Source organism: Balaenoptera ricei, chromosome 14 (assembly GCF_028023285.1).
Source record: "Balaenoptera ricei isolate mBalRic1 chromosome 14, mBalRic1.hap2, whole genome shotgun sequence".
Taxonomy (NCBI): domain Eukaryota; kingdom Metazoa; phylum Chordata; class Mammalia; order Artiodactyla; family Balaenopteridae; genus Balaenoptera; species Balaenoptera ricei.
Window position 1 is genome coordinate 5,123,998 of NC_082652.1, and position 288,358 is coordinate 5,412,355.

The 288,358-nt window shown below is 45.1% G+C and overlaps 1 protein-coding gene across 1 annotated transcript; it reads right to left on the reverse strand.

Moving 5' to 3' along the window:
* Window positions 1–5,233: 5,233 nt before the first annotated feature.
* TMEM132B (transmembrane protein 132B) lies at window positions 5,234–236,312 on the reverse strand. The gene is made up of 7 exons (XM_059894627.1): window positions 235,528–236,312; window positions 101,722–101,908; window positions 50,717–50,860; window positions 18,700–18,905; window positions 14,507–14,777; window positions 12,545–12,736; window positions 5,234–11,112 (listed from the first exon to the last, which is right to left on the reverse strand). Exons 1-7 carry the CDS (start codon window positions 236,223–236,225, stop codon window positions 9,964–9,966), a joined length of 2,847 nt encoding a protein of 948 aa, XP_059750610.1. The 5' UTR covers window positions 236,226–236,312; the 3' UTR covers window positions 5,234–9,963.
* Window positions 236,313–288,358: the final 52,046 nt, after the last annotated feature.

Below are 288,358 nucleotides of genomic sequence, written 5' to 3' on the forward strand. Positions count from 1 at the left end.
CTGAAAATATCTAGCTTTAAGCAACTCATTATTGTTTACAATGGGCTACAATTTCTTGGTGATCACTCTACGCCTTCAGAAATTCTCGGAACGTTATCTCACCCATGAGTTGTTTTCAAAAGTCACAAAAATGGTATGGGTTCTAAACTTCACAGCAAATGGAGATGGCATAATATTATCTTGCAAGTCATTTGGGGTTCGGTAGTTCCCTCTTTGCATTTTAAAGGTTGGGTACAGGGTTGAGGACTGCCCTAGGGCTGGGACAGGTCTCCCGAGGTCAGACCTGGATTTCAGATCAATGAAGTTTGGACAGGAAGTTTGGAGCCTCCCTGAGAAGCAGACAAAGATTAGGACCAAAGACCTCATTAGTTGAAAGATCCTTCAGGCTTAGAGCAGCTACTTTCTCCTCAAATGAGCTTTAAAGGTAGCAGTTCCCGAATAAGCAGGAAGGAATCTCTCCCCAGGTAGATCTGACCCATGTGGGATAACAATGATGAGCAATAATTATGCTCCATTCTCTGGTTCTCTGATCACCTTCCCAATGCACCCAAGTAAAGGACGTTATTCTTTCAATTGACAGGACACCATAAACTGTACAATCCAAATTACACTCTGATTTCTGCGGAAAGGGACAAAGCCCCTAGGTCATAGATGGTCTTAAAATTTTGATAAATAAAGTAAAAAAAAAAAAAAAAAAGCTCCCCCTGTGTTCTATGAAAAAAATAATACTATTAGGGAGTGTCAACTTCCATACCGTCTGTTGCTAATCTTGCCACTTAATATAAGAATATCTGCATATACAACATTCAAGTTCATGTGAACTATTTTTAGATCAAGCATCATTTAAAAATTTAGGATGCAAAAAAACCCACTTTCAACAGCACTGAGGCATCGTGGAGCAAGCAGCAGTGTCCTCCGTGTGCGGTTCAGTCCAGTTCCCCCTGGAAACTCACCTGGAGTTTCTTCATGTCCGTCAATCTGGCTCCAAAGTGGCTTCAAACGTCTTGGATAGGCTGCCTCCTTGAGTTCTGCTTGACCTCATTGTTTAAACGAGAGTCAAGGCAAAGAACCTGTGTTTGGGGACTTCCCTGGTGGTCCAGCGGTTAAGACTCCCCGCTTCCACTGCAGGGGTCACGGGTTCGATCCCTGCTCTGGGAACTAAGATCCCGCCAGCCGCGCGGCCCGGCCAAAAAAAACAAAAACAAACAAAAAACAAAGAACCTATGTTTGCAGGCCCAGCCATGCTTTCTTCATAGTCACTGCCCTTTGCGTGAAGGGAAGGGAGTTTTGTAAACACCTCTTTGTTTCTGGAATAGTGCCGATTGCACGGCTGGTTGAGAAGCTGCCATCGGCCCCTGTAGCTATCGCAGTGAACTTGGGAGCAGGGATGTTGGATCCAGGTTATCACAGTTGCCTGAGGCAGCTACCCCGCCTCTGTCCTGGGAGGGCACTTGCTTTCCTAAAGCTGAATTTTGACAGAGGATTCCTCAGCCATCCTTTAGTTCAGGCAACATAGCTGTTGGAGCCAATTATCTGTAGAGGGCACGAGTGTGGTGTGATGAGAGTCCTTTTCCTGGTTAAAATTGACAGGGTGGAGGAGACCCAATGTATTGAAATGTGTAAGTTGTCCCGGAGTTAAACGTAGCACATCCCAAGACAATGAATGTAAATTGGAATGTCTGATGCCTCACTTAGTTTTCCTGGGACTCCAATTTTATAAATAGAATTGACTTCCGCCTGGCTGGCAGGGATAAATCTGAATAAACCTTTTCTGCTCATTAAAATTTAACTTTGTAAGCCTTAAGGAAAAATGGACTTTTCTTGGCTTTCTCCAAGAACTGAGTTTGCCTGTCTGCACTACAGAAAGTCACCACTGTCCTCTTTCTGGAAGGAACCTTCTTAATGTAGGGAAAGTTAGTTCAACTGGCTGTTTAGCCAGAGTGCTTGCCCCAGGGCACAAGAGCAAGCCTCTTTCCTTTGGAATCTTGTTCTCACATTTAAATACACCATGCTTTTCTCAAATTCTCAAGGTCTCAGCCAGTGACTGTCCTCAAAACCCTGAAGACAGCTGCCCCTACACGGAACCTAAAAACTTCTTAACATCTTCCTTTGAGCAACTATTAGAGGGTGAGATAACTTCCTGGAGCTTACCCATTGACTGTTCTACTATGACAAGGAATCATCCAACACATTTTATTTCTTCATTTTCAAAATGTTTGGAAGTGCCTTTACAGATAGGTTAAATATACTGTGGGACAGATACAACGGATCAATCATACTGAAAGCCGTGGGTAGTATGAGATGGGTTCATTATACAACCAAAAAAAGTATAGAGAAGCACAATGTTGTAACAGCATGCTCTGTTTATAATAGCTGGTGTTTACCAGGGAATAAGAATCCAACTCAGAAGAACGGAGATAGAAGATCACACTCTTTTTTTTTGTTTCAAACGCCAGACAGAATTTGTTCCCACTGTATTTGTGGCCTTGAAGCCACCCAAAAGTTCAGAACTGGCTGGGTGATGTGGGTTTGGTCACTCCCTGTGTTTTGCAGCCCAGATGGGATCCACCCGAGAAGAGTCTGGGGCTGGAAACTGATGGTTGAGGATACAGATTTAAATCGTCAGCAAACAGCATGCCCTTCAGACACGTGTTACAGATAAGCAGCATTGGAAAAATTGTTTGCCATGGGGAGACACATGTGACTCCCTGCAAGAGCACAGATCTGCTGTACAATATTCATTGTGTGCGAGGGAGTGGCAGAGCTACTTCTTTTTTCCTGGCTTTGATCAGTTGCTTATTATTTCATTCTCCACTCTCAGCCCCTGTCTTTCATAGTTTGGGCGTTTGCTTAAACCTGCAGTGATGCACCTAGAACATCAACTGTCATGGGGTTCGGGTAATGGGTTTGTTCTTGGAATCCACGTTGGGTTTTAAATTGATGCCCTTGCTAGAAGTCCAGAAAAAGGCTCCCAGTGGAAGACAACTACAGAAAGAGGAAATCACTCGCTTGGTGGTCTGTGCCCAGAGGAAGTACTTGGGTCCCTCCGTCTGACAGTCCTGGCATCTTTTGGCACATGAGGGGTGGTACTGAACAATTCATTGCTCCGGAGTAACTGATATGGTAGCAGATCTGATGCAAATTTTCAGATGCACCAAGTGGCATTACAACCAACCAGAATAGTAAATTAGAGCGTTGAAAACCTGAAAGGGTGTGCTTAACAATGCCCGGCGCGCGACCCTTGTCAGCCTAAAATATTTATGGGAATAAAGCATGCCATGTGGGAATATACGTGGGTTAAATGGAGATCCTACAGTGATTACAACAGGGGGGAAAAAGGCACACTGTCTAAGGAAGCATCTCTAAGTGAAAAAACTGTATCAAAGGGGAAGTGTCTACACTGGCCTTTTGGGTTATTTCATTCAGTGACTCAGATTCCTATAAGAGGTAACAATAAAATAGCAGATTATCTCAGCTCCAACCTTATCATGGAAAAATAAAACGTTGTTCATGTTCTTTGGCCAATTGAAGAAAAGAAAGAAGTTTCAGGTCAGAAGTGATTTAAGCCATCTTAGAGAAGTAATGTTGTCCAGGGGGTGGAAAAGTCAACATCACATGGACCCTGAATCCCAAAGCAATATCCATCCCTCTGTTTGTAAAGTGCTCTATTCCAATGGGCAGCGTAGATGTATAAACTGACCTCAGTTGCTGCAGCACCTAAAGAAATTGCAGTCCTCAAGATAAAATAAAGGTTTCGTCAGAACAACTGATCAAGAGCCAAAGAAATTATAAAGGCATCTCATGAAATGGGAAGATTGTCCAGTTTGTCAGTTGATGGCATGGTCGCTTTCTTGGACAGGTAACATAATTTCTCTATCAGACTTGAATTGTTACTTCCCACCTGGAAAGTGATCATGTCCTGCCTTCTTGACTCAGAGAAAAGGCTACAAACACTGTAACCGGGGTAGAATGTTTCTGCACTTTTTTGTGTTTTTAAAAAAAAGTTTAAAGCAAACAACAAAAAACCTCCGTAAGTGATCTAAATTATATAAACCAATAAAGAACCTACCTCTGTAACTGATCTAAATTGTATAAAACCATAAAGAAACTAACAGGCATTAAGCATTTCAATATCAAAAAGTTTGCAATGCGGTGTTTGCATTTTGCGCACACAGGAGTCTAAATCTAAAGGGTTCACTTTTTTACAAGCCTCGTTTCAAACTTTCTTTTTTCCCTCTCTTTCAGAAACCAACTTTCCTAAACTGCATACATGCACGCTGAGATCTGGGGAGAGGCTTCGGGGTCTGTGGCTCCGCCCTCCTCCATTCCAGGAAGAAGAAGAAGAAGAAGAAGAAGGGGCTGTTAGCGGGAAACAGTCACCCGAAGTGTGAGAAATCCTGCCGATGGGGGTATGTGTGGAAACTGGGAGAGCATTTGGGCTCATCTGAAGCCTCTCACTCTGCAGGTTTCATTTCACAAGGCCAATTCCTAGGTTGACACTCACTTCCTCATACGATGTCTGGAGGGCCCAGTGGAAGATCACGCTCGGGGTGAGGTATTTATTATGACATGTCAAGTTACTGCCATAGAGACAGCCCTTTTCATCCTGATAACGAGGAGTGCCATTTGCCAAAATGCCAAAGACGATGCTGGCAGCGTCAGAAAGGGCATACAAGCCACAGAGAGCCATGGGGACTCAGCAATGCACCCGGCAACCTTTCAGCTGAGACATCATCAGCCTTCCAAGCAGGATCCCCGACTCTCTTTTGTTTTTCTTACGTGTCTAGAGCTCTACCTATGCTGGGCCCTCAGCACCGCAAGCCCCTGCCCCAAATACGGACACATGAGTGAGTCACAGGTAAGTAGAGACCAAAAGGGAGAAGACGGCAGGGCTGATGGATTACAGGTCAGCACTGAGTCCAAGACAGTTTGACCCTGGGCAGGGACCTGAAAAACAGGAGTCCTCCTTCTGAAACATCAGGGAAGAAGTGTCCCCCAGTCTGCTAGGACAACACATGAAAAGTTTACCTTTTTCAAAGGTCAAAGTTATTTGCAATTTTCAAGAAACATTTTCTTTTGGTTTCCATTTATTGCTGCGTCAAAGGTATTAAAATCACTGGCTAAAAAGAAAAATATAGATAGTCAAATCATAGAGATGCTGCAAGTAAAAGAGAAAAATGTGGATAAAATAATGAAACCACTGGAGAATGTTTAAATGTTTATTTTCATGTTAAAAAGGATGAATTACCCTGTGGTTAGTATATACCTTTATGCTGGAAAATGATGTCACTTTATTTCTGAGATATTTCTAGGAAAAAAAAAAAAAAGAAAAAGGAAAAAAATCCAGAAGTAAGGAAGAGTAAGATCAAAATGTCCTGGCAGATTCCATCAACGATCCCAACAGAAGTCACGCCCTCTAAAGGCTGCATCTTTAATTTAGTGCATTTCACGATGTCAGGTTCTGATGTTTTCCCATAATCAATTTAGATATTTCTGAGTGGGATGTCTGTACAGTTAAAAGCTATAGCTTTGCATGCTTTTATGTTAAAATGTATTTATTCCAACACACCTTTCAGTGTTTCAGTATATTGCCTATATTACATACAAAAATATCTGCTATCCATATTTTAGCATAACTCTTCCACCACCCATACTGTTCCTTTACACAACAGGTGACACGCAATACATTACACGTAATATAACTTTGAGGGAGGAGATGGTCGCTGGCTTTATAAACAGTCTATCGTGTCATTTACAGAGACTAGAACGGAGAATTGAGGCCATTTTTGAGTTGACAAGAGTAGAAAAACAATGGTGTCAATGGTGAAGGAAAGATTCAGGTGAAACCACCCTCTGTGGTCAGTGGAGTTGGAATGAATGATCTTCTCAGACACTTTACCGTGGTCCCAACATCTCAACATTGGGAAGACGCCCTTCTAAAAGAGTGAGACAAGAATGCTGATCAACACACACAACGGCAGACTTCCTAAAACTTAAAATTATCCAGGTACAAAATACTTCATCTACAGATGTAGCAAAGGGACAAAAATTAATCCATTTTTTCCCGGCATTAATTTTTATAAATAAAAACTCTCTGCCTACGGTTTAAGGATGATTATAGTCTGGGAACTCAGCCTGACCAGTGTGCAAAAGAAGACAGCCAGGAAGTCAATTATTCCCTTTTGGTTCACACAGAGTATTCTGAGGTCTGCTAGCCAGTGTGTTCTTTGGGGGAAGTTTCCAGGGGAAACTTCCAGTGTCTTTTCTTCTTTCTTTCTCTCAAATGCAACACTGTAGGTTTAAACTCCAGGACTTTTGTGTGGCAGCCGCTCCTTGATAGCTGTACGCTGGCCTGGAAAGCAGCCCGTCTGGCCCCTGGAGACAGTGGTCTCACATCCTCCACGGGTGTCGGTCACCTGGTCCTCATGGGGTATCTGAATTGCCCTGCGTGTGACTGACGGAGCTCGCGGCCTGTTGTCCCCTCTAGAGGCTGCTGGTGTCTGACTCAAGGGGAGTGTGAACATCCCATTCTAATGGGAGAGGAAGGGACTCTATTGACATCGTTTCTTTCAGGTTATTGACAACTATCCTTTGGATATCTCAGCCGTGAGAACCTGGGAAATCCAGGCAAATGGATGGCCCCCAGCGAACCATATTTCAAGGCTTAGCAATTTACGTCATTCCCCCCATTTTATTTAATTAATTTATTTTATTTTATTTATTTTTTTGGCTGCATTGGGTCTTCATTGCTGCGCGTGGGCTTTCTCCAGTTTCTCCGGCGAAAGGGGGCTGCTCTGCGTTGCGGTGCGCGGGCTTCTCATTGCAGTGGCTTCTCTTGTTGCAGAGCACGGGCTCTAGGCGCGTGGGTTTCAGTAGTTGTGGCACGCGGGCTCAGTAGTTGTAGCTCGTGGGCTCTAGAATGCAGGCTCAGTAGTTGTGGCGCACGGGCTTAGTTGCTCTGCGGCATGTGGGATCTTCCTGGACCAGGGATCGAACCCCTGTCCCCTGCACTGGCAGGCCGATTCTTAACCGCTGTGCCACCAGGGAAGTCCCATGCCCCCCCATTTGAGCTGAAATATTTTGGAGGTATAGTTCCTATTTGTTTTAAATTGACTAGTTGGAAAACAAGCCGATATAACCCATAGTTTCTAGTCAGCAGGGAATATTTAGAGCAGAAAGAACTTCAGTGACATTCTGTTAAGCTGAATAGTGTCCACACCAAATCTGAGAACAACTGACAGTGTTGATTGCCACAAAAAAACTGAATTTCTGATTCTTCACTATTCACACACACACGTGGGTATAATACGTATGTACGTGTGCATATGTGGGAGTGTGTGTGGTATGGTAAAAGGGACCTTTGCCCTGAAACCTTCCATTTGATTTTTATTTTGAACTGACTGAGTCTCAACAGAAACCAGCAAAGGTGGTTTATGCAGCCTGCATCACTCTGGGTGACGTTAGCTTACCCACGGGAGGCGTCTTCAGGACCACGGTCAGTTCCCGGCTCTGCAGAGCAACGCCTGGCTCTTCCTAATTCTCCCCAGTTTGCTTTCTGTGTCACGTCAAGCACTCGGACCATAGGAGATGGTCTAATTTGTATGCTCCTTAATAAGGCTCCCCGTGACAAGAGTAACTTCCTTTGTCCCCTCCCGAATTATACCCACGGGAAGTCTCATTTCGCCAGTGTGAGGCAGCCTGCTGTGTGTGTGAGAGAGACTCACCTCCTGTATCAGTTGAGGGTCCTCAGTTTCAGAAATGACATCCCCACTACATCTGGAATGTCCAAGACCCAAAGGGAGAGAAGATGGAAAATATCTGACAGGAGGAGCAGGGCTCACGTGGACAGCTATATTTCAGCTGGTACGTGAATCCCTCCCCAGTCCTGCACAGCTGGTTTTGAGCTACCTCCTTGCCAAGCCCTTTGAAAAGCAGAGGCAGCTTCCTGTGGCCACCAGAGGAGCTCTTCCTACAAGGTGTCAGCCATCTCTTTGCAAACTCCTTTGGAAGCTGGTGCCTGGGTCTCCTGGCTTCATTCCCCAATCAAACTGGAAGATCTGGGGAACCTCACCAGCTTCAGCTCCTAACCCCCATTTTAAACACAAGAGCAACTGAAACACCAGCCTCTGAGGTCAGGCAGCGTATCACTGGTAACTTAGGTGCTGTTTACAAACGTATTGTAGTCCTGTGGGCAAGAGACACAAGGAGAATTCTGTGTCTGCCACGTCATGGTTGGAGAAGGCTGGTTGTCACACTCCCGTCCACGGAACCCTAGAAGAGAACCACGGAACCACAGCCTTTTGAAGAGCTCAGTCAACAGCCATCAGGAGCCAAGAAACTGTTTCAACACCTCCTGCAGGTCCTTGACTGTTTGGGCCTTTAAAATTCTACCTCTCAGAGATGCAAATGGCTCAAGAAAGCTCAGAATGAGGCATACCCATCCAGTGTCTGTTTTTCCAGCTAGCACATCTTAATAGAATGTTGTCATAGTTTCCTAATCTGAAATTCTTGCTTTGCTTGAGACCAGGCATGCTGTTCTTTGAAAAACACTGTTTATTTAAAAATTATGCGGGAATCATGATTTTTTTTTTCTCTCTTGCCACTTCGATTTCCCAATAGCTATGGTTTTTTATCACAATTGTTTCTCAAGCTTCTGGAAGAGTCATTTATTTTATGAATTTGGGGGGTAAACCCATTGCTGTTCTCCATTAATGGACACCCTGTATAGGTTTTATCTCTGCCAGAGTCATGACTGAGGATAGATATATGTTTTGGGGTTTTTGGTTTTTTGGGGTTTTTTTTGGTAGTGGGTGGAAATCATTGTATGGGTAGATTTCTACATATTGCTAAGTTGAAACATCATTTCATTTACTGTTTTTAAGAAGTTTTGTTCTGGGAAAAGAAAAGTTTAATCTGAAGATATTTCCTATGCAATTTCCTCTCTCTGCATATCATTTCTAGATCTTGATTTCAGTTTGGATAACAAATGGTGTTGACCACAAAGCATTAGTATAAATACAACTATTTTGAGGACGTTTTTTTGTCCTCAGAAATGCACCCCAGGAAAGAGGTCCTCATGACTCCCGCAAGCAGAAGATAAAAGTAAAGGTTCACTGTTCACAACTTTTCTCCAAAGTTTTTAAGCTTCATGTAGAAAACTGTAAAGGAGATGGCCCTCCCTTACAGTATATTAATATTTTAAGTAAAATCCCACGTCCCCATCTGATACAAGAAAGTTCAACAGCAAAAAGAAAGAAAGACGGCATGAGGCTAAGCTTCTTAGACATTGCCCCTAAGGGATGCAGTGAGGAAAACTGGAAAGACCCTGAAATCCTGCACAGACACCCAGGAAATAACAGGACGTGGCACATCACAGGGACTAAAATTCATATGTAAATCAAACAGATTTCAGAGAATAGAATGAAATTGCTTGTCTTCATGTTTCAAAGAGAATTGCAGAGGTCAAAGGAACCAGGTGCAGGTGCAAAGATATATAAAAATAATGAGCAGTGCTCGTAACAAATATGGGCGGCTACATTCAGCATCTTTCACGTATGTCCAATCTCAGGTCAAGGGCAAGAAATGTCCACTGTGCTTTAAAAGGTCTAGGAGTAGAAAAATCAAACCCAAGTCTTTTCTAATTCCACACGGCCGTTTTGCCACGAGATGATTAACAGTGTCTGTGGGGTCAGGTTTATTATAGTTGAACTGAGCTAGTATCAGGCAGCAGATAAAACCGTGGTCTTAGAATTTCTCCAGGACCTACATGTGGCCTATTTAGAGACATTGCCTAGCTTCGAACGCAGCTGCCTTTGCTCTCTCTGATGCCTGCTTCGAAAGGGATCCCGCCAGACCTCCACAAACGAAGCTTTGTTAACTCATCCCCTATTGCTGATCAGACGCACGGCTCCACCATTCAAAAAGCAGAAGGCATAAAGGTGAATACAAACATGAGAAAGGAGTTTACATCTGGTCCTGCAGCCTCTCCACGTAGTCTCTAAAGCCCTGGGACGCCCCCAGCCCCATATCTGGGCAGACCCACTGGATGCTGTCATCACTGTCAAACAGGATGGAGTTGGTGTACGGGCCGCCGTCCTCCGGGAGGATGGTGGTGTAGGACGTAAACTTGACCCTCTTCCTCTTGGGGCCGGACGAACCCAGAGGTTCGTTTTTCACGTCTTTCTCATAGACATAGTCAGAAGGTCTGAGCAGCTGACTAGGGAAAGTCTTCTGGGAACCGCCGTTCAGAAGGAAGTTCCTCTCCTCGGGCTGCAGCCCCCTGTCGATCATGGTCGTGCACTCCTCCGAAGGGAGGGTCACGTCCACCGGGTTCTCCAAAAGCTCCACGTCGTTCCCCAGCCAGACCCAGTCGTGGGAATGGGGGATGTTGCCTTGCTCACTCACGGCGAATCTTTTGTGTCTGTATTTCCAAGCGAATGCCACACAGTTAATTAAGAAGACCAAGATGGCCAGGCAGAAGACGCAGAGCAGGGCGTACATGCCGATCTCCAAGTCGGTCAACCCCCTGGAGGTCACCGTAAGGTCACTAGGATTATGGGGTTCCGGTAACTTCCCATGAGTGGGGAAGCTTGTAAAGGCATCTGGACCACCACTCTTGAGCAACTTCTTATCCTTTCCTTCCATGGGAGACTGTGGGGTTGTGCTTTTGTTGGTACTTTCCTCGTGGCCGACAGAGGCGCCATGTTGGAACCACTCCTGCACTGCTCTCTCCTGGTTTCCTTCACGCTCTATGGTGTTACTGAGGTGGTCTTTATATTCCCGATTTATGCCCTCAATGTCGTTGGTGCCCCTTTGGTGCTCATCAATATTTGGTTCAAATTTGACCTTGATGTTCCCTTTACCCACGGCAAGAATGCTCTTCCTCTTGGTCTTCTGACAGGGCTCACTGATCATCATTTCCAGTTTAATCAAGGGCCCTTGCCCTTCCCCCTCTGCAACTACAACCGGCCATTTGGACTGAAGGTTTGCCTGGACAGACACCACCATTTCATCCAATGATGAGACGGTAACTGAAAAATCCTTGGGATCGTAAATGTCTAAAGGTGTCACCGAACCGTCACTGAACAGAATCCAAGAACTGACTATTGCTTCCTAAGAAAAACGAAAGCAAAGCATTATGTTATCATCCGGTTCCTTCAAGCCTGCAAATGTAAACGTGATTTCCTATGTCATATTATTTAAACATACAATCTGAGAAAAATTAATTTCTATGTTTTATCATCGTGAATAGCTCTCGACAATGCCTGGAACCGGCATCAGCCCTAAGCTATAGCTACAGTTGATGTGAGAAACAAACAATATGCTTTAACAAGTGCGTTAAAGTGTATATTAATTTATTGCATGCCAGACAACAGAATTTGACTTTGACCTTTCTAAAAACATTTTCAAAGGTCAGGCAATTTACCTGAATCATATTCAGGTGCAACTAACCAGGCGCCTGCTCAAGGGAATGTCACTTTGAACATTCTTTATTAGGAAGCCAACGCTGACGAAGCATGTTTTGCTGGAAGCACTTAAGGAAGGATGCGTTACGAGACCAGCTGGCTTGAAAGGCACGGTGCCCTGGTATCTTTATCAATGACACGTCAAAGTTTAAAGATGGGGGAGAGTTTGAGAGTTGGCAATAATTGTCACCAGTGGTGATTGGGTGCCTATTAGCCATGCTTGTTCAAGTAGCTGAAATGGAATTTCCGAGTACAGTGAGTCCCCTACATACGAAACTTCAAGTTGTGAACTTTCAAAGATGCGAACGTGCGTTCGCATGTCCAATCACGTAAACTAGTTCACGTGTCCGGCGTACATTGTCACGTGCCTGCATCCTCTACAGGTGGTTGTGCTTTTGTGTACTTTACTGTACAGGACTGTATAGAGTACAGTAGTACTCTACCATCTCCCACCTCCTCACCCTCCTCCAGTCAGTAATTCTTCTTGCCTCTTCACTCGATGCCAGCCCCTGGATGCAGCTGTTGTACTGGTACTACTGTACTTTTCAAGGTCCTGTACTATAAGATGAAAAATGTCTTATTTTTTGTGTTTGTTTTTTATGTATTATTTGTGTGGAAAGTATTATAAGCCTATTATGGTACAGTACTATATGGCCGATTGTGTTAGCTGGGTACCTAGGCTAACTTTGTTGGGCTTACGAACGCACTCTCGGAACGGAACTCGTTCATATGTAGGGGACTTACTTACTGTATCGAAAGGCACCTGCTTTGGCAAAAGGGAAAACATGTGAGCCTTTGGTCACGGTCTAGCAGCGGACTGTGCCTAAAACAGATAAGGCTGCTGTAAAGCAAGTAGCATCTGGGCATGTGGTTGGTGGATTAGAATCACATACAAGGAAAATGTATCTAAGCCACTGAGTACTTTTCTCAGAGACAGGACAGACTGGATAAACAGGAAGAAGCTTCAAGAATCACCAGTCCCAGCTACAAGTGCTCTCTCTACGGATCTCCTTTGCAGGATGTGACAGAGAAAGAAGCTGTCTCAACTGGCCAGGGACGAAAGGATTCTGCAATCTTACTTGCTGTGGGGCTTGAAGAACATCCTGGGCAGCTGCTGTTGAGATGATGGCTCTTTTGTCCGACCTGTGAGGCTGCAGGGAAAGAGACAAGCCGGCCACCAGCTGCACGCCCAGGTCCACGATGGTGACACGGTCATCCAGGACGGTCACCGTCTTCTCAGCCAGGATGGAGTCAGAGAGAGGCGACAGCACCTGCAGGGTCAGCGAGACACCTCAGTCTCTGCCCCTCATACCATTCAAAACTCCTTAACTGGTGTTTCCACCACCGTGTTCTCCCAGTTTTCCCGACATGAGTGCATGTATGGAAATTGTGTGTGTGAGCGTTATGCCCCTGTTCAATTACACTCCCCAAGTGAAGGAGTTTTACAAATATCATCTTGGTCCATTTTCTTTACTTTGATTCACATCATGATAACAGCACTGGATTTTCAAAAAAAAAAAAAAAAGCAGGATTTAATTTAGAGGCAATAACTAAAAATTGCCCACCTGGGTACCAAGCATCAAAGAGTAACATCTTTCCAACAACTAATATTTAGGTGTGCAAATGGCAGAATTGTGGTAAAACTTTAAAGGATTGGTGCTCGGCCATCTCTCCCTGCTCCTATTCCTTTCAGTGGGCAGTTAGACGTCCACTACGGGCCATTAATCACCATTGCGTGGGCTGCTGCGTCATCCTTGGATAAACCAGATAAGCAAAGTGGGAAAGAGAATCTTATTCTCCTTCTAAGAAACCACTCCTAATGCACCATCTAGCTTGCAAGCGGGGGTGACTAACAAATGGAGAGGAATATCTAGTAGGCAGAATTTCTAGACCTGTCCCGCCAAAGAGGTCCTGCTTAATCTCTCAAACCTGTGAATATGATGAGAAATCACCCCCCCCGACTATGTTATAGGATATGGCACAGTTGGCCTTAGAAGAGAGAGATTAGGCTGGGTCAGCCGGGTGGGTCCCATGTAATCACACGAGCAAGGTGCTTTCCCTGGTTGGCGGAAGAAGGAAAAGTCAGAGAGGTTCAAAGAGTGAGAATCTGGTGATGGAGAGGCCCCATGAGAAGGAATGCAGGTGACCTCTAGGAGCAGAGAATGACCCCTGGCTGACAGTCCACAAGGACACAGAGTTCCCAACCGCACACTACGAGGAACTGCATTCTGCCAGCAACCTGAGCTGGGAAGCAAGCCCTTCTGCGAAGCCCGCACGTAAGCCCAGCCTGGCCCACACCTTGACCACAGCCTTGTGGTACCCCTGGCTTGGTACTCCAGGCTCACCTGGACTCCCAAGCTTCAGAACTCTGAGTTGATAAATTAGTGGTGCTTTAAGTTGGGAGATTGGCGGTGATTTGTGACATAGAAATAGAAGAGTAATAAAAATATAATGCTGAGTACGGCTTTGTCAAAAATTAACTTTGGCAAAACCTAAAATCTGACTTAATTAGCTCTGAGCAGTAACATTTTGATTTGTTATTAAAAAAATATGCTGCCCTCTTTCTGCAGAATTATCCTGTCAACGTTGGCTAGAAAATAGTTTTACTATTACTATAATAAAATGGAGAGTGTTTTTTATTAATTTTAGTGCAATACGTTTTATTTTTTAATTTTTTGTCCACTGTTAAGGTAAGGCATAGCTAAATGTTTGATCCTCAAGTTTAGGAAAATAAAACTAGCTTTCACAGGTTCTACCGTCTTCTATCAGTGATACATGAAAAGTAAACTATCATATTGGGGGAAAGATTACTTAGACTGTGTGTTTAAGTCAGCTTTGGTCAAAGAAATGAGATTTTTTTCTCGACTCTCTCTAAAACACAAGATATAATTTGAGTTTGGATTGTTAGGACTGACGAACCCTCTGTTACTGCCCGTGATTCTCGGACACGTGCGCACACAGCCCCGCACGACAGCATCGACCTGGACCCTCATCAATACAGACCGGGGTTGTGGGAGGCGGCGAGGGGTGGGTGCCTGTACCTGCACGGTGGTGATGCCCGGCTCCCGGCCCACCAGGGTCCTGCCATCCTGTAACTGAGCAATCCTCGGCTCTTCCACCTTCATGAAATCCATCACAAGGTCAGTGATGTCAAACTGCCAGTCGGGGCCCAGCATATAGCTCAGCTGACCCGAGTCGGGTGACTCGGCCACGAACTGGGTGAGGACGCGCACGAGGGCGTGCTGGTACTGCAGCGAGCAACCCCTCCCCTTCTTCTCCTCGTCCTCCTCGTCTTCGCTGTCTCTGGTGGGCCTGGGACACACACACGGCAGAGCGAACGTCATCGTTGTGGAGAGCAGCCCCGCGCACCCCTTTGTCCTGATGCCCTGAGACCGCCCTGCTCGGCGCGAGCCGCATCTTCTTCCCGCCAGACCTGCTCACCATCAGGTCACCTGACGTCTGCTCCTGCGTTCATTCCCCGGACACTGTCCGGTGGTCACCGAGCGCCACGTGTACTGCCACGTGCTCGGAGCACGGAAGCCCAGCTCGGCCCCCGCCGCGCCCGCCCAGCACCAGGGGGGACCAGCCCCACACGGGCAGAGGCTGCATCTCTGTCCTGTGCTCTGGAAGTCTGCACCTTCATCAGGATCCCCCGTGCGGGGATGAACTGGGGCTAGAGGAGCGAACGGGAGGTCTGGGGTCGGAGGAGCCGTGTGGAGCCTGCAGCCACCTCCCCTTACTGGCCTTGAGCCATCTGTCACCCCCACATGGGCACCTCACCTTGGGAGCGGAGATGAGAAGGAGCCCCCTTACCGCCCTGCAGGTGTGCGTGAGGAGATGTCGGCCAGGTGTGACGACACCTGAGGTCGGCCCTCGTGAACCATCACCCGGGGACGGTACCCACATCCAGCCCCTTGCCTGGATCAGGCCCTTCCACCTCTATAGAAGCGGCTTCCTCTGAGCTCCGGGCCCTAAAGGTGATCAGGGTAAAGCCTCCTACCTCCCATCCGCCCTGATCTGAGTGGCCACAGACCCGCAGAGCTGTTGAAACTACTGAACCATGTCTGGCACCTGCGTCCTGGCTTCCCCCCCTTCCTGCTGTCCCCCTACTCGCCTGCCCACACCCGCCCTGAGAAACCCTCTCTGGCTCGGCCATTCTAGAACCTTCTCCTCGAGATGCACCTGTCCCGTGTCCTTTACGAAAGGACCTGGTTTGATGGCGGCTGACTGGTCTGTGGCCCTCGGTGGGTGGGTCTTGGGTCAGGGGAGAGAGGGGCAGAGACTTATACGCGCTGGGTGAGACCCCGCATGTGCCGGGTCCTGCCCTGCGTGCTCCTGTAAAGAGCTGACGTCAGTGGGCCACGTGCCACCTGCCAGCCACACACAAGTGACCCCCGTCCTCTGCACAGGCCCCGAGGAACAGGGTGTTCTAGGAGCTGATCTCGCCGGGGAGGAAACCCAGGCACAGAGAGAAGGGGCCACTGGGTCACAGCCGCACAACCGGTCACCTCGACGCGGAGTCCAAGCTTGGCCGCTGTCCCTCTACTGGTGTCCTCTCCCTTTTTCTAAAAATTAAAAAAAAATTTTTTGGCTGCCCCGCACAGCTTGTGGGACCTCAGTTCCCCAACCAGGGATCGAACCCAGGCCCTTGGCGGTGAAAGCGCAGAGCCCTAACCACTGGACCACCAGAGATGTCCCTTTCTCTCCCTTTTTATAACGGACTTCATTCCTCTTCACAACAGCCCTGAAGCATGCTCCTGTTTCTACATGAAGAAACCAAGGCTCAGAGCAGTTAATATGAGGCCCAGAGAGCTCGTTATTAGCAGATTGGGACGAGCGCCATGTCACTTCTGAAACCCACTTTCTTAACAATATGTCATTCCACCTCCCTGAAAGGTTAACCCTCAAGGTTAGAAAAGTAAAACTAGCTTTCACAGGGTCTACCATCTTCTATTAGTGATGTATATAAAGTAAATTATCACACTGGGGGGAGATTGCTTAGACTGAGTTTAATTCAGACTTGACTGGTAAAAGAAATGAGATTATTTTCTTTTCTCAACACTCTCTAAAATGGGAAAATTAATTTGAGTTTAGATTATTAGATTATTAGTTACAGGAAAAAAATTTCACCAGCATCTAGCAATTTGGGTTTCCCAAAGTGAGGGGTAAGTATCCTTGCTGTTAAGTGGGATGATTTTAGGTGGCACTAAAAACACTGACTGACATACAGAAAGGTTATTTCCATTTTAGTTTTCAATCCTCCTGATTCTATCACAGGGAACGTCTCTGTTTGGTGCCAGGCGATCTTTAAGGGCTCTCTGATACCTAGTCTCTCCCAGCTCATAAAGACAAATTCAGACAAACAACCGTATCTACTCAGAATTTAATAACAATATATTATTTTCTTTGCATTAATTTTTACTAGTTGGCTATTTTTGATAGTGATGTGGAGTTTCTCTTAAATAAATAGATAAAACTGAAAAAAGAACAGTAGTAAGTATACTCTAGGCGGTACTCAAAAGTTGCAGTCTCAAAGTGGTGAGTGAATAAATGAAGTTTTAGAAATACCATATTAATAAAACAATTGCATTCTGTTGTGTTAAAAAAAAACTTTAAAATTCGAGGTCATTTCAAATTCACTGAAAGTTTAAAAAATCATACAGGGAGGTCCTGTACACTCTTTACCCAGCCCCCCAGATTTAACATCTTGCATACCTGTGGTACAATACCCAGACCAGCAAATTGACATTGGTACCAACCACAGAGCTTATTCAGATTTCGACAGGTTAATGAATACCCATTTGTATGTGTGTATATGTAGTTCTATGTGATTTTTATCACATGCAGATTCATGTAACCATCACCATAACTGAGATACAGAACTGGTCCGTCACCACAGGGGTGTCCTGTGTACTGCCTTATACCTCTATACCATCTCTAACTCATGGCAACCACTAATCTGCTTTCTCTTTCCTATATCATCATAAATGGTACCACACTGCAGATAACCTTTTGAAGCACTGGTAAGGATGTAGAGGTGTAACTGGATGACTTAACACCCTGCTGGTGGGAATGAAAAATGGAGCAGCCTCTCTGGAAAACAGTTTGGCAGTTTCCTTTAAAACTAAATATGCCCTTAACATACAACCCAACAATTCCCCTCTCGGGCATCTTCCCCAGAAAAATGAAAATCTACATTCAGACAAAAGCTTGTATGTCAAGCTTTTGTCATAGCATCTCTATCCAAAATAGCCCCACACTGGAAAAAGCACGTGTCTTTCCGTGGATGCATGATTAAGCAAACTGTGATACTCCCAACCAGGGGATACACTCAGCAAAATAAATAAATGAATTATGGAAACATGCAACGACTGGGGTGGATCTCGAGGGAATTATGCTGAATAGAAACATGTCCATTCTTAAAGGTTTCATACTGTATGGTACCATTTACCAGCTAGAGAAAACTTTCTGCTTTCAAAGGGCTCAACTGATGGGTCAGGCCCACCTGGATAATCTCCATATTTTAAGATTAACGGATTTAGAATTTTAATTACATCTGTAAAATCCTTTCACAGCAGTCCCAGATTTGTGCTTGATTGAATAAGCAGGAGATGGGACTCTTGAAGGGATGTTATCTTTAGAATTCTGTCTACTGCAGGATGTATCCTTTCACTGAATTCTTGGGATAACTCTATTCAGTAACTCTATTGTCATCTCCAATTTATAGATGAAGAAACAGGAAGAGAGCGGTTAAGTGACTTGCCCAAGGTCACACAGCTATACGTGAGAAAGCCAGGGTGAAACTCAGTGGCCTTATTCCAGAGCCCACAACTTAACCATTGTACTGTGCTCCATAGAGGATGGTCGACATTTACAAGCAGGAAACTGAGGTGAGGTAGGAAAGAAGAACAGGGAAGGAGGGAATAGAGAAAGAGCTATTCCCTTAAATGCCAGGCCTTGTGCTAGGTGCTTCTTATGTGTTGCATCGTTTTACTGAATCCTAGCAACTATTCTACGAGGTAGAGATGATTATTATCCCTATTATGATCGCCTCCTGTCAAAGTAAGTACCCAAGTCAGATCCATCCGAACTCCAATCTCACTATTACCCACTGTGGATGCAGCTTCCCTAGGGCCTGGGTCCCTGAGGACGTTTGCCTCAGATCTGAGCCCCAGGAACCGCAGACCCACAGTCCTCAATGAACTTCATCCCCCCCACCCCCTTGGTTCCTCACCTTCGGTTGGAAGCCACTGGGATCCTCCACCCTTTGATCTGGCTCAGCTCCGTATCCGAGATCTCGACCTGCAGGGGGAGTCTGGGCGCCCAGACGGTGATCTCTAACTGGGAGGTGAAGTGCTGGTGGGTGAAGTTCACGATCGTGTCCACTTTGCTCTTCATCTCCTTCCCATTCGCAAAAATCGAATCGCAGCCGTTGGAGACCTTGGGGGAGGGGATAGAATCTCCAGATGCATCAGCAGGAAAAAGCACATGCAAAACCTGACAATGAAAGTTCATGAGCTGCAGCAGCTCTGATTTATGAGACCCAAGACAGCCAGGAGAACGTGACTCGAACAAAAGGTAATTTGTAGGCACTAATTAGGGACAAACGCTGATAAACAGACCCCAGGAAAACCATTCTGTATTACGAACTACTGACAAGTAAAATCATAAACATAATGGAGTTCCATAACCTTTGTTGCCTTTTGTGTGTGTTTTTTTCCCTTTACCTCACCTCCTTTATGTACTCAAACCACCGCTAATCAAACGCCACTTGCAACACATTTCACTCTTGCACCGTATCTGGAGATGCTTAAAAGGTATCTATATGTTACTAAAACAACACTTCGGTCGAGCCATAAAGGGGATTTTTTTTCCCCTGAAAAACCAAGAGAGCTTTGCACTAGATTAAAATCCTTGCAGGAAAATACTCATGGAATGCACTAGAAATGTGGATATAATTATTTTTGCCCCATTACACTATAATTTTGCAGGATGGAGGCGAGGACGCGGCATTTTGTTACGGACTTCTGACTCAGAATGTGGAGGCACCCTTTAGCGTGCAGGCATTCGCGGGTTGGCTGTTAGACAACGTAAGCCCCCATTTCACTTCACATCTTCCGGATAAGCAAGGAAAATGTTGATGGCTTTCTCTCCTGGACCATCAGGAGAATGAACGTCTTTTACGTATGTATCTGGGTGGGGAGGGGGAGGAGGGAGCAAAGGTCACGTTATGTGCAGAAGACACAAAACCAACACTCAGTTCAGCACAGAATCACAAAACTGCCAGGGGTCCACAATCTCATTTTACAGATGAAGAACCTGAGGCCAGCAATGCGACGTCACTGGCTGGAGGTCACACACTACTTTTAGGGGTACCGTGCGGTGCTGGGCCGCTGTCAGGACTCTCCAGCTCACCTGGAATGCCACCAGGCAGCGCGCTTTGCAAGCCTCAAATGAAGACTCACTTTTGACCTCCCCTTCCTCACCTGAATCAGTACCTGCAGCCCAGGCCTCCCTTCCAAGCCCCAGGTGCACACGTCCAACTGCCCCCTCCATGTGGCCAGGTGAACGGCTCAGAGCAAGGCCAGCAGTGCCGAGGTCGAAAGTCAAAGAACAAACCTCTGTGTCGTTCGGGACAAATTATCATCACCTCCCTCCTCCCCCCAAAAAAGGGCGTGAATGTGAATTTGCTCCCACGAGAAGGAGAAGATGAGCCTGGTTCATTGTAGGGTGAAATCAAAGACCGAGGAGAACATAACTAACGAGATGCTTAAAGCCCTTCCTGAATCAGCCTCGCAGACACAGGTCCCTGCCATTGCCGCCTCACAATGGCACCAACGTCTTTAGGAATCTTTAAGCGTAATTAACCAAGGCCACTAACGGGAAGATGGGCAGAAATCACAGTGACACTGACCTGATAACCCTGGGCCACAAAGCAAAGGGCCGCACTGCTGGAGGGAACCTGTGCGTCAGGCTGAGCTCATCTGGGGAGCTGCCTTCCCATCCTGTCAGAACTTAGCCCTCCACAGTCCCTTGCCCTCCAGTCTCTACTACTCTGAGCAGCAAATCTGCCCTCAGATGGCAGTGGAAAGTGGCAGCTAGTGTGTTTCTCCCCCTGAAATTCCAGTGGGAGCTGAAAAAAGACAATTCAATCACTTTTCGAAGCTTAAAAGGATCTACTTCACCCGTCCCCTCTCTTTGTCTGCTTTACTTTTTAAAAGGGAGAAGAAAAACCATGAGACAAGCAAATCAGCTGTCTTTTAGGGCATGTTCGAGGGATGTCAATCTGCATTATTGTGCCCAGGATTGTAAAGAGAGCAGTCAGAACAAGAGTTTCTATTAGAGCAGAAAATGGAATGGAGCGCCATGTTATTTTAAGTGCCTGCAATGCTGACCCAATGCTGAGCCCGACCGCCCTTCCTCAAGTACTTGGAAAGGGGTGGAGGACCCATTCTAGAGAAACGCCTGCCTTCCCCTCCAGAGCACTGCCCCGGGAGACATTCGATGAGACCCCTAGGGATCCCCGGACTCAGTGGCTACCTGCAGACCCAGCTCAAGAGAACAAGGTTCCTTATTGACAAGAACTCTACAGCGGATGCAGTAGGGAGCTCTGCCCTCAGCTTCTCCCGGCTCAGGTGGGCATCACCTCTTGCTAGAACTTTCCCCATCCTACCTTCTACAGTACAGACCTCAACTGTCCTGCATTTTCAGGATTATTATGATCTATATGAGATGTATGCGTGTGTGCATGTGTGTATTTCCTCTAGAAGGAATGGTTTGGTATCTGCTAATTCAGTGTTTGCAGTGACTTTCTAAGACGTAACGACTGCAAATAATGAGACTCAACTGCAGTAGGTATCTCTTACTGGTACAGGACCTCACTGCCTGCAATACTCTTCCTCGCCTCTCAAAGCCTTAATCCCCACAAATAACTCTGCGGGGCGGGCACGATGATACTCATTTCACCTGGACTGAATCCAGTGTAGAGAAAGGGAACATCACTTCCCAGGGCTTTACCTGTGTGCGTAATGATGCCAGCCAGCCCCCCCAGGACTGCTGACGCCTGGCCCGGTGCTCTTTCCCCTGCCTGTTCAGGCCAGTCCCCCCCAGAGACTTCCCACGGCACATGGGACAAAGCCCAAACTCCTATCACAGCTCACAAGACCTAAGGACCTGGCACTACCTCCTTCTCCAGGCTCCCTTTGCACTTCCCTCCCCGCCCCCGGCACAGAATCCCCACCAGTCCCCCATGGGTCTTCTCTCCCTTGGCTCTCCTGAGCTTATGGCCATCTGAAGCCCTTACCACGACCGCCCCGTGACTGAGACCTGCCTGTCGTTCAGGTCTGAGGCAGATATAACTGGCCGTCTACGGGCCGCTCAATCACACACCAGCACCGCTGCCCCATCACATACACACGCGCACACCTTCCTCTTCTCTGCCCAGCCGTGCTCCTTGCCAGTGACTGGCTTAGGGAAAGGCATGTGACACAGTTCTGGCCAAGGAGGCGTCAGGAGTCGGCTGGGGATTCTGGGAAAGGCCTCCTGGCTCCGAGATGCCCAGAAAGTGGTGCCTCCTTCGCCCACTGAATGCTGCCACATGAGAGGTGACAACAGGGGCTGCAGTGGTGATCTCAAAGCCTTGGAGGGCTGGCCAAGGACCAGGCTGACACGGCGAGTGTGGAAGGAGAGAAAGACGGAAGGAAGCACATCCTCAGGGACCACCTGGAACCACCTGACTTTTCAACTTCTTATCATGTGTTTTTCTTTCTGTTGTTGTCAAAGCCATTTTGGTCCATGGTATTTTGTTACTTGCCACCAGAAGTGGCATAAATTATGTAAGAACTCAGCTCAAATGTCACTCCTCAGAAGGGATTGCTTGAGTCATTTCTAATGTAAAGTTGCACGCCCCTCACCTGGTCACTCTACTACTCTCCTCTATCTAAGTTACTGTGTGTGCTACTATGTAAACTATATTTACACTATTTCTGTGTTACTGACAGTATATTATACTATTCGTATTGTTTAAGTCATATGGCTTACACTATGTTAGTTACACGGGATTGCTCTATCCGTGTTATATTTTATGATTTACTTTTCAATATTTATCACTCTCTGCATGCTCCTGGTTGTTTACTTGTTTCCTATCTCTGTTCTCCACCTGAAAGTGATCTGCTTGAGACCACGGACCTGTCTTCTCTTATCTCCTGTGTCTCCACTTCTAGCGCAGGGATGGCCCACATAAAGTGTTCAATACATAGGTGTTCAATGTGAATATGTCACTGGTTTCCTCTGGGTTCCATTCATTCTTGTGCCCCAGAAGTAGCCTGTGTCTGGGTTAGAAGTGGGAGAAGGTGCCTTAGGCAGTGTTATCATGTTCTTGGATATCATGAGAGGAGATAGACTGGTAGAAGAAACCTAGTCCAAATCCTAAGGAAGTCTGAGGTCAATGAGCTGAGAAATTTGGATTCCCCGTGGCGAATTCGGCCTTCTGGCTAGGAATTGAGTGAGAGACCTGACCTGTGTCATGTCACACGGTGAGGGCGTGTGTGCTTTTGGAAGAGACAGGTAGACACTGCGAGGTAAAGATTAGAGTGAGGTTCCCACCACTCATCCAAAAGAAACCTTCAGGGCTCTCTGAGCCCCCAGAGGAAGCTGGAACAGCAAATGCTGTGAATCCTAATATAAGAAGGGCCGAGGACAGGAAAGTGGAGATTGAAAATGACGGTTCGTGCCAGGTTGATCTGTGAGCATGTGCCAGATGGCTTGTCAATGTCATTTTAGGAAGGCTGCCTTCAGAGGTTCATTGTTTTGCTGTCAAATTACACTTTCACAGTTACAGTACTTTAGAGTCATAGAGGCCAACGGTGGTCTCCCGATGTAAATATGTTTCCTTTGGGGATCTTGTGAGACACAGCGTTCGCTTCATTTTCTATTTAGAAGAGAAGCAAGAATTGAGTCTGTGTATCAGTGCCCTCCCTCTGAGTCTTCCAGACGGCTGTGTCTGCACCGTAGCAGCTGCCCCTGCTGTACAAGGCTTCCCTCTTAACCCCTCCCCCGCCTTGAGAAATGTGTTAGAAAGAAAAAAGCTACATCATCATGGCAATGGAAGCAGTCTCTCTCCTTGGCAACTTGGTAAGAGCAGTTAAACAAGGGTAAATGGTGTTTGTTTAAGCTGAATAAAGTGAAGGGTGCCTGCTGCAATGTTCGTAATGAAAATAAAAATGAAACAATGCCTAGTTCAATAAATAGCAGTGCATACAAATTAAACACTATGAATCCTAGAATACATTTAAATAAAATTTAAGAAAAAGGAAAAATCATCATGATATAATATTTAGTGAAAAAATGATGGAGTTAAAATTATATGGACCCACTTATATAACTGAATCACTTGGCTGTACACCTGAAACTAACACAACATCGTAAATCAACTATACTTCAATAAAATTAAAATTTTTAAAAATTAATGAAGATTAACCAAGATGGCGGAGTAGAAGGACGTGCTGTCACTCCCTCTTGCGAGAGCACCAGAATCACAACTGGCTGCTGGACAATCATTGACAGGAAGACCCTGGACTTCACCAAGGAGGATACCCCACGTCCAAGGACAGAGGAGAAGCCACAGTGAGACGGTAGGAGGGGCGCAAGCAGAGTAAAATCAAACCCCGTAACTGCTGGGTGGGTGACTCACAGACTGGCGAACACTTATACCACAGAAGTCCACCCACTGGAGTAAAGGTTCTGAGCCCCATGTCAGGCTTCCCAACCTGGGGGTCAGGCAACGGGAGGAGGAATTCCTAGAGAATCAGACTTTGAAGCCTAGTGGGAATTGGATTGCAGGACTTTGACGGGACTGGGGGAAACAGAGATCCCACTCTTGGAGGGCACACACAAAGTAATGTGTGCATCAGGACCCAGGGGAAGGAGCAGTGAGCCTGGGGGAGACTGAACCAGACCTACCTGCTGGTGTTGGGGGGTCTCCTGCAGAGGCGAGTGGTGGCTCTGTTTCACCGTGGGGATAAGGACACTGGCAGCAGAGGTTCTGGGAAGTTCTCCTTGGCATGAGCCCTCCCAGAGTCTGCCATTAACCCCACCAAAGAGCACGGGTAGGCTCCAGTGTTGGGTTGCCTCAGGCAAAACAGCCAACAGGGAGGGAACCCAGCCCCACCCATCAACAGTCAAGTGGATTAAGGTTTTACTGAGCTCTGACCACCACAGCAACAGGGAGGGAACCCAGCCCCACCCATCAACAGTCAAGTGGATTAAGGTTTTACTGAGCTCTGACCGCCACAGCAACAGTCAGCTCTACCCACCACCAGAGCCTCCCATCAAGCCTCTTAGATAGCCTCAACCACCAGAGGGCAAACAACAGAAGCAAGAAAAACTATAATCCTGCAGCCTGTGGACCAAAAACCACAGTTACAGAAAGATAGAGAAGATGAAAAGGCAGAGGGCTATGTACCAGATGAAGGAACAAGAAAAAACCCCAGAAAAACAACTAAATGAAGTGGAGATAGGCAACCTTCCAGAAAAAGAATTCAGAATAATGATAGTGAAGATGATCCAGGACCTCGGAATAAGAACGGAGGCAAAGATTGAGAAGATGCAAGAAATGATTAACAAAGACCTAGAAGAATTAAAGAACAAACAAACAGAGATGACCAATACAATAACTGAAATGAAAACTACACTAGAAGGAATCAATAGCAGAATAACTGAGGCAGAAGAACGGATAAGTGACCTGGAAGACAGAATGATGGAATTCACTGCTGCGGAACAGACTAAAGAAAAAAGAATGAAAAGAAATGAAGACAGCCTAAGAGACCTCTGGGACAACATTAAACGCAACAACATTCGCATTATAGGGGTCCCAGAAGGAGAAGAGAGAGAGAAAGGACCAGAGAAAATATTTGAAGAGATTATAGTCGAAAACTTCCCTAACATGGGAAAGGAAATAGCCACCCAAGTCCAGGAAGCGCAGAAAGTCCCATACAGGATAAACCCAAGGAGAAACACGCCGAGACACATAGTAATCAAAGTGGCAAAAATTAAAGACAAAGAAAAATTATTGAAAGCAGCAAGGGAAAGACGACAAATAACATACAAGGGAACTCCCATAAGGTTAACAGCTGATTTCTCAGCAGAAACTCTGCAAGCCAGAAGGGAGTGGCATGATATACTTAAAGTGATGAAAGGGAAGAACCTACAACCAAGATTACTCTACCCGGCAAGGATCTCATTTAGATTTGATGGAGAAATCAAAAGCTTTACAGACAAGCAAAAGCTAAGAGAATTCAGCACCACCAAACCAGCTCTACAACAAATGCTAAAGGAACTTCTCTAAGTGGGAAACACAAGAGAAGAAAAGGACCTACAAAAACAAACCCAAAACAATTAAGAAAATGGTCATAGGAACATACATATCGATTATTACCTTAAACGTGAATGGATTAAATGCCCCAACCAAAAGACATAGACTGGCTGAATGGATACAAAAACAAGACCCATATATATGCTGTCTACAAGAGACCCACTTTAGACCTAGGGACACATACAGACTGAAAGTGAGGGGATGGAAAAAGATATTCCATGCAAATGGAAATCAAAAGAAAGCTGGAGTAGCTATACTCATATCAGATAAAATAGACTTTAAAATAAAGAATGTTACAAGAGACAAGGAAGGACACTACATAATGATCCAGGGATCAATCCAAGAAGAAGATATAACAATTATAAATATATATGCACCCAACATAGGAGCACCTCAATACATAAGGCAACTGCTAACAGCTATAAAAGAGGAAATCGACAGTAACACAATAATAGTGGGGGACTTTAACACCTCACTTACACCAATGGACAGATCATCCAAAATGAAAATAAATAAGGAAACAGAAGCTTTAAATGACACAATAGACCAGATAGATTTAATTGATATATATCGGACATTCCATCCAAAAACAGCAGATTACACGTTCTTCTCAAGTGCGCACGGAACATTCTCCAAGATAGATCACATCTTGGGTCACAAATCAAGCCTCAGTAAATTTAAGAAAATTGAAATCATATCAAGCATCTTTTCTGACCACAACGCTATGAGATTAGAAATGAATTACAGGGAAAAAAACGTAAAAAGGACAAACACATGGAGGCTAAACAATACGTTACTAAATAACCAAGAGATCACTGAAGAAATCAAAGAGGAAATCAAAAAATACCTAGAGACAAATGACAATGAAAACACGACGACCCAAAACCTATGGGATGCAGCAAAAGCAGTTCTAAGAGGGAAGTTTATAGCTATACAAGCCTACCTAAAGAAACAAGAAAAAGCTCAAGTAAACAATCTAACCTTACACTTAAAGAAACTAGAGAAAGAAGAACAAACAAAACCCAAAGTTAGCAGAAGGAAAGAAATCATAAAGATCAGAGCAGAAATAAATGAAATAGAAACAAAGAAAACAATAGCAAAGATCAATAAAACTAAAAGTTGGTTCTTTGAGAAGATAAACAAAATTGATAAGCCATTAGCCAGACTCATCAAGAAAAAGAGGGAGAGGACTCAAATCAATAAAATCAGAAATGAAAAAGGAGAAGTTACAACAGACACTGCAGAAATACAAAGCATCCTAAGAGACTACTACAAGCAACTTTATGCCAATAAAATGGACAACCTGGAAGAAATGGACAAATTCTTAGAGAGGTATAACCTTCCAAGACTGAACCAGGAAGAAATAGAAAATATGAACAGACCAATCACAAGTAATGAAATTGAAACTGTGATTAAAAATCTTCCAACAAACAAAAGTCCAGGACCAGATGGCTTCACAGGTGAATTCTATCAAACATTTAGAGAAGAGCTAACACCCATCCTTCTCAAACTCTTCCAAAAAATTGCAGAGGAAGGAACACTCCCAAACTCATTCTATGAGGCCACCATCACCCTGATACCAAAACCAGACAAAGACACTACAAAAAAAGAAAATTACAGACCAATATCACTGATGAATATAGATGCAAAAATCCTCAACAAAATACTAGCAAACAGAATCCAACAACACATTAAAAGGATCATACACCACGATCAAGTGGGATTTATCCCAGGGATGCAAGGATTCTTCAATATACGCAAATCAATCAATGTGATACACCATATTAACAAATTGAAGAATAAAAACCATATGATCATCTCAATAGATGCAGAAAAAGCTTTTGACAAAATTCAACACCCATTTCTGATAAAAACTCTCCAGAAAGTGGGCATAGAGGGAACCTACCTCAACATAATAAAGGCCATATATGACAAACCCACAGCAAACATCATTCTCAATGGTGAAAAACTGAAAGCATTTCCTCTAAGATCAGGAACGAGACAAGGATGTCCACTCTCACCACTATTATTCAACATAGTTTTGGAAGTCCTAGCCACGGCAATCAGAGAAGAAAAAGAAATAAAAGGAATACAAATTGGAAAAGAAGAAGTAAAACTGTCACTGTTTGCGGATGACATGATACTATACATAGAGAATCCTAAAACTGCCACCAGAAAACTGCTAGAGCTAATTAATGAATATGGTAAAGTTGCAGGATACAAAATTAATGCACAGAAATCTCTTGCATTCCTATACACTAATGATGAAAAATCTGAAAGAGAAATTATGGAAACACTCCCATTTACCATTGCAACAAAAAGAATAAAATACCTAGGAATAAACCTACCTAGGGAGACAAAAGACCTGTATGCAGAAAACTATAAGACACTGATGAAAGAAATTAAAGATGATACCAACAGATGGAGAGATATACCATGTTCTTGGATTGGAAGAATCAACATTGTGAAAATGAGTATACTACCCAAAGCAATCTACAGATTCAACGCAATCCCTATCAAATTACCAATGGCATTTTTTACGGAGCTAGAACAAATCATCTTAAAATTTGTATGGAGACACAAAAGACCCCGAATAGGCAAAGCAGTCTTGAGGCAAAAAAATGGAGCTGGAGGAATCAGACTCCCTGACTTCAGACTATACTACAAAGCTACAGTAATCAAGACAATATGGTACTGGCACAAAAACAGAAACATAGATCAATGGAACAAGATAGAAAGCCCAGAGATTAACCCACGCACCTATGGTCAACTAATCTATGACAAAGGAGGCAAAGATATACAATGGAGAAAAGACAGTCTCTTCAATAAGTGGTGCTGGGAAAACTGGACAGCTACATGTAAAAGAATGAAATTAGAATACTCCCTAACACCATACACAAAAATAAACTCAAAATGGATTAGAGACCTAAATATAAGACTGGACACTATAAAACTCTTAGAGGAAAACATAGGAAGAACACTCTTTGACATAAATCACAGCAAGATCTTTTTTGATCCACCTCCTAGAGTAATGGAAATAAAAACAAAAATAAACAAGTGGGACCTAATGAAACTTCAAAGCTTTTGCACAGTAAAGGAAACCATAAACAAGACGAAAAGACAACCCTCAGAATGGGAGAAAATATTTGCAAATGAATCAACGGACAAAGGATTAATCTCCAAAATATATAAACAGCTCATTCAGCTCGATATCAAAGAAACAAACACCCCAATCCAAAAATGGGCAGAAGACCTAAATAGACATTTCTCCAAAGAAGACATACAGATGGCCACGAAGCACATGAAAAGATGCTCAACATCACTAATTATTAGAGAAATGCAAATCAAAACTACAATGAGGTATCACCTCACTCCTGTTAGAATGGGCATCATCAGAAAATCTACAAACAACAAATGCTGGAGAGGGTGTGGTGAAAAGGGAACCCTCTTGCACTGTTGGTGGGAATGTAAATTGATACAGCCACTATGGAGAACAATATGGAGGTTCCTTAAAAAACTAAAAATAGAATTACCATATGACCCAGCAATCCCACTACTGGGCATATACCCAGAGAAAACCGTAATTCAAAAAGACACATGCACCCGAATGTTCATTGCAGCACTATTTACAATAGCCAGGTCATGGAAGCAACCTAAATGCCCATCAACAGACGAATGGATAAAGAAGATGTGGTACATATATACAATGGAATATTACTCAGCCATAAAAAGGAACGAAATTGAGTCATTCGTTGAGACGTGGATGGATCTAGAGACTGTCATACAGAGTGAAGTAAGTCAGAAAGAGAAAAACAAATATCGTATATTAATGCATGTATGCGGAACCTAGAAAAATGGTACAGATGAGCCAGTTTGCAGGGCAGAAGTTGAGACACAGATGTAGAGAATGGACATATGGACACCAAGGGGGGAAAACTGCGGTGGGGTGGGGATGGTGGTGTGCTGAATTGGGCGATTGGGATTGACATGTATACACTGATGTGTATAAAACTGATGCCTAATAAGAACCTGCAGTATAAAAAAACAAACAAAACAACTAATACTAAACTTTCATTGGGTTATTTGTATGGAAATATGTTAATATAAATGTTTCAGACATTACATGAAATTTCTAAAAATCTTATATTTGTATTTGTATGGAAATATGTATGGAAATATGTTAATATAAATGTTTCAGACATTACATGAAATTTCTAAAAATCATATTTGTATTTGTATGGAAATATGTATGGAAATATGTTAATATAAATGTTTCAGACATTACATGAAATTTCTAAAAATCTTATATTTGTACTTGTATGGAAAGGTATAATGTTATAAGTAATAATCCTAGTTATTACTTTAAAATGTATATCTCAGAAATAACTAATTTTCTTGTCAACTGCATTATTATGAACTGTCATCAAATCTTTAACCGTGGTCATTTTTAAGTCTTTTGTCATTTACAGACAGTTCTGGGTGTACTCTGATGATTTTGCAAATATGTTCCTATAAAAGGGTTTCATCTTCAAGAAATACATGGAAAAGACTCTGACAAGTACAGGTTTCTGGTAACGGACTGTACTGCTGAACTGAATGAATAAGCATTTTCAGAACTCTAATGAAAAACTGATGAACTCATAAAAGTGCTAACAAAAGATCAAGATGAAAAAAAAAATTAATTACATGGGACTGAGTGAACTGATGAGGATGAGTATAATTTTTGTGACTTTCTGTCTGAATTAAAAAAAAAAAAAAAAATTCCACAAGGACTCAGAGGCAAAGAATATACAAATCAATTTTCACTGCAAAGTAAAGGAGCTGTTGTTACAGTGGAGGATTACTGGACTGAATGTCAATACTATGACATAGTATGAGTGTGTTTCATGTTTGGTAATTGCAATCATTGTTGCTTTTGTTGTGGTCATCCATGTACAATGCTTGGTGTCAGTCGATTTACCTCTTGTAAAAATAAAATACAGTGTGTGTGTGTGAAAAAAAAAAAAAAAAAAAAAATTAATGGACGTGTTAATACTAATTTTATAAATATATGTTACGTGTGTTTGTGTATTCATGAAGAATAAAAAGATTTGAGTAATGGGGGGGAAAGCTATATAATCAAAGAGTATGCTTCTCACAAATTCACAATAAATGCTGAATTACATATTAAGATAGGCAAAAAGAAACTGTGTAAAGAAAAAACACCTTTGGGGCTTCCCTGGTGGTGCAGTGGTTGAGAGTCTGCCTGTCAATGCAGGGGACACGGATTCGAGCCCTGGTCTGGGAAGATCCCACATGCCGCGGAGCAACTAGGCCCGTGAGCCACAACTACTGAGCCTGCGCGTCTGGAGCCTGTGCTCCGCAACAAGAGAGGCCGCGATGGTGAGAGGCCTGCGCACCGCGATGAAGAGTGGCCCCCACTTGCCGCAACTAGAGAAAGCCCTCGCACAGAAACGAAGACCCAACACAGCCAAAAATAAATAAATAAATAAAAATAAAGGAATTCCTTTAAAAATAAAATAAATAAAAAAAGAAAAAACACCTTTCAATTCAATTATCAAATCAAACATTTTGTATTTATTACCAAGTTTAGCAGGTACATTGTGTCTGAGGAGCAGTGGATACCCAAAAAATATTTATTTTACCTTGAGCTTTTATATCCCCAAGAAGTACAAAGAACAAAAATAATAGCTATCATGTATTGAGTGCTTACTATGCATCATGCATTGTTTTTAAAACTTTACATAGAATGATAGCCATTAAATCCTCCAAAAGTCCCATTTGTTAAGTGTTTTGTCCCTATATCATAGATAGGGAAACTGAGGCCCAGGAGAGACAGCTTGCGCAGAGATCACAGCTGGTGAGGGGCAGAGCAGGGATTCGCACTCAGGCCCTCTGAATCGGGGGGCAGGGGGTCCTCAAACTGTGTGTTACCCCCTCCGTACAGCCCACAGAAGGAAGAACTGATGGGGAAAGGCAAGACCTAAATACACACGTTGGGATTTTTTTTAATGAAACTCACCAAGGTGTAATTTCTGTTCAATGCACCATATCCGTTTGGAGGGTACAAGTGGATGAGATTGACGGTGCATACGCTGTGAAACCACTGTCATGCTCGGACACAGAACACTCCCAGCCTCCCGAAACATCCCTTGTGCCCCTTTTCGGTCCATTGCTCCCTCTGCCCCTGGCCCCAGGCCACCACTGATGTGTCAGTAAGCATGAGGTATCAATTAATTAGAGATCAGCTTGAGAGTTAGTACTCAAGTCCAGGGAGAAGGAGCTGGAAGCAGCAGCTCGGTGCCTCAGCCTGAGGTCCAGTAACCTGGGTCCTTGTCCAAACTCTTCCCCTCATCATAACTGAATAAGTCACTCCCTACCTCCAGGCTCAGATTCTGCATCTGCGAACCCATGGGTACCCGAAGTTTCCAGCTTGGACTCCCTCCCATCCTATCATTGGAGGATGGAGAGAGCAAGCTTGGAGTCCCAGTGTATTTTGACATAGCTTTTCTCTGCCGCAGATCCCTCATCTGTAAAATAAGAATAAATCATTCATTCATTTCATAAATATTTATTTAATGTCAACTAAGACCCAGGAACTGTCCTAGGTGCTGGGGATAGAGTGATGAACAATATACTCCCTGCCCTGATGGAACTGACTGTGGAATGGAGGAGACAGACAAACTCAACACACACCTAGATATAAATGTAATATCAGGTAGCGAGATGGGCTTAAAAGGAAAATCAAGCAAGGTAAGAAAACAGTGATAACGGTTTTAGTTAGAATGGGCAGGAAGGCCTCCCTGGAGAGATCACATTTGAGTAGAGACCTGAATGAAGGGAGGAAGTGAGTCATGAGCACATGCAGAAGGTCAGGAAGTGCAAAGGCCCTGAGACAGGTATGTCCTTGCCATATTCAAGGACCAAAAAGGAGGGCAAGGGAGCACAAAAGTAGCCAGGGGGGCTGGATTGTACTCCACTGTGTAAGTATAATGAGAAGCTGTGGGGTTTGGGAGCAAGGAAGTAGCATGATTGGACGATGTAACAGGATACCTCTAGCAGGAATGGCAGAAGGGGAACCCATGCAACAGAGACGTGAAGGAGGTTCCCATCAGGGTGGTGTGATGGAGGGAATGAGATGTGGTCACGTTCAGGATGCCTTTGAAGGCAGCCCTGGCAGGAGCTGCTACTGGAGTAGCTGTTGGGTGTGAGAGAAGGAGAAGCCACAGATGACTGCTAGGTTTCTGGCCCGAGCAACCAGAAAAATGGCATTGCCATCCCTGTGATAAGGGAGGCCTGCAGGAAGGCAGATTTGGGGAAGAGAGAAAGAATCCGGAGTTCCATTTCAAAAATATTAAATGAGAAATGTTTATTAGACATCTGAATGAAGATGTTAGGTAAGAAGTTGGAAGCACAAGTACAGAGTCCATGGAGAAGGGCTCAAGCTGAAGAAATAAATTTGGATTATGCCAGCATATGCAGTATTTAAAGCCAGGAGATTGAATAATATCCCACATTTCAGCCTTGAGCCTGCTAACACTTAGAGGTCATGAATATAAGGACCTGACAATATGGGGCCAATTTGTTAAAAAGGAAAAGCCAGGGGGACTTCTGGTGATCCAGTGGTTAAGACTCCGTGCTTCCACTGCAGGGAGCTCAGGTTCGATCCCTGCTCGGGTTTGATCCCTGCTCATGGAACTAAGATCCCACGTGCCGCGCGGCATGGCCAAAAAATTTTAAAAAACTAAAAAGAAAAAAAAAGGAAAGGCCATAGAGAGAATGGTATCTCAGAGGTAAGTGGTGAAGATTCTCCGAAGACAGGGTGGGATTGATATCAAACACTGAGAGGAAGTCGAGTCAGTTGTGGACTGAAAGCTAACCGTTGGAATTGGCCGTGAACCCTGGACACCTTGACAAAGGGACTTCAGCGGAGAAGAGGCAAACCTCTGATGGTGTGGGTTCATGACAGAATGGGAGGTGGGGGAGTGTGATATGGAAAGCTTTTGCAAGGACGTTTTCCAGAATGGGGAACAGAGAAATGAGACAAGGGATGATAATTCCTGCCCTAAGTGTTAAATAAGATGAACCACAAAAATCACTTAACAGACAGCAAGTGTTTTCTGAGCGCTGATCTTCGGTCCAGCTCTTCCATGCTAAGTCGACACAAGAGTTTCCAGCATGCATTGTACAACCCAACGGCCCCGTACTAATGCCAAACTCACCAAATATCCACTCTGAGTTCGGAGACTGAGGTGAGAGAAGAAATGAGTTGTCTGTCACCTGGAGCTTCAGGCACAAAACAATCAAATAACATCACCATTTCCTGAGTGATCACTAAATATAAGTCACTGATATAATACTGTCTTCCAACACCCCTGACCAAATACCTGTTGTGTAACAAGAAGGTAAAGTACAGAAGAGAACAAGTCGTGTCTAGAGAGATTTTTCAGTCTAGTTACAAAAACTGGAAACAGGAAAAAATCAACATATACAGACATGCAAATTAATAGATTGCACACTGGCAGCAAAATAGAGGGAAGTCTTTCTCAGAAGTAAGAAGGAGACATCAAGGAACATTTTTGGGACCCAAAGGTGAAGATAAGTGAGGAATTCTCTTACATATGTATGACCTTTCTCTTCACCCCGATGGCAGGGGGAAAGATGGGAAGGAGGAAGGGAGGAAGCAGGGGTACACTTTTAAAGATGAAACCTGACACATGCAGCATTTTACAATTTATAAAACATCATCCCACTTGACAGTCTCTCTCTTTTTTTTTTGGCCGTACCACATGGCTTGTGGGATTTTAGTTCCCTGACCAGGGATCGAACCCGGGCCCTCAGCAGTGAGAGCACAGAGTCCTAACCACTGGACCGCCAGGGAATTTCCCCCTCCACCTGATATTCTCGATTGCCTCATGTGGTAGATTTCAGTGCCATACCCAACACTGCACCCTCACCCTTTGCCTTGTGAATTTGTGGTTCCCCCCACCAGAGGTAAAATATGCTTTATCTCAACAATGTTGGGTTTGGGCAAATGACTCCTTTTGCCCAGCAGAATTTTACCAAAAAATTCTCCATAAAATACTTAAAACACAGAACAGGGAACTCTGCTCAATATTATGTAACAACTTAAATGGGAAAAGAATTTGAAAAAGAATAGATACATGTATATGTATAACTGACTCACTTTGCTGTACACCTGAACCTAACACAACATTGTTAATCAACTCTACTCCAATATAAAATAAAAAGTTAAAAAAAAACCCAAAAACACGGTTAAAGGATTGGGTTTGCCCTCTTGGTGTCTGCAACCTTGATGAGGTGAACCCCAGCTGACCTGAAGACCTGTGAGCAATAACAAAAAGCTCGTGGTGGCATGTGACTAAGATACTGGGGCTGTTTGTTATGCAGCTGTAACTAACTGATACAGTCTATGACAATGTGTCTCAAATAGTGTTTGAAGCACAACCCACATTAGAAAATACATCTTACATTAGGACCAATACACAAAAAGTATACATAAAGGCAAAAGCCAAAGTTTCATGAAAAAATACTTAACCTCATTACATGCAAGTCACTCTGAACTTTCTATTCTGTTCCATCCCATCCCATTCTATTCCACTCCACTCCACTCTGTGCCATTCCATTCCAGTCCATTCTATTCCTTCACTTTTTACAAAATGCTGGTGAGATCCCATAAAAACTGGCCCTTAATTTGAAAACAATCCTGCACTGGAGCATTGTGGGAAAGTTATCCTTTACCCATTTTACAGATGAGGAGACTAACACTCAGTTAGGTCACCTAGCCAGTAATGGAAGGCCAGTGTCCCAAGCGGTGTATTCTGACCCAACACTGTCCTTTTCTATTGGTCAAATAGCTGCTGCAGTAACCGCTGACCCCCTCTCTATATTCAGTTCATTCTTAGTTTTCACTTAAAGTATTCTTAAAATGAGGGGCCTGGCTTATCCTCTGCTTGATAAAAATCAGAGACAAAATCAAGTCAGTCAAGTTCCAGTTTCAGTTCAGAGAGGTAGATGGCTGAAAAGAGCACTTCTCTTGCCCTTACCAAACTGCAAATTAAAAGCTTTTCTTAAACCCATCAGAGAACTGCTGATGCAGGGCTACAAACTAACCTGGAATCTGGAGACAGACACATGCCCATAGGGAGGAAGAGAAATCGAGCATTTGCTTCCCCAGGGTGGACCCTGCTGGATGCCATATAAGCTAGAAAAAAAAAGAATCCAAGGGAAAAACTGCACTGACTTGCTAAAGGCCCCGTAGGGGCTGGTGTGAGTGTGAAGCTTTAGAGCCTGTAAACAACGGAGCTTGTACCCCCCGGGCTTGCTCTATGAATCCCATCGGGCCCTCAAGGGAAGAGCTAGCGGCATCCCGGGACATCTGGCTCAGAAGGGGGACAGCAGCCACTGCGGAAACTCCACAGTTCCATATCCTCTGTCTCCCCTATGGGGCAAAAGTCTCAGTCTTTAGGCAGAAGTATAATAAAAACTGCCATTTAGGGCACTAGGGGGATTCCGTTGTATCTAAAGTAACCAGTTTGAGTTAAATTTAAGCTGCTTTATTAAAAAGAGGCCTGCCTGACTCTAGCAAACAGCTATGTGCTCCTGGTGACTAAGTTCCCTCATTAAAGTTTATACAATAAGATTTATACAATAAGAAGCTCTAGGACATAACAGCACTCCTGTCCCCAGTGGGTCCCCAGACTATGCTTTCGCTGGTCAGAGGCATTCCCCTCTCTGAGTCATAACTGTCTACCCCTTCCCTTCGATAAGTAAACATACCACCTCCATCATCTTTTTTTCCCCCCTAGAACATTACTGAAGTGTGCTGAATAATACCGTGTGATTCTGAGCAGGTAATTTAACCTGAGTTTCTGCTCCTTCATCTGTAATGTCAATTGGCCTTCAGCTGGCACAAATATAGCATTTGCCTATAACATACCTCTTTCTTTTCTCAAGGTCCCATGCAAATGGCAGTTGGGTTCTAAAGTTAACTGAAGCAAAATTGCACCCAACCAGTATTATACAAGAAAATCCCTATTTTCATTCACCAGGCACAGCATTTATGATTTTTTTTAAAACAATCAAGCTTTATTCTTTCTAACGTCAGTTTTATTTATTTATTTATTTATTTATTTATATTTTTGGCTGTGTTGGGTCTTCGTTTCTGTGCAAGGGCTTTCTCTAGTTGCGGCAAGTGGGGGCCACTCTTCATCGCGGTGCGCGGGCCTCTCACTATCACGGCCTCTCTTGTTGCGGAGCACAGGCTCCAGACGCGCAGGCTCAGTAGTTGTGGCTCACGGACCTAGTTGCTCCGCGGCATGTGGGATCTTCCCAGACCAGGGCTCGAACCCGTGTCCCCTGCATTGGCAGGCAGATTCTCAACCACTGCGCCACCAGGGAAGCCCGCATTTATGATTTTTAATACAAAGAATATGTAGCAACATGTATGCGTAAGATATATATATATATGTATATATATATAAAACATATATATATATATATAAAACTATAGGTAGCATGCAATTGTACAGATGGGTGGTATATGCAAATTATTCAATTATCTCTGCTCAGAACACTCGAGCAATTTATAGTGTGTTGGCTCTCCCTGTGTGCTTTATCACCTACACCTTCTGTAAAAGTATCTTCCAGTTCTTCTAACATTTCATTAGTCAAGGGTTTCTCGGAGGCCTTAGTTCAGTCTTTAATGTCTTCCTGAAGGCAAGAGGTCATTGACACCATCACCACTCGCTTGCTTGGCCACTAGAAGAAGGCATCACACACCTCTGGAAGATGGGGAGACTCTTCCCGTTGTGCTCAAGTGCCCCCCACCACTTGTGCCAATATACACTGACGAATACTTTACCAGGCAGAGGAACAGAGATAACGAGATTAAAAGATGCACAGTTTCTACCCATATATGTGTATATGTATGCATGTAAATGTAAGGACACCAGGTTATTTTGGGCCAAATGCATACAGTTGAATTCTCAAGAGTTAAACTATTCATGTGATACAGCTCCAAGTCCTTTGGGTCCCTCGTACAATCATGGACACAAATCCAAACATTAGAACTGAAATCAAGTAGCAGTGATTGGGTCTACTGACAATGGTGCATGTTGCTTACACAGTCTGTAGACTACCATAAAAAATGAAAATGCAAAGTCAAATAATTCTCGTGAAGATTTCTAGGAGATAAGTCCATGGATCTTGGCTCGAGGGACCTTCTATCCACCTTTGTACCTTCGTAGACTATGACTTAGTATAGTAATGCTTACTTCTCTGCCCCTCCTAGATGATAAGGCAAGCCTTTAAGGACAAGCATGTTGCCTTATTTAATTTTCTGCAGCTCAGGCTCATGGCACAAGGCCTGGTACCTTGTAGACATACGGGAACTACGCAGAATCAATGAGAGAGGAAGTGCTCTGCTCAGGACTGTACAACCAGGAATGGGAAGGTGTCGTGAGCCCCTCCCTCCTCACCCATCCATCATGCCCATCACCACACTGAAAGCTCCCACTCTAAGGGACTCCTTAATTCACTCTCAAGTTCTGATCATGAGGCTTTGCTCTCAGCCTCCTTTATTCTTATCAATTCTTCATGCAGATCCGTCTCACTTCCCTAGTTGAACCATGGCTGGGATGTTATTTCTTCCTCTCTCCGAAGCAGTGTGCCCAGCACCCAGCCCGGAACTGACTGATCGTCCAGGCCTCCCAGCAAAGGCAGATCTCGGGGCCAGCGTGGGCAGAATGGAGACCCCTTCCCAGCTCATCCAAAACACATGCCTTCCTTAGAGAATCTTAAAGTCTTGGTGCTAAAAAGACCTCAGAGAATGCAACTCTTGTGCAGCCCAGGGAGGACAAGGATCCATCTCAAAGGCACGGAGAGGTCACAGCGAGTCTGAGGTTAAAACTCAGTGATGATACACGCTGGGTTCCCGGCAGGGCTTTGAGGACATAAAGCAAACCCAAGTGTCTCTGCCCTCGAGGAGGTCTGAGCGCAAGAGACAGACTCCCGTGCAAAATACTGTCAAAAACAGTGACTGATAGAACAGGAAGGTTTGTACCGTGTTTACAAGATGGTCGGGCCTCACTGGCCCCCTCTGGTCCCCAAACTTCAACTCACCTTCATCCGAGATGCTCAGGACAGCCCTCCACGACAGACCCGCGGACACCCGCTCCCACCCAACCTCATCTCCCGGCTCGCCGGCCCAGCATCACCAGTCAATTCCTGCATTCTGCCTGTTGGGTCACCTCCATGATAAATCCCCGTCCAAATCACATTCAACAAGGTGTGATTCTACCTTGACAGACAAGTGCTTCCGGAATCGTGCCCCTTATCAAAACCACGCCAGCAAATGAGGCCCAAGATTACGGTTTGTTGTAAAGTTTAGCATACGCTTATCTGGGAAATGTTTTCATTTTAGCTTTTCACCCCTCAACGCTGGGAGATTTTTCAAAGTACCACCAACGCTTGTGAGTTTAGGAAAAGATCCAAGCACTTCCTGGTCATCAAACGGTGGCCCGGGTGGGATTAAGAGCTTTTTATCTGGTGAGAGCCCAGCATATCGCGCCGCCCAGTCTCCTGCACCGGCTCTGACTGCAGACACTGAACCTGGCGGAGAGAAGCGCTGGGAACGAGGCTCCCATCAGCACAGGTGCTGGAGTCACAAGCTTAGGTGTTCGGGGGTTTGCGCATCAATTAGTCACATTAAAAAAAGGCATTGTGGCAGGATAAGCATATTCTCAGGGGAACGAGGGATCTGCAGGGTTTGTGTTTTCCAAACTTATCTTGAAAGTACTTCTGAAAATTTCCCTAAGAAAAGAAACTTTTCTATCAAAGAATGCTGTGAACTGAGACCTCAAGGTATAAAAGGCGGCAGCTGAGAGTTTTTTTATCTCTGAGGCTCCAGGGGAAGGGAAAAAGAAAAATGCCAACGATGACCTCACTAATTTCTCCAAAATCAGAATGTAGAAAAGAGGGGGGTTGAAAGGCCGAAGCTAAGATCTGGCAGAGACGAGACTGGCTCAGCCCTGCCAAGAGAAGCCTGGGTGTCCAGACTCACAGTCTCGGAGAAGATTTCCAGAGAGACCAGCAAATCATAGCCCAGCCAGGCTGAGGCAGTCACAGAGGAAGGGGTGGAGCTCAGCAATGCCTCAGCAGCACAGAAGTCCCTGGAATTCACCCCCTGGATCAACTTGGAGTCCTTGCCAGTGTGACATGGGCTAATTAAAATCCTGGATACAAAAATTCCAGTCTGAACAGCTTGAGAAGTAGCCCCCATGGTGAAATTACAGCTGTTCTTACATGAAGTGACTCTGCCTTGTGAAAACCTCTACCTATGTTAGCAATGAATTAAAATAATTGCATCTAATACATCGGTCTAATACCTCTCACTTAATACAACTAACTTATCTAATAGATTTGTAATAGATTTCAGTTTACCTGTATAATTCACCCAGATTTTTTTCAGCACAATTGGCCTGGGATGGTGGAGCGGCCTGGGATGCTGATGGGGGTTGACTCAACAATCAAATCCCTCCCGGCCCAGGGAGGTGACATAAACGAGGAAGGTGGGTCTGCTGTGAAGGTCAGGGAACTTGGGGACGGTGAAAACCTTGAGGGAGCAGCCCAAACCCTGCCCAAAGGGGACAGCGGCTACTACCTTGAGCCCACCGCTGCCACACGGGCTGTGTTCAGAGACCTTCGGACTTTGCGAGGGAAACGGGAATTCCAGCGCGCTGGTGAAATCTACTAACGTTTGAACGTTGGCAATCTAAGTATACACATTTTTAAAGTACTTTGCTCTGTCTGGGGGCGCACGTCTTGGGGTCTGGAGTTGCCTCAAGGCCTATCATTTTATGACCTTTGGCCTAAGGACATCCTGATCCGGATGGTAGGACGCAGAGCAATGGCACAGAAGTGCTGTTTTGGTTTTTTTCTCCCTCCAGTATATCAAACTTCGAGGTCCATACCACGGCCTCATCAGCATCACGTTCTTCAGTGCTTAATAAAACTTTTGCTAGTTCCCCACAGACTCTACCAGCAATAGGAAATAGGTTCATCCCACTTGCCAATGCAAATCACTTCTGAGCTGCTGCTCAAGGGACCTCTGCTGGAGAAGGAATCCGGGCTGTCGAAGGAAGGAGTGCTGGGATTGATTAGTGATGTCTGGATGGGCACATGCCAGGAAGTGGGGTCCTATCACAAGTTTTGTTTTTTCTATATTATTTATATCCTATTTATGAAACCAAAATGCTTTGGCCCAATATCCTTGACCAAAGTCCCTTCTGTCCCAACCCAGGCCACGGTGCAAGCGCTGGTATCAGAACTGGAAAATCCTTCAAGATTCTCAGTATCAGGGCTTCCCTGGTGGCGCAGTGGTTGAGAGTCTGCCTGCCAATGCAGGGGACACGGGTTCGAGCCCTGGTCTGGGAAGATCCCACATGCCGCGGAGCAGCTGGGCCCGTGAGCCGCAACTACTGAGCCTGCGCGTCTGGAGCCTGTGCTCCGCAACAAGAGAGGCCGCGATAGTGAGAGGCCCGCGCACCGTGATGAAGAGTGGCCCCCGCTTGCCGCAGCTGGAGAAAGCCCTCGCACAGAAACGAAGACCCAACACAACCAAAAATAAATTGATTAATTAATTAATTTAAAAAAAATATTGGGCCTGTCAAATTAAAAAAAAAAAAAAAAGATTCTCAGTATCAGTCTTTCACTCAAAGAGGCTGTCGAGAAAGGCACATGGAAATCCACCGTCCCCACAAGTGGGCTTCAGACACACAGACGGTCTCAGCATACGGCCACTGACTGCTCTCCCTACAAACGCTGCTCATAGGAAAAGAAGTCAGAGTGTAACCCAAATATTTATTAAGTGTCAGACACAAAGGATGTCAGGAAGTCGTGGATAAATTCATCTCTCTGAAAGTATTCCCTGGGGAGTGACACGATTGAAACCCTTGATGACGGGAAACTGCTCTGTTGTCCAGAGCATTAAAAGATGACTATATTAGGGCAATCGCCTCGGGCTGAGGCCTTTCATTTTTAAAAAAGAGCCTGTTAAACTGAGCTTCAGAAGTGGTCAAAACGATCTGAAACATTTGGAGAGGGGCCCTTTAAGAAGGGTAAGCCGACGCTGCAGGGGGGAATAGGAGTCGAAAGCAGTGCTTTGAAATCTGAGACCGTCTCTTTGCATTTCAAGTTAAACCCTGAAATGTCTCCAGGCGATAATCCAAGAGCAGTTCAGAAGGAATACACTGAGTATATACATTGAATATAAATGATCATTGCCTGCTGGAAGCCCGTCCCTCTGCAAAATGAATTAGAAGAGATATGGGCCCATCTGTTTAACAGGTGGCTATGTAACCCGGTCCATCCAGTACCAGAAAAATCTTATCCCATTGTTTTTGACTGAGACAGAATCTGTATTTCCACCCGCTGCTAAAGGCAGCATTACTTTCTCAAAGTCCATCTCAGCGTAGCGATATGTATCAATAAAGCATGAATGAATTGCTCATGCAAGACTCCTGCATAATCGGGGGAAAATGTGTGAGATTCTCCGAAGGCTTCTCTCATCAATGCTCACTGAGTCTCCGCTATACGAGTGACTCTTGGCTGAAGACGTCAGTTCTAGCTCTTTGTGGGATTTCTTCTTATGTTCACCAGTTCCTAACATCACTGAATGTCCCTCTAGACATTTGAAATGTTTCAGAGAAAAGAGGGCTACATTTTGATCTTTGGAAGGTCATCTTAATCTTAGGATATGCATAAAATAAGTCAGTGTACGGATAATCCCAAAGTAGGGGGGAAAGAAGCCTGCCCCTGAAATAAGCACCCTAAGTTCACAGGGCTAAGTTCCCTGTGAAACTGGGGTGCTCTCTGTAAAGCAGGGGCCGAGAGCCAAGCTTCCTGGGGTCAAACCCCAGCCCTGGTACTTAGTAACTGGGTGACCTGTATTTTGGCAACAATAATTAAATGCCCTGTGCATCACTTTTCTTAGACAGTTAACTTCTAAAGTTTATTTAAACGGGGGGCAGGGGCAATAGAGGGGTTGGGGAGTGTGAGGTACAAACTACTGAGTATAAGATAAGTTCAAGGCTGTATGTACAACATGGAGAATACAGCCAATATTTTGTGATAACTGTAAATGGAAAGTAACCTTTAAAAATTGTATAAATTAAAAAGAAATTTTTTAATAAATAAAGTGTATTGAAATGATTTGAGTTTCTTTAGGAAACTCAATGAATTTGAATACGAAGCTGATACATTCTGCCCACCATCAAAGCTCACAGAAGGAGTTTAAATTGTGAACCAAGCCCCAAAACATCAAGGATAAACGTGCCAGGAGACAGAGGCACAGTGGCCGTAGTTGACCCTGCCTGATATTCGAAACACAGTCACAGACCTGATACTGAGGAGGACACTGTGGGCTCCTGGGCACAAAAGCCTTCCTGTGTCCCCCATTTCTTGATTACAGGAAATAGGCTTCATTCAGCCTCCGTGACCTTCCCTGAGTTCCAACGGGCAGGTTCAAGCAGTTGCTAATCAGGGAAGGGAGGGGATGCAGAGATAAGGGGGGAGCAGTCAGGAGACAATAGCGCAGCCTTCGGGCAGCGTCCTGGTTCCCCCTCAAGGGATACACAGAAAAATATCTTTGAGCTCTTCTGCAGATACTGAAAGCCCCATCAGGTGGGAGAAGTTAACTGTATGCTGCCCACAAGCACGTAGACCCCAGACCAATAGGAACCAGAAAGTGGATGATGCCGACTCCTGATTACCTCCCCACCAACCAATCAGAAGAAGGTCCACGAGCTGACCACGTCCTCCTCTTTGAACCATTGCTATAAAACTCCTCTCTGCCCCCCTCCAGGTCAGGATGCACAGCTCTGAGGGCATTAGCCCGCTGTGGCCCCCTTTGCCTGGCAAAGCAATGAAGCTATTCTTTTCTGGTTCGCCCAAAACTCTGTCTCCGAGATTTAACTCGGTGTCGGCCCAAGACCTCAGTAACACCACCTCCCCCACGAGGCTCTGATAACTGAGGGCGCAGATCTACACTGGCTAGTCCCAAGGTCTCCCCACATGATGCCCAAACAATTCCAGAATGTGAGTTCTTCATTAGAGATGCTAAAGACAGAAGGGAACAAAAGATCTCATTAATACTGAAATCTGAATGACATTGACAGGAACAAAAGGTTGGGGATGGAGCAATACGTATCCTCTCGCCAACAGGAAATATGTGACACATCTCGCATTAGAATGGAACAATGGAAGTCCAAATTACCAGCATCAAGAAGGACACAATTAGGCAATAACATCCAAACTGCCTGACAACTTATTCTTAGCTGCCTGGCTCCTGGTGATGGGTGAAGGGGAGGAAATTCATGCCGAGAGACAGAAGAACAGTGTTTTCTGTAGGAATGTTTGCCAAGTCTTGCCAAAAGAGAAAGAAATGGGCTTAAACCACTTTTGGATTTTTCTCCATCTCCTTCTGATAGCATTAAGATCCGTCTGAGGGTTTCTCTGGAAGCCCGTTGGAGCCCACAGCAGACAAGGACCCTTTGGAGATAAGTCAGCGCAGAGAGACTGTTCTGAACCTATTTCATCAACACTGCGGGGATCCCCACAAGGTCCTCAATCCCACCCCCCAGGTGCCTGGGCCTCACCTTCCATTAGGTTTATCTCCTACAGGGCAGGACACGTGGAAGGTGAGAACCACAGCCCCCAGGCAAAATGTGTCTGCACATCTCTTTCAACTGGATGACTTGCCAACAATCAAAACTCTTACATAAAATGTGGATTTTCAGAAACACCTGTCTTTAATTCTGTCTTTACAGGAGAGAGGAAATAGGAAGGGACTGTTTGTCCACTTTTCGGTACCATGAATTTGGACATGCAGTGGACTAATGCTTACTCAGCACCCACTGAGCCCAGATACTTAAACCTCTCCGGCCTCAGTTTCCTGGGCTGTAAAATGGGCGCAAGAGTGGTACCTACTCTGTGGAGGTGCTGGGCGGGTCGGAGGCTGCGATGTGTAAAGAACCAGTGGACCAGAGTCTGGCACGGTGTCACCGGGGGCTGTGGCTGTTCTCGCTGCTCCTTCTAACAGACCCTTCGGGGCAGGAAGAGAAGTGAGACACGGCCCTGCCCTCAAGGGGCAAACCTGCCACCTGTACAGGGGCACACGACATGCTGAGTCCCTAATACGTGCGTCTACACAGGGCACAGAAGCACAGAGGTGAGGACCCCGGTGTCGGGGGCGGGATGCAGAACGGCAGGAAGGAGGCAGCTGCACAGGGCAGGGGCACCTGAGCCAGAGTCCAGAGGACAGCTGGGGCGTGTCCAGACGCAGGGAGCCGGGGAGGGATGCTGGGCCCAGGAAGTAGCACGGGCCCAGGAAAAAGATGTGAAAACCACACAGAAGAAGGCAGAAATCAGAGAAGGAGAGAAATCGAGTCCAGATGTGCCTCTGGATCCAACTTCGCCTAGCTGCATGAGTCGATATATTTCCCCTTTCCGGGCTTAAGACAGGTGGATTTGCGTTTCTATCACTTGCAACCAAAACAAAAGAAAGCTCACCAATACAGGATTTCACCGCAGGCCTGCCAGATCCCACTAACCCCTACACCTGTCCAGTCGCCTCCACCTGAATCGTGATGTCTCTGGCTCAGTGACATCAGCTCTCAGATGCCTCTCTAAGGACCATGTTCAGGACACGCCCACCTTCCACCTTATCCTCTCTGTGAATCCAACCACGTAAGGAAAATCGGGTCACACAGCCTTTTGCAGGGGCTACGTGATGACCCAGGAAATGCAGCTGCTCTCTAGAAGCTTCCTGCATCCTCCAGCGGTGACATTGGGCTCTGTTTAGTGACCCCACACAAGCAGCAGAAACCTTTGTGTTTTTTTTCGACAGCCCATCTGCTGCCTACCCTTGCCCTTCACAGATGAAGTTTGGAAATAAAGACCTTCCCTGGGGCAGAGAAGGCTTTAAAATGTTAATATCCTTTTAGGAGGCCTTTAGCATCTCATTATTTCAAGTCCGGCTGATACCAGAAGGCTGGAAACTTAATTATTGCAGCCAAAAGTTGGAGGGTACCCTCTTCAAGATCAGCGTGAGTTTACATTGATTTCTCTCCAAGCGTGAATGAGTTCATCCCCTGCTGGTGACGTATGCCAGGCTTCTGCGGTTCTGGAGACCGCAACTCACTGACCAACAATACAATTACCAAGACATTAAAAACAGGAGGCCATCACTTGGTCAGCAAGATAGACACTCAAAGATTAAATCACAATTACAACATGGAAATTGCATTTTTCTTCCTCCCTCTGAAGACCTAGAAAGACACTTAGCAAAGAACCACAAATGTGCTCTTGCTGGCAGCATAAAGACCCCCAAAGCTGTCTAGATCTTAATCCCCAAAACCTCTTAATATGTCACTTTACACGGTAGGTGGAACGGTGACCCCAGAATGATATATCCAAGCTCTAGCCCCTGGAAGCTGTGAATGTGACCTTATTTGGAAACAGGGTCTTTGCAGATATAATTAACTTAAGGATAGTGAGATGAGATCATTGTGAATCAGAGTGGCCCCTAAATCCAATGACGAGCGCCCTTATAGGAGAATAAGGCCACACGGAGACAGAAGAGAAGGCCATGTTTAGACGGAGGCAGAGACGGGAGGGATGCGGCCACAAGCCTGGGACACCTGGGGCCCCCAGAAGCTGGAAGAGTCAGGGAAGGATCCTCCCTTAGAGCTTCTGGAGGAGGTATGGCCCTGCCAATACCTTGATTTCAGACTTCTGGCCTCCAGAACAGGGAGAGAACAGATTTATGTTGTTTTAAGCCACTGAGTTTGTGGGAACTGATATGGCAGCTCTAGGAAACTACTAATACACGTGGCAAAGGGACTCTGCACATGTAATTGAGATAAGGATCTCGAGGTGAAGGGATTATCCTGGGATAGCCAGGTGGGCCTAATGTAATCACAAAGGTCCTTATTAGAGAGAGGCAGGAGGCTCAGAGCCAGAGAAACAGAGGTGATGATGGAACCAGAGGTCAGAGAGAGAGAGCTTTGAAGATGCTACGATGTTGACTTTTAAGATGGAGGAGGGGGCCACAGCCCAGAAAGGCAGGCAGCCTCTAGAAGCTGGAAAAGGCAAACAGATTCTCTGCTAGAGCTTCCAGAAGCAACGTAGCCCTGCCAACCAACCCATTTCAGGGTCCCGACCTCCAGTACCATCAGATAATAAATGTGCATTGTTTTAAGCTACTAAATTCACGTTCATTTGTTACAGCAGCAAGAGGAAACTGACACACATGCCTTCCAGGTCATGAGGATGGAAACAAAATTCCTTTGCAAATTCAGAAAACATCATTTATCAACTGACTCCCTGATGGGAAAGCCATAGGAATGATACTTTACTACTAGCTCATAAAGGTGTTCCCCCATGGAGTCAGGATTTGAACTGACATCACCTGTTTGGAAGCTTACCCCCGCCCCCCAAACTCACTCCCTCTGCATTATTTTTCTTTATGTTGAGCTAGAGTGGTTCCCTTTTGACTTCCACTCTTGAAATCTAAAAAGCACAAATCTACCCCATATTCCAAAGGGTGGCCCTTGAAAGACTTCAAAAGAGCTGTCGTGTTTCCCTCTTCACCTGTCCCTGGGCCTTTTCTTCTCATCACCAGGCTCAACACTCACACTTCCTTCAATCATTTCTCCTGTGATTTGATTTCAAGGGCCCTCAGCCCCTCAGACACTCTTTGACAGAATACGATCCAATTTAGAGCTTTCCTCTTATGCCTAGAAAGACACAGAATTCTCCATCAGAGGGACCAGTGACATCTATCATCTGTGACTTATAGAGACCAGGGGACAAGAAATAGCTCCCTTTCCTCTGAAACCTACTATCAAAAAACCAGCAGCACAAGTGTAACGAGAAATCACCAATGTCCCTCCACCTCCATGTGGGAGGCAAGAGGGAGGGGTGCAGACTGTGGTGATCTCGATGCACCGGCCTTACGCACAGGGGCGTCCTCTGGTCACTTCCGGGTTGAGGGTCACAGGAAGCAGTGTGGACCCAGGGCTACTCGACCTTGTGAATTTCATAAGAGGCTGGAAATCCAGATTTCTATGTGATTTGCCAATTTTTACAGGATGGCAGCAAATTAAATACACACACACACACACACACACACACTCCTCTGAACCAGATGCAGCCTGCAGTCTGCCCGCCTGTGACCTCTGTTCTGGCGTCACGCACCCATTATTGCCAACAAAAATCATATCAGCCTGTGGCAGCTGCTTCAGACAGGTGGTTCCACAGGGAATTAGAGCCATGATCTTGTAATAACTTTTAATGGAGTATAAGCTGTAAAAATATGGAATCACCATGCTGTACACCTGAAACTAATACAATATTGTAAATCCACTATACTTCAATTAAAAAACACAGCTGGTTCATCCGATCTCACTGTGAACAAAACTGCCAAGGTTTCTCGCACACACACACATGCAATTAATATGCATCTTCTATGTACTTTTTTTTAACATAGAAGTAGTTGTCCACTTAAAATGCGACACAGATCGCTTCCAATCTTGCCAAGGTTCCAGCCCTTCAAAATCCTTTATGTCCTCAGATTTATTCCCCCTGAAGTCATACGGTCCCAAGTCAAAGAAGCCAATTTGTGTATCACTACAATTTACACTGTCCTGAATTTATACTTTGTACCTTACCTAAGTCACAATCCCAACGCTCAGAATTTCCATCGCATGACGATCTTTGGTGAAACCTGCAAGACTCTCCCTGGGGAATCACACAGCGTTTCCTGCACCGTGAGGAAGTGACCGGGTGACAAATCCACAGACCAAGGGGGTCTCTCCCTGGGGTGCTAATGAGCATCCACGTGTTTAGGTGCCCCTGGGTGATGCCCAGGCCAGCGGACAGCTCTGAGGACGACGCTGTACGTCTTAGCGTTGTGACAAAATTCACGACAAATATTGACACGAAGGCTGTGACAAATGCACCACAGCCATTAGTGAATCCCCCTCGACTGACCCAGGCGCCGGGATTTGCAACAGAGCCTGGGCTCCCCTAGAAACGTGTTACAGCAGCTCTGCGCTTGGGGATCTGCACACTCTCGTTTGCTAAGATCAGGCCACACTTCGCTAGAAGAGAGCCCCATCTTCATGAGGCCACGAAAGCGACCGCTGAGCCAGAAACTACTGTCTTCCAAAGCAATTTCTCTCCCGGGCTCAGGGGAGGATATTTTTAGTATATTTCTGCGAAGGGGAGACAACCAAGTATACGGCAACGATGGGATCCATGAACTTGGGCTTGCCTCTGTAGGGTAGAGCTCTCCAGGGCAGGAGAGCGGAGACCCCGCCCTGGGGGGCTTCACACCAGGCTCTTGGGAGGGAACAAGGCTGAGGGGTCTACAGAGCTGAGCCATCTGTTTGAGCCCAGGGTGGCATAATCACACAGATGCCACCTCCGTGTGCCATCACCAATGTCTCCCTCCTGGAATGACGGGGGATGGTAAATAACATGCATTTTCAAAGGCAACCAAGGGCAATGAATCAATATTTTTCATTCTGTGCAGATGAGTTTGTATGACTTGGCTCAGATCTTTCTCGACTCACAATATCGAAGGCTTTAGATTTGTTTAATCAAACCTGCCCACAGAGCCCGAGGCCTGCCAGGAGCCCCAGGGCAAGGCTGTGTGTACTTTGAAGCCGGTCCACCTTCTGTCTCGAGGGGAGAATTAGCATTCCACCCAGGAAGCAGGCGATGCCAAATTGGGGTTTCCCAAGGATTAATTTTTTTTTTAATTAGGCCTCACAGACACATCAATTCTTCCTCATCAAAACCATCTCCGGCTTAAGTCACAGCCTCCTGCAGGTCACTGTAAGAAGGAAGGAGTCCCTCCCAGATCTTTTCCACCACAGGGAAAACCCTGCAGGATTTTCCGTCCACCACGAAGTTCTTCAGACGGGGACCAAGTTTCATTTCACCTCTGAACAGGAGCCAGCAGAACAGAAAGAAGGCAGAACTCAGCGGTACTGTGTTTTTCTAAAATGAATGAAGACATAGGACCTGGGAGCTCTCTTAGCAGCTTAAAGAGAAAGGATCATTCTAAAGATGTAAGTCCTTTCTCTCGGGGTCTCTGCTGCAAGAGGAAACTGCCAATCAGGGCGCCAAGAAAAAATGGGCAGTAACTCTAAATTCAGTGATTCAAACGGACCCCAGCAAAGATAAGAAAAAAAAAGTCATGGGCTGGTTCCTGGCTGAATATGGAGTCCTAAATCCAGCTAATTAGGATGGAGGACGCAGCAGAAATGTGCCATGGCCAGATTTCCCCTGACTGTGAGCTGTGTCCCACTGGTACCCAAGGGAAGTTAGGGGGCACATGGATGGACTTTTTAAAAAGTTAATAGTCGTTTATTTTCATGTATATTAAGAAAAAATTAGTACATCAAGCTCATGGATTTTATTGTCTTCTAATGAGACATTTAAGATATTTAAGGTTGAAAAGTGAGGCATTTAAAGAAAATATAATGAGTAAATTATATTATTTGGCACAGGAAATTGGCAAAAATTGTGAAGATGGCAGGTAGATGGCTAAAATTCAGGAAATACTGTCCTATGAACAAAAGAAGGGGAAGAGAATTGTTTCTGCTCAAGATTAAGACCCGGGGAAGGAAGCAGCAGGGCGCGTGCAGCCTCCTCTGACCCCAGGCGAGTCCCTGCCATCACTCCCGCCCTCCTCGGCATCCTCATCCCGGTCAAGCCCTTCGGAGCCTGGGATGCTCAGAGCGGCCCCGGGACCGAACGCCTGGGAATCTGGAGGTAAAGCCCGCGGTACCTTGACGACGTCTTCGTCCGCAGACCTGCATTCCACAGCCTCCGACACGTCCACCACCGAACCGTCCTCTTGAACGGCCACGACCTTGACGGGGACCGAAACCACCTTTCCGGTGAGAATGGCCGTGTTCAGAACCTCCGTGTCCTGCGCGGGAGAAAAGAGGGCGCGTGTCAGCCACAGGCACGCCCGTGAGCCCCGGGAGGGGTGACCAGCAGGCCACCTCCGACCTTAGTTGTTGTTCTACAATTTAAAAAACTGTGCCCTACAGACACCCCTCGCACACAGCGCAGGAGTTCTTTTCGATATTTGCCAAATCTTAGCTCGAGGTTCATTTGGTAAACGACGGCCTGTTTTCAGGGCTTATTCACATAGTGAACACAGCCTTCGTTTTGGTTTCAAATTAGGAAAGACAGCAGCACACAGAAGAGAACTAGCTGCAGGTTATAAGCCTCCGCACTCCTGAGCTGACCACCAGCGCCCTCTACCCCCAAACCTCCGAGCCCCCCCTCCCCGGGATTTCCCAGCCAAGCCTGGGAAATCACAATCCCTGGCCCACAATCCCTGCGCTAAGGATTGTGAAACTGATATCATGTTAATTTCTCTCCCCCTCTGACATCCTTCAAAGTTCTGTAGGTTTTATCGCAGCTGGAAGATAATCTTTTTTATTTCAATGTAATTCAGATGATTTCTCGCCTAGATCAAAACTCTTTGAAAGCATCCTAGGGTTCTTAGAGATGAAGTCCAAACTCGCTGACGTGGAGGGACCTAACCCTCGCCCACCTCTCTAGCTCCTTCTTGCCCCCTTCCTGCTGCCCCTCATCGCAGTCAAGCCTCAAACAGAGGTCTTTTCTGTTCTTCCAACAGTGAATCTCATTCATGCCTCCTGCTCTTTCATACGCAGAGCTCTCTACCGAAAACACGCCTCCCTGTTCCCTCCATCCTTCAGATCTCAGCGTAAATGTCCACTTCTTTGGAGAAACGGGGCTTTTCTGCCTGCCCCCAGTGTGTGTTAGCACTGCATTATTATTTCTCATAGCACCTAGTCTGTCCTGCATGGTAAGAACCATAAGTCGTCACTATATATTTATTTTGTGTTTATGTTTTAATCTCTGACTGCTCATGAGATTGTAAACTCCCCAAGGGTCAAAGCCATCATTGCTCTGACCTCCACTGCACCCAGAGAACCTGGGACAGTACCTGGCATGGCAGAAGCAGTGCAGAAGAGAGCATGCATGGGCTCTGGGACTGGACTGTGTTTGAAACTGGCTCAGCCTCTGATTCGGTGAGGATCGTGTGGATCTGCAGTTACAGAAAATTTGACTCAAGTGAAATAACCCAACACGGGTTTATACGCTTCACTCATAACCGGAATTCTGGAGCTATGTGTCTGCTGGCTCTGGTCCAGTGACTCAGTGAGGGGAGGGCTACTACTTCTCTGCAGCTCTCTTGGCCACTCCCTCAACATAGCAAGATGGCATCTATCACACCAGCCATCTCCATCCACTGTCTAAGCAGGGAGAAGGCTGAGGGGGGAGGGGTCACCTGCTGCACCAGCTCCTCTTCATCAGGAAGTCCAAAGCTTGTCACACGGCCAGCCCACCTGTAAAGGAGGCTGGGGAAGTGGGCTTTGATAGTGGAGCTGGTCGTGGAGGAGGGGTTTGTAAATGGCTTTTTATAATCCATTAACAGCATCTGCCACAAGATACTTCCCCATGTGCCAGGGTTCCCTGATCTGCAATACAGGGATAATAAAAGTACCTACTGTGTGGTGACCTTATGAGGATTTAATGGGTCAATCTATGTACCAAATTTAGAACAGAGATGGCACATAACGAGCCACAAGAACTCAATAAATACAGAGATTACAGTGGATGCTGTAAAAGATGTGCTTCACAAATGAATTAGAGAACCACTGAGTGGGTTCACAAAGGGACTGTGGTGGAGATGCTACTTCCACACTTGTCTGAAGAGAAGAAGTCAACTAGAGAAGCTGGTGGACACTGGGCAGCTCAGCTCAGCAGTGAGATTCACCAAACACTCAGCAACTGGCTCCACCAGAATGGACCAAACAGATCATCATTTCAAGTGTTCCTTTCACTCCTGGGAGACCCTACTCTCAGCTCATGCACTAAGCGGGTCCCACATTCAATGTTCTAAATCAGCCCCTCATTCTCCACCCCAAATGTGAAAAAGGGTAAGAGATGCGGTCAAAGAAGAAGAAGGAAAAGGAGAAGGGGGGTGAGGAGGAGGAGGGGAGCAGGGGGAGGGGAGGAGGAGGGGGAGGGGGAAGGGGAGGAGGGGGAGGAAGGGGAGGAGGGGAGGAGGGAGGGGAGGAGGGGGAGGGGAGGAGGGGGAGGGGGAGGGGGGAGGAGGGGAGGAGGGGGAGGGGAGGAGAAGGGGGAGGGGGAAGGGGAGGAGGGGAGGAGGAGAGGAGGAGGGGGAGGAGGAGAGGAGGAGGGGGAGGAGGGGGAGAAGGAGGGGGAGGGGAGGGGGAGGAGGGGGAGAAGGAGGGGGAGGGGAGGGGGAGGAGGGGGAGGAGGGGGGGAGGAGGGGAAGGGGGAGGAGGAGGGGGAGAGTTCTGAGTACTTGACATGTAATTAATTGCTCATTGACTTTTCTCAACAACCCTCCTGAAGTAATTACTAGTATTGTTCCCAGTTTACAGATTGTTTTTCGTTGATATTAAAGCTGTAAATAGTACCTACTTGTCAATAGGAAACATCAGCTTTGTAATGAATATTTGAAAACAATGCCAACCCAATCTAAGAGAGATGAAAAAATAAGTTGTTGGTTGTTGTTTTACATATCTCTTTTCCTCTAGATGGAATCTCAAGGAGATATGTCCAAAAGAGTATAAATATAGTCCATGTTCCTGAGGATCCCACTGTCACCAGGGAGATGAAATTTATGTACTTTTACACGTAAGCTGTACAGCGAAGACAGGAAGCCGGAAGCAGTGCAGCAGCTGAGATGAGAACCTACCAAAGGTGGGATGAGGGTGCGGAGTAATCACAGCGCGCGCGAGGAACGGGACAGAATCACGGTGCTACAACAGATTGCTAAATTCAACCCATGATACAGTTGGAGAAATCAGTGTGGGTGCTTTCTGTGCGTAATACACAGGCATTAATTTTGCTTGATGCACATCCATGGGTACTGAACATCCACCCCTCCTTCCTTTTTTTGAAATGACATTTCATTTTTTCCTTTGGGTATCATCCCACTCTGCTATCAATGAATGTGGCTTGGATGGCACTGACCCAGGCCACCAAATCAGGCTTCACAAATGAGCAGATTAACCAAATTGAATTGTGGTCCATCAAGGTATTCCATCTCCATGTCCACAAAGACTGATTCAAGTGAAACCCAAACAAAAGAAATCAGACACAACAGTAGGAGAAAGACAGATTCCTGGGAAAGATTTCTGGGCTCCTGAACCCAGCTACATCTGTGTCTGTTATCTTTGGAAATTTAGAGATATAAAATAAACTGTTTTACTTAAGCCACTTTTAATTGGGTTTATGTCACTTGAAACTGAAGGTCTTGACTAATGCACATGAGATTAGACAACATGCTGGGCTCTAGGGAAAGAGAAAAGACAAAAATAAACATCAGTCTCTACCCTGAAGAAGCTCACAGCCTTTAAAGTAGACACTATAATCATTTTCCCAAACTGAGTTTCAAGGGAGGTGACTTTATTTTTCATAACAACAAATCACAACCAATTGGAGCTTGTTGATTTTATTTCAAATGCATTTGCGACCATGTTTCCTTCTTTAGCTTTTTCAGTGTGTGGCTGAGATTTTTGCAACAATGGTTTCCAGTGTCCACCAAGAGCTTCTCAAAAATCCCAAAGGCAGTTTCGACCTGCCTCTGGCACAATGAGAAAGCAATTTGTCATATTAAATATTACATTTAAATCATCCCCTGGTGCCAGAGACTGCTAAAAATTCACCATCTATCAAAATACAACTCTTTTATTCTGTTCCTCTTTGTGCCAGCTCTAGGTTTTATGTCTTGAAAGCATATTTATATTCCTTTATGAAGATGTTTCCATTAACGCTGCACATTAGTGTGACATCTGTGAAAATGGCAAATTAGGGACATCTGAAAATTCTCTTCTGTGTAAAAGCAATGAGAAAATTGGCCAAAAAAAAAAAAAAAAGTCAAAATCAACTTTTCAGAACTCTAGAAATAAAACAAAGGCTTGCACAGCCAGGAGAGCGTTTATTCAAGAAAAATGGCTGAATCTTGGTAAAAACAGAGAATTTTGTGGCATTTTAACTTGATTCACTCCCATTCCCTACTCTCCAGCTCAGTAGTAGCTTTGAAAAATAACAGCTCACATTCACAGAAAAATACCACAATCTGACAGCCACAGAGAGCAGATCAGGGCTGGAGATCTTTCAAAACCTCATTCCCAAAGAATTGCCATTATTTGACTTGTCTGCTACTTCCCTGGAAGATCCCACTTGCAAAGCTGTCTGTAACTGACCTGACTCTGAACTCACCCAGTGTGAAAACCTTTTTATGTAGAGGTATTTGTTTAAAGCAATTACAGGCAATTAGTTAACTTCATAGCTAGCTGCCTGAGGCAGTGGGATAACAGTTGTGACAAACAATAGACTAATCAAAAAGCTTAATAGGAAAAGATGAGGAATGGAATGTCCAGGGGGCTTTGAAAGGTTAATACATATTCTGGGGAATCTATAAGACCATGCCTATACTTAGGGCTGTGTGCATGCCCAGGACCCCTTCATACTCAAGGAAGACCTGAGAAAGCTCTAAGCTCTCACCTCTGGTTGACCTTGAAGTTCTATGGAAGCAGGAAGTGAAAGCTAAGTCAGAGCTGTCTAATGCCTGACTGAGGATTGAAAGCATGTCTGAACACACTCAAAGAGACCCTTGGTAGTTTGGGATGCATTGATTTCAGATGCCTAAGGAAATCTCTGTCCAATCACTGGCTGACCACCAAGCTAACCAAACAGAGAATCAGTGGTCATGTGCAACAAAGAATAGAGACTTTACAGAATTCGTTCACAAAAGTCACTAAACAAACAAACTACTACCACTGCTGCTACAGACAACAACAAAAACAAACCCAGGGAAGGGGAGATCATCTAATTTTCAGTTGCTACCTTATATTATTTAAAATGTCCACTTTTCAACAACAACAACAACAAAAAATTTAGGAGACAGGCAAGAAAACAAAAAAGCATGGTCCAGTCACAGGACAAAAACTATCCATAGAAAGTGTCCTTGAAGAAGCCCAGCTGTTGGATCTACTAGACAAAGATTTTAAATCAGCTATTTCAAATACATTCAAAGAACTAAAAAAAAAAAAAAAAAATTCATGTCTAAAGAACTAAAGGAAAGTATGAGAAAGATGTCTCCCCAAAGAGAGAATACCAGTAAAGGGCTATAAATTATGATTAATTATGATAAAAAGAACCAAATGGAAATTCTGGAGTTGAAAAGTACAGCAACTGAAATGTATCTTCTCCAATAAGTATGGAAGGAAAGTAGAAAGGCATAAGAGGAGGAGATGTAGGAAATCCACAAACAAGTGAAAATGTAAAAGCCTCCTTTTAAACAACCAATTGTTCAGAGAAGAAATCACAAAAGAAATTAGAAAAATGCTTTGAGGTGAGTGAAAACAAAAACACAACATACCAAAACTTATGAGATGCAGACAAAGTCATACTTAGACAGAAATTTATAGCTGTAAATGCCTATATGATAAAAGAAGAAACATCTCAAATCAGTAACCTAGACTTCCACCTTCAGGGACCAGGAATAAAATAAAAAGAGCAAACTAAACCCAAACCAGCAGAAATAAGAAAGAGTAGAAATAAATAAAAGGAATAGAAAACAATATAATCAGTAAAAATAAAGCAAGAGTAAGTTATTTTGAAAGATTTTAAAATGGGCAAAGCTGTAGTTAGATCGATAGAGAGAGAGAGACAGAATACAGACTTCTAAAATTAGGAATGAAAGAGGGGACCAAGTTTATGGAAAAAAAAAATTATAGAGGCATACTAGAGCAATAGTATGCTAAAAACAAGATGCAAAAGAACAAATCCCTAGTGAGACACAAACTACCAAAACTGACTCAAGGAGAAGTTCAAATTTTGATAGACCTATATAACAAAGAGATTGAAGTAAAAATCAAAATATTTCCCACAAAGAAAAGTCCAGTACCACATGGCTTCACCAGTAAAGTCTAAAAAATGCTTAAAGAAAAATTGTCTCCAATTTTCAGAAATTCTTCCATGACTTAGAAGAGGAAATAGTCCCCAATTTATTCAATAAGTTTTCATCTTTTTTCAGATATATGCCCAGGAGTGGGATTGCAACTCCAATTTGGAAAGACGCATGCACACCAATGTTCATAGCAGCACTATTTACAATAGCCAAGACATGGAAGCAACCTAAGTGTCCACTGACAGATGAATGGATAAAGAAGATGTGGTACATATATACAATGGAATATTACTCGACCATAAAAAAGAATGAAATAATGCCATTTGCAGCAACATGGATGGACTAGAGATTATCAAAATGAGTGAAGTAAGTCAGACAGAGAAAGATAAATATTATATGATATCACTTATATGTGGAATCTAAAAAATTAACACAAATGAATTTATTTACAAAACAAAAACAGATTCACAGACATAGAAAACAAACTTATGGTTCCCAAAGGGGAAAGGGGAGGGGAGGGATAAATTAGGAGCTTGGGATTAGCAGAGGCACACCACTATATGTAAAATAGATAAATAACAAGGATTTACTCTATAGCACAGGGAACTATATCCAATATCTCTTAATAACCTATAATGGAAAAGAATCCAAAAATATATATGTATAACTGAATCACTTTGCTGAACATCTGAAACTAACACAATATTGTAAATCATCTATACTTCAATAAAAAGAAAAAATTTCCTTATCCATATACAAACATTGAAACAGAATTTTCATGTAAATCACAAAGAAAATTTAATGGACTTACAAAAACATCTAATGCTTTCTTAAATAAAGTTTCTCATCTCACTGTTTAAAAAAAGAAGAAGAAAACTTCACTGTTTTCAGCTATGAAAATCTAGGAGTAGCATGTAACTTTTTTTTTCAACATCTTTATTGGAGTATAATTGCTCTACAATGGTGTGTTAGCTTCTGCTGTATAACAAAGTGAATCAGCTATACATATACATATAGCCCCATATCCCCTCCCTCTTGTGTCTCCCACCCTCCCTATTCCACCCCTCTAGGTGGTCACAAAGCACCAACCTGATCTCCCTGTGCTATGCAGCTACTTCCCACCAGCCATCCATTCTACACTTGGTGGTGTATATATGTCCATGCCACTCTCTCACCTCGTCTCATCCCACCCCTCCCCCTCCCCATGTCCTCAAGTCCACTCTCCGTGTCTGCGTCTTTATTCCTGTCCTGCCGCTAGGTTCTTCAGAACCTTTATTTTTTTTAGATTCCATATATATGTGTTAGCATATGGTATTTGTTTTTCTTTCTAACTTACTTCACTCTGTATGACAGACTCTAGGTCTATCCACCTCACTACAAATAACTCAGTTTCGTTTCTTTTTATTGCTGAGTAATATTCCATTGTATATATGTGACACATCTTCTGAATCCATTCATCTTTTGATGGACACTTAGGTTGCTTTCATGTCCTGGCTATTGTAAATAGTGCTGTAGTGAACATTGTGGTACATGACTCTTTTTGAATTATGGTATTCTCAGGGTATATGCCCAGTAGTGGGATTGCTGGGTAGTATGGTATCTCTACTTTTAGTTTTTTAAGGAACCTCCATACTGTTCTCCATAGTGGCTGTATCAATTTACATTCCCACCAACAGTGCACGAGGGTTCCCTTTTCTCCACACCCTCTCCAGCATTTATGGTTTGTAGACTTTTTGATGATGGCCATTCTGACCAGTGTGAGGTGATACCTCATTGTAGTTTTGATTTGCATTTCTCTAATGATTAGTGATGTTGAGCATCCTTTCATGTGTTTGTTGGCAATCTGTATATCTTCTTTGGAGAATGTCTATTTAGGTCTTCTGCCCATTTTTGGATTGGGCTGTTTGTTTTTTGGATATTGAGCTGCATGAGCTGCTTGTATATTTTGGAGATTAATCCTTTGTCAGTTGCTTAGTTTGCAAATATTTTCTCCCATTCTGAGGGTTGTCTTTTGGTCTTGTTTATGGTTTCCTTTGCTGTGCAAAAGCTTTTAAGTTTCATTAGGTCCCATTTGTTTACATTTGTTTTTACTTTCATTTCTCTAGGAGGTGGGTCAAAAAGGATCTTGCTGTGATTTATGTCATAGAGTGTTCTGCCTGTGTTTTCCTCTAGGAGTTTTATAGTGTCTGGCCTTCCATTTTGGTCTTTAATCCATTCTGAGTTTATTTTTGTGTTATGTTGTTAGGAAGTGTTCTAATTTCATTCTTTTACACGTAGCTGTCCAGTTTTCCCAGCACCACTTACTGAAGAGGCTGTCTTTTCTCCATTGTATATTCTTGCCTTCTTTATCAAAGATAGGGGGACCATATGTGCGTGGGTTTATCTCTGGGCTTTCTATCCTGTTCCATTGATCTATATTTCTGTTTTTGTGCCAGTATCATACTATCTTGATTACTGTAGCTTTGTAGTATAGTCGAAAGTCAGGAAACCTGATTCCTCCAGCTCCATTTTTCCTTCTCAAGATTCCTTTTGCTATTCGGGGTCTTTTGTGTTTCCATACAAATTGTGAAATTTTTTGTTCTAGTTCTGTGAAAAATGCCATTGGTAGTTTGATAGGGATTGCACTGAATCTGTAGATTGCTTTGGGTAGTATAGTCATTTTCACAATATTGATTCTTCCAATCCAAGAACATGGTATATCTCTCCATCTGTTTGTATCATCTTTAATTTCTTTCATCAGTGTCTTATAGTTTTCTGCATACAGGTCTTTTGTCTCCTTAGGTAGGTTTATCCCTAGGTATTTTATTCTTTTTGTTGCAGTGGTAAATGGGAGTGTTTCCTTAATTTCTCCTTAAGATTTTTTGTCGTTAGTGTATAGGAATGCACGAGATTTCTGTGCATTAATTTTGTATCCTGCTACTTTACCAAATTCATTCATTAGCTCTAGTAGTTTTCTGGTAGCATCTTTGGGATTCTCTATGTATAGTATCATGTCATCTGCAAACAGAGACAGTTTTACTTCTTCTTTTTTGACTTGGATTCCTTTTATTTCTTTTTCTTCTCTGACTCCTGTGGCTAAAACTTCCAGAACTGTGTTGAATAATGGTAAGAGTGGGCAACTTTGTTTTGTTCCTGATCTTAGAGGAAATGGTTTCAGTTCTTCACCGTTGAGAACGATGTTGGCTGTGGGTTTGTCATATATGGCCTTTATTATGTTGAGGTAACTTCCCTCTAAGCCTACTTTTTGGAGGGTTTTTATCATAAATCGGTGTTGAATTTTGTCAAAAGCTTTTTCTGCATCTATTAAGTTGATCATATGGTTTTTCTCCTTCAGTTTGTTAATATGGTTTATCACATTGATTGATTTGCGTATAATGAAGAATCCTTGTATTCCTGGGATAAACCCCACTTGATCAGGGTGTATGATCCTTTTAATGTGCTATTAGATTCTGTTTGCTAGTATTTTGTTGAGGATTTTTTCTTCTATGTTCATCAGTGATATTGGCCTGTAGTTTTCTTTTTTTGTGACATCTTTGTCTGGTTTTGGTATCAGGGTGATGGTGGCCTCGTAGAATGAGTTTGGGAGTGTTCTTCCCTCTGCTATATTTTGGAAGAGTTTGAGAAGGATAGGTGTTAGCTCTTCTCTAAATGTTTAATAGAGTTTGCCTGTGAAGCCATCTGGTCCTGGGCTTTTGTTTGTTGGAAGATTTTTAATCACAGTTTCAATTTCATTACTTGTGATTGGTCTGTTTATATTTTCTATTTCTTCCTGGTTCAGTCTTGGAAGGTTGTGCTTTTCTAAGAATTTGTCCATTTCTTCCAGGTTGTCCATAGTATTGGCATAGAGTTGCTTGTAGTAATCTCTCATGATCCTTTGTCTTTCTGCAGTGTCAGTTGTTAACTTCTCCTTTTTCATTTCTATTGATTTGAGTCTTCTCCCTTTTTTTCTTGATGAGTCTGGCTAATGGTTTATCAGTTTTGTTTATCTTCTCAAAGAACCAGCTTTTAGTTTTATTGACCTTTGCTATCTTTTTCTTCATTTCTTTTTCATTTATTTCTGATCTGATCTTTATGATTTCTTTCCTTCCACTAACTTTGGGGGTTTTTTTGTTCTTCTTTCTCTAATTGCTTTAGGTGTAAGGTTAGGTTGTTTATTTGAGACGTTTCTTGTTTCTTGAGGTAGGATTGTATTGCTATAAACTTCCCTCTTAGAACTGCTTTTGCTGCATCCCATAGGTTTTGGGTCATTGTGTTTTCATTGTCATTTGTTTCTAGGTATTTTTTGATTTCCTCTTTGATTTCTTCAGTGATATCTTGGTTATGTAGTAGTATATTGTTTAGCCTCCATGTGTTTGTATTTTTTACAGTTTTTTTCCTGTAATTGATATCTAGTCTTATAGTGTTGTGGTTGGAAAAGATACTTGAAACGATTTCAATTTTCTTAAACTTACCAAGGCTTGATTTGTGACCCAAGATATGATCTATCCTGGAGAATGTTCCATGAGCACTTGAAAAGAAAGTGTATTCTGTTGTTTTTGGATGGAATGTCCTATAAATATCAATTAAGTCCATCTTGCTTAATGTGTCATTTAAAGCTTGTGTTTCCTTATTTATTTTCATTTTGGATGCTCTGTCTATTGGTGAAAGTGGGGTGTTAAAGTCCCCTACTATGATTGTGTTACTGTTGATATCCCCTTTTATGGCTGTTAGTGTTTGCCTTATGTATTGAGGTGCTCCTATGTTGGGTGCATAAATATTTACAATTGTTATATCTTCTTCTTGGATTGATCTCTTGATCATTATGGAGTGTCCTTCTTTGTCTCTTGTAATAGTCTTTATTTTAAAGTCTATTTTGTCTGATATGAGAATTGCTACTCCAGCTTTCTTTTGATTTCCATTTGCATGGAATATCTTTTTCCATCCCCTCACTTTCAGTCTGTATGTGTCCCTAGGTCTGAAGTGGGTCTCTTGTAGACAGCATATATACGGGTCTGGTTTTTGTATCCATTCAGCCAGTCTATGTCTTTTGGTTGGAGCATTTAATCCATTTACATTTAAGGTAATTATCGATATGTATGTTCCTATTACCATTTTCTTAATTGTTTTGGGTTTGTTATTGTAGGTCTTTTCCTTCTCTTGCGTTTCCTGCCTAGAGAAGTTCCTTTAGCATTTGTTGTAAAGCTGGTTTGGTGGTGCTGAATTCTCTTAGCTTTTGCTTGTCTATAAAGGTTTTAATTTCTCTGTCGAATCTAAATGAGATCCTTGCTGGGTAGAGTAATCTTGGTTGTAGGTTATTCCCTTTCATCACTTTAAATATGTCATGCTACTCCCTTCTGGCTTGCAGAGTTTCTGCTGAAAGATCAGCTGTTAACCTTATGGGGATTCCCTTGTGTGTTATTTTTTGCTTTTCCCTTGCTGCTTTTAATATTTTTTCTTTGTATTTAATTTTTGATAGTTTGATTAATATGTGTCTTGGCGTGTTTCTCCTTGGATTTATCCTGTATGGGACTCTCTGTGCTTCCTGGACTTGATTGACTATTTCCTTTCCTATATTAGGGAATTTTTCAACTATAATCTCCTCAAATATTTTCTCAGTCCCTTTCTTTTTCTCTTCTTCTTCTGGGACCCCTATAGTTCAAATGTTGGTGCATTTAATGTAGTCCCAGAGGACTCTGAGACTGTCCTCAATTCTTTTCATTCTTTTTCCTTTATTCTGCTCTGCAGTAGTTACTTCCACTATTTTACCTTCCAGGTCACTTATCCATTCTTCTGCCTCAGTTATTCTGCTATTGATTCCTTCTAGAGAATTTTTTGTTTCATTTATTGTGTTGTTCATCATTGTTTATTTGCTCTTTAGTTCTTCTAGTTCATTGTTAAATGTTTCTTGTACTTTCTCCACTCTATTTCCAAGATTTTGGATCATCTTTACTACCATTACTCTGAATTCTTTTTCAGGTAGACTGCCTATTTCCTCTTCATTTGTTTGGTCTGGTGGGTTTTTACCTTGCTCCTTCATCTGCTGCGTGTTTCTCTGTCTTCTCATTTTGCTTAACTTACTGTGTTTGGGGTCTCGTTTTCACAGGCTGCAGGTTTGTAGTTCCCATTGTTTTTGGTGTCTGCCCCCAGTGGGTAAGGTTGATTCAGTGGGTTGTGTAGGCTTCCTGGTGGAGGGGACTGGTGCCTGTGTTCTGGTGGATGAGGCTGGATCTTGTCTTTCTGGTGGGCAGGACCACGTCCGGTGTTGTGTTTGGGGGTGTCTGTGAACTTATTATGATTTTAGGCAGGCTCTCTGCTAATGGGTGGGGTTGTGCTCCTGTCTTGCTAGTTGTTTGGCGTGGGGCGTCCAGCACTGCAGCTTGCTGGTCGTTGAGTGGAGCTGGGTCTTAGCGTTGAGACGGAGATATCTGGGAGATCTCTCGCCAACTCACATTACGTGGGGCCGGGAGGTCTCTGGTGGACCAATGTCCTGAACTCGGCTCTCCCACCTCAGAGGCTCAGGCCTGACACCTGGCCGGAGCACCAAGACCCTGGAGAAGATGGGCTATGAGTTGGGTGTCAGCCACTACCCTGTTGTAGCTCTGTCTCAGCTGTCTCCAAAGGTCACCCAGATACACTGGACTGTTCCACCATTCCTCAGAACTTGCACATGCCAGTCTGGGATCTGTAGATGTCCTCCTGATACTCTTCATTGAAATACCTTGCATTCATGGTGGTGAGAGATATGCTAATCATGTTGGTTCTCTTCAGTTCAGAGGCTGGGACAGTCTGAGCCTCCATGTGGCCAAGTCAGGAGCAGCTGGCCAGTGGTCCCGAAGTGATCACATGTCAGATTCCAAGAAGGCTTTCTGTAGCGCCCGAGCGGCAGTCCCAAGCAGCCGCTCCGCGCAGCTGCAGCACTCTGACCGGGGAACTCGGTGAGACCCTCAAACGAGGATTTCTGCCGGCCCCAGAGCCTGACGTGCCCACCCAGGCAAGGAGCCGAGGAGAGCGTCTCCCGGCCCCGTCTCACCAGAGGCGCGGAAGCCCGGAAGCTGAGTGGCCAGCAGCACAGGAGCTGAGCGGTGGGTCCGCGTGTAACTTTTCAGCATATTATTTTGACTCTATACTCTCAGGCTAAAGATAAAAATAACTTTAAACACATTGAATTCTAGTTAGGTTTGTTTTCCACAGCAGTACGGGTTAGCAATTCCAAAACTACTTTAGTGTGTTCTAGGATGGAGCAAATAATATATGTTGGTTAATGAGAGCCGGGTTTCTCACTGCTAGAGAAGTGAGTTTAAAAATGGAAAGAAGAGTGCACTCTGCGGTCATGAGTTGGAATTAGAAACACCAGCATGAACTCCTGGGGGAAGGTGGGTGTAGGCGTGTTTATATGTGTGTAAATGTAGGTGTGTGTGTGTATGTATGTGTTTTCCTAGTTCCGTTCGCTGAGAGGGCTTAGATACAGACAATGGTGCCTTAGTAATCAGCACACCTAGACCCTGATTTTAGTTCTAAACACCATTCTCCAAGAAAGGAAACAGAGCTCCTTAGAGAAATGGCTGATTCTAGGGCTGAGGGCCAGAAAGTACAAGATAACGAGCCTAAAATATATTGTGGACCCAGAAGGTAACAAAGTGCTCGAACGGATGTCAAAAGGACCCAGGAGACAGCTTGAAGGAGCTCCCACTGGCCAACCTGGGACAATTTTACAACACTACAAATAACTGTAAGTGCTAATTATAATAATATAATATAAAATATATAATATATTATATGTAATATGCAATAAGCTTCTGAGTCCATACTGATATAAACAAACAAACAGAGGAGAAAGAAAATTTCATTCTTAGGGTAGAATTCCAACTAATAAATGTTAAAAAGAGTGATGAAATTAGAATACCATCATCTGGCAACCACCATTTATTACTATAATTGTTTCAGGCAGGAATCATTATGGATGCTGCTAGTGATTAAAAGTATGATAAGACGGAGGGTATTTGTAGAGTGTCAGTGTACCTCTGTGCAAGAGACTTATTAATTTCAAAGAGAAAAGACAGTAACTTCATGGTACCAAAAGCTAGCATACATCACATTATCCACATGATCAAAGATAAAGTCACTAGTAATGGGATAAAGAGGCATCATATGTCCTAAAAGAGGATATAACATTTACTGAAGTGTTCTCCCTCACCAACCCCCAACAAAAAAAAGGGATCTGATAATGAAGAAACATCAGACAAACCTAAATTATGGGGCATTCTACAAAAGCGTTGGTCTGTACATTTCAAGTACATCCTAGCCTGAAAGACAAAGACTGAGAAACTTCCAGATTAAAGAGGAGTAAGAGACATAACAAAGGTGTGTGTGATCCTAGATCAGATCCTCAAGCAGGAAAAAATACTTTTCTTTGGCTTTAATGACTGTTGGTGAGACAATCGATGAAATTTGAACAAGGTCTGGGGATAACATAAATCTTAGTACCAATATTAATTTCCTGATTTTGATAATTTCACTCTACTTATGTAAGGACTTGGGGGCAATTCACACTGAAGTATGTGCAGATAAAGGATCATTATGTGTACAAATCTCAAACATTTCATAAAAACAGTAATAATGTGTGTTTGTGTAGAGAAAATGTTAACATTTGGGGAATTTCAGTGAAAGTATTTGGCAAATGCATTTATTCAGATTCATGGGAAATGTTTAAATAACATGAAGAACCAAAAGAACCTACAATAAAAGCAAATCAATGAATAAATGAACAAAGATAGAAGATGTGGTAAGTCCCTACTGAACATAATTCATGACAATTATCTCCTTAAACACTTAGATAAGTGTCTGGTACCGTGCTAAGTGATTTACATGCATTACCTGTTAATAATGCATAATTATAATAAATACAGTATAATATGAATTAACATCTAATAACAAAAAAAGCAGTACAGAACAGTGCCTGGTACGTCCTAAGTACTTGATAAATATTAATTGGTTTTACTAATCTCATTTAATCCTCAAACATCCCTATTGAAGGATTACTATTTTCATTCTCATTTTACGAACGGGGGAACCAAAACTGAAAAGGATTCCTTAATTTGGCCGGAATCACTCTTCTGCTAAGCAACCCAGCGAGGATGTGAATCCAAGCCCGCTGCCCTGGCTGCCATACTAGCTCTCCTCCCAGCCCCTCACCTGTAAAAGGGACCTAACCATCTACTTGGCCTCACTCAAAAGCTTTAAGGATATGATAGATTTGTAGAGGCTTTGATTTTAAAACCTATAAAAAGACGTTTTACAAATGTGAGGATTACATTTTAGTAGAGATGGCCAAGTAGTCCCAAAGCCCCAAGCCATGACCACATGTGGCTTCTGGTATGTTCCATTCCAGACTCTCCCCCAGCCTGTGAAGTTCTGGATCTGCAAGACAGATGTAAACTTCGCTCAGAGATAAGCAAGATGTTGGTTGGCTCCAATTGAAATAATGGTTCTCAGTCCCACTGTTTGTATTATGTAACTCTGAACTCAGCCCAGTTCTTTCCCTCTTGATAGTTATTTTTGGATTCTGATCATTTATTATACACAAAGCAGAAAGTGATTTCAAAACTCAGCTCTTTATGAATCCTTGAATAACACGAGGAAAGTTATCTCAAACAGGATGGCACCGTGAAAATACTATCCAGACGTCTTAGCTCTGAGGGAAGAGGCAGAAGTTATTTGGAAGGAGCTTCCATCAGGCATCACCAGTGCCCTGGGCAAGCTCATTACTGCAGGTGACCAAGAGCATGAGGGGGAAAGTGCTACTTAATGGACATGATTAGGGGTCACACACAGGAAAGATGGTTGTGCAACGGGCCTTAAAGTCAAATTTATCTCCAGGGCCGACACAACAGGCTATCAATGGGTGAGTCCCTACACCTCTCTGTAGGGAGGGAGGTTCTTTAGGGAACGGAGACTGAGCCAATGAAAGCCACAAAGAGACTGAACTCCATGGGGACAGGGACCAGGTTTCTTCTCTTCCTGTGACCCCCGCACTGCCTGGGATGCAGTAAGATCTCAAACGTAGCTGAAGCCATCCAACTGTGATGTAAGAGTCAAAGACAGAGAACACACAGCTTTAGAAAAGAGCAAAACAGAGAGAGGGGAAGACAAAGAAAACACACAAGTTTGAAAAAAGCCAGACAGTCAGACAGAGACAGAGTGAGACAGGGGCAGAGAGAAAAACAGAGCACAAGAAGCTGAGACACACAGAGACAGTCAGAGAGGCAATGTGAAAGGCAGAGCGGCAGAGGGACAGAACCCACAGAGATTAAATTCCACCCCCAGGCATTCCTGTGTCCTCTGCTTCCCCCAATTCAGGTGGGTCCAGTTTATCCACACCTCTCAGCTCCAACACTGAATAATAATTATATGTGTTTTCTCCAATTCATTCCTCTACTTAACTATTAGCACTTCCTTAATTACAACTGTAACCTGTAAATAGTGTTTTTTGTTGTCTGGGGAAGGCGGGGGCGGGGGCACCTTCTCATCCAGCTTGAAGTAAATTAAAATTTAACACAACTTCCAGTTGCCAGAGACTCAGCAAGCAAGTGACATCGGTTCAATTAAAATCGAAACCAGATCTGATGGCACTAATGAGAGAAATTGTTCCCGAGGAAGAGCTTAGCTCTGTTGAAACTCAAGCCCACAGTAATAACTTAATTTTAATATGGATAAGCCCTCCTGTACAGTGACTGTGAACGGGCTGGTGCTTTGGTGAGTGCAGTGACGGGTTAGACGCTTGGCTGGAGGCGTTGGGCTGATTCTCAATGCTTAAGTCAGACCCCATGTGTGGAAGGATGGAGAAGAGAGGGAGAGAGAGGGAGGGAGATGGGGAGGGAGAGAGAGAGATGGGGAGGTAGATGGAGAGGGAGAAGGGGAGGGAGAGAGAGAGATGGGGAGGGAGATGGGAAGGGGAGGGAGAGGAAGAGCTTCTGGTCCAAAAGAGAGAGAAAGAAACACTGAGAACTTAGGGCCCTACAGAGAGAGAAAGAGACAGAGAGCATGAAACAGACAGGGAGATAGAGAGAGAAAGACAGAGAGAGAGAAAGACAGATTGGGTGAGAGGACAGAGGGACACGGACAAATGGAGGAAAAGGCAGAGAGCCAGCGAGTCAAGAAATGAAGGCAGGCCATGATTGGCAGGAAGCAAGACAGGGACAGAGGCAACGGGAAAGAGAGAAAAAAAAGACCTGGAGCTTGTGAGTCACAGGGCTTTCTGCTACGAACGAACCAAAGTGGCTCAGTGCATGTGCTGAAGGACTCACCTGCCCCAGGCCAGCCCTCTCCACCTTTGCTCCCTGGGCCCGTTCAGCTGCAGCTGATTCCGCCCAGCCCCAGAACGGAGGATCATTGTCACATGCTGGGACAGTGGGCAAAATGCCCCTGGAAATGGGATGCACCCACCAGGGTTCTCAACACGGTCATGCCCACCAAGTCTTCCCAGTAGAGCTCAACACAGCTAAAAACGCTTGTTCAGCTCAAGGCATTGTTGGGCATAAAAGTAATCGAAAAGCAACAAAAATTAGCAGGCTCTGTGGAATACTTACGATGTGTGGGCTCTATGTATGTAATAGGAAAGAACAAATCGGACACCTATGGAATCTGTTTCTTTTACTTTAACCTTTGTATTCTATTGCTTCTGCTACAAGTTAAGAATGTTGCCTCTAGCCTAAAATACACAGGAGAGCCCATTCTCAAGGCTCTGACCTTTAAAGGTATAACACTTTCCCATCCATAGAGAGATAAAAAGTTGCAGAACAGAGAATAACATTTATCCCATTGGAGTTTTATAGATACATTGTGACCTGACTTACTAGGACAGCTGCAAGAACAAAGGAGTCTGACACCAAGAAATTTGTAACAACTAACCACACCACCTGCTCTTTTAGTATAAAAGAAGCCTGAATTTTAACTCAGGTAAGATGGTTCTTTGGGACACTTGTCCACCGTCTTCTCAGTCTGCTGGTTTTCCAGCAAGGTCTCTAGTCCCTGCCCCAACGATTCGTCTCTCTATTTATTGATTTGTCGTGTGTCAAGCAGTAGGGGCTTGGACTCGGTAACATGTATACCTTACACAGTTCTGTTTGTTTAATTCTGAGAGTGAATCTATGAGGAGGAACTCTTATCATCCCCATTTTACAGATGAGAATGTGGAGGCACAAAAAAACACACCCGAATTTATATCACTATATACTTGATTAATATAGTAAATATCTCATTGTACTATTAGCCATTATATTACTAAAACCCAGAAAGTCTCACTCTAGAGTCTGTGCCCTTATCCACTGTGCTATTCTGCTTATTAAGAATAATATCAATATGATGGGACTCCCCTGGTGGCGCAGTGGTTAAGAATCCGCCTGCCAATGCAGGGGACACGGGTTCGAGCCCTGGTCTGGGAAGATCCCACATGCTGCAGAGCAACTAAGCCCATGTGCCAAAACTACTGAACCTGTGCTCTAGAACCCGCGAGCCACAACTACTGAGCCCGCGCACCACAACTACTGAAGCCTGCGCACCTAGAACCCGTGCTCTGCAACAAGAGAAGCCACTGCAGTGAGAAGCTCGCGCACCGCAGTGAAGAGTAGCCCCCGCTCGCCCCAACTAGAGAAAGCCTGCGCACAGCAACGAAGACCCAGTGCAGCCAAAAATAAATAAATAAAATAAATAAATAAATAAATAAATAAATAAATAAAATAAATTTATTTTATAAAAGAATAATATCAATATTAAAATCATAAAACACTCCGTGCCAGTAGAATGCTAAGCACTTTGCATGTTCTAGCTCATTAATACTGAGAGGGAGGGTCTTTTTTGATTCCTCTCTCCCTTGCATTATTTCTACACATTATTTTGTTTTATAGGAATTACCACGATTTGGAAATTTTCTACTCCCTTACTTGCTTTTGATCTACCTCACTCATCAAAGCTTAATTCCTGGGCTTCTGTTTCCACTCATGACCCAGAACTGCTCCATCTTCTATCACTAGAAAATCAGACAAAATACATGAAACAACTGTCTTCAGACACTAGAAAATGGGCAGAAATTTAAAACAAAAAAAACAAAAACGTAAGGTGAGTCCCTTGGTTATCATAAGAAGAGTAAATCGAAATAAAACTCCACAGTTTTGTTGAGCCAAGAAGACAGAGATTGGCGTTCAGGGAGGTTAAAACAACTAGAATTTGTGAGGCAGGTAATCAGAGTGAAGGGGGCTGCTGCAGAGAGAAAGAATCCCTAAGATCTGCAAAGGGGCCTTGGGGTCTCTGACTCACTACGGCGTTCCTCGGGATCCACAGGGGATTGGTACTCCCCAGGGTACCAAAATCTGCGGATGCTCAAGTCTCATAAAATAGCAGAATGTTTGCATATCAACATCTTCCCATATACATTAAATCATCTCCAGATTATTTATAATACCCTAATACAATGTAAATGCTATGTAAATAGTTGGCAGTGCACAGCCAGTTCAAGTTTTGCTTTCTGGAACTTTCTAGAATTTTTTTTTCAAATATTTTCCATTCGAGGTTGGTTGAATCCAGGGATGTGCAACCTGCGAATATAGAGGGCTGATTGTACGCATCTGTGCATGCAGGGCCAAGGAGAAAATCTCAGAAAGCAGGAAGCTGAACAATTCCAGAACTTACACGGGGCTGACCCCCCCCAGCCAGGTCGGAGAGCTTGCAATGCAGGGGGCGCTGGATAGAATGTTCAGAAGGGCCATGCCGAAAGAGTAGGGCTAAATTAGCCCAAGTAAAGGCTGCTCTAGACCTGCCCTAACAAAGCTTAAAGGCAGCCTCGGAAGGATCAAACCTATCTGCAAGAAACAACCGCATGCCAGAACGAAGTCAGCACCATTGAAAGGAATGTACCAAAACCCAGCACTCAACAAGGTAAAAGTCACCATGTACAGAAGGAAATCAAAAAGTAACCAGGAGGAAAATCAAGCAATAGGAACAGACCCAGAAACTGTGGAGATGATGGAATTATGTATATGGGGTAGGGGGATTGTACAGACAGAAAATGTTCAAGTTAAAAGACAATGGAATGGGGGCTTCCCTGGTGGCGCAGTGGTTGAGAATCTGCCTGCCAATGCAGGGGACACGGGTTCGAGCCCTGGTCTGGGAGGATCCCACATGCTGCGGAGCAACTAGGCCCGTGAGCCGCAACTACTGAGCCTGCGCGTCTGGAGCCTGTGCTCCGCAACAAGAGAGGCCGCGATAGTGAGAGGCCCGCGCACCGCGATGAAGAGTGGCCCCCGCTCGCCGCAACTGGAGAAAGCCCTCGCACAGAAACGAAGACCCAACACAGCCATAAATATAAATAAATAAATAAATAGAGTACGTTTCTTAAAAAAAAAAAAAAAAGACAGTGGAGTGACTTTTGAGTGCTTACCCGAGATAAATGAAAACTTATATCCCTACAGCAACATCGAAGCTTTATTCATATGAGCCAAAAGCTGGAAACAAGCCACATGTCCATTAACTGGGGAATGGATAAACAGATTAGGGCATAGCCATACGATGGAATAGTATTCAGCAATAAACTACTGATACATGCAAAAATGTGAATGAACTGCAAAACAATTATGCTAATGAAAGAAGCCAGAGTATATACTGTATGATTTTACTAACATGAAATTCCAAAAAAAAAGGCAAAATTATAGTGATAGAAGGTACATCAGTGGTCACCAAAGACATGCTGGAGAGAAGAATGGTTACAAAGAGACAAGGAGCTTTGGGGGCTGATGGAAATGGTCCATATCTTCGTTGTGATGGTGGTGATCTAGCTACTCATAAAACCCATCAAACTATAAAATGGGTAAATTTTACTGAACATACATTATACCTCTCAGTAAACATAACAAAAAACTAGATCTCATTTTCTGATTGTTCATTACTGCATCCCCAGTATCTTCCATTCAATAAACAGTTGTTAGAAGAAAAGGGAAGGAAGGAGAAATGATTCAGGTGGGTCCATTTACCAATGGTCAGTCCACTACTGATCCTACTGTGTGACGAAGCCGAAGTTCAAGGTCCAGTCACTTCCTTGCAGTGCAGCAGCTGGTAAGTGTCACGTACTGTCCTTGGGTGGATAAAACTCATATACGCTCCTTAACTACTCATGGGCTGCCAACTTCCCCTTTTCCCACATTGCCCCCTTCTGCCCAGAGAGCTGGCGGTGTGGTGCAATGGTTCCAAGTTAGGCTGGGGAGCCTGACCCCCTGCTCCCCATCTGGCCTGTGTCCCTTGGGAAAGTCACTGAAACGCACTCTGACTCAATTTCCTCATCTGTAAGAGGTAGTCAATAACCCCCTATGCCTCAGAAAGCAGCCATGAGTGATAATTAAAACACTTGGAACACTGCCTGGCCCATTGTAGGTGTTCAATGAAGGCTAGTTATTGGTTTTATTACTCCTACCTCATCTTTCTTTTTCATGGAAAAACTCCACTCATCTTTCAAGACCCTACTAAAGTGTTATCTCTATGCAAAGCCTTCCCAGATGACATTCCCGCAGTCAAAATTAACTGCTTCCTCAAATATGTCCCCATAGCACCTTATAAATAAATGCCTCCTTTTCACACACGGTGTCATAGTTTGCGCAGCCTGTCTCTTGGGTGTGCTTTAGTGTGTGCTTTGAACGCCCCGAGTCTGGCACTAGCCTGGAGTCATTAAAGATGTTTGAACAAACTTAACAAATACCGATTTATTTGGTATTTACCAGAACTCACATAGACTATACAGGGTAGCAAGAAGTGCCGATGACATGGGGGATAAAGCAGGAAATCACCTCCTCAGAAAGACAAAACCCGAGTAGTTTTGTAGGCACTTTAATCCTGGGTCTAGCATTCTCCTTTCAAGAATGAAAACCCACCTCAGAAGAGCTTATCTAACTAAGAAATCTTCATGCAGTCTGTCTGTAAAGAAGAAGCTGCGTGTCATCATAAGCAAACCTAACCAAAACAACCACACTTTTTTTGCTCAGAGCATTTTAGAATTTCTGTCTTAAGAAAGGCTGAAAGAAGGTAGCAAGACTCAGAACTCAATGAAAATTACGTCCTATTCTCTATTTTTTCCACATTGAACCTGACAAGAGGAAATGTGTGATGTCAGGATAAAAGCCATCCTTCCAATCTGTTTGATAAATTACTCACCATCTTTCCCTTAGTAAATGTAAGTATTAAGATTAATATATAAAGTAAGCAGTTTACTATATTATTATACTCCAAAGTCACTCTGCAGTGTTGCCCCAGGATTTGTGAAATCGTGCCCCAAGGATTCAAATTAATGGAACTGCTGGCTGCAAACCTATTTTTGTTTTCCCAGCTGTGTTACATCAAATCCAACTGCATCCTTTCTTTGCAGGAATCTGTAAGCACATAGTTGGCTTGTATTCATTTTCTAGGGCTGCCATAACAAATTACCACAAACCTGGTAACTTGAAATAGCAGAAATTCATTCTCTCACACATCTGGCAGTCAGAAGCCTGAAATCAAGGTACTGGCAGGGCCACACTCCCTCCAAGGGCTCTAGGGGAGGATCCTTCCTTACCTCTTCTAGCTTCTGGCAGCTCCAAGCATCCCTTGGCTTGTGGTAACATTACTCTGACCTTTGCCTCCGTCTTCACATGGCCATCTGCTCTGTGTTTCAACTCTGTATCTCTGTGTCTTAAGTCCCCTTCCCTTTCTTTTCCCCATAAGGACATCGGTTTCTGAATTTAGGGGCCAGGATGATCTTTTCTTGAGATGCTTGACTTAATTACATATGCAAAGACCCTACTTCCAAATAAGGTCATAATTACAGGTACCAGGGGGTAAGAACTTGGACATCGCTTTTTGGGAGATACCATTCAATCCACTACCTGGCTGGTTTTCCAGGACTGTATAAAGTAAGGCACTAAGTGACCAGCCCTGACCTTTATGTTACTAGGAAAACAACGACAAAACTCTGGCCTTCACCTGTATTGAGAGAAAAGCTCGAACTTTCTCATTCTTCAACAAACAAATCCCTCTCTACTTTGGGGAAACTAGTGGAGTGGTTTTTTCTTCCATTTTCATAACAAATTCAAACTGCAAAACAAGCAATTGCCTATTGCCGGTACCCCCTTACCTGTAAATAGGAATCATCATATTCAGTATACATACCCTGGAAGGTCAAAAAGTGTCATTTTTGCTTTCAAAGAATTGACCCAGAAAACAATGCTGGGCCATTTCTAAGAGACAGGAGTAGTGTTAACTTAGCTGTCGCCGGGAAGCCACTCTCTCCTCTCTGATGAGGTCAATGACACACACGTCTCTAAAACATGCCACTGGCTGGGCCACAAGGTCTAAGCACATGGAAGGTCTGAGATACTGTTTTATAGCACCCTGCTCAGGTCGCGCACAGGTAGGGGTTACCAAAGAGTGTGGATAATGGGCTGGATGGTGGCTTTACCCACCAGAAAAGAAAAATGAGCATATTTACGGCTACACGGGAGTGATTTCCTTCAGGTTTGCCACCCCAGGTAAATTCCTCTAAATTCCTTTTGAAAGACGGGCCCCAGACAAGCAGTTTTCAGTATTTGATTTGAGCTAATCCTATTACTAGACAAAGACAAAAATCCATGCCTTTACTTGACACTTCAATTAAGGAGTTGTTTTTGATTTGGGGAAGGCAGGTGAAGCATGACTGAAGCAAAGAGACAGTTACTGAACCCAGTAATTTAGATCGTGTAACGTTCACTGAAGCCCAGAATTAATCTAACGTCTACATTGATATGTCATAATGGATTTTGGAAACTATTTTTGAAGGGCCATCAAAACCCCAAAGAGACAGAGGACAGAGTGACACTATTTCTGCAAGCGGGACACTGGCCATGCCCAGACTCCTGTGGTCAGTTAAGCACTGGCCCCAAGTTGGCCCTGATTCTCTTCCATCCTGGGAACTTGACCCCTGACCCCTCTCAGCCCTTGTTGCTCCCACAGGGCTGATGCCACCACTTGTTCCAGAAATGCATTCTGGGACTCAGGACTACAGCCAATCAGCCTCTGGCATCCCTCTTGCCCCAGCGATTGAGTCAAGGACTGGCACGTAACCCTGGCTGGTCCAATCAGATCAGGCTCCTGTAACTTGTAAACAGCAGCCTCCTGGCTGATCCAAAGGCTTTAGAGACTCGGCTCTAAACCTCGCTTCATGCCTCTGAGTTGGGGCTGACTTCCTCGTGCTGTGCTTAAGAAGCTGGCAGGGCTGGAATGCAAGTCCTTTTCAGTGGCTCCTTAAAAATGGAGACACCACATGCTCCTGACGCTTATCTGATTTGCAGGTAGACTCTGAAACAACGTAGTCAGTACTGTCCTAAATCCAGTTACTGCCTAATTAAGAGAGTGATCGTCGCTTAGGACGTCAGTCTCAATTAGAGACCAAACCAACACTCCCGTGTATAACAGAGCCCCAGGGTCACCACGGTGTGTGCTCAGTGAGCTCTAATCAATTTTTTCTCCTAATTACACGTGACACCTCCCTCCCCTGAAAGTAATTGTGACTTCACTTCCACAGCACCCATGCCATTCACACCACCTTTACATCAAGAGATTCACTTGAAGTCCAAGCGTTGGACTTCCCTGGTGGTGCAGTGGTTGAGAAGCTGCCTGCCAATGCAGGAGACATGGGTTCGAGCCCTGGTCCAGGAAGACCCCACATGCCGGGGAGCAACTAAGCCCGTGCGCCACAACTACTGAGCCTGCGCTCTAGAGCCCGCGAGCCACAACTACTGAGCCCGCGCACCTGGAGCCCGTGCTCGGCAACAAAGAGAAGCCACCAAAATGAGAAGCACATGCACCACAACGAAGAGTAGCCCCCGCTCGCCGCAACTAGAGAAAGCCCGCTCGCAGCAACGCAGACCCAATGCAGCCAAAAATAAATACATAAATTTATTTTTTTTTTTAAAAAGAGAGAGAGAGATCCACAGCATCCCTGGGAGGTAAGCAGGGAAGATAGGACCATTCCCATCATACAGAGGAGGAAACTGAGGCTCCAAGAGGGCACCTGGCCTGCCCAAGGTCTCAGAGCTGGTTATGAGATCTTCTCAGAGCAGGAACCTATGCCGTCTATCTTCCAGGGAAATATTTCTACTGGGGCAGTTTTGTTATGACTTATTTTAGAAAGGGATTGAATATATCTGCAGTGTGGCAGTACACTGTAGATACATTCTACATATACAGTGTATGTGTATATACTGTAGTACAGGGGAGACTGTGGGGTCTTTCTTGACCTGGAATGCTGGACCTTCCTCTCCCTGAATAGACTTAGATAAATGACTTGTTTTCTCAAAGACCCAACTTACTGAATTTCTGCCTACTTGTTCTAGCAATTACTGAGGGAGAAGTACTTAAACGTCCAATTACAATTGTAGATTTATTTATTTATTTCTCCTCTCAGTTGTGGAAACTTTTGCTTTATGTATTTTGAAGCTTGGTTATTGAGTGCTTACAGCCTTTAAAATAAAGAGGATTCCAAGTGTAAAGACTGGACCCCATAACCTGGGCAGGATGATATAGAGGTTGCAGACAGGGATCTCAAATGCCTGTTTTCTTCAAGAGCTGCATGCATCCTTTTGTCATAGCGAAACAGACTATCACTCCTCCTTCCCCTGAGACTTTGGCCATGGAAGTGCTCAAAGGGGAAATTCCTAATTGTGACAGGAATGATTCCTCTGGCCCAAAAAGACCTAGGTGGATAAAAATTCAACTCAATGTGTTATAGCTCCACAATTATGTGGAATCTTCTCAAGCACCCCTTCTTTCTTCACAGATATTAAGTTAAATGCTTCAAAGGATGTGTTGACAAATGTTTGACAAGATCAAAACAATGGTTTTTTAAGGAACCAAGCCCAACTCCTTTTTCAAAGGAAAGAAACTTTCTGTAATGGTAAACCATTAACCCCATTTTGACATGTCAATGTCTGAATTTCCCAGTGAGAACTACAGAACATTGAACCTGCTAGACACCTAAGAAATCAACTCCTCCACCCCCCGATCATGTTGCCAACATTGTCAAGAATGAAAATATACTGTGCTGGCAAAGAAGAGACACAATGGACCCTTTCATATGCTGCTGATGGGAATATGAGCCTGGAAATATCATTTATAATGAATAATTCACAGTTCTTTGATCCAGCAATCCCAGTAATAAGGATCTGTATAAAATTTATTTGTTCCATTACTGTTTGCAGTGCAAAAAATGAAAGGAGGAGAGAAAGAAAGAAAGGAAGGAAGGAAGGAGGAGAGAGAGAGAGGGAAGGAGGGAGGGAGGGAGGAAGGAAGGAAGGAGGGAATGAAGGGGGAGGGAGGGAGGAAAAACAATCCCTTCTTTTGTGTAACAAAAGAAGATTGATTAAATAAATTATGCTCATCCTATGAAATTTTATGTGGCTATTTAGGAAGAAAAATGTTTCGGGTCTCCATATATCAGCCTAGAGATATGTCATGATTTTACAAAGAAATGTGCATAGAATAATCCCATATTTCCCTGTGGGGCTGTATACTTAGATCAGGCAAATTGGAGGAAGTGATGATGGGAACCAGTACCTAGATTTGCCCAGGACAGCCCCGTAGGCATTATTTGGGGGAAGAGAGTAGAGAAAGCCACCTATATTCCACGAGACATTTCCTTAGGGACCACAACCACTCCTGCATCCAGCCACTGGTACCCAAGCAGTATTTCCCAAACTATAGTCCTTCATGCATGGGCCTCAAAATGTTTGCCATAATCATGGGCCATAATCAATATTTCTTTGAATCAATTCACATTTTATAGGATTTTACTTAGATACTTAAACATACATATTTGTAAAAGACTTTTTAAAAAATATTTATTTAGGCTGTGCCAGGTCTTAATTGCATCATGCAGGATCTTTTTTTCTTTTTCTTTTTTTTTTCTTTAGTTGGGGCATGCGGACTCTTAGTTGTGGCATGCAAACTCTTAGCTGTGGCTTGCATGCGGGATCCAGTTCCCTGACCAGGGATTGAACCCAGGCCCCCTGCATTGGGAGCGTGGAGACTTACCCACTGGACCACCAGGGAAGTCCCTAAAAGATGTTTTCTTTCTTTTTTTAAAAATTTATTTTATTGAAGTATAGTTGATTTACAATGTTGTATTCGTTTCTGGTATACGGCAAAGTGATTCAGTTATACACATATATATATTCTTTTTCATATTCTTTTCCATTATGGTTTACCACAGGATACTGAATAAAGTTCCCTGTGCTCTACAGTAGGACCTTGTTGTTTATCTATTCTATATATAATAGTTTGCATCTGCTAATCCCAAACTCCCAATCCATCCCTCCCTCACTTCCCTCCCCTTGGCAACCACAAGTCTGTTCTCTATGTCTGCGAGTCTGTTTCTGTCTCATAGATAAGTCCATTTGTGTCATATTTTAGATTCCACATATAAGTGATGTCATATGGTACTTGTTAAAAGACATTTTCTGTAGCATACATGGAAAGGGTGGAAAGGGTCAGCATTACTTGCCACAAATAAAAAGAAACTTAAAACTAAATATTCAGAACTAGAATATAACATTTAAAACTTGTGAATCGCTATGTTGTACACCTGAAACATATAATATTGTGCATCCACTATATCTTAATAACAAAAAGACCCTAAATATACAGGCAGTCCCTGCTTTGCAAAGTTCTGCCATGCACAGATGTCAGTTACCACAGTTTAGTTAAATAACACAAATCTCCCCTACAACACAGTTCAATTTTCAGTTACCAAGATCTACTCTATTCACTAAAATATCTAAAGTACAAACTTCGAGTAAATATATAAAGTACAAACTTCTAGCTAGTTCTTCTCATTTGCTAGCTCTTCAGCCCACAAATTACTATGTGAATAAAGAGATGGATGTCATTATGAGTGACCAATCACATCAATTACTTCACAGTCTGCTGGTGGCTGATAACAGTGCATCTGTTATTCAGTTCACACCCAGACAGCAAAGTATGAAAGTGTGTTGTCTCCTTGTCTCTCAGTGATAAGACCACCTGCCAAAATGGATCTTCAAAAGGTGGGATAGGCCAACAGAGTTGAAGATGCAGCAAAGAAATGAAAAGTGATGATGCTGAAAGTAAACTTAAAATTAAATGTGGATGGAGTCATAGCAGAAAATAGCTGGCTGGTGGAGCAAATGTTGACACTATCAGAGTCCAGAGACTACAGCTATGGAGTTAGAGGAACTTAACAAAGGTGAACTCATCAACATAAATGAAAAAAAAAAGTGGTTGTAACAAAGACACCAAAGATGTCCCAGAGGAGATGACACCAGCCTACCAATCCCACATTAAAGAAATCCTCGGAAATCTTTCACAACATTGAAAGTGCAAAGGATAAAATGTGAGAAGCTGATTCTAGATCTGAAGAGTGTGACAGTCTGCCAAACCACGGAAAAGATGCTCACTTCCTATCGTAAGTTAAACGATGAGTAGAAGATAAACACTGTTCAAAATGTTCTTGATAAGTTTTATACAAAGAAATAAAATACTTTCTCAATGTTGCTACTGTTTTAAATTACAATTTTCCCAAATCAATATTAGTTTTACTGGTTTTTTTCATTTCCCCATACATTTTATAATCAACAGTGAGAGAGGTTTTAATGTTCTGACAAAACGTTTTAAAGGTCACAAAACAAACACAATTTTCCCCATTGATTAGTAAGATTGCTTTGCATGGTGTTGGTCTGCAGGGTCATTGACGTGGTCTGACACCACCATGCAAAGCCAGGGCTACCTGTAATTAAAGCACTATTATTAAATGATATTTGGATGCTGTTACCTGTCCAAGGCTTTGGCAAAAGGCTCACTAGTTCGCTAGTAAAAATGAGTAAATGTTTACGAATTGTTAAAAACAGTAGAACCCAAGAGAGACTTCGTTCTTGACCTAATCAAAAGGTTGAAAGAGAATTAAAGGAAAGCATTCTCTCCCGACGTCGTTCGGTTTTACTTAACACGGTGTTCCTGCACTGTGTAAACTCATCATACTTGCTCTGTAGTGCCTCCAGGAAACCCTAAGCCTTCACAGCTTTCTTCCTTCAGACCCCCTCCCCGACACTGTCCAAGCTCACCTGCCACCATGGTCCTCATCAACCTTCAGAGCCTCCCTGGGGCCCTCAGCAAATCTGCTCACTCCCCACCCCCTGCTCTCATAGCACCCCAGACTTGCCCATTATAGCATCTCCCACAATTGTGATCACATAACCAAGCGTGTCCTTGGTTGTTTCACAGGTGACTTCCCAGTTAGAATGGGGGGACTAGGCTTTTTGTTCCTTTCACTCTCCATTGCATCCCACTGGCCTCGCCCTGGGACTGGCATATAATAGGTGCTCATTTAATATTTGGTAAGTGTTGAATGAATGATGACTCTGGATCACTGCAGGAAATAATACGTTCCCTAAAAAAACTTCTATTCAGAAAAGCTATTGTTAGCTCATTGCAAATTAGAAAATGGTGCCTCTTCCATCCTGCAGAAAATTGCCATAATATACCAATTTTGTTAGAATGAGGCCCTTTATTGCCATCTGCTATACAACTGTCCTACTTAGTTCCCAACTCTACAATGTCTGGAGTGTGGCTGACATGGCCGTGGCCATGCCCATGAGCAGTGCACAACCTGGACAACCTTACTTGGCAGTCTTGAGCACGCTCAGGCTGGGAGGTCACTCGGCAGGAGCGGAGCTTGAATTCTCTTCTGCAGCCTGGATCACCGCGTGCTCCTCTCCTTACCTCTCACACAGGAGTGTGCCCATCACCCCCCAGGAAATATTCGGATATTTCCATCGACGGATACAGTTCAGACTCTAAAGCCACTGAAAGGGATTTCAAATAAGAGGAAATGAAATGAAGCAATGAAGCTACTGATCTAGAAGTTTATCTACATCCTGAGGTTAAACCATTGTCCAAGACACAGGTGCAGGGAAGCTTATAGAGAAATAAAATAGTGACATTCTAAGAAAAGGGAGCTGAGAAAAGGGAAGGGGACCCATCTGGTGGGGACTCTAAGGACACAAGGAAGGGCCTGGGAGAGTGATGAGGTGGGTTTTGGATGTGTGACTTTCGGTTTTCTTGCAATGGGATTACATCACACAAGGACTCTCAGGGACCCAGTTACACTGTTCTGTCTGGACTAGACCTTGAAAACATGCTGACAACATGAAGTGGTTAAAAAAAAGGAGCCAGGCAAAGGGCAGGGCCACATTTACCCACATCAAGACTCAGCCCAGAGGTCCCCTCTCTCCATCTCTGCTGAGAAAAAAAATCCAGTCCCCCCCACGCCAGGGAGACCAGTGAACCCCCAGAGTCCCAGGCGCCTGCATTAACCCAGGCTGGATTCTCCTCTTCATTTCCATTTCTGTGGGAAGTTTAAGCTATTCAACACTTTCACTGGGAGCTTAGAGCCCGTGTCAAATAGAGTGCCATGATCTAATAACATAATGATTATTTTTTCCTCATAGTCACCTGTGAAGAAAATTATACAGGTTATTTTATCAGATGGTGTTTTAAATGAGCTTGAGTATAAATAGATAACGCAAAGTGACAGGAGCTATTACTGAGAGGAGAAAGTGAGAGGTTTTTTTTCTCCTTTGCATATAGGAGGCTGGGGCGAGACGCAGAAAGAGAAACTCATTCGTCCTCTTGTGGCAAGAAGGCCGCAGAAGCAGCGTTCCTGTTCTCAGCCCAGGCTGCGAGGCACTGCATGCGTTTCTGCTTGTCTTTTTTCTTCTTTTTTAATTTATTCTATTGAAGTCGAGCTGATTTACAATCAATGTTGTGTTCATTTCTGCTGTACAGCAAAGTGATTCAGTTATACATACATACAGATTCTTTTTCATATTCTTTTCCATTCTGGTTTATCACAGGATATTGAATCTAGTTCCCAGTGCTATACAGTAGGACCTTGTTGTTTATCCAGCCTATGTATACTAGTTTGCATCTGCTAATCCCAAACTCCCAATCCATCCCCCCAACGCCCCCGCCCCCTTGGCAACCACAAGTCTGTTCTCTATGTCTGTGAGTCTGTTTCTGCCTCATAGATAAGTTCATTTGTGTCAATATTTTAGATTCCACATATAAGTGCTGTCATATGGTATTTGTCTTTCTCTGTCTGACTGACTTCACTTAGTATGATCATCTCTAGGTCCACCCATGCTACTGCATATGGCATTATTTCATTCTTTTTTTTTTTTTTTTAATATTCCTTTACATGCTAAGTGGTATCTAGAGAGTGGGATAGGTTTATTTATTTATTTATTTATTTATTTTGGCTGTGTTGGGTCTTTGTTTCTGTGCGAGGGCTTTCTCTAGTTGCAGCAAGCGGGGGCCACTCTTCATCGCGGTGGGCGGGCCTCTCACTGTCGCGGCCTCACTTGTTGCGGAGCACAGGCTCCAGACGCACAGGCTCAGTAGTTGTGGCTCATGGGCCTAGTTGCTCCGTGGCATGTGGGATCTTCCCAGACCAGGGCTCGAACCCGTGTCCCCTGCATTGGCAGGCAGATTCTCAACCACTGCGCCACCAGGGAAGCCCTATTTCATTCTTTTTTATGGCTGAGTCTGCTTGTCTTCTTGTGTGTCCACCGTGGCCATGAAAAGAACAGGCCCAGGCTGGTCCCAGGAGAAGGATGAGAGCCAGAGGCACCCCATGCGACCACCCCAGCTGAGCTCCCCCCCACTGGCCCAGCTGCCTCAGCTGCCCAGCCACTGCATGAGTGACCCTAAATGACTGTGGCTTTAAGCTGAATCCTATGGAACTTTATCATGCAACGGTAGCAAATCAGTCCGACTCTAAAACAAAAAAACCCGAAAGGGTAAAAAGTAAAATATGATCATCTCTTGTTAAAGACAAGACAGATGCACAGAAAAGAAACTGGAATTACACGTATCACAACGTGCCTCTAGGGAGTGGAAAAAAAAGATGATTTTTATTTTCTTCTTTACAAATGTCTCTGTTTCACAAATTCTCTTCGATGAGAAAAAAATATTTTGAAAAATGAAATTATTTGCCTGACTCGACTTCCTCATCATGTGTATGAAACACAAAAGAGGTTTCATTCTGTGCTAGAAAAGCAGTGTAGTGGAAAGGAAATGGGGTCGGAGATCAAAAGCCCTGGGCTTGGTTTCTGCCCCAAACCAACCCCTCATCTGCCTACAAGATACTTCTTTGAGCCATAAAGCAGTAAAATGAAATCAAGGCATTTAACAGGATGGTTGTAAGGATTAAGTGTGAAAAATATACACAGAAAGGCCATTTAATGGTAAATCAGAGTACTCAGCCTCTAGGTGTGAAGCATAAGAATCCACATTTTAAACTAGCTCCCCTACTGAGTTGAGTTGCAAGTGACTAGTTGATATAAATGTTATGTTTTATAGGCATTTGATTAAACATATATTACTTTAAAAAAACACAAAAACTAGCTCCCCACATGATTCTGGAACTAAAGAGTAAGAATCTCCTGTCTAAACCATCAAGTGTTCAGAAAAGAAATGGTGTGATTACTTTTCAGTATCTGTAATACTCTAGTAAGCTTAAAGAAAATTATGCTTTCATTCACTGAAAAGGTAGCCTGAAAGGATCCTGGGGAAACCTATTTAAACATGATCAATCAAATCAGAATTGGTTATGGGAAATAACCACTAATGTCTCTTGATGTTAATACATAACCATATACGGTAATGTATCAGTTAAGAGTCCAGTCAGGAGACGGAAACCACACCAGTCATTTGATCAGGAAAAAATTAAGATGGGAATTTCCAACTAATGAAAGGTGGGTAACTACAAGAGAAGAAAAGAAGTCTAGAGAATCTAAGAATGGCAAATGTGAGCCCCAGTGAGCAGCTCTAGGGCCGGGGGAGAGTGCCCAAGAAAGGATAAAACATGAAGAGCATCTTCTCGCCAAGGCTGAGATTCAGACTCACTGCAGAGGGTGGGGCTGCAGCCCACTGCTGATGGAGAGTACGCTGGGTGCCATGGGCAAGCTGGTCCCCAGCAGGTGAGCACGAAGTCACCCACCTGTGGGCCAGTGAAACTCACTGGACAATGTGCACCACAGTGTCTTTGCATGCTGTTGGGAGCTGTGCCACAGGGGACGAAAACAAGACCATACTGAAGTCAGTTAGAAAACCCTGGCCCCTGCTACATCTTGCCCTGTCTCTCCAGCGGCCTCTGCTGGAAAGCTCCAATAGTGCACCAGCTGACAAAGGAAAAAAATGTTTGCAGGGTCCAGCTCCAAGATCCCACAGCAGGAAGAGAAGGGCAGAGTAGGAGCTGACGGGCAATAAAATGACAGCTGGCACAGTGCTTGTTAAATGTTCTTGAAGGTTCAGGAGCATTTGTACTCTGAATTTCCCTCCATATGCTAATACGATAATACAATACTCTTTACGGCGTTAACTTTCCCTGTTCTGGGTGTTCTAAATCTATGATCAGTGAAACAATAACCTATCTGAAAAGTTTTGCTAAATGGTTACAACAGTTCGTTTTAGCAGAATCGGAATTTTCAAGAAAGGAAACGAAAACAGATGTTAAGGAAAATACCAAAAGAGGAATGAACTAAAAAATAAAATGTGTCTCCCAGACCAGTGCTGAAGACCTTCCATCATATCTGTGATCTTTAGATCAAGAGAATAGAGTGACCAAGTGTTCCTGAGAGATTACAGAAGCTCTCTGCCATGTTCCCACCGAGCAGAGAGGGCTGAAATCCATCGCCGAGGAGGGCGTTGCTGACCTCTTTCCCACCTTCTTGCCTCAGTTGAGCAGGAACAAGCACAATTAGCTCCCACCTCGGATGCCTGCGCCATGAACAAGCACCCTCTCCAAGAACACCTTGACACACAGCAGGACCTGAAAGGCAGGCTGAGACCTCAAGAGTGTGGGTGCGTCCACAGAGCCGGGAAGGCAGACTCCCGGGGAATCAACAGCCTTCATTAATCTCAGAGATGAACCCATAAACACCTGGCAACTGTTGCAACACGTTGCTTATTGTCACAAGAAGCACAACTTATCTCCATGATGATAAACAACACATCACAACGGCAGACAAAGTCTGCCTCATGCAGTGACACTTTCAAACGTAGCTGATATCCAATCACCTATTCTTAGAAGCTAACCATTTCCTAGTACGTAGAGGCAAATTTAAAGGGGATCTCTGGTAACAACAAATGTAGCTGATTATCAATACTTCATTCCTAATTCATAATGAAATCCAGAATCCTCAAATGGTTTTTTTGCAGGGCAAGAGAAGGAACCAGCTCGAAGGCTCCCCATCAAAAAGCACACTTGCAATTCTGCTCCTTGATAATGTCTCAGTGTCCTTCCCAGTGTAAGCCCCGTCCCATCCTGCCTGGACCATTGCAGTAACTGTACGGCAGATCTTTAGTACTTATTCCTCTTGCACAACTGAAATTGTATACCTGTTAAATAGCAACATCCCTCCAGCATTTACTCCTCCCTCTAGCCCCATTGTACTCTCTGCTTCTACAAGGTTGGATATTTTAGATTCCTCACTTAAGTGAGATCATACAGTATTTGTCCTGTGACTGGCTTATTTACTTAGCATCATGTCCTCCTGGTTCATCCTTGTCATTGCATCAGACAGGATTTCCTTCTTTTTTAAGGCTGTGTAATATTCCATTGGATGTCTCCACCACTTTATCCATTCATCTGTCGAGAGACCTTTAGACTGTTTCCAGTCTTGGCTATTGTGAATACTGCCACAATGGATATGGGAGTGCAGGCATCTGTTACAGATCCTGCTTTGGTTTTTTTTTTTTTTTTTTTTTTGCCTTGTTTGGAATTTTCCTCTCTGGGTTCTATCACGTGTACCTTATCCACTGATGTCAGGGTCTTTCCTTCGGATATAAAAATCATGACCCAACTGGTTCAAACCCAATCACACTGCATTTTGGAGATTAGGACTAGGGAGATGAGGGGAGTGAGCTTGTTCTCCTGTCTCCATCCTTCCTCTTTGCTCTCACACCCACCACCCACCGATCCACGTGGGAACCGGGTGCTGGAGAAGCTGATGTCAAGCCCGGTGACCTGTGGTGTCTGCAGGCACCGTGGCGTTTTATAAACGCGTGACCGTGTGCCTGTCCTCGGGAGGCTTAGGATCCCACAGACAAGAACGCCGTGGAGCCGCCGGGCGTGGGGACCCGGCCACGTGCTGCGCCCCCTGCTGTTTCCCTGTCCCTTTCCCCTCTTCACCTGGGAGGTGCCGACTGATGGCCTCCTCCCTGGGGACGACGCCTCCTCATCACCAGCAGCTTCGCTTCGGCTCTGACACGTGACCCGGCCCCCCCCCCCCGAGCGGCAGCGCATCACCACCCCCACCCCCAGGACGTGGCAGGGTCAGCCCCGCCTCGAGGGCCCGTGACCTCCCTCCTCAGGGGTCAGAGGAGCAGCAGGTCGGGGCCCGCCTGCCACGCGGGGACAGAGCAGGGCAGCTCGTCCTGCGCGGACGCCCCCAGCTCCCTGCGTGGGAGCCTGGCCTGGTGCAGCTGCCTCTCCGACGGGGACTCGGGGCGGCCCTGGGGACCACAGGGAGCTGGGAGGTGGACGCGCCTCCCGGGTGGAGCGCAGCCCTCCCGTCCGCCGGCTCCTCCAGCAGGACGGCTCCGCCTGCTGATTTATTCCTCCCCTGCGAGCTGCCCTCCTGCAGAGACGGCAGGACCTCGTCACCTTCACCGGCCGAGGGTGGGCGTCTCCCAGGGTCAACGGCGGTTCTGGGAAAATGGAAGAGGGAGCGGGTGCGCCCGAGGCCTACGGCGCCCCTTCCCTTGGTCCTTTCTCAGTGCCCTGCTCTTTTTCTCAGAAAAGAACCAGCAGCTTCTCCAGCTGACTCTAAATCAATAAAGGCACAATTACTCCAGCCAAGGATGTCAGTGTTTTAACTTGGTCTTTAATCGTGGGATAGAATATTTCATCCTTCTTTAAAGCAATTTCACACACACACACACACACACACACACACACTCACACAATTCTGTTCCTGGGCGGAAAGTCCTTGTTGACATCACTGATGCCAAGAACTGTGTCCTCCATCCGTCCTGGTTCCCACCCCCGTGCCTGGCACACAGGCAGGTGTGTGAAGGAATGACCAACAACCTACCCCTTACATCGGAACCGAGCGCTACGGTTTCTAAAGAAGGTTGGGATTATGGTGGATGAACCACTGGACTAACCTCATTTATCCTCTAGATCACATTACAATGGGAATAAAGGAATTAAAATGTAATCGCCCAACAACAACAAAAAAGGGCCATCGGCAGATAAAAGACACGCACCGTCTCTGAGGATGGAAAGCAGCAGATGGCTGGGGGGTGACCGATGCAGCAGATGCAGCAAGACCGGCTTCCCATAGTCAGAGAGTTAACAGTGAAGGCATGTCGCAGCGAGGCTCCACGGAGGGTATCCGCGTTCCAGGCTTTAACAATGTAAAACTTGCAAAACCAATAATATCCGGATGGGGGAACGGCAAGAACTCTCAGCGGTGCCATTTCTTCTACTTTCAAATCAAGGCGCCGACCTCACCGGCTAAAACTGTGTCATGGAGGAAACAGAGCTGGTGTGGTGATGGACGTGGAGGTGACAATAGCAGCTATAGTAACAGTAATAATAATAATCGTTCCAAACCTTGGCTTGTTTTTTTCTACAAACTTTTCTTTCTTAAATTTACCAAGGTATTTTAAAAATCAAAATCTATTCTTGTCAGCTAATTTTTCTTCTTTTGCTCATTTCTTTTATGAAATACAACAACTCTACTTTGGACTCCTTGTCCTCTTTGATCTATAAATAAAAAGGAATTTAACACCTTCACGAATAAAATACAGCTTTAGAGTAGGATTTCGTTGCTGTAAGATATGGTATCCAACCACCGTCTACTTATCCAGCCAGCCACTCCTCTCGCTGTGGATTCATGGATGTAGACCGCCCCAAATGATGATTCTCCAATATAACTAACGTCATATGGGGGGTGTTGGGATTTGGGCTTTTTTAAATTATGTTTAACATTTTTATAATGAATATGTATTATTTCAAATTAAAATGATAAAGCCTTTCGAGAAAAGCAGCCACTCGCAGGCTCCATCCAGCCGGAGAGGCAGCACCTGTCTAAGGGGCCGGAGGCCGCGGGCCAGGTGCGGGCCAGGTGCGTCTCAGGTGCTGTGCTGAGCGCTGGGTGGGGCTGCGGGAGGGGCCTTCATTTCTCACACTTGAGGCGACCGGGACTCCCAAGTGAGCACAGGGCTGGATGAAGCAGTCAGCTGACTGGGGAGAAGACTGGGCCGGGGTGGGGGCGGGGGGGCAGGTGTGTTCGGGAGCCTTCTGGGGGAGGGGAGCGCAGGCCCAGCGCGGCCAAGAGCTGGTCGGTCTGTGAGCGCCATCTAGTGGGCACCCCGGGGACTGCCGCCTGTGGTCCCCTCTCCTCGGAAAGAGTTCAAGCCAATCGAAAACGCCATCTTGGCAGTTTGCAAAATTAAAGTTATTTAGAAAAAGATGTGCTGGACTCTGCTATAAGCTATGCAAAAAAAAAAAAAAGCATTGAACTTTAACTTGCCGTTTCTCTCAGGTGGGGCCAATGTACAGCTGGTGTGCCCTGGGTGGAGGGGAGGGGCTTCGACAATTACTTACTAGCTGAATCTAGTCCCATGGGTCACGTGAGGTCAGTGACCATGCCACCCTGTTAGGAAATATTTTTAATTTCACCACTATTCTTAAATGTCTCCCATTTAAGCATGCTGGGTTACTAATAAAAAGAAGTTGATGACATCTATCGTATCCTTACTTTGTAACAAGAACTGCATGTATGTTGCCTCATTTAATCCTCAAAGTAACCTGTTGAGGTTGTCCTAGTAGGAATTATATTACATACCCCTTTTGCAGATAGGATGACTGAGGCTCCAAAGGCCGGCTCAGACCACAAAGTTTAAGTAAATGGCAGGTTAGATCCGAGCTGTGGCAGCTTGACATCTCTTAAGCACACACGCCTCCACACTTCCCCAGCTGCGGAGAAGGGGTTGTCCCTTCACTGACCAGCACACAGGTGGGCAAAGTCCTCTGGTTTGCCAGGACTCTGGTTTGTCATTTCAAACAGGAACCTCATGAATGGACCTAGAGTCTGTCATACAGAGTGAAGTAAGTCAGAAAGAGAAAAACAAATACCGTATGTTAACACATATATATGGAGTCTAAAAAAAAAAAAAAAAAGTCATGAAGAACCTAGGGGCAGGACGGGAATAAAGATGCAGACCTACTAGAGAATGGACTTGAGGACATGGGGAGGGGGAAGGGTAAGCTGGGACAAAGTGAGAGAGTGGTATGGACATATATACACTACCAAATGTAAAACAGATAGCGAGTGGGAAGCAGCCGCATAGCACAGGGAGATCAGCTTGGTGCTTTGTGACCACCTAGAGGGGTGGGATAGGGAGGGTGGGAGGGAGGGAGACGCAAGAGGGAAGAGATATGGGGATATATGTATATGTATAACTGATTCACTTTGTTATAAGGCAGAAACTAACACACCATTGTAAAGCAATTATACTCCAATAAGGATGTTAAAAACAAACAAACAAACAAAGAAGCAAACAAAACAGGAACCTGAGTCTCAGAGGAGGCCCCTGGAGGTCAGTACCCAGAAACGCTTGCATATGGGCAACTCCATCTTGTGACAAATAATCCAGTTCACCCACCAACAGTGAAAGAGATTTTTTTTTTCAAAAAGAAATTTATTTCTTCAGAATACAGCCTCCGTGTTAAACAGAAGCACAAACCCTTCACATAATCGCTCTCAATTTTGTCATTCAGGGCTCATCACCCAACAAAACAAAACAATTCCCGAGCAGGAGTCTTTGCTGGATGTGCCACCTGACGGAGGCTTTTGGTGAGATAGATAGGTCATAAATATTCATGGTATTGACAGAGCCTTGGAAATTTGCCATGTCACATTCCTGTAACAGAAACACCCAGACTTCCGTCACTTTGTTCCTTCAACTGACAGCCACCAGCTTCATTCCTAGGCTTGCTTCTTGGGTCTGTTTTTCCCGTTCATCTTCAGATATTGTATGTCAGCAAAGGTTTGCCAGAAAGACACGGGTCAATGGAACCAAACACCTTAATGGGTTTTTTCCTTCTCCTTTTCCACTTAGCTGACTCCAGTTCACTCTCCAAGGGCAATCCTTTTTATACTGTTATTTTTAAGTAAGTTAGGAAATGACAGAATAGCTACATCCAGCTATGGGGCCACCGCGGCGATAGGTTTACTGAATATGCTCATTGGCATCATGTGCCAGGATAACGCTCGGCTGTGGGGAGTTGACCTGTATCCCGCACTTTGACAGGTGCATATGGTGGCACCTACAAAGTGCGTGGCTTCAATGTCATCTGACCAAGATGGTTATTTCTGGCCATTTGTAAAGTACGTCCACTGGACGTACCTTCTCCTGGACAATCTAAAATTGCCCCTTTCAGCTGTGAACAGGTTGGATGAATCAGGTGAAACTCTGACTACATAGCCAAGGGAACGGCTGTTTGCAGACCACCTTGCTCTTTTTTATATATAAGAAAAGCCTCAAAGACAGAGCTGAGTCAGGTTTACTCTGGATTCCTACAGCGAGGTGTCGTATGCAATCTCCAACAAGTAATTATACCGACGCACTAGCTTTGGTGGAAGAAGAGGGACGCAGGTCATCTGGATGGACTTTTGAAGTCAGGGTTCCACAAACATACCTTTCAGAGGCATCGGCGTCTCTTTCTTGTCCTGGTAAATGGAGTCGAATCAACACTACAGAACGTGAAGGCTTTGTAGCCGAGTTAATGACTAAAGACCTAATGGCCTTTTAGAGTCATTTTCCAGAACATCAAATCGCACTGAAGATGTTGAAGGTGTAGGACGGAGCTGCCCCAAATACCACCCAGATCTTAGTTGGCAAGTCGGTGGCCTATGTGTAGCCCCTCCCCGCTTCTTACCCCCGTAGTAGGTTAAATAGTGTCCCCCCCCCAAATTCATGTCCACTGGATCTCAGAATGTGACCTTATTTGGAAAAAGGATCTGTGCAGATGTGATTAGTTAAGATGAGGTTATACCGGATGCTTAAATTCAATGCCCAGTGTCCTGTTAAGGAGGGGACACGCAGAGACGCAGACACACACACAGCCCTGTGACAACAGGGGCCGAGATGGGAGTGATGTGGCCACAAGCTAAGGAATGCCGGGGGCTACCTGAAGCTGGAAGGCAAGGGAGAACCTAGAATCTTCAAGTCCTCTGAGGCAGCAGGGCCCTGCTGATACCTTGTTTTTAGAGCTCTGGCCTCCAGAACTATGAGAGAATCCGCTCCTGTTGTGTTAAGCCATGCAGTTGGGGGTAATCCTTCATGGCAGCCCCGGGAAACCAACAGACTATTCACTGATCACCAGTTTCACTCTCGCCTCTAACAGCCCCTACCTTTTGGCACATGATCTAGAACCCACTTTTCACCTCTAAACCAGGTGGAGCTTTACAAAATTCATGGTAGTAGAAAAAAAAAAAAAAGAGAGAGGAAAAAAAAAAAGAAAGAAATGGAAACCACCTAAATATTCACCAGTAGGGAAATAAACTATGGAATAGCCTCCCACAGACAACTAAAGAGCTGTTTTTTAAAAAATGAACGAGGCAGCTCTATTCACACGGGTATGAAAAAGCCTCCGAGACAGAGTGTTGGCTGTAAAGAATGTGATACACAGCACAATGCCCTTTGTTTTCCCACACAGCCACGCATAAAACAAAATCCTTTGTTGTCTGCAGCCACATATCTGTGTGTGAAGGTAGATACAAAGCCCTGGATGAAAAAAATAAAAGGATAAAACGGAGTTCATTTAGGGAAGGGGGTTGGAAATGCGGGTAGTCCGTGAACCCTTGAGACTTATCCATTAAGATTTTAGGAGGATGCATTCAAGCGCTATTTAGTTAGATTTTACTTTTAAGTTTTAAACAAAACAAAAGACAAAGGACAGGGAAAAAACCTATCCACAAGCCTTCAAAGCTTTCTGAATTACCGACTGAATTACTTAAGACCCCCTGGAGCTGTAACAGACCCCAAGAGATGCCTGCTGGACCTTGCCTGGGGCGAAACATGCCTCCTTAGAGCTGGCTCTGGGCTGGAAACTCCCAGGACAAAGTCTGCCCCCTCTGAATCCTGGGCCACAGGCAAAAAGCAAACGGGCAAAGAAGAAAACAGCCACAGAGGAAGGGAGAGAGACGCTCCGTGACATGAAGCAGGAGCTTCACGAGATTTAAGTCCCTGATTGTTTTGTGCCATCAGGACTATCATCCCAAGAAAATACAGGGTGTAGAGAACACTTGGAATTTCAATAAGGCAGGCGGAGTGAATTGCAGCCTCTGGATCAGCAGCCTGGACCCAGACAGCAAGGCAGCAGAGTGCCAACAAATCAAATCAAAATGGTTTCATGTGGCTCTGCCCTGGGCGGCGGGGATGGGGAAGGCGGAGGAGGAACCCCTCCCTCTTATGGGAGCAAGAATCAAAGAAAAAGAAAGGAAAACAGATCTTTCAGAGATATAGCTCCCCACCTACAAGCTAGAGTCAAAATGTTTATCAGCCTGGGCTCTCCGACACGGTCCCTCTCCGGCTCTGCAGGCTCCCACTGTGAAAACGTCTCTCTACACATCACACCTGTGTCTTGTCTAATCCAATGACCTCAAAATACCACGGTGCCAGAAGTCCCTTCTCTTCACCACTCTGCGTGCTACTACCGTCCTGAGCTAATGGCCACCACTCCTATTTCTGACAACTAATTTAATGCCAGGCTCTATTCTGGGAAATTCCCACATGTGACTTCACCACAGCCCTGGGCCGTTTTCCCAATGGGGAAACTGAGCCATCACAGAACACTTAAGTCACTTGCCCAAGGTCACGCAGCTGCTAAGTGTCAGAGGCAGGATCTGAACACAGCTCCGGAGGCACTGCCTGATACAGAACCTGTGAATATGTGACCTTACACAACCGACCGAAGGGCTTTGCAGATGTGCTTCAGTTAAGGATCCTGAGCTGGAGAGAGTGTCCTGCGTTATCCAGGTGGCCCAGTGTGATCACAAGGGTCCTTACAAGAGGGAGGCTGGAGGGTCAGAGTCAGAGAAGGAGACATGGTAACAGAAGCAGAGGTCAGAGTGATGTGTGATGTGGGGTCATGAGCTCAGAAATGCGGGCGCCTCTCTAAGCTGGAAAGGGCAAGGAAAAGATTCTCCCCTAGAGCTTCCAAAATAATGCAGCTCTGCTGACACCTTGATTTTGTCCTCTAGACCCATCTCAGACTTCTGATGTCCAGAATTGTAAGATAGATTTGTGTTGTTTAAAGCCACTATGTTTGCGGTAATTTGTTACAGCAGCAAGAGGAGGCTAATACAGACACCAATAAATGGACACTGGAAAGCCCATGAAAGGTTATCTGTTACTACCAAGGCCTGCAAAAGCTGCTGCCCCTGGCTTCCTCTCCAATCTCATCTCTTTCCCCTGCCCCCCCCAACCCCCGCCTTGCGGTCTACATTCCAACAGCCTGGCCTTCTTTGAGTTCCTCAAATAAACCAAGTTCATTTCTGCTTGAAGATGCACACTGTTCCCTCCGCCTGGAATGCTCTTCCTCCACAGCCTTCTAGAGCCGGCGCCTTCTCACCAGTTAGTTCTCAGCGCAAACGCCAGATCCTTAGACAGACAGCTTCCTGATCTCTTAGCACTGCCCACCTCCATGCCAGTCTCTCTGTTCCGTGACCCAGCGTGAATTTCTCCAGAGCATACATCACTGTCTGAAGTGATCAGATGCACTTGTTTCTTATATTCTGTACTCTCCTCTCTAGAATGTAAGCACCAGGAGGGCTGAGACTCTTGTGTGTCTGTTCATCATCATTCACTAGAACACAGAGTAGACACACGAATATTATTTGAAATAAAGAAGTATCTGTGCCCAGGCCTTGCTGTAAAGTTTCAGGCCAATACAGCTAAAAAGGAGTCTGATTATCTCTTGCTTTTTCCTTGCTTGCGTGCCCAGTTGCTTAGAAACTCACCAAGAAGGTTCATTTTTTGATTCCAACTTTTTGAAAGATAATGTGTTTTTTATCTGCATGAGTAGAGCTGGGCTTTTTAGTTTTAAGAACTGTAGTGGAATGGTGGGCTGCAACCCTAAACTCCAAGCCACCCACGGAAATAAATCTCTAAGCTCAAAGCTCGGAAATTGGACATAAAACTGCAGAGAATTGAAAGGGAATGAGGGACAGAGTGGGAGGGAGGGGGAGAAAAGAAAACTCATGCTTTCATAAAGAAAAGAAGGGAAGGGAAGAGAAACAGGCACAAAGTTGGCATTTCCCAGCCATGGAGGGGGCAGCACAAAGACTATTTCTAAATTTTAGATTTTAAAGATGATGCAGAGAACATCGTTATTGCCCTAGGTTGTGACACTCCTCTTTTTTGACTGCCCTTTTTAAGATGGGATTTTTGAAGGTGTTGACCATCTGTGCCGTCTGCTAAAATGGAAACATTAGACACAATGGTTTCCAAGGCCTGGTGATCAACTCAAAATTTCCATCAATTCCATTTTATCCCTTTCCATGCACCAAAAAGTAATGAATCCAGCACACAGTGTATGCTAAATAAGTGGTCGATTGTATAATGACTGACCGGATGGATGGATGGATGGATGGATGGATGGATGGATGGATCAATCGATGGATCATTCAATGGATGGATCGATGGACCATCGGATGGATGGAAGGATGGATGGATGGATGGGCAGATGAATGGACAGATGGGTGGATGAATGGGCCAAGAGATGGATGGATGCATGCATGCATGGATGGATGGATGGATAGATGGATGGGTGGATGGATGGATGGATGGATAGATGGATGGATGGATGGATGGATGGATAGATGGATAGATGGATGGATGGATAGATGCATGGATGGATAGATGGATAGATGGATGGATGGATAGATGCATGGATGGATGGGTGGATGGATGGATGGATGGATAGATGGATGGATGGATGGATGGATGGATGGATAGATGGATAGATGGATGGATGGGTGGATGGATGGATGGATGGATAGATGGATGGATGGGTGGGTGGATGACTACATCACCACTCTCTGTCCTTCTACAGACCCTCCTGCCTGGACTATTGCATCAGCCCCCACCCTGGCTTCCACACCTGGGGTCTCTCCCCAGTTCTATCATGATTTCCCCTAAAGCTGCATATTTACCTTCTTGAAGTAGAGGTTGGTTTGCTACCCAAGCGGTGTCCACAGCACCCCACACTACACAGGGTCACACGCTGTGGCAGCAAACTTCTAAATCATAATACTGGGGCTGAATCCCAAGATAGCAGTCCCTCCTCAGAGGACGCTGTGAGGTTGAGTGAGACGTTCAGTGGGCAGCAGCCGCCTTGACTACCTACCCACCATCATCTCTCCTCTCCATCCTGCACCACGGCTGTATCTGATTCATCAAATCGAGCTCTTTCTTTCCTCTAGGTGGAGAATCCACCACCCGTACTGAGATTGAACTTCTGTTTGACCTTCAGCAAAATCTGACACATATACTTACAAGTGGTCAGGCAGCACAATGGTAATGATGAAAATAACGATGGCTAAATATTATTGAGTGCTTACAATGTGCCAGGCCAACGTGCTTTTTTTTTTTTTTCACAATAGACACTTGAGTTTATTAAATAATGTGGGTTAAGCAAGGGTTGAGGAGTTCCATGGAATTGGGGGTGGAGTGAGTGGATCTCAAGGAGAGTTTGGGGTCCTCTCTCTCCCCTGGATTTTTGTCAGCTGTGTTCCTGCAGTACGTCTTTAATCCTCATAAAACTCTAAGAGGCAGGCAACCTCATTTTTACATTTTACAGATGACAAAGCTTGAGTTTCAGAGAGGTTAAGTGACTTGCCCAAGATGACAAAACTAGTAAACACTGGGGTCCAAATTTCCATCTAGGCAGGCTGACCCAAGAGCCTGTACCCTTGACCAAAATATTTCCTTGCCAACTACCTCAAAGGAGAAAACAATTGAAAATTTTGTCAGTATGGACACCTGCCCCCCACCAGGTAAATCAATAGGATAACAAAACTGGCAAGGTAGAGAGGGTCATTAATTCTACGTAACAGTTGAATCTGCTCCAATCTATCTGGGACGCTTTCCCACTGCATACAAGGCTTTTATATTTGCCTTGATATTTTAAGCATGTTTGTTTTTGTTGTATCTCATTTGGTCCATCTGACACCCCAGTGCAATAGACAGGAGAAGTATTCTCACTTGGAAATTCGCACACAGGATACTAAAGCAAAGGGATTTTAGGTGACTGCTCTGAGGCTACACAGAGAATAAGAGGCCAGCTGGCTCCGCCATCCGATCTCCTCCCAGGCCCCGAGGTTGGAGGAGGAAGATGTGGAGCTATTACAGGAGCCTATGCAGCTCCAGCCCGTGGTGGTCCACATCCTCCCTGGGGCAAGGCTGTGTGTGTAAGCTAATAGATTTGTGATCACCATGCCTGTGGCAGCTCTGCTGTGGGGTCCTCTGGAAATGCAAAGCAAAGTGCTTCCCTGGTGAAGGAGTGTGGTGTCCCCAGGAGCTGTCAGAGGTGCTGGGTGGCTGGGGATGACCCTTAGGTCCAGAGAGCTCCTCAGGGAATAGCCTGGGGTCGGGGTGTTGATGAAAGAAGGTCGTGGGAGGAGGGATGGAGAGCACGGTGCACAGACTGAGCAAGACCAAGACAGGGAGAGCTGGGATCCTGCCTAAGGCAAGTGGTAGGAAACTAACAGTCCCCCAAAGATGTCCACATCCTGATCCCCAGAACTCATGAATGTGTTACTTTACACGGCAAATGGGAAAGTCAAAAATCTTGAGGTGAGCAGATGATCCTGAGTTATCCAGGTGGACCCAATGTATTCACAAGGGTTCTTATAAGGAAAAGAAGGCAGGAAGGTCAGAAAAGGAGATGTGATGAGGGAAACAGAGGTCTGAGTGATACGGAGCCATGAGCCAAGGAATGCTGGCAGCCTCTAGAAGCTGGAGAAGTTTCTCCGTCAGAACCTCCAGAAGGAATACAGTCCTGCTGACACTTTGATTTTAGCCCCATGAAACCCATTTCAGACTTGTGACCTCCAGACTCTTAAGATAATAAATTTGTGTTCCTTTAAAGCATTAAGTTTGTGGTGATTTGTTACAGCAGCAAAAGGAAACTAATACAGCAAATGAGGGCTATCCAGCTAGTGGGTTCAGGTTCTGATGGTAAATGTAACCATTTGCTCATTTGCTGAGCAGATACTGTGTATCAGGCACCATGTTTGGTGCTGAGAAAACATCTGGTGAGCAAAACAAACAGGGTCTCTCCGATCGAGGAGCTTGTGATCCAGTGGAGGAAGACAGACAGTATTCTGGTCATCAATTCAGTGCCTCTTAGCTCCAGATTCACCCCTCATGACCTGCTCTGGGAAAATGGATCTGAGCCTTTAACAGTTGTCCTTTGCCAATGGGCAAGAGTTACGCTACGTCAGTAGGGGGCGCTGGAGAGACACTTCAGTAGGAACGTGTTTGCTTTCTGATTCTGGGGCACTCTTCCAGTACTGGTGCTTCCCCCCCAGCCCTGTATCCAGCTCCTGCAGCACCAGTGACCTGCAGCTTTCACCAGCATCCACTTTGAGTGCTTCTGATGAGACAGCTCCTTGTGGACAGCTGTCCCCAGACTTCCAGCAGTTTCCACTGGTATGCTACCTCAGCAGCTTCTCCTCATTCAGCGGGCTGTGAATGTACCCTCTCCAGCAAGGTCTGGATCTCGGAGGGTTGGGGGAAGGCCTCTGGCTCAGATGCCCTAACTCCACCCCAGGGCAGCGGAGGCTCCTGACTGCCATTCCCATATTCTTCAGCGTTCTCTTCACTTCTCACCAAGCAATCTCTCATTATTCTAGTCCCTGTTATAATTAATGATCCTTTACATCAACCTCTCCCTGCGCAAATTCTTTCTCGTGACTGGAGCCAGACTGAGACAGGCAGTGAACGAATCATCACGTAAATAAGCATGAATTAGAGACGAAAGAGAGAACGAATTTAGCCGGAGTGGCCAGGAGAACCCTCTGTGCGAGTTGGCTTTGAAGGTGAAAGAGACAAGAAATCAACCAAATGGAGCGTTCTGGGCCAAGCGTGAGCCATGAGAAGACCTGAGCAGGACCGAGGCTCAGCGTGGCCAGGTTCTGGATGCACAGGCTTCTGGGACACCTTGGGACCTCAGACTCACATCGTACAATAAAAGGGCATTGGCCAGAGCCCGTCTGCCCTCAGATCCATTCCCAAGCCTTCCCCTGATGGGTTCTGGCTCCCAGAGGCGCTGACCCCAAAGACGGTGTTCCTTAGGGGACCCCAGCCCTGGGCTCCAGGATCACCTCCTCCTGCCTGTCAGCCCAGGGGTGGGTGGATTCCCACTCCAGCTATGGTTCCTGAGTCTCCTGTGTTCTGTTCCTGGCTTATCATCTGTCCTACCTCCTGTGTACCTGAGTGCTGCCACTTAAAGTTTTTCTGTCCTACCTCCTGTGTACCTGAGTGCTTCCACTTCAAGTTTTTCTGTCCTACCTGCAAAAGTGGCTTCCACTCCTCAGTAGACTCTGATACAATAACAAGCCCAGTTTTGTTTGAACATTCCATGGACGAGTAACCTAGCACCCTTACATCACGCATAAGTTGTCCAGGGTTAGTTGCCACTGAGAAGAAGTAGAAGGAGGGGGAGTGGGAGAAGGGAACGGAGAAGAAGAGGGGGGGAAAGGAAGAATTACATAAAAGTTACTTACACCCTAAGAACAATAAGCAAAATTCTCCCCTGAAGCCACTCTGCCGCAGTTACGGGTTTGGAAAGCAGCTATAACAACCGATTAAAGAGAAAAGATGAACTACCAACTCTGGATCCACCGCAAACTTTACTAAATAGCTCTGGTCCCTTGGAGTCATTTCAGAGCCACTCTTCACAGGGATGCAAGAGATGCGCTGCGATACATGACACCAGTTAACCATCCAACCCTGGCCCTTCCCAGCCAGTGGGAATTAAAGCCAAATGCAAGAGACCATCCCTAAGTACAGATCAGCCAGATGGGGAGACACGAACCGTCACAGACATGCAGTGAGCACAACAAACACACAACAGCCTCCCTGGAGGAGCCAGGGAGAAGCCAGCAGCTCAGACGGCCCCAGCGGGGGAGACGATGGGGGATGGCGGAGCGAGTGCCACAGAGAACAAACCAGCGCCGGCAATGCAGCCAAAATAAGCGCATCGCTCACATCCGCTGGACCCCTCCCAGGGCCGCACCAGGCACCTGTCACTAAGAACAGGAACAGGACAGAAGATGAGCCCCACGGGGAAGTGCTGGCGGCCGAGGAAAGGTTGTCCGAGCCGACCTGTACCTTGGCCTGCTTTCCTGTTCCGCCAGGCTCTCCATCCTCGCCCAAGTTTCACCGCCTCCTCCTGCCCTAGGTTCTGTCCCATCCCACCACGTGCCCTGACCCAGTGAGGGGCACCCCACTCAGACCAGTGCCATGAGTTAGGTCTTCAGGCAGCATCATGACGGAAGAGTTCACCTCCGGCCAAAGAGCGTTGCAGGGTCTCACCAAGCAAAGGTCTCATTGGGAAAGGCCACACTAGGAGACAATATCCCCCGAAGCCCTATAACAACAGAATAACAGTCCCCATTCACCAGTATTCTCCTTAGGTTACTTTATTACAAGATGCTAAAATTAAAGTTCTGGCCAAGGATACACTTTCTGTCCCAAATGCTCACCTCTGCCATCACGGCATTAAAGCAAATCTAGACAATTCAGAACAAATGAACAGGCTGTGTTCTGATAAGACTCTTTCTACTAACGCAGGCGGCAAGCTGGATTGGTCGGTGGGCTGTACTGGGCTGACCGCAGGTCCATACCCCTGTCCTGGGTCCAGCCTCCTGGCAGGTCAACATACGTCACTTCCCAGCTCCTCTCGGAACCGACACCTGCCCACGAGAGAAGGGCACGACACTCATCCTTACAAGTAGCAGGAGGCTGCAGAAGCCCCAGGGAATTGACTGGTACTGATGAGACATACAGCAAAATCCTAAGGACTTCGAGTAAAGAGATAACACAACCTCAGCCAGATCTTGGTCGATCTGGAGAATTGACAGAAAAGGTCCTGGGAAAGGGAACATAGGACTGTCTCACTCTTTCCTAAAATCCGCACCCGTCCACCTCTGCCCCTTCACGGGGCTCTTTCCCACCAAACTGTGGCCGCCCTCAAACCAAAATGCAGATCACTGCTGGTGTGGATCATTTCCAACCGCCCAGCCTTCAAGAACTAGACGATCCCGGTAGCTCAGATTACAGCACGGGATTCAGTCATTCACTGGACAAATCGTAAGTGCCCCAGGCATTGTTCTAGGTGCTGGGGACACAGCTGTGGACAAAACTGACGGGAAGCCTACCGTCATCGATCTCTCCTTCTGGGGAGGAACACAGATGATGAATCCTGAACCTCAAACACTGATAATATCTATGAAGAAGATAGAAGAGGATGAAGATGTGGACAGAGAGGGATGGGCGAGGGGGATGGAGAGCCATCTTGGCTCCCCTGGTCAGGGAAGGTGCCTCTTAACAGTCGAATCGAGAAGAGGGAGCCAGATATGGGGAGACGTAGGGAAAGGGAGTTTGGGGGCAAAGAGTCAAGAACACAAATACGGGAATTGCAGAATTAATTGTAGGATAGAGGGTTTTATTTGCAAGGATCTCACCCCTGGTATCCAACTTTGAGTATGGATGATAGAAGTACCCCCAGATTGTCCTAGGATCGCTAGGTGTGGACCCCCATGCTTTGGTCCCAGACAGGAAGGTCAAAGCAGCGCAGAATGTACTTGGACGTTTCCAGTGTGGGAAAGGGCATTAGCAATATTGCACTCCCGGGGTTTATTATCCCTGTGACCCATCGGCACCGTCCTTTAAGGCTCTGGAACGTTGTCCACGACACTGTTTTCAGAGGTGGTCCCTGGGCCTGACTGTGAATAGAGCTTCGGCCAAGCTCAGAGGAGAGAGCTGGTCACCCCCAGGCCAGAAACAGAAACACATGTGGTTTTATGGTCTTTGGGACCCTATCCAGGTTCATCTGGTCAGTTCCCAATAAGGCTCTTTCGGTCCATCTGTCCATTTTAGAGTTTGCCAATCCCCAAGCTACATGGGAACTCTCAGGGCAATTGACCAGGGGCTGTTTACTCAGCATATAGAGAGGCTGTTCCCACCACACACTCCTGATGCATTTCAATGCAACTGTCTTCACTCAGGACAACACTCGGTCCTGAGATGCACACAGGTTGAGCCAATAAAAAACACGGGATCCCCGGGACACAGTTCAGCAGGATCCACAAAGGAAAGCGGATTCACACAGCAGGCCCTAAATAGTTTCCAAGGAGGCGTTACAGAAAGCAAGTAAATAAAATATAACTTAAGTGTACTTCCCTTGCTCAAGCAACTTCAAGGTGCATAGAAGACAGCAGATTATAAAATGCTCATGTTTCTTTGAATATTAAAAGTACTCAGGGAATTCCCTGGCGGTCCAGTGGTTACAATTCCGGGCTTTCACTGCCAGGGGCCAGGGTTTGACTCCTGGTCGGGGAACTAAGATCCCACGTGCCACACCGCGAGGCAAAAAAAAAAAAAAGTACTCGAAGAAAACATCTTTGTGACACTGATTCTGAAGCCCGACATCTCACCATTGCGAGTGGGACGATGCCCACAAAGGAGGTCTGGCTGACAAAGATCTCAGCGACAACCAGCTCCCTCGTGGCGTCCTCCACCGGGTACTCCACCTGCCAGGTGATCTGCTGGGCGCCGGCCAGGCCGCTGCTGTTGTCAATTCCAAAGTCCACTTGCAAGATCTCATAGAAGGAGCCATTTGTTCTGCAAAACAAACACACGGTAAAGCGCAGTTTAAAACCTGAGACTCGGCAGAATGTCAAGAACGCGATAAATTGCCACATTCCTCTTTGTCAACCCAAAGAAGGCTGGCCAAGTTCAACAGGTCACAGGCGGTGTCGATAGAGCCTGATTCACAGGCTGCCCACAGACGGCCCACACCTCCGCGTGGACAGACCATCCGTCTTCAGGGCCCTGTCCTTCCCTGAATGAGCAGCTCAGAGAGCACTGCATCTCTGGGCACTGCCACAGCTCGGTCCTCCCCAACCCCACGCCTGCGGACGCCACGATCCAAGCACCACACACGGGACGTGGCCCTACACCTTCATCTAGGGCCACCGTTACTCCAATCGTGAGGCACAGCCTGGATTCTGGCTGTTTCTACTTCTACTCACCTGTGTGGCTGTGGACCCGTGGTGCAAACTCTGAGCTTTAGAATTTGGGAATAATACTGGTGACTACGTGGGCTTGTGAAAGCATCGTGAGACCAAGGATGGGAAAGGACCCCATAAGGTGCATAGTCCGTGACATCAACTCTGAGCTACATTAATAAGGAGCTATGCTGGATTCTCCATGTCATCAGCCTGCAATGGGAGGGGATGTAATGTAAGAAAACCCCACCTGCCTTCATTCATGGAGTGACAACATTGAACACTGTACATTGTTTGGAGGAGGGGGAAGAAAGTGGACGGGGCACATATAAGTGAATAGGGCAAGTGTCATTCTCAGCATCTTTCTACACAGGGAGAGCCTCTCATCATGGACATGAACTTATAAATTATAGGCTGACTATTGCACTGACAGGAGAAGTTACTAAACAGAGAGTTAAAGAGCCATCCAGCATGGGATTTGTGAATGACTTCTGTTCCATAAGTCTTTGTCCGTCACCCTGAATCTAGCTGTATCTGGATCCAAGCAATATGACAGCAGAGTGAATGATTCACAGCTCCGAAAACCTGAGTCACCCCAACGAACCTGTTCCTTTACCAATAATGGGCCTGCCTGGACAAAAATGAGCTGGGAAGCCTCTTCCCTGCCTTTGGGGATCTAGGGCAAGATCTGCAGCCCAGACACTCAACTCACAACCTGTAGGGAAAGAGTTTTGAAAAAAAGCCTGTTGTGTGTTGCTTGCCCAACAGAATCTCCTACTGTGGACAGCTAGCTCCTCCAGCCCCCATCCACGAAGACTAAGAACAGGGTAGAAACCACAGTATTGACAGAGAGCTATAGTAAATTTGTTCTTTAAATCTTCTAGCTCCTTGTGAGAAAGACAAATATCATATAATATTGCTTATATTTGGAATTTTAAAAAATGGTACAAATGAACTCATTTACAAAACAGAAATAGAGTCACAGATGTAGAAAACAATCTTATGGTTACCAGGGGGCAATGGGGAAGAAGGATAAATTGGGAGATTGGGATTGACATATACTCACTACTATGTATAAAATAGATAACTAATAAGGACCTACTGTATAGCACAGGGAACTCGACTCAATACTCTGTAATGACCTATATGGGAAAAGAATCTAAAAAAGAGGGGATATATGTATATGCATAACTGATTCACTTGGCTGTACACCTGAAACTAACACAACATTGTAAATCAACTACACCCCAACACAATTTTTTTAAAAATAGCTATAGTGTAGCTATAGTGTTGGCAGAACTAAGTTACACTGACCTGCCTGATACGGAATTCTACCCCAAATAGAACTACATTAGAATTAGTCACGTCCAGCGTTCTTTCCATTTAGCCAAGGTTTTAAGAAACTCTCTGACGTTGCTCTGTCCAGTACAGTGGTTACTGGCCAGAAGTGGCTATTTAAATTGAAGTATAAGTTTATTAAAATTATGTAACCAGCTTGTCCTGGCTGGCTGGTGTGGGTACCCGTGAGCTAGGAATCATCAAGTATCTATTGGCACATGTTGCTCTGCACGGGGAAGGGAATGTGTGTTGAATAAGGGACCTGGCCTCATGAGAGGATGACGGTGGGCTCACATGGGAACAGGGGACCCCTATTTCCCGGGGCCCTGCCAGAGGGGTTTCAGGATCTTAGGAACTTGAGCACTCGTTTCTCGGCTTCGGTCACCCCCCTTTCCCAGCCACCACACCCCAGCCTAAAGTCACTTCTCCGATCACAGGGATTCTCCACTTATCCATTTGTTAAGTCTCCTCCTGTAAGAGATGCTCGGCCCTATCAGATCAGATCTTCAGTTTCTCTTTAGTCTGCACCGTGCTTGTAAGCAGATCTGAGGAACTGCTTCTAATGCCTCCTGGGTCTCAGCATTCAGTAAACTTCAGAAAAACTACTGCCGAGAAAGTGAAAATCCAGCGCAAGAAGAAAAGGGGCATAACTCTCTCTGTTATCAGCAGTTTAATCCCGCTAAATCTGCACTCTGGTCTTGGGGTGCAGAAGTGGCCAGTCTTTGGGCAAAGGGGGCAGGGTCTGCATGGGAAGGCTGGCCCCCCCCTTAACTGTGGGCTCTTCTTCTCCTGTGGACCTGCTACAGGAATCTGCCCAAGACCAGCTACAAATGGAATAACAATCCAGTCAGAGTCACTTTTATGCACAAGTTTTTATTTTAAGTCATCTCCCTCAAACCAGAGGAAGGGGGTCTTTTACTTCTAGGCAGCTGGCATGCCCGCTAATAAGTCCATTTCTATGGAAATGGGTTTATAACTATTAACTTTACCTGTTCCTGATCTATTCTTGATAAGCCTTTCCATTTAGAAAGTGTTCCATGATTCTCTCAATTTAATAATTACCAGCTGCCTTTGGGGAATCAGGATCAGTGTTTCAGTCATGAGATAATCATCAGATATTTTTCTTTTCCCTGGGGTGGAGAAGCGTGTGTGTGTGTGTGTGTGTGTGTGTGTGTGTGTGTGTGTGTGTGTGTTGGAAGTGGTCAGGCCGGAACACTGCTTGGCCGTTTCTCCCCTCAAGCTAGAACACATAGCCTCCTCCCAGAAGGACTTGCTTCCCAGAAGCCCTGTTTCCCATGGAAACCTGTCCTGTAATGAAAGCTAAGCCCCCTCCATGCGACCATGGGACAGCTTTCAAGTGCACAGTACGGCTGCAGCTCAGACACATCAGCAAGAAGGAGGCGGAGAAATGTGAGCAGGGGAGACGGATGGGCCCCAATCCAGCAGCTGGGCCCCAGGAAGCGCATCCTGCCATTTCCCAGCAGATCCCTCATGATGACAATGATTATTGTTTTGCGGAGGGAGGGTGGTGGGGAGGGAAGGCAATGGGGGGGAGAGAGCAGTAAAGAACGAGGGAGAGTTCAAAAGCTTGAACTGCTCTCCAGCAGGTTGTACCATTTACCTAAACTATTTTTTCTCCCCACAAACTTCTAGATAATTCTGAGCTACCAGGTGGAGATGCTTTCCCCACATGAGTTTTTTTTTCTAGAAATGGAGCAAGAGAGGCTGTCTCTGGTCTCAGGGATTCTGCTTTTTTCTTATGAGCCTTTTTCTGGGCATTATTTTAAAAGATGACCAAAAAGCCAGGTAAATACTGAACGATGATTACACTGGGCAAACGCCCCAGCGGAAGCCTGCTGGTTACTCGCGGTAAATACAATGAGACTGAACTCCGACTTCCCCTCTTGACTGTTCATGCCACCAGGACAACCGTGTACCTGTATTGCTGCTGCTCTGGCTGTGGCAGCTGGCACGGTGCCTGGACAAGTGCAGGAGTTCCATACCTATTTGTTTAAGTCTCTGAACACAGTCAACAGACCAAGTAGGACACCCTGTCAATTTGTGTGTAGGGGGGTGTCATATGCATTCTGGGAGACGAGAAGCTACCAGTCAGCTGGGTTTTCCTTTTTTTGTAATTTATTTATTTTATGTATTTATTTTTGGCTGCGTTGGGTCTTCGTTGCTGCGCACAGGCTTTCTCTAGTTGCACCGAGCGGGGGCTACTCTTCGTTGTGGTGCACGGGCTTCTCATTGCGGTGGCTTCTCTTGTTGCGGAGCACGGGCTCTAGGCACGTGGGCTTCAGTAGTTGTGGCTCGCGGTCTCATAGAGCGCAGGCTCAGTAGTTGTGGTGCACGGGCTTAGCTGCTCTGCAGCATGTGGGATCTTCCCGGACCAGGGATCGAACCCGTGCCCCCTGCATTGGCAGGTGGATTCCTAACCACTGCGCCACCAGGGAAGTCCCATTCAGCTGGGTTTTGAGACCTATTCTCCTGCCTGCCTGGTACGTATATTTATATACTCTGCTTTGAGAAGATAGGTCTGTCTCTACTACTAGAATGTAATCTTTTTTTTTTTTAAGACTTTATTCTTTTAGAGCAGTTTTAGGTTCACAGCAAAATTGAGGAAAAGGTACAAAGGTTTCACATACACCCCCTTTCCCCCCATACACACAGAGCCTCCCCCATTATCAGCATCCCCCAACAGACGGTACACTTGTTACAATCAATGAATCTACATGGACACATCATATCACCCAGAGTGCACAGTTACATTACAGTTCGCTCTTGGTTTTGTATATTCTATAGGTTTGAACAAATGTATAGTGACAAGTCTCCACCATTATGGTCTCATGCAGAGTATTTTCACTGCCCTAAACATCCTCTGTGCTCTATCTGTTCGTCGCTCCGCTCCCCAACCCCTGGCCACCACTGATCTCTTCATTGTCTCCAGAGTTTTGCCTTTCCCAGAATGTCATAGAGTTGGAATCATATAGTATGCAGCCTCTTCAGATTGGCTTCTTTCCCTGAATGATATGCATTTAAGGCCTCTCCCCGTCTTCTCATGGCTTGATAGCTCATTTCTTTTCAGCACTGAATAATATCCCATTGTCTGAATGGACCACAGTTTATTTATCCATTCACCTCCTGAAGGACAGCTTAGCTGCTTCTAAGTTTTGACAATTATGAACAAAGCTGCTCTAAGCATCCGTGTACAGGCTTTTGTGTAGACATAAGTTTTCAACTCCTTTGGGTAAATACCAAGGAGCACAATTGCTAAATCTTATGAACATAAGTTCTCAAAGGTCAAAACCTATCATAACCCCATGGTCACTACAATCCCTGGCATATTCATTTATTCAGTGACATTTATTAAGCAGTGAATATGTGTTAGCCATGGAGAATTCATTGGTAGACAAAATAGACGAGATTTCTCTCTTAATAGTCAGGTAAATAAACAAACAAGGTAAGCCCAGGTCATGATAAATACTATCCTAAAAATAAAATAGAAGAATGAAATTTCTTTTTAAAAAGTTAAATAAGCTTTTTTCAATTAAAAAGATACAATTTTATATTTATACCACATGACCCAGCAATTCCACTCCTACGTCTATAGCCAAAAGAAACAAAAACACTAATTCATAAAGACTTCCCTGGTGGCACAGTGGTTAAGAATCCGCCTGCCAATGCAGGGGACACGGGTTCGATCCCTGGTCTGGGAAGATACCACATGCCACGGAGCAACTAAGCCTGTGGGCCACAACTACTGAGCCTGGCTCTAGAGCCCGTGCTAGAGGGTCTAGAGGGTCTTTTTTTCTTTTTCTTAATTTTTTTTTTAATTGGAGTATGATTGCTTTACAATGTAGTGTTAGTTTCTGCTGGACAATGAAGTGAATCCGCTCTATGTATACCTATATCCCCTCCCTCTTGGGCCTCCCTCCCACCCCCGCCCCCATCCCACCCCTCTAGGTAGTCACAGAGCACCGAGCTCAGCTTCCTGTGCTTTATAGTATGTTCCCACTAGCTAGCTATTTTACGCATGGTAGTGTATATACGTCCATCCCAATCTCCCAGTTCGTCCCACCCTCTTCTTCCTCGCCGTGTCCACATGTCCGTTCTCTACGTCTACGTCTCTATTCCTGCCCTGCAAATAGGTTCATCTGTACCATTTTTCTAGATTCCACATATATGCGTTAATATATGATATTCTTTTTTCTCTTTCTGACGTACTTCACTCTGCATGACAGACTCTAGGTTCATCCACATCGGGCAGAGGGTCTTTAGTCCATCTCTCTGCCTGTCACGCAGCTCTTTTCGCCATGACCTCATGCCCAGCTCTCAGAACCTGGCATGAATAAATCATCTCCTTCTGCAGTTTCACAAGATCCAGGCGCTGCCTTCTCAGGTCTGCCTTGTCGAAAGGCAGCACTGTTCCCTCCGAGCTCGCCGTGGAAAGAATGTTTCAGGTTGAGGAATCAGGCTGCAGTCGGCAGGCAAAGGTCTAAAAACATTTAAAAGCCCCTAGTTGAGAGCAGGGACTTGTGGACTCAAAACCTTCTCTCCTTCTGACTTACTTCACTCTGTATGACAGACTCTAACTCCATCCACCTCATTACAAATACCTCCATTTCATTTCTTTTTATGGCTGAGTAATATTCCATTGTATATATGTGCCACATCTTCTTTATCCATTCATCTGTCGATGGACATTTAGGTTGCTTCCATGTCCTGGCTATTGTAAATAGAGCTGCAATGAACATTGTGGTACATGACACTTTTTGACCTATGGTTTTCTCAGGGTATATGCCCAGTAGTGGGATTGCTGGGTCGTATGGTAGTTCTATTTGTAGTTTTTTAAGGAACCTCCATACTGTTCTCCAAATACAGTATGCTAACACATATATACGGAATCTAAGGAAACAAACAAACAAAAAAAAGGCCATGAAGAACCTAGTGGCAAGACGGGAATAAAGACACAGACCTACTAGAGAATGGACTTGAGGATATGGGGAGGGGGTGGGGTGAGATGTGACAGGGTAAGAGAGTGTCATGAACATATATACACTACCAAATGTAAAATAGATAGCTAGTGGGAAGCAGCCGCATAGCACAGGGAGATCAGCTCGGTGCTTTGTGACCACCTAGAGGGGTGGGATGGGGAGGGTGGGAGGGAGGGAGATGCAAGAGGGAAGAGAAATGGGAACATATTGTATATGTATAACTGATTCACTTTGTTATAAAGCAGAAGCTAACACACTATTGTAAGGCAATTATACTTCAATAAAGATGTTAAAAAAAAAAAAAAAAAAAAAAAACCTTCTCTCCTCATTGGTTTAATTTCAAGACTTCTCATTCAATTGCTATCTAGAACCTTTAAAAAATCCTAAGACTGTGTCAGATGGGAATAGTCCAAGAACAGGGGTTCGTTTATTGCATTTCTGGCGGACTAGGAAAGTTGAATAGAAAACACAGAGGTTACAATGCGGCACCTGTGCTGCACGTGGCTAGGGCCACGGTTAATAACCACCTCCACTACTGTGTTTTCACGAAATTTGACTTGGGTGCCAATGTTTTTAAATGCAGAATATTCACACCAAAAAAAATTTGGTATCTCTCTGGCTTCTTGGAAAAATTGGAAGAGCAGGCAACACTATCTACCCCACATTCCCACGTGGCAACCATCAGCTAGAACAGCAGGGTGCTGTTCACACAAAGTGGATCAAAGACCTAAGTGTCAGAGCTAAAATGATAAAAGTCTTAGGAAAAAACATAAGCAATAATCTCTGTGACTTTTGTTCAGGCAATGGTTTCTCAGATATAACACCAAAAGCACAAGCACACACACACAAAAAAAGAAGAAACAGAATTTAAAACTTTAATGCTTCAAATACTATCAATAAAATGGAAAGACACCCTATAGAACGGGAGAAAATATTTGCAAATCATATATCTGATAAAAAAAATCAGTATCCAGAATATATAAAGAACTTTTACAACTCAATAGCAAAAAAAAAATGGGGCAAAGCATTTGAATAGACATTTCTCCAAAGAAAATATAAAAATGGCCAATAAGCACATGAATAGATGCTCAACATTATTATCCATTAAGGAAACGCAGATCTAAACCACAGTGAGATACCACGTTCAAACCATTAGGATGACTGTAGTCAAAAAGACAGACAAAAATATGCGGACAAGAATGTGAAGAAATTGTAACCCTCATGCATTGTTGGTAAAAATGTACAATGGTACAGCTGATTTGGAAAACAGCTGTGCAGTTCCTCAAAAAAACTAAACAGAGCATTACCACATGAACCAGCAAGTTCACTCCTAGGTATTTACGCAAGAGAAATGAAAACATACGTCCACATAAAAAGTTGTGCACCAATGTTGACTGTAGCGTTATTTTTTTAAATTGAAGTACAATTGATTCACAATATTGTGTTAGTTTCAGGTGTATAGCAAAGCGATTCAGTTATATATTTTTTAGTTTTCATTATAAGTTATTACAAGATATTGAATATATTGTGGTTCCCTATGCTACACAGTAAATCATTGTTGCTTATCTGGAAAATAATCTGAAATACATATGTGTGTGTGTGTGTGTGTGTGTGTGTGTGTGTGTCTGAATCACTTTGCAATACACCTGAAACTAACACAATATTGTAAATCGACTACACTTCAATTAAAAAAAAAAAAAAGAAAGCTACCATCATCAACTCTCCCTTGCTTGGCTTATTCTCATTTTGTGGAAATCTCAAATACATTTTTCTGCGGTAAATACTCCCAGAAACTCTCCACCTAACTCAAACCAGCTCATGATATGTCGACCAACTCATTGCCCCACTTTCCAACCACAGAAAAAAAATGATATTAAATTCTTCTTCTTTTTTGCATTTTTAAATATTTCAAAGTACCTCACAGACTGGTGTGAGGTGTTGCTTACCAACATTTTCCCAGAGCTGAAAACAATCAATCTTGATAATGAGCAAACACCATGGGCGCCTCCACTCTCTCAGCTGCCGGATCCTGGACTATTTCTCACACTATTTCTCCTCACTTCCAGCTTATTTGATTTTATCAGCATCACCATGGCAAGCCCAGAGACAGCGAAGACAATTGCCACAATTAATTTTCCCCCCTCTGCCTCTGTCTTTCTGACAACATTCTGAAAACCTTTGTAGGAAATGACGGACCAGAAATCACCTCCCACCGACTTCCTGAATACAGCTTCTCAGAATTGTCCTCTGTTTCTTCCTGCTACCAACCTTGAGCGATACTCTTGTTACGCACAAGGACTCATGGAATCCACTGCTGTTTGGTTGTTTGTTTGTTTTTTTTAATTTTTATTTTATATTGGAGCATAGTGGATTAACAATGTTGTGTTAGTTTCAGGTGTATAGCAAAGTTACACATATACATGTATCTATTCTTTTTCAAATTCTTTTCCCATTTAGGTTGTTACAGAATATTGAGCAGAGTTCCCTGTGCTATACAGTAGGTCCTTGTTGGTTATCTATTTTAAATACAGTAGTGTGTATGTGTCAATCCCAAACTCCCAATTTATCCCTCCCCTCCACCTTTCCCCTTTGGTAACCATAAGTTTGTTTTCTATGTCTGTGAGTCTATTTCTGTTTTGTCAGTAAGTTCATTTGCATCATTTTTTAGATTCCACATATAAGTGATATCATATGGTATTTGTCTTTCTCTGTCTGACTTACTTCACTTAGTACGATCATCTCTAGGTCCATCCATGTTGCTGCAAATGGCACAAAGTTATTCATTTTCTCATTGGTCCTCCAGAGATAGTCCGGGCACCTACGAGCCTGAACATGAGTGATTCTTTGCTTTGTTTTTACACAAACAGAGCACTTTGTACCCTCTGTTCTGCCTCTAGAACATTTGATCTCTGACCCAAAGGGAAAGGAGACCTCTGGTCATTCTCTCCCTGACAATGAAGTGCTCTGGTCTGGAAGTGAGGACGGAACCAGTCACATGGCCCCATCTGACCAGGGGCCCCAACAAGGACCATCCTCCTCCAAGTCCGATGGAGGTACCGATGGAGTCTCTGGGGTTCACCACCGGTCTGACTCCAGAGATCGTGCTGGAGGGAGAGTAAACATCACACTCACTCATTCATTCATGCCGGCACATTTATAGAAAGGACCGTGTCCCCACCTCTGTCCCAGGCCCAGTGACATATACAAGCAGAGGCACACACAAGACTCTAATTATCTTTCAAAGAGTCTGTTTCTCAGTGAAAGCCCTTCTCCTGTCGTGTTGCACAGGATTTCTCTGCACCTAGACTGGGAAGGGCCTCATTATATGCGGATTCTTCTGCTGCCTATGGGGCAGGTTGGCTCCTCCAAGGAGAGCCGCTGCTAATGAGGCTGGGGTCCCCAGGTCGCACCCCATGTGTGCTGGTTTAGCTGGGCTCCTCCAGGTGGCTGTGGAGGGCACCTACGAGTCCAGCATCCTGCAGGCTACCCTGGTCACCAGGGGCCAACTGGCAGCTACAATCAGTGCCAATTTATCACCTGTCCTGGTGTTTTCCCTGCTGAGATACGGGAGAAACATCCTGCACAAAGGATTACACTGGGCTCCCCATGAAGGGGACTGAAACAATTAGATGACCGGAAGAATGTTCGTGGCCAACCCAGCAAAGATCAGGCCCAAGAGGAGCTGCCCGCAGAACTCTAGGTCAGAAGAAAGCTCACATTCACCTACAGCATCATTTAAAGACCACAGACATCTGTCACTAAGTACTAGGAGGATTCACGGCCCTTAAGGGGTGGAGTCAGAAGGGGCAAGAATCCCGAGGTTTACAGACATAGAGAATAGACGTGTGGTTGCCAAGGGGGAGGGGGTGGGGGAGGGATGGATTGGGAGTTTGGAATTAGCAGATGCAAACTATTATCCATAGGATGGATAAACAACAAGGTCCTACTGTATAGCACAAGGAACTGTATTCAATATCCTGTGATAAAGTATAATGAATATAAAAAAAAGAATGTACATGGGCTTCCCTGGTAGCGCAGTGGTTGAGAATCTGCCTGCCAATGCAGGGGACGCGGGTTCGAGCCCTGGTCTGGGAAGATCCCACATGCCGCGGAGCAACTAGGCCCGTGAGCCACAATTACTGAGCCTGCGCGTCTGGAGCCTGTGCTCCGCAACAAGAGAGGCCGCGATGGTGAGAGGCCCGCGCACCGCGATGAAGAGTGGCCCCCACTTGCCGCAAATGGAGAAAGCCCTCGCACAGAAACGAAGACCCAACACAGCCATAAATAAATAAATTAATTAATTTTTAAAAAATGTACATACATATGTATAACTGAATCACTCTGCTGTACAGCAGAAATTAACACAACATTGTAAATCAACTCTACTTCAATAAAATAAATTTTAAAAAAAGAGAGAATCGTGAGGTTTAGGACTTGTCTCCCAAATTCCAGACTCTTATCCAACTGCCTATTCAGCAGCTCCACTTAGGGGTCCAAAAGGCATCTCAGACTTGACACTGAACTTCTGCTCTTCCCCAAGGCCAAGACCACAGCCCCATCAAAGGCAAGGCCATCCATCCTTCCAGTTTCTCAGGTCAAAACCTTGGTCAGCCTGAGCGCTTCCCCTTCCTTAATAGCCAGCATCTGTGCTGTCCAGAAAGCCAGTCACTTCCACCTGGGAAATATATTTTTTAAATACCTTCACTCTCTCCATATCTACTACACCTACACTGCTCCAAGCCATTATCCGTCTCTTGCCCAGTTACTGTAATCACCTCCTAAATGATCCCTCGCTTCCACCCTCACCCCCAGCCCTCCACTCTGTTCTCTCCACACAGCAGCCAGAGTACTCCTGTTAAATCCGAGGCAAATATTTTCACTGACCTGTTCAAAACCCTTAAGGAATTCTCATCTCATTCGCATAAAAGCCCATTTCCTTACAAGGATCTATAAGGCCCTCCACAACCCGGTCCCCCTGCCCCAACGCCTGTTATTTCCCTGAACATCTTTGCTACCACCGTCCCCTCGGTCACTCTGTCTGGTCCCTCACCGTTCCTCCAGCACCAGGCATGCGGCTGCCTTGAGGTCTTCCCGCTGCCTCTCCCTCTACCTAGAGCCCCTTCCCTGCGACATCTGTACAGCTCAACCCTCACCTTCAGGGCAGGCCTGAAAAGCTGCCTCCTAAGTGTTGTCTCCTTAGGTGACGCTGCTGAGAGACCCATCTCCTACACGGGCCAGCCCTTTCCCCCTCCCCTCCTTTTTCTCACTTAACGCCATTGAACATGCCCTTCAGTAAGTTCCCTACATACGGACGAGTTCTGTTCCGAGAGTGTGTTCGTTAAGTCCAACAAAGTTAGCCTAGGTACCCAACTAACACAATCGGCTATATAGTACTGTACTGCAAGAGGCTTATAATGCTTTTCACACAAATAATACATAAAAAACAAACACACACAAAAAATAAAGAAAACATTTTTAATCTTACAGTACAGTACCTTGAAAAGCACAGCAGTACAGTACAACAGCTGGCATCCAGGGGCTGGCATCGAGTGAACAGGCAAGAAATAAAGATACTGTACTGCTGTACTCTATACAGTCCTGTACAGTAAAGGACACAAAAGCACAGCCACTTGCAGAGGATGCACACACGTGACCATGTACGCCAGACACATGAACTAGCTTATGCGACTGGACATGCGAACGCACATTCACATCTTTGAAAGTTCACAACTTGACGGTTCATATGTCGGTGAGTTCCTCTATTTATTTACTTGCTTTTGCTATGGGCTGTTTCTGTCTCCTAGGTTGTAAACTCAATGGGGCAGGGATTTTTCTTCATGTTCCTTGCAATACTTCCAATGCCTTGAAAATACCTGGTCCATAGGAGGAACTCCGTAAATACATCATGAATAAATGAATGAATGAGCTGTCAATCTCGGAGTGCACCCTTCAACCCCACACCTCTTTGGCTTCCTCAGAGTGAAACATGTGGATCCCTGAGTGTGAGGTCCCCCCAGTCCGTCCCTACCTGGGTCCATCCATGCATCACTCATTCCCACTCTCTTCCAATGTACATATTCCTCTGTGGGCATCTTTATAACAGCATCGAGAAAGCCTGGATTTTCTGAGTTTCAGCTTCCCTGCCTGGGGCCTTCCATCAGTCTGTAAGTCACAAAATGGGAAATTCACACAGTGCTCTCCCTGTTGCCAGGTGTCTGCTTCTTTTGGTCCCTCCCTACAACCTTCAGGTAGCTGGGTATTTCTGCACTTTCTGCAGAGTCAACCGTGAGAGTATTAGCATGATACCAACTCCTCAGCCATTACTGGACTTGGAATCACCAATGCTATTTTTTTCATCGTGGTAAGAGCATTTAACATGAATCTACCTTCTTCACAAATTTTAAGTGTACGACACAGTATTGTTAACCATAGGCAGTGTTGTACTGCGGATCTCTAGAACTTATTCACCTTGCATCCGATGCTAATGTTTTGAAGGCAGGTACTGTTACAGAGGACTCACTGATAAGTAAGGATAATAAGGACCACTTTTCCAAGGAGTATCACATATAATCGTGATTACCAGTTTAATCTAAGAAGGTAAAATAGCTACCTTTGGTTCTAGCATTCTCAAAGCAGCTCCAAATCACCTGGAGTTATTTCAACATTACAAGAGCAAACAAAAAAATTAAAGACAAGCCAGACAGACAGATAGACACACTGGGGTGTTCAAAAACAAACCCAAACAGAATCTATAACCTCATTAACCTTGAAACTGAGTTAAGAGAATCTCACAAATAGACTGACATTCTGAATGCCGTTTGGGTCGAAAATCAGATTAGAATTCCTGTAACCTTCAATTTACCTGGCAGCCTTTCAATAAATGTCAACTGAGCAGAAATTCAGTGGAGGTGATTTGCAGGCCCCTGTAATTCCCACAGTGTGTAAGTCTCCCTAAGAGAGAAGCTCTCCTTCAGGGAACAGGAATTCTCCTGTCACCGATTAATTAAAACCCAATGATCCCACCACATCTCCTACTTGGCCCATTGTATTAATTACAATAGCCTCAAAAAATCTTTCTTATAGGCCAATTACTCTATAGAAATTGGGTCTCAAGTCAACCGCAATTAGAAAGGATTATGTGCATGTAACTTCTTCAACTTCCCCTTTGCTGATTATATCTATTGAAGCAATCCTGAAATTCTTTACGTAGAATTGAGCCTATCCTGCCATATTTTTTTTTTTAATGATTGATTGATTGCTATGTTGGGTCTTCGTTTCTGTGCGAGGGCTTTCTCTAGTTGCGGCGAGCGGGGGCCACTCCTCATCGCGGCGCGTGGGCCTCTCACTATCCTGGCCTCTCTTGCTGCGGAGCACAGGCTCCAGACGCACAGGCTCAGTAGTTGTGGCTCACGGGCCCAGTCGCTCCACGGCATGTGGGATCCTCCCAGACGAGGGCTCGAACCCGTGTCCCCTGCATTGGCAGGCAGATTCTCAACCACTGCGCCACCAGGGAAGCCCTATCCTGCCATATTTTAAGAGACTAATTTGGTCCAGAGGAGCAAGTATGAGCCAGAATCATGCATGAAATAATAGGAAACGGTGGTTAAAAGTTAGATTTTTTGGTGTTGTTGTGCAAGGCTGTTCATATACCCCATTACAGGATGCAAAAATAGGATGTTCCAGGACAGGGAAAGAGCTCTGTGTAGAGGTTCCAGGGACGGAGGCATTGAGCCCACGTAAGATTCCTGTACCAGCACCTTGAACTTGTCCAGTGTTCACCCTACATCAGTCTCATTTCCCACCTCTGTATGTTCTCAAGGAATGAAAATGATTCCAGATAATGATGAGATCCGAGGAAGTCAGCACCAGGTCAGACCCTCGGAGGGAGACGACCACTAATTGGCCTGAAACCACGGGATGGACGGTAACATCTGTGCCGGTGGCTGAGCCAGACTGCACTAATGAGCGGCTCTGTGGCCTCGCGATGGCCATTCGGCCAGACGACCTTTGGCATCCTGAGTACGTCCCCATGCACCCTCCACCACCGGGGGGGCGGGGGCGGGCAGGAGGGTGCTGGGAGAGAGACTGAGCACAGCTGGGTGAAAAGGGCAAGTCTGGGACTCAGGCCCGACATCCGAGAGAAGAGAAATTCCTACGTCGCCTCTGAACCTTCAAGGTCAGTGCCTGCCAAGCCAGTTTCCTTGAAAACTCTATTCAGTCTCAAGGCCACAGTTTGCTTCCTCTGATGCACAGTGGCTGGATTCACCCTCCTGGGAGATGGTAGGAGTGGGGGGACCACGCTTTCTGAGCACAGAATGAGAGCGTGTTGCTGGAGGTTTGTGAGCCTCTAATGGGAACCAAACGTCTTAAGTTAGGACTGTCCCAGAACATCACGGTCAACGTGCCTAGGAAGACATAACAAGAAGCTGTAGTCTGTACCCAGTTTCTAATTCTGCCAGGGTTTCGCAAACTTACACTCTTCGCTGGGTCTCTTAAGTTCTGGGCTATAACTCATTCATTCAAATGTTTGATAAAACGTGTTAGCATCTCGTGGGCGCCAAGCTCTGTTCTCCGCACTGGGGACCAGTCGTGAGGAAGGCAGGGGGGATTCCTGCTCTCCTGGAGTTTATATTCTGGTAGAAGGGGACTATTACAAAGCAAATATAAAATTAAATGAGGCCACTATTAAATAGTGACTTTGATAGTCATTAGTGACTTGCCCTAAATACTTGCGGTTTCCTATTTTCTGGCCCACGTGAGGTTGGATGGAGCCCGACCAACACATTGTGTGTCTCCCTTCTGGGCAAGTATTTCATCACCAGTACAAGCCTCTAGTTCAAGATGAGGCGCCCTTTGGGACGCCTTCGAGATTATGATGGTCAGAGTCACCAGAGGCTCACAGCGTGAGTGCAAAATAAACCTTGGTTGTTTTAAACCGCTGAGACTTGGGGGTGGTTTGTTATCACCGCCATCAACGAGCCCATCCTGACTGGTGCAGAGATACACAGAGATGAAGATAAAACGGGGTAAAAAAGTGATGGGGAGAGGGATCATTTGGATAGAGTTGTGAGAAGAGGCCCCTCTGAGAACAGATATTGAAGGGCTGAGATTTCACTGATGGAGGACACGGGTCAGTGTTCCAGACGGGGGAAGAGCAGGGGCAAAGGCCCTGAGGTGGGAATAAGCTTGCTGGAGGTTTGTGCAAGCACGCACGTCCTGCACACATGTGCACTCATGGGCACACGCACACAATCACCGGCACGAGCTCACGGAGGGAGCAGGAAGCAGAGGGTAAACACGTGGCTGCCTTGTGGCCCATGTGCAGATACTTCCACGGACCAGTCTTCAGCCCTGAGAAGCAGTCAGCAGTCATGCAGGCCCTTTTCATAAAATCTCACACGTCCCACCAAGGGACAGGGCTTTCCAGAAACCACTTGCCATTGTACACCCCACCCCTGGCTACAGAGACCTAACCCCGTCCAGTTCTCTATCAGCATAAAGTAAAAGAAAAGAAATTCCAAACAATGAGACAACCACAGACGTAAGGGATGCTATGATTCTGCAGTTGGGTTAACTTTCTCTCTGAGCCAAGGCATGAGCCCAGGTGTTTCATAACAGCACCCCGCCCGGCACCTGGCTTGTACCAAGCACTGTGCCAGGGCCTTCATCACTTAAATCTCACCATGGCCCTCTGAGAGAGGCTCTATCACTGCCAAGTTACACATGATGGGGCAGTCTCAGAGATGTTGTGTGACTTTCTTCCAGTGCCACAATTAGGAAATCATAGAAACAGCATCCAAACCAATAGCTGGCTCCAAGGTCATGACCAGAATATGCTTGCTAGGAAAAGAGCTGAGACCTAACCCATGCTACGGTCCACAACCTAAAGAAAGTCTGCACTAACCAACAGAGAGTGGTCTTTGCAAAGCACAGAAAGAAATGGGGTGGAGGAAATTGGAAACTTGGTCTCTTTAGAGAGGAGATTCAGCTCTCAGCCTATCAAGAGCCACCTGCCTGAGAATGAAGGCAAAAGAGGATGCCGATGCCGAAGAGGCGATGGAGGCGGGGAGCAAGGGAGAGAACTACATCTTAGGAGGTCCTAGAGCCAGCCAAGGAGCCAGATGCACGCCCTGGACTGTCCCAGGACTAGAGCCAAAGCATTGTCTCTGATATTTGGTTAGCTGATTTAAGCCCCTTCCGCTTGCAACTAAAAAAAAACTGATATAAATATGATAGCATTCAAGTCTATCATGAGATGGAGATGCAGTATTTCACGATACACAAGTGGCATTATTTTACTTGCCTCATAATTTCAACTCTTGTGACTTTTCACTGGCATTCAGCCATATTTCAGCTCATGTACGGGGAGAGCCGAATAGAGCAATAAGTCAATATCAAGTGCTAGCAAACCTCCTTTCTTAAAGTCTAGTATTGCCTGCCATGGGCACCCTCATATTTCCAGAAAATGGACCCAAACGCCAGTATGAAACCTCCTTAAAATGCCTAAATTACTAACACTTACAGTGACACATCTCCCAACCCCATTCTATAAGCTCGTCTTGAAATCCAGGGAGATCATTTCCCAGTTTATTTTTTCTGTTTCAAAATCTAGAGCTAAGTGACTAGCATCCACCATCATAGTTCAACAAGTGAAGAACGCACAGAGTTGAAGATAATATAGTTTCAGGAGGACAAGGTGCTGTGTTGTTACAACTCAAATGGATCAAAATGAATTCAGCGTCTCTCGCAGCTTCTCAACCATCTTGCACTAAAGTGCATTTAAAAATGTTCAGGCTCGTCTCTCAAGCAACGACAGTCAGATATTAAGTCTTTTTTTTTAAAGGACTTTGTATTAAAAGACCAAGACATATTCAAGAACCTGCCACCAAAGGAAAGCTCGACATCCTTCCAGCCCCAATATTATTCAAAACGCAGTAACCCCAGCACACGTGGGATACGGCAGGGGATGGTCTATCCCATCTGCCCAGTGTCCTCTGCAGGAAGACATCAGCAAGCCCAGGCACACTGCTCACTGCTTACACGGTGAAGTCTCAGGGCTGTTGCCTGGTGCGCCTGTAGTGGTCCCAGCAGGAAGCAGGGTTCCACTCATATTGGTTTAATGGAATAGTATGGGATGAAGGAAATATTTGCAGAGGAACAAGCAGGGATAAGAGAAATAACAAGGAAATGTTGAAAAAGCCAGAGGTGAGTGACAGCAAAAAGTTGTCACTGCCCCGAGTTCGAAGGGCTATGGGGGGAGTGGAGGAGAATAGCGTTGCTGGAGCCCCATGAGAGCGGGTGGATGGGGGGCCATCTCGCAGGAGCTGTAGCCCTGGGGGGGGACACATGCAGGAAGGACCTTTCTCTTCCTGCCCTCTGGTCTCCCACTAAGGCCTCCCACTGACTGAGCCCGGCCAGAAGCCAGCGGCAAGGGAGCCCAGGTGACTCGATCTGTTGGCATGAACCGCCAAATCACACAGCAGAGAAGAGTGCAAGAGTGCTTGAGGGCCAAGAGAGAATAAGTAGCGAGCCTGTCATGCGAGGTTGGCTCTGGTGGGACCCCTAGGACCCTCCAGATATGTGCCCCATGCCTGCTGAGGTGCCAGCTCTGCAGAGCGCCAGCCTGGCAAGGCTGAATACATCTCCAGCACTCCTGTGTCTGTTTCCAGTTAGGCTGGACCACCAGAGAGCTTCCGGGGGATTCTGGAGGGCAGAAGGGGGGCATATAGAAATATGGATCCATTGCAACTTTTACATGTTGCAAACATCTTCCCAGATGTCTTTTGTGCCTTAGCTTGAACTGACTGACGGACCTAAGACAAACTGCCTCGTGACAAAATGCTTCAAGCAGTGTGGTCAAGGTCCTCGCAAAGCTGAGCCTGGGGAGGTGAGGACCTCACAGAGCTGCTGAGAGGATTAAAGGAGCCCATGTATGGAGCATGTAGAAAACTGCTCTGCACGTAATTATTATCATGATCGCAGATTTCCACCTGCAGAGACAGGACTTCTCCGCCCCGGATGTGGGTCCCCTCCCTTTTACTCTCTCTCACTGTACTCTCATTCACAGCACACGTCGCCATCCAAAATTAGGTGTTTATGCACATTTACGGGTTCATTTTTTTCTCCCTCACTTGAATGTAAGCTTCAGAGGGCGGGAACTGTGTCCTTTTTATTCACACCATGTCCCCGGGACACCCACAGTGTCCGGCACCTCTCAGGAGCTAAATGAAATCTTCGCAGGACTGAGTGAAGGACAAAGGGGGTTCCTTCACGTGATTGCCAAGAAACAGGACCAGAGAAGCCTGTGTCCGCCTAAGGTGGTGCATTTTTCTCCGGATGCTGCCCCATCCATCCCTGCAGTGATTGGCTGGCTGAGAAGGGAAGCAGGGGTGCTGATGGTAGGATCACGTTAGCCCTTCTGTCACTCTCACAGCGTCCCCACTACCTCCAGGACCCCAAGGACCCCATGGCCTGCCCAGAGCATCACTCGTACAGCCAGACCTGCATCCACGAACTCCTGGCCGCAGGTCCCCCTGAGGTCGAGAAACTGCAAAGGATGATGGGAGATGGACTTGGAAAGGCCATGGGGGATGTGGGGTGCACGGTACCCAGTAACGGGGAAGAGGCAAAGCCGCAGCCCGCATTCACACCTGCCCCGCCAGATGTGGGATACGTGCAATTAGCTGTGCAAACAGCATGAAGCAGTATTTGGAGGACACCGCAAGGAGCGGCACAAAAGTCAACCAGCAGTCGCGTCAGGAGCAGACAAAGGCTGAGCTTCAGATTTGAACTGAACACAGAACAGCCTGCACAGATGGTCAGAGACCCCGTCTGCTCCGCAGTCCTGTGAGGCGAGAAGGGACGGGTAGCAGGCTGCTCTCATAAACCCACGGAAACCCAGGTCCCCGTGACCCTGGGCCACTTCCTCTTGAAAGGGTTGTTGGGCCTCCTTGATGAAATGCTCCCCTTTTCCAGGAACCTTCCCGAAAATCCAGTTTATTAATCTGATTTAATTGTCAATCTGACACCTGGCTTTGCAGACTCCTTTTTACCCCAACCCTGCTTCCCAGAGAAAGAGGTTGACTTTTCCATTCCTGCTCATTCACAGTGGTCTGTTTGAGACTCACAGACTTAGAAAACGAATTTATGGTTACCAGGGGGGATGGGTGGGGGGGAGGGATAGTTAGGGAGTTTGGGATTGACATGTACACACTGCTATATGTAAAATGGATAACCAACAAGGACCTATTGTATACCACAGGGAACTCTGCTCAATATTATGTAACAACCTAAATGGGAAAAGAATTTGAAAAAGAATAGATACGTGTGTATGTAAAAAAAAAAAAGTGGTCTGATTTAAATATTGTGCTATGTCTTCCAAGGTGGCCTCAGGTAAGAGCAGAAAAGAAATCCTCAGTCTCTGATGCACTAAGACTGGCTGCATTTTCCGCCCAGGTCAGGCCCCGTGGTTAAGCCAAACAAGCAAAGGTCTACTGATCCATTGAGTCAGTGAGTCATAGGGACGATGGAGTAAGCTGAGTTGGGTCCACGTGGGTAGGGTCCACGTGGGTAGGGTCCACTCACAGCAGAATATCCCATTCTCCTGTGGGCTCACAGGTCCACAGGCAGCCACACTGGAGAAGGTGAAAGGCCAGGTACAGGGCTCTCCACCCTTGAGGAGGTATCACCTGAGACCTGTGTACCCCAACGGCCCACAAGCAGCATCGCCTGAATGTTTAGTGAACATTATGACACTGGGGGGAAAACCAAGCTACCCTCATTGAGTTGTGACTTTGAGGGGAACTTGACTAAAGCAGCCCTTAGCAGCTCAGGGTTGGCGTTCACTCAGACAAGCCTACCTGAGTTCATGTCTACCTTGGAAGGGCTTGTATTCAGTTATTTAGTGCTGCATAACAAATTATCCCCAAATTTAGCAGATTAGAACCATGAACATTTATTATTTCACAGTTCCTATGGATCAGAGTGAGTGAGCTAAGCTGATGAGTTCTTTTTTTTTAACTTTTCATTTTATACTGGAGTACAATTGATGAACAATGTTGTTAGTTTCAGGTGTTCAGCCAAGTGATTCAGTTATACATATACACGTATCTATTCTTTTACAAATTCTTTTCCCATTTAGGTTGTTACATAACGTTGAGCAGAGTTTCAGGGTCACCCATGAGATTGCAGTGAGGATGTCGGCTGGGGCTGCATCATCTAAAGGCTTGACGGGCTGAAGGAGCCATTTCCAAGATGGCGCCCTCACATGGCCATTGGCTGGGGACTTCCGTTCTTCACCACACGGACCTCTCCAAAGAGCTGCCTGGGTGTCCTCATGACATGGTGGCTAGCTTTCCACAGGATGCAAGATCCAAGAGAGAACAAGGAGGAAGGCATAATGCCTTCTGTGACCTGGTTTCAGAAGTCACACACCATCACTCCCACCATCTCCTATTCTTTAGAAGTGAGTCACTAAGTCCTGCCCACGCTCAAGGGGAGGGGAATTAAGCTCCACCTCTTAAAGGAGGGAGTGTCATAAGAATGTATATACCTATTTTCAAACTATCACAGGCCTACTGAGCAAACATCAACAAGAGTTGAACTTGGAACTTGGAGGTTAGACAGACTTGGGTTTGAATCCCCCTTTTGTCATTTGCTTACCTTGGGTTTAACCCCATCACACTTCAGTCTCCTCATCTGTAAATGTGGATAATAATACCTACATTGCCTAGTTGTTGTGAGAATTTACTTAGATAATATATGCAAAGTGTTCAACACAGTGTCTGGCTTCTAGCAAGAATTCAACTCATCATATTAATATTTTAATTGCTATTTAGAGTAAAGGAGAACAATATAGCATCTTTTGCACATTAATCTCTGGTGTAACCCTCCCCCTTCAACATCACTAAAATATTATAAGTGGATATACATAGTTCAAAAATAGATAATTATTTGTTTAAATGTATAACTGCTAAGTTTTTTTTTGTAGATACAACTTATTTATTTTTAGCATCTTTATTGGAGTATAATTGCTTTACAATGGTGTGTTAGTTTCTGCTTTATAACAAAGTGAATCAGCCATACATATACATATATCCCCATATCTCCTACCTCTTGCGTCTCCCTCCCACCCTCCCTATCCCACCCCTCTAGGTGGTCACAGAGCACCGAGCTGATCTCCCTGTGCCATGCGGCTGCTTCCCACTAGCTATCGATTTTACGTTTGGTAGTGCATATATGTCCATGCCACTCTCTCACTTCGTCCCAGCTTACCCTGGCCCCTCCCCGTGTCCTCAAGTCCATTCTTTACATCTGCGTCTTTTAACATCTTTCAACATCTTCCTGTCCTGCCCCTAGGTTCTTCAGAACCATTTTTTTTTTTAGATTCCATATGGCATAGAGGGAACTTACCTCAACATAATACAGGCCATATTTGACAAACCCACAGCCAACATCGTTCTCAATGGTGAAAAACTGAAACCATTTCCTCTAAGATGAGGAACAAGACAAGGTTGTCCACTCTAACTGCTAAGTTTTCAACAGTGTCCTACAAATAACAACATGATATAAGGTCATTGATGACTCCAAGACATACTGAGTTGCACTAGGACAAAACCAACGTTCAAATTTCATAAAAGTTTTTAGGCAGACTCTGCCTTCAAAAGATGCCAGAACCAATTGAGGGTTCTACTTTTGTCCTCTTCCATCTAGGATCATTCCCATTGGCTGCCTCTTCTTTTAAGTGGACCTAAGTCAGAGAATTGTGACTGTGATATTAGAAGAGCATTGACCTGGGCATCAAAAAGCCTAGCTTCTAATATGATACTAATATTTCTACTGATAACACATACTTTTCCTCTATGCTAGCTGTGTGACCATGGACAAGTCTCTTAACCTCTCTTAGCCTCAATTTTCTCAACCATAAATGAAGGTACTGAATACCTGATTTCTCATGTTCTGTCAAGTGCTAACCATCTTCGAGTTCTCTGAATTCATCTGTGGGTGATATCTGAGATTGGATAACAAGAAAGCTTTTGCAGACAAACCCAGAGATAATTAAAGGGATCGTTGCATATGCAAATGATGATTGCAAGTGCATCGCTTGAAGAAAAAAGTCTCTCAGGACCAACATCTGGCCCCCCAAAATGCTGACTGGTATACATACGCTTAAATGTGATAAAACCAATTTCTTCAATGCGTCTTGTTCCTAATACTAAGATCTTCCTAGTAGACTAGAATATCACCCACAGATAATGAGCGTGTTGTCCCCTTTCTTCTAATTGTATCAGTTAGGTTTCTCTGTGAAAGGAAGCATCCCAACTTAGTGGCTACAACAACAATCAACTATCCAGCAGCTGGCCACCAGTACAAGAGAGAAGTCCATGAAAAGAATTGCCCAGCTGAGCCCCACCAGCATTGCAGACTCACATAACTACACACTAAGTAAATGGTTGTTATCTTAGACAACTTCATTTTAGGGTGATTTGTTTTGCAGCAAAAACTGATACATAATCTTTATAATTTGTTTCTTTCCCATGTGTTATTGTCTTGGCTAGACAATCGGTACAATGTCAGCCATGGTACTAACACACTTCCTCCTCTTTTGTCCTAACTTTGATTTCCTATTAAACATAATGTTTATTGTAGAGTTCTGAAAGATACTGTCTATCAAGTTAAGAAAGTTCCTTTCTATTTCTACTTTGCTAAGAGTTTTTGCATAAATTAAGAGCTAAAATAGGCACTGCTCTCATTCTGTAGGCACTGAGCAGCAACCCCTTCCAGACAAATGGGAAACTTCTTCCGAGCTGACCACTTTGGGAACATATTGAGCAGTTGATGATGGGCGAGACAAGACTGAGACAAAGAAAACATTTAAAGAATAAGACACAACAGCATACAGTCAAATGATGAATACGAAAGATATGAGGTCAAGTTCAACAGACGTCCAGATGGGAACATGAGTGTGACTTTCAAAAAGGAAGGAAGGGAGAAAGACAAGGAAGGAAGGAAGGGAGGGAGGGAGGGAGGAAGGGGAGAGAAAGAAAGGAAGGAAGAAAGAAAGGAAAGAAAAGAGGGAAGAGAGGAAGGAAGAAAAGAAAAGAAAACAAGTAATTCCATGAGAAGAAGACAACATAAGGGTGGAAAATGGCAAAATATACTTGACAAGTGCATCAAGGCTGTATAACACGTTCACCTCGCTGTTTTTTCTTCCTGGGCACATAGAAAGGCTACACTTGCCAGCCTCCCTTGAATCCCTGTCTCCGCCTACTGACCAATGAAATGTGGAGAGAGGTAACATAAGCCACTTCCAAACCTGGCCTTTGAAAACACCCAGTGAGATGTTCCAGGGTTTCCATGGAAACTTCTAAGGATGGCATGGCAACAAGCACAGTTTCCAGATGGCACAGCATAGGACAGAAGCAGTCCCTGACCACAGCTTGAACTTGGATGTAGCTCAGAAACTCCATCCAGGCCTTGTTGGACTCTGTTATGCCACTGAGATACAGGGTTATTTGTTACAGCAGCTAACATCAATCATCTTAACGAATACAAAGAGCTATGATGGGTAGCGTTCAAAGAATCTAACAACTGGAATATCCCAGTGAATTCCTTAGAGACCAGTCACCCTATGCTAGACCCACTGGCCTGCAATTCTAGCCTTCAACTTCCATTTTCAAAGACAGCCTTCATTTCCGGAGCTAAGGAAGAAAGAACCTTATTGATTTTCCTGTGAAGAGGGAGATACCTGTTGTAATAAACCTACTTCCACCAAGGCTGCTGAATAACGGGGTCCTGAAAGATATGCTAAATAGTATTTGAAAGGAAAAGTTAGAAAACAGACTGAGGCATTCTCTTCCCAATAGACTGGGGAGTTAGCAGCCTAGGTAACGGAATTCAGACCTCCTGTGGTTTCAACACAATCTCAAGACCACGACAGCAACAATTCAGTAAGGAGAAACAGACAAGGCTACTCAGGGATGCACACTGTCTTTGGGAAATTTCATATTGTTCAATTCCCACTTCATCCCCTCAACTTTCTTTTTAATTTACTTTTTATTTTATATTATAGTTGATTTACAATGTTGTGTTAGTTTCAGGTGTATAGCAAAGTGATAAAGTTATACATATACATATATCCATTCTTTTTCAGATTCTTTTCCCATCTAGGTTATTACAGAATATTGAGTAGAGTTCCCTGTGCTATACCATAGGTCCTTGTTGCTTATCCATTTTATACATAGTAGTGTGTATATGTTAATCCCAAACGCCTAATTTATCCCTCCCCTCCATGTTTCCCCTTTGGTAACCATAAATTTGTTTTTGAAGTCTGTGAGTCTGTTTCCGTTTTGTAAATAAGTTCATTTGTATCATTTTTTTTTTAAGATTCCACATATAAGGGATTTAGCTTGCGAAAACAAGTACTTAAAATAGTTGAATCAAATGCAGTACCCTGCTACTTGTATTTTAAAACAATGCTGATGATCTTTCTTGTTTTGTTTTGTTTTTACTTTTATTGGGCTATAGGGGATGGGTTGGGAAATATCTCTGCAAGTTATGCCCTACTAGGGAAATGTCCATTCTCATCTTCCTGGGAGAGCTTTCGGAGCTTGTTCTTTTTCTTGGAGCTGCTGCTCTTCCTGGGGTCCACTGCTGAGTGGCTCCTCCCCGGAAGAGAAGCTCCTCTTTTTCTTGGGGACCCTCTTGTTCCTGACTCTTCAGGGTCGCTAACTGGTTCCCCTTTGGGGAAAGATTTCTTCCTCTTGGTGAGACTTCCACTGCCAGCTGTCTCTTGGAAAAAGATTTCTTTTTGGGGGGCTTGGAGAAGGAGACGGATGGGTCTTCCATTCCATTCTCCCGAGGAGCTTCCTGGGGATTTTGCTTTTGCTTCTTTTTGGGTCTTTCACTTGTCTCCTCACATTCTTCTGGGGTCTTACTGCTGTTTTCTGAGGATGCCAGGGCAATTGCAGCCAGCCTTTTCTTCTCCTTCTTCAAGCCTTTCTTCTCCTGTTTCTCCAGCTTCCTAGTAATCTCGGCAGCTGCTTCCTCTGCCTGAACCACTGACTCCTTCATGATGTCCAGATTCTTTCGTGGACAATCTCCGGTCTCATAGAAGGACAGCCGCTCCTCAACTTGTTCTCAAAGCTTCTCCCCAAATACACTGGTAGGTAGGTACCTCAGAGAAGCAATCAGTTCTTGAGGCAATACTGCATTTGTTTGCCAGGTATCGGGAGATGCGGCCTTTGTTCTCGGCAGCTGCTCGGCCAATGAAGTTAGAGTGGAGAATGAGTCCATATTTTGGGGTGTCACCCCTTGTCTTCAGGGCTCTGGAAACTTGGTCTCTTTGCTGGGCCCAGGGAATGATGATCTTTCTTAAGCAACATTCCTTTCTTTACCTTCTGATCTTAGCACTTTCAAGTGAGCTATTGCATACTGTATCAATCCCCTTAACTTCAGCAGGGAGAATAACACAAGCAAGACACATCAAAACTGACCCCACCCCAAAGGGAGATCATAATTAATTCCACTGAAGATATTAAGTCAGTCCAAAAAAAAAAACTGGGGACGGTCAACAATTGGGCACATTTGTCTCCTGACGCCAGGAAATAGAAATTTAGCAGTGGCCACACTCTCAGAGGGTTCTTACAGCACCTGAGAGCTTCGTAGTTAGAAGACAATATTACTCCACAGCAAAATAAGGTTCTGGGGGTGCAGAAGCTCAAGAGTAATTGTCACAGCCCATCAGGCCTCTGGTATCAATTCTCAAGGCCTTCGGACGTAATACATTGAGAACCCATGATCCTTCAGGCCCAGAATTTTTCACATCTGCACCAGACTGCTGTAAGTACATCCACCCTGTTCTAATAACACCTCAAAAATGTGTTTCTTGGTCAAATCATCCCAACTCACCCAAGGTCACACAGCCAGCACACAGTAGGGTCAAGATTTTATCCCAAGCCGTCTAACATCACAGTTACGCTCTCTCATAATCAATACATGTAACACAATATGGCAACACACAATATCATGTGCTAATACTCTATCACTAATCATATAATACAGTGGAGTGATATACTTCAATAAAGCAAGGATCACACCTGATTTTATGTCCATGCCCTTTCCACTGAGGAATCATTCTAATTTTCTCTTCACCAGCTCTTTCTTGCTCAAATACAGATTTTTTTTTAACTGGACAGGTCTCAGGGCTGAGACGAATACAGCATAAGCTAGCATAAGGAATGATATTCCTTCCAGGGGCAATTTTATGATTCCCTGTACCACCACTACTCTGCCCATAATTGTGCTACTACACACACACACACACACACACACACACACACACACACACACACACACACACACTATATCCCTAGTCCCAGGTAATTCCGGTATTCTTGCCAATACTTAAACTGGACGACAAGTAGGTCCTTCAGTTGAAAGCTAGTAGAAAAAAAAAAAGATGACAGCTAAGTCTGGACTGCAGTCGGTGCTCAGAATCAAAGATGGAGAGAAACAGTAGCTTAGAGTGGTTCCATTGGCAGCGAGTGGAATAAGTCAAGAAGCCATAAGGTAGCTGTGTGGGGTCTTTACTTCCAGCCCAACTTGCCTAATCTCACCACGTTTAACATTAAAATTCAGATTCCAAATCTCTCCCAGAGGAAAGACCCAGAGCTCTTAATTCACTCAATGGATGGAACCACAATACCTTCAATGCATTCTAAAATGGAAACTCAGGCACAGGTTTTGGTAAAAAGTATAGTAACACAATTCAATTCGATAAAGATTTATTGAGTACCCCTAAGTGCCAAGTACTGGGTATGGCATAACAGGTAAGAAGGGAGATCAGACCTTGTTCCAGCACTCACGAAGGTCACAGGGGAATGAGGAGACCTCGTCCCAGCTAAGTATGTTACAGTGTGCTGCTCTTTCTAAGCGTCGTAGTGATGTGCAAGCAGCACAGAAACTGCAGCAATGAACACCACTGGCAAGGGATCATGGTAGCAAAACGGGAGTATCGGACAAGAAGACCCTTGTCAAGAGGGAAAAAGAGGCAAAAGGCAACTCATTTTGCAATGATCAAAAATATGGTCAGTTAAAAGAGAAGGCGATTTTATAGAACCTTAGTGAATCCGGGTGTTCAAGAGCTAACCAGACTGCGTTAAGTGAGAATTTTTAGAGCCTTTTTTCCCTTCTTTTACAAATAATTTCTGGGGACTATCTTCTGGTCTTAGTAAAAACAGCCCAGTGACCTTAACTGACACTCTCCTTTCTGACAAAGGACCCACACCCCCAAGTTTTCGGAGCCATTCTCCTGACTTTCAACAGTGAATCAGTTAGGGCTCTGGGAGTGTAAGCAACAGACACTGACTCTGAATAACTTAAGCAGAATTTGTCGAATTTGTTGGAGGACACCAGGTGGCTATAGCTCACTGGTTTAAAAGAAAAGCTTAAAAAAAATAGGTCTCAGAAACAACGGAAACCAGGGCAGCTGGTAACAGCTCAGATAAAATGGATACGCTCATACTGTCTTGTCCAACCTTGCGCCAACTTAGTCCAGACTCAACGTCCCAGGAGACACCATCTGATTGACTGACCAGGTGATGTCCCCATAGCATGGTCAGTGCATGTAGGGCACCTTAATTTGCAGCCCATCCACGATGCTCGTGAAAAGAGAAAGGAAGACCCCAGAAGGAAGTCAAGACGTTGCATGAAAAGAAGAAGATATGGACGTGGGGTGGCCCAAACTTAATGGTGTTCTCGCCATGTAGTATGTGCACACAAAGGTAGAGAAGATTAGGTTACATAGAGGTTACCCAGCAAGAGGGGTAGGGTGTGAGAGGATACCTTTTGGGGGTGTCTGCTCAGCTCGTAGCCCATCCCTGAGAAAGACTCTTCAGAGGTTTGGACTCCAGCAGCTAAGTCTGTGTTAGGTGATCCTTTCTCCTCCACCAGCCTACATCTAGCCAAACTGATTGGACCAGAGCAATGTCTGACCTATGGAAAGCCAGTCCATGGGATAGCAAAGAGCCAATCAGATTTTCTTTTGATAAACTGAGTTTAAAGAATAAGATTGAGGGACTTCCCTGGCGGTCCAGTGGTTAGGACTCCACGCTTCCACTGCAGCGGGCGCGGGTTCAGTCCCTGGTTGGGGAACTAAGATCCTGCAAGCCACGCGGCACAGCCAAAATGAATGAATGAATGAATTAAAATAAAGAATAAGATTGAGAGATAAGACAATATTGAGGACAGAACCCTAAAGTGAGTTTCTTGGAATTCCTTCCTCTGAGGTCTTTAGAAATACCTTTGGCTTTGATCTTCCTGTAGCTCAGTCATTTGGTGGACCTCCAAATTTCATGCACTAACCTAGTATCCTCCCAATAAACTACCTTTTTTTACTCACGTCTGGTTTTTTATTCTTCCCAAAGCAACAGTCCCTGTCTAGTCCAAGATAAAAAATTTCACCCAGACCTCAGCTAATAAGACAGATACCAAAAGACTTGATGTCTCTCTTTGCCAAAAAAAACCCCAACTCAACCAATTAACAGAACCAAAATGCTTTTATCTGCTCTTTAAATGGAAGCAAATTAAAAATCCAAAATGCCAAGTTAGGAATGTTTGAACTTTAGCCCTCAGAACCTCAATAGTTGGTCAGTATTAACTACGGTTGGAAGAATAGAAGAGTCCCAATACCAAAAATATAATAATTTTGTCTCAGAGTGGGAAGAGAAAAAATTTAGATTCTTGGAAAAAAATAAAGGGATTTTCTTAAGAAAGAAAAATCGGGTGAAGGAAGAGTTAACTAACTTAGCTTAAAGACTCTTCAGAATTCTTTCTCATAAGGAAAGGGGTGGATTGAGCAAGAGAGAGGAAATCTGCACCATAAATCAGGATAACCGCATGACTTGGCTGTCCAAGTGGCTCAGTTTTTTCCCAATAATTTTTTTAAATTATGATAAAATCAGTTTTGAGTTTGAATCTTTTCATAATCCATTCGGACGCCTTTAAGTGAAAGTGAAATATACTGTACTCTTAAAAAAAGGAGATATATATCCAGGTTTGATTCAAAAGCCAGTGAGAAGTGCGCAGTTGATGAAAACATAAATTATCATTTGTGTGGAGCTGATGAGAGCCTGCTTCTAATAGGGCTGGCGTTAAATCAGGATTGCGGTAATGCTGTCCTGCACCTGATTACAAGTATCCAGACAGATTTTCCCAAAGTATACTCAGCAGTCCATACATAATAGCTTGCCATCCACTAACAACTACAGATTTGGGTGGAGAGGAAGATTCTGCTTTATGATGTTTTTTGCAAATCATTTCTCACCATTTGAGCCTGACCGATGCAAATGAGCCTCAGACTCTGTTCCAGTCTCCCATGAAGCTGCATATCTGTGAGAAAGACCAGCTTTACACATGTCTACTTCCTGGAAGACCGGTCCCAGCTGGCATTCAAGCCCGAGAATTAAGGTAGATGTTATTATTATTGTTTTCAAAAGGCAATCCTGGAAACAGGTTGGCATTTTCTCAAAAAGTTAAACATAGAATTACCATATGAACTAGCAGTTCTTCTCCTAGGTATATATTCCACCCCCCTAAAAAAAGAAAGCAGGGACTCCTGCAGATCCTAGCACACAGATGTTTATAGCAGCACTATTCCCAATAGCCAAAAGCTGGAGACAGCCCAAATGTCCATCGACTGATGAATGGACAGACATATTGTGGTGTATCCACTCAACAGACTATTATTCAGCCATAAAAGGAATGACAGACCCATCCATGCTACACTGTGAATGAACCTCAAAAACACTCTGCTAAGAGAAAGAAGCCAGACACAAAAGGTCACATGTTGTATAGTTCTGTTTATATGAAACATCCAGAAAAGGTAAATCCGCAGAGATGGAAAGCAGATCGGTGATTCCCGAGGACAGGGGTGGAAAATTGGGAAGCAACTGCTTAAAACGTTCTGTAACTAGAGATGCCGGTGGCCCAGCCTTGCAAATGTGCCAAACGCCACTGAGCTGTTCACTTTAAAATGGTTGATTTTACATTATGTGAATTTCAACTCAGTGAAAGATGATAATTTGCCTTACCCCCGAAAGTCAAACCTTGCCATTTTTATAATATATAGGCTCATACTGCCAAACTCGCCTTCTTTAAACACCTTTTGAGCCCCCTACTCCCCAGACATTAACGCAAACACACCATGTTTTAATTACAAGGTGCAAAAGTAGGTGACAAAGTTACATATCCAATTAATGTCAACAGAAAAACCAGAGCTAAATTTCACAGCCACTTTTATACTCAAGATTGGTAACAGCAATCCTTATACAGAAAAAAACTTAATTGATGTCTCAAATGCTTCCTTAATGTTCTAGAAAGAGAAGACAAGATCATGTACTTCTCACCATCACAAAGAAAGGTATAGGCAGAATTCGCTGATTTCCTCTTAGTTCTACAGCTATTTAAAGGGAATATGCATCTTGACACATTTTGTTATATAAAACAATAAAATAAAATACCGTAATAACGATGGTGATAGCAATGCCAATCATACTAACCTAAACTACAACTTCCACTAACTGCTAATTGCGTGTGAGCCAGGCACTGTGCTGGGTGGTCCCACACACACCTCGTTTTTTCAAACCTTCCTCTAAACCTGTCATCCAGGTGAGGCGACGTCTACCTGTCACACACCTGAGTCTTCTTAGGGATCAACTTCTCCCTCACTCTGTCCAGGTGGGGCTGACTCCACCCCCGGCTCCTTCCAGGTGCGTCAGAACCCGTTTCCGGGACTTGGCTTGGAGTTGTGAGAACAGACATCTTTCCCAGGGGGGTTGTCTGAGGCCAGGAGGTAAGCCTAGAATTGATGGAGGCCCCCTACCACACCCAGGAGAGAACCCACCTCCGGGTGGCACCATCCCAGGATCCACGGTGCCCGGAGGCTGGCAGAGATTGTGTCCTGATGGCAGCAGTGGGTGCCCCCAGCGGCAGCTGTGCCTGAAGCCAGTCCTGCCCTGCACTCATCAGTTACGCCAGCCAATCATTCTCCTTTGCGCTGCTAAGCTGCGATCTCAGGGTTAACTAGAGCTGGCCGGGACAGGGAGGGTGCCTACCTCATCTCAGCAAAGCCGACCAAGACGATCCTCCTCCTCTTAGCCTGGTCTAGGCGAGGATGAACACTTACAGAAATACGGGGAGGCAGGATGATAAAGCAGGGAAGACGACTCCCAGAGAAAGATGTCGACTCAAAAGATGTCCAGGCATCCAAACCATTTCCTTACTCTGACCCCTGAACAAATCAGCGACCGCAGATGGGGAGCTGGCCTCCCCAGATAGGACCCGTGGTGTCTGGATTTGCTCCCACCCTCATTTCCAAAGTGACACGAACTCGGAACTTTTCTTTACAACCTCTTTTTGCTATTTCTTCCCCCCACCCCCAATCTTGAAGACCAGCCACTGAGACATGGCTCCTAAAGAAACTGGGTTCAATGGCTCAGGAGCAAAAAACATGAGGGATGTAAAGAGAGAAAGCATCTTGGACCCTGTGTTATTTCGATGCTCCAAGAGGCAAATGCTAAAATGGAGCTGGGAGTGAGGAAGTTGACAGTGATACCCAGGAGAGAGAGAAGGAGGAGGGAGCAGGATGGGACAGGGAGAGGCTCGGACCGCAATGCAGATCTGAAAAAGGCTCGCCCAGCCCAGCGCGGAGCTCTGGAGCACAGATGCCTGGGAGACAAGTCCGGCCTTGGGCAGGGACGGCCAGAGCCCAGACAGAATCCGTGTGGTCCACAGTCGCTGGCTGGGGGCTACCTGGGGAGAAAGTGGCCTCAGCTCAGCTCTGCAGCCCAGAGGGACCCTGAGGGTGGGTGGTAGCAGCTGGAAGCTGTCACACACTGTCCTCCTTGCAGCGAAGAGCAAGTGTTCCCTGAAGGGAGATGGAGCAGGTCCACCTCGCTGTCCTAGACCCACATGTACAATCCCCAATGCGGGAGCCCAGCTCTGCCCTGGTGACCCCAGCTATAACCAGCAAACGGGACTTTCAACCTGCACATGCCTTCTGAAAATGGTCACTGGAAAGCAAAATAAATCGTATTTTAATGTAGAGGAGTTACACAGCCTCCCTGCCTTGAATACGGCCTGTTCTTGGACATTTCCTAGAGCACATCTGTCTTCACAGCATGCAAGAGAACCTTCTGAGGAATGTGGTTTGGAGGCTCAGGCTCTAGGGCGTGAGGAACGAAGCTTTCATCTTGGTTCCAGTGCACTGCACACACCTGTCTCATGGAAATACAAGAAAGACTGCTTTTATTTTATAGCTGAATACATGCCTCAACTAGCAGGCAGCTGTTTCAATAAGCAGTTGCATGTGAAGGGTTTCTCCTGCAATGCCACAAATAAAATGCGGCAGCTCACCATTTCAAGGGTAAAAGACACTCCGTCGGAAGATGCGAAACCTGGGGTCTACTGGAGACCACCCTGCCTCGCATCAAACTGAAAAACCGCAGCCAAAGAAGCAATCCACAGAGTGAAAAGGCAGCCTATGGAATGGGAGAAAATATCTGCAAAGCCGTATGTCTGATAAGCGGTTAATTTCCATAGTATATAAAAGATTCCCACAATTCAACAATGAGAAAAAGATAATAGCTTGATTTTTAAAATGAGCATAGGACTTGAATAGACATTTCTCCAAAGAAAGTATACAAATGACCAACAAGCATATGAAAAGATGCTCAACATCAATAATCATCAGGGAAAGGCAAATCAAAACCACAATGAGATACCACCTCACACCTGATAGGATTTTTTAAAAAAACACACTCAGGAAATAGCAAATGTTGGCAAGCATGTGGAGAAATGGGAACCCTTGTGCACTGTTGGTTCGATGTAAAATGGTGCAATTGCTATGGAAAACAGTATGGCGGTTCCTCAAACAATTAGGAATAGAATTACCATATCACCCAGCAATTCCACTTCTGGATATATTGCCAAAAAAACTGAAAACAGGATCTTGAAGACATAGTTGCACCTCTATGTTCATTGCAGCTTTATTCACAATAGCCAAGAGGCGGAAGCAACCCAGATGTCCACCACTGAAGGATGGATGAAGAAAATGAGGTACACACATACAGTGGAATATTATTCAGCCTTTAAAAAGAGGGAAATCCTGTCATATGCTACAACATGGATGAACCTTTAGGACATCACGCTAAGTGAAATAAGATAGGCACAAAAAAGACAAATACTGCATGACTCTACTTATATGGGTCTTTAAGTAGTCAAACTCTCAGAACTAAAAGTAGAATGGTGGTTGCCAGGGTCTGGGGGGACGGAAAAGGGAAAGTTGCTGTTCAATAGGCATAGATTTTTAGTTTCACAAGATGAAAACTTCTAGAAATCTGTTGCACAAATTACCTCTAGTTAACACTACTGTGCGGTAGACTTTAAACTGGCTAAGATGGTCAATTTTAGGGTACGAGTTTTTTTTTTATCACACAAAAAAAAGAACTAAAGAAAATGTATTGGCTCCTATGACAGAATATTGCAATGTGGGCAGACTGGATCTTGGGCTCAAAAACATCATCAGGACAGAGTCTCTCTCTACTTCTTTGTGTTGACCCCGGGTTCAGGAGGTGGTGTCTGAGAGTCCAGACCCCCTCATCCTTCTGCTGATAAGCTCCATGGAAAGAAACTCTTTTTCCAAACTGTTCACACAAAAGCTCATGGTTGAGTCTCACAGGCAAGACTTGGGTGACATGCCCAAGCCTTAATCACAGTGTCTAGAGGGATGAAGTCATCGGAGTGTCCAACCCCAGGACACGTGGCCACACCGGGAACAGGGAAGGGCGTGACCCTCACCCTGAACAACACGGACTGAGAGTGGGGAGGACGGTTCCCATGACACAGTAAGGGTGCACCTGCCAGACAGATGAAGACTAGATACTGGACAGGATAAAATCTGTCAAGGTTCTCCTCAGCTGTGAATGTCCAACAGAGGACAAGCAGTGACATGATGGTAACTCCCTGGACAGACATTTGCAGCCCTGAAGGGGTGTTTATGAACACCATGGCAACACCGGAAGTTCTTCTGATAGAATGGTAAATGAAAAAGTAGAACATAAAAGTGCATCATTTTACTTTTTTTAATTTTTATTTTATGCTGGAGTATAGTTGATTTGCAATGCTGTGTTAGTTTCAGGTGTACAGCAAAGTGATTCAGTCATATATATATATATATGCTTTTTCAAATTCTTTTCCCATTTAGGTGATTACAGAATATTGAGCAGAGTTCCCTGTGCCATACAGTAGGTCCTTGTTGATTATCTATTTTATATATAGTAGTGTGTATATGTTAATCCCAAACTCCTAAAAGAGTGCATCATTTTAGGTGAAAAGGCACGTGTGCACCGGTGTGGACTGCTAGAGATGGTCCAATAATATCTACAGTTTACCTACCGCGCCCCAGGTATTATGCAAGCTGTGTTCTAGACACTCTCTCATTTTAAGAACATGAAAAAGAAAGAAAATGATAGCGTTGTTTAGAAAGACTGGACTCTAGGTCTAGTGCTTCTGGGTTACCCATGTGTTTAGCTTCGTTGTACTGTTGTATAACCAAAGAGAAATCATTTAATGACTAAAAAAAAAAAAAAAAAGAACAAAACAACATCCGGGATGCACACTGCTCCCCAGTAAACATGGTAGAAACTTAAACCCCTAAGAGACGCGAAAATCTTCCCATGATGTTTATCGTAGTTCTTAGTTTGCGTTTATTTGTTCATTTCATTAGCTATCCAATGAAAAAAGAGAAACTTTTAAAGCAATATTGCTCCAGTTTGTCTGCAGTTCATGTGATTTAAAATATCCCTGTTCTGTTGAGGTATAAGCTGCAATCTTTGGTCAAGTTAGAAAAATTAACAAATCATTCCAAAAAATACAAAACTCCCCCGGCAAAAAAACACAACCAAACCCTAAGTTATTAGCTTTCTTGGTACATACATAGTAACTACAAAAAAATTTTCATTTAGAAAAGGTGTTAGAAACTAACTGCACAATGAACTAAATCTGTCCACTCATATACCCCACGAGCTCCTTCTCAGTCTGACAGCCAAGATTCCCCACATCACAACCCCTCACCTCGACCTCCTGGCCTTTCACACACCATATTTCCAGTACCCCAGATCGTCTGCAATTCCTTGAACATCCTTTAGGCTTTCCCACCTCCATGCTTTAGCCTATGCAGTTCCTTCGGTCGGAACTTCTTATCCGTACCAACACCACATGTCAAAATCATCCTTCCAAAAGGCACCAAATAAAACTCTTCTGGGCAAGGGACAGAAAACAGAGCTAAAATAGTCTAAGCCAAAACAAACAGATATTCACACCCACTAGGATGGCTTTCATCTGGAAAAAAAAAAAGAGAGAGAGAGAAAAAACAGAAAATAACAAGTGTTGGGGAGAAAGGGAAGAAACTGCAACTGTCACACATTGCTGCTGGGAAATGTAAAATGGTACAGCTGCACGGGAGCACAATTTGGCAGTTTCTCCAAAAGTTACCATAGAATTACCATAGGACCCAGCCATTCCACTCCCAGACACTGAGAGAAATGAAAATATATATCCACACAGCAGTGTTTTGACGGAGAGAGAGAAAGAGAGAGGATTGTTCTCTTCCCTGGCAGTAAAATAAAAGTCTTGGTCCTGGTATCAGGCAGAGCTGGATCGTAATCCCATCCCCAGGTCATCACTATGGGCAGATACAGGGACAGCCTTGGAAATGTCTTCTTTGATCCACCAGGAAGGTCTGTCAATCCGTCCTTAGACCATCCCTGTGCCCTTATTTTAGCATGTAAACTTCATTCGTTTACGTGTGCATCTTCCATCAGACCCTAAAGGGCAGGCACATGTCTCCCACCCCTCACTATCCAGTGCCAGGTCCAGACTAATGACTCACTGTCACAGAAATACACAAACAAGTGGGTCTTTGCTGGAAAACTGTCACAGGTCCCTGTGAAAGGTACAGCCTCTGCACAGACTCAGGATGGAGATGGTCTGCAGCGCCAGGTGGTAGAGCCTCTGCTCTCAGAATTTCATAGTCCAGCACTTTCTTCCTTTCTCCCCAATTACAAAGAACCTCTTTTTCTACTTCTGGCCACTAGCCCGTGAGATGCTCAGAACTCCAAAACACTATAGGCCGGGTACGGAGGCGGCTGCGCCATGTGAATCATGTAAGTTGCTCTGGAGAGCAGAGCAGTGACACTCCGAACAGGAAGGGATCTCACCCGTCGCCCTGGTGAGATCTACCCGTAAAAGACTGTATCCTGTTTTCCCTTCCCCACTAGTGACACGACGAAGACCAGGGCGACTTCCGCTGCACCGTGGGCTGCTCTCTCGCAGCACAGGTTTTCACACCATACGCCGCTGGGCACTCATCCCATTAAGCGGCTTCACCCTGGCTGCCGTGGGGCCGTCTGCTGACCTGGGTGGGACCGTGACGAGGACTGGGAATGATGGGAGAGGAGCCAATATGTGGTCCAGCTCCTGTGGGAAAAGGTGAACTGAGGGGATGATGATAAAATCTAAGAAGCCATGAAATGACATTGTGTTTCATACCCACTCCACACTGGGGGCTCCCAAAGTTACGTCTCCAGCCCAGACCTCTCCTCTGATCTCCAGACTGCCTACATGGATGTTGAACAGCCATCTCAAACTTGCTGTGGCCAACACCTGTCACGGGATGCCACCCTGTTCCCCGGCCGGCCCCTCCCAGCGCTTCTCCCCAGGTCCATAAAGGGCAAGCCCATCTTCCAGTCACTCGGATGAAATTCTGCTGTTATCCTTGATTCTTGTCTTTCGTTCACACACCAGGGCTCCAAAATGTCAGCAAGTCCAATCAGTTCCACCGTCGGAATAAGCCCAGATTCTGAGGGCTCCTCACTCCCTGCTCTATAGCAGCCTAACCCAAGCCAGAGTCATCTCTCACCTGGACCATCACAACAGCTCCTTCGCTGGTCTCCCTGCTTCTGTCCCTCCCCCAGAAACGACTCCCCAGGGGCAGCCAAGATATCCTTTGAAAACATAAGCCACTCTTTCCCATAACTTCCCACCTCACTCAGTACAATCCACAGTCCTCACCAAGGCCTACCAGACCCAAAAGACAAAGGCTCCAGCATCTCTCTGGCATGGCTTCCCCCTCTGTGCGGCAAAAAGAAGTTAGCCAGTGCTCCAGTGGCATTGGCCAACTTCTTTTTGCCAAACACACCAAGCACACCACACCCCTGCCTCAGGGCCTCTCCAATCTCTCCTCCCTCTGCCTTAGATGCTCTTCCTAGACACCCATGTGCCTGGACCTCCCATTTCCTTCAGCGCCACCCTTTCATGGAGGTCTTCTCTGCCACTCTATCTAAAATAATCATCCACCCCCCTCACAACCAAGCATATCCCTCTTCTATTGCATTATACTGTCTTATGTCTTCATAGCATCTACCCCTGCACAGTTTACATGTATGTATGTGTGTTCACTTAACTTGTGCATATGTATGTTACTTCTCCATCAATAGAATAAGCCCATGAGAACAAGGACCTTTCCTATCTTACTCTCCACTCAGCTCCAAGAACAGAACCTGGCACCAAGTAGGTGCTCAGTAAAAAATTATTGAATGAACATCACACAGAAGAGAGAGACGCCCTAGGAGAGGACAAGACTTAGACCTAGGAGGAGTCCACGAAAGCTCACCTCCACTTAAATCACACCTGGAGATTCATGATGAATTTTTGAAAGTTCCAATTTAACAACCAAAGCGTAAACTCAGAGAACTCACCATTATGAAAATGACCTCACACTTCAATGGGTTTTAAAGGGCTGGATCAATTGATAATGAAAAAAAGTCTCTAATGGGACGTTAAATAAATTCTGGGTATTTCTGGAATTCACTGAAGATGGAGGCTGGTGCCATGAACTCATCACACCACGGTGACTTAACACTTAGTCCCAGGCCAAGTGCTATTCGTATGCTATCTTATCAAATTAACACTCACAACAGTCCTATGAGGAACATACTATCATTCCTGCCATTTTACAGATGAGATGGCCAAGATTCCGAGAACTAAAATTACTTTCCCCAGAGACTGCTGGGCCAAAGTCCTCCAAGCATTTACCTTTCATCATATATATGAAGCTTGAGAAGAAACAAAACACTCTCACAAACATCGGAGCAGCATTTGACCCACGCCCTGACCTTCATTCAACAAATAATTTCAAGAGCATCTATTACGCACCAGACTGTCTTCTAAGTGCTGAGGATATAACAGTATTAAAAGAACCAATAAGGTCCCTACCCCTATGGAGCTGACATTCTAAAACTGAGAGAGACAAACGATAAATACACAAAAGCAGAATTTCAAAATGCAATTGCTAGAGAGGAATGAAAACAGGCTGATGTGATAGACACTGGTGAAGAAGGACAACTTTGGGTTCATGGTCAGAGAAGGTCTGCCTTTGGAGGTGACATTTGAATGACCCCAAGGGGCTGGCGATGCAAAGATCTGAATACAGAGTCTAAATAGGATTGTATTATTGTTTTATTATATATTATTAAAGTTGATATCGTTACACCAAGTTTCAGATGGAAAAACTGAAGCACATTTTTAGGCACTCAAAATGAAGGAATGCATGTATGAATGAAGGAAGGAAAGAAGGAATACATGAAGACACTGAGTTCTCCAAGGTCAGGAGACTAATAAGTGGAATCCAGCATGAGAGGGGCTAGTGCTGCCTGATATCTAGACACATTTCTATACGTGGATCCTCCAAGCAATTTTTAGAGACCAGACAAACACTAGCCTGAACAAACAAGTGAACTGAGGCAATATCGTGGCCTGACTGTGCCAACATGCTTTCATGGAACATGGGCCATCAGGAAGAAGGAACCCTCCTGTTGTCACTGAAGCCTGACATCAGGGCCAGAATTAGGGCATAAAATTTAAGAGGGCACCAAGAAAACTCAATAATCATGATAAATAACTGTTTGGAAGATGGGTTGACCATGGGTCCGGATTAGTAGGTTGACCAGATGCCCCTTCAGGAGGTTAGCTTAACCAGATGGACCATGGAGCAACTGGCCTGAGAAAATGACAATAATATGTGGAGGGTAGTGTTCACTGGAAATGGGGCTAAGAGCCAGAGCCTGTCCATCCAGGTGGGACTCCCTGGGTCAATGGATCCCAAGGTGGTGGGAAGCCAGGTCCAGGCCTGCCCAAAAGGATGTGAACCAGACTCTAAGCCTATTCACTCTTTAGCAGTGTATTGAGATGCATCGGACATTGTCAGTGAGTAGTTCATTTCTAGATACCAGGTAGACACATAAAGGCATAACGTATTCATAGGAAGAATTAGTGCCTTGCCAGCTGAAGACATCAATTATTTAGTCGCTGCCTGGTTCTCCTAATCGACCTCATGAATTAGAATAATATCAACACTGGTTAGAAGTGCCAGCACTTTTCATCGTTAGACCTTGCTGAAAATAATTGGTGAATTACAATCTTAAATTGCATATTATTTTTCAGGCAATTTCTAATCACTGGGAGAGCGGTAAGAAAAGTGAATACCTCAGAGATACTGCGGGTTTGGTTCCAGACCACAGTAAATTGAGTCACATGAATGTCAGTTTCCCAGTGCATCTAAAAGTTATGTTTACACTATACCATAGTGTATTAAGTGTGCAACAGCATTATGTCTAAAAAGATGTATATACCTCAATTTAAAAATACTTTATTGCGAAAAAAAATGCTAATCATCAACTGAGCCTTCAGCAAGTTGTAATCTTTTTGCTGGTGGGAGGTCTTGCATTGGTGTTGATGGCTGCTAAATGATCAGAGTGGTGGTTACTGAAGGCTGGAGTGGCTGTGTCAGTTTCTTAAAATAAGACAACAGTGAAGTTTGCCGCGTTGATTCACTCTTCCTTGCACTAGTGATTTCTCTGTAGCATGCAGGGCTGTTTGATGGCATTTTACCCACAGTAGGACTTCTTTCAAAATTGGAGTCAGTCCTCTCAAACTCTGCCACTGCTTTATCAACTAAGTTTATGTCATATTCTACATCCTTTGTTGTCATTTCAACCATCTTCACAGCATCTTCATCAGGAGCAGATTCCATCTCAAGAAAGTCCCTTCTTCACTCATCCACAGGAAGCAACTCCTCGTCTGTTAAAGTTTTATGATGAGATTGCAGTAATTCAGTCCCATCTTCATGCTCTACCTCTATTTCTAGGTCTCTTGCTATTTCCTGCGCTGCTACATCTGCAGTGACTTCCTCCACTGAAGTCTTGAACCCCTCCAAGTCATCCACGAGAGCTGGAATCAACTTCCTCCAAACTCCTGTTGATATTTTGACCTCTTCCCATGAATCCCAAATGTTCTTAATGGCATCTAGAATGGCAAATCCTTCCCAGAAGGTTTTCAATTGACTTTGCCCAGATCCATCAGAGGAATCACTATGTGTGGCAGATATAGCCTTACAAAATGTATTTCTTAATGAATAAGACTTGAAAGTTGAAATTACTCCTTGATCCGTGGGCTGCAGAATGGACGTTGCGTTAGCAGGCATGAAAACACACTAATCTCGTTGTACATCAGAGCTCTCGGGTGACCAGGTGCATTGTCACTGAGAAGTAATATTTTGAAAGGAATCTTTTTTGTCTGAGCAGTAGTTCTCAACGGTGGGTTTTAAATAGTCAGTATATCACGTTGTAAGCAGATGAGCTGCCTTGTTGTTCCATCTGTAGAGCACAGGCAGAGTAGATGGAACATAATTCTTCAGGGCCCTAGGATTTCCAGGATGGGAAATGAGCATTAGCTTCAACTTCAGGTCACCGGTTGCAATAGTCCCTAACGAGAGAGTCAGCCTGTCCTTTGAAGCTTTGAATCCAGGCATTGATTTCTCTTCTCCAGCTATGAAAGTCTTAGATGGCATCTTCTCCCAAGAGTAGGTTGTTTTGTCTACACTGTTGTTTAGTGTAGCCATCTTCATTAACTATCTTAGTGAGGTCTTCTGGAGGACCTGCTGCAGCTTCTACATCAGCAATTGCTGCTTCCCCTTGGACTTTTATGTTATGTACACATGGTTTCGTCCTTTAAACCTCATGAACTATCCTCTGCTGGCTTCAAAATTTCCTCTGAAGCTTCCTCACCTCTCTCAGCCTTCACTGAATTGAAGATGGCTAAGGTCTTGCTCTGGATTAGGCTTTGGCTTAGGGGAATGTTGTGGCTGGTTGGCCCTTCTGTTCAAACCACTATCACTTCTCCATATTAGCAATAAGGCTGTTTAGCGTTCTTCAGTGCATTCACAGAAGTAGCATTTTTAATTTCCTTCCAGAACTTCTCCTTTGCATTCATAACTTGGCTAACTGGTCGGTGCAGGAGGCCTAGTGTTCAGCCTGTCTCAGCTTCCGACCTGCCTTCCTCACTAAGCTTCATCATTTCCAGCTTTTGATTTAAAGTGAGAGACCTGAGACTCTTCCTTTCACCTGAACACTTAAGAGGCCATTGTAGGGCTATTAATTGGCCTGATTTCAATATTGCTGTGTCTCAGGAAATAGAGAGGTCCGAGGAGAGGGAGAGAAATGAGGTAACAGCCAGTTGGTGGAGCAGTCAGAACACACACACCATTTACCAACCAAGTTCGAGGTCTTACATGGGCACAGTTTGTGGCAGTCCAAAACAATGACAATCATAACATCGCTGGTCACTGATCACAGATCACCATAACATAATAATAACGAAACAGTCTGAAATGTTGCGAGAATCACCAAAATGTGACACAGAGACACGAAGTGAGCAAATGCTGTTGGAAAAATGGCGCCACAGATTTGCTTGACGCAAGGTTGCCACAAACCTTCAATTCGTAAAAAACAAAAAACACAGTATATGCAAAGCGAAGCACAATAAAACGAGGTGTGCCTGTGGAGCATGAAACTGACAGAGATGATAGAGGGCAAGTCCCAGCCTGAATTTCACTTGGTGGAGGCAGAGAGTGAAGCAAGAGGCCAGGAGAGAAGGGAGGTTTAACACATAATAAATAGTAAGGTGCTTAGGACACCAGCTAAACCTCAGTAAGGACACAAAAATCAGACCCAGGACAGTACGTAAACAGCGTTGACTCAAGCGAGCCTGAAAGAACTGTGGGACACAGTTGGAAATGCCTGGGGACTTCCCTGGTGGTCCAGTGGTTAGGACTCCGTGCTTCCACTGCAGGGGGCACGGGTTCAATCCCTGGTTGGGGAACTACGGTCCTTCATGCCGCACAGCGTGGCCAAAAAAAAACAAAAAAGAAATGCCTGGCACATAATTCTCTGGATTTTAGAGCTGGATGACACTTCAAGGGACCTGCCTGCATGGCTGAGAATTTGCTCTTTCCTTTGCCTGAACGGCCTGTCCTCCAAATTTTGCAGATCTGGCTCCTTTGCTTTGTTCAGTTTTCCAATACCACCATTTCCCAATATCCCCATTCTCAGAGAGGATTTCCCTGTGCCCCTCTCACAAGCAGCCTCCCCCCTCCATTCCCAACTGTCTCAATGACATTTTTATTTGTGTCATAGAATGATCTCATTTATTCACTTATGTGCTTACTGTCTGTCTTTCCCACTGGAATATAAACTCTTGGTGACTAGGAATCTTGTCTACTTCTCTCGCTCTATTCCTAGTACTGTACCTACAACAGGGCCTGCCTCAGTAGCCACTCAGCTAATATGTGAATAGAAGAATGAACCCCCTTGTTTTACATATTAGGAAACTGAGATTCACAAACGTTAAAGAATTTGCCCAAGGCAAATTATCGTGTGGACCAAGGGACACCAGGCACCTTTGGTCTGCACGGTAATAGTTGTGTGCAAGTTACTCAGTTGCCCTGCGCAGCTACCTAGGGACAGGGCTGGGACTCAGACCCAGGACCCTTGATTGTCAGTGGGGTCAATCGTTAGGACCCCTGAAAAGAGTCCTGACACTTGGGATTCTTAATGCTGGGATTAAAACAAATACTGATGATATGGAGACATACGAAGATGGTTTATTTTTACACAGTCAAGTCTGGAAACCCAGGAAGAGATGAACATTCAGGCTTTCCCAAAACACAATGATTTCACCTCCAAAAGATAGTTTGGAAACGTTCCTCTTTCATAAACAACACGGGCACATTAGAAAATCATTTCAAACCAAAGGGCACGGCCGAGTCTTGCCAATAAAAGCGAGCAAAGTCTCATTAATGACAGACAGTGACATAGAAAACACCACCATTCTTTTTCCCAGCGAAACTACTATAATTAAGCCAGAGCGTTGTCTGTGTTATTTAGCAAAATAAATAATTACCCTATGCCCCTGAGGCTGATTGCTAAGCTCAGCCTTGGGCTAAGAGTCTCGCAGTCTGGTCTGGAAATCGGTTCCAGAACCCAGGCGCAGGGCAACTGTGTAACTTGCACACAGCAATTACCGTGCAGACCAAAGGTGCCCGGTGTCCCTCGGTCCACACTATGCAGCGATGGCTGGTGTCCGTTCAGACTGGCTTTAATTCTGCAGATCATGGTCACTTTCTGCCCATCCCCTGATCCCAAAGCTAAAGAGGGAGGGAACCCGGCCCCAAGCAGACACCTGACATCCTGGACTGAATCAGAGAACAGCCCACAGAGTCCAAAGGGCCACCTCTCACCTCACAGCTGCCCAGGGCCAACTGACGTCCTCTCCCAGCAGAGGTGACCTCTGGCAGAGAAGAAATTCACTGGCTTCCTGTTAATATTTTTTCACCATTAGCATCGGGTCAACCTTTCAAATGGACAGATATTGAGTGACTTTCCTGGACCACACAGGAGAGGAAGAAATCGCCCTCCATTTACCATCCTTCTAATTCTTTCCCTCCCAGCAGAGAGAACCTCGAGCTGAGCTGCGGCTCCAGACCTTCCTTTCAAACCAGAGCGGGTTGAGATCGCAAGGACCCTGCTGTAAAGTGACTGGATGTTTCGCTTGTTCATTTTCTTCAAGTGCACACTCATGGGTTTCCAAGGACAGTCAGTGCAGGCAATCACAATCGTAGATAGAGAAAATGCAAGAGAAATAAAATTGCTTTTATACATCAAAAACGTGAGAAGTCATCAGCACAAAGAGGGGGAAATCTATAAACAACTAACAGAGTGTTTATCTTAGAAAAGGGAGAAGAAATGTGATTCTGAAATGCACATCACACTCTGAGCCCAGCCCATCAACATCCAATCTATGGTGACGATATTTTATCACCAAGGATGTAGCGACTCAGACCACAGGGTGAGCTCCCACTCCAGTCTCCAGGGAGGGCCGGCTAACAGAGCACTATGAAAAGTGCACTTTAAAAATATCCTGCCACTAATGAAAACCCATTTGCTCACAAGTAAGATTTGAATTAAGTAGTCTGGGTCAGGAGAGGATTGGAAATGTTATCAGTTGGAAGCTTTAGCTCAGAAGGAGACGTTCAATGCTTTTAGTGTACTTAATATTGGGGAGATCAATTCTGACCCTGCAAACTTTAAGTTGGAATCACTGGATCATGAGAATTTCAAGACTAAGGCTGAACGTTTCAACATCCTGGGGACCAGTTAGCTTTCTAGTGGGAAACTTCATTCTTGGGGCCAAATGCCATCCCTAAGCTTGGCTAGTCAGCTTTTAACATGGGCTTGTGGGTGCTGGGCATGAGGCTTTGTGGATGGTTCAAAAAGAGCAAAAATACCAACATAATTATATAGACCCGAAGTTCACCAGCTGCTGATTAGGGATCAGCCAAGTTTACCTCCAGAGAAAGGACAGCCAAGTTTTTAAGGTGGTAATCATCCTCAGGAAATTCAAAGAAGCTTTTTTTTATTAAGAAGTCTTTATAGAAATTTAACCCATGCTGCTAGATATGTCAGTATCCGTTCTGGGTTTAATGAGCATGTGGAAACAACACCCATCCCCCAACCCGCCCACCACTTCCTTTCAAACCAGAGCGGGTTGAGATTGCAAGGACCCTGCTGTAAAGTGATAAACCTAAATTTACCGTTCAGGTCTCAGTTTGAGGTCCCCTCTTCAAAAAAGCCATCACTCCTCGACTCTACCAGACTTCCCTGTTTTACACTCTAAAGCTCCTAATATTTCTCCTTTAACAGCACTTCTCATAACGATACTTAATTATCTGGGTCATTCTTGAGAAGTCCAGCTTCACCGCCAGGCTCATCAGAAGCTGTCCCTTTCTTCCTGTTCAGCACAGAGAGACACAACCAAGCACATCACACAGCGAATAAAAACAAAAATATTTATGTATTCATTTATTTTAATAAAGAAATGGATTACTATCTACTTAGGGATAAAACTGGCTGAGAGTCCTGGTTCACAAATTCTAAATTTTCTAATTTTGTTGGAGATCCGAGTGTAGCAGACGTATATGATTTTGGCCAACCTAGCATCTATTTCCTTTTTTTCTGATAACAGTAGAAAAACGCATGCCACACTTTTAGTCCTTGTGGCTCAGACGGCCCTAGGTTCATCTGAAATTCCAGGGGTTGTCATGGGACAGCCCAGGCCAATCAATGTGTTCCATTTCGTTGGTCACAGTGATTGGTTCAGAGATGGACACATGACTCAGGTTGGGCCAATGAAACACAAGTTGAGATTTTTGTTGGAACCACGGGGAAAGAGAAGTATCCATGGTGAAAAGATTGCACTACTGAGAGGGTGAAAGCCTAGAGCTGCTATGGGCCATCTTGTCACCCCAGTGGAAATTAACAAAACCTAGAGAAATCCAAAAGATGGAGAAACAGATTCCTGCTGGTATTATTATAGCACCTAGATCCAGCTGTACCTGATGTCAGAGGTCCCCTTGGATTTTCTTATTATATGAGCTAATTTGTTTCCTTTATGGATTAAGACATTAGAGTTGGGTCTCTGTTGCTTGAGGAGAGCCTCCCGTAAAATATATCAATGAAGCTAGGGACCCTGAGACCAGTGTATTTTCCATCAAACCACCTCATGCACAGAATCGGGGCAAAATGAATTCAAAATCCAGTTGAAGAGGGTTTCTCAGAAGATGTTGGAACTGGGCTGGCCCTTGAAAGGTAGATGAGGTTCAGAAGGGCAGAAAGAAGAGGAGGACCCCTGCTGGAGACCCGAAGAATAGCACAGAGAAAAGACTACTGCCATGTCCTGCCCAACATCTGCTGTACACAGGGGCGTGTTGCTCCAGGACCTTGCTTCAGACATGGAAGATCTCCCTATCCATCAAACCACTGATGTCTCTGTCACTAGAAAAAAAAAAAAGAAGAAGAAGAAGAGCACAGAGGAAGGTAGTGGGATCATAGCAAGAGGAAGGGGCAGAGGAGCAATCAATTTTCCTGACTTGGTGAGACCAGTGGGGTAAAATAGATGTCAGGCACGGTAGGCACGGCAAAGCCTGAAAGGAATGCCCCACCTGGATGTAAGATGTAGGCTGAGTTTGGAGGTCCTGGAGAGAAACAAACATAAAGTCAAAAGAACCTTCAGCAGACAATGGAAGAGGGCCACTTACAAAGTTTATAAACTGGTCTGAAGATGTGCTGCCCTTCATGGTGTTTTTAAAGTGTCATCATTTGGGGAATTCTCTGGCGGTCCAGTGGTTGGGACTCAGCACTTTCACTGCAGGGGGCCCAGGTTCGATCCCTGGTCGGGGAACTAAGATCCCGCAAGCTGCGTGACGTGGCCATAAAAAATAATAAAATTAAAATAAAATAAAAGAGTGTCATCATTTGAAAACTGAGATGCTTCACATCAAATCCAGACGTGCATGTTCTTTTGAAACAGTCAACAGGAGATGCTCTACTTAAAGAAGTTTCGAGAACCTCCCAGCTTTGCTGTCTTGGGTGTAGTCAGCACCTCCCCCAGTGAACATTCTCCACTAACTTTGATATTATTTCTCAATAAGATCACCTTCCTGATGGCCTTTATCATTCAAGTGATTAAGGAAGCCCTTTGCAATAAATAGACTCATAACTCAGATGGTTCCACTGGGGAGAGACCCACGCCCCTTCCCTTTGCTTCATTAATGAAAAACACAGGAGATGTGGGAAAATAGAAGACAAAAATAACTTTCTGGGAGGAGCTGAATTTTAAAGAGCTTCTTAAAAACTTCCAAAATGAAAAGCAACACGGATGATGGTCCATCATCTTCAGAAAGAGTAGAATTAAAAGATGACAAAGAAGGGCCGAGATTAGATTTCATGAACGCTTTCCAGCTCCTTGCCTATGAGGTCAGTAGCTAGTCCTCAAAAGAAGTGGTTTCCCTTCAAATCCAGTGTCAATGACATGCACTGAAGTCTGGGGTCTCAGACGGACTCAGTTTTATTTCATCCTTTGACTCTGGGCTATGGCTTGAGAACAGAGAAATGGCCCCCGACTCAAAAAGAGAGAAACACTTAACGTGATTACTCCCACGGTTCCAGAGGGAGATGGATTCAGCTGGAGTAGAGATGATGTGTTTGGTTCAATGAGAAAAATTAAGGTGCGTTCTCAGTAGCTTTAGAAAGATGTGCCTTGGTCAGCAAGACCCTGGGACCAGCAGATGGGGTAACAGCGGAGTTGGAGGCTGCCGAGAACTGAGACTCCCACGACCTCCGAGGTGACTTGAGCCAAGAACACAGTTGGTGTCTCCCCAGATGCAGAAGAGGGTCCCTGCCCTGGAGCTAAGAGACAGTCTTCCCGGCAGCCTCAGTTTTAGCCCCCTCCCTGCGTTAATCTGCATGGTCCCAGAGAAAGTAGTAACCAGCCCAAGCCTGAGGAGACCTAGCTGTCTCCACGTAAGGCACAAGACTGATGGGTGTTCTGGAAGGGACTGTGCAATGGACAGATGCTGAGGTCCTGAGAAGATGCTGGGATCACACCCAGACTGAGCTGTAAGGCAACACACTTATGACATCAATCGCTGGTGTGACCTTTGAGTGTGCAAATAATGTAAACACTCATGACTCCATACCTGGCCTCGTCTGTACACTGGGGGTGTTAGGGCGCAGAAGGAAGATAAAAACAACCAGGTGAGCAATGATCCTCCCGCTGGGTGGCTCTGTGAACAGGACTCCACCCTCCTCTATTCTCGTTGGTCCTTCGATTCCCAGCGCCCACATGGGTCATCGCAATGATGCTACTCAGTGTGACAGCAAGTCAGGGCAGGACGTGCTCCCAGCGGGGTTCCCAGGCCAGCCGTCCTGAGAGGTGGGCACCCCAGACAGCTGACTCTCTGAACATACGTCTCACCTCCAGGGGCCGTGCTCCTGGCACAGTCCATGCCCCGACTTCCACCCAGCTGCTCCGAACGTGACCGACCCCCAGCCCTGAAGAATCTCCGGGAATTATGTAGCTCACAGCTCCCCAGTCCCTGCAAGGTCCCCCCCAAACCAAGTGACCCTGGCTGGCTTCCTGGGGTCGCAGCCGCCTTTGTTTCCTTCCCTCGTGGATCACAGGTCTGTGCCACCAGTTTCACGTCTGAAAACAGTCGTTTCATGTCTTCTGGCCAGGTTTCAGCTGTTTGCAGAGGGAGGGCAAGTACAGCCAGTGACGCCACCGTGGTCACAGGCCGTGAGCAACCCTTGAAAATAAATACACGTGAACCAGAGCTTTCCTCCAGGCCCCATCCCACGGCCCACATTGTAACACCTCGGCCTCCTACTCCGCTCTGGTCTGCCACGTGGACTCTGTCCCGGCTCCTGCTGGTTCCGGCCAGACTCCTCCCTGGAATCTCTGCCCTCCTCCCTCCCACTCGCCAATCTCACTGACAGGACATCACGGCAGGCCTCTGCCTCTCCTTCTTCCTGCCCCACCAGGGGCGTCGTCCTGAGACACAGCCCTCACACCGCAGCTGTGCTCACCGCCACCCAAGCCCTGCTCACAGCGGCCCTGCTCTCCATTAGGAGGGCACTCAGGTCACCTCATCCCCACCTGCCAGTCTGGAGGCGGTTCCTGCTCTTGCCATTGCATGTGCCTGCCTGTGCGCACCCGAGGGCCCCTGAGCCAGGCTCACCTGGACGCGCGCGCCCGAGGGCCCCTGAGCCAGGCTCACCTGGACGCGCGCGCCCGAGGGCCCCTGAGCCAGGCTCACCTGGACGCGCGCGCCCGAGGGCCCCTGAGCCAGGCTCACCTGGACGCGCGCGCCCGAGGGCCCCTGAGCCAGGCTCACCTGGACGCGCGCGCCCGAGGGCCCCTGAGCCAGGCTCACCTGGACGCGCGCACCCGAGGGCCTCTGAAGCAGGCGCCCCTGGATGCAAACCCCCGAGGGCCTCTGCCCGGCCTCTCCCTTTGCCCCAGGATGCTCTTCTTCCAGGCTTGCCCTACGAGAGCCCCTGGCAGCTCCACCATCACCTGTAAGATCCTCTCCCCGGTCAAACTGACCGTCCCCTCCTCTCTCTCACCCTCCCCCTGCGTACATCACCAGCCTCCAGGACGCCTGGTGGGCTGTGTGCGCCTGCCTGATTTCTCAGGGTTGCAAACACTTGGAGAGCAGAACTGCCTGTTCCTGATGCCCTGACCCCTGCAAGGATCCCGCACACACTAAATGCTCACGTTCTGGCTGAAGTGAATCAGGCCCCGGTGAACAACAGAAGCAGGCTCTGGTTGATACGGACATCAGGGAACCCCAGAAAGCAGGCCCCAATTCCAGCTCCGAGCACGGGGGCTGATTCACCTTCCACCCCACACGGGACCCAAAGCGGTAGAATTACATCAGCAAACCACGTTTGAAAGCAAATGTTCAAGCCAAGCAAAATCAGGAGGAAAAAGACAGTCTTGAGGGAGAGACGGATGAATCCCTGTGAAGAACATGACGAGAGGGTGGGAGCAAAGGACACAGTTCCTGGCAGCTCCCCCGTCTCTCAGCCTCTCGTCACTGTATACACGCAGCTTTATTATCAAGCGAGAGAATAAAAAGTCCCCTCTGAGTCACAAAACATGCATGAACTTCAGAAGGGCAGGCTGTACAAGGGCACGTCCCAGCCCAAACCTGCCAGCCGGTGTAGGGGAGGGAGCACCATGGGCTGAGGATGTGTCTCCGAGATGAGAAAGAGACGATCATAAAGGAAGTGGAGTAGGGCGCGCTTTGGAAAGAGGTTCTCCAGCCAATAGAGCAGAGATTTTAAGTGGGAATTCGAAATTCTGTGGATTTTGCTACAGAAATTATAAACAAAATTCCAGAAGTTCAGGCTCAGGATTTGAGGGTCCACAGGAATTTCCGAAGCGACAGCCTCAGAGGACACAGAGATGAATAAGGCAGAGTTCTCTCCTTGGAGGAGCACAGAGAGATTGTATGGGTGAGATGCGAGAATAAACACAAGAGGATGCAGCGTGACGGATGGCGTGGCTGAAACAGACACGAGACCCAGGAGGGGCTCACAGGAGAGAGCGTTAGCAAGGTAGACTGGAAAACAAATAAAAGTCTTTACCTTGGGACTTCCCTCGTGGTCCAGTGGGTAAGACTCCACGCTCCCAATGCAGGGGACCCAGGTTCGATCCCTAGTCAGGGAACTAGATCCCACATGCGTGCCGCAACTAAGATCCCCTGGCATGCCACAAGGAAGATCCCCTGTGCGGCAACTAAGACCCGGTACAACCTTATTTTTTAATGTGCATGCAAGAACTTTAAAAAAAAAAATCTTTACCCCCATCATCCCCGCAGGCCTGTCAGGAACCCCTGCTCTCGGATCCTTTTCACAAGGACACATTTTTTGACTGTTCCCTGGGAACCATTTTAGAAGCATCAGAACAGTTAGGAGCACACAGCTGGCGATCAATAAATGCAGACTTAACTGACATGGTCTGGGGATTCATCCTGGCCATCTTCCCAGGAAAGCTGCCTCACTTTTATAAACCAGAAATTGACCCCATTTCACCTTCTATCAGTCTAGGTATGCAGAGGCCACAAACCACCCCAGAACTGAGAGTGGCTGAAAAAATTAGTTCATTGCTCATGTGACAGGTCTGGCAGGGACCGGCTGGGTGCCCTCCTCTGCAGATCAGCAAACTGAGGCCCACGGGCCAAATTCTGCCAGCCTCCGGCTTTCGTAAACTGAAGGGCTATCAGAACATGGCGTACTCATTTGCTTACTGCTTTTCTGCACACTGTGCAAAGCGAAAAATATTTACTACCTGGCCCTTTACAGAAAAATTGTGTTGATCCCTGGCCTACTGCCTGTCATTTGACGCCAGGACCAATCCCTTGGGGAAGAGTTCCGGAAAGTTCCGCAGCAGTAAATAAATGCTCCGGCATGAAAGTACATGTGAATTACACACGCCGCCACTCACGACTCATTGGCCAGAAATGGTCATGTGGCTCTACCCAACCACAGGGGCTGGAGGTGCAATCAAATTCCTGATGAACTACAGGAGTGACCACACACACCTTCAGATTCCTTTTTTTAAAATAAAGAATTCCGCAAACCCTTGAAAACGATCTATCCCAGGCAAAAACCACATATGGAAGCCATCTGGTCCGCTGGCCTTTTCAGGAAACTCAGAAAAAAAAGTCAAGAAAGAATAAAGACACCGCTTCAAAAAACACACACACACACCAACACACATATCCTTTCTTTGATTAGTATTTTTTTTCCCAGCTTCTCCCTTCTTTATTGCCAAAGATCAACAAATCTGCCTTTTGCATTTTAAGGATTTATAATAGCGTGGATTACTATTAGTAGTAACAGTAATAGCTAACATTATTCATTGAGACTATATAACGTGCCAGACCCTTTCACACGCACTCTCTCATTAAATTCTTACAACATCCTGTATAAAAAGTATTATTGTTACCTTAATTTTACTGATGTAAACATTGGAACTTAAGGAGATTGATTTGCTCAATGTCAGATAGCTATTATGTTTTGTTTCATTTTGCTTTGTTTATTAATTTTATCGGAGTATAGTTGCTTTACAATGCTGTGTAAGTTTCTGCTGTGCAGCAGAGTGAATCAGCTATACGTACACATATATCCCCTCTTTTTTAGATTTCCTTCCCATTAGGTCACCACAGAACACCGAGTTGAGTTCCCTGTGCTATACAGTAGGTTCTCATTAGTTATCTATTTTATACATAGTAGTGTCTATATGTCAATCCCAATCTCCCAATTCATCCCACCCCCAGTATTTTTCTTTCTTATTCAAACCTCCTGGCACCCCCGTATCCTTGCAAACTTCTCTCAAGCCCTTTCGGAGAGTCTTCTGTGCCTTCCTGAACTGGGCACAATTTCAAATCTGATTTACTTTAGTCGCTACGTGCAAGCTGTGATTCCCACAAATGTCCCAAAGTGACAGGCTTTATCCTTGTAAGCACTATGTTCTTGCCTCTCAACCAAGGCCTCCGTTCCCAAGACAGCGTTGACCACCAGTGTTTAGGGCTCTCAAGTTTCCTCTCTTCCCCTCCTTTTCTCTCGCCCAGCCGGGTCTTTATTCTCTCTCCCTCCAACCCTCCAATTTCCTTCTACCCCATTGTCCCCACTCCTGAAATGTGCACTCGCCTCCACAGCGCTCCAGACTCTCCCCGACCCCCACCCCCCAATTAGGAATCAGTCCAGAATTCCCTTGAATCATCAATGGCTGTTTGTTGCAGTCTCTTCAACTCAAACTGCTTATTTCTTCTTTTAATACATAGAGCACCTTCTGTTCAAATTGCTGGAGGGCCTTGGATGGTGAGGTGTCTTTTCAGTTTTTAATGAGTCCAATTCAGTGTAGACTCATTTTAAGACCCACATTGAAAGTTCTCTTATTAGCTTCACAGAGGGGGGAAGAAAAGTATCAGCACATGGCATTTAAAATTTCACTTCTTAACCTAGAGATATTTCAGTTTCCATTGTGATTGAAAATAAGCATCAAAGAAGACGCCAGATCCACTTAACCAGAAAAACAGCAAAGGAACTAGGAAAGTATTCAAATGCAGAGTCAACAAACTGAGAAGTTTAACAAGATCACCCAGAATGGAATGGTTTCTGTCTCCTTACAACTATATTTATAAATGTTTTCCTAAGAGATAAATAAGCTGATTTCTGGATGACAGAAATGTTTTCTCTTTTATGCCTTAGGCAAGATGTTTACCATGTCAGCTCTATCTTTGCAAATGCCTACATGAATGATCTTAAATTCATGAAGAGGCCAAGCTATCTGCTGGCACTTGGCTTCAAGGCAGAGGGAATAGTCCCCCCATCACCTTCACATCCCGTGGGGCGCTGGGAATGACCAGGAACATCACACGCACACACACACACACACAAACACACACACACTTCTGTTTTATGCAGACATCTCCTTTTGCCATTTTTCTGAACAACTGCTGCCTTGAATAGGCTCACGGTGGAAAACTGAGCCAGGAGGAAGAGAGGCAGTGAATTCAACGCCAGGATCCTATTTGACACCTATTGTTTTATTTCAGAAGCCGCATCAAAGTTAGACCGCAGTGCTTCTTAACTGTAAACTTGTCATCATAATAACTTTGCTGCCTGTTTCTGAAAATGCAAATTTGGCATTCTCAACAGGGCACAGTCAGCCTAGGTGGGTCCAAGCCAGAACCCAGAAATCTCTGTTCAAACAAGCCCTACTTGAAAGCTCCATTCAGCTCTCCAGAGCCATGTGCAGAAGCCAAACAATAGTAAATTCAGCAAGGACAAGAGATGTCTTCTGTCAGGCCTGGCCCTGTTCCGAGGGTAGGGGATTAGGACAAGGTGCCCAAACAGTAATTAACAAGACAGGGACAACCCCAAAGGGCAGTGTGATTGGCCAAGGCAAGCGGGGTCTGCACATACCAGGCTGAGAATTCCTGCGTTGTCCGGGGTTTGGTGACGGTCACCTGCCTCCACCAACTGGCAGAGTTTAAGAAGCTAATGTGCATTTGGAATCTCCAAGAGTAGAATATGAATAGAGAATACAGTATGAGGCATTTTCCAAACGTATTTTCCCAACGTATTCCAAATGTTTCATGGAAGGTCTCTAAGCAGACTAATCTACTGTATGTGACCTTTGGGAAATAACTATGCTAGAGAAGGTTTTCAATGTTTGTTTTAGTTTTATTTTATTTTATCTTATTGCCCCTGGTTTTCAATGTATAATTTATTTTCAGGCCAGAGGTCTTACGCAACACTGATACAAGTCTTTTAAAAGAATCAGCTTCATCATGCTAGTATTATATTGCATATAGTGTATATAACATCCATAAGATGTTACGGAAAAACCTGAATGAACTTTTTGGCCAACCCAACAAAAATAGGAGAGCTGGAAAAAGAATTTCGAGATTGCAGACTTAACACTCTCATTTTAAGGTAGAGGAAATTGAGGCCCCAAGAGAGAAAATATTGGTGGGTGGACAGACACACGGCAAGCCGGGTGGTGGTCAAGATTCCGGTCTGTTTTCCCCTGAAGCTCGACCCAGGGTCCTGTCATCATTTTATACTATGGCTTCTTGTCATCTTTCTCTTGTCATTAGAGAAAAAAAAAACTAGAAAAGATGTGATGGGAAAAGCAACTCCTTTTGCAGCCTACAAAAAGGTCACCACATGCTCTCATTTAAAATTCATACCACGAAATCTGAAAGTGAAATACAAGCAGCAAAAGCTCACAATATGTGAGTGAATAACAACAACAAAATTTAATACTGGATTGTATATCTATGCAAGTCATTGAGATGCAAAAAAATAAGCAGGATTATTAGGAAAATTATAGGAGACAAGCTTTAAGATTTTAGTGTAAGAGATAAAGTGCCAAGTCATAGAACATAAGATTGGTAATTCGACTATCATAAAATTTTAAACATATGTAACAGAAGACTCCACAAAAAGTGAAGGGACAGGACGAAGTCAAGACAATATTGGATACATAAATAAAAAATTAATATCCAAAATACACGATGAGCACCTATAAATCAGTAAAGAAAAATCAACTCATAGCCAAATGATATGAAAAGAGATTTCCCAGAAAAGGAAATGTAAATGGCCAATAAACATATGAAAAGATGTTCGACTTCCCCAACAGTCACTGAAATGAAAATCAGAACAATAAGGAGATACTGTCACTCATCAAACTGACATTATTTAAAAGATTGTATAATACCAAGCACCAAGGAAACTGGAGGGAAATGAGAACTCTCAGACATTGCTGGGAGGGTATCCACTAGCACAGAGATTTTGGAAAACAAATGGCTGCTTCAAAATATTCAAAATGTGCAAACCCTCTGACTTAGCACTTCCATTTCCTGGAACTTTTTCTAGAAAAGTGCTTAACACATGTTCATAATGAGACATGTGCAAATACAATTAACCCACCATTATGGGAAACAGAGAAAATTTATTAAAAAAACTAAACATCCACCAATGCAGGAATGGTTAAATAAGCCATGACATATCCCAATTACTGACTCTTGTAGCAGTTAAAAGAATCAAGCCAAAGATACATGTACCCCATATTCATTGCAGCATTATATCCACAGTAGCCAAGAAACGGAGGCAACCTAAGTGCCCATGGATGGATAAATGAATAAAGAAGATGTGGTTTATACATACAATGGAATATGATCCAGCCGTAAGAGGAGAAAATCCTGCCATTTGCAAGAACGTGGATGGACCTTGAGGGCACGAAGCTGAGTGAAATAAGTCAGACAGAGAAAGGCAAGTACTGTATGATCGCATATGTGGAATCTAAGAAACAAAAACAAGCTCATAGATGCAGAGAAAAGATTAGCAGTTGTCAGAGGTGGGGGAGTAGGGTGGGCAAAATGGATGAAGGGGATCAAAAGGTACAAACTTCCAGTTATAAAATGAATAAGTCATAGGCATGTAATGTACAACACAGCGACTATCGTTAATAATACTGAGTTGCATATCTGAAAGTTGCTAAGAAAGCAGATCTTAAAAGTTTTCATCACTAGAAAAAAAATTTTGTAACTGTTGGTGATGGATATTAACTAGATTATTATGGTAATCATTTTGCAATATATATAAATATCAAATCATTAGGCTATACACTTGAAATTAATATAATGTTATATGTCAATTATATCTTAATTTTTAAAACAGAATCATGCCGGAAGACCCTTGCTTTCAGTAATGGTTGCCTGGATAATTCCAACCAGCTCTCCTGCTGAGGACACAATAAAAGCTGCTCAACATATAAGGATGACTTAATGAAGCCATCAGAGAAACAAACAAAAAAGTGAAGAATTACTGCACCAGAATCCAGGAGACAGCGGAGGGCCAGGAATATGAGCCTAGGACTGGAGGTGTCATTCCCTCTGTGGGCATTTGTCAGTATCGGAGGAGACAGCTGAGGGGCTGAGAGCTTTTGACAGCCTCACAGGGCTGGGGCAAATACTGGAGTCCAGAGCCCACAGAGGGGCAGAGGCTTAGGTAATCTACCCATGAAACTGCAATCTCAAAGAAACCTATATTGAAATTCAAAAGACTTACACTAGCAGAACAATTTTGAAGCAGAGATGAAAGTTGAAGAGCTTACACTACCTAGTTTCAAAATAATCAAGATAATGTAGGCAAATAAATATATAGCTGCAAGGAACAAAATAGGGAGTCCAGAAATAGACTTGCAAATGTATAGAGTCAATTGATTTTCAACAAAAGTAGCAAGATACTTCCAATGGGGAAAGAATTTTTTTTCAATAAATGTGCTAGAAAAAAATTGGCCAAAAAAAAAGGTAGTAAAGAAAGGAGAAAGGGACAGATGCAGAGAAGGAAGGAGAGCCAGAGGGAGGGACAAACAGAGGAAGAGAGAAAAAAAGGAAAAAGAAAAGAAGAGAACCTGGGCCTTTATCTCCTGCTATATACAAAAATAAACTCTGATGAATTATAGACCTAAAACTATAGAACTTCTACCAGGAAATATAGTACAAAATCCTTATGACTTCAGGGTAAAATTGATAGGACACAAAGACCACGAACCATAAAATTACTAATTGGTAAATTTTGTTCTTCAAAAGGCATTGGTAAGGACTTCACTAGTGGTCCAATGGCTAATACTCCATGCTCCCAATGCAGGGGACCCAGGTTCAATCCCTGGTCAGGGAACTAGATCCCACATGCTGCAACTAAGAGTTTGCATGCCACAACTAAAGATCCCGCATGCCACAACCAAGACCCTATGCAGCCAAATAAATAAATAAATAAATAAATATTTTTTTAAAAAAAGAAAGAAAATAAATGCTCTACAATGGATAGAAGACTTTAAAAAAAAACAAAAAATAAAAGGAATTGTTAAGAAAATAAAAAGAGAAGCCACAGACCAGGAGAAAATTTTGCCAATTATATCTAATAAAACACTAGTATCCAGAATATAAAAACAGCTCTTACAACTTAATAATTAGAGAACAGTCAACCTGATTTTTTTTTAATGGACAAAGGATTTCAACAGACATTTCAACAAAGAAGATACATGAATGCCAAATAAGCACAGGGAAAGGTGCTCAAAATATTTAGTTATTAGGGCAATGTAAATAAAATCACAATGAGATACCCTTATATACTCACTAGAATGGCTAAAATTAAAGACTGACAGTGTCAAAAGTTGACAAGGAGCAGGAGCAACTGAAACTCTCCTACACTTCTGTTGGAAGTATAATATGACACAGTCACTCTGAAAAACAATTCGGCAGTTTCTTACGAAATTAAACATACACCCTCCATATGATCCAATGATCCTGACTATTTAACCATGGGAATGGTGAACATTTTTCTACACAAAGATTTGTATACGAATGCTTATGGCAGCTCTATTCATAATAACGTGAAACTGGAAACAACCTAAATGTCCATGAATGGGCAAATAGATAACAAATTGTATCTATACAAGGGAGGGGAGAAGGAATGAAGTACTAATACACACAACATCATGGATACACCTCAAAAGATTATGCTGAGCAAAAGATGCCAAACACATCTTTCCATCTATATTAAACCGTAGAAAAGGCCAATCTAAGCTACAGAGATGGAAAGCAGGTCAGTGGTTGCCTGGGAACAGGAGTGGGGGAGGTTTACTGGAATAACACAGGGAAACCTTTCATTGTCATCACAATATTATACATCTTGCTAGTGGTACTTATTAGTCGGGTGAATAAATTTGTCAAAACTCATCAAAATGTACATTTAAAGTGGGTGTGTTTTATTGTATCCGAATTGTACCTCAAGTATTTTTTAGTTTTTAAAAAGCAGCCACAGAAAAAAGAAAGATTGCCTTGAAAGTAAAAACAGACTGACAGTAACTTCTCAACAGAAACAATGTAAACGAGAAGATGGTATCATGATATATTCAAAGTGCTGACAGAAAATAACTGCCAACTTAGATTTCTACTACCAAGCAAATCATTCTTCCAGAACAAAAATGAAATGAAGGCATTTGCATTCCAACAAAAACAGATAACATTTGTCTATAGCAAACATTATTAAATAAAATACTAACAAAGGCAGAATAAAAGTTATCCCAAAGTGTTTCAACTGATTAGATCAGGCCCACCAGATTATCCAGGATCATCTCCTTTACTTAAAGTCAACTGATGATGAACATCAAGCACATCTACAATATACTCACAGCAATACCTAGATTAGCGCTTGATTGAACAACCAGGGACTATAGTCTAGTCCCAAGTTAACACATAAAACTGACCATCACAAGCATTAGCTAATACTTTCGGAGAAGCAGTTTTCCAAAGCATTGAATAAGCCTTTAAAATATCAATATCTAGTACCATCACTTCTGCAAATGTACCTAAGAAAATAAGCTAAAAGACAAAGCTTCAAGAATTATTTAGATCAGAAAACTATTTAGAAACGACCTAACTGGCCCCATTCAAGAAATTAAGCAAACTACGTAACATTCGTCTGAAGAAATAGTGCAGAGCTAGTGAAAGGTTTACAAAATATTTACAATTATATTTGTAAATGCCTGTGATGAAATATTAAGCCAAGAAAAGCAGGAGAGAAAACTGTTTATACAGAATGTAATAAATTCGGAGAATAAGAGCATTAAGTGGAACTAGAAAAATATGGTAACAGTGATTCTTTATGCTTCTGTTTTTCAATTTTCTGACAATGACCTTGTATTACTTTTCACATTACACGGAGTGAAATAAAGAAGAATGTTCCATGCAAACTAAGGAAGCTTGTATAAAAGTGAGATGTCATTCCAGTAATTAGGAGTGTTTTGTCCTATTACAGACCCCAAGTCTTTTGTATGCAAATGAGGTCAATGAATGACCTATTCTCATCTTTAAGAGAAAAAAGAGAAAAGATTGAAAGTGAAAAAATGACACTTCCCTCAACCCAGCAGAGACCCCAAAGAGACAGGACATTTCCCAGCCATAGTTACCTTCCCAAGTTACTGTGAAGGTAACTTTAATAAATTACTGGAAAAAAAATACACTTTCACCAGCCTTGCCGTTCCCAATTCAGCTCAATTTCACGGTGCACGACTGCCTTCTATTTTATTGTCACTAAGGCACCAGAGAAAACAAATAGAATAAAGACTACCATTGCTAGCAGACGTTTTGAAAAAACTGGCTTTTTTTCTTACAGTTCCGATGGGTTATTTAGTTTCAATGGCATCTGTTGACAATGCGAAATGTAACCCCCATAGCTATAAATCTGCTTTGGTTGTAAATGTTTAATTTTAATGTTTCCATTTCAATTTAAGATAAATTTGCTTTCTATCTTAAGAAAACTGTTCCCAAGGAAACAGAGTGGGAAAATATCCACAGCAGTGATTGTTACCCAGCCCCCCAAAACTCTCCTAAAGCAGGAATCCAGTCAATCCCTCCCCCAGGGATCCCAGAACTGCCACTTAGGAGTCTTTAAGGGACCGACAGGTAATCACAGAGGAGACAAAATCAGTGTCCCCACCAGGTCCTGAGGAAATTCTCGTGCTCCACTGAAGGTCACGGAGAAAGAGGTCGTCCTACGCTCTCTCCCTGCACCAAATAAAGCAAGTTTCCAGCCATGGACGCTGGAAACACAAATGTTTCTCCCACAGACCGCAACATCACAGGCAGCCCTCCACCTACCAGTTGGACCTGGTGGATTTCTCTAGAACAACAAGGGACAATATCCACTGCAGCCTGGGTCTCCTGCTATGGATCGGGAAAAGGGAAACCAACAGAAGCCCATTCTCTCCCTTGGAGAAAAAAAAAAAAAAAACAGAAGTGCCTTGAGCAGCATCACCCACAAATGCCGCTCAGAGACTCCTGGTTCTGACCGTAATTATAAGTTAAAAACTGAATGTACTACCCCCTCCGCCCCCATAAGGAGAAACTGGACAGCCACACCCATCCCTTGGGCTACTTCTCACAACTCAGAGGGATTGCTCAGTGTTTGAGAGTTGGCAATTGGAGAGCAGGGGCCAACTTTGACCCCCAGATCATCTTCGTTGGCCCACTCAGCATGTGTCAAAACTTAAATTAGTGTCTAGAGATTTCATAGAAAGGTATGTATTTTTGTGTCCAAAACTTAACCCTACTTGCAGGACAGACTGTGATTTTATGCATGATGATCAAAAGTTGGCACAGAGAAGAACCCCTCCCACGGTCTCGGCTTCCATGGGGTGGTGTTCCTTATTGAGCCTTTATTCCTCGCTCCTAACTAGAACTTCTTCTCTATCTTTTTAAGGAGATCACTTATGGAGGGCTTACTCTGTTCTAGGCACTGTACTAAAAACTTCGGGGACTTCGCTGGCGGTCCAGTGGTAAAGAATCTGCCTTACAATGCAGGGGATGCAGGTTCGATCCCTCGTCAGGGAACTAAGATCCCACATGCTGCGGGGCAACTAAGCCCATGTGCCACAACTACTGAGCTCACGCGCCTCAGCTAGAACCTGCATGCCACAAACTACAGAGCCCACGTGCTCTGGAACCCACGTGCCACAACTAGAGAGTGAAAAACCCACACACCACAACTAGAGAGAAGCCCGTGCACTGCACGGAAGAGCCCGCCCGCACGCTGCAACGAATGATCCCGCAGGCCACAACTAAGACCCAATGCAGCCAAAAATAGATGAAACAAATAAATAAATAAATAATAAATAAATCTTAAAAAAAAAAAAGAAACTTCAGATAATTATCTCGTTTAGTCCCCACAGCAAACCTCACAGTAAGTATTATTCTCTTCCTCATGTCACAGATGAGAAACTGAGGAACAGAGAGACTGAGTCATCTGTCTGAGGTCACACAGCTAGGAAATGACAGGGCCAAGATTTGAACCCAGATCTGACTCTAAAGACTGTAATTTTCAATGACTAGAGTATTTACCTCCCAGTAGACGATTCGGGCAAATCCCAAAACCATCCCCAGTTTATAGGTAATATTCAAATTCCCAATCCTAGGAACATTGGCTGCCATGAAATTTAAACAGCTATCTGCTACTTCTCGATTTCAGACATCACCAGCTCGATTTTCCCAGAGGCAGTAAAAGCACACGGACAACGGATTTCACAGCAATTTTCTCTCCCGAATACTTTCTAAATCTCCTGTCTTTTCTGCTCCTCGATAACTCATGGTCCAGGCCCCTGGCAAAGCTATTCCTTTATTTGCTGTTGCCTTTGAAACAGGTAAAGGTGGAATCCAAATGGGCTTCTGGGGAGAAAAACAAAACGTACCTTGAAATTCTCCTTAAGGATACATTTGCTTTTGCCTAACTGTGTGTTTGGGGTCAATAAAATCAGTGTTAGAGGGAAAAAAATCTTTAAAAACACAGCATTTGGATTCAAGTCTTTATGGTGGATTTTTTTTAATTGAAGTATAGTAGACTATCATGTTAGTTTCAGGTGTACAGTAAAGTGATTCGGTTATATATACATATATATATTCTTTTTCAGATTCTTTTCCCTTATAGGTTTCTACAAAATATTGAGTAGAGTTCCCTGTGCTCTACAGTAGTAGGACCTTGTTGGTTATCTATTTTATACATAGTAGTGTGTACCTGCTAATCCCAGCCTCTTTAGGGTGGATTTCTACGGAGGGAAGAAACTGTTAAGAGAGCATTTACAGAGCCTGGGCTGTTCTTTCTATTTTACTTTACTTAATCCCCAAAGTGAGCCTGCAAGGAAATTCCCACTTCATAGAAAAGGTTCAGAGAGTTTGTCATCTGACTCAAGTCACACAGCTGGCCACAGATGAAGGCACCACAATGGAACCCAGCTCTCTGCTCTCAAACCCCAGGCTACACCTGCCTCTAAAAAGCTCCCTTGTCCCTGGATCTGAGAGATTCTTTCCAGATCCCACTGGGGCTGCTTCTGTCACAGCTGGATGCAGGGTGGTGTGCGGGGGTCTCAGCGCCGGAAGGGTCAGTAGACACCCTCAGAGGGTGAGACCCCTGCAGATACAACACACAAGTGTGGTTCTTGAAAGCAGCACTCAGCTTATTTACATTTAGAAAGAAACCCTGTTGAAATCTCGGCCTTTTTATCGGTTCATTACGTTTTTCATCATCCATCACTTCTGTGTATTTATCACAGTGGTACAAAGGTTTATTTCTAATGGGTGTTTTAAATTGTTTCTTTCAACCTGGAAATCTTTTGTTTTCACAGTAGCCATACAGGAATATTCTTTGGTACTTACTTACTTTAAAGCACATCACCTTCTATGTTTATCTTGACCCAGAGGTGGATATAATAATATTAATTCTGTGATATTTACAGGTCACGTCCTCTGTGCCAAACTCTGCTGTAAGCAGTTTAAAAAGATAAAATAGCTTAATCCCACAACAGCCCTACCAGTAGATACAACAATTTCCTTAAAGTTGAGGAAATGGGAGCACAGGAGTTCAAATAACTTGTTCAAGGTTACATAGTGAATAAGTGGTGATATCAAGAAATATTTCCTAAAGAGAAAGACAAATACCATATGATATCACTTATATGTGGAATCTAAAATGCGACACAAATGAACCCATCTACAAAACAGAAACAGACCCACAAACACAGAGAACAGACTTGTGGTTGCCAAGCAGGAGAGGGGTGGTAGAGGGACGGACTGGGAGTTTGGGGTTAGCAGATGCAAACTAGCATATATAGAATGGATAAACAACAAGATCCTACCGTAGAGCACAGGGAACTATATTCAATATCCTGTGATAAACCATCATGGAAAAGAATATGAAAGAAAAGAATGTCTGCATGTGTGTAACTGAGTCACTTTGCTGTACAGCCCAGATTGGCACGACATTGTAAAGCAACTCTACTTCAATCAAAAAAAAAAGAAATAATTCCTAAAAGAAAAAAAAAACCACCACTATGTGCTTAATGATAAATGCCAACTAACAGCCAACCCCCAGGGTGATATTGTGATTTATAATAAGAAAGATCTATTTGGTCTTTGTTCCTGTTCCTGGCACAGAGCTCCTAAAACCCCTGGAATTTCCTAAATGATGAGAGTAATAAAGGCATCTTTTGTTCCCTTAGTGAGGTGACTTTTGGAACTCACCTCAGGATGCGGCTGGTTGCCAGGGCAACCAACTGTGTGATTGGAGGGTTGGAACTTTCAGTCCCACCCCCTGACCTCCAGGGAGGGAAGAGAAGTTGGAGGTTGAATCGCTTGCCAATGGACAATGATTTTTTTTTAAATTTATTAATTAATTAATTTATTTATGGCTGTGTTGGGTCTTCGTTTCTGCGCGAGGGCTTTCTCTAGTTGCGGCGAGCGGGGGCCACTCTTCACCGCGGTGCGCGGGCCTCTCACTATCGCGGCCTCTCTTGTTGCGGAGCACGGGCTCCAGACGCGCAGGCTCAGTAGTTGTGGCTCACGGGCTTAGCTGCTCCGCGGCATGTGGGATCTTCCCAGACCAGGGCTCGAACCCGCGTCCCCTGCATCGGCAGGCGGCTTCTCAACCACTGCGCCACCAGGGAAGCCCTGGACAATGATTTTTAATCAATTATGCCTGTGTAGCGAAGCCTCCGTAAAAACCCAAAAGGATGGGCTTCAGAGAGCTTCCGGGTGGATGGACACGTGGAGATCCAGGAAGAACGGCGGCCTAGAGGAGGCACGGAATCTCCATGCCCTCTCTGCATTCCTTGCTCTGCACACATCTCTTCCATCTGGCTGTTCCGGAGTTAAATCCTTTTATAATCAACCAGTAATTTAGGAAGTAAAAAGTTCCTCTGAGTTCTGTGAGCTGCTCTAGCAAATTACTCAAGCCCAGGAGGCGGTCGTTGGAACCTTCGACGTAGAGCTGGTCACTCAGAAGCACAGGGGACAACCTGGACTTGCAGTTGGCATCTCAGTGGGGGAAGAGAGGGCGGTCCTGTGGGATCCGATGCTGACTTCAGGTAGGCAGAGTCAGAATCGAGTTGAACTGTAGGACACCCAGCTGGTGTGGGAGCCCTGCTTGGTGTGATGGGGGGAACCACCCACCCCCATATACACACACACATTGGAACTGAGTTCAGGCTTTTTACCAGTTTGGGGAGGACAGCAGGGAGTGGAGAGGACTGCGGTAAATAAGAGAGCTCAGCCCCTTGTAAACTGAGTTGCCACAGGCAGCATCAGCAGTTGTGGTCATCCAACATCAGCCTGACGCCATGTTGCCGACCTTCCGCTTCTCCAGAGATGCCTGAAATGTGTATTTGCAGTCAAAGCTCCTGAGTTTTTAAATGTTGGCCCAAATTGAAGGGGAAAAAAAAAAAAACATTCAGCAGGTCACACAAAACGGGTTCAAGGTCTACCAATTTGCCACCTGGATATAGGAGATTCCAACTGACCCCATGCTAAGTACCAGTAGTTCGCACGTCTACACAGTTCAGGAGACCTGGTGCGCTCTTGAAAACAAAGACCTTGCTTCACAACTGTTTAATCAAAGGGGAGATGCAAGGCGCCTTTTTTAACTGGAAGATAACAGTGCACCCTAATGAGTCACTCAGCGTCAAAGTGCGTCGAATTCATCACCGCTGTTTTTGTTTTTTGCAAATGATTAAATATCCTTTTCTTTCCCTTTAGAGCAAGATCCAAGTGACAGCCGATCCATCAGCTTATCTGCTGATGTTTAACTACAGCATTTTGCATTCATTATTTTCTACTTAAATCATTCTTTGAAAAAGAGGAATAACTTCATCCTGCCTCTTGACAGCAGAGAAATTAAATGGCAAGACTTTAAGATGAGTGTTTCACCAACCAAACACCAACAGCAGATCCATAAAATTAAGCCAGAAGAACATCAACCCAAAATAAGGTAGATGGGGACAAGCCTCTGAAAAACTCCTCTCATTTCCAAAAGTTAGGAAACTTCTAAACTCAAAGACAACTTGACAGTTGGTACAACCACTTTAGAGAGCCGTTTGGCCACATGTAGAAAGCTGAAGATATGTACACCCAAGGATGCTGCAATCCCATTGCTAGGACAGACCCTGGAGCTTGGGCATCCCATTTTTTTACTCCAGTCCCCAGTAAGGAATAGATTTTGCATGGCCACTCAGAAAAATCACACATGAACAACACTAAAGTTTCATGAAATAATAGTTTTCTTTATTAAATGCTATGGACTCTGATATTTTCTATTCTGTGCTAATCTATTCAATTTCCCCTTTTTTTTTTTAATACTTGTCACTACTCATTAACAGTCACAACCCTCAGTTTAAAACCACTGTCCCAGAGGACCTGGTGCAAACATTTAAGATTGCACATACAAGAATGGGCACTGAAATCTAGAAAGGCAAAAATTTAACATAGGAAATGTTGCACTGAGGAGAAGAGACAAGTTGCAGAATGACCCTGATAGCATGATGCCATTTACATAGTTTGAAAATATGACATAGACACAGTTCTATGGAATTGTACCTGTCTTTGTCCATGGGGACTGCTCTAACGAAATACCACCCACTGGGTAGCTTATAAATAGCAGAAATTTATTTCTCCCAGTTCTGGAGGCTGGAAGTCTAAGATCAAGGTGCCAGCAGATTCAGTACCTGGTGAGGACCACTTCCTGATCCTTAGATGGCAACTTTTTGCAGTGTCCTCACATGGTGAAACGGGGGAGGGACCTCTCTGAGGTCTCTATTATAAGGGCACAAATCCCATCACGGGGGTTCCATCCTTATGACCTCTAAGCATCTCCCAAAGGTCTCACCTTCTAATACCATCACCTTGAAGGTTAGGATTCCAGCATATAAATTGGGGGTGGGGGTGGGGGTGGGGACACAAGCATTTGAACCCTAGCAGTATCTACGTAATAACATTATATAAACATTCATAACAGGGAGAAGCATGTAATTCAGGATAGGGGTTAACTCTAAGGAGGAAGGAAGGAGAATACAATAAGGATAGTTTGTTGTTCGTTTTGGGGTTTTGTTTGTTTGTTTATTTTTTGTTTTGTGGGCTGCGCTGCACGGCCTGCTGGATCTTAGTTCCTCGACCAGGGATCACTGGGCAGTGAAATGTGGAGTCCTAACCACTGGACCGCCAGGGAATTCCCTTTGCTTTTGTTTTTTTAAGCTCTGCAGCAAATGTAGGAAAATATCAGTGTGACAAAGCTATGCAGCAGATAGATGGATATTTGTTACAATAGTCACTATATTTTTAAATAGGCTTGAAATCTTTTTTCTTTAATCAATTTATTTATTTATTTATTTTTGGCTGCGTTGGGTCTTCGTTGCTGCGTGCGGGGCTTTCTCTAGTTTCGGTGAGCGGGCTTCTCATTGCAGTGGCTTCTTGTGTTGCGGAACACAGGCTCTAGGCGCACGGGCTTCAGTAGTTGTGGCACAAGGGCTCAGTAGTTGTGGCTCACGGGCTCTAGAGCTCAGGCTCAGTAGTTGTGGCGCACGGGCTTAGTTGCTCCCCAGCATGTGGGATCTTCCCAGACCAGGGCTCGAACCCATGTCCCCTGCATTGGCAGGCGGATTCTTAACCACTGCACCACCCGGGGAGTCCCTTGAAATCATTCTTAAAGAAAGAAGAGTAAAGAAAAACAACTTGTCCACTTATAAAGCAGACAGCAGTCAGCTTCCTTGCTGTTTGGACCTGCGTGTGCAACGTGGTGGATCATGGGTGGCAGGGTATCTGCTTGTTTCCAGTTTTGCTTTGCCTCTCAGTGGTGGGTGTTTTAGCTTTGCCTCCATGCTCTTTCAAGAGTCACACAAGATTCTGGGATTGAATCTGGAGCCGTTGCTAATTCTCATAAAGCCTTGCTAGGATCCTTCCTACTAGAATAACCACCCACATGGAATTGTAAGCTCTGAAATTATTAGCTTTGCATTCTTAAAAAATATGTTTAATTCTTGGAAAGTCTCACTATAGGGAGAAGAGCGGGAGCTGATTCTTACACAGGGGTTTAATTTGAAAGACCACATGGATGGTAAAAACTACATGTCAGAAATAGCCTCTGAATGTCTCTTAAAGTGGCCTTAAAGCACATTGTAGGTGTTGCTGAGAAAAGAATTTCTCTCTTTTTTGTTGTTGTTGTTTTGGTTTCAGTAAACTACACATAACCATTTTACAGCATACAATTCCATGGCATTAAGTAGATTACAATGTTGTGCAAATATCACCACAATCTCGTCCTGGAAGTTTTTCATCACACTGCAAGCAAACTCCTTACCCATTAAGCAATCACTCCCCATACTCACTTCCCCCCAGCTCCTGGCAATCTGCTTTCCATCTCTGTGGGTTTGTCTATTCTGGACATTTCCTATAAATGGAATCATACAATATGTGACCTTTTGGGTCTGACTTCTTTTGTTTAGCATCATGTTTTCAAGGTTCCTCTACATTGTAGCCTGTGTCAGTGTTTCATTTCCTTTTTATGGCTGAATAATAGTCTACTGTATAGATGGACCACATGTTCTTTTTTTTAATCTTTATTGAAGTATAGTTGATTTACAATGTTGTGTTACTTTCTGCTGTACAGCACATTGAATCAGTTATACATATACATATATCCACTCTTTTTGAGACTCTTTTCCCATATAGGTGGACCACATTTTCTTAATTCATCCAAAGATGTGTTAGAAATCAGAACCCTTGTAAATTGCTGGTAGGAAAGTGGAGTGGAGCAGCTGCAGTTCCTCAGTCAGTTATACACAGAATTACCTTATGACCCAGCAATTCCTAGGCATCTACCCAAAATCATGAAAAACAGGTGTTTAAACAATACACGAGTGTTCATAGCAGCACTATTCACAATAAACAAAAGGTGGAAATGACCCAAATGTCCATCTTTTGTTTTCGGTAGCTGGCTTGTGCCAGGGTCATGCTACATGAAAATTTGAGATCTGCAAGCCCCAGGATGGCAGTCAGTGTGTGGAGATGCTCAGGGTACGAGAAACCGAGGGAAAGTGTATCCAGACCAAGGAAGGGCAGGGCCACCCTCCTGTCTCATGCTCCCTCCAGGGCAGACTCTCCTGAGTAGATGGTGGGCAGGGCTATCTGCATTCAAGGTCTTATTTGGGTTTCCTTCCCTCATCGGTGCTTTCAGCCAAACATCTATTGGCTAAATGAGTATGTGGCATGAATCCCTGATCCCTGTGTCCACCAGAATTATCCACCCAAACACATCTGTGCTCTGCAGATGAGTTGTGCTTGAGGGTCAAAGGCCACCTGGAGCCCAGAGAGAACCCTCCCAGGTGGCAGAATGGACTTGCACCCCCTCCTGGGGAGATCACTCTGAGACTTGGAAAAGAAGATGGGCTGCCGCAATCCCACTACTGGGCATATACCCTGAGAAAGCTATAATTAAAAAAGAGTCACGTACCACAATGTTCATTGCAGCACTATTTACAATAGCCAGGACATGGAAGCAACCTAAATGTCCATCAACAGATGAATGGATAAAGAAGACGTGGCACATATATACAATGGAATATTACTCAGCCATAAAAAGAAACAAAATTGAGTTATTTGCAGTGAGGTGGATGGGCCTAGAGTCTGTCATACAGAGTGAAGTAAGTCAGAAAGAGAAAAACAAATACCGTATGCTAACACATTTATATGGAATCTAAAAAAATATGTTTGTGAGGAACCTAGGAGCAGGACAGAAATAAAGACGCAGATGTAGAGAATGGACTTGAAGACACAAGGAAGCGGGAAGGTTAGGCTGGGACGAAGTGAGAGAGTGGCATGGACATATATACACTACCAAATGTAAAATAGATAGCTAGTGGGAAGCAGCTGCATCGCACGGGGAGATCAGCTCGGTGCTTTGTGACCACCTAGAGGGGTGGGATAGGGAGGGTTGGGAGGGAGACGCAAGAGGGAGGGGATATGGGGATATATGTATACATATAGCTGATTCACTTTGTTATACAGCAGAAACTAACACTTTGTAAAGCAATTATACTCCAATAAAGATGTTAAAAAAAAAAAAAGATGGGCTGGAACCACTCCAGCCACTCAACTGTAAATAGTTCCGCTGTAGATCTATATTCCTGGGAGGGGGACAAAGGAAGAAGGGGGGAAGTGTACCCCTCTGCCAGGGCTGCCATAACAAAGTGGCTTAAGCCACAGAAATGTATTTTCCCACAGTTCCGGAGGCTGGAAATCCAAAATCAAAGTGTTGGTAGGGTTGGTTCCTTCTGTGGGCTTCAAAGGAGAATCTGTTCCTTGTCTCTCCCCTGGCTTCTGAGAGTTGGCTGGCAATCTTTGGTGTTCCTTGGCTTGTAGAAGCATCACCCCGATCTCTGCCTTCACCTTCACATGGCGTTCTCCTGCCTATGTGTCTGTGCCCAAATTTCCCCCTTTTGTAAGGACACCAGTCATACTGGATTAGGACCACCCTACTCCAGTATGACCTCATCTCCTTAGAACTTTTCTCCATCTTATAGTAAATACTTATTATTGTCTGTTTCCTCCCACTAGAATGTAAACTTCACAAGGGAGAGACATTGAGTGAATAAATGTTTCTGGGCAGTCCTGGACCCTGGTGCTGGCTGGTGTGTCCTTGTTGGGGACCAGGGTGGACATGTCTAAATCCTCTCCCTGGAGAAACTGGGAGACTGTCCTGGCCCCAGATGGGCAGGGCTGGGGGCTCCACTCCTTTCTGCACCCCAATCTTAGTGGCAACCAAACCCAACTCTCTCTTTCCTCTCTTGGAAATCAAATGCAAATATCTCCCCAGATAATCACAGAGATGTCACTCAAAAGAGCAAGAAAGCAGGGCCTCCCAACCAGGTGGCCTCAGGCAGGGGGTTTGCAATGCTACAGTGTCACTCTGGAAGGGTCGACTTGAGCAGTCCCTCTCGGGAACCAGAGACAAGGGCCCCAATCTGTCCGTCTGCTTGCAGCGATGGGGCGAGGGATGGCTCAGGTGCACTGAGGGGGTTTCCAGAACACTTAGTGAAGCAAGAATCCAAGGCTGGCTCAACCACCCCAGGCCCTCCTCTCATGCACTCTGGGTTTCATACTGAAAAAACCAAAAAACAAAAAACCTTCAGCGTGACGGGGAGCTCTTGGCCCCCAGCCTCACTATATCAGGCCAGTGTGTGAGCAGGGTGCAAACTACCTCAGGAATAAACAAGAAAGGGAACTTAGTGCAGGGGATTGGTTGCCCAGGTGACAGCAAATGTGAAAAGTAGGATGGGATGGTGAGAAAGCAGAGATCAGAAGAGCAAGAAGCCAGGACCACCTCCAGGCCAGAGGAGCAATGGGGGGAGGTGGGCGGACAGGAGCCCAAGGACCCCTGGATGGAGACTGACCACAGCCACCCCTCCGGCAGGAGCTGGGCTGTGAGGAGGGTGCAGTCACCGCCGGGGCCAGCAACAGAAGGGATGTCTCCACCCTGCCTCCTTTTCCTCCCATCCTCTGCTCTCCTGCAGTGGTGCCCACAGGCCAGACCCAGACGGAAGCCCACTGACCCAGCATCCGGGCACATAAGCCCAGGAGACACACATCACAGATTCCAATTCTGTGGGCTTGCAAATACACACGGGGGTACGCAGAACAGCATCGCCCGAAGTCATCCACACCCTGACCCCCAGAACCTGTGATGCCTTAGGTTGCCTGTCAGATGTAGACACAACCTTCAGTAGACACTGGCTCGAGCTCAGCTGGACGCTTCCCAGAGCTCCAACCCACCAATCAGGCACCACCTGCTCTTCCCTCGGCCTAGAAAGTCCTTCCCCAGGTCATCTCGTGGCTGGCTCTTCCTCGCTCCCATTTCAGAGCCAATGGCGCTTCCCACACAGACCTTCTCTGCCCCTCCTACCTACTGCAGCCCCGTCCCCATGCCCGTCACCCTCCGTCACATGACTCTAGTTCTGCTCTGTGGACACGCGTTTCACTGTGTGCAATGGCTAAAGTGAAACTCTGATGGACGATGTGATGCCCAAGTCTCCAGTGTACCCACCGACCATCAACACTGCAGCTGAGGTCCCTCTCTGTTAAGGGGCGGCAGAAGTCCAGGACGTGAGGCGTTCCTAACTAGACCATCCTTCAGTATTCATGCAGCCAGTCATTTCTTATTTAGCACCTACTATGTGCCAGGCATGGCGCTGGGCAACAGCGACTCTGTGTGGAAAGACACACAGATCCTTCAGTCCTGGAGCTCACAGACTAGGTGCAATTAGTGTGGGAAGTGAAAATGGAGCAGCAAAGAAAATCCCAAGTACGTTTTGCAGACAGTCCTACCACACGGGAAGGGGACCATGACTCCCACCCTTAAATATGGGCTGCGTTGCGACTTCCTTTCCAAAGAGGACAGTGCGGACAGCAGGGGATGGCGAAGCTTCACAGTGGGGAAACCTAGCAAACACTGGCTGCCACCAGGTCACCAAGGTCAACATCAACAGTGATAAAGTAGTGTTGGTCGTGGGTACTCTCGGTATGATGTGATGAAAATGACACTTCACCTCTGTGGTCTGCCTCCCAAAAAACATATAACCCCAGTCTAATTAGGACGGGGGAAAAAATCAGGCAAATTCCAATGGGGGGACATCCACAAAATACCTGACCAACACTCCCCCCCAAACCCATCGAGGTCACCAAGAACAAGGAATGTCTGAGAAACTGTCACAGCCTGAGGGGACATGATGACTAAATGTGATGTGGTGTATTGGGTGGAATCCTGGGATAGAAAAAGGACGTTAGGTGAAAACTTTAAAAAATCTGAATTAAGTATGGAGTTTCGTTAATAATAATGTATCCATATTGGCTCATCAATTATACCAAACGCAATTTACTAATGCAAGGTGTTAATAATGGGGGAAAGTGGGTGTGGAATGGTGGGGAACTTATATGGGAAATCTCAGCTCCATTTTTCTGTAAATTTAAAACTGATCTAAAAAATAAAGTCTAAAGTAAAAAAAAAAAACCAACAAAAAGAAAAAGAAAAAATAAAGTCTACTGATTAAAAAAGTGGATCTTCTGATGAGACGGAGGAACGTCTTTGGGGGAGGAAGGCTGCACGTCCCTCCAGCAAACAGCATCAAGTGGCTTTAAATACTTATGTCTGGATACAGGTGACAGAAGACGGAGCCACGCTGCACCTGGACCCACGGAAAGCAACAGAGGACGCTGGCCATGGAGCTGGATGAAACCAAATCAAATGTCCTTTCAAAAAACATGGAGGTTTCTGCTCACACAGGAAAAAAAAAGGTAACCAGGTGTACTACCTTTTCTGTAGGCTTACAGGAATGGATGCTTGGTTGAGGCAGGTTGCATTAAATGAATACTTTCCAATCACAGAGTATTTTCTCCAGGAAACTGCGAGGGAAGTGTAGGGGTGGAGGGCTCGGGGGAAGCGCTCAAAGGTTCATTTGATTGCTTTTGTCAAAGACTTGCACCAGACCTGAGGAAGGTTTCCTAGTTCCAATGGTCAATTTGGTCAATGACATCTATAATGTCATCATAATAAACATGTCAAAATAAGTAAATAAATACATCACAATAATGACATGAAAATGATTTAATGGAGCGGCTGGGGTTTCTGACAAATACCAACCTAAAAGGCCAAACAAAGAGTCATTCCCAAGAGCATCAGCTTTGCAGGTTACCCTCGATTAATTTCATCAACTGCCCATGAGAAATCTGTTGCAAAGGCTCCCACGGCAGATCACCATTTGGGCAGACCTTTGCAAAGAAAGCCTCCCGTCTCCTCTGGCTCAGTTTCTGCCTGCATCAGGGAACTACAGAAGTTAAATCCCACAGTAGAAATCAAATCTGCACTCAGGAAGAAAGGGCATGTCTGAATCTCCATGATACTTGAGTGTCTGAGAGACACTCTGTTCTCTATTTCTATTTCACAAAGGACCCATAATGCATGAAACTGACAAAGCAATGATTAAGGCTGAGCTTCCTATAGCCTCAAACAATGTTGCTTAAATTGGGGATTTGGGGAGGCCACCAAAATCCTGCCCAAGTGTTGACCTTTGGCAGAGTTTCCCTTCAGCACCACTCTCTTCCCTTTTTCCCTGGTGCTGGGGAAGGAGTCTTGGGCTTAGAATGATCTGACATATGTTTGTTGAGTGCCTACTGTGTGCCAGGCACTGTTCTAGGATATTGAAATCTGGGTTCAAATCCCAGATCCAGCAGTCCTAGCTATGGACCGAGCTGTGGACCCTTAATATCTGAGCCTCACTCTCCGCATCTGTAAGTGGGGTTATTTGTGCTACCTTCTTCACGGGTATATTTTGATCATTCACAGGGATAATATACAGCATAGAACCTGGCACAAAGTAGGTGCTAAATAAGCGTTGCACTTAATAGGATCTGCTTCCAATACCCCCTGAAAACTCCTCCCATGTTGGCACCTTTCGAGACTATTCAAAACGGCCCCATCCAGGTCTACTCTCCACAGATGCTCCACATTCTGAGACAATCCACCCACTATCAAACTTGTGCATTAAAGAACATTCTGGAAAACGAATACAATACAAGCGTTTGTACTATTTAAAGAATGGCTTAATAGGGCACCTTCCCAGAATTGTTTAGGTTTAAACGTCCACTCATCCTTTAAGGACCAATTCAAATGTCACCTCCTCTGAGATGACTTTTCCTCCATTGCATCCTCTTCTTTGTTCTGCTGCACTTGGGCTCTTGTCCTAAAACTCTGCAGAGCGCCACCTACTGGCTGAGTTTGCTGTCCCAGCATCTGTCTCTTGCACCAGAGTTCTGAGCATCTTGGGTGACAGAGAGAACCCTGCTTCTAAAAAGACCACAAAAAGTCAAGCCAATTGTTTAGACTTGCTGAGACAGGCAACAGGGAACCACTAGGTGGTGATGAAAGCGGTATTTTAAGATTAGTCTGGCAGCTGGTAGCAGAATGGATTAGTGGGGAGAGACCACAGTCAGAGGCCATGTGGTGGCCACAAGGGATTTCTAGGAATGAGCCTGCCAGGAATACAGTCCTCAGCCAGCAAGGCCCTCCTGGTCAGCAGGAGGACTCAGAGGCATAAACTAAGACACATTTTTTCAGCAACCACACCCAAACACCCAAATATAAAGGTTTCTGCTCCAAACTAGCCATACTGAGAATTAGGAAAACTTCTTCATCAAATAAATGTAGCCACTTTGAAACCTATGAACTTATTCCCTACATGGTATCACTACTCAAAATGTATATTTGATTAAGAGAATGAAAAGACAAGCCACAGACTGGGAGAAGATATTTGCAAAGCGCATAACTGATAAAGGATGGGTATCTAAGATCTACAAAGACCTCTTAACACACGGCAATAAGAAATAACAACCCAATTTTTAAAATGGGCCAAAGATCTGATCAGACACCTCACCAAAAAAGAGATACAGATGGAAAATAAGCCTATGAAAACATGCTCCACATCTTATGTTCTTAGGGAGTTGCAAATTAAAACAACAGTGAGAAACTACTGCACACCTATTAGAGTAGCTAAAACCCAAGACACTAACAACAAAATATCTGTGAGGATACGGGGCAGAGACAGGAGCTCTTATTCTTTGCTGGTGGGAATGCAAAATGGTGTAGTCACTTTCAGCGATAGTTTGGCAGTTTCATACAAAACTAAACATAGTCTTACCATAAGATCCAGCAATCACGTTCCTCGGTGTTTACCTAAAGGAGTTAAAAACTTAAGCCCACAAAAAATACACACACAGATGTTTATGGCAGCTTAATTCCCAACTGCCAAAACTTGGAGGCAATCAAGATGTCCTTTGGCAGGTGAATGGATAAATAAACGGTGGTTCATCCAGACAATGGAATATCATTCAGTGCTGAAAGGAAATGAGCTAGCAAGCCGTGAAAAGACGTGGAGGAACCTTAAATGCATGTTACTAAGTGAAAGAAGCCAATCTGAAAAGGCTACATTCTGTGATTCCAACTCTATGACATTCTGGAATACGCAAAACTATAAGGATAATAAAAAGATCAGGGGTTACCAGGGGTTTGGGGTGGAGGGAGGGAAGGATGATTAGGTGGAGCCCAGAGGATTTTTAGGGCAGTGAAAGTATTTGGTATGACGCCGGCATGGTGGATACTTGTCATTATGCATCATCCAAACCCAGAGAATGTACAACAGAAAGAGTGATCCCTAATGTATACTGTGGACTTTAGTTAATAAGAATGCATCTTTATCATACTAAGTGAAGTAAGTCAGACAGAGAAAGACAAATGTCATATGATATCACTTCTATGTGGAGTCTAAAATATGACACAAATGAACTTATTGACAAAACAGAAGCAGACTCACAGACTTTGAAAACACACTTATGGTTCCCAAAGGGGAAAGGTGAAGGGGGGAGGGATAAATTAGGAGTTTGGGATGAACATATACACACTACTATATATAAAATAGATAACCAACAAGGACCTACTGTATAGCACAGGGAATTCTACTCAATATTCTGTAATAACCTATATGAGAAAAGAATCTGAAAAAGAATGGATATCTGTGTATGCGTATCTGAATCACTTTGTTATACACCTGAAACTAACACAACATTGCAAATCAACTAGACTCCAATATAAAATAAAAGTTAAGTTTAAAAAAGAAAGAATGCATCTTTAATATTGGCTCATCAATTGTAACAAATGTGCCACACTAATAATGCCAGCTGTTAATCATGGGGAAACTGTATGTCGGGGAGTAATATGGGAATTTCCTGTAATTTCCACTCAATTCTTCTGTAAACCTGAAACTGCTCAAAAAAAATCTTAATATTTTTTAACTGTATATTTGGATACCCTTTGTATCAGTCAGGATAGACTATTCATGTTGTGGTAACAAGTGAATTCAAACCTCGATGGCTTAACAGGCACATAACGAGATGCTCAACATCTCTCGGTATCAGAGAAATGCAAATCAAAACCATAATGAGGTATCACCTCACCCTGTTCAGAACGTCTACCATCAAAAAGCCTGCAAATAATAAATGCTGGAGAGGGTGTGGAGAAGAGGGAACCCTCATGCACTGTTGGTGGGAATGTAAATTGGTGCAGCCACTATGGAAAACAGTATGGCGGTTCCTTAAAAAACTAAAAATAGAGCTACCATGTGATCCAGCAATCCTACTTCTGGGCTATCAGGAAAAGACAAAAACTCTATTTCAAGAAGATACATGCACCCAATGTTCACAGTAGCACTATTTACAATAGCCAGGACATGGAAAGTACCCACCAACAGACAATTGGTTTAAGAAGATGTGGTGTGCATATAAAAAATGGAATATTACTCAGCCATAAAAAAGAATGAAATATTGCCATTTACAGCAACATGGATAGACCTAGAGAATATTATACTTAGTGAAGTAAGTCAGATAGAGAAAGACAAATACTATATGATATGACTTATATGTAGAATCAAAAAATAATACACATTGAAAACGAGCAGGGCCCTGAGGGGCCCTCCCATGTACAAAGGCCCTTCCATGTGCCCTGTCTCTTGTTTGTAGAAAAGCTGTAGTCTCCCAGGCCTCCCCTGAGTCACTAAAAAGCAGCCTCAGGCAGTTAATGGTTAGGGCAAGAGCATCACAGAATCTTTAGTTCCTCCCTGAAGGACTTAGATAACAGTGTCTGACGCACATTCCTGAGTTGTTCTGCAGATGCTAAAACAGCCACCAGAGGGAAAAAGCTAATGGCATGATAACCATGACACAAGCTGCTCCATCTAGAGCAGTACTGAATCCACGGCTTGCACAATTCCAGGAACTGGCCTCAAGAAAATGGGAACAAACCAACACTGGAGTTGAAGATTAAGTGTGCTTAAAACAACCAAGATGACGCTGACCAGACCACCAGACCACCAGCTTCAAGATGACTGCCAGAGCTGACGGTGCTGCTCTGCACGTGGCCCCCACCTGCGCACCCTGGAAGCTTTCCTTTAAAAGCTCTTGCCCCCTGATCGGCGATGGGGAGATCGCTTGGGGGATGCTAGTCTGCCATCGTCCCGGGGTCACCAGCTTCCTGAATAAAGCATTTTTCTTTTTCCACCACCCCTTGCCTCTCAAACATTGAATTTTTGAGAGACAATGGGCAGCCGAACCTGAGTTCGGTTCCGGCTCAGGCTGGTAACGAAATGACTCTAGATACGAAACAGAAACAGACTCAGAGACACAAAACAAACTTGTGGTTACCAAAGGGGAAGGGGGGAGGGATAAATTAGGAGTTTGGGATTAACAGATGCAAACTACTATACATAAAATAGATAAGCAACAAGGATTTACCGTACAGCAGAGGGAATTATATTCAGTATCTTGTAATAACCTATAAAGGAAAATAATCTGAATACACACACACACACACAAATCATTTTGCTGTACACCTGACACTAAAATGATCTTGTAATTCAACTATACTTCAATTAAAAAAAAAAAACCCTCAATGGCTTAAGGTGACCAAGGTTTAATTCCCACTCATACCACCTGCCTCTGCCAGGCCAGCAGTGGGTACTACTCTGGGCAGTCACAGGACAAAGACTCTCGCTTTAACCGAACTTGAGACTGGCTCCTCTGAGCCCGCCCTCCTCTTGACGGTGGCCGTGTCCTTGCCACACCTGCGTAGCCCAATTACAGCAAGAATCCTGCTAAGTCAGTTGAGAGACATCCCACCCCACCCCCGATGGCTGATCACCCCCACACCCAATCAGATTCCTCACACCCACGCTTGCTGTCTGATCAGTCCCGCCTGCCCTCACCAAGAATCTGGTTTGGTCAGTCTAGCAAGAATCCCCTTACCCTCACTGTCTCCTTTTGGCAATCTGCCATCTACCGACGCCACGCCCACTCTGTTCCTTGGCTGTAAACCTCCAGTTGTCTTTACTGTATTGGGAATGGAGCCCAATTCTACCCTGGGGTCTCTCTTCCCTCATTGCCATGGTTTCTGAATAAAATCTCTCTCCACCGCTTTAACCAGTGTCTGGCTCCGGTTCTCTCTGACACCACTCAGAGGCTGGGCTGATGGGTGGCCTTTTTTTAATATTTATTTATGTATTTATTTGGCTATGCCGGGTCTTAGTTGCTGCATATGGGATCTTTTTTTAGTTGCAGCATGCGGGATCTAGTTCCCTGACCAGGGATCGAACCCAGGCCCCCTGCATTGGGAGCGCGGCGTCTTACCCACTGGACCAGCAGGGAAGTGCCTCACGGGTGGGTTTTGACAGAGCCTTTCACGCATCCTGCCCACCCCTACACCATCCCTCCTCCAGGTGGGAGCCCTTGACTTGAAAGAAAATGATGATTGGATGGGACAACACAAAAGCCTACAACATCGCTAAAGTCAGAATACAAAAATAACAAAAGAAACAAACAAAAAAAACACTAAAGACAACAGGTAGGGAAAAATATTTGCAGTCAAACATGACAAAAATTGTTAAACTTCACCAGAAATTATGTCAATGCAAGCAGACAGCCATATTTCAACAATCAAATTATCTTTTTAAGGCAATGCCCAAAGTTGGCAAAGGAACGGAGAACTGGGCACTCTTACACAGAGCTGGCAGTGTAAACTGGCAGGAAAATTTCACAAAAGCATCACAAACTTAAAACATAGTCATGTCTTTTGAACCTACCCATTCACTTGTAGCTTTCTCTCCCAAAGACTTACCTACAGGAATATGCAACAGACATTTTAGGTTTAAAAAAAAAAAAAAAAAAAAGAATGCTTAAAAGGAGGAAAAAATAAAACATACAAATGGCCAGCAGCAATGTTTTAAAGAGGAAAAAAACGAAACATGGTAAATGAATAAAACACACCTCTATAATATCAACAGAATACTATATACCACTTTTAAATATTACATTAAAAACTACAGGTTCATGGAAAGGCCCCATTTATTTGAAATTGTTAGAAAACAATGTTTATGTGTGCATATTTGTAGTTTTGGGGGGGGGAGGAATCCACCACTTTCCTCAGTTTTTCAAAAGGGTTGATAATTCTTTTTATGGTTAAATATCTAATGACATGAAAAGATGCTGCCATGTATTTATACTACATTATTACAGAAAACAACAGCTTTCAAAGGTAAACAAATTCTAGTATTGCCAAAAATCATGTATTTATGTACATTCATATACATGTGAACGATAAGCAGGTGCAGATATACTCATCAAAATAGTAACAATGGCTACCTATGACTCATACATTGGTTCAGAGATGACTTTCATCTTCTCCATTTTACTCAGTTGTATTTTCTAAATTTTCTACAGCTAAACACCTATTACTTCTGAAGTAAGAAGCTTTCTACTACACTTAGGCTGAAACTAGCCAGCTGCATAAATGCACAAAGAGTTTCCCACTGGTTAGGAAAAGAGGAGAAACCTTTTTTAAATATTTCTTTTTTTCTTTTCTTCAGCTGGTCTGGTCCCTTTTGACGGGAGGGGAGGACGCCTCTGTTTCCTATAGGTGAATTCTGTTGCCACTTTCTAGAGAGAATTACAAACGAGTCCAGGGCACGATGCATTTCTATACATCAAATCGTGATTTTTGAACTGTTGTGATAGCTGGTACTCAGAGGTCTCCAGGCGTGCAGTGGCAAATGCTATTGTAAATCCAAGAATTCCGTGCTCTAAGTCAATTATTTTCCAATCCTAAAATTGTTTAAAAAACAAAGTACCTTTATCTTCTCTATGGAGCTTAAATTCATTAACATTTCATTTATTCCTGTATCCCTGGCTACACATTAAAATCACTAGGGTTGTTTTTTTTTAAATAACAATGCCTGTGACCCAATTAGGGGTTAAGGTCTAAGGAGTGTGTGGTTTTTAGAGACTCCCAGGCTATTCTGATACACATCCAGGATTGAGATGCCTTGATTTATTCATTTGCCAAGTAGTCATTAAGTCCCCATATTCGTTTCCTAGGGCTGCTTCAACAAATTACCAAAAATGTAATGGCCTAAAACAATAGAGATTTATTCTCTCACAGTTCTGGAAGCCAGGGCTCCAAAACCAAGGTATCATCAGGGCCTCCAGGGGAGATCCATTCATTGCCTTGCCCAGCCTCTGGTGGCACCAGGCTTCCTTGGTTTGTGGCTGCATCCCTCCCGTCTCAGCCTCCATCTTTACGTGGCCTGCTCCTCTGTGTGTCTATCTTATACGGACACGTCACTGGATTGAGGGCCTGCCCAGATAATCCAGAATGATCACCTCTTCTCAAGATTCTGAGTTACCCCTCTAAAGACCATTTTTCCAAATAGGGTCACATTCACAAGTTCCAGGGATTCGGATGTGGACACATCCTTTGAGGGGCCACCCTTCAACTCACTACAGCGCCTATTTCCACATGCTAGATGGTCTGCTAGTGCTGTGCACGCTGCTTTTTACTGAGTTTTCCGTCCACTTGAGGCAAGAGAGCTGAAGGATGGGGTGTGGGGGAGAAGGAGGGTGCACAGCAGGGGCATCTCCTCGTGCCTCGGGAAGAGCCCAGGGTCGTGGACAAGAGCGCGGACCCGAAAGGCAGAGTGCTTTGGCTACTTACTGGTTCTGAGACCTGGGGGAATCACTGAAACTGTGTCTCAGTTTACACATCTGTTGAATGGGAATGATAATAGTCATCTGCCTCCTAGGGCTCTAAGATTTCTGACTTTTAAAAGTGTGTTTTCCCGCAAAGACTTAACAGTGGTGTCAGGCACCGAATGATATGGTTTTTCAAGAAGTTTTTCAAATAAATAAGGAACACAATCACAGAAAACTGCCCTCAGAGACATACTACAACGTTCCACGTGTTCTATCTTTTACGTCTCAATAAAACATTTTACAGAAGGAAACTAACCACCCTGAACTGAGTCTGGTGGGAAAAATCTACTTACACTTCTTAGAAACAGAGGCAACAGTTACCATCACTGACCTGTCTTCCTCCTCCTCCTCCCCCTCTCTCTCCCCCTCCCTCTCCCCCTCCTTTTCTTCTCCTTCTCCTTCCCCTCCCCCCCCTCCTCCTCCTTCTCCTCCTCTTTCTCCTCCTTCTCCTTCTTCTTCTCTAACTTGAGTAAGACGCCTTAAGCACAATAAAAGATTCAGCTTGGGGCTTCCCTGGTGGCGCAGTGGTTGAGAATCTACCTGCCAGTGCAGGGGACACGGGTTCGAGCCCTGGTCTGGGAAGATCCCACATGCCGCGGAGCGACTAGGCCCGTGAGCCACAGTTGCTGAGCCTGTGCATCTGGAGCCCATGCTCCGCAACAAGAGAGGCCGCGATAGTGAGAGGCCCGCGCACCGCGATGAAGAGTGGTCCCCGCTCGCCGCAACTGGAGAAAGCCCTTGCACAGAAACGAAGACCCAACACAGCCATAAATAAATAAATAAAATAAATAAATTAAAAAAAAAAAAAAGATTTAGCTTGGTTCGTGTTTCACGGATCCATAAAATGACACACGACCTGGTGACTTTTCCTCTATTACCATTGTTTGTTCCTTAAGGTTCAACTGCTAAATTTCACAAAAAGCAATGAGTTAGTCAAGTTAGTTGAGAGGGTGATCCCTTCTTCTGCTCAACCCGTTATAATCACTTCTGGATTAGAGCAGGCGAAGAAAAACTCCTGAAACATTGAATCCAGATGTTCAAACATGGTAACACTTCACAGTAAACATTTAACTTTGATGTCCATTTCACCTTCAACTGGGCTACAATCATGTGGGGTGTGTCTATTTCTTTCACGAACTTTTCACAGAAAAATCTCAGAAATGGATTAACGAACGTTTGTTTTTGCCGTGCTTTCCATTCTATACAACAAACGTAAATTTAGGGTTTGGCTCTTCTATCCTACGGAGCAGCGCAGACTCCCGTTTCCATGGTGCACCCCGGAGCGTCTCTCTGCCTCTGTACCAACTTTCAGACGAGAATGAGCTCTGCATTGTGGTTTCTGACCACAGAGAGTGGCACCTTACTTTCTCTGAGGTTTGGGTCCCAACGGCCAGACAGAAATCACTGAAGAAACCACCTCGTCTCAACCTAGCTGGCTGCATGTGGTTTCCACACCAAGAGTCCATCATCCGGCTTTCATTTCTCTTGGTTTCGCTTTATCTGTTCTGAACACTTTCAAATTTGCTTATTTTTCTAATCCCTTCTCGCTTCGTTGGGCAATGCGACTCATTATCTTGTGGTTTCCATCTTTTTTTTTTAAGATTTAATTTTATTTATGTTTGGCTGCGTAGGGTCTTCGTTGCTGCGTGCAGGCTTTCTCTCTAGTTGCAGCAAGCGGGGGCTACTCTTCTTTGCGGTGCACGGGCTTCTCATTGCGGTGGCTTCTCTTGTTGCGGAGCACAGGCTCCAGAGCGCAGGCTCAGTAGTTGTGGCACATGGTCTCAGTAGCTGTGGCACACGGGCTTAGTTGCTCTGTGGCATGTAGGATCTTCCCGGACCAGGGCTCGAACCCGTGTCCCCTGCATTGGCGGGTGGATTCTTAACCACTGCACCACCAGGGAAGTCCCTTGTGGTTTCCATCTTTATTACTCACATTTCCTCACAATGAGTGTTCATTAAAATATTTTGAATTAAGACCTTTCTGCCTTCCTAACCGAGCCCATTGAGTCTTCCCATACTGACACATTTTTAATTCTTATCACAGAACTTCAGGCAGTTGGTACATTATATTCTATTAAAAACCCTATTCCGCCCAAGGTTGTCACAATTCAGAGATTACAGCTTTCGGCGGGATGTTTTGTTAGGGATATATTCATAGATTCACTTTGTTAGCCTGACAAACACGGTCCATGAGCTGGTATTTCACACCTCATTTGATCTCACAATTCAACAACAGAAAAAAAAGTATAAAAAGAAGCAATTATTTATTTAGATTATGGAAGCGATTTTAGAGGGATATTAGATAAGCATAAATTGTCATGCCAGCAACAATCCCTGCCCTTCTAACAGCCCAGGGAAGGGCAAAAACGGAAAGTGAAGCAAGAGAAGAAGAGGACGCTGCAATGTCTCATACTTATGTAACTCTGGTTATGTAACTACTTTTTTTCTCTTGTAACTTTTTTAATCTCTTCTAAAGAGAATGCAAAATTGATTCTCTCAGAACCGACAGTGATAACCACAGCCTGTGTTTTCCCTTCAATTTAAAACATCACCACTCCATCGGCCAGTATTTCAACCAAGTCAGTTTCCCATGTGCAGACCACGGAGACGGCCGTTAGAGACCCACACAGTGATTTCTGAGGGTGTAAGTCCGGGCATCCCACTGGGGCTCCTCCAGCCCAACAAGAGGGTCAGCAGGACTGTCGTAACTTCCTGGCCACCTCTTGTTTCTGCCCTCCCATTTTCCCCCAAGAACCCTCTCCCGTACTCTAAGCCCAAGTCATTCAGGTGGGTCCACCCATCCCCTACTTTTACAGCTGGCTACAGAGATCGGTTCGGAGTGAGTACAAGGTCCATGTTACCCCAGGCGGATCCAGTGATGAGCAGCCCCAAGACTTGCGCTGGACGTGATGGGGCAGAACAGTGTTCTGACCAAGCCAGTAGGACTGATGCTGGGAAGCCCTGCTGGAGACGATGCCAACCCAGAGGAAAGACAAAGAGACAGGTTGCTAAGAATGCTGCATCCAGACACCCCCGGCACCTGCCCCCCCGAATTTCTCCACACGCACGAGGAGTCGAGGAGCCCTTTCTGCCTGGGCTTCGTTCGTGTGGGACCTAAGGGCATCAGTAGGACAAAGTCCACCGGACGAACACCCCAGCAACCAAGAGGAAGTCTTCCAGTGGAGTCAAAACAGAGATCAAGGGGGCTTCCCTGGTGGCGCAGTGGTTGAGAGTCTGCCTGCCAATGCAGGGGACACGGGTTCGAGCCCTGGTCTGGGAAGATCCCACGTGCCGCGGAGCAGCTGGGCCCGTGAGCCGCAATTACTGAGCCTGCGCATCTGGAGCCTGTGCTCTGCGACAAGAGAGGCCGCGGCAGTGAGAGGCCCGCGCACTGCGATGAAGAGTGGCCCCCGCTTGCCGCAACTAGAGAAAGCCCTCGCACAGAAACGAAGGCCCAACACAGCCATAAATAAAAAATAAATAAATAAATAAATAAATAAATAACCAGAGATCAAGGCACAACCCTGGACAGATCCCAGCTTTAAGAAGCGTGGCAAATACTGCTCGCTGACCACCCTTCTCCCTGACATCAAAGACTATCTCTCAGTACAAAGCCTGAAAATAATACCAGATATTCAATTTTCCAGACTACCCTGCTTCTTGAGCAAAGGCATGGAACTACTGATGAGATCTTAGACTTCCAGGGAAAGTCTTCTTCCCAGCTGGAAAGGTCTTCTTTCCTGGCAAAAAGAGAAGCCCCCCTCCCTTCCAGTCGTTGTATACAACTAGATAAGTTTGTGATGCCTGGAACTGCTGCAGCCGTCTTGCAGCCGTGAGGAAACAAGCTGGAGGATGACAGCCAGTGAATTGGGCATGATAGAGTAGAAAGACGGAATGCACCTGGGTGACACAATTGTGCTGCTGGATTAACCAACCACGGAACCACCCACCTCCAAACTTCTTGTCACATGAGATGACAAAATCCTATGGTTGCAGCCACTTTTAAGTGAGAATTCTAGTACTTGCAACTGAGCAAATATAAAAATCCTAGACTCTTTCCAGGTATCGACATCTCAGGATAGGGGAGTGTTTAGACAGCAGATTCAGATTTCCAGGGAAACCATGGGTCACATGAGGCTGCAGACTAAAAGCTCTGTCAAGGGATGTAAAGGACAATGACCAGGATGTTGAGTGGGAGTGAGAGGAACCCAGATCACCTGGTCAATATTCCTAATCAGAGGCTTTTGATCACTCAACCTGAGTCACTCTTTCCCTTTGAAAGAGCTCTTCAAAATCAGGCAGAACAGAATTCTAGATGAGGTTGGCTGAGGTCGCCCAAGCAGAGACAGCCCTCAGCCTAGAAATCCACTTGAAAAGGCAAGCTCCACACAACCTCTCCATTTCTCATGCTCCCACCCACCCACCAGCTCCCTCATTCATTCACCCAGTGCCCCTTTGGTGCCCAACATCGTGGACCTCAAAGGGTTTTAAAACAAGAAAAGAGGGACTTCCCTAGTGATCCAGTGGTTAAGACTCCCGTCCTTCCATTGCAGAGGGCGCAGGTTCAATCCCTGGTCGGGGAACTAAGATCCTGCATGCTGCGCCGTGTGGCAAAAAAAGAAAAAAGAAAACAAGAAACGAAAGAAAAGAGAACAGGTTGTGACGCTAGAAGATGATAAGTGAAAGATCTAAACAGGGCTCTGTGGCAGCCTGAGGAGCGGGGGGTCTCATCCTGGCTGAAGTGGGAGCCACTGGTGGTTCTAAAGCCGGGGGAACTGCGTGGCCAGCACTGCTCAGTCAAAAGGGAAGAGAAGAGAGGCCAAGAGACTGTAGAAAAGACAGTGGCAACAGGGGTGAGAGCTCGTTCTGCCTGTTGGGAGCCCAGATGCAAGATTATTAGCAACAACCTCCTTCTGCTTCCCAGGCAAGCTCAGCCCCATAAAACCCTGCACTGCTGCTCTCGGAGCTGGAGAAGACCTGCCAGCAGTGCCAAGTTCCCCAACCTCACATCCCGAGCCCATATGCCAATACCCGGGTGTGATAGCTGCAAAACGACGACCTTTAAGCACTGAGAGACAATTACTTGACAGCTAGAGGCACCCTCAGTTCACTCGTAAAAAAGTACATTTCCCCCTTGCCTCTTAAATCATTTCTATTTCCCCCATTTCATTCTTCAGCTCTTTACTGCCAACAATAACAGGAACAATACTAAGATTTTAAAATAACGGTTCTCAAACCCTGCACTGTGAGAAATAGGCGTTCAGGTAATTTTTGAGATCATCAACCTCATTAGGTCATTGATGTATAAAGAGCACAAAGGATAAAGCCCTCATCCTGCAGCACATCCGATGATACATTCAGAAGCTGTAGGACGGAGCTGAGCTGATGAACTCAAAGGAACACATCTCCCATTAAATGCAGAGGCACCTAGAAAAATGGTACAGGTGAACCAGTTTGCAGAGCAGAAAGGGAGACACAGAGGTAGAGAACAAACGTATGGACACCAAGGGGGGAACGTGGAGGCGGGGGAGGGTGGTGGCGGGATGAACTGGGAGATTGGGATTGACATGTATACACGAATATGTATACAATGGATAACTAATAAAAACCTGCTGTATAAAAAAAAATTAAATAAAATTTTTTTTAAAAAGGGCACAAGGGTTTCCCTGGTGGCGCAGTGGTTGAGAATCTGCCTGCCAATGCAGGGGACACGGGTTCGAGCCCTGGTCTGGGAAGATCCCACATGCCGTAGAACAGCTAGGCCCGTGAGCCACAATTACTGAGCCTGTGCATCTGGAGCCTGTGCTCCACAACAAGAGAGGCCGCAATAATGAGAGGCCCGCACACCGCGATGAAGAGTGGCCCCCGCTTGCCACAACTAGAGAAAGCCCTCGCACAGAAACGAAGACCCAACACAGCCATAAATAAATAAATAAATAAAATTTAAAAAAAAAAAAGAGCACAAAAAAATTAAAATGCAGAGGCACCACTTTATTTATACAGTCATTATTTTCCTATCAGCGTTTGCAACCATCCCCAACCCACCACTGCCGAGGTACCTTGAGCATCTCGGCGCTTACCTGCTCTGTGTGTCCGGGTGATGACCCACGCAGGTGAGGGTAGCTGCTGTCTGAACACTGTCATTGTCAATTTCTTCCTGGACTGCCCACTGGTCTTCGCTGCTGACTCTCACTGCGGTTATTTTCACACCTGCTGCTGCCTTAATTCTGTGGGGTAGAAAAAAAAAAAAAAAAAAAAATATATATATATATATATATATATATATATATATGACCATTTTAGTTCAAAACAGGGAGCAAAAATAGGGAGCTAGAACAGATCTCCCCTTTCCTCTGGGACATGTAGGGAAGAGTGGTCATAATGCCTTTCCTTTGAAAACTAAGTGTCCTGTTATTTTTACAAGCGCCCCAAAGTAGGAGCCCCAGCGTTTCGCCACGTCTGTTAATTTTCTGTCTGATCGGTGTGTTGGGAACCAGATCGCTTTCTGTTTCAGGAGTCCTGTGGGCCGGAGACGAGACAGATGTGTCTGGTAGGCGTGGATGGAATCTGGGGCCCGGTTCTTCCCCTGGGGATGGGGAAGGGCCCCCATGAGGTGGGAGGGTCTGAGAGGCTGCAGGGGCTATGCCAGCCCAGGGGATGGTACCATCCAGGGAACCAAGGGGGAGGCAGGCAGCACTGATCACACTGTGAAGAGGAAACAGTGGGACCATGTGGTCCTCAGAGGAGCAAAAGAAATACAGCATTCAGGCAGGCTAAAGTGGCCAAGTACTGCCTGGTACGATGTTTGCAGAACTCAATTCCCCAAGGAAGAATCCAAGGCCCCAGCTGCTTCATCCATTGAGCAAAGGCCAAAGAGAGTTCCCAGCCTGGACTGTCTGCCGTTTCTTCCCTGCTCCTAGAACGATCTTCATGTTGCTACTAACCAGAATACATCTCCTCTGTAACCACGGGGATTGCAAGGCATCTTCCAAGTTCTCTGACAATGGCCTTGGGACTTGCCCAGATGCTGTGGACTTGTCTGGAGAACAGTCAGGAGGAAGACAGGGCCACGGAAAGCCAAGCTGCTTGCTGTGCCTTAACTAAATGTAAGTAATACGAAAAGGGTGTCATTGGACTTCCGGGTGCATGAACTAATGCTGCAGAGGGTCAGCACATGCTTGGCTGTGAAGGTACCTGAACCCCCTCTGCTTCCCAGAGGCCTGTGGACTAACGAGAAATGCCCAGTGAGGCTCTGGGCATCCTTTTCCACAGAGAAGGCAAAAGGAATGCCACGATGCAAAAAAATGGTATGTGTGCAGGAGTTACAGGAGCATCAGCAAAGACAGATCCATCAAGACAGACATTCCACCGCCACCAAAAACTTAGAAGCAAAGATTCCCTCCAAGAGATTTATTAATCAAATCCACACATAACAGCAGGGTCTAAGATGCAATTAAAAACACATGAATGAAGGTGAAAGGATACAATGGGAGGATACATCCACAAATCATATCTCTGATAAGGGTCTAGTATCCAGCATATATAAAGAGCTCTTGCAACTCAACAACAAAAAAAGACAAATAACTCAATCTGAAAATAGATGTTTCTTCAAAGAAGATATACGTGGCCAACAAGAACATGAAAAGATGCTCAGCATCATTAGTCAACAGGGAAATGCAAATCAAAACCACGAGATACCACATCACACCCACGAGGATGGCTATCATCAAAAAAGGGAAAATAATAAATGTTGACAAGGATGTGGAGAAACTGGAACCCCTGTACACTGCTGGTAGGAATGTAAAATGGGGCAGCCTCTGTGGAAAACAGCTTTGCAGATGCTCAGAAAGTTAAACGTAGAATTACTATATGACTCAGTAATTCTACTCCAGCATATAGACCCAAACGAATTGAAAACAGATACTCAGGCAAACCCTTGTACATGCATCTCATGGCAGCACTGTTCACAACAGCCAAAAGGCAGAAACAACCCAAATGCCCATCACGTGATGAAAGGATAAACAAAATGTGATATATACGTATCGTGGAACACTATTCAGCCACAAAAAGGAATGAAGTGCTGATACATGTTACAACGTGGATGAACCTCAAAAACATCATTCCAGGTGAAAGACGCCAGACGCAAAAGGCCATGTATTGTATGGTTCCACTTACATAAAATATCCAGAATAGGTAAATCCACAGAGATAGAAAGCAGATTGGTGGTTTCCAGGGGCTGTGAAGAGCAGAACACGGAGTAGCTGCTTAGCTAACAGGTATGGGGTTCCTTTTGGGGTCATAAAAATGTCTTGGAACTAAATAGAGGTGGTGTCTGCACAACACTGTGTACTAAACGCCAGTGAATTATTCACTTAGAAATGGTACATTTTATGTTATGTGAAATTCACTTCAATTAAAAAAGAAAGAAAAGAAGAAAAAACAGGTGAATGGACCCTCCCAGGAGCGACTGAAACTTTAAAAAAGGATGTATCAAAATCCAAAATAGACCCAAAGAAGGGAATCCCTAAAGTCAGAATTTCAAGCAGCAGGAGAGAATGTTCTGGACTCAAGGGTTGTCCTAAAGCCCCTGATTTTGCTGCCTACCATAAGGAACCCCGGGGTGGAATTAGTGGACTCAAATACTTGCATACCTAATTAAATTTTTTAAAGTTTCTGTTTCCTGTATTCCCTTCTTATAGGACCTTGCACAGATGCTAAGACATACACCTGCTCGCTCTTGCATTTGGCGTTCCTGACCCCCTCCAGAGAGTCAGGTGCCATTCTTTGTCCCAACTGGATGGTTCTTCCTGTTGAATTCTGGTGACTACATATGCTAACTCCTCAAAGCTTTCTTTCTTGCCATCACAAAGTTCCGGGAATTAATTTATGCAAGCCATGAATAGAGGCGTCCCATTGTGTCCCTGTTTCCAGCCATTCCATCTTGCTGCCAAAGGGGCAACTGGAGAGAACGTTCCAGAATGCATGTCTCCGTAAGCAGAGTCCTCCCACTGTCAAGAGCACCTCCTCATTTCTACCAGTACTTGCCACTTTAATGGCTTATCACATTCTTCCACATACACGGATCACAGAGCAATTTGACCAAGCAGCCCCATGGTCAGGATGATTACTATTGTTCCCAATGTCCTGATGATCAAACTGTGACCCTCACATCCCCAGAGGGAGCGACCAGCTGGAGGTCACAGAGCTAGACAGTGACAGAGCCAGGATTGGAAACCAGATCCCCTGACTCCAAAACCCGCTCCCTTTCCCTCCTACTCTGCCCCATGCACAGAATTCCCTGCAGAGGATACAAAATTAATGCACAGAAATCTCTTGCATTCCTATACACTAATGATGAAAAATCTGAAAGTGAAATTAAGAAAACACTCCCATTTACCACTGCAACTAAAAGAATAAAATATCTAGGAATAAACCTACCTAAGGAGACAAAAGACCTGTATGTAGAAAATTATAAGACACTGATGAAAGAAATTAAAGATGATACAAATAAATGGAGAGATATATCATGTTCTTGGGTTGGAAAAATCAACATTGTGAAAATGACTATACTACCCAAAGCAATCTACAGATTCAATGCAATCCCTATCAAACTACCACTGGCATTTTTCACAAAACTAGAACAAAAAAATTTCACAATTTGTATGGAAACATAAAAGACCCCGAATAGCCAAAGCAATCTTGAGAAGGAAAAACGGAGCTGGAGGAATCAGGCTCCCTGACTTCAGACTATACTACAAAGCTACAGTAATCAAGACAGTATGGTACTGGCACAAAAACAGAAATATAGATCAATGGAACAGGATAGAAAGCCCAGAGATAAACCCACACACATATGGTCATCTTATCTTTGATAAAGGAGGCAAGAATATACAGTGGGGAAAAGACAGCCTCTTCAATAAGTGGTGCTGGGAAAACTGGACAGCTACATGTAAAAGAATGAAATTAGAACACTTCCTGACACCATACACAAAAATAAACTCAAAATGGATTAAAGACCTAAATGTAAGGCCAGACACTATCAAACTCTTAGAGGAAAACATAGAACACTCTATGACATAAATCACAGCAAGATCCTTTTTGACCCAGCTCCTAGAGAAATGGAAATAAAAACAAAAATAAACAAATGGGACCTAATGAAACTTAAAAGCTTTTGCACAGCAAAGGAAACCATAAACAAGACGGAAAGACAACCCTCAGAATGGAAGAAAATATTCGCAAATGAAGCAACTGACAAAGGATTAATCTCCAAAATTTACAAGCAGCTCATGCAGCTCAATATCAAAAAAACAAACAACCCAATCCAAAACTGGGCAGAAGACCTAAATAGACATTTCTCCAAAGAAGATATACAGATGGCCAACAAACACATGAAAGAATGCTCAACATCATTAATCATTAGAGAAATGCAAATCAAAACTACAATGAGATATCATCTCACACCGGTCAGAATGGCCATCATCAAAAAATCTACAAACAATAAATGCTGGAGAGGGTGTGGAGAAAAGGGAACCCTCTTGCACTGTTGGTGGGAATGTAAATTGATACAGCCACTATGGAGAACAGTATGGAGGTTCCTTTAAAAACTAAAAATAGAACTACCATACGACCCAGCAATCCCACTACTGGGCATATACCCTGAGAAAACCATAATTCAAAAAGAGTCATGTTCCACAATGTTCATTGCAGCTCTGTTTACAATAGCCAGGACATGGAAGCAACCTAAGTGTCCATCGACAGATGAATGGATAAAGATGTGGCACATATATACAATGGAAAATGACTCAGCCATAAAAAGAAACGAAATTGAGTTATTTGTAGTGAGGTGAATGGACCTAGAGTCTGTCATACAGAGTGAAGTAAGTCAGAAAGAGAAAAACAAATACCGTATGCTAACACATATATATGGAATCTAAGAAAAAAAACAAAAAAGGTCATGAAGAACCTAGGGGCAAGATGGGAATAAAGACACAGACCTACTAGAGAATGGACTTGAGGATATGGGGAGGGGGAAGGGTAAGCTGTGACAAAGTGAGAGAGTGGCATGGACATATATACACTACCAAACGTAAAATAGATAGCTAGTGGGAAGCAGCTGCATAGCACAGGGAGATCATCTCGGTGCTTTGTGACCACCTAGAGGGGTGGGATAGGGAGGGTGGGAGGGAGACGCAAGAGGGAGGAGATATGGGGATATATGTATACATATAGTTGATTCACTTTGTTATACAGCAGAAACTAACATACCATTGTAAAGCAATTATACTCCAATAAAGATGTTAAAAATAAATAAATAAATACATACATACATACATACAGCAGTGTGTGCGTGTCAATCCCAAACTCCCTATCTCTTCCCCAGAAGAAATACATTCTAATTATTTTTGCCTTTGGATGGTTCTGAAGCCCCAGGCATTCCTACCTGCCTAGGAGAGCTGGATGCTTCTAAGGATGAAGGTCAGGGAGGTGGTGGAGTTAGTGATGATGACAGTGAACTAACTGTGAGAGTTTGGATGCCAATCACTGAACATCTGTGACTCAGTTTCCTCATCTTCAAAATGTGTGTAATAATAATATCTACCTGTAGTGTTGTTTGTATGAAGATTAAGTGAATCACTGTATATAAAGTGCTTAGAAGAACACCTGGGACAAAGAAACTGATCAGCGTTAGCTATTATGATTTTTCTCACCATGAACTACTGCATACTCTCCAGAGATCATACACTCAGGCATCAAGCCCCCTCCCTGTGAGATGTCCTTTGTAACTGCTCTAAGTCTCCACGCAGGATCCCAGCCACCTCCTCTCTGGATATGATTTCCCTGATCTTACTCCTTTTCCTTGGCAGGAAATTCCTCTCATATCCCAAGACGGAGCAAACCCTCCATTTGCCGTAGTAAATCCTTTTTTTTTTTTTTTTTTTTCCATAAAGGTTACTCTACACTTGAACCTTCGACACTTTGGGTTCAAAGGACACCAGTGTGCACCTGACAAAGTCTCAGAAATTTTCTGTGATTGTAGTTGACCAAACAAATAATCCAATTCTGGTTCATGTCTAGTCTACTTCAATGTCCAGAAGTGGGACCAGCTTTAGAAGTGGCTCACCACAAAGGTTCAAATGATGTCCCCACTTCCCTAGGCACCTGACTCTGTTCAGGTCTCACATATGTGGGTTTTGTGAACCGATAGGCTCTCTTCTTGTGGTCACAGTGTGGCTGCAACAGCTCTGGATCTCACCTCCTCATCCACAAGGGAAAAGCAAGACTCTCTCTCCTAGAATAAACTCCTGGAGCCAGGTTTTCATTGGTTGAATTTGATTGAGTACTCAACCTTGGACCTATAACTGTGGCCTGGGGGGGGTGAAAGGACAATGCTTATTGGTTTGCCCAGTCAACGACTATCCTGCACTAAGAGTGAAATTAATCCCATCTGAACCACGTGGGAGGGGTTAGCAGGGAGTGGCTCCCAAAAGGAAATTCGAGTTACAACAGAAGAAATGGATGGTAGGAATCAAAACCACAGGCCTGAAGCCAAATTATTGAGGTTCTGCCTCCCTCCTACATACAAGTTATAAAATTGTTCCAAAATCCCAGTTCTTGGTCCAAATCCTTCCCAATTTTAGATTCTATTTGTTGGAACAATCTAAGCCCAGAAAAATCCATGTCTTGAATATTCATTAAGTTTGTTTTAGAGAAATATTTTTAGGCTTGGTGATATTCTTAACTCTTGTTATTTAAAAACTACAATAATCTAAACCTTGTGACAACGATTAATGGTCTCAGCCCTGTAATGAGCTTGAGGGATTTGGGGGCTGATCAAGGGAAAGATATGACCACAAGGTGGCAGTAGCATGCAACAAGCTTTACCTAGGCAACAATTTGACAAGTTTGTGTGATGCATAAGTCCCTCATAGCCTAAGACCTTCCAAATGACATGGCATGAGGGCACCTAGCCAGAAGGGGAGGAGGGCAGGGAACCCCAGGGAGAAGAGGATCAGAGAGGGCGCTTACATGTCACTAAGCAGCACTGTGGGATGTCTCCAGGTCAAACAGCTCCAAAGGGCAGCTGCAGCTTGAGGTCTATGGCTAACAGACATTGGGAACAGTTTTTCAGGGTATGCAGAGCAGGCTCTAAATGGCTAAAATAGGCTTATTTAGGGTATATTGAAAACAATTAGATGCGTAAAAAATTGAGTTTGGCTCTTGAGCTAACAGGTCCCAGTCTGCTATGAAGAAATAAACAACACAGGGGCCAACCTACAGGGACCATCTCTGGCTCATTTATATAACAACTACTTCCTGACATTCACAAAAAAAACTTACATTCATACTTTGATAGGGTCTTCATTATACAACTATATGTTATCTGTATTCTTGAAGTTAAGGGATTACACAGAGGAGAATACATTGGCAGACTAAGAAACTATCAATACTTGTTGATGAACTGAGCCTTAAGGAAATCAGTCCCCACTGTCACTTGACCCTTGGTTGACGGTGACACCGACCGCAGCCCTGCTGCAGCATCTCTGCCTTTGGTAAGGGTGGGCTGTCAGGCTCTGCTGATCGTCAGCTACAAATACAACGCAAACACAATGCACATCCATTGCAAAGTGAAACCGCTGAATCTTGTAGCATTGGAGGACTGACAAATGCCAGCAAGGCTACTGAGAAAGAGGACCCAGCAGAGATCCACCAACCACCCCTCAAGACATATCTACTGACAGTTCACAAGTGAAGAAGGGAAAATCAACAAGAAAAGATAAGTGCTTCCAAAGACAGCAGTCTGCATAGCAAGGCAGAGTGAAGCTCTTGGGGAAACTGGGGAAGCCCTGAAATACTTCCGCTAAGTTGATCCTTTTTGTGACCCTGTTGGCAATGTCAAGTGTGAAATGAAAAATGCAATACTGTGCAGTTATATAAAATTGGAGGAAAATAACAACAAAAAATTGTCAACGGGCAATGCATGCTTCGTTCCGAGCGGCACAGAAAGGGAGTTACTGAGCCTGAATTTTGTTTACTGTAAGATAAAACAAACTTGTTTGTTTATCTTTATTTCATTTCTCAAGGAAGAAGAAAAATCCCAATCGCGTTTCCTTTTTCTCAAGATTTTCTACGTGATTTTACGTTCCCATTTACGGTGGATTAATTTTCATTGGCCAAATATTCTCAAATTAAAGAAAAGCTTCCCATAACTAACCTGTAGCTTTAAATGGCAATGGTCTAAAAAATGCATATTTTATGGTGTGTAATACGCTAACATTCTGTATTGGCCAGGAGCTGGCTTCCTCGTGGTTCCTAAAACAGCACGTGTCTTCCTGTCTTTAAACCTTTGCTCTTGCTGTTCCCTCTGCCTGGAAAGGTCTCCCCTGACACCCACAGGACTCACTCCCTCATCTCCTTCAGGTTTGGGCAAATGTCACCTCTTTGAGCTTTTTCCAGACCACCCGATCGAAAGAAAAGCCCTATTTAATACCCCGAAACTTTTCTTCCCTTGTTTATTCTCTGTATTCCCCCACTGGATGGAAGCACCAGGAGAGTGGGGAGGGTTTTTTTGGTTTTTTTTTTTTTTAATGTTTTGTTTCCTGCATTATCCATGGTTCTGAGAGCCACGCCTGGGAAACTGGAGGTGCTTAATAAATGCTCGTAGAATGAAAGGTCTCCATCTAAGGTGCCATCTGTCTCTGGGTGCTCCATAAATATCAGACTGAGGACTGAAGATGTCCAGTAAGGGACAAAAGCTACCAAGGTCACAGGAGGGAGGCATTGGAACCCTATGGACCAGAGGTTCTCGGGCTTTTAAGCACATCAGAATCACCTAGTTACAGGTTATCTGGATCCTCCAAAGATTGTGATCCAGTAAGTCTGGGGCGGAACCCAACTGTGCTATGTTTTTCAACAGGCTGCCATTCTGATGCAGGCGGCCCCCAGAACATTCTTTGGATAAGAGTGCTTGCGACACATTTCAGACAATCACATTCTGTCAAGGAGAATAATGCCAGGGAACATCTGGTGTTCGAATCACTTTCTGAGATAAGCCCAGCCCTGGGCGCTGGAGCACTTTCAGGATGTGTAAAGATACTTCTAATTTGGACTCCCCGGCAAACCACTTTCTCTGTGATAAATTAACCACAGAGAGAGATGCGCGCCTCTCCCACTAGGCACCTGGAGGCTGGCAAAGGCAGGCTCTGCTGAGAGCTCATTTCAGACCACGATTTAAACTTGGAAAGATTACAGGGCAGGGGAAAGAGTCAAGGCGAGGAGGCCACCATGCTCATGACCACAGAGCAGGTGGGGGGCTCTCTCTGGTCCAGGTGGCTGAACCTGGATGTTGAGGACAGATATTTTTGGTCTCAGTTAGAAAGAGAACAGGAGCCAGCTTGAAGGACAGACAGACCACCAGTGCTGGAAAATCACATCCAACAGAGCAGACTGTTGGAGGGCGTGGATTTCAGCCCCGAGAACAGGGACATGCAAAGTGGGACCTTTATGCAAGTGAGAACGTTCCCAAAGTAACACATGCTGATTCCCATGGGGCTATCTCCCCTCTCTTGTCTCACATTTTAATTTAATCTTTCACCCAAGAAAGTTAAAAATTAAGCAAACTATACGTATAGCTTTTGACAAATCGGAAATTTGACAAATCACTCCCTTCTTCACACTTCCTAAGGCATTAAGATAAGCACATCCAAGACCCTGCCTTGGCCCCAGACATCCAAAACCAGCAACAACAACAAAAATGACTGGATCCAGCCTACAGCGTGTCTGACTTAGCCACTTAATTGTTTCTGGTCCATACCGTGTGTGGCAGACAAACTCTGGGGTGGTCCACGATGACCCCCGACTCCGGGTGACCATACCTCTGTTGAATCCTTTCCCCTTGAGTGTGGGGAGGGCCTGTGACCTGCTTCTAGCTGGAATAGTAGGATAAAAGGGATGAAATGTCATTCCATGGTTCCATTACATTTTATAAGACTCCATCTTGCAAGCAGACCAGCTCCAGGCAATCTCTCTCCCAGGAGTCTTTGAAGAAGTAAGCAGCCATGTTGGGACACCCATGTGGCAAGGAGCTTGGGCAGCCTCTAGCAGCTGAGGGCCAACAGCCAGTAAAAACCCAGGGCCCTCGGTCCTACAATAGCAAGGAAATACACTCTGCCACCAACACCAGTTCGTACAGAAGCCGATTCTTCCCCAGTCGAGACTCAGATGAGAATGCTGGCATTTAAAGGATTTAGGGGGATTTCCCTAGTGGTCCAGTGGTTCAGACTTTTGCCTTCCAATGCAGGGGGTGCAGGTTCGATCCCTGGTCGGGGAGCTAAGGTCCCACATGCCTCGGGGCCATAAAACAGAAGCAATATTGTAACAAATTCAAGAAAGACTTTAAAAATGGTCCACATCAAAAAAATCTTTTAAAAAATTAATAAATAAAGGATTAGGGCCAGGATGCTCATTGCCCTGCTGTGAATGGAACAGTCCTGCCCCACTCCACATGCCAATCGTGCCCCCACGAAGAAACACTGTAGACACCTGATTTTTCAGCCTCTGTAGAGATAATATCCCCACCACCACCTGCCCCCAACACAAATGCCTGGGATCGCTTTCCCTGGCAAACTGGACCCCAGGCTGAGCTGCAGACACTCCCTAACTGCTCTGCCCTTGTCCCCATGTGGAGCACATGCTTATTCTTCAGTGTCAGTGGACCTGAGGGGAAGCAGCCCCCCTACAAATTCGGGATGTGCTGTGTCACAGCCATGAAGCCAACATGTGCCACAATTTCAAGACCATTATGGTGGTACCATCAGGAATATAGTCTGTTCACCCACTTTAACTTCTTTGCAAAGCCCCAAGTGTTGGCTCCCACCATGAAACCCAGTTCACTTTCAGATCACATTTAAACGTCTGACACAACAAAACACAGAAAGCTTTACCCTCTGATTCCCAACCACTGCCTCTGATCATCATGTCCCATAGAGTGAAGTCAAAGACAATGTGCGCCTCTCTGACAGCAGAGCTGTTCAATACACACACACAAAACAGAGAAACACACACACACACACACACACACCCATGAGCGACCCACGCGGCAGGGGCAGGGAGGTTGATAATTTCTCAGGGCCCGATTAATGGCTTCTCACGATCCAATTAACAAGGTAATATTGTTTTATGGGAACCTAGGATTAGTAAATGTACAGCCATTAAGAACCAGAAATGCTTTTGAAATGAAAGGGATTTTGGAAAGCAGATACAGTCAGCCTCAGGGCTTTGGAATTCAAATGTGACTGAGAAGTATTTGATTTAATTTAAGGTCTACACACTGCATATCTACCACATGTCAGGCATTAACCACCTACTATGTGCAGGAGAAATAGACAGCCCTACAAAACAGACAGACAGAATAGTGAAGTTAAGACCACATTTCTGATAAAACTTGGACTCTAAGAGAGAAAGAAAAAAGGACACAAGAGAACACACCTGGACTCCTGCTGTGTGACCCTGGAAAAGTCATTTAGCCTCTTTGTGCCTCAGTTTCCTTATCTGTAAAATGGGACTATTAATAATAGTACTACTGCACAGTGTCATTGCAAGGATTAAATGGAGACGGTACACACAAAATGCTTAGAACGGAGCCTGGCATATAGCAACTATGCAGGGTTCACTATGCTGGTGGTGGTGACAGGAATGCCCACGTGGTGACCCCATCCCAGCTCTAAATGCTGACATTTCAAAGGACCATCCCTTGGTGTTAAAATGCTCCAGAGACAGACTGAGAAGTGCAGAAAAGCGGTCACGAGAGTTATCCAACAAGCTCCCAACCCTGGTCATCGGATCCACAGAAGACCAGGTGGACGAGTCTACCCAGCAAACCATCCTCCTCTTCTGAGGCAGCTCCTACCTGGACTTCCCTTGGGAGCGACTTATGCTCAGTCCAGGTATGTCAGGCTAGGCTGACCCCACCCTTGGCTTCAGGAGTTGGTATGTGTAGCCATTCAAAGCATTGTGTCCTCCTGGACAGTGGTTGGTTCAAGAAGGAAGCATGTGACTCAACCAAACCAATCAGCATATCCCATCCCCTGAATTGATCGGCCCAGAAACAGACATGTCACCCAGAATGTTTCAGGGAGAGTTGAGCCCAGCTCTCTTTTCACTAAGCAATAAGTGTTGCAAGAGCCCACCACCTGCCTGAGAATGAAACCAGCAGGGGAAAGCAAAGGTAAGAGGTGGAAAGAGATGGCTTTCTGGTTACACTGTCTAAGCACCTGGATCCAGCCAGACTTGAGGTTGTCTTTCAGTTACATGAGCCAGTAAATTCCCTTCAAGCCACTTTGAGTTGGGTTTCTTCTATTTGCATTTGAAAGTGCACTGACAAAAACAGCCAGGTTCTGACATTTCTACCACTCAGAGTACCAAATAAAATCCTCCCAAAGTTCACAGACGATACACATATAAAGTTACCACCTGTGATGCAAGGACAGAACAGATGGTGAAAGGATGTTCAATATTTCCAAGTCCTTGTGAGCGCAGAGAGCAAATATTAAATAAAGGGAATCTACAGAAACAATCAGAGATCCTCTCCCTTTGTGATATCCATCCCAAATAATAAACAAAGCTAAGGTATAAAAATTCAATTCATAACTCAAAAATAACCTGACCTTTTATGGAATTAAACTCATTTTCTGTCAAACCTATTTTTTTTAAGAATGTTTAGTGATATAAATTTTCGAATGCCTAGTAAAGAATCATTTCCTCATAGTAATTTAAAGCATTTTCTGAGCCACTATGAATTTTTTTCCTCTCCAACCTGGACACAAGCAAGGGATCACCCTGTTACATTGGATATTTCCTCTCCATGAAAACTTGTCAGTAATTTTCAGTAACTTGGTATTTATAGCTCCTGAGAAATAAATTCTCTCTCTCTCTTCCTGTCACTCACACACACACACGCACACAAATCCATTTTCCCAACTTCATCTATCTTCTAGAGTATGATGATCCACAAAGTTACTTTTACAACACAGAACTTTCTAAGTCCCAAATGCATAGCTAAATGAACACTTGAAATCACCTCTTAGAAGTCTCAAAGGAAAATCACACTCAACACAGCCCAAACTGAACTCACGATCAACTCAGCCAAAAATGAAAACAAAAACCACCTTACTTCTCTTGTCCTCTTTGAGAAAAGACCACTCTCTTAGTTCAGGATGCTATAACAAGATACCACAGACTGGGTGGCTTAAATGACTGAAATTTGTTTCTCGCAGTTCTGGAGTCTAGGAAGCCCAAGCTCAAGGTGCTGGAGATTCAGTTCCTGAGAGCCCTCTTCCTGGTTTGCAGACAGCTGCCTTCCAGCTGTGTCCACACGTGGCAGGGAGCAGAGGGGGGAAGAACGCTCTCTCGTGTCTCTTCTTATAAGGGCACTAATCTCATCATGATAGCCCCACCCTCATGAACTAAGTGTCTCCCAAAGGTCCCATCGCCAAATACCATCGCACTGGGGTTTGGGATTTTCGCAGATCAATGCAAGGTGGGGAGGCAGGGGGACACAGACATTCGGTCCATAGCAACCACCATTCAGTCCAGGGCAATCACCATCCACCAAATCGCTGAAACGAGAAACATGGGCGTCAACCTTGACAGCCTCCTTTCTGTAACTGCCTTCCATATCCAGCCCATCAGCAAGTCCCCTGCCATCGTCCTTGTGTGTGTCACTGCTGTAAGCACCCTGCAACCACTGCTACAAGCCACAGAGCAATCAGGGTGAGCTGCTCCAAATCCTGAGCCATCAAAATTCCAAGCTTAAAACTCTTCACTGGTTACCACCTTTGTTAGAAAAAGTCTGAAATCCCACAAGACCCTGCATGGTCTGGACCATGATTAAGAGATCACAAAATTGCCCGGCAGAGGCAGTGGCTAATAGCGTAGTGGCTGAAAGCACAGACTCTGGAACTAGACTGCCTGGATTCAAATCCTGGCTCTAGCATTTATCTACTCTGCGATCTACTCAACCCCTCTGAGCCCCTGTTTCCTCATCTGTAAAATGGAAGCACAGAAGCCATCTCATAGGTGTCATATGAGGATTGAATTTTAAGCACTTTAGCAGGTGCAATTTTAATTCTCTCTTTAGGATCGTGGCTCTGTGATTTCCTACTGGTCCTTCTCAGTTCCTCGGAAGCCCCAGACTTTCCCTGCACCTGGCTATACTGGTTAGTCTCTGTTTCTCCTGCAGACCCTTTTCCTATCCTTCTCTTCTTGTCCAGTACCGCTAGAGGCTGACAGCTGTGCACAGCATCATTGGAGGCCCCCTTGTCCTCCCTCTGGCTTCCAGTTGGGTTCAATCAATAGAAGGCACAGCAGGAGATTAGATGGTACGAGAAGAGAAGTTGGGGTATTGATACCCCTGGCTTCTCCCTGCTGGTGACGGTGGCTGAGATCCCCTCCCTGTGAGCACAGCTCCTGTGGTCCAGCCCTGTCCTCCAATCTCCGCTCTCCCTGGGTTCCTGCAATTCCTCCCTAGCCTTGGGCCAGTTACCACCTTGACCCTGTCTCCACTTAGTCAAAGCCCCTCCATGAAATTCTCTTTGGGGTACCAGCTCTTTCCCACCTGAACCCTGAATGCTTCGGGCCTTTGCAAATACTCTTCCTTATGCCTCAAACTTTTCCCTCACACCACCCTCCACCTCCAACTATCCAGGTCATTCCTTTCCATCCTTCAATTCTTAATCAACACCTCCTCAGGGAAGCCTTCCCAGGTACACAGGACTGAGTTAGTTTTTTTCTTTTACGGCACCTCGATTTTCCCTTCCCAGCACTTATCACAGCTAATATTAAATAATTATCATCTGTGTAAGTTTCTATATACATTATGGTGCCCGAGACTGGAAGACTCACACCAGCAGAGACCACATCGGGCTTGTTTGATCACATCCTCCACTTCCTACGCTGCTTTGCACACACGTGGTACTCAGTGCACACTTGTCGAATTAATCAATCACACAATGAAATGCAGTGGGTCCCCGTAACTGGACTGACCGGGCTTCATCCAACACAGGAGGAAACAGAGCAGTGATGTCCAGGCCAAGCCACTTTCGCTTCTCAAGCTAAGGCAGATGCGCTCAGAAGAGGCCTACGCCCGCATCTCTCTGATGCTGAGCTGGTTGCTAATTACGAAGGCTCTCTAGTCAAACGTGGTGTTGGAGCCTCGGTGGCAAATTCGGGCACAGAGGCAGGCTGAGCCTGGCAGGGAAGCCGGCGTGGATTCCGAGGCCCCGGGACGAAGTCTGACCCCGTCCTCGTGTGTGGCTTATAGTAGCCGCAGAAACAGCGGCTCACGTTCGGTTACCACCCGAACGCTTGCCAAGGACTTTCACACGTATTTTCTCATTTGTTCCTCGTGAAAACCTGTGAAACTGCCACAGAGAAATGATTCACACGCCCACAATCACACAAGTGGGCAGACACAGAACCGGGGCTGCATCCCTGTGGTCACGGGTCCCAGCTCACGGCTCCTCCCAGGAGGACGCCAGCCAGCCCCGCCCCCCAGGACTTTGCATCCTCCGGGCTGTTTGTCAGGTGAAGTGCTCCAAACCTCTTCCAGGGTCCCTTTTATCCAGATGGAAAATGCCTGAAAAAGCACTGCAACAGAGGAGTTAAGAGCACACCTCCAGACCCCGATGCCTTGGTTCAAAGCCAAGTTCTACTACTTTCTATCTGTGTAAGTTAACACTAATTATTTTAACCTCTTTGGGCCTGTTTCCTGTCTATAAAATGGGGATAAAGTGCCCACTTGGATGGTAGCCTTCAGTATTAAATGCGTGAATGTATTTACACCCCACAGTACAATGCCTGACCTGGCATATGGCAAACAAGTGTGCATTCACCCCCTCTGTGCACCTTCTAACCATCATCAACCTAACCTGTCCTCATGAAATAACAGCTAGCCTTGGGGAGAGGTGGACATCTTATTCCACTTTGTTCCACCTCCCACCGGCCCGTGGATGGGGGGCAAGACATGTCATAGGTATGACCCTCAGTCCACAAACTCATTGTTTTCTTTACTTCCTAAAATTCAAATTAATTTTCATTCTCAGCCCCATTTGGCCAGGCTGGTTTAAAAATAAACACTGAAGGTAGTCTTGCCTGAGGTTTTGTCCTCCGCTCTAGGGATGGAGGAGGGGTGGGATTCTGTGGATGGACAAAGATGGGAGGGGGCAGAGGCTATGGGAACTTCCGTTCTTCACCGACTGTCCCTGAGATGTCCGTCACGGCGGCTCCCGTGGCCCCTCAGGTCAGGGGTGGGAGTGGGCGTGGGGCAGTGTCTTTACTACTTCTCTGCCAGCCTTGGGGCTAGGAGGCTTCTAGAAGGCTACCCAGGTCCCAGCTCCTCTGACCCATGATTGTAAACTCAAGTGCCTCCAGGGACCAGGCAGGTATAAAGGTGAGTAACTGGACGGGTGGACACTACAGTGAACAGGTAACTAACTCACATGCCCCAACCTAAGGGGATGCCCGTGAGAAACCTCTGCCTTCAACACGTCGAAGGAGCCCTCCGGTAACAAGCCCTTCCGCCCACTTGGTTGTGCCCCGTATGTAACTCCACTTCGTACCCACTGAAATGCAGCGGCTCTGCAGCCCCGAGGCTGCTCTCTGGGAGGTGTTCCCAGAGCAGTTTCTGCTCTCTCCACCCCAGGACAGTGTTCCTCCATTTACTCAGCCCAGGAGCACAATCTCCCAAGGCCACGCTGACACAGAGTCAAGCACATACATACACACACATGCACAAACACACACACGATCTTTCAGTCAAATCCCTGTTTTAATGCTGCTGTGACCAAAAAATGAGCCATTAGTTCAGATCCTACAGATGCAAAAAAGCTGGGTGACACATCAGTTATCGACTGCGGTCACTGTGGGAGCGTCAAAGACCAGGGAGACCAAGCTGCAGGCGACACTGCCTTGCTTGGCGTCCTGCCAGGGACAATTCTGTCCTCTGCACACAGACCAGAGACCCATCTGTTCTTTGATGAATGAACAACCAGAGAACCCCGCTGGGTACCTGTGTTCTAGGCTCCTGTATTTCTAGTTGTGTCTGTGAAATAAGCTCCAAAGTTACAGAGACTTGGAAAGTGAGAAGCAACCATATTTCTTAATCTTCCTTTCAAAAGCGAGACTTCCTATGCAATGGGTCATGAACGCACCCTGAGCGGGAAAAAAGCAAGTACTGTAAAGAGACCAGATTTCTGTCTGGGATATTCAAAGCCATGGATAACGCAGCTCAGGGTGTTCAGAACTGCCTTAGGCACAGTCTCCCCTGTCCAGCAGACTCTTTAACTGTGTGTCATCTCTTCAGAAACAGCCTTCAGAGACAGATTATAAACATTACCCATCCACGGTGTGGAGAAAAGGGAACCCTCCTACACTGTTGGTGGGAATGTAAATTGATACAGCCACTACGGAGAACAGTATGGAGGTTCCTTTAAAAACTAAAAATAGAACTACCATATGACCCAGCAATCTCACCCCTGAGCATGTAGCCAGAGAAAACTATAATTCAAAAAGATACATGCACCCCAATGTTCACTGCAGCACTATTCACAATAGCCAAGACGGGGGGCAACCTAAGTGTCCATCAACAGAAGAATGGATAAAGATGATGTGGTACATATATTCAATGGAATATTACTCAGCCATAAAAAAAGAATGAAATAATGCCATTTGCAGCAACATGGATGGGCCTAGAGATGATCATACTAAGTGAAGTAAGTCAGACAAAGACAAATATCATAAGATATCAGTTATGTGTGGAATCTAAAAAAATGATACAAATGAACTTATTTACAAAACAGAAATAGACTCACAGACATAGAAAACAAGCTTATGGTTACCAAAAGGGAAAGGTGGGGAAGGATAAATTAGCAGTTTAGGATTAACAGCTACACACTACTATATATAAAATAGATGAACAACAAGGACCTACTGTATAGCACAGGGAACTATATTCAGTATCTTGTAATAACCCATAATGGAAAGGAATCTGAAAAAGAATATATATATAATTGAATTGCTTTGCTGTATACCTGAAACTAACACAACATTATAAGTCAATTACACTTTAATTTTTTTAAAAATACACATCCAGAGGCATATGAGACAAGAAGCCCCAGGTCTTAGAGAGCTGGGGATTTATTTCAAACTTGGGTAACAGTTGCTGTGATACCAGCTAAATCATGACACTGCTTGTTGCGACACCAAAGCTGCATCTCCGAGGTGCCTTCATCTGGTGAACTGTTCTTACCTCTGCAGAAGCAAAAACTTAATCAGATAGGATTGGATCTGGGAAAACCCTCCCCCTTTCTATTCCTCCTAAAAGCCAAGATTATTCCCACCCCGGAGCCTGACACTGGCTGTGCCCTCTCAGCTCTCCCGGTGCTCCGTCATTACGCCCATCTCACTGGATTCAGCCTCTTCACTCATTGATGTACCCTGTCTTGTGTCCACAGGCGTTTTAAACAGCAACAAACAAGTCATTAAGTAGAGAACAAAAGGCAACAAACTGTTAAGAACAAACATGCAAAAGCAAGCAGAATCTACTAATTTGCTCTTCTGTGATGGGCATTTTTTTCATTAGTCGGCAATGCTACAAAATCACTTTTTTTTCCTTTTTTACTGGGGTATAGTTGTTTTACAATGTTGTGTTAGTTTCTACTGTACAGCGAAGTGAAGTAGAGTTCCCTGTGCTATACAGCAGGTACTCATTACTTATCTATTTTATACATATTAGTGTATAAATGTTAATCCCAATCTCCCAATTCATCCCACCCAACTTTTCCCCCCCTGGTGTCCCTATGTTTGTTCTCTACATCTATGTCTCTGTTTCTGTCTTTCAAACCGGTTCATCTGTACCATTTTTCTAGATTCCACAAAGATGTGGATGGACCTAGAGACTGTCATACAAAATCACTTTTAATACACCGCTCCCCGATTCAGAAGACATCAAGAGTCCCAATGCTGACCCATGTCCAGACCATTCTTGGCCAGATATTCTCTCTCCTCATCAGCGAGCTGACCTTCCCTGCCTCCCACTGTGGGGCCATCTGGACTTGGCTCCATTCAAAACCAGCAAGTACTCCAGTTCTTGTTTGGTGCAGAAAATAGGACCACCATAAACACCAGAACACCAAGGGCCTCACCTATGAGGATGTAAGCTCCACAAGATCAGAGAACTACATCCTTCCCCACTACAGAGTCAGCACAATAACAGTACCTGGCAAATGGAAAGCACTCAAATATTTGTTGAGTTAATAAATGAATGAATCTCCCACAAGAGAAACAGTATATGACACTGATCTGCCTCCCATGGGTTAAATGAAAAACATACTATTAAGACCCTGGCATTCCTTGGAAACTTGTTCAAATAAATCCCTCGTATTTCTTTTAGCTGCCAAACCTACTCTAAAGTACAGGAAAGTCACAACAATAATGGTGTTTTCCCCTGGGAAACTGTAGCCTGAGAGTTACATCAGGTCTGTGTGGAACACAAATTTTATCGGCATCTGTTCTCATGTGACCTAGAACATTCTAGCTCCCTGTTACTAAAAAGGCTCCTTCTGGACAGAAAGTGCAAGGGCATCAACAAACACCAACAATAGGGTCCATGAGGCAGCCTCCAGCTGCCAAGCCCCTTGGCAGGATGGGAAACAAGGGGCTCAGGGGGGCTTCCCTCGACAGCCCAGAGGTGGGAAGCAAAGAGCTAGGGGCCAGGGCCCCGCCACCCTTGGACATCCAACTCTCAAGAGGCCACATACAGTTTTTTCATTCCATCAGATGTAGTCAGGAAGGAACAGAGATAAAAACCAAGCTTTCATCTCGCCAAATTTTAAAATACTTGCAACTCATTCAATTCTTTAAATGCCTGAAATAAAATGTTTTTTTTTAATTTTATTTTTAACTGTATTTTCAGGACGTGGGACAAACACCTAAGGGCACATGAGAATATCTTAGGTGGCATGACAAGGACATAATATTAAATAATATTGAGTTGGACAAAAGAGAGTTTCTAATTTTTATCAACCCTTTTGATTAAATCAGGTGGAAAGTTCCAGTTGAGTGTCTTAATGTCTTTAACCCCCTCTAACACTTGCAAATCTCCCTTTTAAACAGAGAAAACTAATGAGCCCCCAAATCAAGGCATTTTAGAGCCTGCCACCATCTTGCTTGAATGTTACAACACTGGCTTTTGTGCATAATTATTATTACAGTTGCCTTCTATTTACAGCAAATGATACTGGTTTTCCATTTATAGAAGAGATATAAAGTTCCTGTTATAGGTAAATTCAAGAAAAATATGACCTGATTTAAAGAAAAATATTAATTGAACAGCAGTGCTGGTGTTACGTACAGGTGGAAGAAATAGTGAAATCTCATGGGAAAAAGACAATGCCAATTGCCCAGTCCCTCTGGTCAGGATTCCCAAGGTAAATAGGTTTAGGTGATAAACTCATTCCTACCATAGCTACACATTTATTTTAATGTGTACTAGAAAAAAAAATAAAGCCAGAAAATCAAGAGATTAATCTTCTGCCTTAAGGGAGCAATATAACATTTTTTATTTTGAGATAAATGTATTGCCCCCCAAAAAAATGGATATCAATTGAAATGAAAATAGTAAGGGAAAAAGAGTTTGGGTTGGTGGGTAGGGATGGGAAAACTGGAATTCTGGGAAACGCCAGTTCCAGGGATGACCTGGACCAGCTCTCACAGGCAGCCTCACACCCTGCAGCTGCACCCAGAGGTCTTCAAGCTGCAAATCAAAGAGGCAATTTTCTACCACAAGAAAGCCCTGTCTGGCTCAACTCAGCTGAGGGCAGAGGAATCTGAGAATCCCACTCCAGGTTAGGTTTGCTCAAGCGCTCAGAAGAAAGAAGGAAACCTATCTGGAGGAGGAATCGAGCTGCTGAGAAGGAACTGAGTTTGTCTTCAGTTGTCAAAGCACTCCGCTGGGGAACACAACAGCACCCTGCCTTCACCTGTCTACATCTCCTCTGTCTCTGCCGCTGGTGAACAGCCAAGAATGGGAAGCCACAAACAGAAAGGATTTTCAAGCAAAGAGAAGGCAAAGAAAACAGATTTTTCAAGAGCAAAACACCCACAGCTTTCACAAATTTAGACTGAGCTAGAATAATCTGAAGAGTGGTTCAACCCTGAAACACATTTCAAGAGCAATGTTATCAAACTGGGCTTTAGTGGAATTTCTGGGCATCTGATTACAGCCATCAAACCACCTATCTTTCCGGGGCTTTTAAACATTTCAAGGGCCTCTGTATTTGGGGTACATCTCAGCTGTTCTAATGGTTTTATGATTAAGAAACTGAGCCTCAGAGAAGTGAAGTGACCTGAGTAAGGTCCTGAAGAGCCAGGTCTAGAACTCAGATGTCCAACTGCTAGGTGTCTTTTATCTCCGCCATCCAATATCATGCTTCATTAAGAAGGCAGTAAGAATGCACTTCTTCATCCTCTTGCACCAAATGTCCTGTTAAGAATTATCATTCAATATCCTGGGACCATCTATGGGAACGAAAAAGATAAAACCAAGTGATCTCAACTAGAATAAAAAGAGATGGTGAACTGCACTGAGAAACTACATTTGCCTTTGAAGAAAAGGTGAACCATATCCTACTTTTGTTTCTATTTTAGGAATCTAAAGATATTGGGGGCACAATGGAAATTATTTATGTTTGCTATAAAATCATGTGATAATAACCTAAAAAGTCAAACACTCAAGGAAGTCTGTAAGTTACAGTTCTTTGCTTGTACACAATAGAAACCCCATCTGGCCAGCTCATGAGAAAGAGATTCATAAGCGAGATTGCTGGGTCATATGGTAGTTCTATTTTTAGTTTTTTAAGGAATCTCCCACTACTGGGCATATACCCTGAGAAAACCATAATTCAAAAAGAGTCATGTACCACAATGTTCACTGCAGCTCTTTTTACAATAGCCAGGACATGGAAGCAACCTAAGTGTCCATCGACAGATGAATGGATAAAGAAGATGTGGCACATATATACAATGGAATATTACTCAGCCATAAAAAGAAATGAAATTGAGTTATTTGTAGTGAGGTGGATGGACCTAGAGTCTGTCATACAGAGTGAAGTAAGTCAGAAAGAGAAAAACAAATACTGTATGCTAACACATATATATGGAATCTAAAAAACAAACAAATAAAATGGTCATGAAGAACCTAGGGGCAAGATGGGAATAAAGACGCAGGCCTACTAGAGAATGGACTTGAGGATACGGGGAGGGGGAAGGGTAAGCTGGGACAAAGTGAGAGAGTGGCATGGACATATATACACTACCAAACGTAAAATAGCTAGCTAGTGGGAAGCAGCCGCATAGCACAGGGAGATAAGCTTGGTGCTCTGTGTCCACCCAGAGGAGTGGGATAGGGAGGGTGGGAGGGAGATGCAAGAGGGAGGAGATATGGGGATATATGTATACGTATAGCTGATTCACTTTGTTATAAAGCAGAAACTAACAGACCATTGTAGAGCAGTTATACGCCAATAAAGATGCTAAAAAAGAGAGAGAGAGAGACCAGGCATCTCACAGAATGAACGGGAAGGATGGAAATCCAAATCCAGAAATGGGCCCAGATCCAGGGCAGGTAACTGGCAGGACTGCCACCAAGACCATCCGACCAGAATCAGCAGACCCCACCCAAGCATCCACTTCGGCTGGCACCAAACATCACGTGTACCTGTAATCTGTAGTAACTGCACTTCCCACAGACATCCATAATTTCCCTTCAGAGCAGATGCATACCACTCGTAGACCAGCCAGTAGGAGGAACTGCAAATTTGCCCAACCCAGTCCCCGTATGAATTATGCATGTGAACACACACACATGCATACGCACACACACGTGCATGCACGTACATACACGTAAGCACACGCGGACAGAGCAGACACGTGTGAAGCCTCCCTCCACAACCCCGCCTCTCAGCCCGCCCGATTTCAGCACAGCCGTGGTGGACAGCTCCATGTGCCCATGCCTGTGGCTTTTCACCAAAGTGTTCTTGGCTTCTCTGATGTTTCCTCCCAGTTACTTCCCCAGGGCAATATCCAACCAACTGGGATGGACGCCAGCAGATAAACGCTCCGGCCACCCCATCTTCCAGCGAGACAATTCTGAGGTGCCTTCTGCACAGCTCCAAGGACGGATGAAGCCCCCAGGGACCCCCTCCGTGCAGCTTTATCAGCCTCTCCTCCTTCCCTGCCCCACTTTCCCCACCTCACACTTCTGGTTTCTGCCATCATCTCCCAGATGAGCCACCTGGGCCCCAATTCCTTGTCTTAGGATCTGCTGGGGACCTACACGTACATCTTACGCTCACTTGTGCACCAGGCAACGTTCTTCACAGAAGAAGGTTAGGGCCTTGGACTCCCCAGCAGGTTGGAAGTTGTGTGGAATATAAACCCCTAATGTCCCACCAGACCCGCTTATGAGTGCCCCGAGCTGGGACGGAGTTGAGGCAGACTTCAGTTTGGGACACAAACTATGCTTGGTAGCGAGGCTGACACATAAAATCAGCACCTCCCTTTCTCTCCCCAGATCTCTTGAGGCAGGAAGAGTCTGCTCAGGAGACCAGGGAAAACCCTGAGCATTTCAAACAGAGGAGAGCTTCCCCAGTGGTGCAGTGGTTGAGAATCCACCTGCCAAAGCAGGGGACATGGGTTCAAGCCCTGGTCTGGGAAGATCCCACATGCCGCAGAGCAACTAAGCCTGTGCACCACAACTACTGAGCCTGCGCTCTACAGCCCGGGAGCCACAACTACTGAGCCCACGTGCCACAACTATTGAAGCCCACGTGCCCTAGAGCCCATGCTCCACAACAAGGGAAGCCCCCGCTCGCCACAACTAGAGAAAGCCCATGCGCAGCAACGAAGACCCCATGCAGCCAAAAATAAAATAAATAAATAAATAAATTTATTTTTTAAATTAAAAAATAAATAAATAAATAAAACAGGAAATTTAGGTGGGAGGAAGAGTGGCCCAAGATGGACACAGCCATCTGGATGTGCCACATCGCATCTGCAGGCCGGTGTGCTTATTCTGGGTATAGTGCAAAGCCATCAAAGCAGAAGGTGGGGATGACCTGATTGGTGTGTATTGAAGGCCACTCTGGTTGCTATGGGGAGAACGGATGCGTGGGGCAAGAGGGGAGACTGGGAGGCCAGTTAGGAGAGTATATTGCAATACTCTCCAGGTCAGAAGCCATGGTGGTTTGCACAGGGGTGGTGGAATTTGAGACGGAAAGAAGTGGACAATTTCAGACTATAGTTTGGAAACAGAACCAATGGGAGTGTGAACTACTGTATCTCCTTAGCCTGTAGAATCAGGACCTTAGCTATAAATGGCTTTCTAGGTAACTGTTCTTTTGTAGAAAGCGGAAGTGGTTCGTTAATGTCACACATGCAATAAATAGGAGAATAAACATAAGTGAAACAAAGACATAAGTACATACATACATAAAAACAGAGGAAGTTTAATCCAGGGAAGGGGCGACTCCATTATGTGTATCTGAGAAGTTCAATCAAGATTAGCACAAATTTTATATGTGGAATCTAAAATAGGACACAAATGAACCTATCTACGAAACAGATACAAAATCAGGGACGTAGAGGACAGACTGGTGGTTGCCAAGGGGGAGGGGAGTGGGAGAGGGCAGGAGTGGGATTTTGGGATTAACAGATACAAAGTGGTATATACAGGACGAATAAACAAGGTCCTACTGTATAGCACAGGGCACTATATTCAATACCCTGTGATGAACCATAATGGAAAAGAATATGAAAAAGAGTGTATATATATGTATAACTGAGTCACTTTGTTGTACAGCAGTAATTAACACAACATTGTAATTCAACTATATTTCAGTAAGAAATAAATTTAAAAATAGATCAGCACAAGTTTGGGATTGATATATACACACTGCTATATACACACTACTATATATAAAATAGATCACTACTAAGGACCTACTGTATAGCACAGGGAACTCTACTCAATACTCTGTTATGGCCTATATGGAAAAAAAAATCTAAAAAAGAGTGGATATATGTATATGTACAACTGATTCCCTTTGCAGTACACCTGAAACTAACACAGCATTGTAAATCAACTAGACTCCAATAAAAACTAAAAAATAAATAAATAAAATAGATAACCAACAAGGACCTGCTTGTAAAGCACAGGGAACTCTACTCAATACTCTGTAATAAGCTAAATGGGAAAAGAATTTGAAAAAGATACACGTATATGTATAACTGAATCACTTTGCTGTACACCTGAAACTAACACAACACTGTAAATCAACTATACTCCAATATAAAATAAAAATTCAAAAAAAAAAAGACTAGCTCAGGAGGAAGCTGCTAGACCCCTAGTCTAGAAGGACAGAAGGAGGAAGTAATGGTCCCAGAGCCAGGGACCAGGGTCACCTGAAGAATGACAGAACCACAGCGGGTTCATCCATCAGAAGTGCAGCTGCTGCCATAGATACCGTAGACGCCCGGAGCAGAGAGCAAAGGGGTGGAATACACCAGGTGCTCCCTTCCCCTTGCCCTCCGGCCCTTGGTCAGTGCCTCGCACCGGCTGCAGCCAGCTGAAGGGAAACTGAGACCTGCAGGGCCAGCCCTCTGTGATACAGGCAGAGCAAAGAAAGCTCCAGAACTGGATCTGAGGGCAAGAGCCAGGCACCACACTCCAATCACCGTGCTGGGGGTCAACCCACAGATCCCTTCGGTGCCCGGAAGGAGGGGCTGAGTTCCTTGCCCACTGTCGTGGGTGGAAGGGTGGCTCCCCAAAGACAGGTGTCCCCAGAACCTATGCGTGTGACCTTATTTGGAGAACATAATTTGGAGAGGATGTCAAGATGAGATCACTCCGGATAAGGTCGGGCCCTAAATCCAATGACACGTGTCCCTATGAGAGAAAAGAAGACACAGAGAGACCGGAGAAGGGAGGACCACATGAAGACATAGGCAGAGACGGGAGCCGCGGAGCCATGAGGCAAGGAGCACCAAGCATCGCCAGCCACCACCAGAAGCCAGGAGAGGAAGTGATGTATCCGCAGTTAAATTGAAAAACCAATATCACTTTCCATAAAGAGGAGAAACCCCTAAAATAAGTACAATAAAAACAATATTACTGAATTCTAGCCAGCCACTGCTGCCTGCCAAAGGCTCCCAACCTCAGGTGTGGACTCGCACTGTTCAAAGAAAAACCAAAACCAACCAACAAGGAGATCAGCAAGTGGTTAGGGGATGCAAGGGACTTTGGAGCATCAAACAGAGACTATCTCCTTGACTGAACCAGGATAGAAAGAGGAGGCAAAAGGAATCAACTTTCACTGGATAACTCAGTGTTACCTAAGCACCTATGTTTAGTACTTGAAAACCTACACTCATCTCGGGTGTAGCCTGAAATAACTTTTCCCCTGAACTCGTAGTTCCCAAAGTGTAAGGTACAGACTGATTTTATGTGGTATCTAAGATGAATTTAAAGGGAAAAGTCATTCCAGAACCTGGTAACTTTTGAAGTAAGTGAAACAACAAAATTAAGAACTCACGGGAACACAGAAAGTGATTGAATTTATGTGTGGGTCTCACCGAAGAGTCTAACCGCTTTCTCCGGACTCCAGCGTTACTATGGGAACATGAGGCGGTGGCCAAAGTTTCTAACCAGGTGTGACAGAATGTGATGTACGCTCCTTAAAGGCAGCCTCTGCCTGCTCACCAACCCCAGGATGCTAATTATGTAACGTAGCTGACATCCACATTCCTGAGTCCCAATTTAATTTCTTCATGTCAGTTGACCTTCTTTCAGGATAAAAGCAAAGAGGTGTTCCTCTCTTCCTTGACTAGCTATAATTAACTCCAAAAATACTTGTCCTCTAGCAATGAAGGACTGGCATTGGATTGAGATCAAATAATAAGGCAAGGCATGGGCACTCCTTCTCCCGTGGAAACTCACCCCCATCTCCTAGTCTTTGAGTGCCTGTTGCATATTTAAATGAGCTTGTCCACGGTGATCAGAGATTAGATTCAGAGTCTGAGACCAAGTTTCTTAGAGAAAGCGACAAGGAGCTGGATTATTCATACGTGCATACACACACAGAGGTGGCTTTTTGTGTGTGTATCTTAGCTCAAATATTATAGTACATCGTGTGCAATCCAGCTGCAGTCCAATTTCTGACACAATTTCCATAATAGCAAAATTTACGTACAGATGGCAAATAAATAAAACTTTTCTGCCGCTTGGTCTGCCGTTCTTACGGTCAGCAAATCCTATTAGGGACTTTATTAACCTGCTCGGTGATGGAAATGTTATATCTGATCTTATGGATTTCAGCTGTGCAATCCAGTCCTGCTACAAAATGAAATTTAACTCTCGACATGCAACATGAAGCCACCAAAACTGAGGGTTTTTTTTTTTTCTTTCTGTAGGCAGCGTTGGAAATAGCCACTCTTTCTCATTTCTCTCTCGAGCCACAAATGGTCTCTTCTTGCTCTCCGTTTTCTTGAACAGTACATAATTACAATTAGCCAGCGACCCCTGAGGGAGACTAATTGACCAACACACATGATTGCCAAGCAAGAGTGAAGACTCCTAGACACACCAGAAAGAAAGAGAAGCATGGGGGAAGGGAGGGGGCTTCTGAAATGGAAGAGGCATTAAGAAAGCATGGCTGAAACTCCCAAGAAGCCCCAAAGGAGGTCTCCTTCCACGCGTCTGCCTGTTTCACACTGAACCCTGGCAGGAAACATCTAGGACTCAAGGGACTAATTTACTGGTTAAAACCAGCCACCTTCTACATCTACACAAGGAAAGAAACGTGTTTGTGAGTGAGCTAAGAGCTTCACCTCTCTGCAAACTCTCACAAGAATTCTGTAGAATATTGGAGAATTTCCTGTGCCCCAGGAGAATTTAAGTGGAAACGTCATATCCCACCTAAGAAGGATGAGGCTACAAGGAGAGGACTTTGGGGAGTAAGAAGGTCTTGGTAAGATCTTTCCTTTTGCCCTAACAATGCTCTTCACACCCAAAGTCCAGAGCAAGATCCTTGTGGATCAAATATCTGTCAAGCAGAGACCCCAATAAATCAATCCAACCCCAAAATAAAAATCTGTGCTCTCGGAAGTCTGAAACTGATAATGAAGCAGAACGGAAAACAAAGGAGTCATGAAGGACAGTTCAAGGATCAGGGAAGGTAAGAAACTTCTGAACCACCAGCTAATTCTATTAAAAGTTATTTGTTTTCCATTGTAGAGCACTGAACTCGTTTTCTAGGGGTGCCATCATAAAGTACCACAGACTGGATGGCTTAAACGACAGAAATTTATTTTTTCACAGTTCTGGAGCCTGAAAGTCCAAGATCAAGATGCCATCTGGGTTGATTTATTCTGAGGTTTCTCATCTTGTCAGTGGCTGCCTTCTTGCTGGGTCCTCACATGGTTTTTCCTTTCCGCATTTTAACTCTCTCTCTCAATAGTCAGATTCTAAAGTATTGGGGGTGGGTTGTTAAGACTTCAACATATGGACTTGTCGGGGACACAGTTCGGTCCATAACAGGCGTCCACCCACGAGTTAACTGCTGTATCTGGGATGGCAAGGTGTGTTTGCTCCCCAGTTACTGAGTCCCAGTGACAAGCCAGGGGCATGTCCCTGCCTGCATGAAGCCAGCATGCCAGTGTAGGAGAAACAGACAAGAAATAAGTGAACAAACATTGAAAAGTAGCCTGGTTTATTTCAGGCAGTGATGAGTGCCAGGAAGAAAAGAGGCTGGAAAAGAGAAGCATGGTTGGCATTGGTGACCATTTAGAAATGGTCCGGAAGGCTTATCTTAAAAAGGGATACTGTATTCAGGGAATTCCTGGGCGGTCCAGTGGTTAGGATTCTGTGCTTCCACTGCAGGGGGCCAGGGTTCAATCCCTGGTTGGGGAACTAAGATCCCACAAGCCATGTGGCCAAAAAATAAAATAAAAAATAAAAAGGGATATTGGAGGTAAGAAGTGAAAGGGGATGAGGGGCCAGCCTTGCTCACCATGGGGGAGCATTCCAGGCAGAACAAACAAACAAAATGTCCTGAGCTGGGAGTAGACGTGGCGGTTTCTGGGAACCGAGAGACGGTATAGGTAGTTGGAACATAGTGAGAGACGAGGAAGGAGAGGAGGACCCGGTCTTGATCAACATTCGGTCTGTCCTCCTTATATTATTCCCTGCTTCCTTAGGTCACAATCACGATCACAGTAAATCTGCAACAGGAAAGGTGCCACTTTACTTTTCTCCTGCCATTTAACCCAATCAGAATTTCAAATACTATGTATAAAGCATCCGCAGCGGTGATCCTCACCGATGCAAAATGGGTATCTTTATTTTTACTCCTTCCCTCAGGAAAAATGTCTCTGAACATTGATCCTGACGTCCCAACCCCAAGGGCAGGCAGAAAGCGCCTTTGGCTAAACCCACCAGGGCACGAGTCCCGGGAAAGATTTTTGATTTCCCATTTAGAGGGAAACCGCCCATGGATTCATGAGATAACAGGTGCAGCTGTGTTGTCATCAGTGAAGAAAAATCATTACTTGGGACCCTGGAGGTAAATGGCAAGTTTTCTTATTCTGGATTTCAAATTTAATTCGACTCAAGGGAGACTTCAGGAACTCTAACAGGCTGCCTGTTAGTCCTCGCCGAGGACACAGACTGACAAATCAGCAGTCCCCAGCTGCAGGAGCGAATAAGCAGACACTGACACAAATTCAGTTAATTGCAATGTGCTGGGATCAAGGCTAGATCAGAAGTGTGAATAAAATACTCCAAGAACATGGAGGCGTGCCTGGTGAATTTCTTGCAAAAAGTTTTGTGGATTTAGACCACCTAGATAGAAAGAAATGCAATTTAAAAATCTAACCTTAAAATTATGGATTATAGGGTTCACCATTACATAATTCATTATCTTCCTCCTTCCTGGCTTTATGAAATTCATCTAAATGACAGTGAATGGTAGTCAATCTTACCGTAAAGGAGGTAGAGACTGTATTTTCATTTTTAATGGAATCAACAGAGAGATGAATAGTACACTACACTTTTATTGGAAATCTAATGAAACTGGCACCAAGCAATACTCCACCAATCAGGATGAAAGAATCACAGAGTGTAGTTTGCATCTCTGATGAGTACTGCCCCTTGGCATTTCTCTACAATTATTTACTGCCCAAGTCATTGGCAGTTAACTACAAAACGGTGAAAGAGCGAAATGAACCAGCTTCACATTAACGAATCACGTGGATCAGATGTACTGTGCACACAATTACTTATTTTTTTAAATAAAATTCTTCACCACTCTAAAGTGAGTGGGCACCCAGTTGTGTCTTGGAACTCTACAAGGTACACAGAGGAGTTCTTTTTGGCCCTGGGAAATCAGCCCCACCAGGACTTTGAGCTTTGCTTCCGCATTTAAACACATACAGGCTCCCCTCAGCTTTAGGGAAAAGAATCCTCCTGATACCCCAGGTCCCCAGTTTACTCTCCGGCTTCTCCTCCTCTTCCCGGCTAAACGCTGGAAATGACGTTGAAAGACACTGGGCTCCCTGTATTCATCAAATCATGGGTGGCAGATACTGCTAACTGCTCACCCAATATCCATCCTCCATTTCTTCCTCATCAGGAAAACCCTGATCTGGGGTGAGGAGACTGGCATTATGCCCAGTTAAACACCTACAATTCCCTACTCACCATGGATGGATTTGATCATGAGAACAGTTTGGCCATTGGGCATTAATCAAAAAATGCTGACTGATGCTTCTGGAAGATCTCCCTAAAGCGAGGCAGGCTCAGGTGCACATGACTTTTTTGCCCCTCTCCCTCCTGCCTTCTCCCTCCTGCCTTCCTTCTGCATGGAATGTAGACATGATGGCCACCACTGCAGCAGCCATCTTGTGACAATGAGGGAAAGGCCAAGGGAATCATACAATCCTTGATGCTCTGACATCCTTGATCCACCAGACTGATACTTATCTGTGGAAGTTCTTGCCTTTCCCTAAATCTATCCCTGTCTTGGTGACGTCAGTGTTCTTTGGGATTTCTACTACATGTAGGTGACCTTAATCTCTAACTAATATATCTTATCCCCAAACCCCTGCAATCTAGCTTTTATCCACAAGAGTCCATTAATCATCTTATTAAAGTCACCAGTGGCCTCCAGATGTAAAATGCAAAGGATAATTTTCATTTCCTTGCCTGATCTCTCAGCAGCATTCACCTCTATTGACTCTCCCGTGTGTTCTGTGTCTTCTCTCGGTGTGTGTTACATCACATTCTCCTGGTTTTTCTGCTCCTTCTCTGGATGCTCTTCTGAAGACTCTCCTCTTTTATTTATCAAACTATTAAATGTTGGTGTTCTTCAGGACTCAGTCACAAGCCCTCTTTTCTCCTCAGCATTTTTACTGAAAAAATCTCATCCTTTCCAAGGCTTCAATTATTATGATCAAACTACTATTATGATCAAGACATCTAAATTTTCATCTGCAGGAGAGACAACTATTTTGAGTTTCAGACCCATGTTTCTAACTACCCTTTCCACCTCTCCATCCAAACATCAAACTACAATATCTGAAAACAACATTTCACTTGATAAATTTAATAGCTAAATAAAGATGACAAAGAAAAGATTCAGTGAACTTGAAGACAGGTCAAGAGAAGTTATCCAATGTGTATAGAACAAGAATAAAGACAGAAAAATATTAATAGAGCATCAGAGAACCATTAGATAATAGCAAATGATCTCAATGACAGCCTACAATTGACATGCAGAGGAGCGAGGAAATGAGACAGAAAAAAATATTTGAATAAATAATGGCTGAAAAGTTCTCAAAGTGGATGAAAGATATAAATGCACAAATTCAAGTACACAACAAACCCAAGGCAAGACAGACATGAGAAGGCCATGCTTCTGCCCATCATAGCCAAACTGTTGAAAGGCATATAAAACAAACAAACAGCAAAAGGAAAACAACACACTCCCTACAGGGGAACAACTCCATGCGTGATTGTCTTCTCACTAGCAACTATGGAGGCCAAAAGAGAGTGAAACAACATTTTTAAAGTGCTGAAAGAAAAAAATAAATCTGCCAACCCAGAATTCTATAAATAGCAAAAATACTCTTTGAGAATGATGATGAGATAAACACATTTTCAGATAAAAGGAACTCGCTGCCAGAAGATTTGCACTACAAAAAACTTCCAACAGAAGTCCTACATATTGAAGAGAAATGGCAACAAATGAAGACAGACCCGCCAGCAGAAGGGAATGAAGGGCATCAGAAATGGCAAACAACTGGATAAATGCAAAAACCTATTTTGTTTTTTGCTTTTTCCTCAATTTTTTATACTACACAAAACTATTTAAGGCAAAAATTATAATACTGTCTTCTGGGGGTTTTAACATATTTTATGTTATGGAATTATATAAAATAACTTTAGCTTTCAAGGACACGGGTGGTAAAATGGACCTACTATCTATCTACATTTTACTAGAAATGACACACGAACTCAAAGTAGACTGTGAAAAGTTGTATATATATTGCAAGCCCTGAAGCAACCATTAAAAATATAATGCAAGAGAATGCAGCCTATAGAAAAGTTAACCTAGAATTCTTAAAAATATTCAAATAATCCCCAGAAAGGCAGGAAAAGAACAGAGAAACAACAAACAGGAGGAGCAAATAGAAAACAAACAATAAAATGGTGACCCCAAATCTAACCACATCAGTAATCACATTAAATATTAATGCAATAACCTAATTAAGAGACAGAGATCATCAAAATAGATAAAAATACAAGACACAATTATATGCTGTCTACAAGAGACACATTTTAAGTATAAAAACACAGATAAGTGAATTTGGTAAGGTTGCAGGATACAAGCTCAATACATAAAAGTCAATTGTATTTGTACATACCAGCAATAAAAATGTCAAAATGAAAATAAAATCAACAACTCCATTTATAATATCATTAAAAAATAAAATATTAAAGAATAAAGTTACCAAAGATGTGCAAGGGGCTTCCCTGGTGGCACAGTGGTTGAGAATCTGCCTGCCAATGCAGGGGACACGGGTTCGAGCCCTGGTCTGGGAAGATCCCACATGCCGCGGAGTGGCTAGGCCCGTGAGCCACAACTGCTGAGCCTGCGCGTCTGGAGCCTGTGCCCCGCAACAAGAGAGGCCGCGATAGTGAGAGGCCCGCACACCGCGATGAAGAGTGGCCCCTGCTTGCCACAACTAGAGAAAAAGCCCTCGCACAGAAACGAAGACCCAACACAGCCAAAAATAAATAAATAAATAAATAAAAATTAAAAACAAAAAAAAGATGTGCAAGACCTGTTCACTAAAAACTACAAACTATTTCTGAAGAAAATTAAAGATGGCAAATAAATGGGGAAATAGACCATATTCATGTATTGAAAGGTTCAATATTGTTAAGATGGCAATTCTCCATAAATCGATCTATAGATGCAATGCAATCCCAGTCAAAATCATATGAATACTGAATTCTAGCCTACGATGCACATACTGAACTATTTAGAGGGAAGTGAATAGATGTCTGCAATTTACTTTTCAATACAACAAACAATAAGATGGGTTAATGGATGGACAGAGGGATTGACTGATGGACCAATACGTGGTAAAGCAAAAACAGTAAAATAGTAATGGTAGAATCTAAGTGGTTGGCATGTGGATTCTCACTATAAATTTCTTTCAACTTTGCCATCTGTCTGAAATTTTTTATAATAAAATATTAGTGAAATTATAATTATGGAATATTGCCAACACCTAAAAGAGTATGAAGAATAATAAAATGAACACATAAACACCCATATCTCCCACCAACCAGATTAACAAATAAAACATGCAGACATAGTTGAAATACCCGGTGTATCTTCAACCCACATCTCTTGATGCTAGTGTTTATGATGTTCATGCATATTTCATGCATGGACTACATATGAATGCGTTTTTTTTTTTTAAAGAAATTCACGTTCTATTTTATTTATTTATTTATTTATTTATGACTGTGTTGAGTCTTCATTTCTGTGCGAGGGCTTTCTCTAGTTGCGGCAAGTGGGGACCACTCCTCATCGCGGTGCGCGGGCCTCTCACCATCACGGCCTCTCTTGTTGCGGAGCACAGGCTCACAGGCTCCAGACGCGCAGGCTCAGCAGTTGTGGCTCACGGGCCCAGTTGCTCCGCGGCATGTGGGATCTTCCCAGACCAGGGCTCGAACCCGTGTCCCCTGCATTGGCAGGCAGATTCTCAACCACTGCGCCACCAGGGAAGCCCATGAATGCGTTTATATACAACAAACAGAACTGCACTGCACGTTTTAAAACTGTATCCTGCTGTAGGTATGAGCTGGCAAATTGCTTCGTTTTTCCCCTTAGCCTTAGATTTTTGAGATTTGTCCAACAATTGTAGCATGCCTTCATTTCCACGTCTGTAGAGTATTTCTTTATATAAATATTTAACTGTTTATCCATTCTCCTCTGATGGATATTTCAGCTAAATCATCTCAAGATGTGGTCTCTCTGAGTGTAGTGACGAGGGGCTCAGATTCCGAGAATGGAAAGACCTGGGTTCCAATCCTGACTTCGTGTCCCTTGAGGAAGTCTCGTATCTTTCTGAGCTTCAGTTTCTTCATGTGACAAATGGGGGTGGTCTTCACTGAGGACCACCAAAAGGAAGTAAATAAGATGGATGGATGGAAAGCACTTAGCACAGTGTCTGCCTGACACACGCGAGTGCTCAATACCCTGAATCAGAAGCATAAAGAATGGGGCAGCCCCGGGGGGACAGCCAACCCCATTTGGCTCCGGCCCCATCAATACTACCAAGTACGAAAACTCCTAGCTGTCCTTCACAGGGTTAAATTTCTGAAGAGGAGACAGACCCTAACATGGCAACCAGAGCCTCACTTTCAGCCAGGGAAGCACGTCAGGCAAACCTTCAAAGGTAGCTGAAGCGGTATCCAGAGATCTTCCTCCCTGACCACCTCCTTGGCTGACTCTCCACTGTGCCCAGCGGGGCCCCAGCAGGTCTCAGGAGGGGCTATTCACAGAAGTGTGTGGGCAGAGCAGAGAGGACTGACTAGGGATGGTGAAGCATCCCAGTGTGGGCAATACTGGGGACCCTTGTTCAGTTGAGACTGAATTTTTAACTTTATTTTACTTTAAGGAATTGAAATTTAAACACTGATACTCAGTTGTTGGAAATTCTTTAAGTATGTTTGGAACAATGTGGATCTGTGGATCTACCATATTACCCCTAGTCTAAAGGGACGAGAGGAGGGAGTGATTACTAAATCCCAGAATTACCGGAGAGGAGCCGCCAGCAGTTGCCATGGCAAGAGATGAAGGGATGTAACCACACCGCAGCCTAGCAGAGGGCAAAGAGGGGGACTAGCTATGCTGTCCCCTCTCTCTCTGTTGCTGTCCAGACTCTTGCCCAGTGCCTGCCATTGGCCAAATGAAACCAGATGATGGATACACGTGTATGCACACACACACACACACACACACACACTCTCTCTCTCTCTCTCTCACACTCACATACACACAGAAGCAATTATCCGATGATGTCTGAGCTGCCAGACTGGTAATGCTGTGCCTGATACATCCCTGGATGTGATGGAGCCACACCCTGCGAGCATTTCAATCAGTGCCCCAGGAACAGGGCAACCCTGAGCAGGGAGAGGAAAGAAGCCTCTTGAGGCTGGGTGCCAAGGTCATGCACCAGCCACCTGCAGACTAGCAGCCCCACCACAGATACCTGGCACAGGAGAGCAGCGGCTGATACTGCTGGTACTTGCCACCCTCTCTATGCCCACAGGCAGGAGAAGGTTCTGGAAAGGAGAGGGCAGGCTAGGTTTCCCAGTCCATAAGACAGCCTTGAAGATAACCACCCCAACCTCCTAGCATGACTGCCAAGGTTAAAGCAACGAAACATCTAAGTGTGGCTTAACTAAATGTGCACCAAGGTTTTGGCCACCGCCCTAATCTAGGTACACTCCAGTTTTCCAGACTTACGACCTGAGATAAAGCTCTCCACACAGGTCAAAATCTCCTTTTGTTTGTTTTTGTTTGGTTTGGTTTGTTCATTTATTTTTTGGTTTGTTTGTCTTTTTATATTCCACATATGAGTGAAAACACATAGATACAGAGAACAGAGTAGTGGTTACCAGAGGGGAAGAGGGCAGGGAGGGGGAAACGGGGAAAGGGGATCATCTACTGAGGCCTGGATGGAAACTCAGTTTTTGGTGGTGAGCAGGCTATAGTGTATACAGGAGGAGAAACACAGTGTTGTACACCTGAAACTTACGTAGTGTTATAAGCCAAGGTTGCTCAATAAAGAAATAAATTTTTAAAAATCCCAGGGACGTCCCTGGTGGCGCAGTGGTTAAGAATCCGCCTGCCAATGCAGGGGACATGGGTTCGAGCCCTGGTCCGGGAAGATCCCACATGCCACGGAGCAACTAAGCCCGTGAGCCACAACTACTGAGCCCGTGTGCCACAACTACCGAAATCAGCGTGCCTAGAGCCCATGCTCCACAACAAGAGAAGCCACCGCAATGAGAAGCCCCCGCACCGCGACGAAGAGTAGCCCCCGCTCGCCACAACTAGAGAAAGCCCGTGCGCAGCAACAAAGACCCAGTGCAGCCAAAAGTAAATAAATAAATTTATTTACAAAAAAAAAAAATCCCCTTTTGAACACTCGTACACTGTTGGTGGAAAGGTAAACTGGTGCAGCCACCGTGGAAAACAGTATGGAGGTTTCTCAAAAAACTAAAACTAGAACTACCATATGATCCACTCTTGGTTATATACCCAAAAAATACAAAAACACTGATTTGAAAAGATACATGCACCCCAGCGTTCATAGCAGCATTATTTACAATTGCCAAGGTACGGAAGCAACCTGAGTGTCCATCCACAGATGAATGGATAAAGAAGATGTGAGATATATAGATATAGATATAGATACAGATATGGAATGCAATACTACTTAGCCATTTAAAAAAGAATGAAATTTTGCCATTTGAGGTAACACGGATGGATTTGGAGGGCACTATGCTAAGCGAAATAAGTCAGAAAGAGAAAGACATATACTGTATGATATCACTTACATGTGGAATCTAAAAAAATAGTGAATGAAACAAAAAAGAAGCAGATTCACAGATGCAGAGAACAAACTAGTGGTTACCAGTGGGGAGAGGGAAGGGGGGAGGGGCAAGACAGGGGTGGGGGAAAGGGTTATTATGGGATTATGTGAAATCATATGTGTGAAACTTTCGAAAATTGTAAATCACTATAGAATTTAAAGAATCTTTCATTCAATAAAAAAACAAAATCCCCTTCTGTAGCTAGAATCCTTAAGCCTCTGAAATTTACACTTGCTCCCTACCAACGTCCTTCGGAGCTCCCAGACTCCAGTGAACTTGGGAGGGAAAGCAGGATAGAGTTGGGACCAAGCACCGTGTACTAAGTAACAGAAATACACTCACTGAATGCAGCACATGACGTTTGGAGCTGGCTAAACACGCTGCAGAGGTTACGGTTTGTTTGGGAAATAATCACCTGCCTTCCTTTCTAAGCTCTGCTGAAGCCTTAGCTCTAAGCCCTAGACTTGATCTGGGCTCTGAGATTGCAGATTTCAGAGCATCTGTGTCTACACACAGTTTCCTCAAGGGAAATCTGAGTTTTCTTTGGGGGAAAAAATTAATAAAGCCTGGATTTTGGGTGCCACCTGAGGTACCTTACTCAAACAGCTTGCTATTAAGTATGAAAGTAAGCGTTGAGATTTTTTTTTTTACTTTTTTTTAACTTTTATTTATTTATTTTTTTGGCTGCGCCGCACGGCGTGTGGAATCTTAGTTCCCCAACCAGGGATCGAACCCAGGGCCCCCAGCAGTGGAAGCGCGGAATCCTAACCACTGGACCACCAGGGAATTCCCGAGTTGAGGTTACTAACATCTGAAATGGGGGGCCTTCAGATGGGTGAGGGCTTGAAGTGCGGGGGTCTGGTTGGAGTCCTGGCTCTGTCACTTTCTGGCAAGTGCCCTAGTGCTTGTGAGCCTGTCTCTTCATCTGGAAGTAGAGGAAACAGGTAAGTTCCAGAGCTGTCACAAGGATGCACATAAGGTCTAATGGGGAGCCTGGCACGTGACTGACGCTCATTAAGTGCATGTGGCGGGAATCCCCATAGCGTGTGCGGGAGGAAGCTTTCAGGTGCCACTTAGATGCTGCTGAGAGGAGCACCAAGCATCACAGGCAAAATTGAAGCCAAGTACCTTCCTGCATTATGTCGTTTACTCTTCACGGCCATCACAAAAGACAGATGCTATTACTAGTTTCCTTATATAGGAGAGGAAGGCAAGGCTCAGAGAGGTGAAGTAACCTGTACAAGGTCACACAGCCAGGAAGGGGGAGTTGAAATACGACAGCAAGCCTCAGTGATTCTAACCCTTTAAAAAACTTGCCTTCCAAGAGTGTCCTGGGCACACCACACTCTTTGATCATACTGCCCTACCGTTTTCCTTTAACTGATCAAAACCTGCCCACTCTCCAAGCCTCCTCCTCCAGGAAGCCTGCCCTGGTTAACCCCCTTGGACTGCACTGATCTCACTCCTCTGACCTCACGTCCTGTCCACACCACTTCCTCGGGGACTTATCCTGTACCTTTGTATTGCTAGTTAATGCTCCAGGTCAAGAAAGGCAGTCACCTCAAAGCCTTCTGGACCACCTGAGTACATAGAGCATCTTCCCTCATTTCAGCAGAAAAAGTCTAGTGACTTCGGTGGTGACTAATTGCTATTGGCTCACTTCCTTACATACAAATAAGAAATGATCAGGAAGAGCCAAAATTCTCCTGTAATATTCACTCCTGGTTCAATTATTTAAAAATTCTGGGCAAGAATGATCAACAGATGCTAAAATGCAAAAGTATAACATGAAAGAGGATGTTGGTAGTCACAAAGTATCGTCCCAGATGTTATTACTAATTACAAAGGGGGGAAAGCATACTTGCAATGGAGAAACCGGAAAGATGCCACTTTAACGGGGTAACCTAAGTAAACATCACTGGTAACGAGGCATGTCAACATCACATACCTCCCATATGACACTGAGACGGACGAGTGCTTCATTGGGATCCCTGACAAATACATACACCCTCAATCTAATCATGAGAAAATACCAGAAAAACCCAAATTGAGGAACATTCTCAGTATCCTTCAAAAGTATGAAAGTCATGAAAGAGAGAAAAAGGAAAAAAAGACTGAAGACCAGAATTCATCAGACTAAGGAAATACGACAACTCTATGCCATGTGGGATCCCGGAGCAGAAAAAGGATGTTACAGGAACACATGGCACTTTTTAATAATGTCTGTAGACTAGTTAATAATATTAGGCCCATGTTAACTTCCTAGTTTTGATATTCATACTGTGGTTACCTAAGATGTTCACATTAGGGGAAATCTGGATTTTTTTGCAACTTTTCTCTAAGTCTAAGATTATCCCAAGACAAAAAGTTTTAAAAAATTAAAATAAATGAAGTTTAAATATACTGCATTCTGTTTGTTTCCTTCATGGCCCTTGGCATGGGTTTTAATGATGTATAATTTTGTTTATTTGCTTGTTTACTGTCTTCCTCCTTGGAGAGTGTGAACTTGATGAGGGACGAGAGCGTGTGTGGTTTTTTCAAAAGAAAGAAGGAAAAAAGAAAAGCAAACCAAAGGTGGGCGACACCTAATAGGTGATCACAAAATATTTGTTCCATCAGTGACAGCTAGATTCGAGACTGAGGGCTCACCCACCCAACAGTCAACTAGATTTTCTGCCTCCGACCCCTTCTGAGCTCCCTTCTGCCGGTGCTGAAATGAAGGAAGATGGTGTATGTGCTCAGGGGATCTAGAAGGCTTTGGGGTGTCTGACATTCTCAACCTGGAGCATTAACTAGCAATGCAAGGTACAGAGTAAGTCCCCAAGGAAGTGGTGTGGAACAGGAAGTGACATCAGAGAAAGGACATCCGTGGGGGAGACTGAGCTGACCAGGAAGTGATGCTTCCTGGTGCCTCCTTGATCCCTGAGGGGACCCAGAGGGGACCCTGGCTTGACCTGGGTCATAGCAACGGCAGTTGTTCGATCCTGGATACTTTACAGGAAGAGCCCCAGGATCTGAGGACCGTTCAGATGGAGGGGGAGGTATAAGAAAATGGCAAAAGTCAGTCCGGTGATTAGATGTTTGGCCTGAGCAACCAGAAGGATTGGGTGACAACAGATGAAATGGGAGAATCTGGCTGAGCACAAAGCTGATGTTTCCTAAATAGCCACTTAGAGCATAAACTGCCCCCATTTAGAGATGCGGGAACTGTGGCACAGAGAGGTTAAGTAACCTGCCTAAAGTCACCCAGCTGGTACGTGGTAGAGCCAGGATTTGAACCCAGGATGTCTGGCCGCAGGGTCTACAGTCTTAACCACTGGGCTCCACAGTCTAACAGGATGAGAGGTCAGCCCAGGAGGGTCTCTACGTGAGCTGAGAAAGAGCTATTTTCATAAATCAGGGATAAAGTTTCTCAGGATCACTCTCAGCCTTGGAGACATTATAGATGGAGTAGGGAAATTTTCACAACATGTCAAACTCTCTTGGTTTGAAAGACTTACCCCGAATCCAGCCTAGCATTGCCCTGCCAGCAGCCCCCAACCCCTCCAAACCACACTTTTTAACCCTTTGCTGAAAGGCTTTTCAATATAGGGTCAGTTTTAGATACTAGCGTTTAACAGAATCTATTTGTGTTAGAGAGTAACCAATCCAACTTTTGTTCAAACTGGCCCCAATACAATATGCAGTCAGAAATAGTAATGTGACACATGAAAACTGCACGCATCTGTCCCCTGTCCATACGTCTTCAGCTCTGAAATTAGATCTCAGCGAATCTTGTGCACGTTCACGCTTTGATCCGGGGCCTCATCTGAGCCGGAATGAAATATGTCACATTTCATTCATAAAAGACATGATTAAAACAGACAATCAGTTATGTTAGGAAATAACACGTTCCCCTGGGCCCAAAAACAGTGTTTTATTTTGAAAGCCTGAATACACAAAAAGACAACAGCCAGACCATATATGACAAAGTCTGACCCACAACCTTGCAGCAACCAAGGCAAAAAGCCAAACCACAGCCTCGGCAACAATCAGCCCAGAAAGGTCTGAAGTTGGTCCACGACTGCCTGCTGCCCTTTTTACAGCCTCTGCTTCCAACTCAAGGTCAACCAGAAAAAAGCCAAATACGCTCCCCAGATCCATCACATAAGATACTCACTGCTAGGGGGCCCACCCGCAGCTTCCCCAGGGCAACAATCGGAGCAGACCTGAGTCTCCCTGTTTCTATGAAAAACTTCCCCCCTTCCCCGTCTGCCCTTGAGTCTCTGCCACACACCAGTGATGGCGACTGACCCCCTTGCCATACAGCAAGCTCTGGATAAACAGGCTCTGTGTGTCCTTATTTGGGTGATCTTCGTTTATTGCCATAATTTCAGTGCAGTCTTCTCTGGCCATAAAGTACAGCGTAAGAAATAATAGTCATCTGTACTCAATATCTTGTAATAACCTATAACAGAAAAGAATCTGAAAAAGAATATATACATATACATGCATGTATGTATGTGTAACTGAATCACTTTGCTGTACACCTGAAACTAACACAACACTGTAAATTAACTACACTCCAGTAAAAGAAATGAGAACTTTATCCTTGTATAAGAATGCAATTGATAGTTATATACTGGTTTTTTAAATCAAATTTATTGTCATATCATTTACATGTGAATAAAGTTTCTGTAAGCAAACAAACAAAAAGAAATAAAAGTCCTATCTAGGAAGGCATAAAGACAAGAAACTCTAGATGCTGACCCAGAAAGATTCAAGAGGTAAAGCTCAGTCCCCACCTACACAAGCAGAACAGCCCAAAAGAGTGTTTTTTAAAAGAGAGTTCTCAACTCCTGCATGCAGACCCACACCCCAGTCCCACCGCTTCCCCACTGCACAACTTCAGGCAGGTAACCCCTAACCTCTCTGAGTCTCAGTTTCCACATTCATAAAATGGGCATGAATACTTTGTACAGTGCCCATGATAATACAATGAGAGATACAACTTGAGCCTGGCACAGTATACATAATTATTAAAAAGCATGAATTAATAGTATTGATTGCATGTATCTGGAGAAAACCATAATTCAAAAAGATACATGCACCCCAATGTTCATTGCAGCACTATTTACAATAGCCAGGACATGGAAGACGAATGGATGAAGAAGATGTAGTACATCTATAAAATGGAATATTACTCAGTCATAAAAAAGAACAAAATAATGCCATTTGCAGCAACACGGATGGACCTAGAGATTATCATACTAAGTGAAGTCAGTCAGACAGAGAAAGACAAATATCATACCGCTTATATGTGGAACCTGAAAAAGTGGTACAAATGAACTTATTTACAAAACAGAGATAGAGTCACAGATGTAGAAAACAAACTTATGGTTACCAGGGGGGAAAGGGGAGGTGATAAATTGGGAGATTGGGATTGACACATACACACTACTGTATATAAAATATTAATAGATAACTAATAAGGACCTACTGTATAGCACAGGGAACTCTTCTCAATACTCTGTAATGGCCTATATGGGAAAAGAATCTAAAAAAGAGTGGATATATGTATATGTATAACTGATTCACTTTGTTGTACAGCAGAAACTAACACAACATTGTAAATCAACTATACTCCAATAAAAAAATTTTTTAAATAGTATCAATTAACACAATAGTATGAATAACATCATCAATTATAATAAATAATAGTATCAATCAACACTTTCTGAACATCTACAGGGTGCCAGGCACCCTTCTAATTGCTTTACATGAAGCAACTAATTCACTAAATAATGCCGGTGATGATGGAGGGGATGTTTCATTTCCTGTGATGCACCCACTGACCACTTCTGTCTCCCTGACACACAGTGAATGAGTCGGTGATGCCTGCCTTCACAGATTAGAATCTAGCCCCTCTTCTAAGCGTTGCATCCCTCTTTTTTCAACACTACATCAGAGTTTTTAAATGCTCACAGGAGCCAGATAAGTGAGTGTAATGGGCCAGGTGTGGGACAATAGGGTGTAGTGGGGACTGCGGTGAAGTAGGCGATGCATGATCCATCTAAAGGGGAAAGCCACTCCCTAACTACAGCCAACTGTTGCCAAGTTACCAAATCTTCAACACTTTCCAAGTAAATGACACATGAGATCTCCCTTTTGTTAGAGGTTGGCAATTCTTTTCAATATTTTAAGGGATGCCATATGAGCTTTAAAAAGAAAGAAAAAAAAAAAAAAACAGCATACATCTGTGGCCTAGATTTGCTATGACTACCAGTTTGCAAACTCTAGGCTAGATGTTCTTCCTCTGGGACAGTCCCAAGGCCCCACCACTAAAGGCCCTGTGGATACTACTTCCTGGAGACTGACAATTCACGATTTGACCTCTCAAGGGAACGTCAGTGTTATAATCCATTTCAGCTCTAAAATTAACTTCTGTGGGAAAGAAAAAACTTGAGGGGTTTCTCCTCACCATGAAGATAACACTTCAGGAGCCTCTACACTGTGGATACTGGATCCTCTTCTGGTCTCAGCAGCCTCTCCCTCCCTAAATTGACCCTCAGCTCTGGCATGACTGAGCCACATGCAGCCTGGGGGTGCGGCAGCGGCCCCCTCCTGCCTTCGAAAGGCAGTGGGCCATGGGGGTGAAGGGCACAGGCTCTAGAGCCAGACCGCCAGGATTCACACTCACTGCTCCCTAGCTGTGTGACCCTGGGCAAGATACTTAACCTCTCTGTGCCTCAGGAAAATGGGGATGATAGCCGTACTTGCCTCCTTGTGTTGTTTGTTGTCAGAATTCAGTGAGTTAAGGCATGTAAACGACTTAGAACGTGGCCTGGACCATTCTAAGTCCTCAGTGAAAGTTACCTAGTACTGTTTATGACATTCCCCTGTCCTGAAATGCCTTTCCCAGCCAGGCTCCCAGACTTCCCCGACCACCAGGCCACCTGCTCTCCCTTTCCTCAAACTTCTCACCCAACAACATTCTCTCTACACCAGGGATGGCAAATAAGTTCAGTCTTAAGTGCCATACCCTCTACCGCACATGAATTGGTAGGCGCTGCCTGGAGTTCTGAGCTCAGTGCAGTAGATTAGTAATGTCTGCCACAGCAGAGGGAGTGCTGAGGTGCTGCAGTTGACTGGTCATGTCTGCCTTGGGAGAGGGAGGGGCAGGAAAGCAGAAACCATCCCTTTGCCATTCTTGGTCTACAGTGAGCGGCTTGCACTGCCTTGCATTGGAAGAATCTCTGCAGAGCAAGAACTGGGTTTTAGACCACCCCAGTCCCACCAGTGGGGTGACTAGCACAGGGCTGGGTCCACACCAGTTTCTGAATCAGTTTTACCACCAAGACTAACTCAAGGGGCTCCGAATAGGAAGCCCGCTTCCTGCGGGCTACTAAACCACCCTGGGATCTGCCAGAGCCTCGGGATCCTGTTGCCAGGCTCTGAACAAGCACACCTCCAAACAGACGTGATCTGGTACATCAGGGCCTCTGTCAGAATCAGAAGGACCGTACTGGACTCACGATTAATTCTTATTTTTCCTCACCTGCACCCAGCAAAACAAAGCCCCACATGCACTGCAGTTTATATGTCTACCAGCTTGGTGTCTGAGGACCGGGAAACACCACAGCCTAACATTCAGTGGAGACTCCTCATGTGCCAGGCACTATTCTAAGAACTTTATTAACTTGTGTAATCCTCACAACAACCCTGGGAGATAGATCCCACCATTATCCCCATCCTACCAAAGACGAAGCTGAGGCCCAGAGAGGTTAGGTGACTTGCCCCAGGACACACAGCTGGTATGTAGCAGAGCTACTGCTACTTCCTACTACTACCCAGGAACCTATGTGAGCAAAATAAGCTAAAGACAGGTTTGTCACCCTAGCTCAGAGAAGCTCCTCACTTTCTGCAATCCTAAAACCAAGTCTTTGTCCTACAGATAGAGACAGCTGCTTTGCTTTGACAAAGGATTCTTTACTGATGAAAAGCTGCGAGGTGGGAAACACTGTCTCAGAAAGCTCCTTCATGGATTTAGAAACTGGAATTCATTTACAAGGTGTCCACTTCCAGGCATTATGGGATTCTGCCTGGCACATGAAGGGGGCAGTAAGAGGTTCAGACTATCACGTGAGAGCCTGAAGGGGACAAACTTGGACCTCACAGCCCGAATTGCTCCTCTCAAAGCAGAAGTTTTAATCCTGGCTTCACACCAGAATTATACTTAGGGGGTGCTTAGAAAATAGGGATGCCCAGGGCCCACCCCCAAATACTCTGCTTTACGTTGTCCGGCGTGTTGTTTCGATGGGTCTTATTTTATGTCTGTAAGTTTCCTCACGATGCTGGATCCTCAGCAAAGCATCAACAGCCGCTTGACAGACTAACAACCACTGATGATCAAGAGTTGATTTCCGGGCTTCCCTGGTGGCGCAGTGGTTGAGAATCCACCTGCCAATGCAGGGGACACGGGTTCGAGCCCTGGTCCGGGAAGATCCCACATGCCGCGGAGCAACTAGGCCCGTGAGCCACAACTACTGAGCCTGAGCGTCTGGAGCCTGTGCTCCGCAACAAGAGAGGCCGCGATAGTGAGAGGCCCGCGCACCGCGATGAAGAGTGGCCCCCGCTCGCCGCAACTAGAGAAAGCCCTCGCACAGAAACGAAGACCCAACACAGCCAAAATAAATAAATTAATTAATTAATTTAAAAAAAAAAAAAGAGTTGATTTCCATCCCATCCAGCCCCGCAACGCCTCTTACCTAAGGGTGAAGTGGTCAGCCACGGAGCCAGCGGCCAGAGAGACCAGAAAGGTGGCGGTGTCCCCTTCCCGGACCAGGTTCAGAGGTACGGAGATGACGACGTTCTCATCCAGGCTCAGCAGGGACCACTTCAGATCGTCTTGGGTCGGGTAGACCACGACGCTCCCGATCCTCTCCCGGGCTGGAGGCGCTGGCGGGGGGCCGTCCTGGCCCGAGTGGATGTTGTTCTCCCACTTGCTGTCCTCCTCCAGGGAACACTGGCCGGCCGGGTCGGCCGGGTACAGCGTGAAGAAGAGCTCCATGGCCGTGCCGCCCAGCAGGGCCGGGATCTCCTCCTCGGGCTCCAGGTCCAGCCCAGAGCTGAACCACTCGGGCAGCACCTCCAGCTCGGCCACACACAGCCCAGGGGTCCCTTGCAGCCGACAGCTGGCCGCCACTTCCCTGGCCTCCGGGAAAGCAAACATCTTGACGCAGGGCAGCTGTTCCGCAGGGTCGCCGTCGGTCCAGCCCATCCCGGTGATGTAGAACAAGGTCTGCACTTTGGGTCTGTTGGAGTAGATGGAGCTGCCGAGGATGTGGGCTTTCAACTTCCAGTTGAAGGGAAACTGGCCCATGTTGCCAAAGGGTGCAGAGGTCAGCATGAGCTCCCGGGGGACCGTCTTCTCGACTGAAAATGGCCCATAGCTGGCATTGACCATCGGGGGGCTCCTGGCTCGGTAGATAAAGAACGACTCCGCCCGGGCCTGCAGACTGCAGTTCCGAGTGACGTCCTGGTTGGCCTCTTTCAGGAAGAAGGACTCCTCTGCGTTAGAGACGTGGAAGCTCGTGGGAAGGTAAGCAGGGAGCGAGGAAAACCTCTGCAGGCTGTCCACGATGGCGCGGCTCTCCGTCACTGCACGAGAAACGAAAGCAGAGGGAGAATGAGAGCCGCGTCCGGAGAGGTGATGAAATTAACGCAGGGCCGCCTCCACCCGTCCACACAACACACGCCCACTGGCCACGCCCATCCGACGCCTGGCTCTCCTCGCGGTGAAAGTCCTGTCATTACATAAAGTGTGTTCCGAAATAACCAGGGCAAGGGTGGGAAGGAGCCCCGTGTGCCACTGATCCAATCGTCCTGTGACTGAATTACCGCCCCCTGGAGGGAAAACGTCGCACCCTCTTGCTCTTGCAAAGCCCCGAACTCAGAGGATCGTGGTCATCTCTGTTGCAATCACCCCCCAGAGAGTAGGCTGCACGCCTACCAAGCCCACTCTACAACCAGGCACTGGACCATTGTATATGACGTGTTAATGCTTGATTACTCTGATATTTATGCTTCTTCCCATCCCTCCTAGATGTGGTGTCCACGTGGATGTTTAGACGCCGCCTAATTCTTTTTGAAATGAGGGTGAAGCGATGGCTCAGCGTTCCCACTTCTAGAAATCTCTCCTTCCGAAACACGAGTGAGAATTCATAAAGATCTGTTTATCTACAAGGATGCCCACTGCAGCATCCTTTTGAATTGCAGACAAACTTATTTTATGTGCTGGAGCCAGAAGACTGGATTTGAATCCTGGCTCTGCCACTTCCTAACTGAGCAACCTTGGGCAAGTTACTTAACTTCTCTGTGCCTCAAACGTCCTCATATAAAGTAGGATATAAATATAAATGATTGTAAGGATTAACGAGTTCATAAATATGAAGTGCTTAGAACAGTGCTGACACACATAAATGCTCAATCTTTACCTGCTATCATTATTATTTACTACTTTAAACCATTCCAAAGGTTTATTAAGAGGAGACCAGATAAACTATACACTTTTACAGTGGGGTAACAGGCAGCTGTAAGAAAAATGAAGCAGAGCTATATCAGCATGTTTGAAAAAATGTCCACAATATGTCATTAAGCATAAAAAATTATAAATGTATCACATATGATCCTATTTGGGTAATTTTTTAAGATTCTATATGTACATATGTAAATGTACATATATTTATGTTTGGTATCTATAGAATCCAGAAAGGATTTTTGCCCTTTACCACTTATGTTTCTACCTTCTTAAAACTTGTTACGATAATCATGTATTACTTTGTTAATTAAAATACATATAAATATACATAAACATGTATATGTGGGCATATGTATATGTGCGTGTGTGTTTCTTTCAAGTGGGGAAACACAAAGAGCAAAGAACCAAGAAGCTTCTTCAAAGTGAAGACAGCCCACCAGGAACCAGGGTTGGCAAATCAGGCCAAGAACAGACAGGAATTCTTCCTTGCCCTGAAATAAACCTCTGCCCCTGGAGCCTGGCTTCCAACCAGAGCAAGAGGAAATAAACCAGGCGGCAGTGTTTACAATACAGCATCACCAGAGGATAAAAGGCAAATAAATACTCCATTGACTCTGACTCCTGGTAACATTTTTTTCTGCAGCCATTACAAATTCTGTGAAATACAGTTTTCTGTTGACTTAAATAATTTTTGGCCTTTTCAGGGCTGTCCTTGGTGAGCTTTCCTTTCCTAGTGGATGGCAAAATTGTAATTAGGAGATTGTGAAACAGATACAACCACGAAAGGGCTGACGCATCCTTTCTCCAAGAAGGTGTTCAGAAGGCAAGTTCTCTGTGAAATGCTGCACGATCTCACTTACATGCAGAATCTAAAATAGTCAAATTCGTAGAAGTAGAGAGTAGCATGGTGGCTGCCAGGGGCTGGGGGGAGCGGAAGGGGGGATGTGGGGCAAAGGGTACAAAGTTTCAGTTAAGCAAGATGACCACGTTCAGGAGAGCTAATGTACTGCAATGCGACATAGTTAACAACCCTGTATTGTACATTGTAATTTGCTAAGAGAATGGATTTTAAAATAAATCTTCTCAACACGCACACATACACACACACACACACACACACAGCGATAACTAGGTGGAGGTAATGAATATGTTAATTAGCTTGATTATGGTGATCATTTCACAATGTACACATATATCAAAACACCAAATTGTACACCTTAAACATATACACTTTTTACAGGTCAGTGATATCTCAGTAAAGCTGAGGGGGGAGGCACTTCCCTGGTGGTGCAGGGGTTAAGACTCCGTGCTCCCAATGCAGGGGACCGGGGTTCGACCCCTGGTCGGGGAACTAGATCCCACATGCGTGCTGCAACTAAGAGTTCACGTGCTGCAACTAAGGAGGCCACGTCCCGCAACTAAGGAGTCCGCATGTCGCAACTCAAGGAGCCCGCCTGCCGCAACTAAGACCCAGTGCAACCAAATAAAATGTGTATGGGGTCAGGGGGGAAGAAAGAAAGAAAGTTCTCAAGTGTCATCAATATGGCCAGTCCTGGGTCAGACTAATTACTGGAGGAGAAGTGTTATTCATTATTCATTTCTCCAATTATCTATCTAAATATATTTACTACTCACTTACTATATTTCCAGCCCTGGTAGGGATATCACAGGGGCAAGACAGATGTGGTTTCCGCCCCACGGAGCAGGCAAACTTTGGAGAAAGGCACGGCTAACCTACACAAGGCAGTTACAAAAGTGAACGTTCAGACCCTTCAAAACGCCTGTCCCAATAATTCTCCACCTAGGAATTCATGAGAAGGAAATAAGAGATGATCAGAAAGGAGATTAATGTGCAAGCGTCAACACGAGTATGATTTATAACAGCAACACACAGGAAGCAACCTAAAAACTCATCATGAGGGCAATGATTATATAAATGATTAAAATCTTACTCTGTGTGAGATATTAAGCGGTCATCAAAACCACGATTTCAACAAATATGTAGCGCCGTGAGAAAATGCTTACGACATCTTAAGTGAAAGAACAGACGTCAAATCTTGATTTAAGTTATCCCACATCTTTTTAAAATATATTTTCAATAGTAGGTATTTTATGTATGTAATATATATACATACATAAATATGCATATGATACATTCACTTTCATAATATAGACCTGGGTTTCCTCCAGATTGCATCCCCATAGATCGGGCAGGATTCGGATCAAAGACAGAGGAGGAAGAGAGATGACTTTGAAGAAGGAGCCTCATCCAAAGCAAAGTTTTAGCTGTTGCCGCCACCAAGGGGCAATTTGTATTTTGACAATGTCAAGCAATGCAGAAACACCATTCCAGATGAAATTTAAAGTATTTTTTGGTTGGTTTATTTCCCCTCTCCAAACCAAGAAGTTAAATTCTTGGTGAATTTACCCATAAATTAATTGGCAACAAGGGAAGTCTGTCTTCCAAAGCCTGACAATATGCTTCAGCAGAGATGGGTGGGCACACAGCCGCCCAGATTTGGGAAGAAAGAGGTTCAAATTTTACCTTCTCATAAAATCTAGGCGAAGCCCAAGGCAAGGTTTAAATTCTGACTTATTTACAGATGTGGAAAAGGAAATTAAAATAAATGCAAAGTTTAATATGCTCTGTTTCCATTGTGGACTTGTTTTATTTTTTCATTATCATTTATATCGATATTTTATACCTCTCAAGAATTGATTTACAAGAAATTTAAAGCTGAGCCTTCTCTCTTCTTTATTATGGCCAAAGCTTGCATTTTATCTGAAATAACAGTGTGAAGTTTACAATCCTGTCCCACCATAACTCAAGCAAAATACAATACAAATTTTGTCTGAAGGCTGATACGGAAAGCCATAAATATCAGCTGCCAGATCCTCATTTTGTCCTCAAACCAGATTGCCACAAAATATGACATCCAAATTTAGGAGCATTTTATGAAGCCGAGAGACTGTCCTTAGACAGACATCCAGGGTCTGAGAAGCTAACACCCCTACCTTTGGTCCCCTAATGTCATATAGTGGCACCATTCTTCTTCCCATTGGCAGATAGACCGTGTGGCCGGAGTTCTGAATGTGAAATGAGGCCTTATTCAGTCTGCTGATTTCCTAGAGGGCTTTTCACCACCCGACTGAATGAGGTGGGTCCTGAGAGCAGAAAATGAGGAAGTTTTGGGCTTCCCTGGTGGCGCAGTGGTTAAGAATCCGCCTGCCAATGCAGGGGACACAGGTTCGAGCCCTGGTCCAGGAAGATCCCACATGCCGCGGAGCGACTAAGCCCATGCACCACAACTACTGAGCCCACGCGCCACAACTACTGAAGCCCGCATGCCTAGAGCCCCTGCTCCGCAACAAGAGAAGCCACCGCAATGAGAAGCCCGCGCACCGCAACAAAGAGTAGCCCCCGCTCATCACAACTAGAGAAAGCTCGCGCATAGCAACGAAGACCCAGCGCAGCCAAAAATAAATAAATAAATAGAAAATGAGGAAGTTTTAGTGAGGCCCAGCTGCAAAGGGCTTCTCGTCACTGCCCCCCTTATGAGCCAAGAAGACAATCAAGTGCAGGTTCACCAAGAGCACAAGGTGCTCCGGACGGATGCTCTGTGGTTCAAGGGCACTCTGACTGGCAGGTGGCTCCGAGGAAGCCCCAAGAGGGCTTCGGGGGGAAACTAACAACTTCCCGGAACGAAGCAGCTCCCAGGGCGCTGGGAGTCCTGGCAGGGACTCTGTGACCCAAAGTGCGTGGGTGGACACCACTGCTGTGCTTGGCACGCGAAAAATACTCCTGGGCACGCGCCTTGGTCAGGAGTGGAGGGACCTGCAGCTCCAAGATAATGCAGCCCACAGACTCACAAACCTTTCCACTACCATCGCCAGCCCTACCTGGAAGCTGAGTACCAGTCTTGTGGCTCCTGGTCACCCATCTGAGGGTCAAGGCCTGTGACATGTCTGCAGCTGAGTCTCTTCTCATTCCCACAAGACAACACGGACGTGCACAGCCAGGAATAGAAGGTTCTCCTTCCAGTGGGCCAGATGGCCAGGTCTTTGAAAACCAGCAGCAAGAGAAATTGCTCACTGATCTGTCAAAGGGTGGTCCTGAAGAATAGTTGCCACCATCTGGGCACCCCCATGTCCATGGTCATGGTGGCCAGAAGCTACAAGGAGGCCCTTGGAAGCATTCATATCCGTTCAGAATGGTGCAGTGGATGTTGTTTCTGGGGTGGAGGAATGAACCAGGAGTTCATTCACGCGCGTGTTTTCTTGTCTATCTCCACCCTGTTTCTGTGTCTTCCTCTGTGAACTTTTGCACTTGCTGGGAAGCTCATCACCCACCTGTGAGCAGAGCAGACTCCTTCCTACCAGGATTTCTCAGCTCAGGAAGGGTTTTTCCAGCCCTGTCCCTGCTCTTCTCTGCATCACAGGAAACTACATTTCCCAAGCTCCTTTGCTCCCTGGCTTCTGGATGCAATGGGATGCTCTGGTAGAAGATGGAGCATGGGAGGTATTTCTCCCCTTGTCCGCCAGCATTTCCTGGCAGAGACCGTGCCTCTTCTCTGATTCCAGCCCTCTTCACGCTCCCCACCACGGATACAGCTCTCCTAGGCAGTAGTTCCAATATCTACTGGATGGTTCCAGCTTCTGGGTTCTGATAATCCAATTTCCCCACTTTGTCCCTTCAGTCCAATTGGTAGCAGCTTCCTGCTGTTATTAATTTCTGGATTACTTTACCATTCCCAGAAGGTGTTTACCATGCCCGACTTGGTTTCGCAGATCTTCCATCACCTGAGTAACTAATTCCCTTGATTAAACTCCCTCTGTGGAAATAACTAGAGTGGTTTCTCTTTTCTTGGCTAAAGCCTGACAAATACATCCAGTCACTAATCACACCTTCCTATTACATTTCTTCAAGGCCACGGTCACCATATGAAATTAGCCTTCATGTTTTTACCTGTTTATTTTCTATCTAGTCTCTCTATTAAAATTCAAGCTCATGAGAGCACAGACTTTGATGTCCAGTTTATTGCTGAATCTCCAGTACCTAGCAGAAGAAACTAAACAAATATGTGCTGAGTGAATGTCCATCAACTAAGACTGCCATGGTTTAATGCTTGAGAGAATAAATCTCTCTGTGTTCCTTCTGAGCCTTTCTTTGGCTTCTCCCCAAGGTTGTTAATAGATATCATTAGTATTAACAAATCATTGGTCCATCACGTTATCACTCCATTCATGTCCTCTCAAATATCACATCGCTGTGGTCACTAAGCTGGTTGCTAGGTTTGCCAAGCAAAGCGCTGCAATTCTCACATGGAAGGAAAAAATACCACTTAAAGGACAAACAGCACTTACAGAGCACTTGTGATGTGCCAACACACCTGGGCATATATAACTGCTAAGTCCGTTGATTATCACAATGGTTGTGAGATGAATAGTTAGTCCCTTTTGGAAAATGGTGAAACTGAGGCACAGAGAAATTAAGCAATTTGAACATGGTTGAAGTTAGCGTTCAAACCAGCTCTGTCCAATTCCAAAGGCTTTCCACTTCTCTGTACGGCCCTAGGGCCAACTGGCCTGGTGGTTCTACAGTGAGGCCAAGGCTATATGGAGGTCAGCTGAAGGAGCTGGAACTCAATGCTCACTATTCCAGGTTCATGGACAAAATCCCTACACACCCAGTGAGGCTTTCATCACTCTACCGTCACAGGTGACTGTCTCCCATCCCAGGTACCAGCCTGGATTCCCAGGTAGAGCAGGAAAATAGATACAGTTGACCCAGCTGCTGGCAAAGCAGCCAGAGATCCATACCTTTAAGGTAGCAGTAAATGTGGAAAAGCACAGCTACCTGTAAACCCCTGCACACGGCCTGGAGCCTCAGGAGGAGGAGCCAATGCAACAAGTCAAACCAAACACTCTCAGGTTAAGGAGGAGAAGTGCAAGTGGTGAGTTATTCATGAACGACCAGCTGTGGTGGAATTTATTGTACATCCTCATCCAGTTTGCTCCCACCCCCACCTGTATCCCGTCACTGTACCCTGGGGACCAGATCCTTCCACGCCTCTGCATTTGAAACACAAGTCACTGATCACATAACCAAGAAAAGGCAGCAAATACTTAACTACTGAACTCAAGAGCCACCCATATAACAGTAAGATGGGAGAAGTCAGATGAGTTTCTGTCTTTCTCAACCAGATAAAATACACCATGGCTGAGAGAGAAGGAGAGACCATACAGACAGGAGGGCATGAAGCCACCAAGGCCAGCTGGTCATCAGGCAGGAGGGATGCTCGCCTTTGTCCCAAGATTCTTCTCCAATTTCAGAGTGGGGAGCCCTGTGTGGCCAAACATGGGTTGTTCACAAGGACAGGAAACAGATAAAGAGCAGACCAGAAGCAGGGGGAAAACAGGAAGCAGAAGAGAAGCAGACAGGAAGCAGACAGGAAGCAGACAGGAACAGGCAGCAGGGAGCAGGTCCCTTCTCCCAGCTCCAGCCCTGCAACCTCCTACAGCATCCCCCACCCCCACCCCCATTAGCAGAGACTAACAAGAAACAACTGGCTAAGAGAAACGTGGTTTTCAGATTCCAGCCCCCAGCCTTAAAGACCAGAGAACGGAAAGATGAGTTTGGAACTAAGAGACAGTAACTTAACAACTGAGATCCCATTTGTCAGAAGAGAAGATTGCAGCAGAGAGGCATTAAGTCTAGTAAATGATGGTTCCAGGTCAGGATTCCAAAAAACTGGCTCTATAGTGTACACCCCTAACCACCGCCCTATAGAGCTTCACACATCGAGCCCGCTGGGGAAAGGAAGAACTCTTATTCCTTGATCTCCAGGCTGTCCCATAATTCCTTCTTGGTCCAGAGGGAGACAGGGAGACTCTAGAGAAACACAAAATAAAACCCAGAAAGTGAGAGTTTTTAGAGAAGAAGCCAGGAATCCAGAATTGTGTGTCCCCATCAGAGGCTGCAGAATCGTAGCAGGAACCATGGAGAACTCCTAGGTACTATATTGTAGTTTGTAGAACTATCAGTGGAATGGAGAATATGGGAATAACATCCGGTCTGGAGGAAAAAGATAAACACTTTGGTTTGGACACATTCGAGTTAAGGTGAAAGGGAGATGATGGGGAGACAGGTGAAAATATGAATGTGGGATTCAGGAGGAGGTGGACACCAACTTCATCTCCACACAAAGGTAAACTCCTTTTAGACACGGTGCCACATCCTAAGATAGGGATTCTGAACTCTGGCTACGTAGTAAGTACACATGGTAAAGAACATATGTATTATACCTGGCCCTGCCCACCAGAATTCATTTAAGTGGTCTTAGGGAAGGGCCCAATTGTTTCTGTGTTCTCTAGATGATTCAACTGAACAGCAGTGGAAAGAAACACCACTAAAAGTTCAAAGACACTATTGGTACACAGTAGGTGCTTTGTGTATATAGGTTTCCCCCGCTATCTGAAAGTAAATCATTCCTGTGAAGTCTTTCGTAAGCCGAAATGGCACAAAGCAAAGAAGCAATTACCTTAGAGCACATCTTGCTAATGATGCACAAAATAAAGGGAGATAAAGCACAGGTGCTCACACAGTTCAAAGCTATGGCGACTTGATGCTGAGCGTATGTAGTTCCGGGGAAGGAGCTTGGTGGTGCCACTCTCACCCATCGGGGTGCACGATACCTCTGTAAAGGCTCACTGCAAAACCAACGCTCGACACTCTTTTCACTTTTGGCCTTTTTTTGTAAAAGGGGAAATCCTCTTTAGATTTCTTTCAGGTTAGCGAAAAATGGTACTCATGTAATTCTTTCGTAAAAGCCAAGTGGCATAAAGTGAACTTTCAAAAAGCAGGCGGGTACCGGTACTCAAAAATGAATAGTCACTCATTGTCTTGAGGGCAAGTCTTGGGTCACATACCAGTAAACCCATTAAGGATTAGATATGACTATAAATTACAGTGATAATAAAAAATATAGAGAAATAAGGGCAACGAGAAAAGAATAGAATCATCATCATAGTCATCATTTATTTACAATCCTTATGATGTACCAAGCACTAGACTAAGCATTTCACCGGTATTAACTCTTTTAATCTTCACAATTTTTGGATTATGAGGATTTGATTATCAGCCCCACTCATAGATGGGGAAACTGAGGCACAGGGCAGTTAAGTGACTTGCCTAAGATCCCAGAACTAGTAAGTGGCAGAGGGGAAATTGGATCCAAGTTGTCAAGCTCCAGACAGAGTCTGCACCCTTAGCCACTATGTTCTGCTGCCAGAGGAAAGCTTAGCAAGCAAAGTCTACATTGTGAGAGCTTCGGCAATGGCTAAAGGGACTGCAAATGTGCCTCTGAATTGTCCAGCTCTCAAAGCACGAGATGAGGTCACTAGTTGGACACCATTCATAAGATGAAAGCAAGAAGCAAAGCTTTTCCTGGCTCTAAGAGAAATTCCTCCGGTGGTGGTGCCCTGAGGGACACAATGACATCCCTACAATACAGTGAATTTATTAGCAGGCTCCCTATGGTACTGTCCGCACAAGGCGGGATGCGACAGTGAAGGACCATCAGGCAAAGGCGATTGTGCAGAGGACAAAGGATTGTGAGGCAAGACAGCTGACAGGTCTTGGAAGGTCTGGCCTGATGGAAAAATAAAATCCAGAATAAGATCCTAGAGGAGAATTCTACCCTTCAAACTCTCCTCCATGAACATGCTTTCTTACCAAACCAGCTAAGGTCTTAGAAAGTGGTAAGTAGCACAGGTCTTGAGACTATATTCTCTGGCAAGATCTGGGGGCACAAATATTCTACATAGACCATCCAAGGCCAGTGTACAAGATTTAAAACATAAGGAAGAGTATTAATCTTTTCTTCATGAGGTCCACCACTTCTTTTATGCCATAAAGGTCCTTCCCAATATCCCAAGATCAAATATATACTCACTTATACTCTCAACTGGATTTCCATGGGTGGGTATATGTATATTCATGTGTGTGTCTACATTTTTGCATTTAATTCTTTTTTATCGAGGTATTTTGGGCCATTAAAAGTTGTATATATAAAATAGATCAACAACAAGGTCCCACTCTATAACACAGGGAACTATATTCAATATCCTGTAATAAACCATAATGGAAAAGAATATGAAAAAGGATATATCTATCTACATATATATATATCTGAATCACTTTGCTGTACACCAGAAACTAACACAACATTGTATATCAACTATACTTCAATTTTTAAAAAGGAAAAAACGTTGTATATATTCAAGGTGTACAATTTGATGATTTACATTGTGAACAAATCACCACAATCTAGCTAATTTATGTATCTATCACCTCAGATGATGAATCTGAGGTGATGGGTATATGAATCGATATTTTTCGTGATGAGAATACTTCAGATCTACCCTCTTATCGAATTGTATGCATTACGTTTAATTCTTGAATCCATCTGAAGCTTCTTTTGGGGTATAATGTACCTGGCACACAACTGAATCAGCCGGCAGAAGTATTTTATTTGACTTCATAGTTTAAGGGTTTTTTAATTGAAAAATAATGTGACTGTATTTTGGGGATAGAGGCTTTAAAGAGGTAATTAAGTTAAAACGAGGTCGTTAGGGTGGGCCCTAATCTGTATGACGGGTCCTTATAAGAAGAGGAGATTAGGACACAGACACACACAGAGGGATTACCCTGTGAGGACACAGGGAGAAGACGGCCGTCTACAAGCCAAGGAGAGAGGCCTCAGGAGAAACTAGCCCTGCCCACACCTTGACCTTGGACTCCAGCCTCCAGAACCATGAGGATAAATTTCAGTTGTTTAAGTCACAGAATCTGCAGTACTTTGTTATGGAAGCCCTAAAATTGAGAGATTACTCTTCTTTATCAAAATTCTATCAGTTCATCTTGCTTATTTTCTTTTTTTTGTCTTCAGGATCACTTTAGATTCACTCCGTCAAGTTGCCCCAAACCCAGTCAGACCCTTTTACCTGAAGATGAAGGTCTGCATATGGGGGTTATGGATGCCTTGCAGTGGCAAGGGTTCTGCCATATTTTTCTTCATTATCCCCCTTTTTTTTTTTTTTTTTTTTGGCTGCGTTGGGTCTTCACTGCTGTGCGCGGGCTTTCTCTAGTTGCAGCGAGCGGGGGCTACTCTTCATTGAGGTGCACGGGCTTCTCACTGCGGTGGCTTCTCTTGTTGCAGAGCACGGGCTCTAGGCGTGCAGGCTTCAGTAGCTGTGGCTCGCGGGCTCAGTAGTTGTGGCACGCGGGCCCTAGAGTGCGCGGGCTTCAGTAGTTGTGGCGCACGGGCTCTAGAACACAGGCTCAGTGGTTGTGGCACACGGGCTTAGTTGCTCCGTGGCATGTGGGATCTTCCTGGACCAAGGCTCGAACCTGTGTCCCCTGCATTGGCAGGTGGATTCTTAACCACTGCACCACCAGGGAAGTCCATTCTGCCACATTTTTCTATGTGTTTGCAAGTTTTCTAGAATGAACATGTCTTCTTGCTTATTTAATCTAAGAGAAATACTGACATTTTTTCCCTTAAAAAGAAAGATATGGAACTTGATTTTAAGTAACAAACTGAACACACTCATTTCCTTGCATCTCTACAGAAACCCTGGAGAAATAAAAGCGTAAAAGTACAGAAAGGAATAAACTTATGAACAAGAGAAGTGGAGGAGGGCCATCTGAAGATAAAATATTTCAACAAATTTATAGAAGATAGTAAGTGGATGAAAGTGCATTGATGGGCAAGACAACAGGGGAAAGCTTGAGCTGGAACTACTCTGCCCACTGGGAGCCCCAAGAGGCTCTCGACTCCATGTTGGCACATAGAGTGAGGACAAGAGTAGAAAGTGGTTTTACTCCCTGAAAACCAAGGGAGTAACTGAGTTCTGCAGATGGGACACCCCGTCCAGGCAGCCCTCCTCCCAAAGTCCCCACCCATAGTAAAAGGCAGAATACTTGGTCTTTATCTCCAGTCAAAACTCAACTCTTCTCTAAGGAACCTGAATTAACCCTTGACGGGAAGGTCAGGTGTAAAAGTGTGGGCGCTGGGGCTCCCATCCTGAGAGGGGACGGAGGTGAAACAGCCAGCGTGCAACCATGCGCACTGAAGGTGCACACTGAGAAAGTAATGCCGGAAGTCAGAAGGGACGAACGACAACATGAGATTAAAGAACCAATGGAATAACATCAGCTCCCCCTTGCCTAAGCCTAACCCAACATGACTGGGGTCCTCGTAAGAAAAGGCGATTAGGACATAGATACACACAGAGGGATGGCCATGTGAAGACACAGGAGGAAGGTGGCCATTTACAAGCTATGATGGCCAGGGGTTTCTGTGACTTACAGCCAAATACAGTGTTAACCGGTAAGAAAGGAAAGTAAGGAGGAGTGTAAATCAGCTAAATTCTCGTCTTTTACAGAGAGAGCACTGCTGTTGAAATTTGTTAACGCAAGGAGTACAGGTATAGGGAATGGTATGTAGAATGATAAAAATAATCACCACTAACAGAACTAAAATCAGAAATGACTGGACCTGGCTGACGTCAGGGAGAGGGATCAAAGCTACAGGGGGATGGAAGACGATTGCCTTTCTTTGAAAGTTATCCTGAGCCATTTTATTTTCCCCACATGCATGCATGACCCTGAGGACGCGTAGGCTTTGTCTGCACGAACCCAGAACTAGCCAAGCAGGGGAGGACAGCGTTGAACAGATGCTGGAAATTTGAGTGTGGGGTAAAGGGAGAGTGGCCTTAATCTTGACCACAAGGCATCAGGTCTATGGGAGAGATGTCTACCTGTCAAAAAAAGACAGCACCAGAAACTTTCCATCCACTGTATCTCATATGGCCGCTCAGCCAGGGACCATCTGGCCTCTCCTGCGGTCCAGCGTGGCCATGTGACTAGTTCTGACCAATGAGATAAGAGCCTGTCTTGCGTATCACTTTGAAGTCAAAATTCTTATCTTTTACCTTCCACCAGTGAGAGGCAGGCGACTCTGAGGCCCCAGGCCATGGCAGAGCCATAAGCTGGGAGGAGCCAGGACCCCTGAGTCTCCACCTGGAGGAGAGCCACCTGCCAAATATGGCACCCACATTAGATGGGAGCAAGAAAGAATTTTATTATGTGTTGAGCCACTGCTGGGGTTTATTTATTACAGCAGCTAGTGATACCTAACTAATACAACATTGTACAGGCTAACAATTTGGACGGCTTTGATCCTGCCCCTACTAAAAAGCTGGAACAAACTTCACATGTCTTCCTTAAGGTAAACTGTGCTTTCATTAGCAAGGAGATACAGGCACTCGGAGAAACAAAGTGAAGTGCTCTTAAGCCAACGTGAGAGGTTTCCATAGGGCACCAGATGTAAAAAGAGCATTATTAAACGGATTATATAGATCTTAGTGACAGTAATTTTGACCTCTTATAAGGCACCGCCAGCTGTTGAACAGTGGGAAATGTTGACGAGCTTGCTCTAATTTCCATTTATATTTATTCTAAATTGGACCCCATAGAGATTGTTTAAGTAAGAGAGGGAAATTCACTAAGCAACCCTGATAGCTCTGCCATTGCCAGATATAGGGAGGTCGCTGAGGCTTACAAGAGGCAAAGGACACCTGGGCTGACGTCCCACGTCTGCCATCAGCTCAATTTATGCACCAAGTCACTTCATCCCCCTGGGATTCACTTTCCCTCTGTGTCAAATAAGGTGTCACTTCCTGCCACCCATCAGGGACATACCGTGAGGGAACCCAATAATGTGACTTGTGATTGTGTGACTGCATTAGTAGGAATGTCATATGTGGAGTGTCTTCGCTTTAGACTTCCCACTAGTTCAGACTAGCCTTCCCATCCTCCGGCCATTGTGGATATCAAAAATGATTCTTTCAATTCACAGAAAATCCGCACCATGCAAGTCTCAACAAAACTGGAATTTAACAGCAGTCACAGCTGGAGAGGGAGGTTAGCTTCAGGTCTGGCTGGATGCAGCGTTTAAACAATGTCATCCCCATGCATCTTCACAGATCTCCTTCAATGGGTGAATGGATACACAAACAAATGGTGGTACAGCCGTTGAATGGAAAACAACTTAGCAATAAAGCAAACGATGGATATATATACAACAACATGGATAAATCTCAAACACATTTTGTTGCCTAAAATAAGGCAACCTGCAAAAGCTACCTACTGTATGATTCCATTTTTGTGACATTCTAGAAAAATCAAAACTGGAGGGATGGGGGAACAGAGCAGTGATTGCCAGAGATCAGGGCTAGGATTTAACTTTAAAAATTTAAAACAAAGAATTAGGGATAGGATGATGTATCCTGATTGTTGCATTGATTACACGACTCTATGCACTTGTCAAAAAGTCATAGTGCTATATGCCAAAGAGAGTGAAGTCTACTGAAAGTAAAATTTTTAAAAAATTTTTCTAAAGATGCATTTTCATCTATCACTCTACTCTCTTCCATGGAGCTGGCTTCATTCTCAATCTCCATGTTTCAGTAAGATTAGCCTCGCCAAGTCTCATATTTTCCTTCCTTTAAAACCCAACAAGAAGCAGTACGTGTCTCTCTCTTGAAGTTTCCGGGGGGAAAAAAATCTCAGTGCATCTTCTTGTCTCTGATTGGTCACATGCCCCATTCCTGAACCAATCACTGTGGCGGGGGGGAGGGGGGGGGAGCGGTCCCTTCTGATTGGCTCATCCAAAGTCATGTGTCTCTTCTCAGAAGCCTGGAGATAGATGGGCTTTAGCTGAAGTATGAAGTGGGGGATGCCCCAAAGCATCATCAGGGTACCATTTTGACAAGAAGAAAAAGGATGTTCTTTGTCGGAAGCAACACAAAAGTCTACTCTATTACCCAAATGAAACAATGTACACCAAGTCAAGGCTGATCTCTTTACTGCCAGTACGACTGTTGAACAAAAACTCAGGAATATGCCTGAGATCACAAACAAGACATTTTATTAATTACCCTGAAGAAGTGTGTTACTTTTAGAGTTTGACATTCTCCGTATGAAACACAAGTTGGAGAATCTGAACCCAGGGCCCAGAATAAACCAACCTCCACTGCAGGGCTAATATGTTTACTTTAGGATATTGAGTCTTTGAAACTGATCTCAGCGGGCAGTGACAAAACAGAAGTACACAAAACAGAAGTATATACATGCGTCCTAGGCATGTGACCTATGCAGTTACACAGGGGCCCATGCTCAGAAGGGCCCGGGCTTGGTTCACTGCCCTGCGGTCACGCTCTATACCTCTGAAATCCTTAAGAGTTTTATCTTTGAACTTGTGCTTTGTAAGTCAAGTCTAAGGAGACAACGAAGCATTCGCATGAGCAAAGGAGGTACATGTAATTGCTTGTCTGCTGGTGCCCTACTTGCATATTGTGTTCTGGATGCCCCGTGAGCACAGAATTCCGGGGGCCCTGATGCACGGGAGTTCTGTCCGCAAGACACAAAGCCAGTACAAGTAAGTGTAACGCCTCTACGACAAACCAGCAGGGCCACTGACAGCTCAGAGAGGGCGAGCTCGCCATTAAACCAGAACTCTCTTCAAACGCAGCAAAAAAGGCAAAGGCGTTCTATGAAACAGAACCAGCCAAGAAACCCCATCCTGTTCGTTCTTACTCCCGTTACTTTCCTGTATTAGACGACTGAGGCTGAAAATGGATGACACAGAAAGAAAGGGAAGAAGTGTTCCTTTCCTCCCAGGCCCTCCTTCCACATCAGCAAGCTGAAGCTCACGCTGGTAGAAGGTGTCCACATCCAGAAGCGAAGTGAAACCAGTCGCGTTAGTTCTGTGAAGCATTTCCACTATTCTGGTCATATTAAAATGCGTATGCGTGTTATGACCTATTAAATATGAATTGTGTCATTTTGAGGATCCCGCATGTGGGTTCATTGCTCTTCTATCTGCATGCACAACCGGTATTGCACGATTAAAAGATGAATGATGCACCACATTAATAAAAAGAAAGAGAAAAATCCTATGTACGATCATCTCAACAGATGCAGAAAAGGCATTGGACAAACACAATAAAACACTACTAACCCAGGCTAGCTTTTGGATCAATCCAAAATCATTCATGGAATATCTTTCTTTCTCTTCCTTATTTTTTTAATGCAGTCTGTAATTTTCAAACACATGAGGTAACGAGAGGAAGGGAAACAAAGGTTGTCCAGTCTTTGTGGCTGCTGCCTAGAGAATCTACTTCAGTGAATCTTGAAGACTGTTTTTTTTTTTTGTTTTTTTATTCATAGCAGCTTTATTGTAACAGTGAAAAACAAGAATCAACTCAAATGTCCATCAATAGATGAATGGACAGATTACAGTATGGTGTATCTATGCAATGGAACACTTAGCAATAGAAAGGAATGAACTATTGATACATGCAACACATGAATGAAATTCGACATAACAGATGAAAATGAGTCCAAACTGTATGACTGTATTTATGGAAAAATCTGGAAAATTCAGGCTATTCCATAGTCACAGAAAGCAGATAGGTAGTCACCTGGGGATGTGGGGAGTGGGGAGTGGTGGGAGGGAAGGCTTACCAAGGGGCTTGAAGAAACTCCTGGAGGTGATGGATATGTCATCCATCATATTGTGATGGTTGTGGTGACAGTCGTGGTGACAGTTTCACAGGTTGCGGTGTGGTTGTGGTGACAGTTTCACAGGTGTATAATATGTCAAAACTTATCATATTGTACATCTTGAATGTGTGCAGTTTATTGTACATCAACTATACTTCAATAAATGTGTTAAAATAGCAATAACAATAGGGACTATTTATTGAGAGGCAGGAGATGATAGTAGAGAGACTGAGTCTGGAGCCAGAATGCCTGAGGTACCAATTGTGGCTTTTCCACTTGTTAGTTGCGTGACTTTGGATGACTTAGCTCTGGACCTGTTTTTCTGTATACAAAATGGAGAAGGTTCCTGCCTTGGTGTGTTGTTGTGAGTCTTGTTAGTTCATTAACGTAAAGCCCTTATGGTATTCCCTGGCATGTAGAAAGTACTTAACAAATATTAAGAAACCACGTGCTGGGCACTATGCTGAATGCTTTATAAGAATTATCTCATTTAAACTTCACAATCCTATGAAACGAGTACTAATACTCTTATTTTACAAGTGAGAAAACTGAGGTACCAAGAGGATGTATAACCTTGCACAGGAGGCAAGTAGCGGAATCCAGATTTGAATAAAGGCAGTTTAAGACTGTTTTTTAAGGGTCAGGAGTTTAAACACCAAGAGCTCAGATGACTTCAACATCCCTCTTACAATCCTTTAGGCTATTCAACTGCTAGAAAATGTCTTTTCCCCTACCGCCGGCAAAAAACAAAAACACAAAAAAACAAGAGTATTTTCTGTCGGGATTAATTTCTCTGGATAATCAAGTAAGTCAAGTAAGTCAGGGTGCAGGGAGTGCAGAGCTGTGACAAAAAGAAAAAAACAAAAATAACAAGCAGAGGACACAGCCTGCTTCTGAGGAACTTAAAATTTTAATGGAGAAGAGAAGACAAACCTGCATCTTAAAAAGTGATAACAATAAAAGAAAGTAAAAGATCTATTGTTAACTTGCCTGAAATAAGTTACATATGCCAAATCTCAGAGAAAGAAGAGATCAATATTGATTGGGAATTATCACAAGTTTATCACTAGTAGGCTCCAATGAATGAATTAATAGTAGTAATAACTAGGAAATTTGTCAAGTGCCTACTACGTGCCAGTCACCATTATAACTGATTTATGTGTATCAGCTCTTTACACATTTATTCTTTACTCAATCCTGTGAGATGGTATATTATTTTCAGATTGTTGTATTATTAATATTATGATATAATTTATAAGTAATATTATTATATCCATTTTATGACTGAAAAACAAAGGTACAGAGATGTCAAGAAACATGCCTAAGGTCACACAGCATGTAAGGGGTGGAGCCAGGACTGGGCTCCAGAGTCCAGGCTCTGACTGCTATTCTCTGCGGGTTCCCGGAACATTTCTGCTTATTCTCCTCTGTTTGGTCCCATGGCGGCTAACGTCCCAGACTCAGTCATCTCCCTTCACCAAAGCAAAGAAGGGCTCCATTATAGCTTCTGACTGATAATATGACCCAGAATAAAACCCATAAAGAACACAAAGAAAGAAATAGAAACATCCTCCCCACACTGGCCCCAGGGGCTGTGCCATGAACCCCTGTCATACGTAAAACCGCTTCTCAGCAACAGCTGTGGGGAGTCTTCGTGGGGAAAAACAAAGCCAAAAAACCCTCAGTCCCTTTTTTCTCAAATTAAATTCCGCGTTTATTCTGTGTTGGGCAGAGTCATCCTGGAAATGAAGGGACACAGAGGACAGCACCCCTGAAGCTGGGGGCAGGTCCCTGGGGATGCCGCGGTGTGGGCACCTGCACCCAGCCCGGCACACCCCCGTTCGGGCACTAGGTTCACCCCCAGCTGCCCCAGACCACGGGCTCCCCTCTCCTGTCGCCTCTGCAGGACAGGGACCTCGTGTGCGGCAACACTGCCACCTAGTGGCCGAGGTTGTTCCCACTGAGCCAGAAGCAGGTGGTCGGTTCTCCATTTCCAGAGCTGAAACGCAGATTTGGGGCGATGCCGAGCGCTTTGGGGACTTTAACCAAGACCCGTTGCTGCTTTCTGGCAGAAAACCAGTAGACAAAGCACAATGACTCTCTAGAACCAAATTCTTTGTGGGCAAGCAACAGAAACCCCAACGCGGGTGGGCTTAAGTGAGAAAGGGTGTCGCCTTCCCCCCCAGACCTCAGCCTGGGACAGAGGGGACCAGAGGCAGCAAAGCGGTGGGGGGAGGAGGAGGAAGCATCCAACACAACTGGCGTCCCTGTGCTCTGGAAGGACGGGAAAGTGCACCCAGGAGGGAGGAGACACCGCAGACCCCACCGGAGACACAGCTGGGTTTCCCCCACCACAAACGGGCTACGAAGACCACTGATCGGTCAGTGAGCTGGGCAGAGCTCCAGGCTGCCCCCATGATCCTTTTCTCTCCCTTCCCTTTGTCCACTAGTTTCACCCCGAGAAATCACAGAAAGGAAAAGAAATGATTTTTGTATCAGTCACATCCTTCCAGGGAAATTCTGGTGGTTTTATGAAAGAGCTTTTCTTCCCTTTTTTTCAGTTTTATTTGGTCCAGGAGGAAATCTCTCCAGTCTCTGACTCAAACTCTCCTTGTTCTTCCCTCTCAGTGACCACCTGAGTGCTGAGGGGCCCGGGCAGGGGAAGATGTGAAAACACCAATCCCAACAGGGATGAATCCAGCCTGCGTGGTGACAGTGACATGAGGACAGGACCACCCAGCGCTGAGACGTCTATTAGGGAACCGTCCCCATGGAAGGACACAGCCCATCACCTGCTCTCCATCCAGCCAGAGGTCACTCAGGCCCTGCCCACACTCCTGGCTTCCTTGAAGCACCCCCCTCAAACCCAAGGAGTAGGGGAAGAGCCTGGGCTCCAGAGCAGGTGACCTTGGCTGGAAAATCAGCCCACCTCTCAGTCAGCTGGTCACCACGGCAAGCACCCCAGCCCGCCGCCCTGAGAAACACAGGAAAAAGGGAGACAAGAAGATGATCCTTGGGGTGTGGGCATCACATGGGATGGATCAGGCATACCCACTGCCTTAGTCAGTGCAGGCTGCTATAACAAGTACCACAGGTGCAGCAGCTTAAACAAGAGACACTTATTTTCTCAGAGTTCTGGGACTGGGGAGTCCAAAATCAAGGTGCTGGCCACTTTGACGTCGGCTGAGAGCCTGCTTCCTTGCTCACAGATGGCCAGCTTCTCCCCGTATCCCCACATGGCAGAGAGAGGGAGCACTGGTGTCTCTTCCTCTCCTTATAAGGGCACTTATCGCATCACGGGGGGCTTCACCCTCATGACCTCAGCCAAACCTGATCACCTGCCCACAACTCACCTCCTGATTCCATCACACTGGAGGTTAGGGCTTCAGCATAGGAATTGGGGGAGGGGGAGACAGAAACATTCAGTCCATATGGCCATTCATCCATCAGGGATTCACTCAGGGCTTATCATGGGCCAGCCCTGTGCCAATCACCAAAGGCAGAGGGCACAATGGATCAAGGAATTTTGTCTAGTTTGGGGTTTGAACATAAATAAGCCATTCCAGTAAAGAAAAGCAAGAGTCGTGGCAGTGGAGGGGCCCCTAATGCAACCTTGATGGAACCAATGCACATGGGACCTGCAGTGGATTAAACAGTATCCACCAAAAACTCATGTCTACCTGGAACCCCAAAATATGACCTTAGTTGGAAATAGGGCCTTTGCAGATGTAATTAGGTCATACTGGATAAAATCCAGTGATTGGCGTCTTTCTAAGAGAAAGGAGAGGGATTTTCATGCACAGAGAAGCCATGTGAAGACGGGGTCAGAGATTGGAGTGAAGCAACTTCTAGAAGGAATGCCCGGGGCTACCAGAAGCCAGGAGAGGCATGGGATGGACTCCCCCATACCTCCAGAAGGAACCAACCCTGCCGGCACCATGATTTTCGACTTCTGGCCTTCAGGACTATGACAGACTAGGTTTCTGTTGTTTTAAGACCCCCTGGGTGTGATCATCTGTTATGGCAGCCACAGGAATCCAGTGTAGTGCCCAGAGGATGAATGGAATCAACCAGGTCAAGGGGTGGGAAGAGGGTTTGGGGGAAGGAAAGCAGCATGGGCAAAGGACCAGAGGGGGGAACACAGAGCCCTGTTGGAGCACGTGTGGGGAAGGAGAGAGAAGCAGATAGGCTGGAGAGGAAGGAAGGTCCAGGTCATTCAGGGCCAGGCGGAGGCCGCTTGATGGTGCCTGGACTTCATCCCAGGGGTAACAGGAAGCCTCTAAAGTCGCTGATGTCATGGGAACATGGGCCCATTCGATGCAATTGGTAAACCATCACCCTGGAATGATGGAGAATGGGCTGGAAACAGGAATGACTGAGACAGACACAGATACAAAGGTCCAAGTCATAGAGGGTGGTGACTTTGTTATACAAATGGACCAAAGAAGGTTCCTGTCTCCTGCCCACATGTTTACTTCTTGAGACTAGGCTAGGACCATTAGCCCAGAGACCACTGTTGCCAAACTCAATTTTTTACATATGCAATTGCTTTAAATGTAGCCCAAATAAGCATGGTTTTAGCTATTTAGATACTGCTTGCTTTTCATGCACCCGACATCTGCTACCTTCCATAAGAAAAACCCCGGGCTATACAAGACCCCCAGGTGCTACGGCCCTCGGGAGCTTCCTGACCTCCCACCAAGCTGGTGAGGGACGTCACCTGGAGCCCCCTGGCTACTGCCCGTCTCCCCCAGGAACGCTCTGCCTCTCTCGTGGTTCCTGCCATCTCACGGTCATATCTTTTTGTTTGATCAGCTCCGATATCCTCAAATTCACCCCAGTCTCTACTGCAGAGAGGGCCATCAGGATGGAGAGAGAAGGTTCAAGAGATGTTGAAAGGACTAGGAAATTACTGAGCTCTGGTGGGAAAGAAAAGGGAGCTGGGAGAGGAAAGAAAGAATTAAGCATCGTGTTGGGTTGAGGCTTGGGCAAAGGGCAGGACAGTCACTGGGATGGGGGAGAGCAGCCTTTGGGGAAGGGTGATGCGTTCCGCGTGGGCCATATTGAGTCTGAGAGAGGTGTGGGCCCACCCAGGAGAGATGCCCACCAGGTCATGCATTAGACGCAGCAGCTGCAGCGCGGGAGGACCCGGGGCGAAGAAGCGGGTGCTGTCGGAAGGGAGGTGGCGACAGAGTCACTGGAGGAAGCAGCCCGAAGAGCCACCGGCAGGGTGGGGCGAGACCCCCTAACGTGGGAGGATGCGGCAGGGGACGCGAAGCCTGCAGAGAAGGCTCCGAGGGGCGTCCAGGGCAGGGGCGGAAAGGCAGATGGACGTGTGTCAGAAGAGCCATCGGAGAGCTGGGGAGACTTCTGAGAAGGAGGGACCCTGCCCCGAGAAGAGCCCGAGCATTTGACAACAGCTTGGATGAGCTCAGTGGAGCTTCAGTGGCGACGCGGTGGCCGGAAGCGCAAGGATGGCGACGAGGAGCAGGCAGAACACGAGGGGGGGCACCGAGAACAGACAGCTCGTTCAAGAAGTGGGCCATAGGGGCTTCCCTGGTGGCGCAGTGCTTAGGAATCCGCCTGCCAATGCAGGGGACGCGGCTTCGAGCCCTGGTCTGGGAAGATCCCACATGCCGCGGAGCGACTAAGCCCGTGAGCCACAACTACTGAGCCTGCGCGTCTGGAGCCTGTGCTCCGCAACATGAGAGGCCGCGACAGTGAGAGGCCCGCGCACCGCGATGAAGAGTGGCCCCCGCTTGCCGCAACTGGAGAAAGCCCTCGCACAGAAACCAAGACCCAACACAGAAATAAATAAATAAATAAATAAATAAATAAATAAATAAATAAATAAATAAATAAATAAATAAATAAATAAATAAATAAATAAATAAATAAATAAATAAAATTTTAAAAAAAAGAAGTGGGCCACAAAGGGAAGATCAGAATAGGAGTTAGAGGACCCTCCCTTGGGTCTGGTCTGAAACCCTCTCCTGGGAGCTCCAACCCATTCCCTTTGGAGGTCCCCTAGTGGAGCCAGAAGTGGTGTCCGCCCAGACATCCCACTGAATATCTCCCGTAGAATCTGGAGCTGAGACTAGGGCTCCAAATCTCCAGCTTTCCTCAAATCCCCTCAATTCCTAATTCCTGTCACCCCTCCCCTTTAAACACATTAAGCTGGGACTTCCCTGGTGGTCCAGTGGGTAAGAATCCACGCTCCCAATGCAGAGGACCAGGGTTCGATCCCTGGTCGGGGAACTAGATCCCACATACCACAACTAAGAGTCCGCATGCTGCAGCGAAGGACCGGACCGGTGTGCTGCAACTAGGACCGAGCACAGCCAAGATAAATAAATAAATAAATATTTTAAAAATAAATAGCATTAAGCTGATGTTTACCACCCGGGTTGCAATGACAACGGAATGTCAGCGCGTGCTCCATCTTGAGCTCATACCGTCTTTATTGAAAACAGGTCAGTGAAGAGGGCGGGTAGCTTTTTCAGCAGAATCTGAAGTACTGAAATAAAGATTGCTGAGCCCAAGACCAATCACTCAAAGAAAGAGTCATTTTCCCCAAAGCAATGAACAGATCCCAAATCGATTCTTCCAAAGTCCAAAGGCACAGGGACTGGCCAACTGCCAGACTCTTAGAAGTCTTTTTCTTATTATTTAGGCCTTTGTTAGTTGCCTCCCCAGTTATCTGTTTCTCTTCTCTCCCTTTGGCGGAAACCTTGCCCATTTGGTCATTAATGGGCACGTGACCCAATGCAGGCCAGTTGCAGAGAGATACAAGTTCTCTGGACCCCTGCAAAGTTCCCCAAAGAGACCTCCCCTCTTCCCAGGAGCAGTGTGGTGTGAGGATGGCGCCTGGGAACTACAGAGGGATGTAGTTCTGCACTGAGCAGGGAGCTCAGAGCTCCAGGGATGTAAGTTCGAGCCCACGCCACGCAGAGCAAACCAGAAGTCAACGAGAAACTGGGTCCTTAGAGCTGCTGGGTCAAGTCGCTGCCTCTATCATATAATATCGCTTATATGTGGAATCTAGAAAAATGGTACAAATGAACTTATTTGCAAAGCAGAAATAGAGTCACAGATGTAGAAAACAAACTCATGGTTACCAAGGAGGAAAGGGGGGTGGGGGGTGGGATGAATTGGGAGATTGGGACAGACATATACACACTACTATATATAAAACAGATAACTCATAAGGACCTACTGTATAGCACAGGGAACCCTACTCAGTGCTCTGTGGTGACCTAAATGGGAAGGAAATCCAAAAGAGAGGGGATATATGTATGCATATAGCTGATTCACTTTGCTGTACAGCAGAAACTAACAGAACAGCGTAAAACAACTATACGCCAAAAAAAAAATTTTTTTTTAAGTCGCTGGCTCCGATTAGAGGAACTCTTGCATGCACACATCCTGAATCCATGGTATCCTGTGAGGTTCCATGACTTGTGTAGAAAGAGGAGAAACTCCCACCAGAAGACAGGCAGCCAGAAAGTTCCAACTGAACAGTTGGAAACAGAAAACAGAAAGTCCTTTAAAAAACAAAGGGCAAAGGGAAAGATACAAGAAATGAACATCTCCTTGCACCATAAAAATGAGCCAGCTTCCAATGAGACACCGGAGGCCCCGTGTTTCTGGAATTCTTTGCAAAAATGTCAGATCTCTCATAATGACTTTCCAATGCCAACAATCCATGTGTTCAAATAATCATTCTTGGAATGCTTAATGAATAAGTACATTGACAAACAGATTACTTTCTAATCATTTTTCCAACGTGGCCACTTCTTCCAAACACTCAGATCCAAAACAAGCCAGTCTGAACCGGAAAATTGCTCCACTTTCCATAAAGCGTGTGCTTTTCGTGTCATTCTCCTCCTGTCCGGACTGTGAATGCTTCTCACATAGCCACGCATTTTACGGTGCCTCAGAACGTTCATGTTTTGATGAGAAATCAAAAGGCTTCTTGTCAGCTGGGGTGTTGTGCTTTTCTCTGGGTTTCATGTGTTTGTGTTTGTACCTTATCCATATGTTCCTGGGACATGGCAGCTGTGTCCTGAGAAATCGTTTGCATTTCTTATTCAATTTGCAAAATGTAAACGTGATGTAGTCGGTGCCACAGGCTGTGAGGTCTTCCCCTGGTTACTAGCTACCTCAGTGGAAAGAATCCCAGAAGGGGTCTCTTGTTTTGCATTTCCAGTAGAAAACAGGCTACGCCAGTGAGCCCAAAGAGTTTTGTTTCAACCCCATTGAGTTGAGGGTTTTTCCTCCCAAAACTGGGAGATGCCACCTCTAACCTCTTTGGCTGACAAAAATCCAAAATATCAGATCTACTGCGGTTTGGTGAGGCTCTGGGGACACAATCTCATTCATCACTCAAAGGTGTAAAACTGATCATAGGGCAAAATCCATCCAAAATTATTCTGCACCTGGGAATTCCCTGGCGGTCCAGTGATTAGGACCCAGCACTTCCACTGCAGGGGGCACGAGTTCGATCCCTGGTCGGGGAATTAAGATCCCACAAGCCACACACTGCGGCAAAAAAATACCCCCCAAAAAAACAAAAAAAACAAAACAAAATTAATCTGCACGTATCCTTTGATTGAGTAATTGCACTTCTCAAAATTTATCCTAATATATATACCTGCACACCGGTCAAATGACAGATGTGCAAGTTTCCTCTTGGAAGCAGTCATTATACTAGTTAACGCTTTACCTGGAGTTTCTGTGTGCCAGGTACCATTTAAGCACTTTCTATAGATGAGTCACTTCATCCTCACGACTATGGGAGGGAGACAGGTGAGACCAGGAGCCCCACTGAAAGATGAGGAAGCTGAGAGACACCATGAAGTGAAGCAACTTGGCCAAGTATCTATGTAGGGACCGAAGCCTGGAAACGAGCCAAGTTCCACCAATAGAAGAGTGACTGCATCAGTGTTGGAGCAGCATGGCATGAAGCGAAATGACAGCACGTGAAAAAATGCAGCTCTTGATGTTAGAGATAGGTCTCTGAGACATACTGTATGTTAAGTGGAAAAAAAGCTAGGTGCAAAATAGTGTTCGTGGTTTACTAGTATTTGAGAGGGGAAAAAAAACTATACATAGCATATATATATATATATATATATATATACGTATGTATATATATAAAAATAAATAAATACATGGAAAGATATATTTATGTGCTTTTCCATGCATGAAGCTCTCTGAACACACTGGGGAGAACCTAATAATATTGGTTGCTTGGGCAAAAGAAAACTGGATCGCTGTGGGGCAGTCAAGATTTATTTTTATTATAATCATCATAATCACTTTTTTTCATTATCATCATTTCTATACTTTTTAAATTTCAACCCTATGAATGTATTTTATCTTCACATATTTTAATAGTTTTATTGAAGTATACTTTACATACAAGGAAATGCACCCATTTTAAGGTGTGCAGTTCAATGTGAGTCTGTACAGGTGCGTAATCATCACCGCAATCCAGTTTTAGAACCCTTCCATTGATCCCCTAAAGTTCCCTGTGCCAGTCTGCAGGTAACCCCCATCCCCACCCATGGCCCCAGGTAACTAGTGATCTGCTGTCTGCCTCTATAGTTTTGCCTTTTCTAGAAATTCATATATGTATGTAGTCATACTATATACAGACTTTTGCATCTGGCTTCTTGCACTCAGCATAATTATCTAAAATTTACCCGCATTGTTGCATAAATCACTGGGCAATTCCTTTTTATTCCATTGTATGGATATGCCATAGTGTGTTCATGCATTCACTAGTAGATCGACATTTGGATGGATCTTTTCCAGTTGGGGGCCATGATGAATAAAGCTGTTAGGAACATTTATAAACAAGTCTCTCATTTCTTTTAGGTAGATACCTAAGACTGGAATTGCTGAGTCATAGGGCAATGTTGTTTAACATTTTTTTTTTTTTAAGTCTGTTTAACTTTTCAAGAAACTAGCAAACTGTTTCCCAAAGCAACAGTACCATTTTACATTCCCACCAGCAGAGGGTTCCAGTTTCTCCACATCCTTGTCAACACTTGACATCAGCCGTGTTTTCTATTTTAGCCATCCCATTGGTTATGCAGCGGTATCTCATTACAGTTTTAATCTGCATTTCCCTAATGACTAGTGGTGTGGAGGATCTTTTTCTGTCTTCAAAAGATACTTAAAGATCTGAATCTGAAACTAACCTATAGAAACTGAGGAATTTCACGTAAAGATCAGGAACTCTGATCTCTCTCCCCCAAATCAGAAAAATCTGACAAATCTGACATTCACAGAGACCCAACGCCTCTTTTCCAGATCTCCTGCTTTCTTGTTTTCCTGACATAGGAAAGCTATACACTGCATGTCCCGCCTGATAGTAACATTTTTAGTGGGGTCTAGAGCAGCATCCTTTCCTCAAACCAACAATGGTTCCAAAGTCAAAGATAGGAACACTCATCCTCAGTGGCGTAAGTAAAGTTATAAATGAGTTCAGGCGAGGTTTTATCACCAAACGATTCTGCTGAAAATTTACCCAAAGCATTTTAGTTGTCAGAGTTTTCAGGATTTGGAATTTCAAATGAGAGATTATGGGTCTGTAACACCTGCTCCCTCAAAAGAAGGTGTGTGCTTTCCAAATCCCGACAGCGCCCACATAGAGGACTGCCCTGACCTCCGAGGGCATTTTCCCTGGTCCCATAAGCAGGCTCAGGATTTGGTTAAATGCATTTGCTTCCATTTAAGTCGGTCAAAGACTCTGAGATCTGCTTGTATCTCCCGCTCTTGGAGCCTCCCCTGTACTTAAAGAATGAAATGACGCCTGCACTCTTTACAGAGCAAACAAACCTTTTCCTTTTCCTAGCTGAGCTCACCCTGGCAATCCCACCCGGACCCACCTTGCATCCTCTCCTCAACAGGCCTGCTCCACGCTCATAAAAGCCGACTATTTCAAAACCTACTGGCAAATCTTATTAAAGTAATCCCCCTCCCTGAACCCAGATTATTACAACAACCTTTATGGCAGAATAAAAATTAATTTTCTCCACTATAATAAGAACTATAAGAATGAATCACTTGGGACCAAATAAAGATTACAATTAGCTCCAGCAGAATAAATCTAAATTTAACACAGGCCAGCAATTTCGCTCTGCTCCTATTTCCTCCCTGGTTCCTGTATGAAGGAGGCCGCTGGGTTAGACGCTCTCTCCGGGCCACTGTTGACGGTTCCAGCGAGGGGCTCTGGGCGAAAGGCCAGGATTCAAGCCAACGTCCCAAACAAAGGCTACGGGCTTAGTTCAGGACTTGGAGACATTACGAAGCGAGACCAGGTCCTTGTCAGAAACAATGACTTGCGCTGCCTGAGACGGGTAGCTCCCTTCTAGATGCCTGTGGACATCTGTGGTTATTAGCCATTCGGCATGATTATTTACCCGCTTCTGGTAAATGCACTCCAGTTTTCCTTTGGGAACTATCTCCTCCCTCTCTCTGTATTTCAGCTAATTGCAATTCCACTCTCATCTCCAGGAATGGGTACTTGACCCAGGCCTGGCCAATCAGAGACCCAGCACAGGTCAGTGATAATAAGACATAGGACTTCTGTTTGAAATACTTGGCAAGAACTATTAATTCTCTCTGGGCTTTACTGAGAGGCCATCTTATCCCATATGGATGCACAGTATAAGCTCAGCCTCAAGGGAAATCCAAGACAAGGAGAGATATTAGGTCCTGGTAACACTCTTTGAACTGCTGGATCAAGCCACACCTGAAGCTTTTCAACTACATGAACCAATACATTCTTATTTTCCCTGTCTAATGTTTTCTGTCTCTTGAAACCAAAAATGCCTTTACTGAGGTCATCACTTTTGAGCATATCATACGAAAATGACCCCATCATTAAACTGGGCCCTCTGTGATAATAAATAGGGTGTCTGATTCCTCAGAGGGCTGGAGAAGACAGGATTTCACCTACCAAGACATAATGCCCCAGATCTAGGTCCCAGGCAAGCAGGAAAGCAAGGGGGTGATACAAGGAGCACGGCTGTCCAATCAAGACTTGGGTGTACAGCAAGGGTTAACTGGACACCAAGCCCAGCTTCCCGAAAGGCCAGGGGCTTCGCTCTCCACCGGGAGGGATGGACCCGAGCTTCCCAGGTATGGGCTGTTGGTATTTCCAGATGACTTTGATAAACAGCTGGCCCTCCAAGTCCACACTGCCTGGTTTCAAACAGCCTGGAAACGTCCCCACTAACAAGGCTGCTCTCTGCCTAGTTCCAACAAAAAGTGGGCGAGCCTGGGCAGCGACCCTCCGTGCAATGCAAACCCCACACTCTAAGTTCAACAGAGTGCCAGGACCCCGCAGACCCCACCACACGGCCCATGGGAAGATGGGGCCTGGTCTTTCTCCCCCTTCCTCCTCTCCAGCTTGTAGGTTTCCTCTATCCCCAATAAGCTCTATTCCCTGTGACCTTGTGGAATGCATCCTACACCCGGGTGCAAAACAGGCGGCCAGCCAGACCAATCCAGCTTCCGTGACAAAGAGGAGCTGGAGCGGTCCTGGAAAGGGTTTGCCCCAGGGCGTCTGACCGCGCCCCTGAAGAGCAAGCCTCCCTCTGCTCTCTCTCCGTTTGAACAGAGCCCCTGTTCTGCCAGAGAGAAAGGCCCACCCACCAGCAGAGGGTAGACAGGCTGCCCCTAGCACCCGGGGTCAGTGAGAGGGAGGGCAGCCCAGCCCAGCCCAGCCCAGCCCCGAGGGGAAGCACAGAGCCCGTGCCTGGCCCAGCAGGATGGGGAGGTTAGTCTGAGGTCACCATTAGCCATGGGATCTGCAGTGGGTCAGGGTCAGCCTGTGGCCAAGAGAAAAGGGGCAGTGTGTGCAACCCGAACAGAAGAGAAGAGAAGGCCGGGAAGCAGCGTGAGTCAAAACGAACTGCTCCTCGTGGGGCTCTGAACTTGAGACGGGAGAGGCATCTGGAGCTACCAGAGCAGAAGTCTCTGCTGTGGAGGGCACGTCCTCATCACTTCCCCTCCTCCTTCCCTCCACCTGTCGCTCTTGAGTTCATTATCATCACTAACAGCATCTACTATGTCCTGCACGTTCACGGCACCCAGTTCTGAGCCGAATGCCCTAAGGCACCATCACCCCAGCAAGTCCCTGCGCCTACCCTGTGAGTATAGTTACAGGGGCTGAATTCTCCCCATTCTACAGGGGAGGAAACTGACACTCAGAGAGGACCCAGATCTTATCCAAGGTCACCGGGACGATCCAGCCACCTCTTCCGATTCTCTTACCACGGCACCACCCTACCTGCCTGGGAAACCAAGGTCCCAATGATGGCCTCTGCGGACACCCAGGGGATCCCAGAGGGTCAGGGCCAGGGAGCAAATCAAGGACATCCAGTCCAGTACCTTTCAGACTTATTTTTTTAGCTCTACAAACTTCTATTCGGACACACTATATATGATGCGGTATTTAAGATTTACAAAAGAGCGTTTGAAACACAACGAATGCACGTGTACCAAAACTCAGCTGAAGAAACAAATCATCACGAGTCAGCTAAAGGCCCTGGGCCCCCTCCCCGATCACTCTCCCCTCCTGACCCCAGAGGAACCCCTTTTCTGAACTTGGAGTTCATCATGGTTGCATCCTTTGTTACCTTGATTACAGTATAGAATGTCTACTTACACTATGATATGCTGTATTGTTTCTGGAATTTTAAACTTCCTATCAATGGCAGTATATTCTATTCCTCTGCAATTTGCATTTTCCACTTCACATAGTATTTGTGAAATTCACGTCTATTGATGCACATTGCTGTCACCCACTCACTCCGCTACTGTCTCGTATCCCATTGTATGGAAATACCATATGGATCCATTCTCCTGCTGGATTTTGAAAGGGGTTCCAAGTCTCCCTGATGACGTGTAATGTTTTAAGAAACACTTCTCGTACGTGTCTCCTTGTTTACATTTATTTGCATTTCCACTTACCTAAGAGTAGAGTTTCAGGAAAGAACAACTTTCTTACGGGGAAGCCAATAAAGATGAGAGCTAAGAGCTTTCTGGATGTACCAGAGGCAGGTCTGGAGCCCCTCCCAGTAGTGCCTACCCGCCCTCTCGGCAGCCCCAGAAGGTGAAGGCTCGGGGTGGAAGCCCAGCAGGCAGGAGGATTCGCCAACAGGCACCCATCACGGAAACGGCAGGACCAGGATCGAAAGCCAGTGTCCCACTCCCAGCCCAGGAAAAGGCAAGGACAGGGGCTGAGAGAATGTCACCCCCTTCTTAGTGCTGCCCGGCTGGCAAGCCAGGGATGCACGTGGCCTGGTGCTTTTAGCACATCAGCTACTTATGAGAGGCGGAGGCACGTGGCCTCTTCTCCGTAGATGCCTGTGAGGCCACGAAAAGCTCTCGGTGGATTTAAATAACAGTGTTTAATATTTACACAGCACTCACCCTGTGCCAGGGGCCCATCCTAAGCACTTCACATGTATTAACCCGTTTTCACCTTCCCTACAAGCAGAGGTACCATGGTCAGCTCCATCAGGGGCTGAAATGGAGGAAATTTTATATTTAACTCTAGAAAAGATGAATCTAATCCATAGAAGCACAGAGAGGTTAGGTCACTTGCTCACGGCCACACAGCTAGCAGGGGCGGAGGCAGGATTTGAACCCAGGCAGTTGCAGGTTGCCCACACTGAGCTCCTGCTGGTACCTAAGGATGTGGTTCGAAAGCCACCTGTGGGACTGACTCACCCTTGAAAAAACACCAAGAACAACTGGAAAGCGGGGACCACCAACACAAGCACAAGCTGGGCCAGGAAGGCGGTGCAGAGTGAAGAAAGCGAGCAGGAGAAAATGAAGCGGCGCTTGGGAGAAGCGCCGCGGCGTATCCTCTGTCGGAGACATCGCATCCGCACCCAGGCAAATTATCGATCGGTTGCAATGGGCGATCGTGCTGTGCCTCTTCTAGCCCTGAATCTACCTTCTCTGTGTGCATGCCTGTGTGGGCTCTGTGACTGACAGAGTTGGCAAGCCTAGGGGGATCCTCTCTGGGGTGAGGAAAAACAGCGGAAGCCAGGCCAGGGCACCGAAGAGCCTGACCCCGCTAACGTCCCCCATGCCCCGCACTCCGCCTGCAAGCACAGCGCTCACCCACCCACCACCTGTGCGGCCGGGGTCTCCCCAGCCAGCCGGCCGCCTGGCCTCGCAGACCTCCCAGGTGGCTGCCACGCCAAGGAGAGCGCTTTGCACAAAGAAGACGCGTCTCAGCTCATCTCGATTCTGATCAATGAAAGAGCAGCCAGGCGGCCTGGTCATTCGCGCCAAAGAAAGGAAAGTTCATCCCGACCCCTAACCCCTCGGACTCAGCCGAAAAATGACAACAGCCCCTGGCAATTTCGCTAATTTGGGCTGGAAGAAAAGATCTTTGTGCCTCCCTCGAGAGGGTTCGTGACCTTGAGCTGTTCCCAGCTTAGAGGCTTTGCCGGGTCCAGGCCCTGGCCCGCTCGGGCTCTTGCTGGAAGAAATGGCTGAGCCTCTCGTGAGCCTGTATGCAGAGGTGCCTACTCAATGCGGAGCAAGATGCCCACAGGAGCCCGCTTGTCCCCTGTCCCCGGGTCCTCCCACCCCAGCCGGGGCAGAAGGCCATTTCTACTTGGGAACCTGCTCTGAGCGGGACGGAGGGGACGGCCTGCCCCCTGCTGTCAAGTTGATGTCAGATTTCAGCAAGACCTCCAACTACTGAGGACAGGCTGTAGAAAGCAAGACCTTGTTAATGTTTTCAGACACCCACACGGCAATCGAGGCTGGCTCCCAAAGCTGAGCCGGCTGCTGGACCGCAAATTGGGTGGAAAAAGAGAGCATCATGGAATTCACTCCGCACACTCAGCTAAAGTGCTCTGCACACAGTTATATACGAGCTCACACACCGCCCAGGCGGGTTGCTGGATGGAGAGAACAGAGGCGGGAAAAGATGCACTGGCCCCAGTGATAGGAATTCCACTCAATCGGTGTGTATACTGAAAGCCCCTCGTGTGCCCAGCAACAGAGAACCAGAGACGCCCCAACAGAGAGAACCGCCTTGGTGACATGCAGCACCAACTGTGGACTTTGCAGGGCCTCATGCAAGGTGAAGATGCAGGAGCCCTTGTTCAAAAATTATTAAGATTTTCAAGCCGGCGACAGCAAAGCATTGAACAAAGTACGAGACCCTCCTGAGGGTGGCACTCTGTGTAACTGCCCGGGTCATACATCCACGAAGCCAGCAGAGGATGCGTGTGACAGAAACATAGTTCAAGCCAATGGAAGGAAGGAGGGAGGGAAAGTGGCAAGGGGAGTCAAGAAAGAGAGGAAATTTTATATTTAACTCTAGAAAAGACGAATCTAATCCATAGTGGCAGAAAGCATAACAATGGTTACCTGGGGCTGGAGAGGGTTAGATGGAGTGGGAGATGTACCGTACGGAAAGTGGTATAAGGTATTTTGGGGGTGATGAAAATCTTCTATATCTCAATTATGGTGAAGACTAAATGTGTATATAAATTGTCAAAATTCACCAAAATACTATACACTTAAAATGGGTATATTATATTGTACGTAAATGATACTTCAATAAAGTTGATTTAAAAAAAAAAAAGAAAAGAAAGAGAGGAAAGCAAAGAAAAAGGAAAAGAAAAAAGAAATGTACTGGACCATGCAACTCACAGCCCAGGAATTGTTTACGCCTGCCTGGACCCAGCGATTCGCATAATCATAAATGTCAATGTTTATCGAGCCTTGCTGTGTTTCGGCCACTGTTCTAAGGGATTTACATGTATTAACTCATTTACTTGTCATAACAACTTTCTGAGGTAGGTTTCTCCTGTCTCCACTTTATGTTTTTCATTGCATCTCGTGACTTATTTTATAGCTGCAAGTTTGTGCTTTTTTTCCCCTTTGATTCTATTTTTTAAATTTATTTATTTATTAATTATTGAAGTATAGTTGATTTACAATGTTGTCCCAGTCTCTGCTGTACAACAAAGTGACTCAGTTATACACATATAGACACTATATTTTTATATTCTTTTCCATGATGGTTTATCACAGGAGACTGAATATAGTTCCCTGTGCTCTACAGTAGGACCTCGTTGTTTATCCATTCTAAATGTAACAGTTGGCATCTACCAACCCCAAACTCCCAGTCCAACCCACTCCCTCCCCCCGCCCTTGGCAACCACAAGTCTGTTCTCTATGTCTGTGAGTCTGTTTCAGGCCCAGGATGATAAAGTAGTTTGCCCAACGTTCCAAATCCAGTCCGTAGCCAAGCCAGGATTCAACCCCTGGCGGTCGGAGCCCGAGCTCACGCTACAGATGTTCCAGAGAAATCATACAGCGTCCACGTCCTCGGCATGCACAGGCTTCCGCGTGACACAGGCAGCACCCAGTGGCCTACGGGGCAGAGGCAGGTCTTAAGGGAGATCTCTCCATGGGTTTAGGGTCTGTGCTTTAGGGATGGCCCATTCCAGACACCGCCCCATCATGGGTCTCCCAGTAACTTCGCAATAACGGACAGACAACGGACTGGGGAAAATGACACGGTCTATAGAGCCTGCTCTGTCACCTCGGAATGCACACCTGAGTGTTGACAGATTTCTGCGAGATGCAACCTGTAAGAGCAGCTCTCGGGGAAAGTGCCTATCAGACATTTCTTGGGCGGCTGCCCCAAGTGGAACGCAACCGTCCAGGTGCATTAGCTGTGTCGTTCATCAGCCCCGCAGGGCCCGGGAGCAGAGGCCGGTCTCCGCAGAGATGGTGGCACTCAGCCTGGGGTTTTCCAAACGCTGCAGAGACACCTACCCGGGGACCCCAGGGGGCCGCCCTAGGAGCAGATCGGGCTACCGCTGAGCATTCACTCTGAACGTGGGTTTACTATCAACTTTTTAAAACAGAGCTCAACTCCAGGATTCTTGTAGAAATGGTTGATTCTGGAGCAGGAAATGTACCAGATGAACCTAGAACAGCTTGTGCCAGGGAATAGGAGAACGCTCCAAAACTGACAGGAATGCGTCAGGAGGACACATGAGGCAGCTTGAAAGGAGCGCTTGCCGGCCAAAGCTGGGATGATTTAGAGCATCCAAACGAGGAGTGACTCCACGGCTGAAACACATGGAGTATGTATGCTAAAATCCCTGAGTTCACAGTGAGAGTGAGAGTCAAATAACAAAAACAAAATAACAAAATAACAAAAACAAAATAACAATAACAAAAACAGGGAGAGTCCACAGGTCTGGATTTCTGACTTCTCTTGAAAACCTTGAAGATCTGGTAGCCATCAGTCCCATATGACTACAACCGGCCAGGGCTGGGGGGTCCCTCATAGGCTCAGCACACGGGTCCCCACGTCGCCAGTCCCTACCACTCCCGATTGCCTGACCTGGAGAGAGAGTCCCAAGGGCTCTTTAGTTGCCGTATGAGCACCCACTTCACTCCTTTACACCACGTGCCCGTCACTTTGATCTGAAATGTCCTTTCCGACCTGGCACACCCCTCATCCAGCCATCCTGGGAAGTCAGATCGGGCGTGACCAGTAAAAGGAGATACCACTCCCGCTTCCCCCAGGCTGCTTCTCACAAGGCCAGGAAGGAAATAGCAAGTTACTGAAACAAGATGTATCATATTCCTCATGCACACTCCCTGCCCTCTGAACTGTCCACTCTCTGCCCTATTTGTTTGGGGTTTTGAGCAGAGAGGCACCACGATATGATTTACATTTTTAAAGACTCATTCTGGCTCCTTAATGAGAACAGACTGTAAAGAGACCAGCATGAAAGCAGGAAGACATGATGGGCTCATGGCAGATTCCAGGCAGGATGCGATGGGGCTTGGATCCAGGTGGAGGGGAAAGATGCGATTAGATCCTGGGTATCTGAAGCTAGGGGTGACATGACTTGTGCACCTGAGCAAACCGGAAGGATGAATTGCCATCAATTGCCGGGTGTGTTTTGTGAATGTAAAATTTTCATGGCTATTTCAATTAATTTTAAATGCCAATTAATTTTGATTTTAAACCACCATTCGGAAGCGGCAGCTGCCTCCTCTCATAACCCAGGATCGAAGTGGTCTCACTTTTATAACAGTGGCCCGGCTACCCTACGACTAATAAGCAGAGGTGCCACGCGGGGTGAGCGCTAAAGAGCCAGGAACATCCTTAAGGGTGAATTTCCCTTTGAAAGGGCCATGGACTACAGAATTCTTCCACAAACACCGCCACACACCCACCTTTCGTCATGCTCAGTTGTGTCTAAGAATATGTGAACATCTTCCCAAAATAGCCCAGAGGAACGAGCAGGAAAAATTCCACCCTGAAAGGTCTTTTACAGAAGAGTTTGGAAGCCTGGGAACAGGTGTGTATAACTGAACAGTCTCAGGCATCAGAACTCAGTGATGGGCCGCCTGACGTGACGTCATATTTCATTGTTATAACTGCTCCGCCCGTGCCTTGAGTCAAGGAGGCGTCCTAAGACCATTTCTCTAATCAACAAGCCCATTAGCGGACAGATAGGAGGTGTCCTCCTGATGCCTCTCTCTGCTCAATAAGGGAAAGAACCACTGAGTGGGGGGAAGGGAGAAAGGTCACAAGTGTCTCTCTGCGTGGCTGGCCACTGTCGCCATGGTAACCAGAGGCCTAGCAGACCAAGTGGCCATGGAGAGGCAGCCCCGTGGAGTCCCATGGCGGGGAGCTTTCAGAGCAAACGGAGAAGGCTTGCCTCCCTGGAGGATGGGGATGGGTATGCTGACTTGAGGAAGGCAATCTAACTGACATGCCTGGGTTCTGACCCAAGCATCCCTGCTTATTAACTGTGGACCCTGGAGCTTACGCAAGGGCTCCCAACCTCAGTTTCCTCATCTGTAAAATGGGAGAGACAACAGGTGTTGTGCGGTGTTAGGAGACAGTGCAAGGTCTTAACGCATCGCGTCGCCCTCAGTGATCCTGCTGCCATCCCAGCACAGTCAACATGGCCGTCTCCATCCAGGCAAGCCATGCCGCTGCCCACCGGCAGATCTGGCTAAACACCTGTACAGGACTAAGGATGGCTTTGCCCACCTTGTGGTGGATGGTGTTTTCCAAAGATGGTCGCACCAGTATATCCATGCCACGTGCCCTTCTTACAGCCGACATCGACACACCTCCCTGGGCCAATGTGCCCTCCTCTTGAGTATGAAGTGGCCTGTGACTGCAGCAGAAGTGACGCCATGTGACTTCTGAGGCTAAGGCAACGCAGCTGCTGCCTGGTCCCCTTGGGGTGCTCAGCCTTGCAACTGGCCGCCGTACTGTGAGGAAGTCAGGCAACCATATGGGGAGCCCTCATGGAGGCGGCCCAGCCACAGCCCAGCTGAGGTCCTGCTGAGAACCAGCATCAACCCCCAGACCCGTGAGCCAGCAAGTCTTCAGGTGATTCCTTCCAGATGCCCCAGCTGATGGTGAAAGTTACAGAGACAGCTGCCCCTGCCAAGCCCTGCCCCAGTCGTCGACTAGAAGGCAAAATAAATGTCATTGTTGGGTTGGCTTGTTATGCAGCAACACATAAGCAGAACACCACTCAAACTGCTCACCGCAAATCTCCTTGAGGGCTCAGCCAGGAGATAGACTTGGCCAAGGAAACACACCGCCATTACCTCTTCAGTAATGAACTCTAGAAGGGGAAGAGCAGGTGCTGATTTATGCCTGTTATAGTGTCCATTTCCCCCAAGAATGGAAATCCATGACCACAAGGACCATGTCTGAGCTTTCCCTGCCTGGAACAGAGCCTGGCACATAGGAGGTGCTCAGCGAGTATCGGTGGAATGAAAGAGAACGTCCAACACAAAAAGATTCAAATAATTAAGATCCTAGAGTGTGGGAATTTTCCATCATGATGTCCATCGGTAACGACAATAACTAAATTAATAAAAGCAAGCTGTAAATATCCAGTCTTTCTGTCCTTGAAAGAATCAGCATCTGGCAGGTGGAAGAAGACAAAGTGGTAGTTTTCTTTTCAAAGCTATTTCTATGTCTATGAAAAGAAAAAGAGCATCTTATTCTGTATGGCGTATAAAACCAAAGCATTATAAAAATACGCAATGAAGCATCTGAATGTTTTCTGACTAGGGTGTTCATCTCAGGACTGGTTGTAACAGCGGATCACTGGAGTCAGCCTAAATGCCCATCATTTGGAGAAGAGGAAATAAACCACGGCGCAAAGGAATATTACACAGCAGGTAAAAAGAATGAGGGAGGGCTAAATGTGCTAAGGTGGATAGGTCTACAAGATACATTGTTGGCTGAAAAAAAGCAAGTTGCAGAATACTATGGCCGATACAACACTGAGATAAAAATCTTAAATGCACAGAAATAATATATTGTTCATGGTTCTACATATAGGTAAAATATAAAAATGGTTTGCAAGGGTTCAAGATAAATTCATAATTGTGATAGCCTCTGGGGAGGGAGATGAACTGTGCAAAAGAGAATGTCAACTTCTTCTGTAATGTTGGGGGGGTTTTTTAATAAAATAATCAAAGACATTACAAATGTGACAAACTGTGAACAGCTGACATTCCTAAGTACACTGATGTTGGTTACATTACTCTTTGTACGTTTCACATTATTTTGTTTCTCAAAATAAAAATTACAATTAAAAAAAAAAAAAAAAGAAAGTAAAGGCTTTTCGCACCCTGCTAGGAGACTGTGAATGGCAACACCATTTTAGAGGGAAATGTATTAAAATGGCAATGCATCAACCTTTGGACACAGCAGTCTCATGCCTCAGTGTCTACCCTGGAGAAAGGCACGCGCATTCACGGGGCAGATGCCAAGATGCTGACTAAGCAGTGTTTGTAGCATCAAAAGCTTGGAAACAGCTTAAATGTCCACAAGTGGGGAAGAGCCACAGAATCTGGAGCAGCCCCATATTCTACAACAGTATATAGCAGTGGCAAAGAGTGATGTAGACGTCTATGAAATGGTGTGAAATCATCTCCGCAATGTATGGTCGAGAGAGAAAAAGAAAGCAAGCTGCAAAAAATTATGCGAAGTATAGCATTTATTTGTCTAAGTACTGTATTTTTCTACAGGTACGTATGTTTATATTTAACTGCATAGAAAAGTTCTGAAATAAAGAAAAAGTTGTTAATAACTGTGGTTATCTCTGAGGAGAAAGCGTGGTAGAGAAGCGGGGTTTGGGATATTGATCATAATAGTTGTGACCCCTATTTGTGCCATTTTAATTTTCACGTGGATAAATAAGAGTAGCAGTGATAATAATAATGCAAACCTTAAGATGGTGCCTCCTATTTGCCAGACGCTGTTCTAAGTGCTTTTCATGTGTTTATCCATTTAATCCCACGTCAGCCTTAGGAGGTTGGGTGCTATCATTATTCCTATTTTACAGGAAGGATCCCAAGGCACAAAGAGGTTAAGAAGCTTACCTAGGGAATTCCCCAGCAGTCCAGTGGTTAGGACTCGGCATTTTCACTGCCGTGGCCCCAGGTTCAAGCCCTGGTCCGGGAACTAAGATCCCCCCAAGCTACGAGGTTCGGCCAAAAAAAAAGAAACTTACCGAAATCAGAGAGAGTAACAATTGTGACAGACTGAAACATAATAACATAGGTTTCCCTGGTGGCGCAGTGGTTGAGAATCTGCCTGCCAATGCAGGGTACAAGGGTTCGAGCCCTGGTCTGGGAAGATCCCACATCTCGCAGAGCGACTAGGCCCATGAGCCACAACTACTGAGCCTGCGCGTCTGGAGCCTGTGCTCCGCAACAAGAGAGGCCGCGACGGTGAGAGGCCCACACACCGCGATGAAGAGTGGCCCCCGCTCGCCGCAACTGGAGAAAGCCCTCGCACAGAAACAAAGACCCAACACGGCCAAAAATAATAAATAAATTAATTAATTTTTTAAAAAACCAACATAATAACTTTGTATAAATCCATGGGTTTGTAATAATAATGCACAAAACCTTCCTGAACCTACACCATTCATTCACTCATGCAAAAATGAGTCCTCTCCACGTGCCAGGAAGAAATCCCTGACCTTGTGGAGTAGACGTTTTAGTGGGAAAAAGAAAGATCATCCACAGAATAAAAAAATAAAATGTATAGCGTGTTAGACAGTAGCAAGGGCCATGAAGAAAAATAAAGACAGGAAGGGAGATAAAGAATGTTGGCAGGAGTGGGGTGGGGTGGTCACAATGTTATGTAGGATGGTCAAGAACCTTCTCTCAGCAAGGGCCACTGGCAGAAAGGTCTGAGAAGGTGAGGGTGAGAGAAAGGATGAGGTTCCAGGAAGAGGGAAGAGCAGGTGCAAATGTCCTGAGGTAGGAACGTGCCTGGGAAATGCCAGGGACAGTAGAAAGCCATTGTCCCCAGAGTGGGTCAAGTCAACAGATAGGAGGTTGAAGACCTAGTGGAGAAGCCTGATCACTTAGGACATTCTGGTCCGTTTTAAGGATATTGGCCTTTACTTGGAATGAGACAGGAGCCATTGAAACATTTTGAACAGAGGAGGGATGTGGTCCAATTAACACTTAGCAGAGCTGCTCTGGTTGCTGTGGTAAGAAAGGATTGGGGTGAGGTGAGGCCAGGGAACAGGGTGACCAGGCAGAAGGCCACTGCAATAGTCCAGGTGAACAATGATGGCGGCTGAGAGCAGGGTCGGGCAGTACAGGTGGGGAGAAGGGGTCAGATTCTGGATATATTTAGAAGGTAGAGTCTCAAGAATTGCTGATGGCTTGGATGTGACAGAGGAGAGGAATCAAAGATGGCTCCAGGCTTTTCAACCTGAGCAGCTGGAAGGATGGAGCGGCCATCAACAGAAACAGGGAAGGCTGCAGGAGCAATGGGTTCAGAGCAAAGACCAGGTAAGGAGGAGACGCCCATGAGACCTCCAGGGACATATGTCACGTAGACAGACAGAGAAGTCTAGCGCGCAGGGGAGGAGCTGGCTGGAGATGAACAAGCCTCATGAACCATCTGCTAAAACCTGAGATTCCAAGAGCTACACTGGACTACAGGTGTGTTTTATGAAGCTTGCATAGTATTTTTAATTTAGATTTATTTCCTACATTTCTCATAAAAGTCCAGATTTCCAGCCACGGTTGAAAAATTGGAAAATCTGGCAACTCTGGACCCCAATTCCCGCCTGGAGATGAGCAGCGTCTCCTCTCATTGGACCAGGCAGTGAAGGCAGCCCCCAGCTGGCCAAACCAAATCGGCACCTCACCTGCCTTGTCCCTGGGGCATCTGATTCTCCGTTCCTGACACCAGACTCTAAAAAAAATGAATCTCTGCTTTGACAACCGCTATAGCAACAAAACTAGTGAAGCCTGGAACTTTTGATTTTTCTTCTTCTCTCTCCAGAAAAGCACATTACGAGGCTCTCTCAGACAAAACAAATTAATATAATCTCTAACTTCAGTGGAGTATGAAGTTGTTAAACACATACGGCAACAGAGAAAGACAGAGACTCAACACCAGCCAGCCATGAATGAACGCAAACAGTCCCATATGGTCCGCATTTGCCTCCTCTTTCAAACTTAAGATCCCCACCAAAACAAAAATTACAGGTCGGTAATCTGTTAGGAAGTTGTCGGCCACACCACAGCACAGAGATTTCCACTCCCCGCCCCAGATCAGCCAAATGAAGATCAATGCATCAATAAAATGCAATGACGCGTTAACGCAAAACTTAAAAAAGATGAAATGCTTTTTAGCCCAATCTTAGGAAAACCTAATAAAGAATTAACTATCCACAACACCATGGAATTTCACTCTAGATTTTACTTTATGTCAGGACTTCTTAGATCATTAACTTTTAACAGACAGGCTTCCCCCAGCTTTGGGACATGCAGCTGCCACCACACACGGTGCTGATAGGTCATTAAAATTGGACTCCTGCTTCCCATCAGAACTTCAGGTATGAGCTCCAGCGGACGCATGCACGCTAGGACAAATCCCAGCCTCGGGAATAGCACGTGGAGGTTTGCAGTTCAAAGATGTTAGCAATATTCACTCCCCCAGGCCTCTGAGAGCTGAAGTGGAACTCCCCAACTAAACTCCTGCCCATGTCTGAGCACCATGATGGCAACTCCCGGAGGAAGTCGGAGGCTGGGATGGAAAGTAGGCAGGTGGCCCTTGTAAGGCTGCAGGAGCATATCGACATACTCCAAGGAGCTGGGGCGTTCGCCTCTCCACGAAGAGGAGGGTCCAACCTCTCCCAGAGTTGCTAATAAAAAACAACGAGGCCCACATCCTGAAATAGCCAAACTACTGTTCTACCTGTAACAAGGTAAGGGTTCCAGGAGAATGACTGTCACAAAGGACGATGACTTACAATACTGTCTTCTCAAGTGTGATACATGCACCAAATGATGGGAGGTGGTACAGGAATAAACTGTTTTTTAATTTTAGTAAGATTTATTTTAATATCTATTCGAAAAATACACAACCTTCATATTGTAACAGAAACTACCAAATGTTCTCTCTCCCCTTCTTTTATGTCAATAGAATCCCCAAAATTTCTCGCAGAAGAAACTACATATCCCTGCTTCCCTTGCAGCTAGGTGTAGACAGATGACTGAGTTCTGACCAACGGGATTTGAGCAGCAGTGATGACAAAAGGGGTGTGTCCTCCACATCCTCTTTCCACCTTCCCATTGGCTGGAATGTGGGCATGGAGGGGGCCATCTTGGACCACGTGGTTGAGTGAATCACTTAGGGAAGGTGGAACAAGATAGGAATACAAGTCCCTGACTCTGCACTGACTTTGGACAGCTTCCACCCAGACTCTTATTATGTAAGAGAGAAGTAAATGTCTCGATTTATCTATACCACCATAACAGTGGGATTCTTGGGGGGGTCTCTCTGACTGCAAGCAACCTAAAGTCTAACTAAACCCATGATTTCACAGACAGCATTGCTTAGGGTGGAGAAGAATTCATTTACAAAACAGTGAGTTGAGGTGACTTTAAGAAATATACAGAAAAGACTGCCCTCGGATTAGCAGGTGTGCTGTCCTGGGCTCACTCAGCACAACCTAAGAATGTCATCCTTTTGTGAGGAGACTCCCAAAGCTGCCACCATACGTAAACTTCGGCATCAGCAAAAAACACCACCCAAAAGTACTATACTTTTAGGAATTAGAAGTTTTCTTAAAACATTTCTAGATACTGTTGCTTTAACTTTTTTTTTTTTTTTTGCTTTAACTTTTAAACAGAAGGAGACTGCCTGCGATCGTAGGTCATTCCAGAATGATGGTGTAACTACGCAGATATTCTACACCAGGTCTTACCTCTGTGTGAATAGAACACAAATCTCACAGTACAAGTGGTATTTGGATAAAGCAGAAATCATGAAGGTGGTATACAAAGGTGGAAAACGATAGTTTCCTGGATGATTTGGAGGTGCAGAAAATCCCCCCACTCTTAAATATCTTCTGCTTTCAGGAGTCATGGGGCCTGAGACCACGCCGCCTCCCAACAAACTCCATCAGGCTTAGCATGGCCCTTTGCAGTCTTTTTAAGATGCACTCACACTAAATAAGGTCCTTGAAGTCAGCCAGCATTTGGCTTAATAGATGACTTCCTCAGCCACAAGAAAGAGGTAGAGAGCGGTGAGAAGCGTGAGCTTTCAGAGAAAGGAGGGAATCCCCGAAAGATGGGAAGAACATTGCACGGGTCAGGAAGGCTTCTCAGAGCAGAACGTCTGCTCCAGGACTTTGCCTGGGAAGAGCCTCGGGTACCCAGCGGGAAGATGAACAGAGCATAACAAAGGGGCAGGACCATCACTGGTCGGAAGAGAAACGTATCCCCACCACCCAGCAAGGACCACGGGCTGACACTGGTGGCCTCCTGGAACTTCCCTGCATGTCACCACCCTCAACCCACAGGTCCCAGGATGGACACCCCGACACTCAGAGCCACGTTCTTCAATGCTGCGCAACGAACTCAGCTCTGGGTCCACACCGCTCGGGTTCAAACCCCAGCCTGGCCCCTCGCCAGCTGTGTGACTTGAGCAAGTTACATCACCCCTCTGTGTCTTAGTGTCCTGTCTGTAAAACTGGCTAATGATAGCTCCTCTTACCTCATGGAGTTGCTCTGAGGATTCAATGAGTTAATTCTCCCGAAGTGTTTGGACCAGGCCCTAGTATCCATTAATCACTCCATAATGGGAGTTATGGTGGATGTTGTTGTTATTATTATTACAGAGATTTTTCCCTTTGTTGGACAAAGTCTCAGCGTCACATACGGTGTGGAGGGGGAGGGGGAGGGGATCACTTCTCTTGGACCACGTTTGAGGGTCAAGGTGCCAGCTGATGCCAGCTGAGGGCTGACTCAGCTTCCCCAACAGTTCCCGGCTCTGGCAGGCTGTCAGGATGTCAGGCTGTGACAAGGGACATAAAGAAAACAGAGCAGGCTAAGGGGAGGAAGCACGGCTGGGATAGAAAGGGGGGGTGGCTATTTTAGGTGGGGCAGCCAGTGAAGGCCTCTTTGAGAGGGTGACATTTGAGCAGGGATGTGAAGAAAGAGAGGGAGTGAGCCTCACTGATATCTGGGGGAAGAGCGTTCCAGGCAGAGGAACGGCAGGTGCAAAGGCCCTGAGGTGGGAGCAGGCCTATTATGTTGGAGGAACAGGCAGGACGCCAGGTCTCACAGGACTTCCCGGGCCCTCATCAGGGCTTGGTTTCTGCCCTGAGCAAGATGAGAAGCCCCTGGGGAGTTGAGAATAGGGCAATGACATGATGTGATTTACAACGTACAGGAAGTGGGCTCGGTGCCGTGTGAGAGCAGACTGCAGGGGGCGGGGGGACAAGGGTGGATGCAGACGTGTCCACCCTGGAAGAGTCTACTGCCATTGTCCTGGGGCGCGAGGGGTCCCTCAGGCCGGGGCGAGAAGAGGCAGGATTCCAGATATATTTTGGAAGCAGAGCTAGCAGGATTTGCTGGTGGACTGGACAGGACGTGTGTGATTGCGCCTGGGATGGCGGGCAGTGAGTGTCAAGGATGATGCCAGGGTGTGGGGGATGAAGGTTTTCTGACATGAGGGACACCCAAGGAAGGGCAGGTCGAGGGAGCTAGAGGCTAAGTCTCCGAGGCGCTACCAGGCGGGTCTACAGTTCAGGGAAGAGTGAGGGTCCTCGGAGATACACAAGCATTATCAGCAGAGACCGGAAGACATCATCTGGGGAGAAAGTGTCCACAGGGACAGGCTCGTGGACCAGGTCCTGGGTGGCTCCAAGTTCCAGGGATCAGGGAGATGAACAGGGAGCTGCAAGGAGATCAGGAAGGAGCTGCCAGGGAGGCAGGAAGAAACCAGGAGAGTGATGAGTCCACAGCCAAGGGAAGGACATGACCCAGGAGCGGGGGAGCTAGTGACCGAGTCAAACGTCAGAGCTGATAACGGGAGGTTTAAGGTGGAGCCAAGAGTGACCTTGACACGCGACGCTCCTAGAGTGATGGGGGAACAAAGCTTGACTGAAGTGGGTTCAAGAGAGAATGAGACACAAGAAATGATGGCCATGAGCAGAGGCTACGCTTCCGAAGAATGTTTCCTATAAACCAGAGTACAGAAATGAGGGAAGTAGCTGGTGGGGAAGGATGGGGGATGAAGATGTCAAGGGTATTTCTTTAAGACGGAGCATGTTTGCTGCCGGGAATGGTCCAGCAGAGAAGGGGGGTCAGTAATGCAGGAGAAAGAACTAATGGGAAGAGTCGTCGGGGAGAGGGGAGGAGATGGGAACCAACACGTAAGTGTTTCCGGATTTCTCACTCTGTGGTGTGTCCACCCATCCCTGGAAGACCTTGTCTTCGTCCCTCCCAGGGCTCACATTCCTGAAGTCACACTGGTGGGTTAGAGCACTACGACTGTGATGGGCCAGTGCTGGTGCTGAACTGGCTGACATTTTGGACACCCCCCCCGCCGAGCATCTCAAGTCTTGATTCCATTACCTGGTAGCAGGTAAGTGAAGGCGGAAACTACAACTACTCCGTCTTGTAAACCCAGTGTAGAGCACGATGCGTGATACACAGTAGGTGCTTAATAAATGTTGATGGGCTGAATGGCCAGCATGGGCAGCCGCCGAAGTGTCCTGCTCGGCCTCCTAAGTTGTGGCGGATGGATGGAGTTGGGGCAGCACTAAGCCAGAAGGCTGACCATCCCCCTCCCCCCTGGGGGGGGTCACCATGCAGAGGATCCCAGGAAGAGGCCATCTGGGGGCAGCAAGCCAAGGAAAGTAACTCAGAGGAGGGACCCCTCTCAACCCCTAGGCACATGTCAGGTCTACACCTGTGGCAGGAAGGCTGAAGTGACAGTGCCACCCCTGCCCCTGCCTGGGGACAGGAGATAATCCCCTTCCGAGGGATGGCAGGTCTGTCCTCCTCCCGTCACCCCTGTGATATAAAGATGCTCACTCCACCAAACAGGAAAGCCATCCAGCGCTGACCCAGGCAGGACCAGGGAGGGACCCACAGTGTTCCGACCTGTATCCAGCACAGCAACTTCCAGCCCCGGCACCCCCTCTTCGACGCCCTCCTATGGGCCTAGAGCACAGAGCACCAGGCAAGGCCCTTTCCCCACTGCTCCCCACCCCCGGACAAGCTCATTAACAGGCTGCTCGCACAGGCCAATTAGGGACAAGCACGCAGCCTCCGTAGCAGCAGCTGGGAATCTGCAAGGACTCCTGTGCATGGTTAAGAGATTACCCAGCCCGGGCTGCCAGCTTAACAGCTTTTCTTAGCTCCTCTCACTCTGATCCCAGACTTAGCGTAAGGAGCCTGGAGAGCCTTGGTGCCCTCCAAACAGCCTGGTCCGAATTCTATGATTCTTGGCACAGTGCTAAAGGATCTGTCTGAAAAGATGCTTTGCAGCATGCGTACCCATTCATTGGACGAAGAGTTGTGAGCACCTGCTATCAGTCAGGCTCTGTGCGAGGCACTCGGGACACGGCAGAGAACACGACCTGCGTGGTCCCTGCCTCACGTGGGATGGATGGATCTTCTCGCGGGAGGAGACAGACAGCAAAGCACAGACGTAGCAAGTCAATTATGTAGGCTGTTAGAGAGGACATGAGCAGTGGGGAAACAGGGCAGGACCAAGAAGGATCGGTGTGCTGGAGGGTCAGGTGGTGTGACGGTGTGAAGAGAGAGGCCACCAAAGGCCAAGTTGAGTGGCGGGATCTGAGCAGAGCTCGAAGGAGGTCAGGGAGTTGGCCAAGCAGGTATCTGGGAAGAGCACTCCTGAGGCAGCGAACAGCCAGAGCGAAGGCTCCGAGGCAGGAGGTGCCCATGGGTTTAAAGAAAAGCAAGGAGGCCAGTGTAGCTGCAGCAAGAGGGTGCGGAGGAGAGGGCTCAGGGACGTCGCAGGTCAGATCGTGCAGGACCTTGGAGACCACTGTTAAGGATCCGGCTTTTATCTGAGTGAGATGGAGTCTTTGCAGGTTCTGAGCAGAGGAAGAAGATGATCTAACTTTGGTTTCAAAAGGCTCCCTCTGACTTGGAGTAGCTGTAAATTACACTGCAAACTCAAAGGCAGCCACTAAATAAAGTTTTTAAAAAGGAGTATATGGGACTTCCCTGGTGGCGCAGTGGTTAGGAATCCGCCTGTCAATGCAGGGGACACGGGTTCGGGCCCTGGTCCGGGAAGATCCCACATGCCGTGGAGCAACTAAGCCCATGCACCACAACTACTGAGCCTGCACTCTAGAGCCCGCGAGCCACAACTACTGAGCCTGTGTGCCACAACTACGCGTGCCTAGAGCCTGTGCTCCGCAACGAGAAGCCACCGCAATGAGAAGCACGTGCACTGCAACAAAGAGTAGCCCCCGCTCGCTGCAACTAGAGAAAGCCCGCACACAGCAACGAAGACCCAATGCAGCCAAAAATAAATAAATACATTTATTTGAAAAAAATAAAAGGAGTATAATCGATATACTAAGAGAGGAGAAAAACTGGAATCATATAAAACGTTCAGTTAAAACCAGAGATGCAGAAAAAGAGTGGAACCCAAAACAAAGAACAAGGGCAACGAATAGAAAGCAGTAACAAATAGGGTAGATATTACCAAAACTTGGAAGCAACCAAGATGTCCTTCAATAAATGAATGGATAAGCTAACTGGTATACGTCTATACATGGGAAATTATTCATCAATAAAAATGAGCTACTAAGCCAAGAAAAGACATCGAGGAAACTTAAACGCATACTGCTAAGTGAAAGAAACCGATCTGAAAAAGCTGCATACTGTATGATGTTCTGGAAAATGCAAAACTACGGAGACAGTAAAAAGATCAGCGGTTGCCAGCATTTCAGGGAGGAGGCATGATGAATAGGCGGAGCACACAGGATCTTTAAGGCACTGAAACTGTTCTGTATGACGTTGTAATGGTGGACACATGACATTCTACATTTGTCAAAACCCACAGAATGCACAACACAGAGAGCAAACCCTAATGTAAACCATGGACTTTAGTTAATAATAATGTATCACACCATTAGCTCATCAACTTTAACAAATGTCCCATGCTAATGCAAGATGTTAATAACAGGGGAGACTGGGGTGGGGGGAATGTATGGGAACTCTTTGTACTTGCTGCTCATTTTTCTGTAAACCTAAAACTGCTCTAAAAAAAATAAAGTCTCTTAAACAAAAGAAAAGACTACTGTGGCTACTGTGTTGGGAATAGACTAGAGGAAAGAGAGGAAGCAGAGAGGCAGTAGGCGGTCGGGGGTGGGGAGAATAAACTGATTCTGGACATATTTTGAAGGTACAGCCAATAGGATGTGGGATGAAAGATCAAAAGAAGTCGAGGGTGACTCCAGGGTTTTGGAGGATAGAATTGGCACCAAGGAGGATGAGAACATCTGGGAAGGACTGTCGGCCAGGAAGTCTGTGCTGTCACGAACAGTCCTATCGGTTTCATCACAGACCCAGGCACCCGGCTTCAACTCCAAAGGCCCCAAGTTACTCCTGCAAAAGCCAGGTGTGAACACGTATGCACATTTACGTTGAAGTTTACATTGGTTTTTATATGTACCTTCAGAGTTATACATAGACGCCAGGACCCCCAACTCAAATGCCACCTAGGGCCAGGCAAGAGAGGTAAGTGAGTGAAGCAGGCCAGGGGTGAGGCAAAAGGGAGCGGTGGGGACTGTGGTTAACTGCAAATTCACCCCCATCTCAAGGCAATGCAGCTCTTTAGCTCCAGCCCACTGTTGCCTAACAGGAAAACTGGTCCAGGGTGCCTCAATCTCATGATTTTTCAAGAGAAGCTGGAAAACTGGATTTTTATTTGAAATCTCTCTATTTTTAAAGTTTGGCAACTAACTTCCTTTTTTTAATTCTCTGTGGGCCAAACACTAAGCAAGCCAAACAAAACACATCCACGGGCAGGATTAGGCACATTCCTACCCACTATAACTTCTATCCTGAAGGTTCCTAAGATTTTTTTGGTTTTTTATGGTTCTATGGATCTAAAAGGGTTTACCTCTGAATCAGCAAATTTTAATGGACTGAAAAATGACAATTTTGATAATAGTACATCAACAAAAAGTAAAGCAATGCATCTGGAGAAAAACATGGTTCAAAAGGATACATGCACCCCAACGTTCACTGCAGCGCTGTTCACAGTAGCCAAGACATGGAAGCAACCTAAATGTCTATCGACAGATGAATGGATAAAGAAGATGTGGTAGATACATAAAATGGAATATTACTCAGCCATTAAAAAGAATGAGATAATGCCATTTGCAGCAACATGGATGGACCTAGAGATTATCATACTAAGTGAAGTAAGTCAGACAAAGACAAATATCATATGATATCGCTTATATGCGGAATATAAAAAAAAAAGATACAAACGAACTTATTTACAAAACAGAAACAGACTCACAGACTTAGAGAACGCACTTATGGCTACCAGGGGGGAGGGGGGAGGGATAAATTGGGAGTTTGGGATTGACATTTACACACTGCTCTATTTAAAATAGATAACAAGGACCTACTATATAGCACAGGGAACTCTGCTCAATACTCTGTAATAACCTAAATGGGAAAAGAATTCGAAAAAGAATAGATACATGTATATGTATAACTGAATCACTCTGCTGTACACCTGAAACTAACACAACATTGTTAATCAACTATACTCCAATATAAAATTAAATTTTTTTAAAAAAGTAAAGCAATGGTACAATATACAACACCTACCGGGTACCAGGTACCAGTATGTACATTCGCTTAAATCTTGCACAACCAATTAACCCCATTTTACTAATGAAGAAAACCAAGGCAAACAGATAACTCTCCCAGGATCACACAGCTATTATGTAGCAAAATAGAGACCTGAACACTGGAAGTCTAGATCTAGGGTCTGTGCTCTTGGCCACGATGCTACACTGCCTTCTAGACATGGCTACTGTTTGTAGATCTATTAGCATTGGCTCATTTGGCTATTTAACTAAGCCAAAGCTAGAATCCAGTTTGACACATATTTTGCAAAGCATATGACTAATAGGCAACATTTACGTGTGTCTGGTACCATTCTTAGGGCTATACATTCATTCTCACAACCTTAGTAATTGATGTTACTGTTACCATCCCCGTTTTACAGATAGGACACAGAGGCTCAGAGAGGTTAAGTAACTCACCCAAGGTCACACAGCTGGAAAGTGGATCCGAGACTGGATCCGAGGCAGACTGGGTTTGCAGCCCACAAGGATCATCTCCAACCCTACGCTTGTCCAACATGGTCACCACTAGCCATGTGTGGTTATTGAAACTTGGAATGTGGCTTCTGCCACTAAGGGACTGAAAGTTTGCTTTTATTTCATTTCAATTAATTTAAATCTACAAACTGACATTCGATTCAGTTACTAGAGGAACTTGAGTATGAATCTACTTTTTCAACTATACATTTTATGCAACCTCAACAGAGATCAAGCATTTCTGGTGAAAAGTGGGCATCCAAGTCAAGAGATGATATAAATATAAAATCCTCAGCAGAGTTCAAAGACCGAGGATAAAAAAAGAGTGTAACATATCTCGTTAATAATATGTTCATATTGATTACATGTTGGAAAAATAACATTTTGGATAGACTGGGTTAAACAAAATACATTATTAAAACCCCACCTGTTTCTTTTGTTTGTTTGTTTTGTTTTTTGTTTTGTTTTGTTTTCTTTTTTTTTTCCCCACCTATTTCTTTTTACTTTCTAAATGTGGCTACTGGAGAACATTAAATGACATACGAGGTTCACATAGGATTTCTGTGGACAGATCTGCTCTGGGTGACTCTGCAGCCACCACCAGCCACAGATAACACCGTTACAATCTGTGTTACTACCTGCAACAACAACCTTTTAGCTGCAGTGCTAAGTGCTTCCCATTTGCATGATACTTCATTTTTATTTCATCCTGGAGATGAATCTGTGAATAAGGTAGCAACCTTGCTCCCACTGCAAAGGAGGCAAAACTGAGGCTCTATCCTATCTTCCCCAAGGCCAAGCCACTAATTCACGGTGGAGTCAAGTCTCAGATTCAGATCTGAGCCTTAAGCACAACGCGCTTTGGGCCACATTTGTAATTAGTGCACACTCTTAGAAATTAATTCAAGGGAGACGTTTAAGGAGACACAAGACATGGTCCCAGTACAGCAGTCTTCCCCAGACACCAAGTCTGTCTGCCTCTTTCTAACACACACACGTGAATACATGTGTGCGTGCACGCACACACACACACACACACACATATACAAGGCTCAAGGCGGAGAGAGCCAGCCCATGTGACCGACACCTCCCCAGAATCTCTCCTCCAGCCCATGATGCGTGTTTCTGTCCCATCTTTTTCTTCCCATGCTCCCTTGCAGCTCCTGCCCCAACAGGCTAGATCCCACCCCCTCTGTCGCTACAGGAGATGTTAGCAGCCGTTCCTTCCCGGAACCCTAGCTGGAGGAAGCAGTCCTGCCCAGAGCTCGGGGGTCCTCCCACCCTGGCCCAGACACAAAGATTTCCCCCACTCGACTTACAGAACAGAGGCACAACACAATTGTCATAGCAGTGGGTGTTTTTTTTTTTTAAACTAACAAGCAACTTTGCCTCTCTTTTGTCATTTCATTGTTTAATTAGGCTTGACTATTGCTAACTTTTGATCGCATCCTTTTTGAGCTTTTGTCTTGTGTAGCATTTGCTTATAGTAGAAGAGTTAAGATACAGAAAAGCTTAGGGTGGCTCTTCTGCACACAATCCTACACTTCTTGCTCTTTTTCTCTACATAGTATTAATCAGTTGATATCTCATTGAATATACGGCTTTCCTTCTGCATTTTCCCTCCCACTTAACTGAGCATAAACACTTTCTCCTATTATTAAAAATTCCTCATACACATCGTTTATAAAGACTACCTAATATGCCATTGAATGGTT

Coding starts and splice junctions, on each gene's coding strand:
- TMEM132B (XM_059894627.1), bottom strand. CDS start 236,225: ATGGTCAATGCCAGCTATGGGCCATTTTCAGTCGAGAAGACGGTCCCC. Junction 18,906..50,716: donor CGGACGAAGACGTCGTCAAG/GTACCGCGGGCT, acceptor CCCTCCCCCAAG/GTCTCCAACGGCTGCGATTC. Junction 14,778..18,699: donor CCAGTGGCTTCCAACCGAAG/GTGAGGAACCAA, acceptor TGTGTGTCCCAG/GCCCACCAGAGACAGCGAAG.